This window comes from Callithrix jacchus, chromosome 16, assembly GCF_049354715.1.
Source record: "Callithrix jacchus isolate 240 chromosome 16, calJac240_pri, whole genome shotgun sequence".
Taxonomy (NCBI): Eukaryota; Metazoa; Chordata; class Mammalia; order Primates; family Cebidae; genus Callithrix; species Callithrix jacchus.
The window spans coordinates 25,256,480-25,478,943 of NC_133517.1; the positions used below are offsets into that span (position 1 = coordinate 25,256,480).

The following is a 222,464-nucleotide window of genomic DNA, read 5'->3' on the forward strand; positions in this document are numbered from 1 at the left end:
AGAGACAGAAGTTGCAGTGAGCCGAGATTATGCCACTACAATCCAGCCTGGGCAACAGAGCGAGATAACTAAATAACTAAATAATAAATAAATAAATTTAGTGAGGAGCAAATGTAAGTGCTTAGAATCCTCAAAGCTGATTTGTTTTCATTTATCTCTAGGGAAAAATCTGAGAACACATGATCTGAATTTGCTTGGCTATTCACCTTCATTTTTACTATGAAATTTATGATTTGCCTCGTACCCTCTTACAAAATTCAGATACTCTCTTTGCTTTGTCTTTATTTCCTAAGAAATTATTTCTTTTGTTCTTAATAGAAGACTCCAAAGACATATCTCCTGACTCAGTGTTGACTTACAGACCCTTTCAGAGTTTTGTATCACAGGAGGTTCTTTAGATTCTCAACTAGAAGCCAAATGAGTCACCATTTTGTCTTTTGCATCTTGCAAAAAGAATTTGTTTTTGAAATAATAGCTTTATTGTGCTATAATCCACATACTGTACAATTCATCTTTTTAAATGTACAATGTAAAGGTATTTAGTCTATTACAGAGTTGTACAAGTGTCATCACAATCAATTTTGGAACATTTAAAAACCCTCAAAAGAAACCTCATATCCATTCACAGTAACTCTCCACCTTCCCCTCCCTAGTTCCTGACAACCACTAGTCTAGTTTCTGTCTCCATGGATTTGTTTAGTCTAGATATTTTTCATAAATAGAATTACAGTATTTGTTCTTTTGTGTCTAATTTCACTTTTCACAATGTTTTCAAGGTTCATCCATGTTGTGTCATGTATCATTACTTCATTCCCTTCTATGGACAATGAATAGTGCATTGTATGGATATACCACATTTTATTTATTCATTCATCAGTTGATGGACATTTGGGTCATTTCTATCCTTTAGTTATTACTCAAAGTGCTACTATGAACATACGTGTACAAGTCTTGTGTGGATATATGTTGTCATTTCTCTTGTGTTCACATACACATTTTAACTTAATAAAGACTAGACTTGAATCTGAAATGACTTGGGTGGGTGTCTCTGTGCCTGGAAAGGAAGAGGAGAGGGAATCAAAGGAAAGCGTTAACAGTAAGGAGAAGGGACTTACTTCACTAATATCCCAATTTGCAAATCCCTCTAATACCATCTGATATCATAACATCGTAGAATTACAGTTTTACATGTGAGCAACTAAGAACCCAGAAAAGGTAAATAACTTGCTCAACAATTTGTTGAAAACCAGCTGGGCCAAGGGCCAATGGTTCCTATTTCTTAGTAAACTTCCTTTTCCACCACCTGCATTGCATTAGTACACACTGATATCCAGGTGGTGTCTAATTAGAAAAATTTAAGTTGCCAAGGATCCTATTTAAAAAAAAAAAAAATAGTTGAGAATTGGCTAGGATTTTCTTCATTTCACCAGGAGCAGAAATATCTCTGTTAATCAAAGCTAACTCTTATGGAGGTCTTAGTATGCACTATGTAGTAAGCAGAATGTTTTGCCTAAGCTTATATTTAATTTTGAAAAGAACCCCGTTTTACAAATTAAGGAGTCAAATTTAAAAAAAAAGAAATCACACAGCTTTAATACATGGCGATGAAGTAAGCTGAAGCCAGAAACATCAGACTCTGTGAGATTTGGTTATGAAGTATTTCGCTCTGCTGATAGAAACAGATAAGCATACTCTGTCTCCTTTCTTTGTTCTCTCACTCCCACTGCTGTTTTAATAGATTGAGTTTTTGTTTGTTTGTTTGTTTTTGTTGTTGTTTTTGAGACAGAGTCTCACTCTGTCACCTGGGCTGAAGTGCAGTGGCTCCATCTCATCTCACTGCAAACCTCTGCCTCCCAGGTTCAAGCAATTCTCCTGTCTCAGCCTCCTGAGTAGCCGGAATTACAGGAACCCACCATTACACCCAGCTAATTTATTGTACTTTTAGTAGAGACAGGGTTTCACCATGTTGGCCAGGCTGGTCTCAAACTCCTGACCTCATGATTTTCCTGCCTCGGCCTCCCAACGTGCTGGGATTACAGGCGTGAGCCACCATGCCTGGCTGGTAGGTTATAAGTTTTAAACAATCTACAAGTGGGATATTTGTAAACTGGAAATGTTTATAAATTTACAATTGTACTAAGCAAAAATATGAAATCATTCCATGTCTAAATAAAATCATATATACCCTCTAAAATTGTCAACAAAAGTGATAGCCACTTCCTATATTAGCTGTAATTTTAGGGTCATTTACATGGAGATTCTGGGCTCTCACCCTTTTGCTTGCCTGTAAACTGCCCTTCTTCTAATTCTTTGTTTACTCTCTATGGGCGGTTTAGTTTCAGCTTGAGTATTCGCTGGTGAGTAGGCAACTGCTATTTTCATGAGGAGTCTAAAAATTCTTCAGTGGAGTATAAATTCCTCCAAATTCCAGGTTCATTGTCCTTGCTTACAACCTTTAGCCCCAGCTGAAGACGTCCCACATTTAGCTTCTGCATTTAGCTTCAGGGCACTCTGCCAAACCCAGATACTTGGCATCCCAGCTACTTGGGAGACTAAGTAGTCCCAGCTACCTGGGAGACTAAGGCAGGAGAATCCCTTGAGCCTGAGAGATTGGGGCTACAGTGAGCTATGATTGTACCACTGCACAATAATAGAATTAAAAAGTAAGATACGGACTACAAAGTCTTTTTGACTTGGGCATCCCTAGTCAGCCATATCCCTGAATGAGTGCTCTTCTCTTTTCCCTACAATAAACATAGAAACAGGAGCCAGTATATTAGCTCAGTTAAATCTCAAGGTAAACTTACTATGCTTGTGCTTTATTACCCATCACTAATCCTTTCATTTTGTCATGTATTCTTGCCTTTTCCTACCCTGTTAGATATTTGTACTTAAAGGTTAAATCAAGCTTCTCCACTCCTCATTTTTCCCTTCTATTCTTTGATCCTACATTGAAATCATAGTGCTAGACTTGTGACGTCACTCTCAATTGTTTCCAGATGGTTTCTCAGACTGATCAAAACGAAGGTAAAACCAATATATGTTAGTTAAAAAGTAGACCTTCAAACAGGGAGATGGTCCAGAAAACAAAAGCATAATAATAATATTGAGAACACAAAACAACTATAGGTAAAGTAAATTGCCTTTTCTCTCTGTCTTAAAATAAAGTCTTTGATCAATTGTGCCAATGTATGAAAATGTGAATGCTAAAGAGAGCAGGCAGCTTTCTAAACCCAAACATCAAAAGCTTTGCTTCCATTAGAAAAATTTAAACCCATGATACTTTGAATGGATTTAAAATTCTCTAAAATGAGCTCTAATAATAACCTTCACTAACAGAAAGAAAAAGAACAGTAGGTTATATGGCTTCGTGCTACCATTTTCTCTGGAACATTAGTTTTCCAAAGATGGTATTTTGGCTTGTACCAAATAAAAGGGCAAAGGTTACCAAATGCAAGCCTGGGGAAGCCAGGAGAGAGAACAGCTATTACAATGGAGGGGGAAATCCAAGCTGTCAGCTCTGAATGGACAGAAATTGCATGTGTGAAATTGACAACCAGCAACAGCATGGCACCATAAGAGGGGCCAGGAAATGAACTCGACTGGGATTTCTATTTACTGTATTAGAGCTGCAGTTTTGTAGAATTTATTTAAGATTCACAGATAGAAATCTTCAGATCTTTGACAACTTTAGTAATGTTTGGTGGCTGTTTGGAAAACAGTCTAAACAAATAAAATATCAGAGTGAGAATGGTAGAAATGATACAGAGAAATAAAGAAAATAAAGGAAAAAAAAATCACCCATCATCCAACCTCCCAAGAGTCTCTGTTAACAAACTGTTCCATTTGCTGCTTCATACACACATTGTTATACAAAACTGAAACCAATTTGTATACATAAGTTCAATTTCTGTTTATTTAGTATTATGTCACATGAAAATGTTTTCATAACCATTGTGTTTATAGAGCATTCTATCACATGAATATACAGACTTTAATTTACTTAACCATAATCAATTCAATTATTCATTCCCCAATTTTTTTGTCCCGTTCCAATTTTTTCCATTGAGCAACTAGATTGTTCTTTCAAAAACTTGATCTTGTCACTCTCCTTTTTAAAACCATTCAGTCACGTTTCTTTCTTTTAGAAAATATCACTGTCCTTAGCAGGCTCTTTGGAGCTTCATGTCCGTGCTACTTCAATGAGGTTATGTCCTTGGTATCACCTGGGAATTTATTAGAAATATAGAATCTCTACTCCTTCCCTGGCCTGCTGAATCAGAGTCTGCCTTTTTACAATATCACAAATGATTTCTATCCAAGACAAGGACTGATCTTCATGCTCTGGCTCTTGGGTGGCCCCCACCAGCCTCACCAGCCTCCTCAGTGCTTTTTAGAATCCAGCAGAGACCTAGCCTCAGTGCCTCACTCACCACACCCCTTTCTCCCACAAAGCCTTGCCAGGTGTATGGACTAAATGTGTCTCTTCCTCCAAATTCACATGTTGAAACCCTATCCCTCAATGGGTTGGTATTTGGAAATAGGGCATTTGGGAGCTAATTAGGTTTAGATTAGGTCAAGAGGCTAGGGTCCTCATGATGGAATCAGTGCCCTCGTGAGAAGAGACACCAAAGTGTTCTCCCTCTTTTTCCCTTCCATGTGAGAACAAAGTGATAAGATGGCTGCCTACAAGCCAGAAAAAGAGTCCTCTCACCAGAACCCGATTATGCTAGTCCCCTGATCTTCCAGCCTCTAGAACTGTTAGAAAATAAATTTCTGTTGTGTAAGCCACCCATGCTACCAGATTTTGTTATGGCAGCCCAAGATGACAAATACAGTAGGTATGCACTATGCTCTCTGCCTGGAAAGGTCTTCCCAGGACTAGTCACCAAGTTAACTTCCAATTATCCTTCAGAGTCCAGTTCAAAAAGGGAAGCAGGTCTTCTTCCAGTTCAGGTCTTCAATAAATACATGTTCACACAAAACCTTGTATGCAAATGTAGATAGTGGGATATTTCCCACTTCCCTTTTTGAACTGGGCTCTGAAAGATAATCCCAGTGGGAATATCCAGAATATACGATGAACTCTTACAATTCATCAAGCAACCCAATTTAAAAATGGGCAAGGAAATGAATAGATGTGTCTCCAAAGATAAATGAATGTTCAACAAGCACAAAAAAAGATGTTCAATGCCATTAGCTCTCAAGGAAATGCAAATCAAAGCCACAATGACATACCCCTCTGTACTCGCAAGATGCCTACAATTTAAAAATAATAAGCACTCATGAGTACGTGGAGAAACTGGAACCCTGATACATTGCTGGTGGGAATGTAAAATGATAGAGCCACGGTGGAAAACAGTCTGATGGTTCTTCAGCAAGTTAAAGATAAAATTGTCACATGACCCAACAATTCCTCTCCCGGTTAAGTGCCCAAGGGTAACACATGTCCACACAAAACCTGTACACAACTGTGTAGAACAATATTATTTATTATAGACAGAGGGTGAAAAAAATCTAATGTCCATCAACAGACAGATGGATAAAGTGTGGAATATCCATAGGGTGGAATATTATTCAGTCCTAAACAGAAATGAAATGCGGATACATGCTACAATGTGGATGAACCTTGAAACATCATCCTAAGTGGAGGAAGCCAGACACAAGTAGCCACATATTCCATTTAATTTATATAAAATGTCCAGAATAGGTAAATTCATTGAGACAGAAAGCAGATTAGTACTTGCCAGGGGTTGTGGGGAGGGGAGAAGGGAAGTGCAATAGCTTTATAGGTGTGGGGTTACCTTTGGGGTGATAAAAATGTCCTGGAACTAGATAGTGAAGATGGTTATACAGCTTAATCAATGTACTAAATGGCACGGAATTGTACAATTTCAAATGGCTAAAATGCCAAATTTTGTTATGCATATGTGTATAGTACAATAAAAAGGAGAGGAAGAGCAGAAGCAGAGGTAAAAGGAAAGAGAAGCATACAGAAACAAGAAACCAAGATAAAAGGGTAATCCAAGAAATCTGCTTGGCCGGGCTCAGTGGCTCACATCTGTAATCCCAGCACTTTGGGAGGTTCAGGCAGGTGGATCACTTGATTTCAGGAGTTTAAGATCAGCCTGGCCAATATGATAAAACTTCGTCTCTACTAAAAATGCAAAAAATTAGCCAGGACTGGTGGTGGACACATATAATCCCAGCTACTTGGAAAGCTGAGGCAGGAGAATTGCTTGAACTGGGAGGGTGGAGGTTGCAGTGAGCCGAGATAGCAGCACTGCACTCCAGCCTGGGGAACAAGAGCAAAACTTCATCAGAAAGAAGAAGAGGAAGAAGAAGAAGAAGAAGAAGAAGAAGAAGAAGAAGAAGAAGAAGAAGAAGAAGAAGAAGAAGAAGAAGAAGAAGAAGAAGAGGAGGAGGAGGAGGAGGAGGGGGAGGAGGAGGAGGAGGAGGAGGAGGAGGAGGAGGAGGAGGAAGAGGAAGAAAGAAGAAGAAGAAGAAAAGAAGAAGAAGAGGAGGAGGAGGAGGAGGAGAAGAAGAAAAGAAAGATGCTTATTTATTGTGAAAACAAACTACCCAGATTTTTTCTGGGGGGGGACAACTCTTAATACTTGATTGTACGGGCAGTGAAGTCTTCTAAAACTTTCCTGGACTCTTCCATGACAAAAAGAAGTACTTCTTCCAAAGTAATCCCTGGGCATGGACCTACTGGTTATATTCTTCCTCCCCAAGACACTTCCACTTTCCACATGCCACATGCAGTCACCAACGTGTATTTTTAGTCCACACCTCACTGCTGAGCTTGGAGATGGGATACCAATCCTTCTTGTATAATTCTACTGGAACATCTCACCATTATCTCTTAACGTATTCATAATTCCTCCCCAAAAACAATCTCCATTGACCGCTTGACTATTGTACCCATTTCACCAATTACCTTAATTTATAGAATCTGAAACCCAAGGAGTTTGAGTGAGTTTTTAAAGCCACATAGCCGGCTTAGTGCAGTCTCAACTCTGAAAGGTTGCAGTCATCTTTCACTCCCTTCCTTCATCCAGGATCGCCCGTTAGTCACTGAATTGTGTTGATCTTTCCTTCAAATGGTCTTTGTATCCAGCTGCACCCTTCCATCCCTACTGCCAACCCCCTAGTTCCGGTTTTCAACACCTTGCGCCTCAGTGCTTGTGGCAGCTCCTGGCAGGTTTCTAAATCCAGCCTGCACACAGGCCTCGGTAGCTTGCCTCAAACCACAGCTTGTTTGCACAGAGACGATTTGGGAGATCATCAAATCTGCTGCACTAAACAGAGAAAATGAGAGAGCCATCACAAACCTCTGCAGGCTGCTGGGTCCGTGCTGATTCCCACTCCTAAGATAGGGGAAAAGAAGCAATAAAGGACACATTTCAAGATAGTCATGGCCCCTCAGAGACTCTCAGCAGGGCCAGTCTCATGCCTAAAGGACCAGCAAGGAGTACAGTTCTATAGACTCCTACAACAGGGTACCCGAAGACAACTCAGAGTTGTGGTTTTAAGAGCTCTGCAAATGGCCAGGTGCAGAGGCTCAGACCTATAATCCCAACATTTTTAGAGCCCAAGACAGGAGAATCGCCTGAATCTAGAAGTTCAAGGCCAGCCTGGGCCACATGGTGAAACCCTGTTTCTATCAAAAAAAAAATTAGGCAGGTGTGGTGGTGCATGCCTGTAGCCCCAGCTACTTGGGAGGTTGAGCCTGAGAGGTCAAGGTTGCAGTGAGCTAAGATTGTGCCACTGCACTCCAGCCTGGGCAACAGAGTAAGACCCTGTCTCAAAAGAAAGAAAGAAAAAGCTCTGCAATCTGGGTACCATCTGCACTTTTCCCATCACACTGGGTATGCAACATCAGAATGAAGTAAATATAGGAACTGCCCAACAGTGAAGGCTTCCCAGGATTCTGGGGAATCTGGAAGTGACACTTCAATAGTATGTGGCTGCCTAGTGGAGGGTCCCTAAGGGTAGCTGAAGACATTAAACTGGACCTCGAAGTGTTCTCACATCTTCATTTTACAGATGGGAAAACCAAGGCCCAAATACATAAAGTCACTCACCCAAGATCACTCAGACAATTGGTAGCAGGGCTGAACTAGAACCAAGATTACCTGCTTCCCAAATTCGTGCGCATTTACCTTACTAATATGCTTTATATCAGTCTCTCATTATTAGGGCAGTAGTCCCAATAAAGTAACAGTTGAAAAATATCAAAGCAGCTCTATTATCTACAACGTTCTCTCTTCCACAAACTCCATTCCTGTCAAACCCAGGGGTGAGAGAACTGTCATAGGCTGCCACCTTTTCGATTTTATGACCCTCAGAAAACCCCTTTGCAAGCAAGTATTCATTGCCATACACACTGAAGAGCCCAAAAGCGTAAGAACTGCCGTGGCCCTCAAAGGGGTCACTGTCTTGAAGAGACAACGCATGCACAGATTCTGCCTCATTAAATACGATAATGGGGGTAGGAATAAAATAAGCAGAAAAAAGAAACTCACACTTGTGTCTGTCTGTGAGGGTGGAGAATATTCTCAGAAGTGATATCTGAGCAGGATTTTCCTGGATAAATAGGAGTTCTACAGATAGGCAACAGGAAAGTGTGTATGTTCTGGAAACACGCCAGCATTTTAAACACTGGCCCTCAATCCCAGCTCCTAGAATCAGCCTAACGGGGGAACAGAGCTTGCTGCTCTCATCCTGAGTTCGTGCCCAGGAATGCCACTTCATTCAGCCTGTACTAAAATTCCATTCCTCTTAGTCTTTACCCACCATTTCCAGGAAAGTGCTTAACATCAAGGCAGAGAGAACGCCGCTGGCTTGACAGCCGTCATGCACCAGTTAAGCAAACGCACACACCTCTTCCAGATTCTGCAGTGGTTTTCTGTTCTCCTGGAATGATGTTATTTTTTCTCTCCAGTCATCATGAACCCCCCCAAGTCCAATCCAAGCTTGTTACTAAGGCTCCATTTCCTCCCACCTAGCTGAGCTCTCTAGGGCATCATGACTCCTGGCCTCTTGCCAATCCACTTAAATTCTGAACCTTCTCTAATTAGTGGACCTCGAACTCTGATCTTTCTGTCCCTCTCTCTCTCCTCGTCTTTCTCTTTTCCCTGCCTACCTCCCCATCGAGGCACTTTTCATATGTCCTTTTCCTTAGCTGCATATGGCCTTGTTCGATAACAGGCTCAAGCTTTACAACCACAAAGACACCCAAATTCAGCCGTTTGTAGTATCCACAAATTCAATTACATTTTCTGACCCAGAGATACTCTGAAAGATCCAGAAAAAGACATTTGTCACTGAACTTAAACGTGTCCTATTTCTAGCCCCTGCTCCCTGTTGTGCAGTAGAAATTATTACTAACAAATCTTATAATCACAATGTGAGTGAAACAATTATATTGCATTATATATCTGCTGGGCACAAGCACAAATTTTCAAATGTAAATAGTTAATATATACCACAAGGATGTATTCGTTTATAGTAGTCTCCTTTTTTTTTTTCTTTTGAGTTTGAAGACAGGGTCTCACTCGGTTGCCCAGGCTGGAGTACAGTGTCACTATCATAGCTCATTGCAGCCTCGAACTCCTGGACTCAAGTGATCCTCTCACCTCAGCCTCCTGAGTAACCAGGTGTCATGATGACTTAGAGAGCTCAACTAGGTGGGAGGAGATATAGTCTTGGTTACAGGTTTAATTTGGACTTGGCAGTTCATGATGATTGGAGAGAAAAACTAATTTCATGCTAGAAGTACAGAAAACCATTGTGGTGATTACAAGAGCAAGCCACCATAACTTTCTAACTTTTTAAATTTTTTTGCAAAGACTAGGTGTCGCTATGTTGCCCAGGCTGGTCTCGAACCCCTGGCCTCAAGTAATCCTCCTCTCTGTTTCCCAAAGCTCTAGGATTACAGGTGAGCCACTGTACCTGGCCTCATTTTGTTTTTATTGTGCCAGAAACTTTACCCCAACCTGTATTCTCCTTCATCATTAGCAGGGGTCTACAAAATCTGATCCGCAAACACTACTGCAGAGGCGAGAGCTAAAGAAGAAAGCTAAGAGGGATGAGAAAGCACATTAATTTTCAGGGTATATAGAAAGAGTTTGGAAACTGCCTGAATATTTATAAATTCAAAGTGCATTAATTTTCAAGGGTATATAGGAAGACTTTGGGAACTACCTGAATATGTATAAAGTTTATTGCTAACATGAACTTTAGGCTAATTTATAGTTTTAAATCTTGCATAAATAATATAGAAAACACTGAGTGTCCTAGTCACTTTGGATTCCTGGTGTCTAGAAACTATGAAAACCCTTTCCCAAAGGCAGGATGTTATAAATATGGTTATCTTTGAGACACGTGTCAGAAGCCTGATTGATGTGTACTTTAACTAAATTATGCAGTACTAAATATGTTACAAGAAATCTCAGAGTGTGTTTGCTTGCTTAGTGATAAGGTCGATTCTAATTGGGGATAAAGAGTTGATCTTCAGTCTTTCCACTTCCCTTCCTGCCTCGACCGCCATCCCTACCCTCTACCCTCCTTGCTGTGACTCTTCCATGCTAGCTCCAATATCCTCATCATGAGTTACGAATTTATTTTCTGAGGAATAACAAGCAAGTACTTTTTATTTCTAAAACTACACCTGTTATAGATCACAAGGCCAGGCGTACGAGACCAGTCTGGCCGATATGGTGAAACCCCGTATCCACTAAAAATACAAAAATTAGCTGGGCATGGTGGCGGGCATCTGTAGTCCCAGCTACTCGGGAGGCTGAGGCAGGAGAATCACTTGAACCCGGAAGGTGGAGGTTGCAGCGGAAGTTGCAGTGAGCTGAAATAGTGCCACTGCACTCCAGCCTGGGTAACAGAGCAAGACTCTGTAACAAAAAAATAAAATAGACAGAAATCAACCATGCTAAAAGTTTTCTGTTAAGTTCGGTCCTCCAAATTTCCACTTTACAACTCTCAGATCATATAGAATTCCAAAGTTTTCTGGATTTTGTTTTTTGAGACAAAGTCTCACTCTGTCGTCCAGGCTGAAATACAGTGGCACGATCTCAGCTCACTGCAATCTCTGCCTCCAAGGTTCAAGTGATTCTCCTGCCTCAGCCTCCCAAGTAGCTGGGATTACAGGCACACACCACCATGCCTGGCTAATTTTATATTTTTAGTAGAGATGGGGTTTCACCATGTTGCCCAGGCAGGTTTTGAACTCCTGACCTCAGATGATGCACCCACCTTGGCCTTCCAAAGTGCTGGGATTAGAGGCATGAGCCACCACACCTGGCCAGAATTCCAAGGTTTTCACAGTGATTCTCAGGGCTTCAAATTTGGAGACTTAGAGTGTGGTTGAGGGGAAGCACCAAGACAATTTCAAACACCAAATGTCCCTTCATTAAAGACTGTCTAAGCAGCCCTTTTCTCTCCCCCAGAGGGCTGGGTTTCTATTTTGAGCTTGATATTATACTGAATTCATTTTAATGAGGACAGCCCTCATTAATATAGAGCCCAGTGTGTTTTTCTATTTAATTCTATATTTCTCTCCTGATTGATTTCCTGTCTTGCAGCCATGGCTACCCAGGACAAACAGACTCTGACTCTTTGAGCCTAGTGTCTGATAATTGTGATTACAGAATACGCTAAAGAGTAGCTAACAGTAGCATCTAAGGCAATAATAAAATACACTAAGTTGTCCTTTTAAAGATTTTTGCTTTCCAAGGTTACAAAACACAAATACTCAATTGACGTTTCTGTTGTAAAAGATGATCAGAATATGGGAATTTGGAACGCTCTCCTTCCTTTGTGAGCTCTCCACGTGTGGGACATCTGGAACTTTCTATCAGCAGGTACCCTGTAATGGCTTTTTTCTAAACATAAATGTTTCTTGAATTCAAGTCTACTGATTTACTTGATTTTAACTTACCTCCTCCTCCAAAAAAAAAAAACCCTAAATTTATTCACATGACTCTGTAGAAAATATTTGATTCAGCTGACACGGTGACTTACACCTGCAATCCCACCACTTTGGGAGGCCAAGGTAGGCAGATCACTGGAGATCAGAAGTTAGAGACCAGCCTGGCCAACATGACAAAACCTCCTCTCTACTAAAAATACAAAAATTAGCCACTCATGGTAGTGCAGGCCTATAGTCCCAGCTGCTGGGGAGGCTGAGGCAGGAGAATCGCTTCAACCCTGGAGGACGAGGTTGCAGTGAGCTGAGATTGTGCCACTGCACTCCAGCCTGGGTGACAGAGCAACTCCGTCTAAAAAAAAAAAAAAAAAGCTGTGAATGACTTCAAGCTCAAATGCTAAAGTGTACCTTCCTAAGTCCATCGAGATACTTTAAAAATTGTGTCTCAGATATATTTTCTTTTGGGAAAGCAATTTTTAAAAAATTTGGTTAATAAAGGAGACTATGAAAAATGAAGACTTTTCCTTAGGAAAATAAGCATCTTAAATTCATTTCCCAGGTGGTATTGGCAGGGTAATAAAAGTGGTAGGTAGAGTACCATATCAAATTTTTTAAACTTATTTTGACTATTTATTTAGAGACAGAACCTCGCGCTGTTGCCCAGGCTGGAGTGTATTGGCACGATCTTGGCTCACTGCAACCTCTGCCTCCCAGGTTCAAGCTATTCTCCTGTCTCAGCCTCCCAAGTAGCTGGGATCACAGGTACATGCCACCACATGCGGCTATTTTATTATTAATATTATTTTTAGTGAAGACAGGGTCTCACCGTTTTGGCCAGGGTGGTCTAGATCTTCTGACCTCATGATCCACTCACCTCGGCCTCCCAAAGTGCTGGGATTACAAGCGTAAGCCAATGTGCCCAGTGACAAATTATTTTTAAAATATTTCTGAGAAAAAAATAAAGCTGTAGACAATGTTTTTTAAAAAGGCTGCAACCCTTTACCCTTTGGCTACTTTTAAATCTAATTTCTAATCCCATCATTGAGTTCACAGTGGTTTAAACTGATATAGAACATGTTTTGGGTATTAGAACTCATGGCATTGTCCTGAGAAAGTAATGGAGGCCACCTTAATTTCCCTTGGGATTAATCAGAGGAATTGGAAATGATTAAGACTGCCATGGAGATATTTGCCTTATTTTTAAAAGTCAAATACATGTAGCTAGTAGTCCCTGCAAAAAGTGTAGATGGTTAGAGAAATGAAAGGCAACCAAGGCCCCATTGTAGGGCTCTCAAGGGCAAATAGGTAGACTTTCCTGTCTCAATGCTATTTATTATCACCTAAGCACCTGCTGGATCGAAGCGTTCCAGTTTCCCTGGGCTGGTGTTGTGCGGAAATGGGACCCTTCCCAGTGAATGCAAGATACAGACTGTTATAGGAAAATTCTTCTTTAGAGTTCATCTGTGCCTCTCCTTTCAGTGCAAAATGGGGAGTTATTTCCATAATTTGCAGAAATCTCTCCCTTTTACTTTATAATCATACAAATAAACATAAGGGCAGTTAGGCTGTAGCAAAGTGACTTTTGATAATGGCTTCACTGCCTTAAAATTTACATAAACAGGAATTAGAGGGTTAAAAAAGACACATTCGTTAGTGATATAAAAAAGGTAGGAGTTCAATTCCAGGCACAGCTTCTTGCAAGATGTTCGACCTTAAGCAAAGCACTTTATATTTCTAACCCTCGGTTCTCTTGTCTGTAAAATACAGATCATATTAGGACCTTCCTTATTGGAGTATTGTGATAGTTAATGAAATTAACTTGGCTAAATACATTAAAAAGTCTCGTTTATAGTGAGAGCTCCAAAATCATTAGCTATTATTAATTTTGTTATAGTAAAAAAGTTTGAATGAAGAAGCAGTTATTTTGGGGGGATATTCAGGGAAATAAATGGTCAGGAATAAAAAACAGTATCTTTATAATCCATTAAAGGATATGTCAATCTTTGCAAGGTTTCCTTCAGCAGGAGAAAGTTAATACATTTAAAAAATAAAATCGAAAAAGTTATTTTAGAGAATAGATGTTTTAGATTAACTCTGTTTGTTTTCAAAATAAATAACCATGGTAATGAACCTCAAAGATGTATTGTCTTACAGTTTCCGGCTTTAACATTGTAACTGATGACATTAAAGGCAATTAAACCATTAATTAAAAATCTGCATTGATGCAAAGCAGAGGGGAAATACACTACTTCAGCTTTGGCTTCTGACATATTTAGACTTGAAATCAAAGCTTTTGTTGAACTAGAAAGAGCTATTTAACATAAGAAAGAGTTAACACTTGCTTAGGGGTGTCCTTTTTTTTAAGTTTGTTGGAAAATACTTGACAAATCTGCCTGTAAAAGCAACTGCAAAATTACTGTCACTGCCCTTTTGACAGTCTGAAAAAAACATGGTTGTCAAAATAATAAGAAAACTACATTTTATAACTATCAAGAGAAAAAATCAGTTTTCTATTTTCTAGAGTTGTTTCTTAGCATATCCTAGTGTGAGATGAGAAAGAGTGACTACCATACAGATAGGTTCATAACGTCAATATGTAGGATATCTCCCTAAAAGAATCTAACAAAATCCAAGCTTTTATTTAGCTTGCAGAAATACATCAGCCTATTGAGTAAGCAACCAAACATTGCGGCTTATTCAAAGAACATCTACATACTCATGGAAACGAACATTTTTTAAACATCTGTAAGCCCTGGTATCTTGGTAAAGACAGTATTAGTAGTACGTTTGGGTGGGCAGCTGTTTTCCATCTGTTACTCAGAAACTTTTACATAGGTACTTACCTCCCCGTCGTGTTGAGTGTACTAGACCCATATTACCTTCCTTAAAATGAGAAAGGAAAGTATGTCAAGTATATTCTGCTGCTGAAGGGCTATGTTCTTAGCAAGTAGTTTACTCAGAAGTAAGAGCCTACAGCAAACTGATTCAAAAGTTACTTAATCTTTTTAGACAAGCTGAACATGTCGTTCCAGAAGCAGCACTTGTAAGTTCTCCCAAGACAAGCAACCCACTAACATGGGAAACTTTTGTTGAAGACCTATCATGTAAACCCATTGCGCTTTATAGAGAGAAAGGATGCAAAGATGGTAAGACACAGTTTCTGTTCCCAAAGAGTTTTGAGATTTTAAAATAAATTGGCTTTGAGACCTAAAAGAAAGAAACTTTTCCCTCTCCTCTTTTTCTTTCACTAACAGTTTTTTGTTTGTGTGGTTTTTTTTTAATAGTATTTCTTTTGCCCTTTGTATCCATCTTCCTGTTATCTTCTGCTGTGTTGGTTCAATGATTATGATTTCACTGCTAACATTTTTCTTTCTTCAACTCATCTGAGACTTACCTTTACATTTAAAAATTTCAAATAAATGTCAGAAAAGCAGAGGAGCAATACGACTTTGTTCATTTCCCAGACATTAGGTGAATAAGAGGGACATGTTCCTGACCTATATTTTAATTGTCCAGCAAGAAAAGTTTTCAGTTTAGGATGAGATGTTCGTCTCTTCCAAAGTCTATATAGCATTAATCTCATTGAGAAATCCCAATAACTTGAATCCTAAATATTGAAAAAAAAACATAAAAGTAAGAAAGGGAAGCGATGTATCCCCTGGGGTCTACTTTTTACAGTAAAGCATAGTTATAAGAAAAAATCACATTATCCAATAATTATTAAGTAAAGCTGTTGTGTTTATGATTACATCTGCCTAACAATTCTCATGCCTTTTAAGTATTCTGATGGCTTAAAGAAGAAATACTATATAAAGATATAAAAAAGAAATACTGCATATTTAAATTGTACATCTAAATTCACACTGACTTCTCAAATTATATAGCACCAAGAAAACATAACTACTCCAGTTTAAGAAAGTCTTTGCTATTCTGAATATTGTTTCTAATAAAAGTACATGTTGTTATTGAGGGAAAGCTATATGAGCTAATGGATTAAATCTTAGGGTGTATTCCTAATTCTACCAATGACTCAGATGTTATGCTTATGACTTCTTGGGCCTCACTTTGCTCCTTTCTAAAATAAGGAAATTTGATTTTGTCTATTATTCCTTCCAAAAGCAAAATTCGACTGCATTTGCTAGACATGTGTGATACTCATGGCTCCGTTCCATTTTCTACTTTCGTTCATACTACTCACTTTAACTAAGGAGTATATCTATTACAAATGAAAGATAATTATTTGACTCATTAGGTTTAGGGTATATACATCTCAAATACCCTCAACCCTACCTCCAGGCATATCAAACAAAACCTCAAGTTCCCACTGCTGAAATTCACATTTTTCTCTTACTTGATATCCATATGTTTTATTATTATGCCTCATAAATTTAATTATATGCTAAAATGAAAACTGAAGCCCAATGCCCCAAATACTAGTTTCTACAACTATGAATTCAGAATAGATTTCTAAAAATTTTACTATCCTATTTGTCATGGTTCTATTAAATCTATCATCTTTCATTAAATTATTCCGTGTGTGGGTCATTGTATTGCCCTAAGTGATTTGCTACCCAGCCTTGCCCTCCCAAAATTATTCACAACGCATCTATACAACCCTTTTCAGCATGCTTTAGGCTTGTACTTCCTGGAGGGAACTTCACTTCAGTGACAAAACTATTTGTCTGGTATGAACACTACCACTGGCTCCAGTGCCACCTCCCATGTAGCTATGCAGTCATTGCAAACATGAGCAAGTCTAACGCTTGCTGCATAGCATGTGAATTCATTTAACAAGCAATAATTTCCCTTCTCTTTCTGAGAATGATTTGGTTCAATGTGAATAAAGGCCATAAAGTTTAGTTGGAAGAGAATAAGAGAATATTGGAAGTTGTGTAGCCTTGAGTAAATTAGATATGCAAGATGTTCCAAGTTACAAGATTTATTGTGTAACTACAGACACTTTATTATACAAATGGCAACGAGCTAACAGTTACACATGCTTCTGGTGTCATGGAACTTTAGGTGTCATTTGTCGTTTACTTAAAGGGCAAAACCTAAGAAATATTGCTTAGATTTAGGAATCACCAAAAAAAAGAAAAGAAGAAGAATGTGTCAGTATCAGGAGCTTCACAGTTTCCTTTATCCTATCAGATGTAATATTGTTGATCAGAACTTTTTCTTTACTATTCCTAATACTTGGATTACAGATGAATTCAGAAGCCAACCTCAGAAACTCTTTTAAGGATAAAACTACAGCAGTCTCTCATTAATAATAAGAAAAAAGGATAAAACATACCATCACTGTAATTAAGGGAATCTTATTCACAATCATTATTTGCATTTTGGAAAAATGGTGGTAAGCAGAGGTGATACAAAAAGGAGAAATCTAATGGTACCATTTTGACTTACTTTTACCAAGATTAAACATGGCCATCACATTTTTAAACTTGACATCTTCCCAGTTCTTATAAGTAAGGGATGGTTTACCTCAAAATTACACTGAATTAAAAGTGAGTTGTGTCCAGCACAAATTACAAAAACCCATGGCTTGCTGAGTTCTCACAATTTCAAGCATTTGCCTAAAGCCTTCCCCACTCCACATCTGATTCTTCTGTACTCACACTAGCTGACTTCTGGGGAATCCGGCAGCATTGCCGGTCCCCATGGGCACCTTGGCACAGAGCAGCCTGCGACCACTAAGATGCCGCAGGTCCCCATCACCTCCCTCCCACCAAGTGTGTGGAGGGGCCAGCTCTCTGCCTCCCTGATCATTTGTTTACTGCGATCAAGTTGGGATTCTTGGCCAACAGGCAGCTCAAGGGGGAAAGAACCGCGGTGTCCTAAGTGCATTAAATCTTCATATTAGCCCCCTGGCTTGGTAAACCTTTATGTTGGCTTTATTCTCTTTTTTTCAAGCATGACAAACAAGTGGCTTTTCTTTTTCAGTTTAATGATTCTTTACACAAAAAGGGGTAGTTTAAGGCTTTCTCTGAGGCTGATAGGTGTTTCTGTTTAATGAGGTTTTTATTATACTGTATTGGCTTCCCTGAAAAGAAATTACGAGCAGCAAACAGCTGATAATAGAACAAGACTGGAAGAAACAATAACCAAGAGGGGGAAAAATTAGTGTGGCAGCAGATGCACGCGTTGTAGCTGGGGGATTAAATGCCACTTCCATTCTCCCTTGGCCACCATTGTGCAAGTAATAAAGTGAATGTGGACACTTACGTGCCAGTTATGTGTGTGCAAATGATATGGATATAGATATAGACTCAGCTAAACTGCCATCTGTGGAGGAAGAAGGCTGGTGAGCTCAGTCTAGACAAAGATGAGTGAAGCTCAGAGTGCGGGGTTTACAAGGGCTGGTCGGTTACCATGGAAACTAATTGGAGCTAATAAGTAAAGGGACATTTTAACTGTGGGAACAGAATAGGAGGAGCTATTTTTCAATATCACCGTTACCTACAATTAATCTTTCATTTTAGGAGTGTCCTGACTTAATTCTTATGATGAAGCACTTCACTCAGCTCACAACCTCACCCTGCTCGATGTGACTTAAAAATGTGGCATATCATCTTTTCGAATGTGCTGTATTTTAGTTTGAGATCTTTCAAGACAGAATCAATGTCACTTTTTTTTCCTTAAAAAATAAACTGTTCGCAGATGGCGAGGAGAAAGGAAGGGAAGTAATGGAAAATTCTTAACTTCTAAATTGACACTCCCCTGAACACAAAAGCAGGCAACAGGGAGAAGGAGAGCTGGGACCTTATCCTGCAGCACCAGCTTCAGGTTTTTGTTTGAGTTGATTTTCCCTGACAAAAGCATTTCAGAACAACAACGAAAAATGTGACTTTGTGGACTCACTCCTACAATACTTTCCAAAGGTAGCATTTACAACTACTGTAGAAGCAAGTATTAAGATTGTAGTGAACAGCCACATCTATTGCATCCTTGTATTTTTTTATTTTAAAGCAAGCATTAAATCGTGTAAATAGCTGAACTTATTAATAAAAGAGAAGCACTGACTGGGATTTAATGAAAAGATCTACAATTAATAATAGAATAAAATGTCCGTGTTAAAAAGCACTTTAAACAATAATGTAGGTCAGAACCAGGCCCATTTGGGAATGCCTGCTAGACAGTGTGTTACAAGCACAGGGTTGATAAAGCTTCTTGATTTGACATCTTTACAGTTTCTTAGGTTTTACTTTTGTAACTCAATTTACAGTTTAAGAGAATGCAAACTACCTTAATACTGTCCCTGGGGTCTTCAAAATCTATACAGTTGAGGTAATCCAGATTTCCAGACATGGGTCTGGTTGGATTAAACCTCCTCCCGCCAAAACAGGAAAAAAAAACCTTACAATAATTGGCACTATTAAAAATTTTATGATGCCCAAGGGAAGTTTGAGCCCTGTTGTGCCACTTGCCATTGTTGAAAATATTTGTGTTGATTGTGTATCTGGACTTAGCTGATTAGGAGTAGTTTAGTGAATACACAATATATTATGACCAGACACCTCATAATCACTTCTGAGAAGAAATTGAGCAAATGAATCAGGACTCTAACTTCTGATTCTTGTTTTTTTTTTTCTCTCCTTCTTCCTCATAACCCAGTTACAGGAAAAAATGCACTGTAGAAAAATTAGTTTTCTAATTTTGTGCTTCAGAAAATTGCACCAGGAATAATTTTTAAGTATCTTAATATAATTCCACACAAGAATTTCTGAAAAAATACAACCTAGTCAAGTCAATGTTGCTAGAAACTGGAACAATCCTCTTTGTAATACTGGCACTCCAAGTATTAGATAATTATTTTATAGTCTAAGTTTTAAGGCTTTAGACAAGTTTAAGTGTGTGTGTGTGTGTGTGTGTGTGTGTGTGTGTGTGTGTGTGTGTTTAAGCAATCCCCCTCCCAGTTCAAAGAAATTCAAAAGTTACAATATGAAAATGGTGATTTCCCACAGACACTGTCAAGGAGTTGGTAGTATTTAAAATTCCTATTTTCTCTTTCAGATTATCAAAATTCCTTAGAAGTCAGATGGAATTTTTGAAATTGTGAGATTTGTGGCAATTAATTGATTTCCAGGTATCAGCTTAAAGAACTGTAACAAGTAGAGCCATTTTCTGATTCATACTGCTATCAAAGTACTTAGTTTTATAAAACAGTTCAGAAAAACCAAAAAAAAAGAAAAGAAAAGAAATGCACACAAGAAGGAGGTATTGAAATGACCAAAAATTGAAAACATTTCAAAGCAAAATTGTTAATGAGCTATTTGAGCTATAAAGACATTATAAGTGCAATTAACTAGAAGCCAATAAAAATAATCAATGACAGAGTGCAGTCCTCTGGTACCAAAGTGCTTTTACAAAGAGATGTCTGTGAAAACAGCAAGTGATTAAAAAAGCCACCTTTATCTATGGGAGCGCCTGCTATTTTACATGAGTAGAAACGAAAATGATTTTCATTGACTATTTCTGAAGTTCAGCCTGCAGCAAACAGTGAAGAGCAGTGTGTGGGAATAGAGAAGTTTCTGCTCTTAGCTGCACCCCCATCCCCTCCCTGCCAGGAATGTTGGAGGCAGCCACGATCTAATCAAAAGAAGGTAGGAGTTTAGATTTCAAAATGTAGATGTCACATTTCAGTGCAAACTACTCCTACATTAACCCTTTATCAGCAAGTCAAGATGAACCTTTTATCTCCTATGGAAGGGAAAATGTTTTGCTGAGAAGAAATGCCCTTGCACAAATTGGTAGTAAAAGATTTTTAGGGTTTCTGTGCCTCCTACTGAGGGTCCCCATCGTCACAGGGGAAGCATGAGGAGTTGTGAAAAGTAACGCACAACTGGCCATCAGAGTAATTCATTCCCTCCACCTTCTCTATAGCACCTCCCACTTCTCCTCTTTTTATAGCAGTCCTTTCTCTCCGAAAATCTCAGGTTACTTGACTGGGAGTTCTCAGACCTCCAGTTTCAGCCCTGCCCTCAGCCTCCAATCCGTAAGAGACACCCAGCCCTAGCAATTGGATTGGGCAGCCTGTCTTGACACACCACTGCGCTGAGTGCTTGAGGACGTGTTTCAACAGATGGTTGGGGTTAGTGTGTGTCATCACATTCAAGTGGGGATTAAGAGAAGGAAGACTGCCTTGCTGGAGCTGTGTGGTCTTCTCCAAGTGAGAGTCGCAGGCAATAGAACTACTTTGCCTTTGGAAGAAAAGGAGGAATTCATTTTCAGCAGCCACAAGAAAAGCAGTTTTTTTTTTCAGGTAAAGTAAAAGACATTGAATGCTTCTCTCCCTCTCTCTCTTTTAGCATAGTTTTGAATGGAATGCTAGCACGGCACACTTGTCAAAGCCAGTTGTTGCTGTCCTATCAATGCTGCTATTGTACGGCTGACAGATGACAGTGAGCATAGCTTGATGCTTGGCTGTCTTTGTAGAACTAACACTCCTCATGCCTTGCTTTTGAAGGTGTAGCTAAGAAAATATCTTTGGGAGCCACGTTTGTACCCTTTCATATCCCTGTTGTATACTCAAAACGGGAGCTATAAATCGCTTGTAGAGGGTAGCTAAGGCTGAGAAAGGATTTATTTCAGCTGTAGAAATTAAAATTCACTTTCAAACTGTTGCATTTTGCTGCTCAATTTATAAAGATTTTCTTTGAAGGGTCTGTTACTGAGTTGCTGGCAGAGATGGAAATGCTTTCTCCACCGATTTGTGCAAGGTAGATTATGTCTGATTTATGACAGCAAAGGGTGTTTTAAAACATTTTTTGGAGATTGACCTAAAGTTCGGAAACCCCTTAAGAGAAGGGGCTACCCTCTGAAGAGCAGCTAGGTAGCCTTTAAAACAAAAATGCTTAGAGCTGGAAGAAAAGCAGAGAAGGAAGAAGGAGGAAAACGTTCTTTAACATAGCCCTCTTGCAGCTGCAGGGCAAGCAGATGGAGGTAATTCATTTGCAGATCTGTTTGTGAAAGTTTTACAAGTCAAGGAAAACTAAAGTAGCATCTCTGTAATGGATCATTAAGAGTCACTGCATTTATAGGTTTTAGACTGGCTCACTGAAGTGTTAATTAAATGTAAATAGATTTTCAGGTTTAGTTATAAACAGACAAACAAAAAGGATTTAATTATAAAGTAGTCATTGGAAATTAATTGTCATCTGGTGCCTGAGCCACATAAAATGAGTTGTCATCGTACATGTGATTAGCCGTAACTGCTCTGCCAGAAGCACCCACCAAAATTGAATTGAGCTATTTATAAATATAACAAGGGAGTTCATGTGCTATGTTTAATCTGTGGTATTAAAAAAGGCCTTTGAAATTCAGGCTCTATTTTCACAGGAATCAAAACCCAAAATTTTTTATTTTCCAAATTTTCTAGAGAGATAGGTGAGCCAATGAGACTTCTGCTACAATCATATACTTGCTCTCCGACTACAACGTTCGTACACCTGTGGTGTGCAGAGATTCTGGCTCCTACTGGGCTTTCACATTTGGCAGAGAAAGCCAGCATTATCCTCACCCTTTGCAGGTGAGAGATTCTGTGGATAATATTATATATAAGCTGTTCTGAAATAAGAGCTGTTTAGGAGGTTGAATAACAGGATTTATGGCCAGTGCTTTGTGATTTTAGTATTCAATTGCATAAAGATGTCTGTAAAATTATGTTTCAAGTTGCAGTATATATATTTTTGCAACCATGCAGTTAACTTTTTAAAAATCCTTTTTTAAAAAAAGTTAAGATCAAAACAATATTTTAATATGTCCTTTAATTTTTATTCCAAATATTCTCCAGTTATACTCTCAAACTTCTCCTTCAATGAGAAATTATCCTCAAAAACGGCCAGGCAGTTATTCTGACTGAGTATTATCTGATTCCCAATATTACATAACCAAAATAGAACCAAGTTCATAAGCTGAAGTCTTTTGGAATTCCAGTCATTCCATTTTGGCTTTACAATGGAACTGGGATTTAAAAAAATAAAGACGGAAATGCAAACTAACACCTCGTGTTATATCAGGATTAGAACGACATGTACGGCATATAGCATGTGTGATGCTAACTATCAATGCCATCTCTCACTACCGCAGAAATATTTCAGGAGAAAGTCAAGTTCCTCCTCACAGATCAGATTTTCTTCCCTGAGATACGGCTTGGTGACCTCTAACAGAGGCAAGGTGCTGTTTAGCAGCAAGTGTCCCACCAGCATACGTCCTCAATGTTCAGACTGATCACAGGGCCGCCTGGACAGGATTTTGACAATGCGGGACAATTCCCCCCAAACAATTGTACACAGGATTAGACAGAGTAGAAACAAGAAAGGAAGTGTGAAGAGATCATAAATTCACACCTTGAAAGGGCAATCATGTTTTTGTCCCACTAACAGGGTAATGTGAAGTTACTTAGTGAATTGAAAGGAGTTGCTTAAAACACAGTGCCCACAGGGCAATCCCAGCTTCTTGTCAAAATTGAAATCTATTGTCCCAGATGGTAAACATGCAGAGACATATTTATGGTGACTTCTGCATACCTCAGTTTGACATTTGGTTTCTTCCTGATAGCACTTGTGCTGGTAACACATATGAAGTTCCCATCAGCATTCTACCAGCTGTGAAAGTGTTTGAGTGCACAGGATATCCCTCCCAGAGAAGTGAAAAATAAGGGAGGTTGAGGAGATCTGAAATGTGCACTGTTGATGCATCCTATCTCGGTATGCATTAAGGTGACAAATCTTAGAGGTGAAAAGTGGATTGAAAGCTTGATTTGTGAAAGTTCCAAAATTCATTTTAATGGTGGTGTGCGATACCAAAACACATTAGTCCAGGTATTGACTGAACCCATGGGAGGTTATGAGCAGGAGCCTCCATCAGGAAACTAGAAGGGGTCTATTCTGTTTTCCTTCTAAGAAAATGTAAATGACTTCATGCAGATTGTTGTAGTCATTTCCATCACGCTAGTAGAGACAAGTGGCAAGTGGGGCATTTCCTATTTCCTTTCCTAATTATGTAACCATACTGGAATAGAGTTTTGTTCTTCTGTGTTTTATATTGAAAATGAGTTTATTCTTTAAATGGAGCAGTGGCTCACACCTGTAATCCCAGCAGTTTGGGAGGCGGAGGCCCGTGGATCACCTGAGGTCAGGAGTTCAAGTCCAGCCTGGCTAACATGCTAAAACCCCGTCTCTACTAAAAATACAGATATTAGCCAGGCATGGTGTCGGGCACCTCTAATTCGAGCTACTGAGGAGTCTGAGGCAGGAGACTCTCTTGAACCTGGGAGGTGGAGGTTGCACTAAGCCAAGATCATGTCATTGCACTCCAGCCTGGGTAACAAGAGTGAAATTCCATCTCAAAAAAAAAAAATTCATAAAGCAGGATTTCTGATACTGAGCTATACATAGAATTAGATTTCCCCAACCGTTGCCACATGGATGGGCCAACCAAACGGTCAGCACAAGACATCTGTTTTTTTTCCTCCCTGTGCAATACTTTTGCATGGAGAGCATGAAGTAAATTTAAGGGGATTAAAAATTTGAAAAGCAGACTCTAAATAGACGATTACTTTTATCATTATTGACTTTGGGGAGAGAGAGGCTCAGGTATGAAATTAGGTCTATGATCATGTGATAAATTTACCTTTTATTTAGGTTCAATCCACGAAAAAAATTTTGAAAGGAGATATTTTATGGAAAAAATTTGTCCTGAAATATGTTTCCTATTTAAAATATTTTTAATCTACCTTAATATCCTGGGGAGGTGGGGAATTCGCCTGTTAGCCTTTTTTTTCCCTCTCCCCCATAGCCAATCTGTCATCAAATTCTGTGAGTGCTTCCTTTAAAATGTCTCCTACATATGGCCCACAGTTACCATCCCCAGGACAATGATTATCTCACATATGGGTCACTGCAACAGCCTCCTAAATGCTCCACTTGCCTCCATTTCCCTCTTCTGTCTACTACAGCAGACTTAGCTTCCTAAAACGCCACTTTCATCAAAGCATTTCTAGTCTGATAACTACCACGTGGACCCTTACTACCCACAAAATGAAGTTCAGTTCTATAATGTGCTGGCCTTCTGTTATTTGGCCCGAACTTTCCAACTGTATCTCCCCACCAGGTCCCCACCACCTCAGAAGTCTACCCTTTCTTCCAGCTAACGCAGCCAGCACAGCGTCTCCACTTGCTAGTCTTTGCTTTCAGCCCTAACCACTCCAGTTCTCTATCTTGTCTTTAAAATGAGAGTTTGTCATCATGTGCACAATTCCTTCTAAGTCTACATTCACAAGCCTGTGTGTAAAATGCCCCACCCCGTTCATCCTTATCACCTCTATATATTTATCCTTGAAAGTTTCAGCTTAAGTTCCATCGCCTTTGAGAAGCCTCCCTGACTGCTAGGTCTTCCAGCAGTATTTTCTTCCCTTTATGCTGGCCGTTGGTTATCTATGGATTGCACTTAAAACAACTGCTTTACTTTTTATCCTGCTTTATAGTTTGTTTGTTTATGCCTTGACTTCTCAGGAAGGGTGACAGGGACTGGTCTGGTCCACTTTAGTGACCTACAGAAGACCCTAATAAGTGTGCTTACTAACGCAACAGGGTATTCGAACACCCAAGGCACTTTCCTCTCTAGTCACTCCACTTTAGAGCCATTAACTGGCTCCAGTAGCTTCCTTCCCACCCAGGACAGGAAACACACATAAAAAAAAGAGAGACTTGGTAGGTTTTATTTTGGGGAACCTTACTGAAAATGCCCCTAAGGCAGAAAGTGAAATAATTGTCCCAGATTAAGCTTAAGTGTTATAGGAAAAGTCCCTGTCAAATTCAGCTTTAACTATGGTAGAAATGACATGTATTGGCTGCTGCTCTATCGTAAAATCTCAAATGTGACTTCGTAGCAGGAGAGTACAGGCTCTGCGCTCAAACAGACCTGTGTTCTAATCCAGGGACCATCTCTCTGGCTGTGTGGCCTTGGACAGGAAACTGACTCATTCTGAGTTTCAGCTCCCTCCTTTGTAAAATAGAGATAGGAGTACTTATCTTGGAAATGTAAAGAAAACACATAAATCATCTAGCTCAGTGCATATCCAGTATTGTATGATCAATGAATGGAAGTGAGAGAAGGTTGATTGGTGCATACATAGATTCAGACCTAGGATACAAGAATGACAATCATTCAGCTATGTCAGTCATTAATCCTATGTATTTATGTTATGTCTTCCTTAAGCATTTTCTTCTGCCACCAAAGGCAGGGGAATAAGGAAAGGACAGAGAGAGCAAGGGAAAGAGAGTGAGAGAAAGAGCAAGAAGGAGGGAGGTACTCTTGGCATTTAGGGATTTGGAGCAACAGAGCTAATGGCTCTGTAGGGGACAGTAGTGACAGTTAAATACACGTTGAGGGAGGAATGAAGCCCTGGGTTCGTTCCTGGGCTGCCGTGTGCTGTTGGGGAACAAACGACCCTATCTGTGGACCTCAGCAGGGATTTGGATTCACTAAGGGTCATCTGCTTCCCTTCTTTCCTCCTGGCTTACCATCTAGAAAGAAATATTAATAATAACTTGGCAAAACACTTTAGAGAGTCAGATTGGGATTCCAGAAGTCATTGATAAAGCAAGATACCATTTAGACTTCACCTCCAAACCAAATTTAACAAAAAAGCTGAAAGCAATTAGCTTGATCCCCTTACCAGTCCCAAACTCTGCACCCATCATCAAACACTGAACCTTCTATTTGTGCCTTTTCCCTGGAAGGGCAGCTGACTGCAAAATTCTCTAACAAGGCACTGAGTGCACCTTAGCAAATAATGTCCTTAGGCATGGGATATTCAATTCCAGCTTTCTGATCATCTGGCCTGCACCTGCCCTCAGCCAGGGAGAGGAAAGAAACTGGAACTGCCTAGGATGATGGGCAAGGCAGTATTTCTAGAGATCCCTCCCTCTTCTCGCAAACATATCTATCAAATTTTCAAAGAGAGGCTTTCACAATTATTTTTTGACGTCATCTTCAGCTGCAGCAGCTAAGCTAGTCTTCTTTGCCCTCTAAATATACAATCCATGTGTTCCTGCACAATTCTGTATTAAACTTTTTAAATTTTAATTTAATTTAATTTTTTGAGACAATGTCTCACTCTGTCATCCAAGCTGGAGAACAATTGCAATATCATAGCTCACCACAGCCTCCATCTTCTGGGCTCAAGTGATTCTCCTGCCTAAGCTTTCTGAGTAGCTAAGACTACCGACACGCACCACCATGCCCAGCTACTTTTCATCTTTATTTTTTAGAGACTGGGTCTCACTATGTTGCCCAGGCTGGTCTCAAACTCCTAGCCTCAAGTGATCCTCCTGCCTCAGCCTCCCAAAGTGCTGGTATTACAGCTGTGAGCAACACACTGACCCTAAACCATTTTTAATTTTTTTTTAAATGTAGCTCTTCACGTTACCTCCAAAGGTAAAATTTTTCTTATGCTGTTTTGTTTTTACTTTTGCTTACTACACAAGTACAATGCCATAGGGAACTATGTCTACATTTTATAAAATGTGAATCTAAGGGACTTGGACATGCCACTGTTTAACTGTTGTGGGTGAGGTTGATATTAAACCTCTGTGCTGAATAAATGAACAGACACATTGCATTTCTCAATCAAAAGTTTTAATTGTAAAAGGTAGAGTCTCTCAAAATAAATCTATAAATTTCAGGTCATACTAATCAAATTCTAAAATAAAGTTAGAAGGTTGGTGATGGGAGTGGAGTTTGGGAACTGGCAAGAGCCCAGATGGCTCTTGTGTCATATAAACTAAAAAGATTCTAAAGCTGGATGGACAATAAATTCATGAGCAAGGCTAGACATTTTCACAAAACAGTACCCGTGTAAGATGGGGATTTGTCTTATTACATACCCAATCACATTCTAAAATGATAACAATTGAACTGTATGTTCTTAAGCAATGGACTCTGATGTGGATTTTCATCTACTGTCACATAGTTTTACTCTAGTTCTTCTTAGTTTTGCTCTATTCTTTTGTCGGCATTGACCAAATCTTCAGCTGAGCTACAAACCGCTGTAGCCAGATACTAGTTCTGTTGCTAGAATTAATGGAAACTCTGAACTAATTTTTTATTTTGTCTTATGATCTTTCCAATTTGTAAGTAAAGTTACTAATACATGCAACTTTTCCCATTCATAGAATACAAAGAAGATCTGAAACAGGTTTGTTTCAAGAACTCAGGAAAATCCCCTTGTATTTCTTTAACGACACAGGCCCGAAGATTATTCAATCTAAGTGTCTTCTCATTTTTCTGAACAATACGAGCACATTGAGCACATTGATAAAAACCAAAATGGAAATCTGAAATACAAAGGGTTCTGTTTACTTCCAGTTTTGTGGTATGGTGTTATAGCCAACATCTGCCATGTTATTTTAAAGTAACATTAAAGGTTTAATGATTAAAAGATATTAGCCATACTAGAATTATGGTGGGGAAAGAATAATTGCATTCAGAGTGAGCATTTATTGGTAATGACTTTAGAAGTGTCGACCTATAGATATTATCTTCAAACCACTATCACAAATATGTCTTTGCATCCCAATCACCTTTCTGTAATATAACATGTGCTCTGAATAGACTTCCTGCCAATTTAAAGTTTCACCCTTAACATTCATCTGCCAGTAATCAGTCTTCTCCTGAAAAGAATGTTCCTGTAAACAGACGTGCTTTACCGTGCATCCAGCTTTCATTTTATAAAAAGTGCATCCCAGAAAAGAGAGGCCCCTACAAATCATGTTCTCCTTTTCTCTTCTGAGAACTTCACGCTGATAAAAGAAAAGAAAGTTTACACAAGGTCAGGAGATCGAGACCATCCTAGCCAACATGGTGAAACCCCATCTCTACTTTAAAATACGAAAATTAGCTTGGTGTGGTGGTAAGTGTCTGTAGTCCCAGATACTTGGGAGGCTGAGGCAGGAGAATTGCTTGAACCCAGAAGGCAGAGGCTGCAGTGAGCTGAGATCGCACCACTGCAGTCCAGGCTGGTGACACAGTGAGACTCTGTCTGAAAAAAGAAAAAAATAAAATTAAAAAGAAGCCTAGAGACTTTATATGTGTTATTACATTCTTTTTCACATGTGATATTTAAATTTAGTAAAGGAGATTTATGGTATGGACCCCCATATCAAACAGATTAAATCTCTTCATTTTACTTTGACTCAGTTTCCTGCTCTATCAAATGGAGCCATGTTTATCACAAAAGGTTGTTAAAAGATTAAATAAGATAAAAAAAAAATAAGATGCTTAACACAGAAGGCAGAACAGAGAAATTGCACAAACACAAAACACAAAAGCTGCATTTTTGTTCCAAGATGGCAAATGAAATGGGTTGAGCGGAGGCGTAGTAATAAACTGAGTATGTCCTTTTCACATAAAAATAGCACTTTTTAATCTGATGATCTGTATGACACAATTTGGAGATACAATGAAGGGGACCACTTGGCAAAGAAGAGAAGGAGGAAAGAAAAAGGAAGAGGGGGCCGGGCACGGTGGCTCACGCCTATAATCCCAGTGCTTTGGGAGGCCGAGGCGGTTACATCACGAGGTCAACAGATCGAGACCATCCTGGTCAACAAGATGAAACCCTGTCTCTACTAAAATTACAAAAATTAGCTGGGCATGATGGTGTGCACCTGTAGTCCTAGCTACTCGGGAGGCTGAGGCAGGAGAATTGCTTGAACACAGGAGGCAGAGGTTGCGGTGAGCCGAGATCACGCCATTGCACTCCAGTCTGGGTAACAACAGCGAAACTCCATCTCAAAAAAAAAAAAAGAAAGAAAGAAAAGGGGAGAGGGAGGAAAAGAGGATATAGAGGCAAAGAAAAGAAAAAAGGGAAAGGAGGAGAGGATACATTGTGATCTTCTCTTGCCTCTGCTCTGTGCCTTGCTATTATAAGCATTTCATGTCATAGCTAAATCAGGTCAGATCCTAGAGTGTCCTGACACATCAGGTAGAGAGGTTGGACTTGGTAGCTAAACAGATGCCTTACGAAGTTTAAGCAGTAGATTTTTTTAAAATGTGGAGAGATTAAGAAAAAATGAGAATGAAAGTGAGTGAGTAGAGACAGAGAGAGAAAGAGAGAGGGGAATAACAAGACAATTGGTCCCCAAAGTCCAAATGAGTTTTAAGAATATTGTCTATTCTCATTGAAGCAGTGAGAATGAGGAAAGGATGGATGTAAGAAACATTGTGAAGAAATACTAACATAACACAACTTGGTGATGAGTCAAATAGAGGACAAAAGAGAGGGAACTACTGAGGTATCAGGCCCAGGACACCAGGAAATGGTGATTGAACTTAAAGCTACTGAAAGTGGAATTTCATTCAGCAACACAATATATTTCCAAAGTGACAATGCTTATTATGGAAAAAATGTTTATCCATTATCTGTAAACAGACTATACTTGATATAACTTTATAATGGTAAATATGTAATAGGTAAATATATGTGTATATCAGTGTTTAATAATATATGTGTTGCCAAAGAGAGCACTCAATGTTTAATAATATAATTTAAGCAAATAAAATCTAATATTCTGATCATTGGTGGGCATTAGAATACACAACTGTGACTTTCATACGACATATTTCTCCTTAGCTGGGCAACCTGGCCAAAGATCCTTAGATAAAAAGGATCTTTTCTCATATTAAGAAAATGGTTGGCCAAGTAACAAGCTAGCATTTCTAAAATTTGGGGGAAGTTAGGGATATTCAAGTCAGAACACTCTACATATGCATAACTCTTATAATTCTCTTGTTTTGACTAAAAGAATGCTAGTGGAGAGGAACATGAAATTTTAAAGGTCTAGAGGCAACAAGAGGTGAAATATTTAAGTTCCCTATGCCTATAAACCTTCATATTCTACCTTGGAGAGGGCTGATTGGCATCCTTTCACAGAATGTACCAATGACTTACTTCCAAATGCAATACACGTTCCTTTCTTCGCTACAAAGACAAATCATCCCTAATTTTAAGATTTGGAAAAGATTTCCCCATTCCCCTGCTTCTTTTTCTATCCTCTCTTGTTTTGTCCTTTTTTATTTTATTTTATTTGTTTCAACCATTTCCTCCTCAAAAGAAAAGGGCCATTCTTTAGTCAAGTCTTCCTACTAAATCGATGGGTGGTTTTTAGAATTAAGTATAGGTTTCTTAGAAGTAGAAGACTGTGTTGCCATTTCAAACTCTTGCATTATATGTTGGAGGCAGCACAATTGAAAGAATACAGAGTTTGAGTCAGCAAGATCTGGAACTGAAATGTAACCCTGGTACTGAAAATTTGTGGGGATAGCATTGACCGTGGAGACTTGACAGCATTTTGCTTCCTCAAAAGTGACTTGGGTTCTATTCAAGTTTTTAATGAAGACTTTGGCCTGTTCTACTTTACCCAACCGAGTTTTCTGAACCATATTCCCTGGTTCCTGTGGGAGAAGCATCAGCCTAAGTATCAGCACCTGTAATCTATTTCTCACTAAGGGCTGCCAGACATGAGGGACTAATTGACATGAGCCAGTTTATATTTGGAGTCCATTAATGGCTAACAACTGAATTGTTGAGACATCCAGTGCAACGAACCAGAGGGAAAAGAATAACACACAAGTGCCATGGTTAGATCAATAATCATCATCTGCAGCAAACACAAAAGTTGAGCTTAGCTGCCAAGCTTAAAACTAGGTCTCTTCATCTAGTACCCACTTAGGTCAATGGGCCTAATAGAGTTTCGGGACTGAAACATGAGCTGATATTTCCAAATTTCTTAATTTCGGATTGTCTAAATTCAGATTTCAATTCAAGATTCTACTCCTATATGTTACACTTTTAGATCTGTCTTGAAGGTACAAAGACTCTGGAATTGGAGAAGTTTGGTGCTTCTTAGAAAAGAAAACTGAATAAATGGAGAAGCCAGAAAAAAAAAATCAATGCAGTCAAAACATGTTCTTTCCTAGAGTCACTTTGCCTTTTCTGTCAAAAGTCACTATACCTCTTATGTCAAATAAAAATCAGGACAGAAAACAGAGGAAAAATAAGCTATACAAAAAACTTCATGTATAGCAATTGTTATTCTCATTAGCCATTCTTCTACAAAAACAGCTGTCTATCTAACATTCTGGTCAACCACTATAGTAGTCTAAGAAGTGGAATTAGAGGTGTTTCTACAATTGCTTCTACCATTGTCATAACTTCTTTGGAAGCTTAGAATACCTGACTTGGGCTGAGCGCAGTGTGGCTCATGCCTGTAAACCCAGCACTTTGGGAGGCCGAGGCGGGCACCAGGAGGTCGAGACCAGCCTGGCCAACATGGTGAAAACCCGTCTCTACTAAAAATAAAAAAATTAGCCAGGCATAGTGGTGTGCACCTTTAGTTCCAGCTACTCAGGAGACTGAGACAGAAGAATCACTTGAACTCAGGAGGTGGAGGTTGCAGTGAGCAGAGATTGCACCACTGTACTCCAGCCTGGGTGACAGCATGAGACTCGGTCTCAAAAAAAGAAAAAGAATACCCCACCTGACTTCCTCATATTTCATGCTGGGCAAATTAAAATCTATATTTTATTATTTCCTTGATAACTTTTCAAGTCTGAAAAAACAAGCACACAATTAGCAATGAAATAAAAGTTGCTGAATAATGACAGCAGTGTTGGAGCTAGGAAAAAGAGGTAGGGTGGTACAGTGGAAAGACATTAGAAATCTGGATTCCAGAACTTGGCTACCATTATTAATAGCGCGATTTTGAGCAAATTAGTTAACCTTTCAGGAGCATGCCACCATCTCTTTGCCTGCATTCTATCATTCCCTTCACCTAGATGACATTATTCTCCTTTACTGGCAAACTCTGCTCCTCCTTTATGACAAGCTTAAATAAAGCATTCTCCTTTGTTGTTTTTTGGCGAAAGGGCCCTGCTCTGTCACTCAGGCAGAGTGCAGTGATGTGATCATGGCTCACTGCATTCTTGACCTCCTGGGCTTAAGTGATCCTCCCACCTCAGCCTCCCAAGTAGCTGGGACTGCAAGCACACACCAAACCTGGCTAACTTTATTTTCTGTAGAGATGAGGTCTCCCTATGTTGCCCAGCTGGCCTCAAACCCCTGGGCTAATGCAATCTTCCTGCCTCAGCCTTCCAAAGTGCGGGGATTACAGGTGTAAGCTACCACACCCAGCCTAAGCAGTGTCCTTGAAACTAAAAAGAATGCTTGGAGGAAAGAGGAAGGACTTCAATCCAGTTCTGCATCTAAATTGAGCTCTGCACTTTATCTCCTTCCTATGTCCATTCGTTTTACCTACTCGTGTTAAACTCATCTTGTTTCTACACCGTTTCATCATGTCATTCCGCTACTCTAAAACAGCTGTCTCCCAACTTTCTGCAGCATCTACTCTAAATAAAGGAGCAGCAATTAAGAACCTTCATGATCTTTTCCACTATAACCATCCCACTCCCCCATGCACTTTCTGCTCTTCCCTAAAGTGGTTCAACATGTCCTGAATTTACATCTTTACTTCTGCTCCAAGGCACGTGCTCACACTGTTTTCTGGGCTAGGACTGCCTCCCATCACTGTTCTGCATGTCCAAATTCCACCCCTCCTTGAAAAGAAGGACTCAAGCCTCATTACCTCCATGGAACTTTCTTTTCCTGACTCTTCCAACCATCAATAATCTCTCTCTCATCTGTGCTTTCTTTCCACTTAAAATCTTGTCATATAATTTTAACTCTTAATTATGTACAATTTTGCATTTATTCTTATTCTCATCATTTTTTTAAATTGCTTTCTCTCTCTTATATGATTAGAAACATTAAGGCAATTGAGTTTTAAGTGTCTGCCTCTATCAAGCATAGCTTCAAGGTGGCATAGCCAGTACATCCTAAAGGCCTGCATTACGCATTCACAGTTAGAATGACCCAGGACTACTGGGATAGAACATTATGTTTTAGTCATTGAGAATTTTAGGAAACTAATCAGCAGCACATTCACAACTACCCCGGGCATTCTTTTGACAATGTGGAAGGCACTATCTCAGGCACTGATTCTCTGGCTCAGATTTTTTGTTCCCATCTTCTGTCCACATCACTCTCCAGGGCCGCGTTTGCGCCAGCTGGATTCCATCCAGAAACGGATTCAAATAGATAATAGGCCAACTAGAATTCCCATCTTCCTTGATTAGATGTGAAATTGTATAGCTGGGTGTCACTCACATGCCAGCCACTCAGGATTCTATGTTATCAATTAATTTCTCTTGAGAGCTGAACTGGGGAGATTGTGACAAATCTGTTTTCAAGGACTTGTAAAATTACAGATAGACCAGATTTTCATGGATAGTGCTAGATATATAGGCCTGTCCACTATGTGCTGCATAGCATCAATTAAAACACCCTGTTAATTTCACAGTAAATCATACTGGGTTTTTGGTTTTTTTCTGCATTGGGAATGGGTGGTAAAAATGTTGTCTAGGAATGGCATTCTCATTTGTAGGACAATTAGCAACTGAGGTAAAAGGATTTAAATTACTTAGAAGAAAGAAGAAATTATTGCACACTTTCAAAACTACTGAATCTTATTTGTCATTGCTTCAGTAATTTAGAATACGCGGTAGATTTTCCAGAAAAGGATATCATAGAAACACAGAATGTTGGAGGCATACCTCAGATCATCTAAGCAGAATCTCTCATTTTACATCTGAGAAAACATAGGACTGGGTTTGTTGCGAGACCTGCCTAAAATCACCAAATTCATTCTTAAAAAGCAGAGTTCTATACCCAGCCTTTATCTTTTTTAAAAAAGTGCGAGTCAGTAAATTCTAATGGGACGAAAATGAGTTCATGTGTCCTTTTTACATTAGGATTTAACAAGGAGAAGGGATGAATCCAGCTCCCTATTTGACCATGGACTTTCTTGCTGAGGGCTACCGTGAGTAATCAGGCATTATAAAGGATGATTGGGACTGGAACAAATACAAGGAAAAGGATTTTATTTTTTCAGATGTAATTCCTTATGGAAAATCTGTTCTAATGGAGATCACCAAGCACTGTTGCTATGGATGATCTGTAAAAACATGCAGCTTTATCATAGAGAAACTTCTTTGTAAAAGCATTTTTTTTAAACTATGCTTAAGGAATACATTGTCCACTATTGATGATGACAGTATTAACCATCACAACTTCAAAACAATTTTCATTTGCACTAAATCACTGGAACTTGTAATATTTTGGGTAAGGAAAGCAGATATGTCATTTCTGTATACCAGAAAACTGAATCTAAGGGACAGCATGCCATTTGCCCAAGTCTAAAACCCTTAGTGAGGTAACGAGTGTTAGAACTCATGTCTTCTGGCTCCCACTTCACTGCCGAATACTTCAAATGATTTCAAATATACCACATTTTGTCAAGATTAGGGACACCTATTGCGTTAGAACTGTTGATGTCACCTTACTGGAAAATCAACGCTTGAATATTTCCTCAGGTACTAGAACTTTCCCAAGACAAGTATATGAGCAATATTCTTCACAGCTTAATAAATTACATGACTGTGTATACAATTATGCATCTATATAATTTACATTTGAAATGATTTATTGGCAAAGGAAGTAACAGTAGTCATTACTGGATTATAAATATGCTTCCTAGTCATAACTTCCATTTTCCATTTTTTACTATTAGGAATAACAGTTTAATAACTCAAAATAAAAAGATTAATTTGGAATATCCTAAGTATGGTTTTGACTTTTTAAAACAGTTTTGTTTTTAAGATATGTTCTAGATTTCCTTTTAGTTGTCATAAGTATCTCAAGAAAGCCATTATGATTTCCAGAGCAATGAAAAAAAATATGTCATAGGAAAAAGAGCATATTTGTTCATATTTTTAGGTTATTGGTTCATATTTTTAGGTTTAGGTTTATATTTCGATCCACTGGAAAATGTGATTGCAAATCTGGTTAGAATTGTAACAATATCAGGCTTACCAGTATTACAACTTCTTATGAAAGTGTAAATTCTGTTGAGAATGTGAAGATAAAGTGCAGGAATAATTATCTTTTTTTATAGCTAAACTTTAGAATAGTGAATGCTATTGAAAAAGGGACTCTATGAAAGTTCTTTTTTGATCCATAAGAGTACTTTGTTCATACTATTTTCCTTTTTTTAAGTTTCCAACTTTTATTTTAAGGATTAGGGGTACATGTGCGGGTTTGTTACAAGGCAAATGTGTGCCATGGTGGATTGCTGCACGGATCATCCCATCGCCCAGGTGTTAAGCCAAGCTTCCATTAGCTATTCTTCCTAATGCTTTCCCTCCTCCCAACCGCCACCCTATGACAGGCCTCAGTGTGTGTTGTTCCCCACCATTGTGTCCATATGTTCTCATCATTCAGCTCCCACTTATAAGTGAGAACAGGTCACCACCTGTTTGGTTTTCTCTTCCTGAGTTCGTTTGCTAAAGATAATGGCCTCCGGGTCCATCCATTTCCCTGCAAAGGACATGATCTCTTTCCTTTCTATGTTCATGCTATTTTCAACTAAGCCTATACATTAAACACTTCTATAAAACAATGCTTCCCTATTTCCTATTCGTCTCTCAATTGTTGCTTATAATGAAAATAAAGTGTGCCATTTTCACTACTCAAAGAAAAGGCCAGAAGAAATAAAGCTGAGCTCTTACTAAACTCTTAACAGCTGTATTCTTGATTTTCCATCAAGTGGCAACTGCTCTTCGGTTTCTATCACCTTGCCCCAAACATGCTCATAACCTCCACAAAAAAGACCACATAAAATGGCAAACTGTTAAAATGAGAAAGAGCACCAAGAAAAGATGCAAGTCCTTGCAGGAGGAGTACAGCTCAAAAAGGATGACACAGAGGACGAGACCATAGGTCTCCTTTGCTCTCACCACTGAGACAGATTTCACACTATGATTGGCTTGTTATGCAAACAGATGATGGGCTCTTTTAGTTTTCACTCTGCCACCATTTGTAATTTGATTTGTAAGTAATTTGATTTTCCCCATAGTTTACGAAATATACAACCTTTAATTTTATGTAACAATTTATACTTTTCAACATGTTCTTAAAACATTTCATTTGATTTTGACAACCTTATGGAGCAAGCCACATAACTAAGCACTTGTGCCCATTTTAAAGAATTAGAAGCAGAGACACATCTTAGGTGATATATACTGAAATATTAATGTTTAGTGGTATAAGATCATGATGTGTGCAGTTTATTCTCAATAGCTCAAGGGAGAAACATATATATGGAATATATATTATATATGTATATAAAATCTTTGTGTGTATGTACAGAGAGAGAGGTGAAGATGGTGGAAATGAAATTGATAAGGCAAGCGATTGGGGCAAGTTGTTAATGATAAATGAGTATGGGTAACTGGTATGTAAGTGTTCTGTGACTCATAACTTTCCCATAAGTTTAAAATTGTTTTTAAATACAAATTGTTTAAAAAGAGGCACAGTAGGGTGTGGTGGCTTACTCCTGTAATCCCGGCACTTTGGGAGGCTAAGGTGGGCAGATCACAAGGTCAGGAGTTCAAGACCAGCCTGGCCAACATAGTGAAAACCCTTCTCTACTAAAACTACAAAAATTAGCCAGGTGTAGTGGCATGCATCTGTAGTCCCAGCTACTTAGGAGGCTGAGGCAGGAGAATTGCTTGAACCTGGGAAGCAGAGGTTGCAGTGAGCCGAGATCATGCCATTGCACTCCAGCATGGGTGACAGGGTGAGACTCTGTCTCCAAAAACAAAAAAAAAGGAAGTAGAGGAAAGTTAAGTAATTTGCATTAATAAACAGCTGATTAGAGGCAAAGTGAAGAACTAGAATCCAGGTCTCCTACCTGTAATCTATTTCTGTAAACTGAAAGTAATTTCCACTTAAATCATAGTCAGCCTTCATAGCTGCAGTTCCACATCAGTGGATTAAACCAAGCTTGGATAGAAAAACTATTCAGGGAAAAAAAGTACAACAATTAAAAAAATACAGATTTTAAAAATACGATATAACTATTATAGTTACAAAGCACTTACCTTGTATTGGGTATCATAAGTAATCTCGAGAGGATTTAAGTTATGGGAAGATGTGTGTAGGTTATGTGCAAATATTATGTCATTATATATCAGGGACTTAAGCATCCCTGATTTTGGTATCTATAGTGGGAATCTGGAATCAATTATTCAAGGAGACCGAGGGAGACTGTGTTGATAAATCACAACCATACGTTTTGCCAGTCAGTCATCAATAATCAGTACATAGCTGAGGGAAAACCCATAATGAGGATTTATTAATAACTTTTATTTATACATCATACTACTCATTGCAAATTGTTTTCACCAACTTTATTTTATCTATAATATTTCCAATGAAGTAGATAGGACAGGCATTGTGGGACCCATTTTACAGATTAAGAAACAGGCTGTGAAGGTTATTTGTACCATCAATGTTTACAGCTACTAAATGGCAGAGTTAAGAAGGATGCCAGTAGAGAATATCGGAAAGAGCACTGGTTCTGGAATTCAGGATTTCAATTCCAATATGCTGTCTTAGCATTCTAATGCCTTTTCATACTCCTAATGACCATACCTAAAACTTCAGGGCTCACGTTGTATTTGGCTACAGAAAAATAACATTCTTACCAGCACAGTAACTCACCTCACCTGTAGTCTCAAGTAATTGAGAGGCTGAGGCAGGAGGATCACGTGAGCCCTGGAGTTCCAGGCTGCCGCGCGCTATGATTGTGTCCACTACAACCCAGCCTGGGCAACAGAGCGAGGCCCCGTCCCTAGCAAAGCAAAATCAAAAGCATCCTCTTAAAGAACACAACACAATGACTGCGAAAGACGTTGGTTTTACTTACTAACATTATGTATAACACTAACAGCTAATATTTAGTAAATACATATTTACCATGTGCAAGTAAGTGCTGTATATACATTACCTAATTTAATTTATGTAACATTTCTGTGACATAATTCTCTTGGTCACAATCTTACAAGCAAGGAAACAGGCCCTGAGTCTGACTGACTTGGCCAAGGTTACAGATGTGCAGGGGCCAAGGTTGGATACGGACCCAGGCAATCTGACTCCAGGCCCCCTACCATTTATAACTACTCTTTATTCCACATTTTCCTTTTTTTCCTTTAAGCTCAGTGGACTATTTAACAAACGTCTTTTCCTCACATTTAGTAATTTTTCAATTCTGAAATTAAGATAATCCTTTCTGGAAACATAGTTTATATGGAAAAGCATTTTCACGAAAAAATAGATCCTCTTTCTTATTTGCACTCTCTTGAAAGCAGACACCACATCTTATCTGCACCAATAGCAGCTCTCTGCACATGTGGAACATTCAATAAATGTTTGTTAAATGAATGAATGATGTTCAGAATTATCTATTAAAAAGCTTTTAAGACATCATGATCTAAATGCTTCAACACAAGACCTAAAATTTAAGTTGGCTCAAGTCACCAAATCTCAACTTTAGAGCAAAGCACACAGTTTTGGTGCCAGGAAAACAAATAAATGAAAGCAGAAAACAAATTTCACTTTTAAGAAACTTTTAATTCAGCCCTTGGAAAGTTGAACCACTCTGTGGATGTTTGAAAGAATGTGGCCTTTGACTATCTGGATAACCTTTTTTAGATTATAATCTATTGTCTGCATGACAAAAAGTGATGCCCATGCTCACCTCTGTCTGCATTTCCTGCTTTTCCCTTTACCATATCCAGATAGGATAAAAAAAGGACCAACAGTCAAGCAAAGACCATGGTCTCAGGACAGGAGGAGAACCACCTCTAGGATATACAGCCAAGCTTTCTTTCTTCCCATTTGCCTTCTTCTTCCCCTTCCCCTTCATCTGCTCCCCGTCTCCTCCTCCCCCCTCCTTTTTCTTCTTCTTTTTCCTCTTGTTCTTCTTTCTCCGTCTTCCTCCTCTTCCTCCTCCTCCTTCTCCTCCTCTTCCTTCTTTTTCTTCTTCTTCGAGACAGGAGTCTCACTATGTTTCTCACTCTGATCTGGAACTCCTGAGCTCAAGCACTTGTTCTGTCTCAGCCTCCTGAGTATCTGGGACTACAGGTGCATGTCGCAGCACCCAACTTTAGCCAGCTTTCCAAGGTGCCCCTCACAGCTGCCAACTGAGCAATGACTCAGGAAGGGACCAGTTGGAGGGAAGATGGGAGCTCAAGAAAAGTGTCAGGATATATCTTGCAACTTCCTTCTTCCAACCCTTGCTTCTAGCCCTTCCTTTCATAGTTTCTTCCCACTCTAAAATTTTCCATAATATTTATTTGCATACATTTTCCCCCAAATAAGAATGACTAGGCATCCTGAGAGGATCACATTCACCTACCTCCCTTCCCTCTTTAGTAATAACATCTTTGTTCTCTCCTGGGCATTTCAGTACAGCACACAGACATCTTAAGTGCAGAGCTTAACTTTATTGCAACATAAAGGAATTTCGGAGTAAAAACTGCATTCTCAAAGTCAATCACACATGGGGCTCAGGTTACACAGCCTGGCATGGCTCAAAGCCTTATAGCAATTCCTTGTAGGCGCTGCCTGTTATCACTCCCTTGGCTGTCTGTCACCCTTGCCTCAGGCTCCAGCCTTAGCCTCAGCTTCTTCTTCCTAATGCACCTGCCAGCCCCAGACATGGGGCTTTGCATATTCTGCAGAATGAGGATTCTTCCTAAGTCTCAGTACATCCTTATCAGCATCTCTCACAGACTGCAACCTCTGCAGTCGGCTTGTGTCCAGGGTCTTAGTCTCCACCACTGCTTCCTCTTCATCCTCTCCTCCCAATGCCTGCTCCTGGGCATTCCTACACTCCTGCCCTCTGGCATGTACAGTTTTGAATTTGTAATTTATGCCTCTACCTACTTACATGAAATGGAGGTGACAAACTGGATTTGGCACATACTCAATTTCTTGGATGGGGTTCATTTTTTTTTTTTCTGTTTCTGGAATCCACTGTTTTCTAGCAAAAACTTTCTTAATATTTCAAACACCAACCCCAACACTCTGAGTTTACCTGCTTAAATGACTCCCTGTCCCTGGGGCTGAAGTCACAATATTCAGGTTGTTATTTGTGATTATCAATCACCATCTTTTGGGGTCCCTGTTGTTTTGCCTTCATATCATTTAATATTTATATTTAAACATAGAAACGTAGGCAACTGTCAGAGTCACCCCTCCACCAATGCTCCCTGGAAAGGGTATATGCTTTTTGCTCACTCAGGGCAGTTAATATGGAACAAGTGCTTAAGAACGTTCATGGCAAAAAAGACTCTCAGAAAAGGAAGAATAAAGTGAATGACAGCAAGTCCTTACACATGCAGGGCACGGATATTACTTTTCAGATTTTGTAATTCCTATACTGGTCATTCTAGCTCTAAGTAAAGAAACCAGGCTTAAAAAAAAAATCACACACCTGTACAGTTAGGATTTGGACCCGTCAGTTTGTCTCCAAAAATTAATGCGTTCTCTCAAAAGAAAGTTCTATATAAATGCTAAACAGTAAAACCCAGTCATTAATTACATGGAAGCAGTTTACATTTTCCTGCAATTTACACCTTTTTTTTTTCCAGACTAATTAAATTTCCTACACTGGTAAAGTGCTTCTTCCCACAATTTACTAGAGTTTTTGGTAAAGAGCTAAAAGAAGGTTTGCTGTGAAGCTGGCGAGGAAGAGAAGACGGAGATTCCGATAAAAACTTGTTAACTGGCGTGCAACACCGTGCCTATTATGAGTAGAACAACTCTCCTACAGAATACGCAGCCGAGTCTATACACTGCTTGTTAGGTACTGGCCCAAGTGCTCATGTCTCAGACTTGTCCCTTGGACCCATGCCCAAGTCAGCCCTGAGAGGGCTGAACAACCCCTCCCCCGCCCCCTCTCCCCTGCAGAAAACACTGCTGGTTATTTAGAATCTAGGGCATCACAATGAACATGCCTCAGTATTTTCATAAGGTGTTACCACTGCCGTTGTTCTGAAAAAGCAAGGCATGCGCGCACTTACTTCACGTGTTCTTTCTTGATTTACGCGTCCTTGATTTTTAAATCACTTCCAGAAATTCTTAGTCAATGGGAAAAGAATTTCTCAAATAAATATGTTATCTTTTCCTCCAACAGCATGCCAGATCACTTCTTGAAAGATCGTTTCCAGATTCTTGTTCAGTTCAAACTGATTTTCACAAACTCGAATCTGCACGCCATAATTAGGAAGCTACTGTAGGCCAATTTATTCGGTTAATTTGCATCAGTCTAAATAATTTTTCTTGACAGATTACTTCCGTTCTAAGTACCAAGTACTTTTTAATCCTAGTCAAGTTATTGCTAAGGATAAATTATTTCATATTTCTCATCAAGATGCCTGTCATTAAGAATATTAACACAAATTCCTTCCCCTTGAATAGAAATGAGCTGTCATTTTAGCAATGTTGCTGCGTCAGCCTTTCTATTGTCAAACACAACAAATGATGGGAAAATCAATTTACTCTTTAGAATTAGTCAAGGGAGGAATCCTTTGAAGTGGGGGTGCAGGGTTTCGCCTGGATTCTATAATCACGTAACAGCAAGTACTGTATGTATGTTGGTAAAATGTTGTGAAATTTAATGAGGACTATTTGTTGCCATAAGACCTTCCAGACAGAATCTATCTCTGAAAAAGAATTCCTCACTCTTAAAATAGAGGTCTGATGAGCAACAGATGTGATTTAAATGAACCCTTGTTCAATTTAACCAAGAATATACTGTTGTCTGGATGAGGCACAATTCAGAAGAGCGGGGAGGTGGCTACAGCACAGCCTCAGTGTTGACTTTGGTTGTAGGGTTTGAACATATATTTATTTCATAAAGTTTCTCTCATAAGGCACAATGCAAATGAGCTTTTAATTAATACGAGCTAATGGCCGAAGGACGGTCTACGTGCTGTTTATAAAACAATTTACATTTTTATTTCATAGTCTAAGAACGTGTGTCAAAAGTATTTCAATGAGTAGCCATAACCTTCAGAGTGATCTATGTCGTGGCAATGATTTGTGAGTTCCACAACTCAGTTTCTCCACCCATAAAGAGAAGATTAGCTCATTGTTCAAGAATGACAACTATTTAATATTTGGAAATGACTAAATAATGAAAGGCCTGGATTCTATAGAAATGAGGAGAAAAGAAGATTAATTTCAAACCAAAGTCTAGCACAAACACGACCTTCCTATTGTAAATCTCATGAATAGAAAAAGAAATTACATCTAAAGCTTTGTTTCTAGGGCTGAAACTCTGGAAATATATTAATTTTAGGTTGTTTCTGATGGGAAAAAAATCTGTTTACTATAATCTTTTGCCTGTGGAAATGAGAAAAATTCTTCCTGCTACATTTTACTGAAATAATGCAGTTAGCAAAGATTGAAATGACAGGAAGAGAAGGGTCATCTTTTTGTTCCTTTGCCTCTGGGCAGGACTATAGTTAAGCCATCTCAGGAAAGAGAACAGTGCTATTGCTCCCAAAAATCTCCAGGTGAGAATGGTAAAAATTAAAAAGAGCAAGTGAGAAAGCTCTGGGGCCCTGAAATTAATAAAGGTCAGTTCCAGCTCACATCATTTCAGTTAAAATTTATTTCCATTTGGAAATAGCCTGACAGCCAAACTCCAGCGGATGGGCTGTTTGGCACTAGTTCTTGGTGAAAATTCCATTTACTATTACTACTAACGTCTGGTCATTGTTTATTCGCCTCCTCTTCACCCTGTTGGTGAGGGAGGGATGGCCAAACACAGGGCACCCAACAGTGGAAAGACGAGATCCACAGCAGCTGATGAGTCACATCAACTCACAGCCCAGGGAAGGGGGATAACAGATGCCATGCAGGGCACCCAGGGTCTGCACCAGGAACAGAGTGGACAAGCAGAGGCTGCGGGAGGAAGCAGTAACAGGAGGATGCTGTGTGCTCAGGCCCCCAAGGAAGATGTGATTGTCTTGTTTGAATAATTGTGTGGGCTGGTGAGGAAGGAAAATCCATTAGGTTGAAGACCTGTTGGAGTGAGGCTGGCCCACCTGACAGAGGAATCAGCGGAGGGCGGGGGAGCCTTTCCCGCTGGAGGGGACATACCCGGTGAAAGCAGGGGACCTCACACTTAGGTCCTGGTGGGGTCCTGGTGAAGCTCGAAGATAATAAATACCAAGGCAACACAAGGCAATCCATACAAACTATGCCGACTTATATGAGACCCATGTTTCCTGGACCACACCTGATCTCTCTAAGTTCTTTCCTACACCTATTTTGTCTCATAGGGAAAGAGCCACGTTTGACTAGATTGATAAAATGGGTGTTTAAGCAGTTTTTCTAGCAGGAGTATTCTCAGGCGAAGACCATATAATTAGCTAAATGACTCAAGCAGACGTATCCTTCACTCCTTGCTTTGGTTTGAATGAAAAGAATAGGAGAGCCCTAAATCATCCAGACAAATTACAACTTTAACTCTTTACTTAATTTTAATTTGTCACAAGGTAAATCTTGACAAACTTTAGACTTACAGCCAAAGGGCTAAAAAAAAATAAGTCTAGCTTGCCAGAATACTGTCGGGACACACAATCAGGTCAGGGAGCTCAGCCTTACCGGAGAGTCTCTCATTTCCCCTGGGATTTAACAAATGTCCTTTATCTAAAACTTGAGCTGTCCGGGCTCTGCCTGAAACTACTGGCCTCTTGTGTTCTTTAGATAAGCGACATTTGAAGTTAATGCTGGGTCTATCACCCTTAGTTATAGCATGTTGGACAAAGCATTTTATCTTCAGGACCCCGAGTTCCATACTTTCCTTTTTTTTTTTTTTTGAGACAGGGTTTCACTGCGTTGCCTAGGCTGGAGTGCAGTGGCACAATCTGAGCTCACTGCAACCTCTGCCTCCGAGGCTCAAGTGATCCTCCCACCTCAGCCTCCCAAGTAGCTGAGACTACGGGTATACACCACCACACCTGGTTAATTTTTGTATTTTTTTGTAGAGATGGGGTTTCTTCATGTTGCCCAGGCTAGTCTCAACCTTCTGGGCTCAAGCAATCCACCTGCCTTGGCTTCCAAAGCGCTGGATTACAGGCTTGAGCCATCACGCGAGGCTATACTCTTTAATGAGGAAGTTAAACAAGAGTTTAAAAAAAAATTTTTTTAATAGCAAATCCATTGTCTTAAACAAAGTCCAAAGTCACTCTGTAAAACAGATGGAAATAATGTTTCTTCGTTTTAATCCAGTGAGTGAAGCCCAAGCCAGAATGTCTGGCCTCCCTCACATTCGCCCCCTTCCCACACACTGCCAAGGTTCCTGAAGTACCCCTTGAAAGCCTAAAGCTTCTTGGAACCCAGTTTGAAAACCACCAGCTGAGGTACTATCTCAAGTTTCTTCCAACTTTCAGTAGAATAGAAAAAATCATAGACTACAGAGTCAGACCTAGATTCAAATCCTAGGTCAGTCACTTTCTAAGCTTTATGGCCAGACTCAATTTACCCATCTGTAAAATGAGAGTAAAAATAGTTCTGCTAGGTTAAGAAGACAAGTAAAGCAACTAGCCCAGTGCCTGAAACCCAGGAGGGATTTGTAAATAGTAGCTATAATAAAGGCTATGGCCCTCACCTGAGCATAACAAAATGAGAGACACTTTCTCTGTTGAATGTTGGCATCTGTTGATCCTTTGCTACTGCACTTGAACTACAAATTTGCAGTAAGATCTCTGTCCTTCCTGGAACCAGATCCTCAGGAACTTGAGGCCAAACTTCTTTAAAACCTGAATTGATTTTGATTGTTCCAAATTAGTGGAGGCAGGAAAATTCTTCTAATTCACTGAACAATCTGTATGCTTGGAGAGCATGTACTGGGTAGACACACCCAAGTCTCTTAAATGACACCAGAGTCAATCCAACTAACACAGATGGAATTTGAAGCACATTGCTTTTACAAAAAAAAAAAAAAAAAAAAAAAACCCGGGAAAATGTCATTAAGGACACTTTAATACAAAGCCACAAGAAATTCAGTACCTGATAGCTTGTATTCTATATTTCACCCAGTATCATAAAACAATTCACGGGAGAGCACTTGTTCATTTGCTGAGCTGCTGTTGTGATAGCAGGCATTCTTTCAACAGCGGAGGGGTTCCTCCATAAAATCAGTCCCTGAAGCCCGTGAGGTCTGAAAAATCTCACCTTTGGGGAATTTTCCTGGCATTCTGTAAGGGAAGTTCCACTTTATAGGTCCTCTGATGTGCAGTAGCAAAGCATCAACAGATGCTAACATTCCCGTTTCCCTCACGAACTTACGTGCTAAAGCAGGTTGACCTGAATGAAGTATAGAGGCTCCTCTCCAAGGTTTATAAAAGCTTCCTTTTTAGCTTATGCAAGTTTTCAAACCCTCACCAACAACTGCATATCTCCAACAACAATTCATATGTTAGAACCGTGTGGTAGCTCTCACTATGCCCACATAGGTGACAACAGTGCAGGTAAGATTGGGTCAGCTGTCAGTTTCATTCAATGAATACTCACTAAGCACCTGCTTTATGCAGGACCCTGTCCTGGGCCACCAGAGAGAACAACGCAGGGTTCCAAACCTATGGAGACAACGCGTGTGGAATGACAACAGAGAAACAGAGTCCCAGGGAGAAAAGAGGAGAAATCAGGGAAGACTTTTGTGGAGGAGAAGAGATTTGAACCGAGCCTTGAAGGAAATGGGCGTGAGGAGTGGGGTATGAGTAAAGACGGGAAATGGAGAATTGAAAGGCCATCTTTGGCGAATGATTCATATTCTAATGTACTGGGGAATAGGTGAGGCAATAGGGCGGAATAGGAAGTGGGAAATTGGTGTGGAGACAGAAATTGTGGGTTTTGAATGCCAGGATGAAGAATTTCTTTGCGTGCTCGGAAGCTGTAGCAGCGGCAGGGAGGGATAATAATAATTTAAAGAAAATATGAGCAGCAAGTTGGGGGAGAGGGAGGGAAGCTTGGTGCTCAGAATAAATCAGAACTTTCTCAGAGGACCCAGGCTCGTTGGAAAGAGCGCTCTGGTTCGTTTTTTGCTCCCACAGAGAAGAGAGTTGAGACCCACAGAGTTTTAAAATTAGATGGGTTGACAGGGCACAGGGAACTCCTGGCCAACCATCCTTAGGAAAACAAGAGACCAGGAATAAAGAGAAGCAGCAGAAACACCTGGTCTGAGTCTAAGAAACATCAGTGTTTACTAAGCACTTGGTCTCTGGAACGCCTGGCTTTCCAAATACCACATCTTCCCATCCACTCCATCCTGCCACAGGCAGCTACTGTGCCTGGTGCTCGGGGAGCGGGCACCGCCTGCCTGGAAACCCGGAGTCCCTGCCCGCCGCCCTCCAAGCCGGCCGGCTGCAGAGCAGTTTGTTTGCCGAGGTTTGCATGCACAGATTGAGTTGCCTTTTTTTTCCCCCAGTCCTTTCAGCAGTGTCCCGAAATTCACCCCTAGTGTAACTTCTGCCTCTGCTCCTCCTCTTCTTGGAACTGCCTTTTGTTTGTCTGGCAGCGTTGGCTCTATGGGGGTGTGTGATGATAATAATACGCGGGCTTATATAACCGTCTTCATCTTGCGAGCACTTCGCAGACCGCCCCTAATGACTCTTGGGGCGGGTGTCCGGCCCGGGCGGCTTGATCGGCACCTAGGAAACCCCAGGCGCAGAGGCCAGGAGCGAGGGCAGCGAGGACCAGAGGCCAGGCCTTCGTGGCTGCCAGCGCTCCTCGGAGGTCAGGACAGTTAAGGAACATGACTCTCCCCCTCCGGAGGAGGAAGGAAGTCCCGCTTCCACCTTATCTCTGCTCCTCTGCCTCCTCCCTGTTCCCAGAGCTTTTTCTCTAGAGAAGATTTTGAAGGCGGCTTTTGTAAGTATCGGGCTCTGCTTTTATTTTAAAAAGAAAGAAGACAAACTTTCCTTCCTGTCCTTATCCATTTCGTGTTATTTATTCATTATTCATCATATTATTATTCATTAGATTCTCAAACGGTGGAAAGTATGTTTCTGGCCAAAGTCTTCCACCCAAATGTGGTCCCTTGGAGGAGGAGAAAGAGGTTTCTGTTGATAATTAATTCACTTAACAGAACAGCACCCAGGAGAGGTGCCGAAACTGGCCACTTTCACAGAATTCTGGTGACGTCTGGCTGTTGATACACACTACACACACACACACACACACACACCCCTCTTTGCCTTAAAGAGGAGCCCCTAGTCACCTGGCTTGCTAGACAAGAAAAAGGATGCCACTGAGGTCTTCAGTTTCTCTGCCCTGGGTAGACACAATTTCAGTCAGATGTAATTGCTGAAAGTTTCTTTTCACACTATGAAATAAATCCCATCTTTCAGTGCAGGCTTGAAACTTGCATTGGCTTGGGTAAACTGTACAGAACACTGTAACTATAGTGACATGTCAATTTTTATTAAATTTTTCACTGCATAACTGAAGGATCTAATACTAATGAAACGTGGACACTAACTTTTTAAGTACAGGCAAAATCCAAAGTCCTAATTTATTAAACTATGTTTCTGTAAAGAGTGCTGAATTAATAGAGTACTCTTCTCAGAGATGATGCTCACTGCTTTGAGAAATTGCTTTCCACCAAGACGTGAATTTAAAACTCTAGAATAACATGAAGAAAGATACAACTTCGGAATATGTAACAACTATGACTTGCTATTTGAGCAAACCCAAAAAAAGAAAGGGTCTAATCTGGGCAGTTGTACAATTTGCATTTATAAAACCATGATTATAATTTGGTATGGGATACAGAGATTTCTTGTGTTAATAAGACTTCAAGTAAGAAAACTAAGAACTGTAAATTGGCAATAATGTAGAAAAGCAAGGTTTCTCACTTTTAATGCCGTAAGTGCTGTGATTAATTCATAAGCCTTTATCATCTATACCTTTAGATGAATGGATGTGAAAACCATGCATAATATGTATGTATATGTTAGTGTGTATATGTGTATTTAGTTACCTTAAATTCTTACGTTTGTTGTATTTATCTAGTGCTCAGTATTTTATATGATAGTGTAACAACCAAAATGGATCAAGTGAGGAAATTTGTTTCACGTTAACTCAGATTGCAGTATTTATTCATTATTTACTAACACACATGGGAATATTATAGAATTGTGTCTTGTTTTAGATTCTCTTTCAATGATATTTCCCCTTACTCTCTATGGCTCCCATGAAATTCTGAGGTATAATTAAAGTAAAATGTAATCCATGAGACTGGATTCCAGTTGCTTTTACCCCTACATTTAAAAGTGATATTTCAACACTGAATTCTATACTCCACCTAATTTGATTACAAAGATGAACCACATAATTTCAGCATTAGCCTCAAAGGCATACTCAGTCATAATAGAAAGAAGACAAACTTTGATGAGATCTGGATTTGAGGCTTAGTTTGGTCATTACCTGGTTATATGACCAGCAGCAAGATCTTTAAGATTTTCAGCCTCAGGTTACACATCTATAAAATAAGATCAATATTATTTCCCCCAAGGAAAGGATTTATTGAAAGTCCTAGAAGGAAATAATATATGTAAAATATTTAGCACACAGTCTGAAAGTAGTGGTATTTCAGTCCATTTTAGAGCTTTTCCATTTACTCTGTTTTTTCAACTGTCATTCACTTCATTTATTGAGCATCTGCTATGTACTTACGGTGCTGTGCAAAGCACCAGTGGCACAAAGGTGAATAAGGTTCATATCCTACCTTGAAAGAGTTTGTAGTTTGAGGGGACAGACTAAAACAACAGATGGTTTTCAAAACAATATAATAGCAAAAATAGAAATGTGTTCAAGATTAAGAGTCAGCACTGAAGCCAGAATTGTTCCCTCTGCCTAGTGAGAGTCAAAGGAACTTTTCACAGAGGTTTAAAATGATAATCAGGAGATGTGGAAGGACATTCTAGAAGAGCAGAGCCCTGGAGAACAGGAGGTATGAGAAAGCTAGGGAACAGGAACTGGGTCAGATGGTGCTGGAGTGTTTAATTTGGGAGGCGGGAGGTCCAGTAGGGGCCCAACCATCAGCATTTGCTGCTTCATGCTGAGGTGTTTGGACCTATTAATTTTAGTGGGAAAAAAATCATCCACGGACCAGCCTCTGATCTGCACACAGTTTATTTTCCTAGGTCACATTGAGATAAGAACCTTATCTGTCCCCAAATGTAAATATACTGCATCACTAAACCATGGTTGGTTCAATGGACTATTTTGGTTATTTGTTTGTTGGTAGCAAACCCATCTCAATGATGGAAGCATTGTAGCGTGAGCTCTTAACTCACCCAGCCTCAGCACTTTCAGGATTACTTTTTAATTAATGGGGAGACATCAGAGGACTTTGTGTGAGGCTGAGAAGGCCAGGAGCAAACAGGCCTTGTGATTTAAGCTTTGGAAAGATTTGATATGGATCCTCTAGTATCCCATATGAGTGAGTGCCAGGCAAAGGCCTGGAGCTAGCCATACTCTAGGAGGCCAATTAAGAGACTATTGCAGATCAGGAGCAGTGACTCAGACCTGTATTACCAGCACTTTGAGAGACTGAGGTAGGCAGAGCACTTGAGCTAAGAGTATGAGACCAGCCTGGCCAACATAGAAAAACAGAAAACATACAAAAATTAACTGAGCATGGTGACACAGGCCTGTAGTCCTAGCTACTTCAAGGACTGAGGCAAGAGGATCGCCTGAGCTTGGGAGGTGGGGGCTACAGTGAGCTGTGCTTGTGCCACTGTGCTCCAGCCTGGGTGACAAAGTGAGATCTTGTCTCAAAGAGAAAAAGAGAGAGACTATTGTAGCGTTCCAGTGAGAACTGCTGGGCACTGAGCAGTGTAGGAGGACAATAGGGCCAGATTCCAGAGATATTTAGAAGGTACAACATTCTTGATTCAGAACTGGATGAAAGGAATGGAGGAGGAAACTTATAATATTAGTTTTGGGCTTGGGCAACTAGGTAGTTGTAATAGAATACCATAAAACAAGAGGAGGTACTGGCTTATAGAAGAAAATTGAGTTAGTTGGAGTAATATCAGGTTGAGACATCACTAAGAGGTTAGACTGCAACACTGAGTAAAAATAAAAAGCAATTCTTTAAGTATAAAATTATCATCTGGATGTGGCAGCATGTGCCTGTAGTCCTGGCTACTTGGGAGGCTGAAGCAGGAGGATCTCATGAACCCAGACGTTCCAGGCTATGGTGCACTATGATAAGTCTATAAATAGCTACTGCACTCCAGCCTGAGCAACATAGTGAGACCCTGGCTCTAGATGCCCATCAATGATAGATTAGATAAAGAAAATGTGGCACATATACACCATGGAATACTATGCAGCCATAAAAAAGGATGAGTTCATGTCCTTTGCAGGGACATGGATGAAGCTGGAAACCGTCATTCTCAGCAAACTGACAGAAGAACAGAAAACTAGACACTGCATGTTCTCACTCATAAGTGGGTGTTGAACAATGAAAACACATGGACACAGGGAGGGGAACATCACATACTAGGGACTTTTGGAGTGGGGGGCTAGGAGAGAAATAGTAGGGGGTGGGGGGATTGGGGTGAGCTAACACTAGGAGAAATACCTAGTATGGGTGACGGAGGGATGGAGGCAGCAAACAACCATGGCATGTGTATAACTATGTAACAATCCTGCACGTTCTGCTCATGCACTCCAGAACTTAGAGTATGATAAAAAAATAATAATCTTTCAAAACTAAAAAAAAAAGCTAGAGTTTTGTTCTGGAAATTTTAAGGAGATACATAAAGACTGAGTTCTCCCTATTATGTTCTAATGCCCCCTGCCACCAAGAAATGGTCACTTCTAGACTCATCGAAATCAGAGCTTTAATAGTGTGTCCCTGCTGCCAAATTGATTTTTTTCTCAGTAACTTTTCAATAGGAAACTTGTCTAGGACAGTCTTGCCAATAGGTATGTGCGCCCTCAAAGAAAGAATTTTTACTTCTTCAGAAACTTCAGAAATGAGCAGAGACTAAAGATCTATGAGCTAGTAGAATACTTATTCATAAAAAGCACATGTGCATAAAGAAGTAATGCTCACCAAAAATAAGCCCTTTCCTTAAAATGGATTTTTCACTTCTCTTGAACAAGGAACTCACTCAGAGACTAACGCAAAGGAGGTAATTTCTTACCTGGTCATTATTTAGTTTACAATAATTTCATCCTTCTTCAGCATGACCAGTAAGTTCTTCCTATCCTCTTGAACAGAGCATAATTGGAATGGAGAGGTGGGTAACATTTGCAAATTTTTTAAAGATGACAACTGGAAGAATTTAACATTTTGAATGAATAGAAATCAATCTGATTAGAAGGCAGGAAGCTGTGACTTTTTAAATCTTGAGGTCTGATTACTTGATAACCCTGGTTTTCTTATACCCTTTCACCCTTTCTATGCTCAGCACTTAATCTTCTAGGCAAAGCCTCTATCGGATTTCCTGGATTTCAGAGCTCTTACCCTGCCTGAGCACTTCAGAGAGAATGCCATTTATTATAAAAGGGGCTTAGCCCCAGACTTTATGGCTAGTCTTGCAAAGTGGTATAATATTTCTTTCTGGTAGGTGAACTGTATCAACACATTTAAAAACAGATTTAAGAAGCCACTTCCACCTCTAAATATAAAGAGCCTTACTACTTATTAGAAAGATAGCATTTGATAACAATCTAAATTCCTTACTGCTTCTGATGGCTCACTTCAAAATTCACCCAACTTTGGAAATCATCTTTGACTTCTGAAATGATGAAAAACATTTCTATTTTTGCTAAAATGCTATTGCCATAAAAAAAGAAGCTTCCCAAAAAGGAAGTACTAATATCTCAGCTATGCAAAATAATCACCAAATATATGCTTTTGAATAAGATGAGTTTGCACCATGGGAAAGTCTGTTATTTAAGGAAGGAGCAAGATATATATTTGGGGAAATTCCCATTAGCACGACTGATAAAGACTATACTGAGCTTCCATATTTGGTGCTGGTCATTCCACATTTAGGTTACTCAAGCCTTCTGAACTTGGATTCATAAGCAAGTGACACACCCTCACAGTCTTTTTAGGTTTGCTGATATAATGATTTACTCCCAGCTGGGTGCTGCCTGAGCCACTGTGCTCGCCTCTGCAGCGTTTGAAGAGTGGATAGGTCACAGCTGTGCAGTTCCCCAGACACCTGAGTCCAAAGTGTTCCTGGATTTTGCTTCTTTCTGTGCTGCATGGAAAGCTGGAAGCTCCCCAACTTTCTCTTGGGTTTGGCTCCCTGTTCACATGTTTTCTGGCCCCATGTCATTGTGTATGAAGTAATGGTCCCACATGCGTGCACCATCCACGATGGCAAGATTTGTGTGGTTCAGCACAAGTTGTCTAATGAGCACCCTTTGGACCTTATAACGGCCCTTTAGGAAAAGCAATTTGGAACCAGTTATTACTTTCCATGGTGATGGGAGCAAGGAGAGAATGCTCTTACGCAACAAGACTAAAGCCACTTTTAGGAGACAATTAAAGGACAACTACATAGGAAAAATGAACGTTCACTTTACACATCTGTCTAAATGTGTGTATGTGTAAAGTATATAAAAATGCCTCCAATTCACAGTTTAAAAATATCAGTTACTGTTTCAGCATTTTGCTAGTGATGAATGGTGCTAGTGTTTTCCACTAAGGACTGTTATTTTAATGACATTTCTCTGCAGCAAAATTTGATGAGTTTACAAGGTTTCGGAGCCAGGAAATGCAGCTCCATTTCTGAACAACTGAGGCAACCAAGAGAGTTAAGTTCAATCATCTAGTTGCTTTATAGCATGGATTCCTAAGTGCTAACTGCAATAACACACTGGCACAGAGAGCGAAGCCAAACCAAACTCTTAAAGTACAGCTGTTAAAGGAGCAAGCTCAACTTCCCAACATGTTCTCAACAGGTGAAATTCTCGCATACACCCACGCTTATTTGTAGATGGTAATGTCAAATTAATGGCCATATGTGCCAACACTTTATAGAATTTTAGAGCAAGAAGGGATATTGGAGGTCTTCCACTTTTACCTTAACCTTTTATTTTAGAAACAGAAAAACTGAGACTTATGTTCTCTCTCTCTTTATTTCCCCCCTACACACACACACACACACACACACACACACACACACACACATATCTGAGTTGTGCTGAGTCATTACTTACAGAAAACATCCTAAGTCTGACTTAAGCAAAAGCAAGGGACTAAATGACCCCCAGCTAGGCCACTGGTTTCCTGGTCCTTTCAAGTTTGTGTGGCCCAGCTTCAGCACAGTGGGCTGACAATTTGTTATTGCTTGAAAACATTCAGAGTCGTGGAGTCTCTATTTTTAACCAAAACTTGAATAAACTCTAAAACAAACCAAAGCTCCATCAGTGAGTCAGATCCTGACTGTCCTTTACAGTGAGGCTCAGTCATCTTCCGATAGTTACTGGGGCTGCACTGAGCTTCGGTAAGATGGAGACAAAGCCCAAGACACAACCCTCACTCTGAGGGATCCTGAAACCCGACTGGACAGATGAGACCATCATGCATGTGGGTCACAGAGACAGTAGTCGAGACTGTGTAACTAAGTGCCACATTATGTGGCCCAGGTTTTAAGTGTTATGAGTTCTAGTGACCCCTAGGGACTCATGAAAATCGAGGTTGTCAGAAAATGAGATTTTAGCCGATCCCAGAGCGGAACGTAGAATTTTAATATGTGGAGGAGAGAAAAGTGGACTTTTACAGATAAAGAACAGAGAAATGAAAGCAGGGAGAGGGCAGATTATGAGTGGGACCTCGAAGAAGCTGGGGTCAGGAAGCATTTCTCAACCTGCACGATGGACCATGAAGCTGCAGTACAGGCTTACTTGATTTATTTGTTTGTTTATTCATTCATTCATTCATTGAGACAGGATCTCACTTTGTCACCCAGGCTGGAGTGCAGGCGTACAATCTTGGCTCACTGCAGCCTCGACTTCCTGGGCTCAAGTCATACTCCCACCTCAGCCTCCCTAGTAGCTGGGATCACAGCCATGTGCAACCATGCCCGGCTAATTTTTGTATTTTTAGTAGAGACGGGGTTTTACCATGTTGCCCAGGATGATCTCAAACTACTGACCTTAAGCAATCTGCCCACCTCAGCCTCCAAAGTGCTGGGATTACAGGCATGATACACCACACCTGGCCTACACATTATCATTTTAATGATGAGAAATCAAAGTCTACATTTATAAAATTTAAGGAAACTCCGGTGTCATTCCATGAAAATGTCTTTTGATTGCAAATATGCAAGGAAAGTTGTATCTTTATTACTGGTTTTAAAAAAAATCAATCCAAGTAATAATGACTGCCATTGTTTATCAAACCTTTATTTTGTGCTAAACAGTCTTCTAAGTGTTTTACCTGGATGTTTTCATGTAATCCTCACATCAACCCTATGGGGTAGATAACATTTTTAATTCCCATTAGAGAATACTGAGGCATAGGGAAATTAAGAAATGTGTTCAGGGCCACATAGCCAGTGGATGCCATAGCCTGGTATTCAGGCATCTCATTCCAGATGCAGCTACCTGGTAGCATATTCAGAACAGTCTCAGAAAAGGTGTTCTTTTGACATCAGACTGCACCAGCCAAACCACAGCCAGATACTTTTGACATCACAGATGTAAACTGCCACTGTAGGAGGTCATGAGGTGCACATACAATTATAAGCATAAACATGTATGTGTCCTCTCAGAACATATTTTACAAGTGGGCATCTGCATGATGCTTACCATAATTTGTGATATCAGCGCCATGGAGACAGGATGGAAAAGTTCTCCTAGATCTCCTCAACTCCCGGGAGGGGAAGCACAGTGAAGGGAGTGATGTAGAGGCCTAATAGGTGTGTGGGCCACCTTACAGAGGGTGGCATAAAACTAGTGCAGGTGAAGTTTCGTGGCTGTTTGGAGTGGAAAGAGAGGTGATGAGAGTGGTGTGGGAGGAAAGTGAATACTGCAGCCCCAGACCAGCTCCAAGGAGGCACTGCTGCTGCAATCTTGTGATGGGAATGGTGCATCCAGAGCAAAGCAAGGACCTGAGGCTCAACCTGACTTGCCAATGCCAGCTCAGAATAAAAAGAGGTTCCAGGCCTATCGAGTGAAAAACTCTGCCCGCATTAGCTCTGAGATCTCCCAATATGTATACCAAGGTACAACTGTATTCCCCAGTGGAAAAGTATGAAGACTCTAAATGAAATGCTTCATTAAACATTATTAGTTACATGGGCATGAGAAATATTTTTTAAATGTAAAGGAAATTTTGAGTTGTTAAATAAGATGTCTCATTTCCCTATTCTATCTTATGTTCTCTTTTATATCCTATACACATTTACATACAATGTGTATATGTTAGAATGTTCATGGCAGCAAGAGTGGTTCTCCAATACTTAAAATATTAAAATGGGTGTTTACTTTTGTTCAAAGTGTCCAAATTTATTTTAATCACTTACATTTTTCAGCTGTCAAAAATGTAGAATACAAATTTAACCCCTTGTAAATGCTTGCTTTTCTACTCATCAAATAATAGCTTGCAGCAACTTTAAAAAATTCTATGATTCAGTGTGTTTTCCTTTAAAATAGGTCTCCCAACCTGAAATTAGACAGCACTCAACCTTTAAACCTGGAACACTTTGTAAACTTTTAAAAAGAAACTCTTCTTTAATGGTTCTGTGAAATCCAGTCAAAGAATGATGTGAAATGAATCTAATGGAAAGTTTTCCCTTGTTGGAGAAGGGGTCAAAATAGAAACTTCTACAAAAGGACAGAATAGCCCACAGTGCTTCAAAGACTCGCCAGTGATTGTAAGAAAATCGGTCTGGATGAAATTTAGAGAATATTATTCCTAATGATCACCCTCTTTGAGGCCATGAAACGGCAACATCTGAAAGATGAGAGGAATTGCTGATAAAACATAACCGATGGCACTTTTGCTCTTCTCCATCGTAGGTGCTGACGGCCACCCACCATCACCTAAAGAAGGTAAACTTGGCAAATGATATGCAGGTTCTTCAAGGCAGAATAACTGCAGAAAATCTTCAAAGGTACTCATCAAATTTTTATCTCTAGATTAAACCAAGGGCCACCTGGGCACTCTATGTCATTTGAAGAGGGGAACATTTCGCGGATGGGAAATTATTAAGAACTAGCAGAAACTGAAAACTCAATGGTCCTCCACCTTCTCATCACATTCTCATTTTTATTGGCTGAGAGCTAAAAGGGGCTTTCCATGTGTCCGATCCATGTCATGAAATCAGTCCTAAGAAATGGCAGAAGAACCATCTGAAAATGAGAATCTAAAGAATCGTATGACTACTGACATATGATGAGCTGCTCAGGAAGGAAGCTCAGGGGAATTAGGGTGCAGTGTGGCAGGCCCACCATGCATAGTTATCCACAATGTCTTCCACAGTGCCAGGAGGGTAAGCTGTGCAGATACCTGATTTATTCACAGCTCTTCTTCAGTTTCTTTCGTTGGCCAGATAAACATCAGTGCCAAGAGCTTTCATGGAGCCAGGGAGAGTTGTGGCAACACATCTCAGCAATTCGATCTTGGTTGTAAAAACATTTCTAGGGGCTGGGTTCATATGAGGGTACAACCCCATGAGGCTTTTTCAGATGCCAACTTTGAGAGTTGCTCCCCTTCACCCCTAACCATACTAATGGAAAACTGTTCGGTTCCTCTTGATTTCATTTGTCACTCTTCAGAAACATTGCTATGTGCTTGATGATGATGATGATGATGATGATTAGAGGTAGTCTCACTCTGTCACCCAAGCTGCAGTGCAGTGGCATGATTTCGTCTCACTTCAACCTTCATCTCACTGCAACCTTCACCTCCTGGGTTCAAGCAATTCTCCTGCCTCAGCCTCCAAGTAGTTGGGATTACAGGGGCCTGCACCACTATGCCTGGCTAATTTTTGTATTTTAGTAGAGATGGGGTTTCACCATGTTGTCCAGTCTGGTCTTGGACTCTTGACTTCAAGTGATTCACCCACCTCTGCCTCCCAGAGTGCTGGGATTACAGGTGTGAGCCACCGCACCCAGCATGCTTGATTTTTAGTCTAAGCTTTCTGTTTGCCCAAGTCGGCTTGGAATAAGTCCTGTAATCACCAAAATGTTCACGAATCTCACCCACAAAACAAAGTCTTCAAGTCTGGCCTGAATTTCAGGTTTGCCTTTTGAGAGTTGTTTTATCCAGCTTCTCTTTCTAATACTTATGGAATTAAACATTTTTGTCTTCATTCTACAAATTATATGTGAAGAAAGGGAATGGTTCAAAGTGTATGGGAGACAGGTTAGTTCTTTGACATAAAGTTAGAAGCATCAGCAGTTTTTCTAGCATCTTAGACCGTTGTCTGAAGATGGTGTGGGGTATTAGCCCCAATGGCTGATTACAACACTGTATCAGATGCTTGTCATAAATGAGCCAAATCCACAGTAATAGAGGTAAGTTGAAAGTTAGGTCTCCTTACTTCAGAGCTCTAATATGTGAGGGAAATATTCTAAAACAAACTTCAAAAGATATTTTTAGTAGTAAGTTCAATAAACAGAACTAGAATTTCTTAAGAGTTCTTTATTTTTTTATAAAGAAGTTTATCAAGAAGATAAAGTTTGTGAATATTTTCTTTGTGAAACTCTAGCCCGATGCATCAATATTTATGTAGGGGAAAACAAGGTTGGCCTTTAGTACCATACCATTCAAAATTAACCATAGAAGAGACTGGAAAACCCCTGATACTACAAGGGCCTTCATCTTCCCAAGAGGTCACTGAGAACCTGATTTCTCAAAGTATCTTTCTTAGTTTCTCTTGTGCCATGAAGAGGCCACTTTTCTACAATGCCGTGTTGTTTATTATCCAGCTGGTAATCTTTCATGTTGCACTTTTCTCCCCCTAATGTGTGATTTCACCACTGTCATATTATGTCCTTTTCACTTCTCAGCACATCTTTATTATAAGAAAATAGAAATAAGTGTCTAGGCTCGACGCAGTGGCTCACGCCTGTAATCCCAGCACTTTGAGAGGCCGATACAGGTGGACCACCTGAGGTCCGGAGTTCGAGACCAGCCTGGCCAACATGGTGAAACCCCATCTCTACTAAAAATATGAAAAATTAACCGGACATGGTGGTGGGTGCCTGTAATCTCAGTTTCTCAAGAGGCTGAGGTAGGAGAATCCCTTGAATCTGGGAGGCAGAGATTGCAGTGAGCTGATGTGCCATTGCAGTCCAGCCTGGGCAACAGAGAGAGACTCTGTCTCAAAAATAAATAAATAAAAAAAATAAGTGTCTAATATTGGGTCAATTAGATTCACTTGCTCAAACTTAACATATAGAAACTTTTCTTGAAAATCTGTGGACGCTATATGAGACCTAGCTTCATTCTACTTTTTTCACATTTGGGCTGGAAAATTCAAATTTAATGTTTGACTTCAGAGATCTCTGCCCCTTCTCATCCAATTCCACCGTTTAAGCTGGATTAGATAAGCAGCTGATTCACTTCCCACCACTACCTCTGTATTCATATATCCACAATCCTCCTTCTAGTCAATTTTATGGAAAGAAATGGATCTTTTCATGTATGCACTGGGACAGTCACGTTTATAAAATAAGGACCACTTTATTGGACCTTAGAGTTTCAAATGCTGCCCTGTGCATTTATGATTGCCTCTCTGCTCACATCATTTGGGTATAAAGTTCTTTTAATATGCAGAACTGCTTATCTGTAGCTCATCAAACTTGGCATCACCTCTAAAATACGTAACCCAAGAGAAAGTACAAGGAGATATTATAAGCAAGTGTTAGAAGCTGCCCAAGCATTTCCTATCTTTCAGATTGCCAGATTGTCTCTAGTTCCGAGGAAAGATAAGTTGTATTCACATATGAGAAGACACCAAAAGGACAATTAAATTTCACAGCTTGGGGGAGATTTTGAGTGTTCTCATCAAAAATGTTCACACCTGGGGAACAGATTGCTTTTGTGTATGTGTGTGAAGCCTGGTTTTCAGCTTAAAATACATCTGCTAAAATATGAATGGCCATTATTGTACCTTCTGGACTCTAGTATTGCACTGTTGGACAAGGTTTGGTGCACATAGATGGGATAACTTAGAACAGCAACAATATTGTTTGTAAGAAAATGAAGACTTTTCATAGCCTTATTAATGCCTATTTTAAATGGAAAATTTTATAATAAGGATGCTTTAGCTGTGCCTAGCACTTAATTTTTTTATTTTGTTCCTTTTTTTTCTTTTTCTTTTACATGAATAATGAAAGCACTATGGTTTGTAGTACTTTATTTTTTATATTATTTTAATCATTAAGCTAAATTTAGTATATTAATCTAAATTGAGGTGGTTTTTAAAATTGCCCATAGACCATAACAGTAAAGTACGTGTTTTCAAAAGGTCGATATTAGATGTGGACCCTAAAAATTATCCCTGTCTTGCTTTAAGTGCATATTGTATACCAAGGCAAGGATAATTTGTCTTGCTGCAGAATATAGAGACCTAAATTTTGGGGTGCTATAAAGCAGACTCTTTTCCTTTGTGATCACCCTTACATATTTTGAAACATTTCACATTGAAGAGGATAATTTATTGCAGAGAATATCAACTCATTTAAAATTAAATATTTTTGTAAAAACCATGTAACAGTTGCTTAAGAGTTTTTTTTTTTAATCACAAACTTAACCCAAACCAATTGGTCTTTTCTGTATAAATATATACTAAGTGGAATCATAGAAATTTGCTTTTATTGAACTATTGTTGACCTACAAAAGCAGTGATTTCACAAGGTACTATCTAAGATTTTACAGAATTGGAAGCATGGAGAATGTAAAATTTTTACTGTTTTTATTTTTACCTACCTTTGTATCAAAACAGTTCATACAGTTTCTGCATTGTCTTTGTAGTTCTTTTAAATTTGGGCATCGTGCTTCATTACATGGATGTGGACATAGAAGTTGCTCATGCTTTTTCCCTATAAGAGAGAGAACACAAACACACACACACACACACACACACACACACACACACACAATGCCTTCCTTCATGCAGCCATTCTGTTTAGTTGCATTTTAATGTTGGTTTTTTAATTCTGTCTTCTCCTACACCATCCTTTTATCCCTTTGAGACTAATCACTTTCACGTGTGAGTCTTCAATACAAATCTAGGTGATAAACAAATGTTGCTATGTACAAGCACAGAGATTGGCACTCCTGTATGTACATAGCTAAATGGATCTGTTTAGACCACAGTCCTCAAAGCCAATGAGCTTATGCTTAAAGAAAATGCCAAACTCCAATTGGATGAGAAACATTGTGCCCATCAGGCTGTGCCACCTTTTGCAAAGTTCTCTCTCTTTCCATCTGAGACCTGCCCCAGCAGATGGCTCTGTCAGTATGCTTTGGCTGCCAATAAAATGGTGCTTTGTCTGTATAGCAGGGAAGCACATACTCCAGAGATGTCCACCGACCCAAGGAAAATCCTTTGCTCTTGCCATAATGATACATTCACACAGGAAGTTAAAAGAAAAGAATTTAATTATGATGAGGGTGGGGACTGGGGGGCATTCATAAGTGGAGATTAAGGAAAAAGAATGGGATGATGTCATTCTTTACAGAGACAGTCACTGAAATGAAATCAGGTCATACAACAATGGTCTTATTCTATGCCCAAAAGCACAAGTTGGTATGAGACATTACTTTGCCATGATGCTCTCAGGAACGGCCTAAGGGCCCTGCTCACATGAAGCTATTTCCCCAAACACCTTAAAGACAGATCAAGGACAGAATCATCCTATCCACTGCTGAAATGGCCCACACTGGGCCAAAAACATTGTTTCAGATCGCCATGCCACAGTTTAGGATAGAAAAAGTGTCTGGATTCTTACCACATCATGAATTCAAAGAAGCAGAATACCTGCTTCTTTCTAGTATCAGGCCTGTTCAATCTAGTATCAGGCCAGATGTTTTAAATTGGTGCCTTTTTTGTAGGATAATTTTAAATGGCATACTGAAATTAACATGGACTATATTCCTCAGTAGAAGGAGGTTTCAGGAAGTCACTTCCCAAGAAGAAATACTGCCTTGTATCATGGTAGAGAATTTGTGGGGCTGATTAATTCTGCTTACAGAGGAAGCATTTGATCTATGTTGATCTTGAGTCCTTGGTTCCAATGGCAGATATTCAATTTTAGGTTTCTTTTCTCAATGGTGTCCTAATTTCACTGCATTTATCTGCTAACATTTCACAAGAGCACATCATAATTATAAATGAAGATTAGACTTTCTGAGAAGCCATTCCTGGAATAATTAGGTGTGGGGTCAAATCCTGTTATTAAGATCTATCATTATTGCATTAATAGGGCTTAAAACAAGCCACTGGCTGAGACTTTTTTTGAGGCTATTTTTGCTGCAGAAATATTTATAATAGGAGAATCGAAATACTATGGGCTTTTTACATTGGTATCTGCAGTTTAGAGAATTTGCAAAAGAAAAGGTTTATCTTTTAGTTAAACTACTGGTCTTCAGGTATATGTACGTATTTAGAGATGAGGTCCTTCTCTCTCTTGTAGATTACATGAAAATGTACCAAAAAATTGGATTACAGTGGAAATTTATATTTGTTTTATGATTTTACTCTCAAATTATTTGAGAACTTTGTGTCATACTCTGGTGTGTAGGGGAAGTTGAGATGTGTACAGAACAAATATATCTGAAAACTGTTTTGGATTGTGGCAATTAGAATGAAAAGAGGCACATTTTGAAGGAGTCCTTTTTTTGGCAGATACTGAAGTGAACCTCAGGGATTTTTGCTACCCTTATTTTTAAAAAAGAAGATAATTCAGCTATGGGGTTTTTTGAGAGAGAATATTTATTTATTTATTTATTTGTTCATTCATTTTAATTTTTTTTTTTTTTTTTTTGAGACTAAGTTTCGCTCTTGTGGCCCAGGCTAGAGTGCAGTGGTACAATCTCGGCTCACCACAACCTCCACCTCCTGGGTTCAAGTAATTCTCCTGCCTCAGCCTCCCAAGTAGCTGGGATTACAGGCATGTGCCACCATGCCCGGCTAATTTTATATTTTAAGTAGAGATGGGATTGCTCCATGTTGGTCAGACTGGTGTCAAACTCCCAACCTCAGGTGATCCACCCACCTCAGCCTCCCAAAGTGCTGGGATTACAAGCCTGAGCCACCATGCCTGGCCGAATAATTATTTAAAAATAAAAAGTAACTAAAATATTTCTAAACAAATTATCAGCATTATCAGAAGTTCTCAAGTTTCCAAGACAATGTTTAATATTCTCTTCTATTTGTTTTTTAGTAGCCTTTAAAGAACTCTAAGTCCATTATCTATAGTCAGGTGACATTAGCACTAAAAATGCAGGTGTAATTTTAAGCAAATCCATCATTTACAAAGCAAGTAAGTGGGTCCTGGCTTTTGACAATGGACTTCACCCGAAAATTAATTTTAAAATTACTAGATTTTACATTTTTACCCAAAACTGATTTGATGCATTTTTGCATTAAAAACTGTGTTTATTTATAACACGAAGTATGAATACCCCAAGAGATTAAATTCATCCTGCCATATTCATGGGAGCCTGGTCTAGCCTGAGGTATAGGTGTGATGATGCCCATCAGGACACGGTGACCATAAGAGAAAGGTTAGCAGCCATTCAGAGCAGTCAGCACTGTGCTGGAGGGGTTATAGGTACTGTATCTCTCTTGATGGAAAGTAGCCATAATATAATCAACCATAGGATTCTTCTCTTCAAAGAACACTGTGCTGAGAGTCAAGATATTGGCTCTGGTTTTAGACATCTAATTTACTCTATAATTTCCTATGTTAGAATGTACTTGTCCCATTTCCCTCACTAGGACGTGGTAAAAACAAAGAATATAAAAGCACTTATGGGGGAGTAGACATAGGAAGCCACTCACACACAGCCTATCGTTATTGTTGTAATATTTAAAGGCTAAGGTATTGCATGGTGATCATTAGTTCCCATCATAACTGTGCTATTCCCGGCCCCCTATTTCCCTCTCATTATCCTTTTAGTTTTATGTCTCTGCCTGCCAGTAAACTAATCCCAATGTGTATTTTTTGATGGTTGGCAAAAATTCAAAAATGTTCTTGAAAAGAAGGAAAGCCATAGAATTGCCAGGATTATAATTATGTATTCAGTGCATTAAAAATAAAAGGTAAATAAAATAACAAAATAAAATAGAGTGAAAAATCTTTACTGTCTTAAGCCTTGAAAATAAAGGAGAAAAAGATAGCATGTGCTGTATTATGTACTTGTAGTTGTTAGAATTCAGATAAGGGTTGACTTCAAATCATTTTTAGGCCTAGAAAAATTTCTACAATTAACTGGCTTGGGACAGGTGCTACCGATTTTAATTTTTGTTTATTGTCTCCTATTGGGCACACTAAAGTGATTGAGAAATTATCACCATCTGGATTCCCCAAAGAGAGGCCAGAGACAAAAAATGACACCCCTCTGCTCACTGTCAGTACCTGTCATGAGACTGCCTTTCTCACAGGGAAATACTCAATTTTTTTTTTTTCCTTTTCTACCCCCAAGCATTGATTTATAGAGGAATTTCTTTCAAATGTCACATACACTATCAGCTTAGTCGTTTGTAAGTGCTGAAATGTCCCTCCTGGGTAAAAGGAGAGGAATGTAGTTTACATTTCTCATTTGGAAGTCCATTTAGGTTAAAGAACTTTCTGGTTGTGGAAATATTAAGATAGAGTTTGTATGACATGGCTTGTGCATACATGTTTGAACAACTGTTCTAGTGACAGCCAACCCCTAAATGTGACAGACAATAACTCTGACTATCAAAACATTGATTTTTTTTCTCCATAACTCATGTAGACAGTAATACCGTGTATGTACCTAGTTATAACTAGCTGAGCTGTTGGCTTTTGTGGATGTCTGGAAGCATACACAGTGATATATGTCAGGGCAGCGCAAGAAAGAGCCTTTTTTACCTTCGAGAGCCTTTGGGAGGAGTTCAAGAGTTATCACCAACAAAAGTGAACTTGTCTTCTTAAAATGGGAAGCTCTTTCTTGTCCTAATTTAGAGTGACCCATGAGAGAAGTATGGTATAGTGGTTAGGAGCACAGATTTGGGAGCCAGACTGCCAGGGTTTCAATTCCCACTCTGACATTTGCTAACTGTAACTTAATTTCCTTATATTTCAGTCCTTATTGAAAAAATAGGGGCCAGTAATACCATCAACTTCATTATACTATTCTGAAGATGAGATCATTTCAAATGTATAAAGAGCCCAGACAATGCTGAGCAATTAGTAAGTGCTTTATGCATGGTAACTATTTTTATTTATGGAAATTCAAAAATCCAGTAATTCACAAAGTAGAAAATAATGGTCTATGGTCTTTTGTTGTTGTTGTTTTTCTTTTTTAGACAAAGCCTCACTCTGTCACCCAGGCTGGAGTGCAGTGGTGCAATCTTGGCTCACTGCAACCTCTGCCTCCTGGGTTCAAGCTGGGATTCTCCTGCCTCAGCCTCCCAAGTAGCTGGGATTACAGATGGATACCACCATGCCTGGCTAATTTTTATATTTTTAGTAGAGACAGGGTTTCACCATATTGGCAAGGCTGATCTCAGACTCTTGACCTCAAGTGATCCCCCTGCCTCAGCCTCCCAAAGGGCTGGGATTATAGGTGTGAACCACCTTGACCAGCCTTATACTGTTAGTGCATGCCATAATTACACACACACACACACACACACACACACACACACACTGTAATGCATCGGGTACTCTGGAGAAACCTGTCTCAGGGCTCTGCACCTACCCACTGGAAACTGGTGCTAGACAGGAGCAGGACCTATGCCTGTGCCCCACACATAATAACAACAATACCTTAAGCTTACATGCTTAAAATGTACATTTCCACACCTGTGACAGTTGTTGAGAGAGCCAAATGACGTAATGACATTCAACCATGATTTGACAAATACTAATAACAACTAATAATCATGAAATATTCAAAATAAAAGAGAAAAAGCATGTACTGTATTATATACTTGGAGTTGGTAGAATTCAGATAAGGGTTTTAAGATTCAGTGGAACTTTTAAGATAACCAGCTTCTGTTCCCCAATAGGCTGGATATTTTTACTCTGGCCTAGCGTCTCCCCTAGCACAGCATCACAGAGCTGCATGCTGAGCTCCACAAAAGAATAAACTGGATCTGCCTCGTCAAAACATCTGTTGAAACTTAATTTTTTAGAGCAGTTTTTAGTTCACAGTAAGACTGAGAAGAAGGTATGGAGATTTCCCATGTGCCCCAGTCCTCACACATGCACAGCCTCTCCCTTCTCAACATCCACTAGGATGGTGCATTTGCTACAATCGAGGAACCTACACTGACACATCACTGTCACCCAGATCCCACAGTTCACATTAGCTTTCACTCTTGGTGTGTGTGTTTTTTTTTCTGTGGGTTTGGACAAATGTATAATAACATGTATTATCAGAACATTTTTTACTCTTTTGTTTGCAAGTTATATACACTTGATGACTCTTTTACAGCTACGACTATAATTAGCCATGCTATTTAAATGATCTAATTTTAAAGCTCCAGGTTAAACACTGTACAGAAGAGCATCCTACCCTTCTATTTTGCCATTATTAAGATTTCCTTGTTGAAAGATGAAAATAAAATCCATAGAGAATGAAGAGAAGTTTCCAAAGTATTTTGGAGATGTTTCACACAGCGTAGAGCACTAATTCAGCTTGTATTTTACAATTTTGAAAAAGACACTTTATATTTAAATTTTAAAATTCAAATCACATATCAAATGTTGCCATAGGATCTCAAAGTAACAAACGTAGTGTTCCATTTCTCTACTTCTCTTTCTTTGTCGTTAACTGTGTGAGAGTGCCAAGGGCTGGCAAGTCCCTGCTCCACCAAAGGGAGAGTAGAAAAAGTACCCCATGAGCAAGTACTGTAGACCCTATAACCTCACCACCATCTACCAAGTGAAAATTAAAGGTGATGATCAGCATGGCCTGGAAAGAACAACAGTACAATGGCTTCTCATATGTACAGAATCCAGTTCAAACCTTTTCTAAGCCAGCCAGGGACCATAGGTATGAGAAAAGAAACATGGTATTGTAAAAAAGACAATGGAGAAATTCCACCACCTACTAGCTTGTGAATCTGGGCAAGCTGCATGCTCTTTTGGGCCCCAGACTGCTTTTCAGTAAAATGTGGATAATATTGTTGTGAGGGACTCAAAGAGAAGGTGTGTGGAGAGCGTCAAGACTAGAGCCAGTGGGAGCGCATATAACCGAGAAGCACTCATTTTTCTCCTCACCTTGTCTTAGCATGCAGTGTTCTTTCCTCCTCCACCTCCCCACTCTTTACTTGGCCCTAACATGTCTCATCTCAGCTAAGAACCCCAGGTTTCCTACACGACATTCCAGACTTCTCCTGCTTCCTCAGACATACCCTTCATAGGCAGAGCCCTGCAACTCACATAGGCCAGAATGCCCTTGCACCACATTTATGAAAAGCTGAAACGTGAAAACCTTTGTAAAATATTCCTTGATTTTCTTAATTTATTATTATTAACTTCCAGAATTTATTTTCTTCTTGCGACCTCTTATGGACTTTATACCTTAGTTATGGTTCACATTTGGTATCATACTGTCATTTACACATCTGTGCTTTTCATTAGATTATGTATGTTTTGAGACTAAGATATTATCTGTTTATTTTTAGATTTAGCACGGTTCTTTACATGTAGTTAAGTGCACAATAAATGTTCATTGTTAATTTAAAAAACAAAGTTGCAACTTGAATTTCAAAACACTGAGTTTTATGAACTGCCAAAAAGAGGCATCCATGCTTTGGCTTGGGCCAGTCCCCTAGTGATAAATTTTAAAATCACTTACATAATTGTTCTTTTATTTGCTTAAGTCTTTGAATATCTAAAAGACTCCTGTGGAAATAGACCCAGAAATAAATATTGAAGAAACGCCTCTAGGCTGGCATCTGTCTTAGAGAGTTTAGTGAGAAATACAGCTACATATAGAGCTGTTGTGAAAAGCAACAACTCCATAGAATAATGAATGAATAATCCCCCAAGCTCTTTGCCATACATCAATGTCTCTTAGAAGTAGCATGTTACAAAGTATCACCATGAAAGACCATCAGCCTTTGGAACCACTACATCTACAACTTTAACCCGAATGGTACAATCTTTCCTGGCTAGGAAATAACAAGATAGAGGCCGCAGAAAAGCCACATTCATGATCAGGTGCTTGAAATGAGGTGATTTAATTTGAACAAAGCCCTTATGAATCCCAGGGGGTGAAAAAGCCACAGCCACCACATGTTGTTTCATCAGCTGAACTGGACTGGAGGACAGCCTGCCCACGCTTTGGTGTGGTCAGGGTTTCCTATGGGACTGCCATCATTCCAGCCGTATTACAGAAAAGGAAAGAAAAGATTCCAACAGACGCTAAGAGTTGAGAGACAAATAGTAACACAGACTCTAAATAAGTTTTCTGTGAAAAAGCTCTAAAATGTCTTTTTGTTGTTGTCTAAAAAGATAATGAAAAGGTAACAGGATAAGGGAAAGTTTCGGGAGGCCTGGCCTTGTCACAGTTGCATAACTAACTGGTTGGGTGACCTTGGTCAAGTCACTTAATCCTTCTGGGCCTCCATTTCTCATCTGTAACATGGGGATGCTCACTTTCAGCACTGAGATTGCTGACTGACCTCTAAGATTATGCTTTTACTGTGTTCTACCCCAGATTCTATCACCTTGTGTTAGTCTATTTACATTGCTATAAAGAACTACCTGAGGGACTCCAAGTTTGGGTCCCCTTCCATGAACACTCCCTTCATGGAAGCCATCTTTCTCTCTCCTGGATTTCCCCTCTGGAGTCCCCTTCCACACTCTCTCCTGGAAGCCTGTCTTCCGCTCCTAAACTCCATCTCTCTCTCTATTCTCTTTCACTCAGTGTGGAAGCTGCTTTTCTCTCCTGGATTCCATCTTTCTGGAGTTTCTCATTCAGTGTGAGAGTTAGCTGCTTCTTTCTCTCTCCTCTGGTTTCTCTCTCTGAATAAATAAATCACTTTCTACAAACACTTGAGTCCAGCATTTACTGCGCACTGTGCCGTGGTCCCCTCTCTCATTCTTGAGAGGGCAGGAGATCAAGAAACCAGAGAAACGTCCTCTCAGGGGAGCTGAGGGCACTCTGAACCCCAGTATTACATTTAGTGAGCCAGCCAGTAGAGGGTTATACCAGGAGAGGGGTACACCAGAAAGAAGGGTACACCGGGAAAGGGATACAGCCGGAGAAAAACAGTTCAAAACCATGAGTAAAACCAGCCCCATTCCGTCCTGTCTCACCTGAAGCAGCGGCAGCGCCTCGGAGGCACAACCCAGCCTGTATTAAGCGGCTGCGAGCCTGGCCGGGATTAAAAGAGCAGTTGTTTTGGTTTTTTTTTTTTTTTTTTTTTTTTTTTTTTTGAGACGGAGTTTTGCTCTTGTCACCCAGGCTGGAGTGCAATGGCGCGATCTCGGCTCACCGCAACCTCCGCCTCCTGGGTTCAGGCAATTCTCCTGCCTCAGCCTCCTGAGTAGCTGGGATTACAGGCACATGCCACCATGCCCAGCTAATTTTTTGTATTTTTTTAGTAGAGTCGGGGTTTCACCATGTTGGCCAGGATGGTCTCGATCTCTTCACCGCGTGATCCACCCGCCTCGGCCTCCCAAAGTGCTGGGATTACAGGCTTGAGCCACCGCGCCCGGCCAAAAGCGCAGTTTTTTCCTGTGGGAGCCTGCCGAGCCGAGCAGGCGAGCACTGCCCCGGGCCTTTTGCTCCTTGTCAGCTGGAAATGGGGACCCATGGAGACCACAGCCAAGCCCCGCGGGTAGGCCCGGGTGCGAGCAGCAAGCCGTCACCGCCAGCACCACGGGCCGGGAGAAAGCAGCAGGGAGGGGCGAGGTACAGCCGAGCCTGCAGGGGACCACGGAGCACCGCAGCCTGGTGCATGGTTTTGGCCTCTCCGGTGTTCCTGAGTCCCAGGCAGCAGTGTAAAAAAGGCTTCCCCAGGTCGTTCGCCTGTGCCGGCTGCCGGTCCCTGTGTGGGCAGCGGCTGGGCACGTGGCCCAACTGAGCACCTGGTTCTGGTGGGGTCAACATGGCGACCAAAAGCCCCGGGGCAGGGGAACTCATGGCCCGCCTAGCAGTGCCTGCAAATGTTATTTTTATTATTATTATTATTTTTATTTTTATTTATTATTTTTTTTTTTGAGATGGAGCTTCGCTCTTGTTACCCAGGCTGGAGTGCAATGGCGCAATCTCGGCTCACAGCAACCTCCACTTCCTGGGTTCAGGCAATTCTCCTGCCTCAGCCTCCTGAGTAGCTGGGATTACAGGCACGCGCCACCACGCCCAGCTAATTTTTTGTATTTTTAGTAGAGACGGGGTTTCACCATGTTGACCAGGATGGTCTCAATCTCTTGACCTCGTGATCCGCCCGCCTCAGTCTCCCAAAGTGCTGGGATTACAGGCTTGAGCCACCGCGCTCTGCCCCAAATGAGGCTTTTAAAGTGACAGGGGCAAGCGGCTTTTCCTTTGCTGGTGCGGCCGAGGGAAAGGAAGCGACAAGAAACTAAGAGTCAATCACTCCATCGGAAGTTCTAGGGAATTCCTTTCATTGGCCCAGGGTCTTAGAGAAGGTGGGAGCCCTTTGGACTCCATGTTTGGGTCCCCTTCCACAACACTCCCTTCATGGAAGCCATCTTTCTCTTTCCTGGATTTCCCCTCTGGAGTCCCCTTCCACACTCTCTAGTGGAAGCCTGTCTTCCCCTCCTAAACTCCATCTTTCTCTCTATCTTTCTTCTCTAAGACCCCTTCCACTCAGTGTAGAAGCTGCTTTCCTCTCCTGGATTCCATCTTTCTGGATTCTTTCACTCTGTGTGAGAGTTAGCTGTTTCTTTCTATCTCCTCTGGTTTCTCTCTCTCTCTAAATAAATCACTTTGTGCAAACACGTTTGAGTCCGTGGTCTCCTCTCTCATTCGTGAGAGGGCAGGAGACCAAGAACCTGGAGAAACGTCCTCTCAGGGGAGCTGAGGGCACTCTGAACCCCAGTATTACAGTAGTACTCACAAGAAGCCAAAGTTACAAAAAGAGAACGTGACCATGTGAAACTTCAGAGACGAAGTCAGAAAAGACAGTGTGGCTTCTGCCTTTCTCTCTGTGGGATCACTCACCCTAGGGGAAGACAGATGACAAATTATGATGACATTCAAGTAGGCTATGGAGAGGCTGATGTGTGAGGAAATAAAGAAGCCTCCTGCCAACCGCCATATGAGTCACAAGTAACTCTACTAGGATGAAGATTCTGCACATTAATTCATAGCAATCTAGATGTGTTCATACCCTTGTGTAGTCAGCCCCTTACTACATTGCATCATGGTTGGAACAACAGAAGTGAGGATGTGTGACTTGAGGTTTGTCCTGAAAAGCAACTGTGGCTTCTCTTTTGGCCTTCTGCATTGTTTACTACAGAGGAAGCCAGACAGTATACTGTGAATATGTTCAATCAGCCCAATTAAAAGCCCCATGTGGGAAAGAATTGAGGACGCTGGCCTCAGCCCAACTTGTCATCCATGTGAGTGAGCCAGTCTGGAGGTATGGGAAGAACAAACGACCATCACTTGTTCATTATTGAAACTGAATGATAGGCACAAGGTTGTTAATGTACCATTTTCCCTACTTTCAAATATGCTCAAAATTTTCCATAATTAAACATTAAGGTTCTATTTACTCAAAAAAAAAAAAAAATAACTACCTGAGACTAGGTAATTTATAAAGAAAAGAGGTTTGATTGACTACAGTTCTGCAGACTGTACAGGAACATGGCTTGGGGAGGCCTCAGGAGACTTACAATCATGTCAGAAGGTGAAGGGGAAACGCATGTCCCACATGGCTGGAGCAAGAGGAAGGGAGAAGCGGGGAAGTGCTAGATACTTTTAAGCAACCATACCTTGTGAGAACTCACTCACTATTATGAGAACAAAAAGGGGAAAATCCACCCCATGATCCAGTTACCTTCCACCAGGCCCTACCTTCAGCATTCAGGATCACAATTCTACATGAGATTTGAGTTGGTGGGGGCAAAGAGCCAAACTATATCATATCTCTTGGATGAGATTTGTACTTTTCATCTAAGTTTTATCAGGAAAATGATGCAGTGAGAATAAAAAATAAAAACACAAGTAAGTTTTCTTTATTTTTTCCTATTCAAGCTGACCCTAGATTTATTTCTCAACAACTGAGATAGAATATTTGTTGATACACATGTCTCTAAATAGAGGCAAATCCCTAGTCACAAGTAAGCAATGTTAAAGAAGATAATTTATAAATAATCTACCAGAGGTTCAATATTATAATATTATCTAGTAATATTCTCATTGGGGTTATATATTTTATAAATACATTAAAGAACAAATACCTTAACAAGCTTCCTAAAAACCTAAGCATAAAGTTTAAAGTTTTGGTAGGAAAAGACATTTCATGTGATATGATAATCTACAATACCAAAAACATCTCATCTGTGCTTATACGTCCTTTATCCTACTGTCTTAGTCCATTTTCTGCCTCCATGATAGGATACCGTAGACTAAGCAATCTATAAAGAAAAATGATTTATTTGACTCAGGTTCTGGAGGCTGGGAAGTCCAAGAGCATGGTGCCAGTATCTGGTCTTGTGCTACATCATACCATGGCAGAAAAGTGGAAGGGCAAGCAAGTGTGCAAGACATAGAAAGGATGGGGCAAAACTTCTTGATTTAATCAGGAGTCCACTCTCATGATAGCCAACACAATCCCACAAAAATGGCATTAATCTGTTCATGAGGGCAGATCTCTAATGACCTAATCACCTCTTAAAGGTCCCACCTTTATAATACCATCCCAATGGCAATTAAATTTCAACATGAGTTTTGCATGCAACATTTAAGCCATGGCGCCTGCTTCTTCAGCTTTTTTAAGAATAAAGACTTCTCCTTTCCTTTTAAGCTAATGCTGATGACATTTTCTTGTTTGAAATTCTAATGGACATAAATTTAGGAACCAGGAAGTAAGGGTTTTAAGGGAGATGAAAAGACTTGAGGTAGGGAAAGGATATAAGGTTTTATCATGAGGTTTTATCATTTAAAAGGCAGGTAAATGGGTGGGAGCAAAATGAACATTAATAGCATTGATGGAAGAGGCCCAGTAAAAGTTTAGGATATCAGGTCCTGGAGACTTTAAATGGTAACTGAGGTAAGTTAATTTTAAGATATGAATAGAAAATGCATCTAGTGAAAAAGAAGTCAATAGACAGCAAAGAGGAAATAGAAAACAGTTTCTCTATATTTTCATTTTTGCTTTCCTTGTGTATTTCTGCTTCTTCCTTTTTCATTACCACAGACCACAATCATGCTAATGCTAATAAAAGAAGAAGGTGGGAGACTGATAAATCCTCCAAGTGATTGCCAGAAGAAAAAAAAGCAAAATAAATCAAGGAAAGTTATATATTTTGCATTTATCATAAGCATATTGTTTGTATATTTTTGTCATAGCATTAATCACATTGCATTTATCAGGCTTTTCGGTAGTTGAGCTTTGTGGATCTGTGGATTTACACGTTTTAACATATCTGCAAACTTTTCAGTCATTATTTCTTCAAATATTTTTCCATTGCCACCACCATCTCCTCCTACTCAAGTTACATTGTATGTCAGACTAGTTGATATTGAAATTGTTCCACTGAGACAGAATTCACTTTTTTTATTAGCCTTTCATTTTAGACACTGTACTTTTAAGCTCTAGAAATTCTATATGGTTCTTCTGAATAGTTTCCATTTATCTCTTCATTATGTTCACCTTTTCCTAAATATGCTCAAGCATATTTGTAATAGCTACTTCAATGTTCTCATCTGTCAGTTTCCTCATTTCTGAGTTTTTTTCTCTCAACTAATTTTTCTCCTGGTTAGGCATCACATTTTCCAGTATTTTCACATGTCTAGTAATACTTAATTGGCTGCTGGAAACTTTAAATATAACTTTGTTGAATGTCTAGATTTTCTTTTCTTCTGTTAAAGAATATTAGGTTTTGTTCTGGCAGGCAGTTAATTCACATGAGGATTAGTTGAGCTAGACCTTATAAAGCTTGTTTTTAAGTTATGCTGGCTTAGATCTAGAATGGCCTACCTCTCAGTCTCATTGAGGCCTACTCTTAATGCTTGATCTTTCTAAGGTTTCTACTTGTGTGCTTTCACATAAATGCCTCATGCATGATCAGTGAGTTCTTAGCACTATAGCTAGTCTTAACATGAGGGTCTCTCGGTTGTGTGCCATGTAAGTTGTTCAAGGTACAGCCCCCAGTAACTGTCCTTTGGCTATCTCTGTAGTCTTACTCTACGCATCTGTAGCTTAAATATTCAGCTAAGGACTTGAGATTTCTGGAACTCTTTCTCTTTATACCCCATATAGATTTCTGGAACTCTTTCTTTTTATGTCTCTCTCCTCTCAAACTCTGTCCCACAAATTTCACCTCACTTCCCCAAACACACTCTATCCTTATCTCGGCGTAGAGTCCCCTCTCTGTGCCATAGTCTAGAAAGTGTCTCTAGTGGGGCATATCTTGCTTGTGTCCCTTCTCTTGGGGATCACAGCCTGTTTGATGTCTGAGATAGTTGTTCCATATGTCATTTGTCCAGTTTTCTGGCTGTTTATGGCAGGAGGACCAGTCTGGTGCCACTTATACCATCACAACTGGAAAAATAAGTCCCACCACCTTTCTATTCAAACTTCGTTTCTATTTCTTTTCTCCCCACGAGGCAGTGAGACCCTTCAAGGCAGTGACAGGGCCTCATTCATTTCTGCATTCTCAATGTCTAAAATGAGGTTTAGCACATATCAGGCATAATAAATGTTGTTGGATAAAAGAATAATTGACCCTTGTTAAACCAATCCATAATACTTATGGTATCTATATTCAGTTAAGTCATTGACATGAATACCTAAGTGCTTCTGTAACACGTGGGTATTTTAAGCAACTGAGAATAATCTGTTAAATGACTGAATATATGTAAACTAGAGATCAGTGCTAGAGTCAGGTTAGTTCTATGCTAAGCTAATGTAGCATTCCTTAGAGCTGTAAAATGCTAGTGTGTCCAGAAACAAAGATCACATGTGTTCAGGTATATCTAGGATAATAATGACACATCATTCTAGAATTAAAAGTAGTAGGGCTGTTTTCAGTATTCAATCCATGAAGTTGACAAATAGAGTATCTACCTTCAGAGATTTCTGCCTCTAAGCAAGCAAAAGGGTAAAAAATTGTCAGACTGTAGTTTCGTTTATGTTACTCTTCTAAAGGACCATGGTGGCTTTTGATTTAAATAGCAAGATGCATTGAGTTGGTCTTTTAAACCCCCATGTAGCTATCTTCCTATAATTAAAAATAGACTCACAAAATAAGAATTACAGTTAGACTGCTATAAATTACAGAAATGAGAAAAAAAAGAAGTCTTGCATTTTCACATTAAAGGTTTCTTTCTGAAATCTTAATACAGCATCTGTATAAGAGGTTTCATGTAAGAAATATCTGCATCTGGAAGAATGAACTTTTAAAGGTCTATGATGCTGAAAATCTGCGGATGTGGGTACACCTACAATTAAAGTATCTGTACTTCATTGTCTAAAGGGCCTCTAAAATTCCAGTTATGCACACACATACACACATACACATGCACGCACTCACACATACACCACTGTACCTACTTCATAGATTATCACAGGGTTCATGCAATATTGTTATTATCAATCACACAGTCTTTTAATACTTAATCTCATTTGATCCACAGGATTCTTAAAATTCCCTTTTGTTCCTTGGTGACTATATTTCCGGTTTTTTCCAATGAAAAGAAGACGTTTTTAGGTTAAGGAACTCAGCTGTGAATGAGGTGTCAGCTCTGTTGGTTCATTCTTCTAGTTACCTTCAGCAAGTCACCTTTTCATCTTTGTTCTTTGATTACACAACCTACCAGGTAGAAATAATAATTTGATCTCCACATGAGAGTTAAGGACTCCTGAAATTTTACTATAAGATAACAAAAAAACTGGTGCATTATGAAGAGAAATTTTTCAAAGTAATGATTGTACTTGTTTAAAACTAAGTGAAATTACACTTAAAGAATAGTGATTTAGGTTCATGGTTCCAAAACTATTTAAAACTATAGGTTTTATTTCACTATTTTTTCCCAACATTTCCCCCTTTGGTTTACATTTGCTAGTTAAGAACTTAAAGTGAACCCATGCCAAAGCCTCAGGTTCCACCTGGTTTGGGGTTGAAACCACATGAAGCCACTGAATTTTGCATAGTTTCCATTTGAAATGATATATCAGCTTGGGTTCTCTTTTCAGTGTGAGCCAGGTTTACATAAAACTTGGCCAGGCATTAGATGAACCTGCTCTGAGTTTTGATTTTACATCAGACCCTAAAATGAGGCCACTCACCTAATTCCGTCTTTCAAAAAGCTCTTCTTATAATGTCCCCAGAGTATACATAGTGGTTACTAGAGACTAAGGCATGGCAGCACTTTCTTTCAGTATAATATGGGGAAGAATTTCTCAGCTACTTGGAACCTACTGTAGTTTGAAAACCAGACAGGAGGTTCTAGTGTCAAGCATAACACTTTAGAAAAAAAAAAATCTTTAGAAGTCTCAACAAAAGGATTTTCAAGTAAATAGCTCAGAAAGACCTGGTTAATTCTTTTCCTTTATTTTTTCCTTTACTTATGCATTCATTAATTTAATAAATATTTTTGAGCACCTACTATATGCCATACCAAGCTGTGTTCTAGGTGTGGGATATATTAGTGCACAAAATTGTTAGAGATCCCAACTTTTGTAGGTCTTACATTCTAATAGCAGGAGACAGACAATAAGACTAACCACAATATACGTAGTATATTAGAAAGCAGTGAGTACTATGAAACAAAAGTGGAGCAAAATTAGAGACCAGGGTGGGTTGCTGTGTTGAAGAGGATTTACAAGGGAAGACTCAGTGAGATGGTGGTAAAATCTGGACAAAGACTTGAAGGAGTGAGGAAGTAGCTATCAGATCTTGACAAAGAACGTTCCAGACAGAGAGAACAGCTAGAGTGAAAGCCCCAAAAGGAAAGTGTACCTATATATTACAGGAACCACAGGGGACTATTATGTCATAAATGGAGTGAGTAGACAGGAGAGTGGTAGGAAATGAGGTCAAGCAAGTCAACCTCCAGGTTAACACATGACCTGGAGGCCATGGGAAGGATTCTGGCTATTTCTCTAGATGAAAAGGAAGCCATGGCAGGATTTTGTGCAAAGGAACCATACATTCTGACTTATAAGAATATAAAAGTTCAAAAGACTCTATCTATCATGTTGTACTGCATAGATGATAGATGGGTCAAGGGGGAGAGAGAGAGAGAGAGAGAGAGAGGAAGGAAGGATGGAGGGAGGGAGGAAGGGAAGGAAGGAAGGAAGGAGGGAAGATTAAGAGCCTGTTGAAAAAGATGAGTGCTTTAGATTTGCTGATAGCAACAGAAGTAGCAAAAGTAATCAGATGCTAGCTATTTTTTAAAATGGAGCCAACATATTGCCTAATCAATTGGATGTTAAAAAGAGAGAAAGAGGAAAACAGAGACAGAGATAGGGAGAAAGAGAGATGGATCAAGGCCTTTTTTTTTTTTTTTTTTGAGATGAAAAATCACTCTGTTGCCCAGGCTAGAGTGCAGTGGCACAATCTCAGCTCACTGCAACCTCTGCCTCCTGAATTCAAGCAATTCTCCTGCCTCCCAAGCAGCTGGGACTATAGACACCCATCACCATGTCTGGGTCCTTTTTGTATTTTTAGTAGAGACAGGGTTTCACATGTTGGCCAGGCTGGTCTTGAACTCCTGACCTCAAGTGATCCACCCCCCTCAACCTCCCAAACTGCTGGGATTATAGGCATGAGCCACCATGCCCAGTGAAGTACGAATTCAAGATGCTGGCCTAAGCAACCGAAAGGACAGAGTTGCTATCAACAGAGATTAGAAAGACTGCAGTTGGAAGAGCTTTGGGGAGATAGATAAGGAGTTCAGTTTTGGAAGTTGAGTTTCAGATGTCTATTAGGCCTTTGAGTGGAAATATCATTAATTAGGCAGTTAGCTTGATGAGAGTCTGTATTTGGAAATAAAGGCTTGCATTTGGAAGTCATTAGCATAGTATCAATAAATATGTGAGTACAGACAGAGAAAAGCACTAACGTCTAACCCCCAGAGTAATTCATCATTCAGAAGTCAAAGAGGAGAGGAGAGAAGAGCTCCAGTAAAGTAGGATGAAGACAAAGGGATGGAGGAGATTTTGGTGCCCTGGAAGCTGAATGAAGGCAGTGTTTCAAGGAGGAGAATGTATCAACTGCGTGTGGCAGGTCCAGTATGATGAGGATTGAAAACTGATCATTGAATTTACCTGCTGGAGGTCATCGGTGACACGTATAAAAGCAGCAATGGTGAAGTGGAGAGACAGAAAGCCTAATTATCAAGGCAAAGATAAAATGGAAGAAGAAAAAACTAAGGAATATGACGACTCTTTAAAGGAGTTTGCCGCAAATGGAGCAGAGAGACAGCACAGTAGCCGCTAAGAGAAGTAGAGTATGAAACGTGTTTCAACAATGGAAGACATAGCCTCCTGTTTATATGGTAACATACGCGATTTAATTTTGAGGAGCAGCAAGATGATCTGGGTAAGAGAGAAGAGTATTGCTGGAGCTGTGGTTTTGAAAAGCTGAGACGAGGTGGGACCTGGCCCACAAGTAGAAGAATCAGCTTCAGATGGAGAGAATATGCAGAGCTTATCTATTCCAATAGAAGAGAAGAACATACCCATAGTGGAGTAGATGCTGGTGGGTGAACAGACAGAGGAGTTAGGGGGACCTGTGGAAGTTCTCCTCCAGTTGCTTCTATTTCCCCAATGAAGTAGAAACCAAGGTTATGAGTGAAGGTCAGGGAGGAGTGTGAGGAGGGATCAGGTGCTGTGACACGGACATCTGAGAGAATGGAACCCCAATGAAGTAGAAACCAAGGTTATGAGTGAAGGTCAGGGAGGAGTGTGAGGAGGGATCAGGTGCTGTGACACGGACATCTGAGAGAATGGAACCCCAATGAAGTAGAAACCAAGGTTATGAGTGAAGGTCAGGGAAGAGTGTGAGGAGGGATCAGGTGCTGTGACACGGACATCTGAGAGAATGGAACCCCAATGAAGTATAAACCAAGGTTATGAGTGAAGGTCAGCGAAGAGTGTGAGGAGGGATCAGGTGCTGTGACACGGACATCTGAGAGAATGGAAGAGCCGTGTGACTAGGGAAATAAAGTATGATTGCGAAGCAGTATCAGGGCCTCTTTGAGGTTCATGGCACTGAGCACAACATGAGACCATTCAGGGTACTTCTTTGCTCTTCTCCAGGCATATAGAATTACACAGGTGCAGATACAGAGCAAGCGGAGAGCTGGATTTAACTCAGGTTTGGGGATACTAGGCAAGAAAGGCGAAGTGACAGAGAGGGAAGGAGGTTGAGAATGTTTACTAAGGACTGATGATCATGACTGTCTGTGGAATTGTAATTCACTACCCTCCCCTGATAAGGAGGGGAATTAATACATCAAGGGCCAGTGAAGGAGTGGAAGGGTCAAAGGACTGAGGAGCCTTGCCCTGTCAAAGGATTGTTGGGGTTCGCATACTATGAGCAATAATCAAAGAGCAGGATGCATGGAACCCACATGACAGAGTGGGGCAGTTACCAGTACTCATAAGGGCTAGCCTTGACTAAATTGGCCAGGAAGTGGCTTGGGGAGAGGAAGGGTGGTCCAGAAAGGAAGAGGTAATAGTGCTGGTGAGCTCACATCCACGAGCTTTGAAATCTTCAAAAACTCAGGAAGAAATGAGAGTGAAGCAGGAACTAAAATAATTTAGAAACTAGGGACAATGTCCTAGATCAGTCAATAACTAGGGAAGTACTAGGCTGTGTGATGTGATAATTAGAAATGAGAAAGCTAACAGATTTAAGGTGGACAATAGACAGGGATGGAGGGAGGGAGAAAGGGAGAAGAAAGGGAAAGAAGAAGAAAAGCAGGACGGCGGGCTTTAAAAAAGATTTTGGCATGACACTGATTCAACGGTATGTTAGTCCATTTTTGCCTTGCTATAAAGAAATACCTGAGGCTGGGTGAGTTGTAAAGAGGATCAATTGGCTTACAGTTCCTCAAGCTGTACAGGAAGCATGGTGCTGGCATATGCTTCTGGTGAGAGCCTCAAGAGGCTTCCAGTCAGGGAGCAAAGCGAAGAGGAAGCAAGCAAGTCACATGGAGAGAGAAGGAGCAAGAGAGTGAGCGGCGAGGTGCTCTTTCAAGCGACCAGATCTCACATGAACTCAGAGCAGGAACTCACTCCCATGAGGATGGCACCAATTATGTATGAGGGATCTGCCCCCAGAAGCTAATTCCCTCCCACCTTGTCCCATCTCCAACACGGAATCCCATTTCATCATGAGACTTGGAGGGAACAAAGATCCAAACCTCATCAAATACATAACATTCACATTCACATTGAATCTTCTAGACTTATGTTATTCAAAGACAGTATAATTATAGACAAACCTGGATAAGTTATTGCATTTTGTATAAAGTAAGTTTGCCAAAATGAGATTCTTCCGCCATCAGAAACTGTCAAGGTGCCCAATAACTTGCTGCTTCCTTTTTATAGTGAAATAAACAAGAAAATCCTTAGAAAGGTGCCAAATGATACTATAGAAAAAGGAATTCAATTTACACATAAATGGCGTAGGCTTTATTTTATGACAATAATAAAGCAAGTATTTTCTCTAGGAAAGAGAGCCTAAATCTCCAAAGGCAGGGGATAGCTTTATAACGTATAATGCCTGCTTTATTACCCTTTTATGGTTCTGCATCTTCTCTTTACTTTGACAAAAGATCATTCAGAAGTGAACTTACTTCAGTGATACCTACAGACTTTATGCCCACAAAAGTAATTCATAGTATTTATCCTGGTGACAGGTCAGAGGAGATGATCAAATTTTTATATTTTCATAGTTAAGCCACATTTCATTTTTGATGTCAAGGAAGTATTTTTTTTACTATCCTGGGAATCAGGAATGGCACTTTTGGAAGGTTCTGCACCAATTTGGACTCGTGGATGCTCTGAAATTGCTCAATGGGACTGAGTTTCATAAGTAATTCCAATTTTGTAGTGAAACAAATTCTATTTTCGTTTGGAATAAAATAGAGAAACATGGCCAGGTAGAATTTCCCTGGAGTAATTTTCCCTTTCATGTTTATGAATTATGTCTTTGCCCATGGTGAGCAGTGGCAAGGATGACAGCAGGTGGCTCATTTCACAAATCAGTAAACCAGAGGAAACCTTGGTTTGCAAGGAAATTGGGTGGGGGAGAAAGAATTTTCAAAAGGGAAAAGAATATTAATTCCAAGGAATTAAGTTCTTGCTTCTTCTTTACTGCAAATAACAATATTATAAAAATTTCAATAAGCCTCCCAGGCACCTAACCCTATGCAGAGTGGATTTTGTGGACTTCATCTGACATGACAAGTCTCAGTAATTCATTCATTCAACAAACTTCAATGCATGCCTTACATGTGCAGGATATTGTGTAGGCACTGAGGCTGTAATGGTGGGATGTGGCCCAGAGGTTCCACTCTCAGGGAGCTTACATTCTAAGAAGACCACAGCACTGTCACCATGTGAGCGGAAGTCGTGACTGCAAGTGACTGGCACTGAAGTTCCTGGTGTGATTGCTGAAGACGGTGCATTTTGTTTTGTTTTGTTTTGAGGCGGAGTCTCACTCTGTCGCCCAGGCTGGAGTGCAGTGGCATGATCTCGGCTCACTGCAACCTCTGTCTCCCGGGTTCAAGCAATTCTCCTGCCTCAGTCTCCCAAATAGCTGGGACTACAGGCACCCCACCACCATGCTGGGCTAATTTTTATATTTTTAGTAGAGATGGGGTTTCACCATATTGGCCAGGGTGGTCTCAAACTCCTGACCTTGTGATCCACCTGCCTCAGCCTCCCAAAGTGCTGGGATTACAGATGTGAGCCACCGTGCCTGGCCGACTGTGCAACTTTTGAGGTTGTTGGGGAAGGGATGAAGAGTCTTTAGCACTTGGAACAAATTTCTTGAAGCTCTTCAGTGTAGTAACACCTAGCTCTATTGTTTGGGCAGGTTTTACACCAATTTGAGAATATAATATATTATCTGAAAATGATTTGAAGTTAATAATGAAAATGTGCAAGATCCTCCCCAAAATTGTAAAGTTTGGGAATACAAATTTCTCATAACCATATATCTGGCTTCTGCAAGTCCATGCCAGGTTAAGGACCCACAGTACTGTGGAAGTATGTCTCAGGAACCTTCTCACTGATCTGTATTTTGAATTCAACAAAATCTCTCTCCTATCCAGGCACAGAGCTCTTCTTTAGTTCCCTGTAAAGATAAAGGACTTCTCCCAAGGCTGTTAGCTGTTCTTTGACGGAAAAGAGAGTTTAAATTCTTTTTATTTGAATAAAGATCAATCTATTCTTAAATTTTGTTATATTAGTCAGTCTATTCAAATGATTGACTTTTTATTAGTCAATTTTTAAAAAAATTCTTCCATTTCAAAATGTTTGTCTCCTGAAGCTTATAGAAAAAGCTTATAGCTACCATTTGGGCATGGTAGCTCATGCTATAACCCCAGCACTTTGGGAGGCTAAGGTGGGAGGATTGCTTAAGCCTAGAAATTCGAGACCATCCTAGGCAACATAGTAAAACCCTTTCTCTCCAAAAACATTTAAAAAAAAAAAAAAAAGAAAGAAAAGAAAAATTAGTTGGGCACAGTGGCCTGTGCCCGTAGTCTCAGCTACTTGGGAGGCTAAGGTGGAAGGATTGCTTGAGCCCAGTAAGCTGAGGCTGCAATGAGCTATGTTTGCACCACTACACTCCTGCCTGGAAGACAGAGTGAGACCCTGTGAAGAAGGAAGGAAGGAAGGAAGGAAGGAAGGAAGGAAGGAAGGAAGGAAGGGAGGGAGGGAGGGAGGGAGGGAAGGAAGGAGGGAGGGAAGGAGGGAAGGAGGGAGGGAAGGAAGGAGGGAAGGAAGGAGGGAAGGAAGGAAGGAAGAGGCCACTTGAGTTTTACTCAAGTTACAGGATTAGCTTTCTGAGAAAGATAGCAAAACAATAATAGTCTCTTGAAAGTGCCTAAAAGAGAGAATTAATCCAAATATACTTTAAACACTCTAGAAATGCAAATAATAAAGCATCAGTATGGGCTGGGCGTGGTGGCCCACACCTGTAATCCCAGAACTTTGGGAGGCCGAGGCGGGCAGATCACAAGGTCAGGAAATCAAGATCATCCTGGCTAACATATTAAAACCCCATCTCTCCTAAAAATACAAAAAAATCAGCTGGGCATGGTGGTGTGTGCCTGTAATCCCAGCTACTCGCTCGGGAGGCTGAGGCAGGGGAATTGCTTGAACCCAGGAGGCGGAGGTTGCGGTGAGCCAAGATCATGCCACTGCACTCTAGCCTGACGACAGAGTAAGACTCTGTCTAAATAAATAAATAAAATGTCAATGTGAACATTTCTTGTTTGGCTTTGGCTAGTAAATTCTTCTTGAGAACTCCCTTCCGGTTTGCTGACAGCTCACTATCTGCTGAGGACGGCATCCCAGGCAGGCAGAGAGTATACGAGGACTGTTTAGGACAGACAATTGCGTGTGCAAAGGTAGCTTGGACTCAGAGCTTCATTTTAACAGTTTATAACCATATTATCAATCTGCAAATTGTCTGTAAACAGAAAAGATGTAAAGAGAAAATAACAGGAAAAAAAAACCCTAGCTGACAGATTCTTCCCTACAAAGTCTTGTAGTAGAAACCAAAATAATACACAATAGCCACATCACTGGGAGCAAGAGTAAAGACAAGGCAAATGACCAGTAGAGCCAGAGGAGAGAACTGGAGGTCAGAAAGCACAAAGGGCTCTGCAGAGAGGACGAAAGACTTCATTCCAGATGCTCAAAGACAGAGGATGGTGGTGTCAGCGGGGGATTCCTGGGCAGCTTAGGGACTAAGCAAGCTCAGGGCTTTGGTTTACTGAAAATACCAGTTACACAAAAAACAGAATTGCAGGTGTCTCCACAGGATGTATTTCTGCACAGATTCCTAAGTAAATGGACGATAGACCCAAGGATGGATAGAAAGAGTGAACGAAAAATAACCAACCATTATCCATACAGACTTAAAGGTTTAAAAATGAATGAGATTTTCATTGTGTGGTTTCTACCCATTTGGTGTGTGTGTGTGTGTGTGTGTGTGTGTGTGTGTGTGTGTGTGTGTGTGTCTTTTTGTTTAGAATTGCAGGGAATATGCATGATGAAAAATGATGTTTAAAGAACAAAATTTTTCTATGTGTTTCACTGGCTGAGAGCAGAGAGACAAAGATGGAAGAAATGAGAAAGAGGGAATTTGTAAAGAATTTGACTAAAAATTGTCCTCTTCCCTCCTCCAATATAATGCATCAAACTAAAAGACCAGTTTGGAGAGGATAAAGTTTAAGTTAAAAATGTGCTCTCTCCAGCCAGTTTCTTGCTTTCCCAGGAACTCTTTTATGTCCCACTGCACAGTCTCTATCTTCCTCTAATCCTTTTCAGTCTCCTTGCCCTTTGCCCCCACAGGACCTTTGGCATATTGCCTCCTGACCTCAAAAATGAGGAGTTCAGAGTTTCAGGGAGATTTTGATGAAACCACCTGCTGTTCTTCTCTACCATTTTCCCCACCACTGAATTCAAATAGAGCAGTAGAGGGTATATATATGCTAATATTCTGAACCACACCAAATCCCCAACACAGCAATTCCTGTGCGATAGGACACTTGTAGGCATGGGTTTGAGTTAAGAATTCTCCCACCACTTCCCAAATAGGAATGGGAATGGAAGATCATGTAGACAGCTATGGATTCCGATCTCTCTCATATGGAAAAAGTGCAAAAATCCAAAGTCTCAAAAGATTGGTCGATTTCGTATTGTGCTTTCAAGTTGCGACAACTCTTGATTTTCTCTTATGAAACTTGGTTTTCTTTAATTATATACTGGTAAACTCTGACCAGAAAACTGGAATATTTGCCTAAATCCAACGTTTAGGCATCCATCTCTTAGAAGAAAGGGTCATAAAAGTATGTCCTGAGATAGGGTGTCATTTAGTTTGGGGACTGAACTAAGACAACCACAGCATGGCATTTAAACCATCAGTCCTAATGAGACAGATGCACAGTTGGTCAAACCAGGGAAGACAGCAGGCAAGATGGCTGAGGAACCACAGTGGGCTTTTCTTTCAGGTAGCAGTTTCCTGTCTGTTTCAGCTTTCACATTTAATTTGGAAAATGTTTTAGTTGACTAAATGAAAGGCACATTAATTCATGGATCATAGAAGAAGAAGGATCTATAGCAGAGTTAAAATGTTTGAGTTGTGAAAATAAATTAGTAATAAAAAAAAGGAATGCTTATTAGAAACTTTCTATGTACCAGCTCTTCTCCTAAGTATATTACATATGCAAAGTTATTGAAACCTCATAAAGTCTGTGAGGTTGATACTTTTACTCCAACTTTACTAATAAGGAAACTGAGATCCAGAAAGTTTAACCTGTGCCAGGTTTCACAGCTAGCAAAGGGGCAGAACTCACATCAGGCCCCAAATCCTGTGTTTATTGTAAAACCATTATGCTAGGTGCCAAAAGAATGCTGGGATATATGAAAAGGAAAAGAGGTGAGACTCTTCTGAAAAAGCTATTAGGAAATTCCTTTGAACTATCACTGATGCTGATGTAGCTCCTAAATTTCAGAGCCCGTCTACTCTCTATTCTCATGAATAATCAAAAGTTCGCACTGTAACTTTTAACTACAAAACTGAATCTCACCTTCTGTTGTTTACAAAATTTCTCTTTTTTAGAAACTTATTGTATTATCTATTACTGCATTTTTTAAACAAACAAAATATGGCCGAGCTCAGTGGGTCATGCCTGGTAATCCCAGTACTTTGGTAGGCTGAGGTGGGCGGATCACGAGGTCAGGAGATCAAGACCATCCTGTCCAACATAGCGAAACCCTGTCTTTACTAAAAATACAAAAAATTAGCTGGGCATGGTGGCGCATGTTTGTAGTCCCAGCTACTCAAAAGGCTGAGGCAGGAGAATCACTTGAACCTGGGAAGTGGAGGTTGCAGTGAGCTGTGATTGTGCCCCTGCACTCTATCTAGCCTGGCAACAGAGCAAGACTCTGTCTCAAAAAAAAAAAAAGTAGGCAACTTAATAATAAACATCAATTCTCCTACACAGTTTCTGTGAATCAGGATTGTGGGAGCAGCTTGGCTGGATGATTCTAGTTCGGAATATTTTGTGAGGCTACAGGCTAAGATATAGAGCAGGCCCTACCATCTTCGAAGGGACTCACTAGGGTAAGAGGATCCTCTTCAAAGATGCCTCACTCACATGGCTGCCAGGATAGTGCTGGCTGTTAATTGGAGGCCTCAATTCCTTGCCATGTGGACCTCTCCACTGAGCTGCTTGAGTGTCCTCACCTCATATATGGTCACCGACCTCTCCTAGAGCAGGTGATCTGAGAGAACAAGGCAGAAGCTGCAGTTTGTTGGGACCTAACCTCAGAAGTCACATTCTGTCATTTCTGTAATCCCATTGGTTACACAGGTCAGCTATACTCAGTGTGGGAGGGAGCTGCAAAGAGGTTTGGGCACTAGGAGGTGAGAACCACTGGAGGCTGGTTACCACATTTACTGTCAGTTTATTAATGATCCTATTTGGTGACTTGGTCTTGTTTTTCCACTTTAGGGCAAGACCAACAGAGAGATGAAATAAATGCAGCAAATGCATTCAGTTATCATTGCAGTGGGCAGTCTGCCCTTGCATCTTCCCAGGAGAGCTAGAGCTCAAGGAGTCTTGCTGGACGCGTAACTCCAGTCATTCTATTGCCCTACTCCTTGTATCAAGTGTAGGATTTGTCACTCTAATGTCAGGCTTACTGGGATACTCAACCGTCAGGCTCTTGGAGCAAACAGAAAAAGTATGCACATCTAGGGCTACCCTACATACACACCCAGTTATCTGAAAAATATTTTGTAGATGCCTGCTGATGGATAGAGCCACTGTCTATGCAGAATCTTAGGCATAATGAATCATTAGGAAGGTTCTGTCTGCTATTTGTAGAGATTCTTCACTAAAATGAGCTTTAGAGATAATTAAATATAATCATCACTCCTTATTACATGTAGAAACATTGAAGTCCTCAGAAAACTAAAACTTGCTTATTGTTACATGGTTATGGCTGTTCTGCCTTAACTTCTCATTGATGGAATCATCATCAAAACCACTCCCTAAAGTGGTTTTCAGAGGTTCTCTATGGATTTCATTACTTTTCCTCTACCGTAGTAACCAGATAAACTATATGAATGAATTGTACCTCTTTCCAGAGTTCAGTCCAAGAGTCATAAGTTATTTACCAACATCACTGTGTTCTTTCTGTCTTAGAGAGAGGAAAACCTAACTAAACCTCAATGCTAACAGTGACCTGTAAGTAACCACTTTCTATCTGGTTAGCCAACATGTCAAGTTAGACAACTGTCCTTTCCAGAGGGATTGAAGCTCTTGGTGTCCCCCACAAGTAGAAGCTGAAAAGCGGCAGAATGGAACAAGGTAAACAGGTATTACTGAGGACCTACTGTGCTCCAGGCAGAATGCTAGCATTCTCACACAGGGGCCAACTCTTTAATTTCCAAAAAGATGGCATGAGGTGGGAGGCATGATGATTATCCCATTTTACAAAAGAGAAAACTGAGAAGGTATTTTACTGAAAAATACTTGGGGAGCAAGAGACATATTTGGGATGTAAATCTGGATCTGCCTGAATCTGGATTTTGACCCACCAAGCTGCCCAAACACCACTCAGAACTGATTTCTCAATGGACACGCCTAGCCCACGCCTTGGCTCTGTCTCCTCTCATTGTCTCTTGTTGCTTTGGAATATTGAGGTTTAAAAATTCTTTTAACTTTATGTTTGCATGTATATGTATATGTGTAAATGAACAGTTTTTAAATACATTGTTATTTCCTCAATAATAGTATCCCTTTTAAATTTCGCCTTCCCTACCCGTAGGGTAGAGTACTATGCTCTGCCCACAATGAGCTCTGAAGATAGTTTTTGTTCTCCTGACAAATTTTCACCCAAACCACCACCCATATCTCCTCCACCTCAACTAAGTGTTCTCTTCTTCTGGTGGCGAAAAAATAAATCATTTCGATTTTTTAATATCAAGTTATTTCCCTCCAAATGTGCACCTACTGTGCACCCGCAAAAAGTCCTTCTTACCCAGTCAATACATTTGTCTGCTTTAGGGTTGTGATTCCAGTAATTAATGTGGAAGTTGAAACGTTCGATTTATTATGACTAAGAGGAGTCTCTGCAGATAACCTGCATCTTCACTTAATTTCACTTTAGAAGCATTTTTTGTTCTGGAAATATCTTTAAATGTAAACACATTATAATCGATGCTGCTTCTTTGTCTTTCTCTGTAATTTTCAAGAAGACCATTTCCTCTTCATTTCTGCTTGCAGTGGCTCCACAGCTCAGTATCAACACAGGGAAGGGAGGCAGCTCTAAGCTGATTACATACGTGGCCATCCCTCTAAGGTCAAAACTGCCTTGCTGTCAGGCTTAGGAATTCACCACCTTAACAGCAGCCATCTCTCTTCAGCAGAAGCCCTGAGGCTCAGCTGCCAGCTGATGACCTTTGATGGGATAATTTCTAGCTTTGCTAAGACTCCAAGAGGAACACGTGAAGGGTTAGGAAGCAAGAGTTACTCCTGAAGCCACTGTGTCTTTATTCAAGAACACTGAGAAACAAAGCTTCCTGGCTATTCTTCATTAAATAAAGTATCATATCCATTTAAATTACAAAATTGTCCATCAAGTCACTCATAAAACCTCAAACTTTATCTTTTCATTTAAAAATTCCTTTTTGCCTGCGGGTCTTTTAAAGAAACAAGTTATTCTATGTCTTAAAATAATTGCTTCAAATCAAAACAGGCACATGAGAAAATTTTAAGCTTCATTGAGCCTTAAAAGAATTTTTAATATTTGAGGAGGGAACCCTGCAATTCTTTTTTGTTTTTTTAAAGAAACTGGACAGCAATATGAATGTAATAGATCCATTAGCATTCTGAGAAACAGGTCACTAACCCCTTCTTTATTCCCAAAACAACACCAAATACTTTGCTGGTTTTAATAACTGTTAGAAGGTCTGCTCAAACACAGAAAGGAACTAGTGTTTTCACAACTCTCTGAAAGAAGAGGACACATCACAAGATATTTAAATTCATTCTACAGCAAGAGAATGAAAAAATGTAAGAGGAAAGTGGACAACTACCTGTTTGACATATATATAATAGATTTGTTACTAATTAGAATCAATTTGTTTGTGGTTGTTGTTTTTACCGTCTTAACCTTTATTAAGTTTAGGTTGTGCAATAGATCTCTTTTATCTTGCAAAACTGAAACTCCACATTCATTGAGCTGCAACTATGCCCTTTCCCCTCCATCCTCCTCTCCCTCCTGCAGCCCCTGGCAGCCACCAATTTTACTTTCTTTCCTACGAATTTGACTGTTCTAGATATCTCATGTAAGTGAAATCATACAGTAAAATTAATTAGAATCAGTTTGGATACAAATAAGATTTAGATGTGCAAATTGATTAATCTGGATGTACTGATATCAAGACAAACAAATGAAAATCAAGTGTTGCCACATGATCAAAAACACTTGCTTGGCTCTTACTGCCTCTGATAGTTTTCTGTATGCTCGCTTTTGTGCAAAAGCTGTTTAAAATCCGGATTACTGATACCTATAATCCCAGCAAGAAGAGGGTCATATTGGGCTGTAGAAAGTGATAAAATCTAATTCTGAAGGCCTTTGGACCCTTTGTTTCCAAAGTAAACAAGTTGGAAACAATGTGGGTTTTTATTTTATTTTAAGTTCTGAGGTACAAGTGCAGGATGTGCAGATTTGTTATACAGGTACATGTGTGCCATGGTGGTTTGCTGCACCCATCATCTATCATCTAGTTATTAACCCCCACATGCATTAGCTATTTATCCTGATGCTCTCCCTTCCCCACCACACCCCCATGATGGGCCCTGGTGTGTTGTTCCCCTACCTGTGTCCATGTGTTCTCATGGTTCAGCTCCCACTTATAAGCAAAAACATGTGATATTTGGTTTTCTGTTGCTGCATTAGTTTGCTGAGGATAATGGCTTCCATCTCCATCCATGTCCCTGCAAAGGACATGATCTCATTCCTTTTTATGACTGCATAGTATTCCATGGTGTATATGTACAACATTTTCTTTATCCAGTCTATCATTGATAGGCATTTGGGTTGTTTCCATGTCTTTGCTATTGTAAATAGTGCTGCAAAAAACATACATGTGCATGTATCTATTATAAATAGAATGATTTATATTTCTCTGGGTATATACCCCATAGTGGAATTACTGGGTCAAATGGTATTTCTAGTTCTAGAGGAATCCAAATTTGGTGGGTATTTTTTACCTCCAATCTGTCTCTGTTGTAATATTAAAGTCAAAGACATGTAGCAAATAGCCTAAAATCCCTTCAACAAAGTGAAAAAGCAAACAATGGTCTGGAAAAAAATTTGCAAGGCTCAGTGCTAAAATCAACTCTTTTTCCTGGCTTAAGGGAGTTTTATTCTGAGCAGTTACGATAATGACAAAAACTGATTCGGAATGGAAATGAGAAAGAAGTTGTCAATGGTTTGGGAAAATTTTTTGCTAATGACTTCATTGAGAATAACATCGAGGGAGTTCATCCTGGGGGCTGAATACTGTAGATTCTACATTACTGAACCCTGAGGTTAGCTCACTGAAAATACTTACAGGAAGTAGCTACATAGGCACTTTCCAAGAATTGGATGAAACTTTAAAAATTCAGAAAGCATTTACAAATAATTTGTTTAAAGGTCTTTAATATAATATTACATCGTTAGAGTCAAATAATTTTTTAAGAAATTCTTTAATTAAGATCACTACATTGTGCATGGGAATATTTTTCTGGGTGAGTTAGTTTTAACTCCATCTTTAAGAGAATTATTTGTATATCATAAGAAACAAGAATCTTGTACGGCATTTGAAGAGGCCAACTCTGAAGAATAAGGTTTTATTTAGAAACATCACCAATCATTGAAGTTTTAGAATATATATACGAACAAGTATTCTTTCCAGGAAGGTGGGAATATTACATTTCTTTTACTTATATGTCTTATCACCAATTCAAACTTCAACATTGGTGAAGTCTGCTTGATCATTCATGTATCACAGATTTCATTTCCTTGACAAATGAATTAATTATAACCCTTTATTCCACCACTTTTTTGAGACAAGATAGCAGTATCTGAAGGCAATTTGAGGAGTTGGCAAGACTACAAATCTCTGAGTTTATGAAATGTATGTATTACATTGATACAATTGACACCATACAGGTTTAACAAAAACTGCCCTGAACACAAACGTCATCATTCATAATGAATTAATACTTAAAGGAAATTTTAAAAAATAATCCAGCGAAGAGAGTACCGTTTGGGTATGAAATAATTTAAGACTTTATAAGGATTGTTTCAATCACAAAAGCAAGTTGTTTTTAAAATTAAAATTTTGCATATCAATTAGAATGTTTTGGGTTGAAATAGAAACTTCAACCTAAATTGTCCTAGGTAAGCCACAAGGCAATGTCTGGCTCACAAATGAAAATTCCAGAGAATACGGAAGGCATGCCACAGTTGGGGCTGCACTGGAGGAGCTCCATTAAGGTCACCTGTTCTGCTTCCTTCCCTACCTCTCGTGGCTCTCTCTGCTGTGGAGAGCTCCACATTTAGGCATGTTTAGGCCCTTGTGTTTACAATGTGGCTGCTACAGCTCTGGCTTCACATCTTCACAGCCTGAAGTCAATGGGCAACAGAGGACTGACTTCCTCCACTGCTCAAACGAAGAAACCTCTCAAGTGAGTCTCACTGGCTCTGAGTGACCTGGTGTTGGGCATTGATCAGTCTTTGAAACAATCACTCTTGCTGGAAGGAAGAGAAGAGAACTGCACTCCAGACAGTTTGCTCTGTGGGAGAGGAGGGGGGCGACTATTCCTGGAAGCACATGGGATAGCAAACGGGAAGGAATTATTTCCTAAAAACAAAATCAGGGACAGTTACAAGAATAGGGTGCAGCTCCTGGTAAGGAAAAAGGCAAATAAGGCCTCTAATGTTAAAATGTAAGGAGTAAAGCTCTAATCTTTTTTATGGATTGATATAAAATCCATGAAATGGGCTTAGATAAGATGAGGATGCCAACTAAGGAGAGCCAGTGGGGAGCAGGTGTTAGAAAATGCACACTACCTGCCAAAGAACAACACACCACCCTCATCCAAAGAAAAGTCATAAGAGGCTGAGTGCAGTGGCTCACGCCTATAATCCCAGCACTTTGGGAGGCTGAGGCAGATCAGGAGGTCAGGAGTTCGAGACCAGCCTGGCCAACATAGTGAAACCCCATCTCTACTAAAAATACAAAAAAAAATAGCCAGGGGTGGTGGCAGGCACCTGTAATCCCAGCTACTTGGGAGGCTGAGGCAGAAGAATGGCTTGAACCCAGGAGGCGGAAGTTGCAGTGAGCTGAGATGGTGCCATTGCACTTCAGCCCAGGTGACAGTGTGAGACTCCATCTCAAAAAAAAAAAAAAAAGTCATAAGATCCCTGCAAGCAATCACCAGCACCTCACTTACTCTTCTTCATGGTGAATGTCGCTTAGCTACTAGAAACCTTAATCAATTTAATTTGATCATGTACTCTTTACAGCACTTATGCACAGGTGTTTGGTGCAGATCATCTCATTAGTCTTCACGGTATTGCTGGTTAACGAACCACCCATTGTCTGTTTGATGTCAGTGAAGGCTTGTATACCTGCTACATGCATAAATTCACCTTGCAGCTCATAAGAAAGGGTTGCCTAGTTCATATTCAAACAACATGTAAAGGACCAGAAAGTGGATATTGTTCCCTTTCATCAAACATGCCACAGAAATTAATTTTGTTTATATTTTCTGTAAACTCCATGATCCTTCATATCATTGGCAAGTTAAATTAAAAATAGCTGATGTCGTACCACTACTACTACATATCAGAAGGCACTGAGCTTTCTTTGCAGCCTGCTGTTTGTGTTTATTAATATCTTTGATTGGCAAGACATTCTGCTTCTGGGTACTTTGGTCGGAGGATGGTCTGGGTATAAACTCTTAGCCACATTTCCCAGGCTAAAGTGGGTTGTGCTTTTGGATAATCATTTAACACGTTAAATTACTGAGGATGAAGTCCTGAAGCACAGATACCTGAGAATATTTTCCCTTTTCTAGGAGTTTTTGGCATGTTGACTCACTAACTTCTATTCACTTAGAGCAGTGTGGCAGACATAGCTGCTATTTTTCAGGCCAATGTATCGAACTAACACTTTCATATGCAAGACATGAAGTAGTAACTGCCAGGAAGTCTGATGAGAACATCAAAAGCCATGTTCCTGATCAAGGTGTCGGTGTTCTGTAAAAGGACTTAGGCACTTGACTGCCTGAGTTAAATGCCAGTCCTCTGCCTATTAACCGTAACCTTGGAAAAGCTATTCAACCTCCGTACTATGGTGACTTCAGCTAAAATGGGGGAACAAGTCCTACATCCTCAGTTTTGTAGGGAGTTAATGCATGGTTCCTGGCACATACTCTGTGCCCAGTAAACATAAGCTTCTATCATTAGCATCTCTGACTCTCTGCACTGCATTAGGAGTGTCTGTGCCCTGGGGAGAGAGTGAAACCCTCCAGCTGGGCTTTCAGAACACTCTCTGTTTGTCTCTGTTGGTGGAAGGAGATTAGCTAGCAAAGGGATTTCTGGGCCTCTCTGACAGCATCTGGTACACAGTAGGGCTTCTTAGAGGTTTGTTGAATGAATGCCAGTACTCTGGCAGAAAGGTGCTTCTCATCCCCAAGGTATCAAGCACTTAATAGTTTCATATTTCTTTTTAATAACCTCAACCCTCTGTTCTATGAAATAGAATTCGATTGCCAGAAACTGTCATGAAATATGCATGATTCTGTTAAGAGATTTTTTTGTTGTTGTTTTAACAGCTTTTGGTCTCCAAGAATATACCCTATTAAATAGATCTAAAAATCTATAATTCTACCCTCACCATAAATGTGGGCGTCTTATGGGTACTCCCAAGAATGTGAGCCATTCGAGAGGATTTTTCCTCATGACTAAGCCATCCTCTGAGACTAAAATTCAGGTGCTTACCATTTTTACCACAAAGAGCGAAGCAGCCCGCAGAAACACTTACTATCCTGCCACATGTCAGGGGACACTGAGGCTAATGTCTGCGCGTTAGGAATTAGAGTGTGTGACAGGCAGGGCTTTGCACAATACAGAATAATGGCAACTCTGGCTTTCAACTTCTCACTTTCTTCATTCATTTCCAAATTCCTCCAAGGCTGTCTTTTCAGGGCCCTTTTAACTGTGTGTCTGAAAAACAGAAAGAATAAAAATAGAATAGAAAATAGAAAAAAAGTCCTTTTCTCAAGTTGTATAACATTTCAAATACTTTGATACTTTTTTATGCTTAAACTTTTTAAGGGAAAAGGTACTCAGCCTGCTTTTTGTTTTGTTTGCTTATTGGTTTTTCCGTTTCTGTTGCCTTTTTGTTGAGCCATTAAGCTCTTGCTCAGACACATGCTTCTCATCCCGTCCTTCTATGCAATGCCATGAACGTTAAACCCTTCAGCAGCCATGTTCATTTGTTCATTTGCAGGCAGTCAGTGACTATCAATTTGGCTTGAGATTTCTAGGGTACGTGAAGTAATGCACTAAGGCCAGACCCCTTTCTGGAGATGTCAGCCTTCAGGAGTCTGCCCTAGTAGTCCAGAGGTTGAGTTGGTCTGACAGCACCTGTCTGGAAGGTGAGCAGGAGTACTTGCTAATGGTTTCCATGGAGAGGTACTTGGAAACAAAGCACAAAGCAAACATTCATCCATGACAGAAAGTAGAAAGTCCTGTCATGTCAAACTTTCAAACACTATAGTCCTTTCTCTTTTTGCAAAGTTTAACTTATTTTCAAAACAAAATGAGATATGCCAGGATTAAGCCATGTTGCTGGATCCCTTCTAGAGTCTAGGGCTGTCTTTGAAAAGACAACAGAGGTCCATCTGCCAGTGACTCCTTCCCACTGCTCAGACTCACCTCTGTCATCCCACCTGCTGGTAGGCTGAGGGGGCTGCTTCCAAGTGGAAATACCTTAGCCATTGTTCTTGGAAAGAACAACTTAAAAGCTAAGAAATGGCTTTGAGACTAATTGGGAATACAACTGGACTTCCACAACATTTCACTTCTTTTTAATCTACCAAATGAAAATGATCTTTTTGATAAATCAGGGCTCTGTGAAAAACGAAAGGCTTTTAAAGATGAAAGATTTCATGTTATTTGAAAAAGACATTTAGATGTCCTAATATATCTCAGATTATGCAAATGTACAAATATGAAAAGATCCTGTACTTGGCAATTGCTAACTAGATATTTAGATATGGCAGCAAATATTAAGGGATGAGGGAGCCAGTTCATTTTTTATTAAGTATTTTACATTTAGGTTGAAGAAATACCCATAGAAGAGTACATTGCCATCTAGACATCCATTCTTCAATTCCAAACTGAATGACTAAGCCCCTATGGTGTATCCAATTCCAGGTGGCCTCTAGAGGGAAAATAACTGTCCTAAAGATAGAGGTATGCACAGGGCATTCCTAGAGTCTCGGGGAGGAACAGGGAATTTCTAAGGATGAGAATTAAGTGTATGCATGGCAGTGGGAGGCCAAGGGAGGCCTCACTGAGGTCTGAACTTTTTTAGGGTATAAAAATGGTGCAACCATTTTGGTGGAAGTGGAGTTGGTTGGGCAGATATCTGCAGGTTCATGAGCCCAGGGGTTTTTTTAAAAACAGGGCTGTTGTGGGGAACAGGAAAAAGACATGGTTAGGCCAGCATCTAAGATCAGCCTGCTACCCGGGTGAATTTAAGGGTAATTTCAGGAGTAACAGAGAGAAGGCAAAAACACCATTAGAAGTGGTTACAATGATCTGGAAAAGTAATTGTAAAGGCATGAACCATGGTAGTGACGAAAGGAAGGGAGAAAAGGGGACAGAATCGAGAAACATTTTGATGATAAAATCGGCAGGATAAGGAATTAATCAGATCTCATGAGTGGAGAAAGTGCTGGGATAAATGGAAAGAGAGGATACATATGGCCACCAGATTCATCTCTCCATTCATAAACAATACTTGTGCCACTGAATGAGATAAAGACACTAATAAGACCCTAAGTCACTTTTCCTTCTAACACAATAACATGGATTATTTTCCATAAATAGAGACCAAAATCCTACAGTATCTAATATTTTTAGGTGCTTTTTCACATTTATAAAATGTTTCACTCATTTTAAGTCATTTGGTAATAATTACAATGCTGAAAGGCAGGACTATTACATTTTATGGATGAGAAATTATGTTTCACAGAGGACATCTATTTCTAAAAATCACACAGCTAGTAAGTGGGAGAGCAAAAACTCAGATTCAGAACTCCCTTCCAAATCCATCATTCCTTCCCTGTAGCAGGTTCAGTTCTTTCGGTGAGAAGCCGTCTCCCTGTCAGGACACAGACAAGCTGTTTCTGCTTTGGTGACAGCATTTCCTGCTTCTTGCCCAAGTCTCTGTAATTAGTAGCCCTGTGCATTGCCGACCATGGTCAGGAATGGATATCCATGCGGTAGAATTAGATTTTAGGGCTCCACTTGAGATACATATGTGTTATACCTTCTTTTTCCTTTTGCCACATAAAATCCACAAATGGAAGACCAGTGAAAAATCCCTGGAGCAAATGTACTCTTTGTAACTTTCACAAGACCTGTCAAATTCTAGGTGACCGCAGGCATTCTATTAAATGAAGTCAGTAGGGACTTACTGATGCCTCTGTTAACTTCACTCTAAACTCACCCAAATTAACCTGGATCCCAAAAATCTGGGGTTTCAATAAGAATTTCTAATCTTGAAAGGTCATAGTCTTTCCTATATGGCATAGCTAAAGGATTCCTGAAAAGAGAAATTTAGGAAAAAAGAAAGAAACAAGCAGAAAATAAGTGTGGGTTTGGGAGAAGCATGATGGAGAATGACAGAGCAGGAGTGAAGAGGAATGTGGTGGGATTTACAGGGAAGCAAGGATATTGTCTCCAGGTCTATATGTTAATTTCCCACTAAATTCAATCAAATGTCACAGATGGCATCCACATTACACAGAAATATGAGGGTAAAACCAAATTAACATGAAATGGTCCTGCTGTGAGACCAGAGGACACCCCAACTAGTCTTAACCTAGGCAAAGGCAACATGGCACTTCCCCTCAGAAGCATGGTGGCAGGTAAGCCTGCCAGTGTCGCTGGAGGAACATGAAAGAGCATCTAAGTCCATCTGTGTCTTTACTCAGAAAAACCAAGGCAGTGGAAATAAGGGAAATGCATTCTCACTTTTGATATCACTTGTTTACCCTGGCATTTGATTTGAGGACAAGGGAATGTAACAAATACATCATACATGAAAGAGAAGGAAGAGAAAGTAGAAATGTAAGATGTCCACTTCTAGCAGTGACATTTTTAAAGCAAGCACAGTAGCCTCTGAACATGTATTTGAAAGTACAGATTTCTTATTCAAATTGGGTACCACGGAACCCCAAAATTCTCACAGGCAGAAGAGCTTAGGAAGAATGTCTTTGTTTCCAAATATTTGTTAGGAAGAGGAAGCCATTAAATGAAATACGTGGGTATTGTGAGTGTATGACATAAGGGTAAATAATGATGTTTGTTTTCCAGAGCGGATACTGCAAGACTTACTTTTGCCGGGCGTGGTAGCTCACGCCTGTAATCCAAGCACTTTGGAGGCCAAGGCGGGTGGATCACCTGAGGTCGGGAGTTCAAGACCAGCCTAACCAACATGGTGAAACCCCGTCTTAAATAAATAAATAAATAATTTTAAAAACACTTATTTTTTAATTAAAAAATGAACAAAGATGGAAATATTTTAAGCTCAGAACTGTGAAGACACCAGCTTGTAGATCACTGAAAGTATTTGATCTTCCATTCTTTCTCAACACTTCTGTATCCAAGCCATTGATGGGAAGGAACTGGAGAGAGAGTGGAAGAGGAGTATGAGGAAGGTGTGCCTTACTTAAACTGAGGCTTACTGACCTGGAAATATACATTTTCTTTACAACATGGTCATTCATTCAAAAGTCTGGAGGATAGGCACGTCTTCTAACACCTTCTTCCCAGAGAGCTGGAAACACACAGTTATATTCCATTCTTCCCATACCTTCCTCATTGACATAACTTCTGGAGGTCACTACTTTAAGACCTTGAGAGTTTTGCATACCCTGAAAAATATTGAGAGGTTTTTAAAAAGTTTAGATATGTGAGTGTGATGGGGGCAGAAGACATTTCTTCACAGTATATGCAACTTACTCATCTGAGGAAACTGCTTTGCATCAAGTGCAGTGTGTGTCCCCAGTGTGATCATGATGGAGTATTCTGTGGTGTGGCAGAAAGGTACCAGGTATGGCTTCCTTCTCCACTTTGAGAAACAGTGATTTGGGCTTAGCCATTTCACCTCTCCGAATCCGTTTTGACCCCTAAGAAACGGAGATACCAGCAGTGCCGCCGACAAGTTATTGGAGGCTCCGAATTAGAACAAGTATGTGAAACCTTTGTACAGTGCAAGATTGACACAAATGGTATTATCAATTACTCGAGGCCTCAGCATTCTCAATTTTAAAATAAGTTAAATACAATGACTTCTGAAGTCAATTCTTGATTGCTGAAGACAGAAATTTAGGAAAAGGGAAAAGAAATAAGGTGAGCTAGGGAGAAGCATAAGAGAAAATGATGGAGCAGGAGTGAAAAGGAAGGTGATGAAATTAACAGGGAAGAAAAGATAACGTCTCCAGGTCTATATATTAATTTCCCACTGAATTCAACCAAATGTCACAGATGGCATCCACATTACACAGAAATATGAGGGGAAAGCAAATTAACATGAAATGGCCCCACTTGTGAGACTGGAGCACATCCCAACTAGTCTTAACCTAGGCAAAGGCAACGTGGCATTTCCTCTGTCAAGCATGACAAACTTCAACCACTCTGTGGTTCTGTGAGGTAGAGATTTAGCAACCATCCAATTGATACTTCTTATTGATTAAATCAGACTATTTGCTTGCTTAACTACTCTAAAAACACCACTGTACACATTCCAAACTTGCAAACATGTAAATTAAGCCCCCAATTTTGTTTCGTTTGGTTTTGTTTTGTTGTTGTTTATTTTACTTTTTTAAGTTCTAGGGTACATGTGCAAGACAGGCGATTTGTTGCATAGGTAAATGTGTGCTGTGGTGGTTTGCTGCACCTGTCATCACTCACCTAGGTATTAAGCCCAGCATGCATTATCTATTCTCCCTAATGTTCTCCTCACCCTCCCCTCCTCGAGGCCTTAGTGTGTGCTGTTCCCCTCCCTGTGTCCATGTGTTCTCATAGCTCAGCTCCCACTTATTAGTGAGAACATACAGTGCTTGGTTTTCTGTTTCTGCATTAGTTTGCTGAAGGTAATGGCTTCCATCATCCATGTCCATGCAAAGGACCATGATCTTGTTCTTTTTTATGGCTGCATAGTATTCCATAGTGTATATGTACCACATTTTCTTTATTAATGATGAGCATTTGGGTTGATTCCATGTCTTTGCTATTGTAAATAGAAGTCCCTGGTTTTTTTAATCATCTATGTTCAATACCTTTAGATCTTTTTATTGGCAAGTAGCCTCATCAATTAGGAATCCTCATAGCCCAATTTGATACTCTAGGCTACAGCAACCTAGCTTCACTCTGTGTTAGCAGTGGGCTATAAATGGATTATAGGTGTGTCAAGATGTGGATTACCGGTGTACCAAGATATCTACCTGCTTAGCCTCAGGATGGTTGGGAAGGCCTGGGATGGCCACCAGAGCCCCTGGTACTGTGAGTGGTCTCATCTGCCTATCTGAGTGTGCTGTATATAATCAATGTTAGTATTTTCCATGACAGGAAACAGTTTGGGGATCACAGTCTGAACTAATCAAGTTAATCAAATTATTTCCATTTCATGGTGATTATGCATAAATCAAATTGGCTAAGGTATTTCAATTTGCTCATTCACGTTTTTCTTTCTAAACTTTGCTAGTTTATTAAGAACTTTGGAGCTTAGAATTACTATAAAATCCCTTTCTCAAGTCTAAGAATAGTGTGCTGTAATGTATTAATTTGAGTGTTTGAAATCCTAATTTGAGGTAAAACTGAGACATTTATGCAAAACAAATCAATTTTTAAAACTCCTTTAAAGCATAGAAACCTTGTTTCTTTAAAAACTCCTTCGCTATTCAGGTGAAGGCAAAATTCCTATTTTCAACTGAAAATAAAAGTCATATTTGCATGGGTGAGAAAGAAAATGGGGAAAATGTCTGCAGATGAAGACAGATAATCAAGTTTTACTTTTGAATAAACATGTGCTAATGTTCCTATGGGGTTGTTTTTATTATCATCTTTGTATCTGACACTAACATTTCTATAATTAGGTAAGAAAATATAGAATTTCTTTAGCAATATTTTCTGAAAATATTGAAATTCCTCTTTTGAATATAAAATATGAAAATTCATCATATGAATATTTAAGAAAACTCAGGTAGCATCCAGGTAGATTGCATGTGTAAAAACTCTCGGCTTTTTGTTGTTTTTTAAGGAAACTAAAGATCAATTCATAGCATAATAAAATTTACTTGAATCCTAAAAAATTATAAAAAGATAGAGGAATCCATTTTTTTCATTTCCATGGCTCATGAGAGATTCCTAAATATTCTTTATTTGACCCAGAAACCTTAAACTGCCTGAAACATTAGTTCATTAGAGTTTGGAGCTTAACATCTGCTGAGAAAATGTCTTGCTCCCACTTGCCTCTATAAATTTCATAGCACTCACTAGATGTAATGAAAGTAAAGAAAATTCAGAGTCAGGGGATCAAGACTGGGACATTGGCCACTAGGGACCCAGGCTTCTTTTCTCTCTTCACCTCACCATGGAGCATTCGGTCTGTGAGAACTTCTCACGGTCCAAGATGGATGCAGAAACTCCAGTCATGACATATGACAAAGGCCACCCATGCTCTTTTGTTCTTTGGGGGGTAGAGGGGGGTTGTTTTTGTTTTTGTTTTTTCTTTGAGACAGAGTTTCACTGTTTTCGCCCAGGCTGGAGCGCAATGGCACAATCTTGCTTCACTGAAACCTCCACCTCCCAGATTCGAGAGATTCGCCTGTCTCAGCCTCTCTAGTAGCTGGGATTACAGGTGCATGCCACTACACCAGCTAATTGTTTTCTTTTTTTTGTCTTTTCAGTAGAGACAGGGCTTCACCATGTTGGCCAGCTCCTGATCTTAGGTCATCCGTCTGCTTCAGCCTCCCAAAGTGTTGAGATTACAGGCATGTCACCTATAGCTGGCCACTGCAAATAAAATTGGAATTTTGTTATAAAAGATGGTGAATGATGAGGCAGGTGATGAAATTAGCAGTTTGTGCCACATCATTCAGGACTCTATATCAGCAGAAAATGAAATGTACTTGTTTTCAAGAAATGGTAACCGAAATGAGAGGATTTCACAGTTTGGAGAAGATAGCTTATTGCTATCAGACAAAATAAAGTTGTGCCTTCTCATTGTTGTATGGAAAACTATTTTATCCTCTACATTTATCCCTGTAGTCAGGCAAAGCTATGATTCAAGGTGAGATCCATTTCCTGGAATGCAGCAGGTTCCGTGTCCTCTCCCCTGTGAGTTCTACCTAGAAAATTACAAGCTTTCCAGCTGCTGTCCACTGGAAAGATGTTAAATTCCTATAAAGCAGTCCTTTTCTATTTAAATTTTTGAGTTTCATGTCAAGTACAAATGCATTTCCAGTAGTGTAATTAATCTAACTTCCTAATCCATTTTTGTAAAAAGACTTTTTTTAATGTTAAAATCAACATATTTTCAAGCCTTTCCTTAAATTATTAATCCTCAAGTGATTTAATATGAGATATGTTATAGACATATTTTTACCAAAATATTGTTTTTGGCATACTTTTTCAAAACATCAGATTCTATCAAGAGTACTCTGAGCAACATCATAATGTTGCTAAAAAATTATTAAGAAGCAGCGTTAACATTTTAACTCACTATATCCTCATGGCTCAGGAAATTATTACCTTTTTGTATTTTCACTGGTTGGGGGGTTTGTGCAGAAAGAATAAGTAACCCTGAAACCAACAGTCTAGTGAGTTTTGTGAAAAGTAGCAGTGAAAAAGTTTGAAACCAGTGCAAACACATCTTTTCTTTGATTGTCTGTACATTATATTAGATTGTACATTTTTACCATCTATATCCATGAATGATCAAGTTGACAGTTATCAAATAATGAGACAAAATGGAAAATAAGTGATTTGTGATGGTAAATAGCTACCAGCCTTGGAGTCAGAAGACCTGAGAATAATTTCAGTTATGCTTTCCTAAGCTGCTGTAACAGGTAGAGGTGGGATGGAGTGGGGCAGGAATGCCTGCTCTAATTTCCCATATAAGTTGTTGTGAGGAGCAAATTTGATAATTTCTACGAAAATATTTTCCTGAACTGTGATGCCTTATGAACATATTAAAGAAGAAATGTATCTTCCCCTGGGATTTGAGATATAAGAAACCACCTGAGCATATGAAAAACCTTGTTCACAGTTCAATTATTATCAATGTAAGGCCAGGCTTTCAGAAGATAACTCAATATACATTAGAGGAAAGTGCTCACTAGGAAATAGTTGTGCACTAAACAAGTTGGAAATGTTTGACTTTCATCTACCTTGACTGGCGAATATGGCTCTGTGGGGTTTGTTTTTATTTAAAAAACACGAGCACTGCACTCCACTGTGGTGTTCAGGATAATATAAACCCACAGAGAGTATCACACACATCCCAGGAAGCCCTGAGGCCTTTCAAAGTGTGCCATCTGCTCTACCTTTAGAATGAAGGCAGTTGCCAACACATTTTGAAAGTGCATTATATGTAGCATAGCATATGACTTTCCATTAGAAGACAGGACTCTTTTCTCGTTATCTCAGCAGTGCCTGATGATGTGCCTTATACAGGTGCTCAACAAAGGGTTGCTGAATCAAAATGTTTCTGGAAATTAGAATAAATGGAAGTGAACAAATTGCAAGCAGTGTTAATGCTTAGTTGAATGTCTGGAAAAAAATCTGTTAAATATGGAAAATGGCAAAGCAGGAGTGCTTGGAACTTAATCCAGCTCAATCTTCCCTAAGTTCGTTTATCTAACACCCTCAATCAGCCAGCAAAAACAGGGAAACACAAGCAAAAGCAAGCAAGATGCTAATAAACCTGTGATGCCCCCCACACGCAAACATTTGCCACCATGCCCATACACTAAAGGACTTGAGAGAGACCCTCATGCCTTCATTTTTATTTTCAACATGGGTCTAACGAGATCTAACAAGCCACCTCCTGGTATCTCCCTCACATGTTATTATAGAAGGGAGAAGGTGGGAGAACACGCTTCTTAGCCCATTAAAAGACAAGTGCAAACACACCCATGATAACTAGAAATGATCACTGGTTGATAGCAAAGGAGGTAAAAACAATGCTATGAAAAATATCCATAAGGAATTTCAAACAGTGTGGATCTGGTGTCATTTATGTGTTAGGCAAACTGCTTTCTACATCCCAGTATTCCTTAGAAAAATATTGTCAGCCTAGAGCGCTTTGGGTGTTAATTTTTGTTTTTTTGTTTTTTTTTTTTTTGAGATGGAGTCTCGTGTCACCCAAGCTGGAGTGTACAGTGGCGTGCTTTCAGCTCACTGCATCCTCTGCCTTTCAGGTTCAAGCAATCCTCCCACCTCAGCCTTCCGAGTAGCTAGGATTACAGGCCTGCACCATCATGCCTGGCTAACATTTTTTGTGTTTTTAGTAGAGACAGGGTTTTACCATGCTGGCCAGGCTGGTCTTGAACTCCTGACCTCCCATGATCCACCTACCAAAGTGTTGGGATTACAGGTGTGAGCCATCACTCCCGGACTTGGATGTTAATATTGATGACCCAGAGCCACAAAGCAAAACAAAATGAAACAGTGACATCATCTGTAGTACTCTTTAAAGACCAGAAAATATGTAATTAATTTTTGAAAGCTTGTATGTTAGATTTTGTCACAATCCCCAATTATTGTCACCAATCCTCCTCACCCCTGCCCCACATGCACAAACCAGAGAAGTGAAGGGAATCAGCATCCCCACCCAAGGCTCCCAGGGGAGCCTATGGCTTGTTTTGGCCAATGACAGGTCAGCAGGTGTGCCAGATGCCCTGTGTCAGCAGATACTTTGAACAGCATTCCCAGGTTCCATCAGCAATCCTGCTCCTGCCTTGACAATGCCATGCCTCAGCCCAAGTCCTGGAGTGAGAAAAGCCACAACTCTGTGCAGCACGGAGCCACTGACCCCTCCATGAAACACAGCAGGAAATAACCCTTTTTTTGTTGTGAGCTTTAGGGGGTTCCTTGTGTAAATTCTGTGTGCTTTAAAATACTTTATTTGCTTGTTTTCAGTTTGAGCCTTTAAATAGTTCAAGTAAGGCAGCATGGAAATTCACATATCTAGTGACCCTCTTTTCCCCTACTGTGATGGATAATTAAGGTATTACTGTGAATAGCCTCAGTTAAAATTGCGCTTGAGGAGATGGTGGGAAAACAGCCACAGGCAGCCAAATGCAGTGTGTTCACTAGACCGTGCCTCCTGCGCCCCTCAAGTCAGGACGTCCGGCCTTGTCTCCTGGAAGTTGGGGAGACAAGTCTTGCTGGGGATGGGTTGGGAGAAGGATCTCAGAGGATGGAATTTCCATGGACTGGGAATACTGAAGATGATGTCACTCATTAGGTTGTGGGTTAAGGACAGCTTTCTGTTTCTGGAAAACCAAGCACCCCAGTACTACCTCGGAGCCTGAGAATGACCGACTGTGTGACTACGCACAAATTATTTTACCTTCTGCCTTGTCACCAAGGATTAATTAATCATTGCAGATTTGTCTCGAGACTCCACAATGGTAAATACAAATAGAAGACACCCTCGAATTCATGAAGCTGTGACTCGTGGTCTTGAATATTCATGTTTAACCACGCCAGTCCACTCTCTCACCCAGCAACGACTCTTTGTTTTACTGAGTTCTGAGGGGTCCCCTTCTGTTTGGAAGGTGAAAGAAGGGCTGTACATGGTGTGTGGCTGCAATACTGATGCCCTGTTTTGTTCTCCTAGGGAGATACTGTCAGGTGCAGGGGCGGATTCCTGGAGCAACATAGGAAGCTCATTTGTGTCCCCCAAAATTTCTCCCCATTAATTTTGCCAGTTTGAAAGTCTCTAGGCTTGCAAGATCTTTTAGAACAAAAATGCACTTCAAGAGAAGATACAAAAACAGAACACTTACGAACAAAGACGTTGATGTGGGGTCGTCCCTGTTCTGTCCTTGCTGTGTCATCTTGGACAGATCCCTGAACATCCCTGAATCTCAGTTTCCTCATTTAAAAAAAAAAAAAAGAGTAGAAACAGTACCTACTTCATAGGTGTGTGGCTAGGATAAAGTGAACTATGAAAGGTTTAATACATGGCACGTGCTCAATGGATACGAGCAAAAGTTCTTGCTTATTGATAAATAGTCGAGTGTCATCCACATCGTGGAAATTGTGGGAATTTGGAAACTCAAGAGAACAAAAAGAAAAAAGTGGAGTGGTGAGGGACTTTTGGCAGTCGGGGGCGGAACGGGGCTGTAGGATCTGAGGAATGAAGGAGGAGCTGGTGATAAAATGAGGGGTTGAGGGGAAAGGGGAGCAAAAAGAGAGAAGGAAAGACCAGACGTGTGCCCAGTCCTGGCACTAGTCTATGTGGTGCTGGAAGTTACTCCCCGGAATCAGGCAACTGAGAAACTCAGCCTCCGAAATTGTTTTTGCTTCTCAACCGGGTATCAGACCACGTGTCCCAGTTTGCCGTTCCGAGAAGAAGTTGCCATGACAAGAATTGAGGCAGATAAAGTCATTTGGAAGGTTGCAAACATGACCTTGGCCTGTTCTCAGCCCACTGCACCTGGTCCTGGTGAGTTCTGCCCCACTTTTCCAGCTCACTTTGTGTGGCCGCATCCCTTTCGCTTCTCTTCCACAGTGTGCAAGGATTTAGCTCAGCGTTCCCAGGAGCACCTAAAGTAATGGTGTCATGCCTATCACGATGGTTGGATACATTTTTTGGATCATATTGTTTAATCATTCCAAGTTTGTTTCCCACTGCAACTACATTCACCTGCCACTGTCTCAAAGAGGAAGCCATAGGTGGTGAAAGGCCCATGGGGGTGATTGGCAGATACAGCTGAACAGAATTGGGAAACTGAGTCTGGGCTTTGCAAAAACAAAAACCAAGTAACTCACTCTGCCTCCTTAATCTCTGGTAATAATTTACCGTAAGATGGGAAATTCAGCCTGAGAGTTGTGAAGCTATCTTTGAGCTTAGGAGTTGTTTAATAAATGTAACAAACTCCAGTGTTGCTCTGGGCCCCTGTCAGATTCCATTAGTTCACATATGTCAAGGATTTGAGCAACCTTATTCCTTCAGATATGGAAAGAGAGTACATAGAAAGGGACCTTAGCTGGTCATTTGAAAACCACTCAAAAGAACACTTCTGAATATTTGTTGAAGGAAGGCGAAGGCTCTCCCATGAAAACACCTTCAGTTGTTGATGCCTAGGATAAACAGTGTGTTGGTATGTTTGCCTTCTCAGCAGCTCTGGGAAAGATGATCGTAAACAGTCCTGTCAGCTACAAAATAATTGGCAGTATCAATAATCCTATCTTGTAAATGCCTAGCTGCCCCAGCCAATGCAAATGTCTGAGGAGTCAACCTTCATGGAAGAGACTGGTAACACCTGCTTGGCTGGGCTTCACCTTTCCTTTCATTCGTGCTAGTGGGTTGATCGTTGTCCTCTAGATCAGTACCATCAGCATCAGCATCACCCGGGAACTTGCTAGAAATGCAATTTTAAGGCCAGATGCAGTGGCTCATGCCTGTAATCCCATCGCTTTAGGAGGCCAAGGCAGGCAGATCATCTGAGGCCAGAAGTTCGAGACCAGCCTGGCCAACATGGTAAAACCCCATCTCTACTAAAAATACAAAAATTAGCTGGACGTGGTGGCACGCACCTGTAACCCCAGCTACTCAGGAGGCTGAGGCAGGAGAATCCGTTGAACCCAGGAGGCGGAGGTTGCAGGGAGCTGAGATCACCACCACTGCACTCCAGCCTGGGCAACAAAAGCAAAACTCCCTCTCAAAAAAAATTTTTTTAAAGCAATTTTATGGGCCTTATTTCCAAATCAAAAATGCTGGCATAATTAACAAGACCTCCAGGTGATTCTGATGAACCCCTGCTTTACCTTGTGAATGTAGCACTTGAGCCCGGGCCCCTTGTTTAATGGTAATCCTTCTCTTACATAGATCTTTTGAAGTATCTAGTATTCTGAAGTTGGGAGCCAAGTGTGGTAAAGATGTTTCTTTTTGGAAGAAAAGCTTCCTCAAAACCTAATTGCTAGAGGAAATCAATATGTTGTCAAGGAATTTTTAAAAAATCAGTACTTGGATTATGACTCTGAAGCCTGGATCTTTATCCTTCTTGCCTGGCTTTATTCTCCAATAAAACCAATTAGCAATTTAGTTATGCAAATTTTGGAAGATTTCTGAGTTGAATTGAGTCCAAACATGAAAATAGTGGTACATAAGGACATTTTTCTTAGTGAATTTGGAAACCATTGATTTACAGTAGTCTAGTAATCAAATATCTTTGAGCCAGATGGGCATTAAATATGCTGGCTTGCTATTTGTGTAACTACAGTTTTATAGGATTTATTGATCCAATACTTAATCAACCATGTCCAAATTAAAAATAATCCTTTCCAATTCTCCCCCATAATTACAAGTAAGCCACCACCTAGGTATGTTTTGTAAGAGAAGATTTAGGAGGTAGATAGAAACAATCTTGAATTATTTAAATCATTTGTTATGTAAAAAAAATATAGAATTATTTTGTGTGGCTCAGAAGAACAGAGCATGACTAAGCATCTAGAAGAGAGGGGAAGGCACATTTTTGTTCAATAAACAGGAGAATTTCCTAATCTTAAATGTCATTCTCAACTAAACAGGTAGCCTAGAGAGTCTCTTGTTACCTGCACAGAGACATTCACTGATGAGTGAGAAGTTTTATTCACTAAAGGTTGATGGAAGTGAACTTTCAGATCCCTTTCAGACTCAGGGAATCTACAAGGTGTTTTCTGGAACACCTCCCTCACATCAGCCCTCCAACATCAGGCTTGCTAACCTTTCTCATATACAATCTGTTCCCTGAAGCCATGTTCCAAGAAGGAAAAGCAGATGGCCTGCGTGCCAGAACATCACTTCTGCTAATTTATCGAAAACAGTTTCAGATCATTTACATGCTTCCTTTTGTGTGTACTTAAGGATATGCTGTATGCAAGAGATCCTGATATGGAGGACCAGAGGCATATGAAATCCAAGCCGTTGTATCTTCATTTCTGATTGAAACTAAATACAATTATGAAATAGAAAGAAAGATTAGAGAGAACCAGCAAATGAACAAAACATCCAGAGGTCCACCAGGACTGGAGGTCTCGGTAAACTTTAGGAGCCTTGGGAAACTTTGCAAGCAGCCAGACTTAATGGACTTCTAGTAATGAAAACAACTATTAATAATTTGAAATTGTCACATGTTGTTCTATGACACATTTTACAATGTTTCACCATAGCGATCCAGGGGAATGTTAGACTTCAGATTCACAACTCTAAAGGCATTTTTCAAATAAACCAAGCTCCTCTCTATAGTTGGAAAATAGTTGCTGTGTTCGGCTAATCCATCCATCAGTGAAAACCGTTTTAGTTTCCCTGCAATTTTATGCAAAATTTATATGTATCCTAATCAAGAGAACATGAGTGTCTTCTTTCTTTTTGTTTTTCCTCATAAATAATCATCATCTCTCTTCTTTTCCACGCATGATGTTTTAGCGAGCTTGCAAATATTATTAAAGATTGCTTTTCTTTTTGAAGGCTGAGATATTAAAAATCAGCTCAACCCCGTTGCATTGTAATCTCTAATATCACATCAGGTTTTAATAAATCTCCTTTTTGTAGCACACATGTGCTTAAGACTTCATGGAAACGAAACCAGTGGAGAGAAGGGATTACTTTAGATGACTTTAAAATATGCATTGTTTGAAATGGCCTCTGGTGACCAGCTTTCATGAATGGCTGATTTTACTTGTGGGGCCCATCATCTGGTTTAATTATATCAGCTCCTTTGTGTGACAAGTGCTGTTCTTATGTATGCTGAGAAATGAAGGTTTACAACAAAGTCATGAGTGAGAAAATAAATTCTGGAAGTGGAACACCATTGGGTGTTTGTAGTTTAAAAGTCCAGAAGAATTCTAAGGACTGGTCTACCTATAAACATCTATTTACAAAGATACTCCACAGTGACAGTAAGTGTAAATTTGCCTTAAATGTCCATGGACATAGATTATGATCTGAGCCTTTTCAGGAAGATTTATTTTACGTATAAGACAAGTAACAGTTTAGGATGCTAATGTGGCTCTTAAAATTTTCATTCTATAAATTCTTACGTATAAAACTTCATAAAGGTTACTCTTTTGTAACAACTAAAATGCTAAGTTTTTATTAACTAAAATATTTCCCAACTTCTGTCCAGCCAGTAAACTAAGACAGATGTCATATTTAAAATTTCAAGTCACTATAGATTCATTATCTGAATCTATAAATGTTAGGGAAATTATGGTTTTAGAAATCTCCTGTTGTATCTCTTGAGTTGTTAGTTCTTCTTAAAAAAAGAAAGAAAGAAAGAAAAAGAGGAAGGAAGGAAGGAAAGAAGGACGGAAGAAAGAAACAAAGAGAAAAAGAAAGAAAGAAAGAAGAAAGAAAAGAGAAGAAAGAAAGAAAGAAAGAAAGAAAGAAAGGAAGAAAGAAGAAAGAAAGAAAGAAAGAAAGAAAGAAGGAAAGAAAGAAAAGAAAGAAAGAAAGAAAGAAAGAAAGAAAGAAAGAAAGGAAAGAAGGAAAGAAAGAGAAACTGGCCACAGTGGCTCATGCCTGTAATCCCAGCACTCTGGGAAGCCAAGGCGGGCAGATCACCTGAGGTCAGGAGTTCAAGACCAGTCTGGCCAACATGGTGAAACCCCATCTCTACTAAAAATATAAAAATTAGCTGAGCATGGTGGTGAGTGCCTGTAATCCCAGCTACTCTAGAGGTTGCTTGAACCGGGAGGCAGAAGTTGCAGTGAGTCAAGATTGCACCACTGCATGCCAGCCCGGGTGACAGAGCAAGACACATCTCAAAAATAAATAATAAATAAAGAAAGAAAAGAAAAGAAATTGATAAATAGCTCTATCTTTGTGTCCAGATAATGATTTAAGGAAGGTAAATTTGGTTGAATAAGAACGTCATAGATTACACTAGTGTTGATGATAACAGGCAGACAATTCTTATTCATTATATGCTTTATTCCTAAGACTAATATAGTAAATTAACTTTCCTAGATGGACCTACTAGTTACTTAGTTTATTCTACTGTGATATTTTCCAAGACTATAGACTTGAATTTCACTAGAAATGTAAGTAGAGTTGCTCTTTTTATTTGATAAATGGAAAGCTGTTCTTGTTACTCATTGGGAGAGGAGTACGCAGCTGAAGGGGACCCAGTATCTGAAGATGCACAGGGATTTAGGTACATGTTGAAAAGGATTTTGTTGTTTAAAGACCTAGAATTATGTATTTAACCATTAGGACAAAAGATCTCAAACAGTATTTCCCAGTACAACTTGTGAAGGAGGATTTTTTAAAATATTAATACATGAACTAATCTAAATTTTAAAGTTTCCTTGAAAATGTCTCCAAGCAAAGGCATTGGCTTTAATAGAATGTTTGATTTTTGTTAAGGTTCTCTGTAAGTAATACATTTTGAAAAAAACACAGCTAATCTCCATAATTTGCCTTGAGCTAGGAACCAGAATTATCTTTTGAAATACAAATGCATCCTTCACACTGTTTCCCAGAACTTTCTTTCCTGGTCCTCAGTCTGCCTCTGTGTGAGGCCAGCAGGACGAAGGAACTTGTTGTCCCCATTCTTCTGCGTTTAACTCTTAGAAGTTAGAGAGTGTTATATTGGAGGTGAACTTGGTGGCATAGAAAATAGGTCAGTGGGCCGCGCAGGGTGGTTCATGCCTGTAATCCCGCTACTTTGGGAGGCTGAGGCAGTCAGATCACATAAGGTCAGGAGTTCGAGACCAGCCTGCCAACATGGTGAAACCCTGTCTTTACTAAATATACAAAAATTAGCTGGACATGGTGGTGCATACCTGTAATCCCAGCTACTTGGGAGGTTGAGACAAGACAATCACTTGAACCTGAGAGGTGGAGGTTGCAGTGAGCCGAGATCACGCCACTGCACTCCAGCCTGGGCAACAGGCAAGACTCCATCTCAAAAAAAAAAAGAAAGAAATTCTGCCATTGGGGTTCTCTTGACTGTAGCTTCATTTATATAGTAAAGTCAGGCGTTCCTCTTCCTACATACAACTGTTTCGAGAAATGATTTTCAGATGGTATATTGATGTTTCAAAAGCATTTCTTGTAGTACAAGATAGTGTTTCCAGAAATGCGTTCGAAACATAAATATACCATCTAATTGTCTTTTGAAAAATATTTACTTCAATTTAAATGTATCTCAGGAATTGTGGAACTTTAAACAAATTTGCATTGCGCCAGATTATGTACATCAAGAAAACAGACTAAAATGAAATGTGTCTAAAAAATCCCCGAATCTGTCGAAAGTATATTTTTAGTACTTAAGAATGATTGAACTTTATACTGTGAGAAAGATTATGTTTCTTTGTTACTTGAGATATGTGTCTGTGTGTGGGTACATATATTTATACACATATCTGAAGTATGTGTGTGGGCGTACGCATGTGTGTATGTGTGTGTGTGTCTGCGTGTGTGTGTAAAGAGAAAGACATAACGTACTGATGAAACATTATGCTTGTGGCATAGACATTAGTACTCAGCAAACACTTGGGTCCGCCAAATTTTCCAACCCCCTTGCAGTTGAGTGTGGCCACATGACTAGTCGCATCCAATGAAATGCTAGAAATGAATTGGGTCACTTCCAGGTTGGAGCCCATAAAAACTCCTGCAAAATTCTTGAGCTTATTCTTTCCTTGCTCCTTGGTCTAGTTATTGCAGCAACAAGGCAACACTGCCCCCATCAGCGTGCATCCATGCATGACTAGGCAGAGCGGAGCTCTCTGCATCCTGTGTGTGACTTGTAATATGAATGACAAATATGGTTTTATCATATTTGGAATTTCTTTGTTATTGCAACAAACTACTTATGATTAATGCAATATCTCAAGGTACTTCAATACAAATAATAAAATAAGCTATAAATCTATAAAACCAAAGGCAAATTTAATGAAATTTCATGTAATAAGCCATGTATTTTAAGATGTAACTAAGATGTGAAGACCACATTCTAGTCCTTTTTTAGCAATATTGCTGTCCTTCCATCAAACCCACTTTGGTTTCTTTGTTGTTGTTGTTGTTGTTTTGCCAACTTTTATTTTAAGTCCAGGGGTACATGTACAGGATGTGCAGGTTTGTTTCAAAGGTAAACGTGTGTCATGGTGGTTTGCTGCACAGGTCATCTCATCACCTAGGTATTAAGCCCAGCATCCATTAGCTGTTCTTCCTGATACTCTCCCTCCCACACTCTAACCCTGCCCCACTGACAGACCCTCAGTGTGTGCCGTTCCTCCCCCCCCCATGTGTTCATGTGTTCTCATCATTCATCTCCCACTTATAAGTGAGAACATGTGCTGTTTGGTTTCTGTTCCTATGTTCATTTGCTGAGGTAATGGTTTCCAAGTTCATCCATGCCCCTGCAAAGGACATGATCTTGTTCCTTCGTATGGCCGCATAGTATTTTATGCAAACCTACTTAAACTGGAGTTTCCAATGCCTCTTCTTTTTGGAAATCCAGTTATCTCTTTGTTTTCATTCTCTTGCCACCATTGAATCCACTGACCATTTGGACCATGATTGGTCACCAATGACCCTTATTCGGCCCTTTAGACACTTGGTAACACATGCTTCAGGAATATTGAGTTCTTTTGGTGGTTTTCATAATATCCAGATCACTTTGCTTTCCTTTGTCATTAATTTAATCTGAAAGAAGCTGGACAAAGTTTAATTTGGACTTTATGCATCCTCTAAAATGCCCTTGGGAAGCTTGTTTTTATATGGCTTTAGTTCCTGCTTTTAGGAGGGAAAGTCTCAAAGGTACATTTCTCACTTCATCCTTCTCACTCTTCAACTTCATCTATTTTCTTCCTCCCTGAGAAGGGAGGTAACAAACACTGTCAATTGTTTCCCTTGAAATGATAGGTTTATTTCATTCATTATTTGAGAAAATGTCTGCCAAACATCCAAGACCAAAAAATTCTTTTAAGTAAAAGTCAAGTTTCTTTTTTTTTTTAAGCCACTTTAGCTTGCAGCTCAGCCACCGCATGCGTTTCCTCAAGACACCCATCATATTCCCCGAGCCAGCATGGGACTTCGTGTCAATCTCCTATCTCAGAAAACAGAAGTGAAAAGAAAAGAAGTATATTCAAGGCCAAGGTTTAATAAAATGAATGATTTTTCTGCTTCATCTTAAGTGAAGCTGTTTTCTGTTTTGTTTTACTGTATGTGAAGCTTTCATCATTCATGCTAAGACAAAAGCGGAAAGCAGTTCTACCCTACCACAGCTCTTACGCCATCTGTAGAAACCTCAGCACAGTGGAGAAAGCAAATAATGTGGCAGTATTCTTATCAAAATAGATCTGGCCTCATGAACCTCCCAAAAGGGTCACAGAGTCCCCAAACGTCTCAAACTATACTTTGGGCATTGCTGTATGGACAAAAGCAGGGTGCTTTTGATGTATTGGCTACCATCCCCTCTAGATACCTAGCACCAGCTGCCCAGGCAAAGTGGGGACTGGGGAAGACAGAGGTCCCCTTAAACCTATGGGAACAACAGCGTTTCAGTTTAGCTTGGAGTATTGCAGGACAAGCATACGTGACCTAAACATTCTATCCAGTTGGCTGGACATCTTTCCAGTCTTTTTTTTTTTAACATGTGACTTTAACATATGCACAGAATATGCAGGTTTGTTACATAGGTATACGTGTGCCATGGTGGCATCCATCACTCCATCATCTACATTAAGTATTTCTCCTAATGCTATCCCTCCCCTAACCCCCACCCCCTCCTATACCTCCCCTACCCACCCCCCACACCCTTAATGCCACTTTTATAGTTTGGCTTGACCTCCATAAACAAAGTCCTATAAACTTTCCACACCAATTGACCATAACTACAACTGCTGTTTCATTTTATGGCTTGGAGTAAAAGCAACTTGTATTCTGGTCTTGATTGGTGAAGAATACAACACTGTTCTTCAAACTCACTCTGTACATGTGAGAAAAGCCTTTCTACATTAATTTCATTTTCTACGATTTCTCAAGACAAATTGTTAGTCTCTGAGGACTCTTATTATCTACCACAAAGTACCCAATCCAAACATTGCATCCTTGTCTCTTCTGTCAAGCTCTGGATTTTTGTCCCTCAGGACTTTTTCCCTTTTTTTCTTTTCCTTCTGGAGCTGGAAACCAGGCGGTAAGAGGATGACAGGCTTTAAAAGGTCATTTTGGAATAAAAAATTGTCTGTGTGCAGTGTTTCTAGAGTGGCGTGTTTTGTGTGTTTTAGTGAAGGAAGGTGAGATAAAAGAGAGAGAGGACTCTTGCTGGTCAGACTGGTCAAAAGATTCAATTTTCTTGACCACTTAATGTATATTCTTGTAGGTATGAATTCCCTGAATTTATAACAAACTGTTGGTGGTTGGGGGGAGAAACTGACCAAAGGGTCCAAAGTTCCAGTGAGAAAGGAGGAATAAGCTTTCAAGATCTGTTGCTCAGCAAGGTGACCACAGTTAATAACAATGAATTAATTGTGTGTTTCAAAAATGCTAGGAGAATAGATTCTTTTTCTTATTATGCTTTAAGTTCTAGGGTACATGTACAGAATATGCATGTTTGTTACATAGGTATACATGTGCCATGGTGGCATCCATCACCCCATCATCTACATTAAGTATTTCTCCTAATGCTATCCCTCCCCTAACCCCCACTCCCTCCTATCCCTCCCCTATGCCCCCACCTCCTTACAGGTCCCGGTGTGTGATGTTCCCCTCCCTGTGTCCATGTGTTCTCATTGTTCAACACTCACTTATGAGTGAGAACATGTGGTGTTTGGTTTTCTGCTCTTGTGTCAGTTTGCTGAGAATGATGGTTTCCAGCTTCATCCCTGTCCCTGCAAATGACATGAACTCATCCTTTTTTATGTCTACATAGTATTCCATGCTGTATATGTGCCACATTTACAGAATGGATACTTAAATGTTCTCACTATAAAAAATTGATAAGCATGTGAGGAGAAAGACACATAATCTATCTTGATATACACTTGATATAATCATTCCACAATGTACATATCAAAACATCACAGTGAACCCCATAATATATACAATTATTATTTGTCAATAAAAATAAAAATTTTATTTAAAAAAATAAGATAAACTGTGGCAGAACAAAATGGAGATCTTTTATGCACTTTTCATTCACCAGAAGGAAAGTTCACTTCATAGGTAAACACCACTTTCGCTTTTCCATAGTAGGAAATGACTTTTGATGTTGCTTATGCAAAGGTACCATTAAAGCTCATTTGCTTTTCCCTAAAGGAAGAAGTCAAGTAAATGAGATAAAGAAAAGAATTACTAGCAATGTTGACTGCGTTCCACAAAGCTTTCAGCATCTGAATTGTCAAGAACTTTCCGTTTCTTGTGTCACTGGTTATTTAGGCTCGAATGCCACTGTCTGTCCAATGGAGTGAGGCTGTGACTGTTGCTCCCAAGTTGCTACTGTCAGCAGAGGTTGGTTCACACTACAGTGATGCACAAAGGCCCTCTTTCCTCTCCCTTCACACACCTCTCCAGGCTTTGAGAGGTGAGCAAAGTTCTGCTACTTAAAGAACCGACCTCTAAGAAATTTCTGTATTTAACTATTTAGCCTGACCTTTGTGAGAATCAGTCATTGTGTGCCATTTTATTCCTTTAGTTGTCCTGTCCCTTCCTGCCTGTATCAGGTTTCTCGCGATTTAAAACAAATGCACAGAAACCAAACTGTGAGTGCAGAATAATTGCAGGCTTTCAGTGTTCAGCATGCACAGCAATCACTGTGGAATAGCCCTGAGTTATCAAGAAGAAGGCACCAAATCTTACATGAGTGACTTCTACAGAGCTACAGGATGAATTGGAGCTGGCTTGTTTGTGGCAAATAATGTAGTCAGGACTGCCTGGCTGCAGACACTAGAGTTTTGTATAAAAACGGATTTCTTCTTGTCTATTTCTCTCTCTTGCAGTATAATTACAGGCTGCAGAGTGAAAAGCATTAGAGCTGTTTACAAAACAGCTCATAAACTTTAAAATAATGGGGATATGTGTGTGTGTTTGTGTAAAACAAAAGAATGTGTATGGCAGGGGTAAACAGTATCCACTCTTTCTTCATTCTTGTTTCACCGCCCCCTGTCACCCTCCAGAATTAAGGGCATGAAGTTGAGAGATGAGTCCTTTTCTCCTGCTATGCAATGCTTACACTTAATTAGTTATGCCTACTTATCCAATGCCAGTTCGTGTTGCAGATCAAAATACAGATTCTCAGGTGTATGGGGACTGAGCGGCTGATGAAACAGACTGCTATCTAATTAATTTTAGCACAGCTGAAATTCCCATCAAGAGGTTCCCTCATGACATATGAGAAAAAGATTTTATTTTTTTAATGAGTCCTTTGCTATCTTTCCAAGAGAAAAGCTTTCAGCAGGTTAGTGTTCCAGAGTGAGAGGGGCATTTTTCCAACCCTTTCAACAGCCTCCTTCTGTGCAGCTTTGCAAAGGTTTTGCAGCTCAGCCTTCTGGATTTTATTTATTTATTTATTTAATGTGGAAGTGTAGCCGCTAACTTCAGGCTTGGGACCAATCATTTTGCTTTGCAGGTTTAAGATCTGTAGCAAAGCAAAACCCCTATGCTAGCCCTACTGTACTGGTCTCGCCAACAATAAGCCTGGTAATTGACATTCGAGAGGGACCTCTGTCCACTTAGGTGTTGGCACAAGCTGAGGACACGAGTGGGACAGAGGACCCAGCCTTACACAGAGGAAGCACCTTTTCCTTCCGGTGATTGATGGGGGACAGAGAGGAGCTTTTCAGAGGCTGGAAAAAATTGTCCCAGTCACTTACTATGAAATCTTTGTCAGCAGAAAGGACGCTCCTGGGTAGTGATGACAGGTGTGTGTTTCGTTCTGCTTGCAAGGTACTGAGTATCACACGCAGGTGAGTCAGCACTCCCCAACGCGCCCCTTGCACCATCTGCTCCCCACATGCAAACACTCCTTCCCAGTGCTCTCTGGTTTCCCTGGCACTGCTGGCTCTTCCTAATCGAATCCTCAGCTCTTTTGGGGATGTGTAAAGTACTGTTAGAGTGTGAGCAGGGCGATACCTTACCACCCTTTTGAAATGAAGATAGCATTTGAGTCATTTGTTAGCAGTTCTGAAAGTTGTTTCCTTCTGTTCCTCCCTTTTGGATCACAGAAGAAAAAAATATATAATATATACACATATAATATGCTGTTGCAAAAGACTACTTCAGATCAAAAATCTGTTTTTAAAATGGTTGACTGATATTTCCTTTGTATTTTTTTTTCCTCTCCCTTCCAGGACCCTATCTGCAGATGTTCTGAATACCTCTGAGAATAGAAATTGATTATTCAACGAGGATACCTAATTCAAGGTATTAGCTCTTGTCAGAAAGCTTTTACGTTTGAGCTCTGTGTTGGAAATTCTATTTTGGCAATGAATTGAAATAGGAAGAGTTGGAATGAGAATAAAGGACAAAAGTGAATTTGCAAAATAATCAAGTGCTTAAAAAACTACCCAGCACTTGTGAGGGTTTGCTATTTCTGACTCATGTGCAGCCCTGTCTCTGCCAGCTTATGTGCCAATACTGACTTATTTGTAGCCCTTTTTCTGCAACTGTGCTTGGGGTTTGAATTTCATTTTAGTCTCACCGGCTCCGTTTTTCTCTGACTGCCCAGAACTCCAGAAATCAGGAGACGGAGACATTTTGTCAGTTTTACAACATTGGACCAAATACAATGAAGTATTCTTGCTGTGCTCTGGTTTTGGCTGTCCTGGGCACAGAATTGCTGGGGAGCCTCTGTTCGACTGTCAGATCCCCGAGGTTCAGAGGACGGATACAGCAGGAACGAAAAAACATCCGACCCAACATTATTCTTGTGCTTACGGATGATCAAGATGTGGAGCTGGGTGAGACACTGAACTCTTCACTTGTTAGTCTCTTTCGTTCAGATGATTTATCGAGTCTGAGGCTTATCAGTAACACTTAGTCAACATTTGGAGGTTTTGCACTTAATTATTTGTACCTTAACCAATGCCCTAGTTTATGTAGTGAACTTGTATTGATCCTGGGGCATTTGTTCTGTGTTTCAGCATTACTTTTCTGGTGTTATGCTTTCAAAATGGTCAGAGGAGGAGCCTGGGGGAGTAGGACAATGGAGAAAGAGGGTCAGCACCAAAGACTGTAGAAGTAAAGGGCTGAAAACCCTCAGTTAAGAAATGTAAAAATATTTGGGCAAAGTTGTTTCAAAGAGTATGAGGAGGTGACTGTAATTCTATGCAATGGATATGAATATAGACTGATACTAAAGGAATTTTCAGTGGTTATTATTATTAGAGTGGATTACCTATTCACAGTTCATTATAGTAAACTGTGAAAGGTACAGTGTTCTATATGTCTTGTGGCAGAGAATTCACTTAGTACTACCTTAGATATGACGCTTTTTTAATTAGCTTGCCTGGGTTAATGGTAGAGCACCCAGAAAGCCTGTCAAAACCTAGTGATTCCAACATCCCTTCTGAACCATCTGATTGGGTTTCTTGTCTTCTCAGCTTTTTCAATGGCCCAGCCCTGGGTCGTGTTCATAAGCCGAGGGCCAATTCTCCTAGTGCACCTAGTGCAAGGCAGATAGAAAGCTTGCCCCTACAAGTTGTCACTACTCATTTCCTTTCCTGAACCCAAATTCCTTGCTCTCAGGTATCACCCAGCTTGCTTAGCCATCATGTTCCACCTGACCGAGAGCCGAATCTTCTAACAGAGCATCCTGGGCTCCTGCAGCTCAGGTTCTTGAGGATAAAACTCTCCATGCTGGCATCTGGTCTCCATGGAAGGGGATTTTGGTTTCCCACTTTAAACCAAACAGTGGGATCTCAGTAAAGTTAATTCCTTGGCTTCAGCTGGAAGCAAATGAGCTAAAAGCCAGCAGAGGTCATCATTATTGAAGGTGGTCTGAGGAGTCCACCCACTTTTTTTTTTTTTTTTAACAAGGGTATTGATTTTCAGGCAACAGACCAAAATAAAAGGTGTCACATGTACATGAGTATGTATTCAGCAATATGATGTTAGCATGTATGTAAGTGGTGGTTTAAATGTTTTCATTCACTTACAGAGCAAGTAATTTTAGCTTTTTTAGAGCCTGTGGGTCCATTTCAAGTTAGTTTAGTCCCTATTATGTTAATAGCACAGTCTCTGCATGAGGATTACAATGTTAAACACTTGCCCTCTGCTTGATCTCACACCTGAACTCGCCATCCTTAACCTCTCACCCAACCATCGCTTTTGCTACAGCTGAGATCTCTGAATCTTCTCATCTCTCCCAGTTTTTCTCTCACTGGTTTCTCACCTGGCCTGCCTGTCTCCTCCAGTCTTGCCCTCTCTTGCCCACCCTTCACTCCATTGCCAGAGTTATCTTTCGAGTATCTATCTGATCAGATCACTTTCCTGCTTAAATGCATTCTGGGATTTCCCTTTGCCAAGAGGATTAAGCCTCTCTCCTCTACGGGAAAATGGGTTCTGAGCCATGCGGCCCCTGCCTCCCTAAGTCTGTTTCCCTTTCCTCCACTTTCACTCAGTGCTTCATATACACAATTGCAACCTCCCCAAAGGTGTCTTGTGGCTTCAGCCCCCCTCACCTCTATCCATGCCTTTGTACATCTTCTCCCCTCTGCCTTTTCCTCTTTCTCCACCTGGAGAAACCCTACCTGTTCCTCATAACCCAGTTCATGTCATGGGTTTGGTGTTCCCAAACCACCCTCCCCTCCAGCAGCACGGATGGAACTCTCCTTTGCACCCCGAGAATATGACTCCAGCGTGGTGCTCATTCCACCATGCCCTCCCATGCCTGTCCTTGACCAAGATCAACCCGAGAGCAAGAGTATGTTTTATGTTGCACTCCTCATGCACTCCTATTGCCTGGGAATATAGTGGGCACTAAGCTAACTTGAAATGGACCCATAAGGCTCTAAACAAGCTAAAATTCCCAGAAATAAATATAAGTATTCAGCACGATTTACCTCTTCTACAGCACTATCTTTAAAATGTATTAAGGAATTGCTCAATAACTTTATTTTTAATAGAATTCAAATTTTCAGTCTTGTCCTACAGTTCATTTATTCATTCAATAAATATTTTCTGAGCAGTTACTAAGTATTGAGTTTTGTTGGAGGCATGTGAATATCATGGTGAAAGGCTGTAGACCAGTCTCAGTCCACTCAGATGTTTCCTACATATTTACCTTTAACTCCTTCCTTGATTTTCTAGCCAGACAGCATGCTAAGAACTACTAGCTCATTTGACCTTCACTGTAACTCTATGAAGTAGTTACTATTCTCTCTTCGATTTATATATGAGAAAAATGAGGCTTAGAGAAGTCATGTAGCTTGTGGAGAGCAAGTAAATTGTGAAACTCAGACATGTATTAGATCTGAGTCTCCAGAGCTACACATTTACCCACTATCCCTCCCATTCATCAGCCGTCTACAGATAGTTATTGAGATAACTGTTTAACCTTCCAAAAACAATCTGCAAATGCGTAATAATATTCTAGGTGTTGGGAGAGAGAACAGAAGCAAAAGATGGGCCACTGGCAAAAACAAAATGACTAGGAACCACAGAGAACTGTGCGTTAGAAGTCCAGAGAAAAACTCCTTTCTTGGCAGAAAAGTCGTGCTCTTGGTAGTGGTTCCCGCTTGATGGAGACTTTTCCTTCTTTTTCTGTAATCTGCTCATAATCTTTCTTGAACATTATTGCTCTAGATTTTGGGTGTTTTTTGTTTTGCTCTTGTTTTTTACCATCTTAACCATTTTGAAGTGTATAGTTGAGTGCTGTTAAGCACATTTACATTGATATGCAACCCATCTCCAGAGCTCTTTTCGTGTTGGAAAAGGAAAACTCTCCACCGGTTAAACAACAACTCCCTTTTCCTCTCCCTCAATCCTGGCAGCTATCATTCTACTTTCTGTATCTGTGAATTTGACTACTCTAGGTACCTCATATGGGTGAAATCATACAGTATTTGTCTTTTGGTGACTGCCTCATTTTACTTACCATCATGTCCTCAAGGCTCATCCATGTTGTAACATGTATCGGTGTCCTTCCTTTTTCATTCTGAATAACATTTCATTGTATGTATGAACCACCTTTTGTTTACCCATTCATCCACTGTTGGAAACTTGAGTTGCTTCCTCCGTTTTTCTATTGTAAAGAATGCTACTGTGAACATGGGTATACAAAGAGCTCTTCACGACCTTGCTTTCAGTTATCTGGGAGCTATACCCAGAAGTAGAATTGCTGGATTGTATAATTTTATTTTCTTATTTTGAGGAACCACCTTACTATTCTCCATAGTAACTCACCATGTGACATTCCCTCCAACTGAGCACAAGTGTCATAATTTTTCCACATCCGCGATCACACTTGTTATTTTCTGGTTTTGCTTTTAATAGTAGCCATCCTGATGGGCATGAAATGGTATCTCATTGTGGCTTTGATAGGGTTGGGTTTTGTTTTGTTTTTTACTCCAGTGTAATTTTCTTTGCCAAGTGCTTTAATAAATCTTCACCTAACGCAGACCTTTTTTGCACCTGTAATGCTGTAGGCAATTTTGGCTACTGTGCCTCCAAAAAGAAAATAACAGACTTAGAAAAGACTTAGAAGAACAATTATGAAAATTCTAATAGAATGCTTTTCTCATTGGGAAAGTATAAAACAATCCTATCTCTTTGTCTAGAAAGATGAAGGCTGAGAAGGGCTATAATCAAAGTTTATAACATCAAGCCAGGGAGGAAAGCATTAGTTCATTATGAGCAGGAGCCCTTCCCTTCGTTTTCAGGACAAACAATTACTCTGTAAAGGGAGTAAGACACATAAGGAATTCATTAATAAGAGTGCTAGAACCTTGTATGTGGATAACACTTCATCTTTTTCCAAAGAACATTTTGTTCACATTATTGTGAACGAATATTGCCATCTCACTCAAGTTGGGTGGGTAGGACAAAATTCATCATCCCAGGAGAAAACAGACTGTGGAAAGATTAAATGGCCTAACCATGGTCCTCTTCCTTCTGAATTTGCTTTTCCCACAACTTAGGAAGTTGGTTAGATTGTGCTTATACCTGTAAATATTTCAGGTTTTTAGGCTAGAATAATGGATGAAAGATTTACAATTTTTTTTTCTTTTGTGAGGAGTCTCACTGTCACCTAGGCTGGAGTTCAGTGGTGTGGTCTCAGTTTACTGCAACCTTTGTTTCCCAGGGTTCAAGTGATTCTCCTGCCTCAGCCTCTTGAGTAGCTGGGATTACAGGCATGCGTCACCACACTCAGCTAATTTTTGTATTTTTTTTTTTTAGTAGAGTTGGGGTTTTACCATGTTGGTCAGGATGGTCTCAAACTCCTGACCTCATGATCTGCCCACCTTGGCTTCTCAAAGTGCTGGGATGATAGGCATGAGCCACTGAGCTCAGCCAGATTTACAATGTTTTAAGCTATGTAAACACATGTGAAAGTAATCAACAGGAAGTTCAGGATAATGGCTACCGCTGGGGAAGGAGTGATGACCAAGAGCATCAGTACATCCACATTTTATTTTTAAATTAAAAATATACATATATATGAAGGAATACAATCATGTTAAGTTTTGTTAAAGGTAGGAGATGCATTATTTATTCTGTTATACCTTACGCTTGAAATATTTTATAAATCAGAAGGAAGAAATTAAAAAATGTTTGTGGGTCTCCTCTAACTTTCTGAGGCCAGCATCAAAGAAACTGGGCTCTAAATGTTTCCCAAATGGCCCTTGGTGCCACTCTGAGAAACAAAATACTGAGCAGATTAGACCATTGATGTGACTCAATATGGCATTTCTTGCATTCCTAGGAAATTAGCTGGACAGTAAAGTCTCAGTAACATTGACTGGATGGTTCCCTTAGATCATATGTAAAGGGAAGCTATGAGTACATGGAGATACTTTGCTTCTTTAAAGTAGAAGCCAGAACACAAGGTATTCAGACCAGAGCTAGCCCACAGATGCGTGTTGTTTGATGAGCATGCTTTTCAAAACTAGGCCAATATTTCAAAATCAGATCTTTAAATATATATTACATATAAAAAATCAGACTCTGACTTCTCTTGAAAATTCAAAAGAATGAAGGCTTGCATTCCCACGAAGCAGTCATCAGTTAGATGCTTGAAGAGGAGCTGCAGCTGCTCTCAGACATTGGGGTCCCCACTATTCTGCTGTTCCTCAATACTTACACCAAGGTGCAGGTGCCATTTATCGCCGTGACCACACTGTTGTTTCTGTTATAGTCAGAAAAGTTCTCTAAACCGTGTCTCTGTCAAAGGCAAAACATGAAAAGACACAAAGACCCTCTGACTTTTCTCACACCTGGCTGCCTTCACTTCCCTGCCTATCTGTGCAGCCCTGTAGGCATGTGAGCTTCCATTCCTGTAAGTAGCTTTTAACAGCCTTGCACTCTTTCCGGGGGGCCAGGAGGAAATAATGAGTCTTAGCGACCAGGAAACATTCCAGACTAATATATTATCTTCTCTTTTTTCCCTTCTTCTTCCAACTAGCTTTTCACCTTTGGTTTTAGCTAAAAAACATCTGGTTTCTTTCTTACCAATTCCATAGTTTGGGTAGAAAAAAAGTATCATTTAATTATGTTATTTTTTATATGCGTGTGCTTTTAGAATTAGAATATTCAATGGCTCATACAGGCATTTTAATATAGGAAATATCGCTGTTTCATGTTTCATACTTTACTATGAAAATAACTGTTGTCATGTGAAAATGGCAGGGAAGTATTTAATACAAACAACTTAAATATTTAAAGCATTAGCCTTACTTCATCATAAAAGAATGACATCAACAAACATCTCCGCACAATCAATAAGAGCTGGGTTTGCTTGTTTATTCACTCATCGAAACATGAATCCTGCAATCCACATGGAAGTATCTCTCTAGGAAGCCAGGTGTATCTGAATCCCACATGCCTGGGGCTTCCGTAAGTGATGATGACAATATTTATTATTGAATTTCTGGTTCTGCAAGTTTTTCTGGACGTGACAAAGAAGTTTGATGAAAAAATTAATGTTTAATAATGTACAATGTTGTATATTCAAACTCTTAAGATATGTGTATTGGGAAAGGTGAAGCTTTGTGTTTTTCTGTTTTTTGGGTTTTTTTGAGATGGAGTTTCACTCTTGTTGCCCGGGCTGGAGTGCAATGGTAGGATCTCGGCTCACTACAACCTCTGCCTCCCGGATTCAAGCAATTCTACTGCCTCAGCCTCCTGAGTAGCTGGGATTACAGGCATGCACCCACCATGCCTGGCTAATTTTGTATTTTTAGTAGAGATGGGGTTTCTCCATATGAGTCAGGCTGGTCTTGAACTCCTGACCTCAGGTGATTAGGCAGCCTTGACCTCCGCCATAATGCTGGGATTACAGGCATGAGCCACTGAGCCTGGCCAGCTTTGTTTTAAAATTTAAAAATGTCAATGAAGTACTTCAGAAACTCTGTGTGATTTTAGCAAAGTCACTCAAATTAGTGAGACATTTTTTTTCCCATCCTTTTTCATACAAATGATTTTCATATGAAGTCATTTTATATGAAGTGTTTTGGGAATCAAGTAGTTGGAGTATACAGGGATTTAAATTCCTCACTATGGTTCTGTCTAGCCACAGCCTCATCACATACTCCAGCCAAAGCACTATTCCTGGAGCCTTGATTTTTAACGGTGCCAAAATTGCAAATATGGTGGATCTTGATGGATTTCTGAGGGGCAGCACTTCTCCCTCTCCCAGCCATTACTGACCTCTTCAGCATCCTGGTCCACAGCCGATGGCTGTCACAGCACCTCCATCTTGCAGGAGCAATCACAGATGTTCTCCGTCCCAACTTGGACCTAGGGCACTGGGACAGTGTGTCTTGGCAGTCCTGGGACTCAGCTGTGGCCTAGACCTTCCCTCTCATGAAGCCAGTCCCGTCGGCAGTGCATGTACACCAGCTACGCAGACATAACCATGGTTGCTTCAGAGCCTGTGTATCTGGCTCCCACCCCACAAGACAACCTAAAACAACCATTAAGTTGGGCTTTTTGCTTGGGGTGAGGAGTCAGTGTGTGTAGAAAGGGGAAGAAGTGGTATTTGTATTTAAAAAACAATATCAACATTTTAAGTCTTAAAGCATAGAAAACATAGTTAACCTCTGTTCTCTCCTCCAGCTTTTGTGCTTCAGATGTAGATTACAGAGAAGAAGATGGGGGCAGGAGAAAATTTAATGTGATGGGGTTGAGGTGAGCACATAGGACAATGACAGCCATGTCGGCACACTCCTTGAGGGAAGTACTTTGAGGGCATCATGCCATTTGCTCAGTGACAATCTTGTAAACGAGTGGGAGTGGCGAGTGCTGTTATAAACTCCATCTTACAGATGAGAAACGCAAACCAAAAGAGGATAGATGACTGGCTCAAGCTAATCTGTGGCAAAATCCAATTGTTTTCCAATATGTTCAAGTCCAGGGCTCTTTCCCTTCTCAATTTTATCCTCGTCAGCCCTGCCTTGTGAAGCTGGTTATGAGTGTTCGGCTTCTTAATTCATATCATTCCTATGAAATAATTGTTCTAATAACTGAGAATCAGCACCATTTGCATTTCAGGCACCAAAGGCCTGAAACGTATAGAAGTGAAGAGCTTCAGCTTAAAACAAACCCGAGCCCTCCACCTATTGGACAGGAATTGGACAGAACATTGTCCTGTCCACCACTCTCAACAGCTGTGAATAAATAACCATGAGTTTTATTACAGAATCGTTTTTCCTAAGGTTTGCCAATAAAAAATCAATGGCACAATCACAGTGGGAATATATACAGGGTAAGGCAGTGTTATTGACTGAAATTAATCATTGCACAGCCATAAAAAAGGTGTTCGATGCTTTCTTTACTGGTACACACTAACACAGTGGAGTGAAGAGATTCAGATTCCTGCACACCATTATCTGTCTCTGCCCAGAGAATCCAGAGAGATCAGAGGCAACAATTAACGCCAATGCGGCAGTCAGCAGCTAAAGACAGACAGATCCGCAGCCTACTCATGCCTCATCAGTGCCTGAGCCACTGAGACCATTTCAGCTCTGAGGGGTGGGTAGGAGACAGGTGATAATGTCAGTCAGTATCTTTTCTAAGAGGCGAGAAGTATCAAAAGATGTGACTGTAGAAAGACAGACCTATCGCGACGCAAACAGATATCAATTCCGTTTCTCATCTTGAAAATGTCAGTGTCACAGCCAGCACTCAAGAGCATGGTCTCTGGGCAGACTGGCTGCATTTGCATCTGGGTTCTGCTACTGAGGGTCTGTGTGGCCCTAGGCACATCATGATTTAGCCTTCTGCACCTCCGTTTCATTATCTGTGATACAGGAATAATAGCTACTAGCACCCACCACAAAGGGTTATTGTCAGGATCAAATGAATTGCTCATGTGAAGCACTTAGAAGAGAACCTGGCTGAGAGTAAGTCGAAAATCAATGTTTCTTTTTCCTGTCTACAATATACCTTATAGTCTTGGCAGTGGTCTAAGCCACTTAGATCACTCAAAATGAGGCACCCACTACAATCTCTTCCAGCTCTAGGCTTCTCTGATTCTGTGACCAACATAGAATACTTCTCCAAGTAAGATTCACTGAGAGGCAGCTTCAGCTTCACCCAGGGTTTGGTAGAAACACAAATTCTCAGGTCCCATTCTGGACTTACTGAACCTGTATCTTGGGGTGGGTACAGGATTCTGGGGCTTAATATGCCCCTCAGGTGATTTTCAAAGTTGGACAAGCATTGTCTCAGAATCTTCTCTTTACCGAGCATCTTGAAGCCAGATTCCCACTTTTTGTTTTGTTTGAGACAGAGTCTCACTCTGTCGCCCAGGCTGGAGTGCAGTGGTACAATCTTGGCTCACTGCAACACCCGCCTCCCATGTTAAAGCAATTCTCCTGCCTAAGCCTCCCGAGTAGCTTGGACTATTGGTGCACGCCATTACACCTGGCTAATTTTTGTATTTTTACTAGAGACGGCATTTCACCATATTGGCCAGGTTGGTCTTAAACTCCTGGCCTCAGGTGATCTGCCCACCTTGGCCTCCCAAAGGGCTGGGATTACCAGGTGTGAGCCACCATGCTTGGCCCAAGATTCTCACTTTGAAGGACCCCAGTGGTGGAGCTGTACTGTTAACAGTGCCTATGGGGATCCAATGTCATCTTGGTTCCCTTTGATGTGTGGACTGACTGGTGGGAACCAGGGCATTTGGAGGGATTGCTTGGGATCTCTACACAATCAGCTCAGTTAGTTAAGAAAAGAGTGATACTGAGAATGACAGGAGAATCCTAGCTGAGGCACTTCCAACAGGGATGAATTAGGATACATTTTAGCCCCTGTTTTTATATTATTTTGACTTTAAACAGATTTCCACCTCTGCCCCACATTTGTAGCCTAAATGAATCTGTAAACTAGAGATTATAGTGCTGTAATTCAGGACCTTGGATGGTGGCCTCAGCTGCATTTTTCTTTTACTTGAATTCAGTTAAGGGTCTTAAAGGAAACTCTGAAAGTGTGTTCTTTGAAATAGATTGTTGGATGATGAAAATCCATCAAGAGTGTTTGCTGTTTTCCCCAAACTCAAGATACTCAGTAACTAACTACTGCAGAGATCTAACGGGGAGCAATGAGACATGATGGACATCTTCAGTGTCACCTTTCACTCTCCTTCCACTTCTACATCTCCGTTCATCTACTTATCTCCAGGATATTCCCCCTGTGTTATCACAACAAAAACAGAAAATGCAACATTTCTAAAATTGACTTTTTAAATCTCCTATAAGGCATATTCCTCTTTAGTTACTTCTTCACCATCAGTGAAACTATTGGTTTCCAGTTTTCTTCCCATGATGGAAACTTCAAGGTGTTAGCCAACTCCCAGCCTTCTCATGCATCACCGCATCACTTGGATCTGCTTCTTAGGGTCGCTGTATGTCAGAGATATAGTCGTCTGAGTTCTTCTCTCCTCAGAGCTAGACGGCTTCAGCGACCTCCTCTGTACCCTTTGCAGCCCAGCGGTGAGCCCTACTCAATCCACACACCACCACTGCAACAGCAACACCTCTCGAGGGGCTGGCAATGCACTGCACTCTGCAATCCACTGCAACAGCAACACCTCTCGAGGGATTTGCAATGCACTGCAGTCTGTAATCCACTGCAACAGCAACACCTCTCGAGGGGCTGGCAATGCACTGCAATCTGCAATCCACTGCAACAGCAACGCCTCTCGAGGGGCTGGCAATGCACTGCAGTCTGCAATCCACTGCAACAGCAACGCCTCTCGAGGGGCTGGCAATGCACTGCAGTCTGCAATCCACTGCAACAGCAACGCCTCTCGAGGGGCTGGCAATGCACTGCAGTCTGCAATCCACTGCAACAGCAACGCCTCTCGAGGGGCTGGCAATGCACTGCACTCTGCAATCCACTGCAACAGCAACACCTCTCGAGGGATTTGCAATGCACTGCAGTCTGTAATCCACTGCAACAGCAACACCTCTCGAGGGGCTGGCAATGCACTGCAGTCTGCAATCCACTGCAACAGCAACACCTCTCGAGGCGCTGGCAATGCACTGCAATCTGCAATCCACTGCAACAGCAACGCCTCTCGAGGGGCTGGCAATGCACTGCAGTCTGCAATCCACTGCAACAACAACACCTCTCGAGGGGCTGGCAATGCACTGCAGTCTGCAATCCACTGCAACAGCAACGCCTCTCGAGGGGCTGGCAATGCACTGCAGTCTGCAATCCACTGCAACAGCAACACCTCTCGAGGGGCTGGCAATGCACTGCAGTCTGCAATCCACTGCAACAGCAACACCTCTCGAGGCGCTGGCAATGCACTGCAATCTGCAATCCACTGCAACAGCAACGCCTCTCGAGGGGCTGGCAATGCACTGCAGTCTGCAATCCACTGCAACAACAACACCTCTCGAGGGGCTGGCAATGCACTGCAGTCTGCAATCCACTGCAACAGCAACGCCTCTCGAGGGGCTGGCAATGCACTGCAATCTGCAATCCACTGCAACAGCAACACCTCTCGAGGGGCTGGCAATGCACTGCAGTCTGCAATCCACTGCAACAGCAACACCTCTCGAGAGGCTGGCAATGCACTGCACTCTGCAATCCACTGCAACAGCAACACCTCTCGAGGGGCTGGCAATGCACTGCAATCTGCAATCCACTGCAACAGCAACACCTTTCAAAGGCTTTTTTCTGAACATGCCATTCACGCCTTTGACACAGAACCTAACTCTACCTTCGCTTTTTCTATTCTATCACATCTAGTATCTCTGCCCAGCCTTTGAGCTATTTGCTAAATCTGCTTTCCACATTTCATGAAGAGAATTCACCATATTTCTCTTCCTGCCAGGAAATCAATGTGTTGTTCTCATCACTCTACTTGTCTCTTCCCACCTCCAGAGCATCACACATGTCACTCGCCACAATCCCCCAATGATATACTTCACCCTTCAGACATTTTCTTCTTCCTTTCCCTCCTTCCCCTCCCTCTGTCCTCATCTCTCATTTCAGAACTCTTATTAAGCTTTCACTCCAAATTCCCTCTATTTTATCTGCCCTGCTACTGCTAGATTCACACTGCTACGTGAGCATCACTTTGCAAATATCCCCAAGTGATTTTTCTATCTAGAGAGTTTATTAGTGAAGACCAGAAGCAGAAAATTTCCCATTTCTTTTGTTTATGCTACACTTGGGAGATCAGCCTGGAATGCTAAGGTTGATAGAATGTTTTGCATGAAGTAGTCACTCACTACATGTTATTCACTGACTACAAAAGGTTGCTTGATCCCCTGAAGACAACCAGAAGAGAAAGAGCAGTTAGGATTGCTCCTCGCTGAAATATTTTAGGGAACTCTAATGAGACCCAATTAGAAACCTTCCTCCTGTTCTCATATGCATCATGTGAATAGTAAAAGCTAATATATGAAGACACAGGGCTGACTGTGGCTTTTTGGACTGTTGCATGCTTCTCTTCTGCCCTGAATGCTTGCCTGGTTTGCATTATGATTTCCTTCCTTACTGGAAAACATAGATTTTCTTCCTTTCTTTGGAAGAAGTGGGACCTGTTGGAAATCTGAGGCTCCAAGATTCAAAGGCAATGGGCTTGGCTGTAGTGCTCTGTAGTGTGCTTCTTGACAAGTCCTGAAAAGACTATTGAATTCTGGCCTGTGCTTTTCTGCAGTGTTTGGATGTGTTTCAGCTGCAGTGTTTGGCTGGATAGAGTAATCGAACCCTTTTTTTTTTTTTTCCTTCCTCAGCAATCTTGTGTCACCATTTCATCCTTAAAGTTAAAATGGAATATTTTACAACCATGCAATACTTTTGAGTGCAATCAAATTATGGCTCTTTCACAAGCAAACAACCTATCCTTAAAAATTGTGCATAAATAGGTTGAAATATAAATTGATGGTGTTATCCTAATAGAAAAGCTGGCAAACACTTGGAGAGCTTGCTAGAGGATAGCAACTTGCATTGAAGATCTTTTTAAAGTATTATTAAACACAGGCATTTTGATGGGACTTCATAGGGAAGAATTATTTTTTCTCTTTCATATGATTAGAATGTTATAGTAGTAATCTAGACTAGTAATCTAGTAGCAATCTCACTAGTAGATTGCATTTGTACTGGGCTGGGGGTTTTATGCTCCGTGTATCAGGCTGTTGTTCTCTGATAATCTTCAAAGGGCTGCTGGCCTTTGAATCTGCTCCATAACTAAAATTCTAGCTTTAATCATCAGATTAGACTGTGTTTTCCTCTTTGTGATTACAGAGGGGAGAAGTATGTATTATTCTGCAAAATACTTAAGATGGTAGGATCCTAAATGTTTAATTTTGTTGTAGAAGTGACAGCTAATCAAAGTATAGACTATCTAAAGCCAAGGGAAGGAAATGAAGAAGTCAGGGAAACAGAGGGGCACAACAGAAGTGGGCATTCATGTGCTGCACTTTGCTAAAGAAAGCTGGCGCTGTGCCTTTCAGGGTCCCTGCAAGTCATGAACAAAACAAGAAAGATTATGGAGCATGGTGGGGCCACCTTCATCAATGCCTTTGTTACTACCCCCATGTGCTGCCCGTCACGGTCCTCCATGCTCACTGGGAAGTATGTGCACAATCACAATGTCTACACCAACAACGAGAACTGCTCTTCACCCTCGTGGCAGGCGATGCATGAGCCTCGGACTTTTGCTGTATATCTTAACAGCACTGGCTACAGAACAGGTAAGGGATGACATTTCTAGCCCATGAACCTCTTGTAATACGTCCTAGACTCAGGAAAAAGCATTGTGTAAAGAAATACATAAAGTTCCAATAAATATCTAAAAAAAAGGATCAAGTGTTTTTAAACTGCTTGGCACCTGCCCCAGGGTCTGGGGACACAGTAGGTGATCAAAATAATTTATTGAATTAATGAATAACTGATGCATAAATTAAACATTTGTACCTTATTGATTCATGTATTTGTTCATTCATAATTAATAGGATTTGGAAAGTTTCTTTAGCTTGTGGTCATTTTTAGGTCTCAAATGTTCACTTCTACCTTTCAGGAAAAAAGGCCATTTTTATTGCTATACCTACTATTATTGTTTAACCTACACATGGCAAAAAGAGGTTTTGGTTAATTGGGTTTTTGAAAATTGGGGACTTCTTTCAAGAGGGGTGGTGAACATCAGAGTAATCTTTCTGGGAAAAAAGCAAGTCTCCTTCTGGTAATGTTACCACCAAAGCCCTATCCTCCCAGCATGTAGATGATGTCCTTGGGTTTTTATAGCATTTCTTCATGAAAGAACTCAAGGTTGTTGACAGAAGAGTGACAGTGCAGACATGAGTTGTTGTTAATTTTTTTCCCAGAATTGCCTAGGCTTATTTATAAGAATTAACGAGGCTATGTTTAAAGCTTGTTCAAATGACTTTCAGGCCTACAGTTTCTCCATTTTGAAGACTTAAAAGTAAAGGATTTCAGATAAATATTCTTGTGAATCTCTTTTAAAAGCAAAATTAATCTTTCCCACTGGATTCAGGAAATATATGGCCATTTGCTTCTTTGCAGAGCGCTCTATGGGCACTTAATACTTGTTATTTATGGATGAAAATATTGATTGTGCATATGATAGCACTGTCACTCGCAGACAGCTCAAGATCTCAACTCACAGAAGCAGCTCCTCCCCTGCATCTCAAGGGTGTTTTCTTATGCTTAGGAAAGAAACTAGGTTACAGGGAGGTTACAGAGAGTGCCTTATCTGAGTGTGTTTTCTCACATTAGTGATTTAAATTTATAGCACCTTTCATCTGAGGACTCTAAAGCAATTTGCAAATCCATCAAACATCCCTGTAGAGTTCATAGACGGCAAATGTACTTGGCTCTGTTTTATAACTGAGGTGGAGATTTCAAATATTGTGTGATCAGCTCAGAAACAGAATCAGTAGTGGTTCCCTAATGCCTGGTTCCTGATTTTAACCACCAAATTGTGTTTTGCTCATGGGAAGTGTTGTGTGAAATCAGTGCCTTTCACCTCCTAGCTTCCCTGTAATTTACTCTCTAGTAGCAGACATAGAACTGGAAGGATTGGGACTCTCACATACCCAGAGTGATGCGGATGACATTTGTCACAAGAAATAGAGATTTAGGGTGAGCCAGGGCTCTGCCAGGACCTAGAGCAGTCAACTAGGGTTTACGAATTTGTTTCAGGGCTAAATCAGGAATGACAAGAAAGAAGGGAATTAGTTTTTGTCATTATCTCACCTAATTATTATGGCAATCGTGAAAGAAAGGAATTCCCTGAGTTACCAATGAAAAAAGCAAGACTCAGAAAGATGAATTGTCTATTTATAGTCATGAGCTAGTCAGTGGTGGAATGAACCTAGCGCATCTGACTCCACAGTCTTTCTTCTGTATAATGGTTCTATCCTGTCTCATTCCAAAATGCCTTACAGAGTTACAGATTTTATAGGCTATGGACCCATAAGGACCCCGGCAAACAGAAACAAAGGGTAGAACTAGTGAAAGTCAAGGCGAAGATTGGTGTACAAACTCCCTGCTGTGGAGTTGTAGGGAAAAGTGGAATGTTTAGAACTGAGCATCCAGATGGTAAGAGCAAGAATGGAAACACCATCCATTGTAAAGTTCATCCAGTCACGAGGATAAAAACAGTTCAGTTGCTTCTAAGCATAATGTTTCCTGGTACTTGCTTTGGTTCTACTGTGCTGTATCCACCCTAAGATGGATTGAGAGAGTTTAACTAAAACTCAAAGAGTTCAATTTCCTTATTTTTAGAGGAGCAAATTGACACCCACAAGAATAAAGTGACTGAAGTGACAGATCTGACTGACATTCTAATGGGAAGAGCGGGCACCAGGACCTTAGTCTTCAGGGCACTCTCCAGTGTGCTGATCACATCTTAAGAATTGGATCTGTGCTGAAACTGTGTACATATTGTAAGACTTACCTGTTGAGGACTGTCACTTTTTTGTGCAGCCCAGGGAGTCTGCTTCAGTCAGTGTCTTCTCCGGGGAGAGTAGAGTTGCTCCTGGAAACTCAATCTGATTCTAAACCTAAGGGTTTAGACACTCAGGTAATAATAGAAGTCTAAGCGAGCCATCCTACAAAATAAAAGGCATTCTTTAGGGGAAATACTTTTCAAAATACTTAGCCAAGAGTAGGAAAGGATAATGTGAGATCAGGAAAACAAATCTTGATTTGCTTATTAGTAAATCAGAAAGAATAAAAAGTGGGGCTTCGTGCAGTGGTCACACCTGTAATCCCAGCACTTTGGGAGGCTGAGGATTACTTGAGGTCAGAAGTTCGAGCTGGCCAAAATGGTAAAACGCTGTCTCTATTGAAAATACAAAAATTAGCTGGGTGTGGTGGCGGGCACCTGTAATCCAGCTACTCAGGAGGTTGAGGTGGAAGAATTGCTTGAACCTGGGATGCAGAGGTTGCAGGAAGCCAAGATTGCACCATTGCACTCCAGCCGGAGCAACAAAGCCAGACTCTGTCTCAAAAAATAAAAAAAAAGTTAGAAGACTGAAATGGCAGTGATAGAGACCTCTATAATTTAAATTTGTCTTTCATGGGAAAACATTACAGTGTCTCAGACAATGAGGAAGTAAAAATGTCTTCGTGACAACAGTTATCGATCCAACCATGGACAACCCATTTGAAAATACACAAGTAAGTACACACGAGTGGCAGGCATCTTAGAAAATTAAGAGAGTTGGTAGGTAGGTATTAAGCCAATGTAATTATTTATGAGACACTAAACTAGCAGGGAGAATGCCAATGTATAAAGATTTTATTGTTTTCTTAATAATGAAATTTACTATTTGGAACATTTAGCTGCACACCTAAGAAAAATAATGACAGAAACTGAAATATGTATTATACATAAATATCCATCTAGAGAGTAAGTTTTATATAGAACTCAGAGAAGACAAATTACTAAGGGGCTTATTTTGGGAGGCATCCAGAATCCATGGATTTAAATGAATTAAATTGACCCGATATTATATTTACCATTTTATGACATGAGTTTTCTCTTTCAAACTGAGGCATATTTTTGGACTGGCTATAGCCTAAATTTTTCTAACTTTACTCATGGAAAATATGACTCTATGAGAGCTTGAATGTTCAAGAAGGGGAAAATGTAGTAACATGTCTACTGCACTTCATATTCTGACAAGTGAAATAGGAATGAGATTGGATTATCTATCATAAAAATGAATATTTTGCCTGAAATCTGCTCAAAAAAAATAGCTTAAATTTATTATGAGGATATAGACATTAATATAAAATCTGGCATAGGTTTTAAGGTAAAAATAATTATCCGTGATTGATAGGCAGCATTAAGAATTAAAAAAAAAAAACTGAAGCAAGATTGAGAAGATCATAGAATCACATCCTACCTTGATTTGTTTTGAGGATTTGGACAGTTTGATGCCGAGATTCGTCTAGAATGTTTCCTAAGTTTTCTTTCTTGTTCAGAATAACTGTATGTTGTAACTTTATTATATTCGTGTTAATTATAATATTGATTCATTTAACAATTGTGATATTTGAATTGTAACCTTAACATATGGTACATAAAATCACATATGAGTTAAATTTTAATCACATGAATTCTACCTCATATCACTGAGGTAGATGGAACAATATTTAATAGATATCTGCAACAAATCTTTTTTTTTTTTTTTTTTTTTTTGAGACGGAGTTTCACTCTTGTTACCCAGGCTGGAGTGCAATGGCGCGATCTCGGCTCACCACAACCTCCGCCCCCTGGGTTCAGGCAATTCTCCTGCCTCAGCCTCCTGAGTAGCTGGGATTACAGGCACACGCCACCATGCCCAGCTAATTGTTTGTAATTTTTAGTAGAGACGGGGTTTCACCATGTTGACCAGGATGGTCTCCATCTGCCGACCTCGTGATCCACCCGCCTCGGCCTCCCAAAGTGCTGGGATTACAGGCTTGAGCCACCGCGCCCGGCCACAAATCTTTTTATGAAGAATTCGTTTGTAATAAATCAAAATCATAGGCCTTAGTTCTGACCAAGAAAAATTATGTCAAATAAAGGTAAATACAATATTGGATCAAAAATTTTAGATAAATTATTCTGTTTTATGTCTTTTTATGTTACTTGTTGGGGGTATATTTATTTTCTAATATGAGATTTTTTTAAACGTAGAATTCACTTAAAGTAACCCAAACTAATATTCTTAATTTTATTATGAAATAGATTCTTGATAAGTACATAAAGATGAGATATATCATACATTTATTGAACCACAGTGTGCTTGGAACACACTAGACATTGGGATGAAGACATTTAAAGTAAGATTCCTGTCTTCACTAGACTTACAATCTGGTCGGGAAACCAGCCTACTGTATACAAACTGACATAAATCAGAATTATCTATATTTATAGTTACTGCCACGAAATCCCATCATCGAATCAATTACATGGATTAAAATCTCAATATATCTTTTGATACATTAAATAAGATTTGACTTTTCTGCAGCATCAGATCTTTGCGTTAGTTACTATTGCTGGCTCAAAAATAAATGCCTTGGCTTCATATAGTTCCAGGAAAATTTTCTAAGTATTATGGAACAGGTTGTCCTAGACAGAATTAGTGTGGCCTAAAGCCAACAATAATTACAATCAGGCCTTCTGATCTTTCTCCCTGCCTCCCAACCTCCACCACCTTCTTAAACAGCTGTGAAAGGAAGTGCTTCACGGTGTCCAAAAAAAAAAAAAAAAGAGGATGGGCGAATGGCACATTAGTGATGTCTTCAGATAGTAGGAGTTGAGTTGAATTGCCAGTGCCGAAGGATAGACAAATGTTAAACTATACATAACCTTCACATAGACATAATGACATTATGGGCAAGAAAACAAAATTCACCTTAGGGAGGGAGAAAGAGATTTAATACATCTGGAGGAAAATAATTAGAAGGCCAGATAATCAATTGCAGAGCGTTGCCAGGAAACATCATGTTGGAAGAGGCCAGGGGTGATTACAAACCAGTCTCAATGTCATGGGGCAACAAAAAGGCCAGAGCAACTGGAGGCTGACAGTGCTGCACCCTGATATTCAAGGCCCCCGTTAGCCCTGGAATGAGTGTGATGGGTGAGGGCACATCTGGAATACTGAGTACATTTCTTATGCTCTGTTAACCCAGAGACACCCGAAACCTGGAGGGAGTTCTGAAGCAAATAAAAAGGACTATGAAGAGATTTGAGGGAATAGTTTATAAGGGAAGGATTAAGTCAAAGGGTGATAGCCATGGCAATGGGTAGAAGACAGTACTAAATATCCTACAAAGTAAAACAATGAGGAAAGAGCAGGAATGACTTGGTGGGGAGAGGAAACAAAAAACCCCAGCAACGAAGTAATTAAAAGTAGCAGAAAAAAATTTAAAACTAATTAAACAGGAAAATGTAAGCCAAATAGAGGAGTTTGTTTCCACAAAATAAATGGTAGTGGGGAAGAAAGTATGTAACCTCTGAAGAGACCTTTGCAAGTGCACAAGTGCAGAATTCTAGTACGAGATTTCCTTATACTGAAGAACGGAAAATCATTTAAAGACACGGCCAAACGGATAATGATCATGGTGAGGCTAATAATAATATTAGTCGTAGGTGCACTTAATAAGATCCTTGTTTTGTGCCAGGCACTGCTTTCAGTGCTTTACATACGTGTTGATACATTTAATTCTCAAAACAATCCTGCCACCATTATTATTATCACTACCGTGACTTTACAGAAGGGAAGTGGGGGAAAGAGAAGTTAAGTAGCTTGTATGTGGGTGGATACCCTAGCAAGTAGCAGAGCCAGAATTTGAACCCAATCAGGCTAGCTCTAGGGTTTATATTCTCAACCACTCTGATTTTGCCTTTTTGGGGGAAAAAAAAGGAGAGAAAAGTGGGATAAAACCGTAGGGATGAGGAGGAGGCCAAGGAAAGCATGCGGCCTGAGGTTGTTAAGTGCAAGCTTTTTGGAAACAGTCCCTTTTGAAAGTTAGTGGGGTGTGGCCTTGGACTGCTGCCTGTGGCTTCAAGTCATACTGCATTTTGTCAGAAAAGGAAAATTATCTTGTGGTTCTATGTAAAAAGGCCAGTTCATCTCTAAGACAGGAATTCCTCATTAGAAGAATTCCTACTGCACGTAGCCCAGAAAGAAATCCTGAGTCACCTGATGTGGGACCCTTTGACACTTTGCCCTATACTGATCAACCTGTTCAGGGTGCCTGGCAGAGTCCTTAAGCAGTGGACACTTGACTGACTGATGACCTTTGGTTCACTCATTCATAGAGTCAGCAAATAAACATTCACTCAACAAACAAACATTGCTATGTTTCTCAGACTGGAATCTAGACTCCAGAAATAATGATTAAGAAATAACAATTTCAGAAACTCTAAAGCTCTCTTCTATGAAACTATTTTGAAAGCCAAATCAGCTTTAAAAAATACGATAATTCAGATGGGCACTGTGGCTCACACCTGTAATCCCTGTAATTTAGGAGGCTGAGGTGGATGGATCGATCACCCAAGGTCAGGAGTTCAAGACCAGTCTGACCACTATGGTGAAACCGTGTCTCTACTTAAAAAGAAAAAAAATTAGCTGGGTGTAGTGGTGCGCACCTGTAGTTCTAGCTACTTGGGAGGCTGAGACAGGAAAATCACTTGAACCCAGGAGGCAGAGGTTGCAGTGAGCCAAGATCACACCACTGCACTCTAGTCTGGACAACAGAGTGAGACTCCATCTAAAAAAAAAAATGATAATTTAAGCAAAATCACACAACTTTTGAAGTCTAGACCTCATCAAGTCCCCAGAATACATTGGGTCACAAACCCAAGTTCAAGAAACAAAAAGGATAGAGCCCTGTACTCTGTGCAAGGATGGAGAGTGCCTCAGAGATGAGGCAGAAGCAATGTTTGCCCTCAAAAAGCTTACAGTCTAGGAGCTATTCGGCTTCTATATGAACATGACTATACCACAATGGAGAAAGGGAAGATGGCATTAGAGCCACAAAGACAGTGTTGTGTAATTAAGACAGGGACTGTGAGTGAAATGGCATCTGCTCTGGCCTTGATATAAAAAGGCAAATAAACAGAATTGCACAAGCAAAAGTAGAGAAGTGGGAACCAGAAAGCAAATAGAGGAAACATTAGCTGGAGAAAGGGACAATTATCAAAGAAATGGGAGATGGGGTTGGAAAAGGAAGGATTTTGTCCAAACTCAAGGTAGGCCTCTGATGACAAGCTAGCAGAATACACTTGATTCTGCAGGCAATGAGTGTTATCTGAGATTGCAAGAAGAGGGAGAAGTGACCAGAGCGGGTCCTTGGGAAGATTAACTAGTGGCAATCGAGTGGAAAGACTCCTCCAGCCTGGCTGGGAAAGTCAGTGAGACCATGAGCGTCTGTGAGGGGTGGTAAGTTACCAGGGAAGGTGGGAGGGATTTGAGTGCTGTTTCCAAGGTAGAACCAACAGGAGGTGGCAACTTCCCAGCAAGGGGAGTGCAGGAGCAGGTGGAAACAAAAGAGGCTCTGCACAGCCAAGCCTGGTTCACAGAGGGTGATTATGCCTTTCGGAGGAATGGAGTAAAGCAGTAAGGGAAAACTGGTAATTCCATTTTGGGCAACAGCATTAGGAAGCAAGTAAAACATTCAGATGGAGATATTCTATAGGTACAGGTGCTCCTTGACTTACAATGGGGTCACATCCCAAAAAACCCATCATAAGTTGAAAATACGGTAAGTCAAAATGCATTTAATATACTGAACCTACTGAGCACCAGAGCTTAGCTTAGCCCAGTCTAACTTAAATGTCCTCAGAACACTTATATTGCCCTACAGTTGGGCAAAATCATCAAATACAAAGCCAATAGGCTTGTAATAAAGTACTGAGGATCTCACTGGATTGATTGAGTACTGCACTGAAAGGGTACCAATTTTACACCACTGTAAATATGAAAATCTTAAGTTGAACCATTGTAGGTCAGGGACCGTCTGTAGTTGTATATCAAAGATGAAAGCAAGCTAAATAGGTATCCCATAGAGACACCAAAATGATGTACATTAAGTAAGTTTAAAATTTCGAATGTGTATTTTAAGACCAATGCCAATAAAGCGCCCCAATTCTAAAATGCGTCTCTATTATCTCAAGCCAGTATTCCAGGAACTACTTTTTACCATGGACGTAAGCAAGGGCACTTATAAAATCTGTTTAATGAAGCCAGGAAACGGCTTTGACATAGAAGACATCTGGCCACAGCTTTATAACATCAGAAAAACTAAATCTTGCCTACATATGTGTTTGTATGTATAGGGGTGAGTGTGCACATATATACATACACACACGCATGCATACACCTATACGGACTTCTATAAAATATTCTCTAAGGCCGGGTGCGGTGGCTCATGCCTGTAATCCCAGAACTTTGGGAGGCCGAGGCAGGTGGATCACGAGGTCAAGAGATCGAAACCATCCTGGTCAACATGGTGAAACCCCGTCTCTACTAAAAATACAAACAATTAGCTGGGCATGGTGGCACGTGCCTGTAATCCCAGCTACTCAGGAGGCTGAGGCAGAATTGACTGAACCCAGGAGGCGGAGGTTGCAGTGAGCCGAGATTGCGCCTTTGCACTCCAGCCTGGGTAACAAGAGCAAAACTCCGTCTCAAAAAATGTATACATATACATATATATATATATACTCTCTAGCCCTTTTTACTCGAAGGGAAAGCTATGTGTGTAGCTAAATAGAGTGAGTGACCAAACGTTTACGTTTACCCAGAATAGTGCTTGTTTATACCTGCTCCTCTGTAGTTAAAGTAATTACAAATAGCTTTCTCTTTCTCTCTCAGAAATATTCCAGTACATTTATGAGTACCATTCTGCTAGGTTGCAATGTATTTTTCACTTCAAGAACGAACTCACATTGTTCCTGGAATCTCAACTTCCCCTTTTCTTCCCGCACCCCTCTCCTGTCACCATCTTTGGCAGAAGACCAAATTTCTAGTCAGCCTCTCAGAAAGGCCCAGTCAGCCCTGTGGCACAGTGGTCTTTCTTGGAGGTGACATGCCAAAGTTATAAATGTGAAGGCCTTTCAGTGGCTTTTTTAATGAACTGTGGTGTTTTTGTGACACATATACTTCCACTGTACTATAATTTTATGAAAATCAGTAATCTATATAGTAACTCTGTGTTGACAGAATTCTTATTATCAGTAACATATGTGTACATTCATGAAATACACATAACATAAACACCCATTACATACTATACGAGATAGAAAACCCTGACCATATCTCAAAACATGGAGTTGACCATGATTTCCCTGGTTTGGAAAATGTGTACTCTCTGGATCTGTAAAAACAAAAACAAGCTTTTCAACAGTGTTATTATAATTCACAATCCTCAAATAATAAGTTAGAAAACTTACCACAAAGACTGAACTTTCAGTTCCCCAAAACTTGCCCAGTGGTTGCATTCCAAAGCTCAACGCTACTTCTCTGACTGTTCCATCAACTTAACAAAAGGGCATATTCTGGTTTTACTCCAGTAGGACCGTAAGAAACAAAAGAAACCAGAGTGCCATGATCATTATGATGGTTTTATTGAGCTGTAATCTGTGTACTTGGGTGCTGCTTCTATTTATTTACTCTAAAGGAAAACGGTGTTTATGTCACTTTGCAAAGGATTGGAGTATTACACTAGTGTCATTTTGGCATTCACTATTACCTAGGTCAACTTTTGTTTAACCATGTCTTTCATGTCATAATTTTATACTTATCCATTTATTTATGATTAATCATTTTATATTAAAAAATAATTATTTTTTCCCACTACAGCCTTTTTCGGAAAATACCTCAATGAATATAATGGCAGCTACATCCCCCCTGGGTGGCGTGAATGGCTTGGATTAATCAAGAATTCTCGCTTCTATAATTACACTGTTTGTCGCAATGGCATCAAAGAAAAGCATGGATTTGATTATGCAAAGGTAATTTTCAGGCACTTTTACACTGCGTCAATTTACTTTGTGCAAAATGGGGGAAAGCCATTTTCAGTGAGTTAAACTATCCACAAGATTGGCTTTCTACATTCTCACAATGTTCGAATGAGAAATTGTTAGGTAATTTTAAACTCTAGGCAAGGAAAAGACTCTCAAGGAACACTGCCTTTGTACAGTGATTTCCCTCTCTCATTAGGATGAAAGGCAATCAGGCTTTGATGAAAGTATCATCAAGGAAATCAGAATTATCTGCTCTTTCTTGTGATAATTTTTGTCCCGAAGCTCTCCTGGCCCCAACCAAGAACTTGTCCACATAATCAAATGTTCATCTTGTACTGTATTACTTTTCACTGGGATAAAAGTATATTTTGTCTGTAGCTTCAGATTTAGGCATAATCATAAGAGCAAATAAATACGATAATTAAAGGCTGAAAAACCACATTCCTCGCTTTTACTCCTGTATGACCAAACTTAGTATATGTAACAAAGACACCTGCCCCATCACAGCAAGAGTCCACAGAAGTCTCTAATGCTATCTCAATACTAGGATTTTCAACTCTGTTTAGAGAAACAAATCAATATGTCCCATGGTTCTTTGACAAATGGATTCTAGTTTTGTCTTAAAAATTCAGAAAGATTTTATGCTAGCTGACTTGTTTAAATTTTTTTCAAATCATAAGAATAAAGGGGAAAGTATCTTTGAATTTAGCCTGCGGTTTTGCCTAAAACCTAAAAGATCCCCTTCCCTTCCAGCCATACCCACCTCTTCCTCATTTATGTAAAAGAAGCCGAGAATCTGCTCTATCTAGCAACCTCTCCCAACAGACTAGAACACTTGGGAGAAATCGGAAAGAGGGAGCTTGATTTAATGTTGGCACAGTGCTGTCTTTATGCTTTGCCTGATTTGAACACAAGGGACTTGGTGGGAGATAAGATGTAAGTCCATCTCCTTCAAACCCTTCAGAAAACAATGCAAATGAATTAATAAACATTGCTAATAGGCTTCCAAACTCAAGAAAGTTAAAAGTTGGCAGAGACCTTGGAGGCAAATTTGAGCAATATCCTCATTTTCAAAGATGAGAAAAAAGCATTTTAGAGTGGCTCAACCACTCACCCTAGGTCATATCCCAGGTGGTGGATACAATCATTGCATGCAAATAGTGCAGACCACGTGCACTAATTGTCGCTGCTCTCGTTTGCTGTCTGTAGGGATGCTTTTTCATGCTTCTTGTTCAAGTTATTAACCTTTCTCTCCCTGCTGTCCTAAAGAGAGCAAAGTAATCAAGATTCTCTCTGAATACTAAATCAGCGTAACTTGTTCATTATCACAGCTGATTGACTGTCAAAGACAACTGTGTCTGAGAAGAATATATATCTTTTTTTAGTGAGGAAAAGAATGAAACAGACACCCCCTTGGAAGAGGAAGGGATAGCCTGTAGACCTGCCCTAACAATGACATGTGACACAGACCATCCCTCTGATATTGCTCTTGCAGCTGTTCTGGTCCTTAAACCACAACATGTGATTAGCCATGCCTGGAAGTCTTTGACATTTGCAAATATTGCCTAAACGCTTTCTGAATAAAGTTTATACTGGAGCTCCAAACCAACGGCACACACTTAAAAGAAGCAGGTGGTTTCAGTTTTCATCTTTTCTTTCCTTTTCATTCCATTTCCTCCCTCCCTCTTACAGACCTGCATCAGCCCCCCTGACTGTGGGTTAAGTCATTTTATTAGCAAGTCAGGCTCTAATCCCAGCAGCTGTATTGCTTTAGTTGTGCAATTAACACAGTATAATCTGCAGGAAATCAACTGTTCCCCATTGAAATGTTTCAAGTAAATTAACTGATCAAATGTTACAGCTTTTCCCTGTGCTCCCGGATTTTGGCCATGGCTTTGATTAGTGATTACTGTAATTCCCACAGGTGGATTTTTCATTTGAAGGAAATATCTTTTCTTGTGTTTGTGTATGTGTGTGCATGTGTGTGTGCATGCATGTGTGTGTGTGTGTGTGTGTATTTTGCAGTTGTACATTTGACGTGGGCGTGGGTGTTTCCTGCCCTTGAAGTAATTAAATTTTTTGCCAAGGAATTACATCAATGAAACCTGAGACTGAGACAAGTATCTGGTGTTTCATGTGTTTTAGAGTTTTATTGTCAGATTAATCATTATCTTGGGCAAACACGACTTGACGATTTTTTCCTGATTGCTAAGTTGTGTATTACTTAAAATACATTTTTCACTTGTTACCGAGCTAGCAACCCTAGAAAGCAACTGGCAGCTGACTTCCTCTATTACCGAAGATGTTCTGCTGCCTTGGGAGGTACAGCCTTCCTTCCTACTGTAGACTTTACCTCTTCATGCAGTGACTTGCTTCTGAGGAAAGCAGTTATTCAAATGTGATCTGATCAATGCCACCTTTTGTAATTTTTGTTTTGTGTTAAATATATGTTTCAGGACTACTTCACAGACTTAATCACTAACGAGAGCGTTAATTACTTCAAAATGTCTAAGAGAATGTATCCCCATAGGCCCGTTATGATGGTGATCAGCCACGCTGCGCCCCATGGCCCAGAGGACTCAGCCCCACAGTTTTCTAAACTGTACCCCAATGCTTCCCAACACATGTGAGTAACAAATTCAACTCTGCAACCGACCGAACATGCCCTTCCCTTTTCTCCCCATCCCACTCCTCCCCTTTACCTCCCTACCCCCACTGTTTCTTTCCACCCTCCTTATCCACAAGGCTTCCTTCATAAGAGGGTAACTTAAGTGCAGACCACAGAACAGGCAAAGCCACAGAGCCTGAAAGAAAGCACCTTATCTGGATGGTTTGAGAAGGAATCACATTTCCAGCATTAACAAGTAGCTAAACAGAAAGGAAAAGACGTACATAGAGCGAAGCAAATGGGGGCAATTTTAACAAGAGTTCCCTTTCATTGTCTTAAATAATATTCGTGTGTCTGATCTAATAATAATGATGATCAAATAGTATGCTTTTCATAGCAGCACAGTGGGGACCCCTGGTCTGGTTATAGAAACATGAGTTTATTTTCCAGGCGAACACCGTAGCAGCTTTGCTGCAGATGTGCAATTAGGATTCCTGCAGAAGGCAGCTTGAGTGGCTTGCCCAAGAGGGCTTCTCAGGTCACAGCTTTAAAATAGCCTGGTTTTTTTAAGAAGCAAAAGTCTTTGAGGTGAGGGGTGAGGAAGAAGGCTGATGGCATGGGGGGATGAGACAGAACAGAGAGCTGCCATGTGCCCAAAATTCTCGCCAGCCAAAGGTGGAAAAATCTGGATGCTTTGGCAGCAAAGAACACGATTTTGTTGTTCACTCTGTCGACACCATTTCTTCCCAAGCTTCGCCATCAAATTCAGTCTTCCACACTGAGAAGCAAAGTTGGCTCTGTATCTACTGAAAGTTTCTCTAGAAAGACAGGGAATAGAAAATTGATAACTCTTTCCTATACTGTGAAACCTCCAAAATTGGTTCTTAATCTGTTTGTACTTAAATATCATTTCTTTTCATCCACACTGATTATTAACCATGATTCCAGGCAGAAAGAACCGTATGAAATGGAAAAGTAACTACTGCAGGCTAGTTGCTGGTCACTTTTTATAAAATGGTTTTTTGTTTGTTTTGTTTTTTGAGACAGAGTCCTGCTCTGTCACCCAGGCTGGAGTGCAGTAGTGTAGTCTTGGCTCACTGCAATCTCCACCTGGGTTCCAGAAATTCTCTCACCTCAAGCTTCTGAGGAGCTGGGACTACTGGTGCACACCACCACGCCCAGCTAATTTTTGTATATTTAGTAGCGACATGGTTCCACCATGTTGGCCATGCTGATCTCAAACTCCTGACCTCAAGTGATTCGCCCACCTTGCCTCGCAAGGTGCTGGGATTACAGGCATGAGCCACTGCAGCCAGCCTTATAAAATATTTTTATTTGTACCTTAATGTACCTAACTGACTGATGACTCTTGATCAGTAGTACACAGATCATCTCTGTGACATCACATGACTTAGGCTAGAAAGAAGGAGGCCAGAGCTGACTCAGGACAAGAACTAACAATATGAAGCCAGGGTGGGTAACCTCCTGAGCGTGCCCAGGATCTCAGAGGATGGAAGTGTTTTAATGCACAAAATATCATCAACAAATAATGAAGGTTGCCCCAGCACCTGGGAATATAGCTGGGATAAGCCGTTACGTTATGGAGTCAACGCTGTGGGTGGATATTTAAGCTTCTGAAGATCTTCCACTACATATAACTCTGCAACTAAATTCATGAATGAAACCCATGTGTGGCAAGCGGCTCTCCATTATAGCTCACTCACAAATTTAGTAGCCAGTTGATTCAATGAAAGGAAAAAGTCCTGCGGGCTTTTTCAATACCCTCCAACCCCTCTTTTCCCATTTCTGTTGAATCAGAAATCACTTTACCTTTCTTTATTGCATTAGCAGAAACCCAGCCTAAGGTGACTTCCTACAACTGTAAACTTTACAGGTGTTCCCCAAGCTCACGGAGAAGGGGTTGACGAAACAGGGTGTTTTATGGCTCCTTAAAAGTCAGCCTGCTTTTGAAGCTTTGAGGCAAGGTCCTAAGCCTGCAGGAAAATCAGCCTCGGGTCAAGAGGTTCTGACAGCTCAGTTGCATGGATTCAATATAGCATGAGTGGAGGGGTCTGCAGAGTTCTCAGGGTCTCGGCAATAGCTTTTGAAAAGCATCTCTGATTCTAGTAATTCAAAATTCTATTTCATTCCACAAATGTTTATTAGTGCCACCTGTGACACTATGCAGCCCAGCAGGAATATAAGTAGGCATGAGGAAGACACAGTTGCTAACATTTAGGGACTGATAAGCTAAGATAGGGGTTGGCACACTGGGGCCCACAGTCCAAACCTAGCTAGCCACCAGTTTCTGTTAATAAAATGTTATTGACACATAACCATGCTCGTTCATTTATATATTATCTGTGGCTGCTTTCACAATACTACAGCCAAGCCGAATAGTTGTGTCAGATACTGTGCAGCCTGGAAATACTATCTTATCCTCGATAGAGTGACTTTGCCCAACCTCTGCTCTAGGGGCAGGATGGGCATGTGTCCCAATGGTGATATCACTAATAGGGCCAGAAGTGGCAAGCACAGAGCAGACGTTCGCAGGGCTGTGGAGCGGGAAGGGAGAAGCATTCATATCTTTGAGGGAAACCAGGAAAACTTCATGGAGCAAGGCTCCAAAGTGGTCCTCAAAGGATGGGTGAAATTTCTGCAGATGATTGTATAGAGATTGGGTTTCAGGAAAAGAATTTGGCAAGGCCATGTGGTCATTATATAAGGGAGGCAATCTAAGATGTGTCCTGGAAAGTGGAGAATGGGCTACAAAGAAAGCAGCAGTAAGGAACAACACTGCAAAGGGAAGCTGTTGTAGGATATTGAGGATGTCAGTGAGTGTGTATGTAACCGCAAGCAGAGACTCACTGGAGGCCGGGGAGTAACAAAGCAGGAGGTGGCTCAGATATTTCCACATGCAAATAGATTCAGTTGTTTCTTATTAGTTCAAATGAACCATCTATTGCCCTTATTAGTGGTTCTGTGAAGTCAAATCTACACAGAGCAGAGTGTGGCCTTACGGCTAACAAGCCTGGTTTCCTGTCTCGGCGGCCCTCACTAAGTCTATGGGCACTTTCTTTAATCTCCCGAAACCTCCACAGTCTCACCTGCAAAATGGGGATAATACTAGCACCTTAATGTGATGTCATGAAGAGAAATTAAGACAATAGTGTAGGTAAAGTCTCCACATACAGCCTGAGACATAGAGCCACTTTGTAAGGGTTCATTCTTATTGCTCCTTTGTATTAAGAAACTACCAATATTTTATCTTTCTTGACTTACAAAAGGGCAATTTTGTGGCTCAACTTAAGGTCCGGGGGAAGCAGTGAGAAAAATAACAACTTAATTCTTGTCCATTGTGACATGACAGACCTCTTGACAAGCTAAGACTCACATTGTTATGAGCCTCTCACATCTGGCCATTCCAATAGAAGAGACAGGATGAGGACCAGTCTGGACTGTGTTATCTTTTCCAGGTGCAAGTATGTGCTGTGGGTAAGCGCCAGTTTGGAGAACTCCCTCAGCCACAGGAAATGAAAATTCACATGGTTGGTTGAGGGATTCAGCTTCTCTTTGCTGCTAATCCTTGGGTTTTGTGCACCTAGAATGTGGTCTCCTGCAGGCCTTGAAAGCCTTGAATTCCTGGCATCTTTGTTGTGAAGGTCTCCCTGGCTGCTGCTGGAGGAAGGGGCTGGAAGGAGTTAGTGTGTGCACAGGTTCAGAGTTCAGTCTTCAGACAAAAGGAGGGAGACAAATTGAAGACAAGCTGCCGACTGTAGTGCGTGGGGCTACTCAATGACCGGCTTCCTTAGAGAAAACATTAGCCACACATTCAAGCAAAGGGATGCAAGAAGTTAAGTACTTTGCAGAAATATTTGGCAGACCCTGCAAACACTGAGCAAAAAGTCGTAGTTCTCCCCAATTGCGGGGATGCAAGTAACGTGAGCACTTTGCTTTCGGTCTTCCTCCTTGGTGGTCAGGCATCATCCGGATAGCTTTCATCTGGCACCAGGCTGTAACTACCTGACCCTCTCAGAATGGGCAAATGTATCATCTTTCCAAGGTGTTTGCCGTTCCCAACAAAGAAAGGAAGTCAGTTCGCTATTGGCCCCTTCGCTTTACAAACTGTTGGTAGAGCTTATGCTTACCAAGGAAGAATGACAGGGGATTATCGACCACTTGTTGACAGGGAAAATGGTTTAATCAAACTGTAACTCAGCTATTCATGGCCTCTGAGAAATCAGAGGAAGCCTCAGTCGTAATAACACACATGATAATCCTATTATTATAAGGCCCTTTGCTCTGGCTAAGACTCTACTTTTCAGTAACTTACTTCCGCAGAATTGCCGTAGGAATGCAATTCCTTCACCTCCACTTTAACATACGTCTCTCTCCTGGCCTTGGTGATGTCATGATACACACCTGTGGACAAAAGCTATGACAGGGAAAGAGACGTCATTTACCTCCCTGATGATTCTACAGGAAGCTAAGGGACCCCCTTATCACCTCTCTACAAACCATGTCCTGTCAACTTTAAACATTTTTTCTTGTTATTTCAATTTAACAGTTCTTTCTTCCCATACCTGTAAATGTGTGTGTGTGCACGTACACTCTCACACACACAAATACACAAGTTCAAGAGAAATCTAAACTCTTGGTAGAACAGTCCATGTGCACTAATTTGCAAGAGTTGTTGTGAAGGTAGAGCTTGTGAATAAACACAGGATGTCAAAGGAAAAGCTCCCTCTGCGTAAGCCACAGGACGAAGGTTTTGAAACACCTTTGTTATCTAAAGCTGGAAAGAAATGTCTTTCCTTAAAAGAATTTGCACATTCATACCTCTTTCCACAAATACATGAAAGGACATGCTTTTGAAGACGAGAAAAGTTTAAATTCTACAAAAAAAAAAAAATTCTGATTTGAGCAGAACTCATGGCTCCCATTTCTCTCTGTTTCCACTTTGCTCTTCTCTGGGTGGACCATTTGCCACTTACACTGTCAGCGTTGGTGTTGCTGGCTTACTCACATCCCTCAAGTCAAGTCGCACAATTCCAGGGGGACAGCATTCAAACAAAATCTCATGTGAATGGTACCCTGGAGTTTAGCTTTGTCCTGAAGACAGGGACAAAAATGCTTCATCTCTTTACCTCCCAGTGCCTGGTGAGCATGCCTTCAGACAAAGTAGCTGCACGTTTCATTGTTGCTTAGTAAATAAACATGTTCACCTCACTGAATAGCTGACATGAGAACATTTTAAAAATCATATCAAAACTATTTAAACAATTGGCTTTATGACTTTAAAGGACACCTAGAGATACTCTAATTCAATGGTTTTTTAGATTAAAAAACAAAAACCCAAAATCTGTATTTTTTAAATGAAGACCCAAATGGTTTTGTGAAGGTCACATGAGTAGTTAGGGGCAAAACTAGACTGAAACTCAAGTCTCTTGGCCAGACTTACTCAGTTTATATCACAGCCACAATTCGGATTAGAGCTATAAACAATTCTATGCACTTGCACAATTCTAACTGGTGTTTGTAGATTCATTAAAAGACTCTGAATTATTTTTCTTATATACTTATAATCAAGATCATTTGATATCATCTTGCATATGTTCAAATGTTACCTATCTATAGATACTTGAACTCGGGTGGGGAATATCTCCACAAAGTCAATTAGGCAAGTTGAGTTTTAGTGAAAACTGAGATGGTGCAGCTTGGGAGATTAAGCATAGAATTTCTAATTTAATGCTTTGAACGTGTGCCTCAAATCTGTATCACTGGCTTATTCTGGGAATTGAAGCCTACTTCATTTCTCAGAGAATAATGGGCCTGCTGTCAGTACCCTTTAAGGGTTAGATTATTAGGGCTTTTTGTTTGTTTGAGACTAAACAAATGAAGAAAACACATGTTTAGATACAAATCACTAGCAATATACTAATTTTCACTGGAGTGACAGCAAAGGCCCTGAGCAGTAAAAATGAACTCCTAAGTTCTCCGCAATTTCCCAGATACAGATTTCATATATAACACATGCAACTCTGGAAACTCTTTCTTTGCTAGTAAGAATTATTCTCCTAAAATACCCACCCATCAAAAAGAAAGGTAACATTATTGATTTTCAGAATTCTTAGTTCTGTCATGTCAATAAGCAATACCAGAAAGAAAATCAGATATCCAGGAGAATTGGCGTGATGGTGAAGGTTGAGCTTACAAGTACAGTATCCATGATCCAGCGTAATGAGCAATAAATCCAAATGAGAAGTGACTACGGAAAGCAATATGCAGGGAGGCCTTGCTGGGAAAAGCTGAACTTTTATATAGGGTATTGGTCTATGGAGAATTACAGGGATGCCTTCTTGGGAGTATAAGGTCTGGAGTGTGCAGTTCTAGGTGAAGCCCTTATCTAACAGGCAATAGAAAGGTCTTCCCAGGTTAGACGCGTGTGACTCTACCTCCAACACAGATTTTTATTTTTTTAAGAAAGCAACAGAAATTCAAAAATGCTGGTGTAGTCTTTTGGCCTCTCAATTATGAAGCCAATAGCCAGTGTTGTGTTTTCTACTTTTCATGGATGCATCCAGTGTGCCTAGGAGAGTGAGACTTTATTCTGTATTTGCAACAAAGTAGACACAGCAACAGATGGGAAGATACCTGAATAGGAAGCTGGTATTTGAAATCAGGATGAAGGCTAAGATTTTAGGACTTACTTTTGATAGTAAGAAATAGATGCATCAATTTTCTTTTTAATGACTGGGATTTCTGAGGCACGTTGTGTGTGATGTCATAGAAGGGGCACTGACAAAGAGCTGCCCCGGTACATTATTTCTGAGACACCTCTGTATACTTTACTTCCTCATTTGTAAGATGGGCTAATATGCCCTGCTGAGTCCTCAGAGTTGCTGCAACAATCCAATGAGCTATTAAGGAATAAGTTCTTTTCCAACTACCTATGAGAATGGGTATGGTATGGTTCCAGAATTTGCTCTCTAGAGCCACAGAAATCTCTTAACCCTCACAAGAACTCTTTAAAGTTGTTATACCCATTATATAGATGAGGAAACTGAGGCTTAGACAAAAAGTTGTCCAAGATCACATACCATTAAGGAACAGAGCTGGGATGCAAATTTGAGTCTAATTCCAAAACATTCTAGAATAACCCAATATGTGGTTTTCCATTTCTCCCAATAACGGTTACCTGCTTTTTTAAGTGGCTTGTGATCCAGTTGACAGCTCCAGGCCCTATTTGAATAATTTGAAGTCAATCCTTAGTTAGGGAAGCAGGCCTTAATTATCACTGGGGAACAGAAGGCTGCGTCTTCGAGGAATTTGGCAGACCACAGCAGGAGGCAACCACAGGCCTTTGGCAAAAGATCACTTTTCAACAACATTGTCAATTCCAGTGACCCCTGACCTTCCACCTGCAGGTCCCTGAACAGCTGCTGTTCTGTGGGAAGCAGTGGCAGTCTGTCTTCCTTTAAAAGGCACATACGCACTCTGTCCCTGCTGCCTGCTGAGATCCCACCTGGGACCTCATCCGCAGATCTGGGGGTCATCTCCCATATCAAGAAATTAAGAAAAATAAGAAGGGGGGGGCAGGGGAGGAGAGCTTTGACAACAATCCCTGAACTCTCCCTTTTAATATAAGCCAGATTTAACATATGTCATTCTGTAAATCCGGGAGTCCAATTTCAGGCTTATAATTTGCTGCAGGCTTCCCTGTTCCTGCAAGTGGGGTGGAGCTATGCCAAGCACATCAAGGTAACTGGTGGAAGATATAATTTGCCCACTGTGAGCCTGCATTTCAGTTCCCTATTGTAATTTTTATTTGTGTTGAGGTTTTGTGGTTTTTAAAAAGCCAACTAGATTTATTTTTAAATTAAGCCAACCTAACATCAAAGGCAGTAAGTGAAGGATGTTGAGGTATTATAAAGAAACCCTGTGTAATCTGTGATAGCTGTATTCTTTTTCAGGTCACGTATCAGTAAATGGTTAGGGGCCTTTCACGATCAACTTGCTATATTTCTGTGACCTCGAACTACCCCCATGGGCGAAAAACTCTTTTTGAGGGGATTTAGAAGCCCCTCTCTCCTCCTCCTCAACCTCTTAACCTAATCCTATTTGAAACGCAACATGCTGCATGAAGAATAAGAAACATGGGCTTAGGTCCCTCCTGACTTCCCTTCCGACTGTGGTTTACTTTTAGATATGATGGACTCTTTCAAGCCAAAAAATAAAAAGTAATGGACTATTTGGTTCATGAATCATTTACTTTGGTAGGCAGGAGAGAGTTTATATTGAGTTTGTCTTAGGAATGACAGGTCAGGCTGGGGTTGGTGGCTCATGCCTGTAATCCTGGCACTTTGGGAGACCGAGGCAGGCGGATCACAAGGTCAGGAGATCGAGAGCATCCTGGCTAACATGGTGAAACCTCATCTCTACTAAAAATACAAAAAATTAGCCAGTCATGGTGGCACACGCCTGTAATCCCAGCTCCTCGGGAGGCTGAGACAGGAGAATCCCTTGAACCCGGGAAGCAGAGGTTGCAGAGCTGAGATGGAGATCATGCCACGGCACTCCAGGCTGGGCAACAGAGCGAGACTATGTCTCAAAAAAAAAAAAAAAAAAAAAAAAGACAGGTGAAGAGTTTGTTTTAGAATACTGTGGATTTTTACCAACCCAGATAATACATGGGAGTTACTTGTTTATTGACTCATGGAGGAAATTCATGTGCCTCATGGAGGCATTTTAAGTGCTATGTATATATGGTGGTTGTTTCTCAAAACAGCCTTTTTTTTTAGATGAATCTCGCTCTGTCGCCCAGGCTGGAGTGCAGTGGCATGATCTCACTCACTGTGACACTCCACCTCTTGGGTTCAAAGGATTCTCCCACCTCGGCCTCCCTAGTAGCTGGGATTACAGGTGCCTACCACCACACCCAGCTAATTTTTGTATTTTAAGTAGGGACAGGTTTTTGCCATGTTGTCCAGACTGGTCTTGAACTCCTGACTTCAGGTGATCTGCCTGCCTGGGCCTCCCAAAGTGATGGGATTATAGGCATCAGCCACCTCACCTGGACCAAACAACTTTTTAAGAAAAGTGCTATTAACTCCATTTACAGATGAGCACATGTGAGCCACACCCTCTTTTCCACTCTAGGATCTTGTCTCTTTTTAAACATGAGTTTCTTAGGACAGCGTCTTCTGAGCTTAATGTTATATTATTTGTGCTGCTGTGCTTCTACTGAGTAATCAGCACCCATGCTGGTCAGCAGGGTAACTTTGTGAACCAAGAAGGCCAAGGTTCCCAAACCAGCATTTTCTACTATCAAAAGAGAGGTCCTGCAAACCTACCGGCAGAAGAGAATGTATAACAGCAGGTAGCATTTATACAGCCTAGTGTGCATGGCAGTGTCCCAGCATACCACCATGAATCTCAGAAACTCCAAGCTTTCCCCATGGGAAATCCACACCACAGAACAAGTGGAGGACTCTGTCAAGACTCCTGAAATCAATGAGCTCACAGTGACTTATTCTCTCCCTAGTTTTATAATATAATATAAATAATGGCACGGGGTCACGTTCAGCCATTATTATCCACAGTATTTCACTGATGGGATCCTCCCCAGAACAGAAACAAGAGAATCAGATTTCTCAGTCACATAAACTATTGCTCATTCTTTGAGGCCGCCTATTTGTAAAGTTGTGGTTCATATTAAAAGCAATCTCAGATGTAGGAAGCACCCCTCTCTTTACTTTTCATGCATTTTGTTAAAGGAAGTGGGCTTTGGAATTCAGTCCTGTTTCTACCACTTACTAGTGTTTTCAATTTGCAGGAGTTCCTTAACTTTTCTAAGCCTTGATTTTCTCAGCTGTAAAACAGGAATACTAGCCCTATTTTACAGAAGAGCTGAGACAATTAGATGAGTTATGTATATAAGATGGTTTGCACAATACCCAACCTGTGTTAAATTCTCACTCAGCTTTTAATATTAAACAACCTCTATGTGCTTAATAACATTGAAGGAGAATATTCAAATGGATTATAGTCTGTAAAGAGTTCAAATATAAACAAATAATTCTCAGAGTGAGAATTGTCATAGCATAGACATCTTATGTCCCCATGCCAGAGCATGAGGTGTCAGTATTGAATGGTTGAGGGAGTTGGGTAAAACATCAAAGAGAAGGTGACATTTTTTTGAGTATGCAGTGGAAGGCATGGATCTCTGTGTAGATTAAATACAGACTTGAACTAACCTCTCCTGGAACAATAGGACCATTTCCTTGTGGCTTACAGAAATTATTCCCGGCACCTATATTGATTCGTTTATTAAACGATTGGCTTTATTTATTTATTTATTTATTTATTCCTGGCACCTATATTGATTCGTTTATTAAATGAATAGCTTTATTTATTTATTTATTATTTACTGAGACAGAGTTTTGTTCTTGTTGCCCAAGCTGGAATGCAATGGCTCGATCTCAGCTCACCACAACCTCTGCCTCCCAGATTCAAGCAGTTCTCCTGCCTCAGCCTCCCGAGTAGCTAGGATTACAGGCACACCCCACCACACCCAGCCAGTTTTGTATTTTTAGTAGAGACAGGGTTTCTCCATGTTGGACAGGCTGGTCTCGAACTCCTGACTTCAGGTGATCCACCCACCTCAGTCTCCCAAAATGCTGGCCATGAGTCACCGTGCCTGGCCATGAATAGCTTTATTGGTAAACTGGTAAACCTGTATATTGCAGAAACAGACTTCGTTATCATTCCCACAAATCCAATTAAATTTATGGTATCTCTATACAAAACTCATAAAGACTAGATATTTAAGTAATTAAGGAAATACTTATTCAAGTATTCAAGAGAAAAAATGTGTTGAAATAATGATTCATCATTCCAAATAACATATTTGTGACTATATTTAATAGCCTCATTAGCAATAACATTTTTATGAGTTAACGTCAATAAGACTATTCCTTTGTACCTTACTGAGATTTTATCTGTAGATTCGTAATGTAACCATAATCATCTTGATGTGTTTCTTACACATTTTATTCAGTGAACCCAAATGAACTTCTAATGGCACGCTCAGCTGCCAGTCGTGGTTTTATATGTTTGAATGTATAAACAGGATATTTGCTGTTAGGGTGGTGAAGACTTCATCTTCTCATAAATGCAAACAGAAGATAGTTGGAAGAGGAAAATGTTTTAGCAGTGTCTCAATTGTCTCTCCTTAATGATTATTTCACAACCTTGAGATATTTTCCTAAATGACTAAGTTAGAAATACATAGTAAGATTTCTTTCTGGATATTTTCAGAACTCCTAGTTATAACTATGCACCAAATATGGATAAACACTGGATTATGCAGTACACAGGACCCATGCTGCCCATCCACATGGAATTTACAAACATTCTACAGCGCAAAAGGCTCCAGACTTTGATGTCAGTGGATGATTCTGTGGAGAGGGTAAGCACATGAACCTACTTCAGTGATAGTTTTTGGCCCAGCGTCCTTTGTGTAGATTCATTCTTGCCAATCCTGTTTGGTTTTTTCCCCTTCGTTTTCCAGCATGATGTTGAGAGAGAAAGAAAGAGAGAGTATGTATTTAGTGGCTTAATCATCCCTCTCCTATCTTGTCCTCATTCCATCTACCTCTCCAGGGTTGGTTTCCTACGAAGCCAGTAAAAAAAAAAAAAAAAGAGGAGAGGAAAATCAAATCAGTGTAAATCAGGGACCACATCCTCAAAGGCAATAAGGAATGATGGAGCGTGTGGTGAACTTGAACTCGAACTTGAACTTAAGGGCCCCATCTAAAGCAACAGCAATTACTCAGCTCCAGCTAAATTTTGCCATGTGGAAATGTGGATCAAGTATCAGCAGGTCTTCTGACTTTTTAAAAGAAGCCAGAAACAAAAAAACTTTATTTGAAATTTTCTGAACTTTAAAGCATAATATAAGCCAAACAAGACATGCCTCAGGCTGGATTTAACTGGATCAGGCTCTGAAGCAGCCTGTTTTTAACCCTTGGTAATTAGATATGTGATGATAAAATTGCTTTAACAATGGATTTTTCCAAGTAAAACCTATGAAGTTTGATGGTAGAGGTTGTTGTATTCGGGGGAGTGGGGGGACGTTTTTGCTTTTGTTTTACCAGACAAGCAAATAAAAAACCTGTAGGTAGAATGTGCCAGATTCCAAATAGTTACATTTTAACTTTACCATTGGACCTTTTCCAGCCAACACTGTAAGCAAATAGAAAATGTGGATAACATTATTAAAGCAACTCTTGCCTTTTAAAAATAACAGGATAAAGATTTGGGGGCGATCATGGCAACACTATCGAGCATCATCTTACACCAGCACAATTGATTCTGACTTGTTCCTGTGCTGTATTTCAGCTGTATAACATGCTTGTGGAGACAGGGGAGCTGGAGAACACTTACATCATTTACACTGCTGACCACGGTTACCATATCGGGCAGTTTGGACTGGTCAAGGGGAAATCCATGCCATATGACTTTGATATTCGTGTGCCTTTTTTTATTCGTGGTCCAAGCGTAGAACCAGGATCAATGTATGTATTTCTCTGTTTGCAACATTCAACTGTCATATCTCATGTGTGTCTAAGATAATTCAATTACCAGTCTCCATATCTGGTTTCCTTTCATCCAAAACAAAAAAGGATGTATGTGGGTTGGTTAATTTAGAAGATGAAAACCTTTTCCCCCCTGCCACATCTTAAATTAGATGAAGTATACTACTTGAAGAAAAAGGTAAAATAACGGAATCAATGACTAATTCTCTCAAATTGACTGGAATTCACGTCTTTTTGGTCTGTGTACACAAACAGGGTGTGATCTTCTGGGACATAATCCTTCTTTGAATCAGAGATACCCTGTCATTAAAAAAAAAAAGCAGATGCCATCCTTTTAGTGTTTAACTTTAAAAAAATTTTACTCAAGAACTGTTTTTAAAAGATAAATTTTTTAAAGTTGGATTTTGTTTTAAAGGGAAAGAGCTGAAGGACTAGACTGCTCTCTGTCACTGCAGGCAGGTCACTGCATCTCTTTGCATCTCTATTTTCCCATCATAAAATGGCCTTGCCAATCATCTCAGAATGTTTTGCATAAAATGGGATTGCATCCATGAAAGAATTATGGAAAGACTAAAAGAAAAAGTGGAAGTAGAATCCAGAAGCTGGAATGGCCCTTAAAAAGCATCTAGCCTGGACCCCTGATGTAACGGTGAAGCTAGGCAGGCAGTGTCAGTGCTCATCTCAGATCTCTAATTATGGAAGTGGTGGCAGTGGGGCCCAGAACCCAGATGTTCTGAATCTCCCCATCCACCTCATGTGCTAGTGCATCACACTACATCCTGGAGAAAGGGCGATTGAAGTAAGGATTTCTTTGAAGGATGTGCTTCCTGAGATTATTAGAAACAACCTGGGAATTGTCAGCTCTATATCTAGAAGGCTTTATGTTTTAAGGACGAGGTAGCCTTTTTTAAATATTTATTTTAAGAGAGTTATGGACTATTGAGTTTTAAACAAGAGTGTGCATACCGCAAAAACCATGTATCAGGCTGCCTCTTGCCTGGCGATGTGGTCAGACCACAGGGGTTTCCCCTCTTGATTCATTAATGCCCATTGCCTTATTTTTCTCTGTACATAAATTAGGAGAGAGAAAACATTTATGTGATTTTTTAACAAAAAGAATGTTGAGCATGTAAAATAAAACATGTATGCCCAAATTCTGAAATTAATGCTTTTGGGAGGCATGAATCTTTTCCTGACCTCTCATCTTCATCCTACTTAGTTTGTCCTTTTCACAAAGGACCCATCAAATGTTAAACTCCTGTAGACAGAGATTTAGTGTCTATTTCTTGCTGTTTAAAGAAGGATCAGGCAGGCATCTCTCCAGCCTGACCCTCATGAGAGTCAGTTAATCTTGCTCAGTGCCATTGCTGTGATCACATACCCACCCTTGTCACATGCAACCACCATGCCTAGGAGACCAGATGAGGGGGTGAGAAGAGTGGAAGGCCATTGAGTCACTGCTGTAGAAAAAGCAGCCTTAAGTGCCACCTTCCCCTGGCGTTGGATCTCAGCCATCACCATCCACCCCCTTTACAGAGTCCCACAGATCGTTCTCAACATTGACTTGGCCCCCACGATCCTGGATATCGCTGGGCTCGACACACCTCCTGATGTGGACGGCAAGTCTGTCCTCAAGCTTCTGGACCCAGAAAAGCCAGGTAACAGGTGCGTCACTGTTCCTCTCTCAGCCAGCCCCAAACACACTGAGCTCTGGCCGGTGCCCAGAGCCAGCCAGCAACTGAAGACATGGAGGCAAAATATGCCTTGCCCACAAGGATCACCCCCAAGCTGAGCAATTTTCAGCTGCTAGTGAATAGCATATTGATGGAGATGCAGTCGTGGTCTGTGGGAAGTGAGAGGTGTTTCTTTAAATAAGTTGTTAGCACAGATCCATTTGGAAAAATGTCCAGATGCCAACAGTAAATATTATCATTTTGCTTTCAGGTTTCGAACAAACAAGAAGGCCAAAATTTGGCGTGATACATTCCTAGTGGAAAGAGGGTAATTATTGGTTCCTGGGGTGCTTCTGGGAACCAGTCCTAGTGGGCAGCTCTCCCTGCTGGGTGTTTTTTTTTTTCCTCCTTATTTTTGTTTACTAAGCATGCAGATTTTGCAAGCCTCGTTACAAGATTGAGTGGTTTGCTACTTATTCTCTAGTGGCCAGTAGGCTAATTATTGCTGGATCAGAATTGTAAAGAACAAACTCTCAAATTGGTCAATTGCTGCAAAAATACAGTTAGATAGAAGTTATAGTATTCGATAGCATAGTTGGGACTTTATCATTAACAATAATTTCTGGTATATTTTGAAATAGCTGGAAGTAAAGAATTGTAATGTTCCCAACACAAGGAAAAGATAAATGAGACGATGAATATCCCAATTTTCTTGATTTGATCATTACACATTGTAGACTGGTATCAAAATATCATATGTACCCTCAAAATATGTATAATTATGATATATCCATTTTTAAAATACCAAAAAAGCAAGACAATGATGACTCCACACACCCCAAAAAGAACAAATGCTCATAAGATTGCACCAAATCCTAATCATGGGTGTAGATTTACTGTTGCATTTCTCACTGTTGGTTTCTAATCAGACCAGCGGATTGAGTTTCTCTTCCATCCTCCCCACATTCTTCTCTAAGCTGCCTCCAAGGCTTACCTGGCACCCTTCTTCCTACTTCCTACTTCTTTCCCTTATGTGCCTTTCCTAGTTTTAAATAGATAAGTGTATGCCATTGTGATTATTTCCAGTGTCATTTCTGGGTTTCCCCTTTTGATTCTTCAATGCCCATTGCCTTGTTTTTCTCTGTACATAAATTAGGAGAGAGAAAACATTCATGTAATTTTTTAACAGAAAGACCTTTGAACGTGTAAATGAAACATGTAATCCCAAAATTTGAATTTAATGCTTTTGGGAGGAATGAATCTTTTCCTGACCTCTCATCTTCATCCTACCCAATTTGTCGTTTTCACAAAGGACCCATCAAATGCTGAAGTCCTATAGACAGAGCTTTAACATCTATTTATTGCTGTTTAAAGAATGTGGAGTCATGTGACAGAGAAAAAAAAGAGTAGGCAGGACTCAGAGATGGTAATTCAGATCACTTCTCATATACGAAGCTTTTCCCGTTTTGTCAAAGCAAATTTCTACGTAAGAAGGAAGAGTCCAGCAAGAATATCCAACAGTCAAATCACTTGCCCAAATACGAGCGGGTCAAAGAACTGTGCCAGCAGGCCAGGTACCAGACAGCCTGTGAGCAGCCGGGGCAGGTGAGTGACACTGGCTTTCCTTACCACCACTCATGTGCTTCTCCATCTCTCATTTAGAACATTTTCATCATATAAAAAATGTACGTTTGTGTATAAATAAGCTTTTCCTAATGGCCATGAGGGCAAGCTCAGAGACACCTCTCTGTGAACAGAATTATGTAGCTGGTTCAGGCTGGGCCTTCCCATTACTACTTGGGCTCCCTCCAGTTTACAAAGATGATGATCTCAGAGAAAATTCTATGCCAAAAGACACTGGTTTCCTCTGAGATGAAGATTCCTGTTAGACTAGTCACTGAAGGGTTGCCGAGGCTACTTAGTCAAAGCACAGGTGCATGCTGAACCTCTGGGCAGTGAACCACCCCAAGAGATAAGATAAGGCCTTCACCCTAGGCTAAAGTCAGATGTCTTCTTACCCCCAGTAGAGGACAGAGCCTGTGACCAAGCTTGCGGAATGAGAAGAGAAACCGTTTTCTGTTTGTTTATTGTTCTAACTTCTATTCACAAAGGTTCTGACATCAAATATTTCATTAGAGTAAATCCTCTTTATTAGTAGAAATATTACTATAGAAGCCAGGCTACTCAGAGCACCAGCTATTATCAGTAAGAATAAAAGAAGTACCGTGTGATGAATTAACATTGCTTTTAAAGAAAGCAAGAACATATGAATTTAAACCAGTTTAGAACCAATGATTTTAAATGCTCTTGATTGAAAAGTATGCTAGCTGAAAGTATGCTGTCATGACCAGAGGAACTGAACTTCTGCCCAAATCATTGCAGCTTAGAACAAAATCAGAGGAAAGTGGAAAACACTAACACATCGTGAGCATTTGTCTTACGTGAGGCATGGTACACAGGATTTTGTATGCATTTACTGAATTTAATCCTCACATCTGTAGAGTGAGGTGGGCATTGGCATCCCCATTTTACAAACGGGCAACTGCCATTCAAACAGGAGTTGGATTCAAAAACTCAGGCCACTTGCTGCCTTCCAAGGTAAGTTACAATAACCAGGTGAAGAGAAGTTCAAATCTTCTGTGAGTCTTTTTTAATTTAACTGACCTCTAGATAGCCACACAATTTGCCAACACCAGTTCAGGATGTCAGACTCATGGAATGAGTAGGTAACTAAGTTATTATTAAAATGACCTCATTCATTATATGCTTATTATATGGTCTCTAGCTTGTTGAATAGACATTCATAACAAACAACTTGATACCCTGCATTTCCTCATGCTTTCTTGTACACAAAATCCCTTTGAAATAGAAGAGGATAGGGAGGGAGAGCCGTTGAAGGAAGGGCTAAATCTAAGCCTTCACTGCATTCTAGTATGTCTTAATTTTCAAGTGTTTAGTGGAGAAAAGCTTAGACCTATTCATTATATTTTAATTTGCAGTCTTCAAATCTTTCTTGTGAAAGCTGCAAGTATTATTATGAATAAAAGCTCAGAATTGTTTTGTAGCTCTAAGATGATTTTTATGAGCCAGCCTCCATAGGCTAATTTACTTTTATTCAGGAGTTGCAAATGTTCAGTGTTAAATATATCTCATGCAAATTGGTGATCTTGTTACTCTTTTATCTCTAAGAGGTGAACATTATAGCCTTTTGGGAATAAGGTACATTGCCTACCTTTCAGTGTATAATTTTACAAACCTCTCCATATGGCTTGCCCTAAAATTTTAATGTAGGTCCTAAAGGGCAAATGTAACGTAAACTAGATTATGGTACTTTGGCACAAGCTTTTCACTCACGAGCTGAATGCTAACTATGTTAAAAACTTACTTTTGCTTTTTCTTATTTTTCTAAGCTTGTTTTGGCCCCATGAAATGCTTTCATATCTGGAATTTTCCTCCACTGTTTGATTTCTCTGTGAACCAGTCTGAATTTAGATCCATCACATGGATAGAGGAAAACGTCAGCAATGGTCTCTTTTGGAAAGGCCTGAATTCATGGAACAAAGAATTAGGCTATGCCCCTGATGGTGATTTCGTGATTTCTTTCTATAGAATTTCTTAACATTGGGCTTGAGTGAGCTTTAGGAGCGAAGAGCTGGAGTGTATTTCTGATTGCCTCTAGCTTCAGTGTCTCCACAGCACTAGTGAATTGTTACTTTCAACCTGAACCAGTAGAATCAGCATCCCTAAGTTTGTCAGAAATGCAAATTCTCTGGCTATTGCAGATCTGAATCAGAACCCCAAAGGGTGAATCTTTGTATGTTAACAAGTCCTCCAAGTGACTCTGATGCCCCCTGAAAGTTTGCGAAGCACTATTCTAACCCATGATTTTGTTTGCTGGTTGTCCTCAAACCAAAGCTTAGGAATCCAAGAACTTCAAGAAAATTTTGAGCCTGAATCTTTAAAGCGGTTATTGAATCTGTGGGTCGAACCTGCCAGCTGTGTTGTGTGTTGTTTTGTTGTGTTTGAGACAGGGTGTAATTCTGTCACCAAGGCTGGAGTGCAGTAGTTCAATCATGGCTCAGCACAGCCTTGCTCTCCTGGGCTCAGGTGATCCTCCCACCTCAGCCTCCTGAGTAGCTAGGACTATAGCCACATAACTCCATGCTCAAGTAATTTTTGTGCTTTTTTAGAGATGAGGTTTTGCCATGTTGCCCAGGCTGGTCTGGAACTCCTAGACTCAAGCAATCCACCCACCTCCGCCTCCCAGTGTGCTGCGATTACAGGGGTGAGCCTCCGTGCCCAGCCAGCTCTTTGTGTTCTAACAATTCTGTTTTCTATTTTTCTTTTGAAATGGAGTCTCGTCTGTCACCAGGATGGAGTGCAGTGGTACTCTCAACTCACTGCAACCTCTACTTCCTGGGTTCAAGCTCTCCTCCTTCCTCAGCCTCCTGAGTAGCTGGGACTATAGGTGCGCACCACCATATCCAGCTAATTTTTGTATTTTTAGTAGAGACAAAATTTCGCCATGTTGGCCAGGATGATCTTGATCTCTTGACCTCATGATCCACTCACCTCAGCCTCCCAAAGCACTGGGATTACAGGCGTGAGCCACTGTGCCCGGCCATCAGTTTTTTATATCTTGGCATTTTGCTTTCTTTCTGGATACTTTGAAGGTTATCTTTTTCAGCAACAGTATCACTGGCTTTAAAAAAAAAAAAAAAAAAAAGGAAGAACAAAATTCAGAATAGTGATAATGAATTGTTCAGGTTCGAGGTGGTTGCTGAGGCTAGAACTGGCCTGCTTGAAATCCTCTGTGTCGACACGTTCACTCCTGGCACATGCCCTGCTTCTGTTTCTCTTAAGAAGGTTAATGGCCTTCATTCCAAGGCAACACAGTCTTGGGTTTTGACACTCCATGGTGTACAAAGGGAAAATCAGTACAACTAGACTTATTCTCTTCACTCTTAATCCCAAAGAGACAGTGAATGCCCCCCTCCGGCCACATCTTTGTGCCGGGTCACCTAACGGCTGTTTGGTGGAGTCGATGCAGGTGCATGAAGTAAGTCAGTAAAGGGAAGAGTTCCAAAGGTTTCGGTTAGAACACTGGCAGCCACCACTTTCTTCTCGAATAGGTCACTTACTTTCTCCTGAGTCACAGGTTTTCTCCCTCTAAAATGGAGATAATTAACCTCACACTTGTGAGAATTAAGTGATATTGTACGTGTAATGTACTAAGTGAGACTGAGATTTTCTCTAGTGTGCCAATATTGGGTGTTGTTACTGTTCCAGGCCATCTTACAGGCTGTTTTCAATTCTATGAAGCCAGTAAGAATTAAAATGGGCTGAAGCTGGGCGCAGGGCTCACACCTGTAATCCCAGCACTTTGGGAGGCCAAGACAGGTGGATCACCTGAGGTCAAGAGTTGAAGACCAGCCTGACAAACACAGAGATACCCCGTCTTTACTAAAAATACAAAATTAGCTAGGCATGGTGGCACACGCCTGTAATTTCAGCTACTCAGGAGGCAGAGGCAGGAGAATCACTTGAACCCAGGAGGCAGAAGTGGCAGTGAGCTGAGATCGCACCATTGCACTCCAGCCTGGGCCACAAGAGTGAAACTCTATCTCAAAAGAAAAAAAAAGAGAGAGAATTAAAATGGGCTGGAATCCCAGAGACTTGGCATCACTTCTTGACTATGTGAACACAACAACCAGTGGGGACTAATTAAGACAACATGGACATATGTGTTTGCATTACTTCCATGTTCCTGAATTAATATGAGGTAGAGTATGAATTCCCACCACTCTCTCAGCTGGGCATTACACCCATAGGCACGTTTATGTGCAGGCGCTCCCCATCCCCCCACGCAATCACAAACGTGCATATGTGCATACTTATGTACAAATCTCAACCTCTGTCTTAAAGCATGTTTGTTCCACAGAGAACAAAGAGCAGTGATACTTGATGCTGGTGGCACGTTAAACTCACGTGGGGCCGGGCACCGCAGCTCATGCCTTACTCCCATAATCCCAGCACTCTGAGAGGCTGAGGCAGGAGTTCTAGACCAACCTGGGCAACATAGGGAGACCCCATCTCGACACACAAACAAAACAGCCAGACATGGTGGTGTGTGCCTGTAGTACCAGCTACTCAGTAGACTGAGGTGGGAGAATCGCTTGAGCCCAGGAAGTTGAGGCTACAGTGAGCCATGATCGTGCCACTGCACTCCACACTGGGCAACTCAGTGAGACCCTGTCTCAGACAAATAAAAATAAAATAACATAAAATAAAAAATAAACTCACCGAGGTGGCATTTGAAAAATGCTGATGCATACCTCACACCATCCAGGTTAAAGCATCTGGAGATGAGGCCAAGGAATCTGTATTTTTAAACAAGGTTAAGAATCACAGGCCTAGAACCAGAGAATATCGAAGTCTGAAGGAATCTTAGAAATCTTCTAAGTTTATTGGTATCATTTTTCTGATGAGGAAATTTAGGTCCAGAAAAGTTGAGTTACAAACCCAAAGCCAAAACCTGCATCTCTTCACTTCACTTTGAGTACTTTCTTCCCTGTAACGTGCTGCCGCTGCAAAATTGCCAGGCAGATTTTCCCTTTGACACTATGAATGGCAGTTGCCTGACTATGGGCACATTAGAATCATATGGGCAGCCTTAGAAATGCTTATGTTTAAGTCCCAGCCCAGACAAGTTAAATCAGAACCTCTGGTTATGAGACCCAGGTATCCGTGTTTTTTTCAAGCTCCCCTGAGGACTCATATGTGTAGATAAGCTTGAGATCCACAAATGCCAAGTGAACATTATTGGGTTGGTTTTTCTTCTTCTTCTTCTAGGCATGGGAATTGATGTCTTAAATAGGAGCTACATAAAAGCAAAATTCCCTGGGCATCTGATTTTGAAGTACACTTTATATATTATCTGGCATTTAAGAGGAAAAAAGCACCCTGCTTTGTTTTGATAGGGCAAATATCAAGTCATTTTGATGGATTGTTGAATTCCAACATCTTTAAAATTTAGTTTACCTTTCTACTACGGGATCAATATAAAATCAAACATTTGTTTAAAAATCCGTGAGGACCTCAACATCATGCAAGCTGATAATATTATACCAGAAATAGAACGTAGTTCGTTGCGTGGAAACTGGGTTAGCTCCAGGATCTATGTTCTTATCCAAAATTTACCCCTTTCACCGTATATCCCTCTGACCCTTTATGACCAGCTGCAGAGCACGAATAATTTACCACTGAGATCCTCCTAGAATTGTTAGTTTTCCAGAAGCGGACAGCTTGTTTCTAGAAACTCACTGAAGCCTGGTCAAAATGGCAGCATGGCTCATCGACATCTCCCCCTGGCCTACCTGATTCCAGACGGCACATCCAGAAGGATTGAGCTCCCAATGCCATCCTCTTGCTGAATTCTCTGTGCATGGGTTCATTGTGGACCACTCAGCCTTTAAACCTGGTTTCCTTACCTCTTCAACCCATGCTGAAACTCATGTGTGAATAGTTGTGCATCTAATTAGATCTTTTGGTTCTGTGCATTCATTGCAAACAAGTCAGAAAAAGACAAACATGAGAATAGGCATTTCACTCACGAACTGTATAATACAGTCCCATTCTGCTTAATTTGTACTGTGTCTTCTTTTCCACCATTTCCTAACAGATGACCACAGTCAGGTCCTCCTCTATGTTTCTTAAATGTTACATGTGAATCCCACTTTCTCACTTGCATAATGTTTTTAGCTCTCTCTTCTCACCTAAGACCAACCTGAAGACTCACACTACCTTCATACCACTCTCTTTTCCATCAGTATCATGATCAAGGTGTTTGGGATTATATTCTGGATCTACGATTTTCTTGGTATTTGACTATGTGCAAGTTTCTTTACCTAATTCTGCCTCAGTTTCTTCATCTGTAAAATGAGCATCATAATAGTTCGTGCCTCATTGGTTGTTGTAAATATTATATGGGTTAAATGTGTCAAGCATCTGGGACAGTGCCTAGGACATAGAAAGCACTCAACAAATGCTGGTTATCAAACATTGGCCAAGATCACTTTACCAATTTCATTTTCTAGAAATTGCAAGAATCATACATCTTCCAACATTCCAGTGTTGACTTTTACAAGTAATTATCCAGATTAAAATTTATAAGAGGTAACATTGCTCTCTCTTCTGCTTCTCCCTTTCTGCTTTCCCTCCCCGTGTCTTTCCCATCTCACACCATCTCAAAGAAAACATGAGATTAATCTCCTTGGCACAAGTAACACTATTTTGTATTCGTGAGAGATAATTTGACAATGACTTGAGCTAAGAAGCAGTTTGGACAAAGGTGTGAATATGGTCCTTGTATATTCCCCAGTGTTAAGATAAATATTTTAAGCACATGTCCACATGTGGGTAACTGTTTTTTATGATGTTCATTTTGGCATGAAGAATAATCAGATTATCACAAAATTACTGTACAGTTGTGACATTTCAGAGAACATGATTTGATCTGCATTATGACCAAATCAATGTCATAAGACACATGATAACCAGAACTAGTGTGTGTGTGTGTGTGTGTGTGTGTGTGTGTGTGTGTAAAATTAAGCTTTTACTGTAGTGCACCTTTGAAAAAGTTGTAGCCAATTTTTTAAATTTTTATTTCAATAGTTTTGGGGATACAAGTGACTTTTGGTTATATGGATAAATTCTTTAGTTAGATTTCTGAGATTTTAGTGCATCCCATCACCCAAGCAATGAATACTGTGCCCGGTATGTGGTCTTTTATTCCTCTCCTGCTTCCTGGATTCCCCCTCCAAGTCCTGAGAGCCCATCATATCATTCTTATGCCTTCATGTCCTCAGAGCTTAGCTCCCACTTGTAAATGACAACATACAATATTTGATTTTCCATTCCTGAGTTACTTCACTTAGAATAATGGTCACCAGCTCCAATCAAGTTGCTGCATAAAAAAGTACATTATTTCGTTCCTTTTTATGCCTGAGTAGTATTCCATGGTGTATATATACCACATTTTCTTTTTTCTTTCTTTTTTTTTTTTTAGAGGGAAGAAGAGAAAAAGAAGGGGAAAAAAAGAAAAAGAGGGAAAAAGGAATATTACTTCATTCCTAAAATGGGTTTCAAAATGGCCGATCAATATTTTGAGTATTTAAAGTGGTTAATGCATATTTTATGTGTTTAAAATGGAGACCTCCATTGTGTTTATTTGTTCTGGCTCTGAGTTCAAGTCCTGGATATCGTTATCAATTTGTTGTCTCGTTGAATCTAAATTTCATTATGTGTCTTATGTATCTGGGTGTTAAGATCTCTGATTGTTACATTAATCCTTTTACCCTTGCATCCTTGTAGCTTTGAAATCTATTTTATTAAGTGTGAGAATTGCAACTCCTGCTTTTTATTTATTTATTTTTGCTCTCCATTTGGTTGGTACGTTTTTTTTTCCAACCCTTTATTTTGAGTCTATGTATATCTTTGGATATACCGTTAGATTTTGTCTGTATCTTTTGATTGGGAGATTTGGTTGGTTTAAATTTAGGGTTGCTGCCATTTGATATTAACTGGCTATTTTGTCCTTTCGTTGATAAAAATTCTTCTTTATGTTAATGCTCTTTACTTTTTGGTGTATTTTTAGAAAGGGTCATACTGGTTGTTCCTTTCTGTGTATAATGCTTCTTTTAGAAGTTCTTGTAAAGCAGGCCTGGTGGTAATAAAATCTCTGAGTACTTGCTTGTTCCTAAAAGATTTTATTTTTCCTTCAGATGTAAAGCTTAAATTGGCAGGATATGAAATTCTGGGCTGAAAGTTCTGTTGATTAAGTATATTGAATATTGGCCCCTACTCTCTTCTAGCTTGTAGGGTTTCCATTGAGAGATCTGCTGTAAGCCTAATAGGCTTACCTTTATGGGTAACTTGATCTTTCTCTCTGGCTGCCCTTAATATTTTCTCCTTCGTTTCGATCTTGGTGAATCTAATGATTATGTGCCTTGGGGTTGGTCTTCTTGAGGAATATCTTTGTGGTGTTCTCTGTATTGCCTGGGGTTGAATAGTGTCCTGCTTTGCTAAATTAGGAAAATTTTCCTGGATAATGTCCTGGAGAGTATTTTCCAGCTTGAATTCATTCTCTCCGTCACATTCAGGTACACCAATCAAGCATATATTAGGTCTTTTCACATAGTCCCATATTGCTTGGAGACTTTGCTCATTCCTTTTTATCCTTTTTTCTCTATTCTTGTCTTGTCGTTTTGTTTCATTAAGTTGGTCTTCGACCTCTGATACCCTTTCTTCTGCTTGATCCATTCGGCTGTTTAAGCTTGTACATATTTCACTAAGTTCTCGTGTTGTATTTTTCAACTCCATAAGTTCATTTGTATTCCTCTCTATATTGTCTATTCTTTTCAACATTTCATCTAACCTTTTTTCCAAGTTCTTAGTTTCTTTACATTGGGTTAGAACAAGTTCCTTTAACTCCCAGAAGTTTCTTATCATCCACCTTTTAAAGCCTGCTTCAGATAATGGAACACAGTCCTTCTCCATCAGGGCTTGTTCCGTTACTGATGAGTCCTTTTCCATCAGGGCTTGTTCCGTTGCTGATGGCTTCTAATTTTGAGTATACTCGGCCTTCTTAGGCTGTTTTTTTCCCTTCATTGTAGATGAACCGCCTTTCTAATTAGGTTTCTGAGTCGACGTCCGACTTATTGATTCCCAGTGCCGGGATCCAAGCAACCCACTGTGGCAGCCTAAATAGCAGCGATAAGACTGATGGTGCTCTTCTGCCCGGGAATCTGTGGTCTGGCTTCCCTCTTGAGTCCGCAACAAGCGGCTCTGACTTCCCGGAGCTCCAAACTCCGGTCAGTAGGGGAAGCAGTCCCATTGGCTCTGCATGAAGAGCTGCTGCGCCTAGACGCTGGCAAAACCGCTGCGGCGGCCACAAGAGTCACGCTGGCGACCCGTGGGGCTCCTCCACTGGGAATCAGCTAATCGGTGAGTGACGAAAATTTGTCTAAAGATGTGGCATCGTCTCGTTCTCTGAGCTTTCACTGAGAACTACAATCCTGAGCTGTTAGTGGTCGGCCATCTTGGATCAGATGACTATACCACATTTTCTTTATCCACTTGATGGATGATGGGCATTTAGTCTGGGTTCTATATTTTTGTGATTGCTAATTGTGCTGCCATAAATATTCCTCTGCATGTGTCCTTTTCACATGATGACTACTTTTCCTTTGGGTAGATACCCAAGGTTGCTGGATCAAATGGCAGGTCTACTCTTAGTTCTTTAAGGAATCTCCGTACTGTTTCCCGTAAAGGTTGCATTACTTTACATTCTCACCAGCAGTGTTAAAGTGTTCCTTTTTGCCACATTTATACCGACATGTTTTTGATTTTGTTTTGTTTTGTTTTTTACTTTTTAATTATAGACATTCTTGCAGGAGTAAGGTGGTATCTCATTGTGGTTTTAATTTGCATTTCCCTAATGAGTAGTGATGCTGAGCATTTTTTCGTGCTTGTTGGCTGTTTGTGTATCTTCTTTTGAGATTGTTTATTATTTTCATTCCCCTACTGTTAGATGGGATTATTTGTCTCTTTTCTTGCTGATTTGAGTTCCTTTATAGATTCTGGATATTAGTCCTTTGTTGGATGCATAGTCGGTTGTCTGTTTATTCTGCTGATTATTTCTTTCGGTTTATTGAGGTCTTATTCATTTATTTGGGTTTTTTTAATATTTGCTTTTGGGGCTTAGTCATGAGTTCTTTGCCTAAGCCAATGTATAGAAGAGATTTTCTGATGTTATCTTCTAGAATTTTTATGGTGTCAGGTCTTAGATTTAAATCTTTGATCCACCTTGAGTTGATTTTTGTATAAGGTGAGAGATGGGAATCCAGTTTCATTCTTCTACATGTGGCTTGCCAGTTTTCCCAGCACCATTTATTAAGTAGAATGTCCTTACCCCAATTTATGTTTTTGTTTGCTTTGTCGAAGATCAGTTGGTAGTAAGTATTTGGCTTTCTTTCTGGGTTCTCTATTCCGTTCCATTCTATATGCCTGTTTTTATGCCAGTACCATGCTGTTTTGATAGAGCCTTGCAGTATAATTTGAAGTCACATAATGTGATGCCTATAGATTTGGGGTTTTTGCTTAGTATTCTTTTGGCATAGTTGATTTTTTGTTGTCTTGTTTCTTACTATAAAAATGGGCACAAGAAGATATAAGTAAGAACAGAAACAACATCCTTAACCAATCTGAGAAATATTTGCAATTCAAAATGCAGAAATTATTATGATTATTTAGTGGATACTTCAGGGAAGAAAAACAACCAGAGGTCATTTAATATTTCACTAAGTATTTTACATGGAAAATTGTTCTATGAGATACGTATTATGCCCATTTTAGATATGAAGAGACAAATTCAGGTGGGAAAGTAACTTGATCAAAGTCACAAGAGTGACAAACCTGAGTTCAAACCGACATCCTGGTGACTCAAAGCCTCTGTCTCCCTCACTAAATTATAATTATTTTATACAGTTTGCCACCAGAAAACATTAGTTTTCCCAGGAAGGGATAAACATTTTAGAGGCCAATTATAGCACTGCTCTAGGTTCCTATCGTGCATCTTTTCCTTAACTTCAAAACACTCAAGCAATATATTCTCATGACCATCCATGAGGCCAGGAGGAGCAAGTGTTATTTTATCCAATGTAGAATACAGAAGAAGAGCAAAGAGATTCTACAATTTGCTCAAAGCCATAGAGTTAGTAGCAAAAGAAAATTAAAACTAAGGTCTTTGAATCCCAACCAATACTCATCTTCATTAAAAATGGCTACCTCTTATCAAGTATACATTAGATCACATTCGTTAAGTAATAAACAGTGTGTATGTGTGTGTGTGTGCATGTGTGTGTGTGTGTGTGTATGTAATAATAGCAGCTGCTTTTGTTGAGTGCCTACCATGTTCTGAGTTCTTCCTGTGTGTTATCGCTAATGCTCATGAGCCTGAAAAGGCTAATGTAGCATAGCTTACTCATTCAGGACCACACAGACATGTAATAGAGCTGGTATTCAAATCCAGGCTTTTTAAACTTTCAAGTCCAGACTTTTTCCTTTAGTACAAAGCACCATTCTGAGTCCCAACAGAATATAGGTAATATTCACTACTGTGAAATCCTATTTCAATAAGTGACTTGTGACAGCACTGTGGGTTGTTGTGAGGATTGAATGAATAAATTCATAAAGAGCACTCTAGACCAGTACCTGCTACCAAGCAAGAGTTCAATAAATGATCATAATCATGGTAGTCAAGATGGTGATGAATGAAATTATTTGAAATGCATTGGACATATTTCTCTTTAGATATGATTCCACCAAACTAGCTGCACACTATTTGTATCCTCATACCAAAATTGCCAGCCTTCTCTTCTTCATCAGGTGTTATTTATATAAAAGCAGATATAATCAATCAAAAACACTAATACATAATTACCTGAGTGATTCCGTGCTGAGCTAACATCTGGGAATGACTCAGGAATATGAGACATGGCCCTTGCCCTTAATTCCAACTTCCAGTGTAGTTGGAAAGGCTAAAAGAAAATTATAACAACTGAAGAAATTGTTTAAATAGTTTTATCAAGCACTTCTCCCATCGTTAATGTGCAGAAACATTTGTGGAATTACTGTGTGCTAAATTATTGGCACAGACTGATAAATCAGACAGACAGAAGGAGAACTGAAATCATTGTAGTTGCAGAAAACAGGAAAAGAATTTGCAGAAGGAATGAGCCATCAACGAAGATGGAGAGAATTGGATTTGGCAATTAAATGATTTACTGGTAAACTTCAAGAGCATAGACAAAAGTGAGACCATGTGACAGCTATGTTTCTGCAAGGGCACTTACTCAACAAAGCCTGTCTCTGAGGCTGACTCCACACATCCCATTAGCAGGTGCCTCACCTGAGTTCAGGCTTTCATCTGATTCCTGAAAGTCTCCTGCCATGCAAATACCATCTCTTCTCATTATTTTGACTATTTAAATGGCTTGCTGCATGAGTTTCAGAGCAATTTTTTTTAAATTCTCTTTTTCTGCCTCCCTCTATAAACTCTCTAAGTAAGATCGCCAATTTAGTTGCAGCTATTTCAAGGTTTTATTGTGCAGTCGTAAAAATTGTCATGATATCGAGCTCTAAAATGGCTGTGGCAATGTGTGGTAATTACATTTCATTAAAATTCCTAGTGTGCTTGCCAGTAAGAAGATTTTCAAAGGCTCTAGTTAATTACTTTATCTAACAGGGTCTCTGACTTTTTCAAACGGTCCATGGTAGAAAAATAATTGACATTTTTGTTTGTGGCTCTTGCTTTATCCAAGTATGTGTGTAGATATATGTATATATGTAGTACATATAGATCATATATGTATGCATGTGTGTAGATATATATGCATATATGGATGTGTATTTAATTTCGTATGATACATCATCATCACGTATATTTGATTTCATATGATACATCATCAGATGTCTGACAGTGCCAGACATCCAGTGTGGTTAAATTCAACTCTTCAGAAAGGAGACACCTTTTCCCTTCATCTCTATCCCATAGGAAATCAACAAGGAATTTGGCTAATGGGAAATCCAACTGGGATTCCAAATAGCCTAAGTCACTAAAACTTCTGCCTACACCTTTGTGCTCTACAAGAATGTACTTGTACCCTCAGTTCCTGCAGGCCAAAAACAAACAAAATAGGCAGAATTGTTTGAATGCATTGCGATTATAAAACCACAGGTTTTCACTATAGTCATGTGCTTTAAAAATTAATATTTGCATTCAAGTTGATATAAACTGGATCCCTAAAAACACTTCAGGTCATTATTTTTCAATAATAATAATTTTTTTTTTTTTTGAGATTGAGTCTTGCTCTGTCACCCAGGCTGGAGTGCAGTGGCTCAATCTTGGCTCACTGCCCCTTCTGCCTCCCAGGTTCAAGCCATTCTCCTGCCTCAGCCTCCTGAGTAGCTGGGACTACAGGCACCCACCACCACACCTGGCTAATTTTTGTTTGTTTGTTTGTTTTTGAGACGGAGTCTTGCTCTGTCACCCAGCCTGGAGTGCAGTGGTTTGATCTCTGCTCACAGCTACCTCCACCTCCCAGATTCAAGCAACTCTCCTCCTTCAGCCTCCCAAGTAGCTGGGACTACAGGCATGCACCACCACACCTGGCTAATTTTTTTATTTTTAGTAGAGACAGAGTTTCACCATGTTGTCCAGGCTAATCTCAAAACTCCCGTCCTCAGGCGATCCACCTGCCTCGGCCTCTTGAAGTGCTAGAATTACAGGCTTGAACTACTGTGCCTGGCCTTTTTTTTTTTTTTTTGTATTTTTCGTAGAGATGGGGTATTGCTATATTGGCCAGGCTGGTCTTGAACTTTTGACCTCAGGCGATTCCACCTTGGCCTCCCAAAGTTCTGGGATTGCAGGCATGAGCCACCGCATCCAGCCTCAAGAACAAAATTAACCACATTTTCCTGTCCGAAAGAGCACTTCTCTTATGCTTCCACTTAGCTGTGGATTGTGAATTCAGTAGCCAATTGTTTTGCTTCTCTAGGCATTAAGCAGTCAACTCTTCATTTTTAAATGCTAGAGGCAGAGATCATCCAGGTAGATGGATAAGCCTTAAACCATTTCAATTTAAGACAGATATAGATAAAGACAGACACTCAAATGCCACTAATTCCCAAACTTTGTGAAGTTACAAAAAATTATTTATTTTGGCAACACTTTCCCCAGCAAGAATTCTACATGTCATATAATTATGTCTTAATGGAGTTGTCTGTCAGTTTCTGAGCCCAGTCTGGAGTGCAGCCGTATGATCTCAGCTCACTGCAGCCCTGACCTCCTGGGCTCAAGCTATCCTTCCACCTCAGCCTCCCTCCAATAGCTGGGACCACAGGCATGTGCCAACATGCTAAGCAATTTTTTTTTTTTTTTTTTTGCTGGGAGAGACAGGGTTTCACCATATTGCCCAGGCTGTTCTCCAACTCCTGGGCTCAAGCAATCCACGTGCCTTGGCCTCCTGAAGTATTGGGATTATAGGCATGAGCCACCACACCCAGTTCTCAGAACTTTTTATCATTTCATGGCACATCCTCAAGCTAATTGGACAGCCATGAATGCTGTAATTGGGTCTGTGAGTGCACAAACCCAGGCCTGGAAACCACTGATCTCCACATTAAATGGCAGAACCGCATGCAGTTTTCAGCTAAGTCAAAATTCTGTCACTTATCAACTAACTGTGGAGAGAGCACAAGGATAACTGGCTTCACTTAAATAAAACACAGTCCTTCAAGCAGAGGTGCACTGGTAGTATTCATTCATTCAAATGGAGTCATTTTCTGACCTGCTTACATCAGTACATTTCTAGACACAGCTTCCTTTGCATACACCACTCCCACCAATTACATGCATCCCTCTCAAAGACCCATGCATCTGAGCTACTTAGACTTGAATATCTCCCTGCTGTCTTCCCCATGGAATCCAGCTGCTAAACCATCCAGTAAGCAGTCGCTAATGTAAAGCAGTGGCCTGAACTCCAACTGCATATTAGAATCATCTGGGGCGCTTCTGGAAGTCCCAGTGTCCAGCCAAGTTTGAGAACCACTCATCTGACCTAACTCGCTGTGTTTAATTAAGTTGACTGCACATTTTTTAAGTTAAATCATCTCTCACTTAGCCCTCAGTCTGTTCTTTTTTGTGTTGCCTTTTTGTGGCTGTGTAAGTAAAATCTGCCCTCTGTATCAATGGGTTCTACATCAATGGGTTCAACCAACTGCAGATTGAAAGAATTGAAAAGGAAAAGATGATTTCATCTGTATTGAACCTGCATAAACGTTTTTCCTGTCATTATTCCCTAAACACTACAGAATAACTACAATCTACATAGCATTTGCATTGTGCTAAGTATTATAGGTAATATAGAGATAAAGTATACAAGAGCATGTATGTAGTTATATACAAACACTACAGAATAACTACAATCTACATAGCATTTGCATTGTGCTAAGTATTATAGGTAATATAGAGATAAAGTATACAAGAGCATGTATGTAGTCATATACAAACACTACACTTTATACCAGGGACTTGAGCATTCATGGATGTGGGTATTTATAGGGCATCCTGGACCTAATTCCCAGTGGGTCCTGAGGGATGACTTGTTTGCTGCCTGTCTGTCCCCTGAGCTCCTGCTTCTCTGGATGAAGATGTTAAGCATTCAATACATTCTAGCCAATCCACAAAAAAAAAAAAAAAAAAAAGGTTGTAACCTGATATAGCTTGAAATAACCAAATTCAGTAGTACCAAGAGTATAGGGGGCTAAAGCAAAATCGCAGAAGGAGCCCTGATCTCTAGGATGTGGGGATTCCATGGTAGAATCCAAAAATAGTAGTATTTTAATATCACTAATATAATCTATTAATAGTAGATTATATAGCAGAATCCAGCAGCTCTGACAATTCAACATATATTGAAGACATGCGACTCCCTTAACAGAAAACAAACCACAACTCTGCATGTTGCTTCATCGTGAAGAGTTGCATGTCATTTTGTACACAAGTGTCAGTTGTCTATAAAACCATCTGAGACCCTTGGCCAAACTTGACCTTGCAATAAGACACTTTGCAATCAAGATGTCACCTCAATTTGGTACTGATACAACAGGGGGGTATGAAATCCATTCAAACTATGCATGAAAGAACATCTTTCATTTAATAATTATTTCTTTATTCAAATATATATGGAAATATATGTGGCACAAAAAAGGACATGTTTTTACAGTGCAGATGGTATTGTGCAGTCCATAGTTTAGACATGTGCCCTTTTAAAGAAGAGTTTCTCACTCTTTAACTAGATACGAACAAAAAAGTAAAGAATAAAGAGAAGTTTCAGTAGATGGTAGTACACAGCTGATAGACCTATATGGAAAGGAAAAAAAGACAAAAGTTTGATAACACCATATTTTAACTCTGTGACAACTATGGCCAACTTAAAATTAAATATTCTTCCAGCCTTCCAAATTAATTTTGTGGGGAGAAGGGGGAAAATAAAATGTAAAAGAAATTATTCACTTCTTAAGTAAGATGTGGAGGATCCCAGGAAATGACCCCCAAAGTGAAGAGTTATTATTTCAGCCAGGTTGAGATTCAGTAAGTGCGAGGATATTTAGTCCTGAGGCAGTGTCATATTTACTCAGACGTAAGCCTGCAGCCTCTGTGGCAGGCATGTTAGAAGGCTCCTACTAAAAAAGTCAGTGCTAGTTCCCTGTGTATGTCGGTTGGGAAGGTGAACTCTGCCTCACATAGGAGCATGCCCACTCTCTGTTGAGTGTGCAATTGAAACTGGAAAATTCCCTGATCCCCTTCATAGGATGTGCAACAGGGGCGTGGCATGCCTGTTAGGTCACCACCACTTCTCAAACCCCTGACCAGAGGGGGACTATGCAGATGGGCAGGTACAGGAGCCAGGGCGAGTGCTTCCAGCTCTAGCCCTGTGGTAGTGTCTAAGGGTGGGTGTCTGTGGCCCCAGCATTACAATATTCTTTTAGCCTTGCCATCCTCAGATGGCTTGTTAACCAGCTCAATAGACCCTCTGCCTTTTCACAAGGGCAGAGGGCCGATATGACAGGTTTCTGTGTCCCAAGCTCTTGCCTAGCATCCTGGAAGAATCAGGTCACACACTGGCTTGAAGGATGAATGCAGGGTTTTACTGAGCAGTGGAGGTGGTTCTCAGTGGGATGGATGGGGAGGTGAGCTAGAAGCAGGGATGGAGTGGGAAGATGATCTTCCCCTGGAGTTTGGCCACTGGACCACCAAACTCCTCTCTGATCACCCCTAGCCAAGCTCATCTCAGGTGTTCAAAGGTTCATCCTCTCCTGTGTTTCTCTGCCACCTTTTTCCACCATTTGTCTGCTTGTTTCCTCACCTTCTCATCTGCTTCTGGAGCCTGGGGTTCAGGGTTTATATGGATACAGGATAGGGGGCATAGTGGGCCAAAAACAACTTTTGGGGCACAAAAATAGGAATGCCTGTCCCTATTTAGGGCTGTAGGTACCCGGGCTTGAGGGTGGGGCCTTTACCAGGAAACCCCCGTCTTGTACCCAGCATTTCCCTGTCCTCTGTCCACATCACAGTGTTCTTAGAAGGATAAGAAAAGACACAAAAGAAAGCCTGACAAGTTTGCTAATGTCTGGCATATATAAGAGTTGGCTCGCCCCATCATGGACCCCAATTAAACTCATCTCTGTCTTCCTCATGTGCCACTCTTCTCTGGCTCACATTAGAAATTCAGGAGCAGAGAACAAAGCAGCCAAGTTTGTTTTTCCAGAGCAAGAGGGGTCTGGTGAAAGCAGTCCTGACAGCTGCACTGTGTGTCTCGGTGAACTAAGGGCTTTTACATGTTTCATTCAAGACTGTTTAGTCTGCATGCTGAGGATTCATATATCAGTCTTTGGCTCTAGTGTCATTGAGGTAGTTTGACTTCCAATGATTTCGTTGTCATCTGTGTTTGCCTACAGTGAAAGAAATAACTGAGAGTCGAGTTATTGCAGGGTCACTTAAGAGCTTGCCTTTCTTCATTCACTCTCCTTAATGATGTTGCCAGTGCTTCCGAAAAAGAAAAGAACTAAGGCAGCAGCTCTTAATAAATAACACCTGGATCAGAATCGGTAAACTGCTTTCACGTTGGCTTTTGCAGAAGTGGCAATGCGTTGAGGATACATCCGGCAAGCTTCGAATTCACAAGTGTAAGGGACCCAGTGACCTGCTCTCAGTCCGGCAGAGCACGCGGAACCTCTATGCTCGCGGCTTCCATGACAAAGACAAAGAGTGCAGTTGTAGGGAGTCGGGTTACCGTGCCAGCAGGAGCCAGAGAAAGAGTCAACGGCAATTCCTGAGAAACCAGGGGACTCCAAGTAAGCCACGCTTTTGTGACCATCTCCATGGTGGCCTAGGCCTGTGGGAATAAAGGACAGAGGTCGAAAGGGCTGCTCCTTCTACATTTTAGATATGATCAATGCACCGTTTTTGGGCTAAAAGCAAATCGTTGCGCTATTTAAAATAAGAAAGCTAAGATTAATGTGACATCTTGCTTTGTAGACATTTCACTTAAGCATAGAATGAAAATATAGTTAGTAAAAGCAGCAGATGCAAAACATATGCATGCGTAAAAGAGTTTATAAAATGGTTATTCCAAAAGTCAAAGGATATGGTTTAAGTCCATTTTATTTTACCGTATTGCCAGTGTCCTGATTTGTCTGCCTTAAGTTGCTTTAAAAAAAAAAAAAAACAGTAAATACAAGGTTTCAATGTGTATGCATTTAATTTTGAGAGGAAAAGCATTCACACTTTTTTAAGGCTTATATTTTAATCTCTGTTTTAGGACAATATATACATTTTTTAATTCTGTCAAATTATTGGACCTTGTTGACTGGCAGAGTCAAACTAGTCGAATTCAGTATAAAAAGCCCTTCCTAGCATTTTTCTTGATAAAAACTCTATCAGGCAGCTATGAGAAACCTGTGATTATATAAATGTGAAAACCCACAGGCTGACACCTTCCACCAAAGAATGAATCTAGTACCACCTAGTGGAGTAATATGAAAAATGACTCGATTTATGGTGATTTATTTCTATACTGGTTAGGAAAGAAACAACTTAAGTAAATTAAATTCTATGTCAAAGATTTGGAACTCAAATCAGACGCTAGAACAATGGAAGCCCTTCAAACTGGGATTTTCATTGTCAACTCCACAATATGGGCTTTAGAGCCATTTATTCCGATATTTCATCCAAAAGTGTTAAGTATTTTCCATGTGTATATGCACATTTGTCTCAATGTCAACAATTTTTAACAAATTCTTAAAGGAATCTATAAGCCAAAATGCTAAGAATCTTTGATTTGGGAGATTTTTTTTTCTTCCCTGAGAGAAAAATTCCAGGTCTAATAACTCATACAAAAATATCAAATTTCTGAAAATCAATAAGGCTGGGCACAGTGGCTCATGCCTGTAATCCCAGCACTTTGGAAGGTTGAGGTGAGTGGATCATTTGAGGTCAGGAGTTTGAGACCAGCCTGACCATCCTGGTGAAACCCTTTCTCTACTAAAATTACGAAAAAATTAGCCAGACGTGGTAGGGCATGCCTGTAATCCCAGCTACTCTTCGGGAAGCTGAGACAGGAGAATCGCTTGAACCCGGGATGAGGAGGTGACAGGGAGTCGAGATCGCAACACTGCCCTCCAGCCTGGATGACGCAGTGAAACTCTATCAAATAAAAAATCAAGTGATGAGGACCCCTGGCACGCTCTTTTGCAAAAGCTGATTAGCAACATTCAGCTTAGAGGTAGGAGTGCCCTCTTCCCTTCCAGTCAGTTAGACCTTGTTTCCCAGGCACTGAATATAAAGCACATTGATTTTTCAGGATTAGGCACAAACAGAAGTCTAGGGCAGCCCTTTCAAACGGTATGGAATCTTGTGTATTTGAGAGCAGGAGACGATTTTCACCCTTTCTGCAAGGATAGAGCCCATAAGTACTCTTAGTGATCCCCTTACTGTCACTGAGGTTGCTCCCTGATCTAGACACTGCAGGATTCTGCTGAGAGCTGTCTCAGAGTGTGACAATTCTGATTCCACAGCCAATATGTCCCCCTTCTTTCTACGTTAGCAGCAAGCTAGAGAGATAAGGCCAGATGAATATGCCTCTGCAGAGCCTAAGAGCACCCAGTGTTTGCACATTAAAGTTTTTATCTGGTACACATGAACGCTTGAAAAGGTTCCATAGTCACCAGAAAGCATGCTGACCTCTCCCCATCCCTGCCTGCCCACCCCCTGCCTTACCCCTCCTCTGCCAGGTACAAAAGTGAGTTGGCTGATGAAAGCATTAGCAAAACTTAGTTTTTCTCAGAGTAATTCTCTACTATTTGTACAAATAGAAGGTGTCTAAAGCATTTGCCTTTTTGAAAAAGCAGCCCAATGTAATGGTACGGTGTCACCGTCTGAGAGATTATAGTCCTAGCTCCATAACCTTGCAAAATGTATGTGACATAGAAAACTTCAGTTTTCTCATCCATAAAATAAAGATGGTAATGCCAAATTCATGAACCTGTATTGACAATCTGACATTTTGTATATAAGGGTTTTTATAATAATACCTGTCTTTCCAGACTCTGGATTAGAGATAAATATGAAGTATATAAGCTCAATAAAGGATAGTCATTATTAATAATACCATAATTGGCAATATGATTTTATCCAAACAAATAACCTGAACAGTTCACGTTGAAAACTCAATGTAGAAATTCACAGCCTGCCATGAGTAAAAAGGATCCTAAAGATCGCCTGGACCAGCCCCCTCATTTGATGGATAAAGGGCTGGAAGCCCAAAGAAGTAAGTCATCCATCACACTATCATGCAATGACACAGACAGGACAAGAACCCAACCTCTGCTGCCATGAATTGCAGGCACCACGATGGTGCTCAGCAATGCAGCACGGACTGCCTTCCCCTCTCCAGGATCCTTTTCAGACCAGGTGATCACTTTCTTCCCTCCTGAATTACATCAGGACGTCCATAGTAACGTATCTTCCCTTACTTCTAGAGTACAAGCCCAGATTTGTCCATACTCGGCAGACACGTTCCTTGTCTGTCGAATTTGAAGGCGAAATATATGACATTAATCTGGAAGAAGAAGAATTGCAAGTTTTGCATCCAAGAAACATTGCTAAGCGTCATGATGAAGGCCACGAGGAGCCAAGAGGTCTCCAGGCTTCCAGTGGTGGCAACAGGGGCGGGATGCTGGCAGATAGCAGCAACGCCGTGGGCCCACCTACCACAGTCCGAGTGACACACAAGTAAGAAGGCTTTATTTGTTCCCTAGGGTTAAGTTCAGAGTTATTGCCTCAACACACCATATTATCACCATTTTGCACTTGGCAAAAAAGTAGTATCAGATGGCAGTACAGCACCTGAGGGCCGGCCGACATAGCAACTGGGGGTTAAAGAAACAGTGAGTCCATGCAATCATAGGCTTGGATGCATGCTTTGGGTTTGATTTCACATTAAGGCTGATCAGCTGGGAATCCAGCCAGAGTAATTCCATCACATCTTGACTTAGCGGGCATGGAGTTTATGCCCTAAGCAGTTACCTTTGCAGGCGTCTAGAAAACAGATGGAAACAGTTTCAGAGGCTGGGAGTTCTTCCATGTTGCACAATAACTATCACATAGAACAGTTGTATAGTCACGGCCTCAGAAATGAAACACAGCCCAAGGGAGGACAGTGAGTCCCAGAGATGCTTCCAGAAAGATGATGTAGGTTATGAACGAATGTAAGATGTGCAAACATCTAACCCATCCCAGATCACAGTGAGGGCCTTGGAAGTCATGGAGACAGGGAAGGGAGATGATTTCCTCGTAGCTTTAATGAACTCACTTTGTTCTTTGGCTCCTTCTAAAATCTACTTACTCTCTTGATTAAGAAATGTTTTCTTTCTGAATTTATTAGTAAGATCATTGTGTTCTCCCTAATTGTATCACTTTGGGGAGATGGGGCGCTATGAACTCTGCCAGAATTTTTATCTCTAAGACAGTTTCCTGGTGCCTGAGGTTGGTACAGTGACATACTAAGGGATTTAGACCAGAACACATTTCTCTTACATTATGGATTAACCCCACATCCCACCTACTGTCTATCCCTGGGACTGTTTCTCTACTTCAAAACCAAGTAAGGTACTTAAGGCACTCTCTTTTTAACCAAATTAGTGGAATGAAGACTCTTCTTCTGAATCTGCTTTTCTTCAAACAAGCCATTTGTATTACGATGTGAAAAGTCCCTTTTATTCTTTGTCTCTTTGATCTTGAGTTTTTTGGTGGTATCCTCTTCATGGGGGTGTTTGTATTGAGAACTGCCTTGAAAAGTGATCTCAGGGATGATCTTAGTCACAGAGCTCTGACACCATCCACCCCTGTGACATTTTGTCCTCACTGGTGGCTAGAACATATTCCCATCGATGCTGGTCTTGGATCAGCTCAACGCTCACTGCATGTATCAGCATTAAGAGTTTTGAGGATTAAAAGCTCTCTTTGCTATCTTTTGTGTTTTCTGCTCTTAGAACATAAACCTATTTCACATGGTTTCGGTTTGTTTTGCAGGTGCTTTATTCTTCCCAACGACACAATCCATTGTGAGAGAGAACTGTACCAATCGGCCAGAGCGTGGAAGGACCATAAGGCATACATTGACAAAGAGGTTAGCCAGGGCTGTGTGACTGTCAGATACAGTCCACACTCAAACTCGCCTGCCAGCCCTGCTGTGCTTGGTGGGACGTACCATGGATACACACCATTTTCTTTATAATTACATGAACAACTAAAAAAAAAAAAAGTTGTCTGTCTTTCTCCAGTGATTTAGTGATAGAAACAATATAGAGTGTGAGAAGAGACTGGGAATGGACTTAATGGCCATTTGATATCTCTGTGAGAAAATGATTCAGTTATAAAAGAGAAATCCACTAATGTTTATCTATCACACGTGCGCTGGAATATAGAGGTAGACACATTCTATGCCCAGTTTGTTTCCATGTTAAGCATCATCTCAAATGAAGAGCTATTATTACAGAACAGAGAAAACAAGGTGAAAGAAAGGTACTTTGTAAAGAAAATCCTGATCTTAACATGTAATTGCCCGAAAACATGTTTTCCAGATTGAAGCTCTGCAAGATAAAATTAAGAATTTAAGAGAAGTGAGAGGACACCTGAAGAGAAGGAAGCCTGAGGAATGCAGCTGCAATCAGCAGAGGTGAGCTTGTTTCCCTCCACGCTCCACTTTCTGAAATCATGTTACACAATCTAGAGGGATCAGCACCGGCCTCATTCTTCTCTTTTCTCTATAGAATGTATTGTCATAGAGTACGATAACCTAAGCTATTTAAGTCAAATTAAATATGCTTAAACTTAAGCAGGAAGTGGAAAGTCCCATTCAGCTAAAATACTTACAGCCTAACTGCCTTCCTTCTATTTTGCTTTCTTTCTATAAAATGAACACTTTGATGAAATGCAAGGTTATGTAGACTCACTTTTTATTCTTCTCACCTGCAGCTATTACAATAAAGAGAAAGGTGTAAAAAAGCAAGAGAAATTAAAGAGCCATCTTCACCCATTCAAGTAAGTAACTCTTTTTTTTCCCACATTTGCTGGGAGTCAGTGACTGTCCACTTGGTACTTCAGAGAGGCTGGAGGGACCCCTGTGTTCCCTGCAGTGCCACTTCAGAAGAAGTAGATCCCTCTAGGAGGGCACCTAGCTCGTGAAGTTGAAAGCAAAGCCCTACCTCACCAAGGGACCGTGGCAATGCTCTCGGCATCCTTTGTTGGGAATCAGGCTGAACTCCACCATCATCCCCCGTGTGCTCCCTACCTCCCAGATGGGACCAGTAACCAGATTTGACTCCATGCACTGCTTTCTGTGGAGAATGCTTGAGGGTTAGATTCTCTGCATGTGATTGGTGTGTTCTATAGAGCAGCCTGGAATAGTGATGAATTCTGAGAGTGAGAAGCAATATACACTTTTTAAAATAATAGCAAAATTTGCATGTGAAGGAGATTTAGTATTTGAACCTCAACAAAGTTTAAACCTTTTATATAAAAAAAAAGATACTAGAAAATAAAGGCTTTCCAAACTTATTTAGTAGAATTTGTCAAAGAATTTTTTAAACCTTTTAATCCAAGCCATCTGGTGCCTCTAACCTTTGACTCGATAGCTGATTGGTACCCAACTGCCAAAAAAAAAAAAAAAAAAAAAAAAAAAATACCATTTGTCCAAAGAGTGTGGCTGATAGGAGCCTCTCATTCACATTGACATTTCTTTCTGTCGATGTTTCCCTGCACATGAGGAGGAAAATGTTGGTCCTCTTAGGTAGATAAGGTCCTAAGAAAGCCGTCACTGAATACTGAATGCATTTGCCTTCTTCAGTATTCCTTTTTTTTTTTAATTTTGTAGACGGAGTCTTGCTCTGTTGCCCAGGCTTTAGTGCAGTCATGCAATCTTGGTTCATTACAACCTCTGTCTCCGGAGCTCAAGTGATTCTTGTGCCTCTGCCACCCGAGTAGCTGGGACTACAGGTGTGCGCCACCACACTCAGCTACTTTTTGTATTTTTAGTAGATACAATGTTTCATCATGTTGGCCAGGCTGCTCTTGAACTCCTGACCTCAAGTGATCTGCCTGCCTCAGCCTCCCAAAGTGCTGGGATTATAGGCGCAAGCCACGACACCCAGCGTGCCCTCACTGATTCTATTTTAAGTACCTCTATACAAAGTGAAGATCGTCTATTATTATCTTTTATTGAACATCTAAATATTTGTGTAAGACTCACAGCAATAAGCCTATTTCTAACTGAGAAAGTGCCTTCCGAACACTCAAAAAAAATCCCTTCTCCTGGAACAGGGAGGCTGCTCAGGAAGTAGATAGTAAACTGCAACTTTTCAAGGAGAATCGTAGGCGGAAGAAGGAGAGGAAGGAGAAGAGACGGCAGAGGAAGGGGGAAGAGTGCAGCCTGCCTGGCCTCACTTGCTTCACGCACGACAACAACCACTGGCAGACAGCCCCGTTCTGGAACCGTAAGTTGCTTGTTCTAAATGCCACTTCCTGCCGCAGTGCAGAGACAGCAACTTATAACCTAGATCAGAAAGTCAGCAGCATAAAACCCGGAATCTACAAAGACTCATGAGAAAGGCATCAATATTCTATTCTATACCGGCAACTCGAATCATTTTGCCAAGCATTACTGTTTTCTTTAAATTTTTTCTGGTATTTTGTCTGGTAATTCCAAGCTTCTCCCTGGGTTTTTCCTCCTGATTATGTTGTTTCATATAATACGCAGCATCTGGCAGTTGTTACCAGTGGGACTGTTCTGTAGCTAAATGATGCAATGGATGAACATCCCGTAAACGGATGAACAGTTTTGCCCCAGACAGATTTTGTTCCTGCTTTCTTTCAAGTATATCCTGTAAGTGTAATAAAAGGAAGTAAAAGAATGATAAAAGCCTCTTAGGTGCAAGGCCCATATTCTACTTATTCTCAGTCCACCTCAGTCACAGCACTAGACTTGTAGAATAATACTCTACAAAATTACTTGGTTCTGCAATGAATTGCTTAAGATAGGGAATAATAACATTTGTACACTTTTTAAATTAGCGTTTATATTTTCTCTAGTTGCCTGTGCACATTATTCAGTGAGGCCACACAGAAGTCATACCCTACGTTCTAATAGTACATCCCTCTGATGGAAGCTTACCAGCAGATGAAACACAGAACCTTTAACTGAGAAGCTCACTAGAGACCACCCGGACCACTATTTCTCAAACTGGGATTTGGTGAATCCAATGAATTAATAGGCCGTTCTTGCGGGTGATCTAGGGCCTGTCCAGGAGACTTTATGTTTTCCCCTTCCTCTTGATTTCAGGGTCTATGTTTGCATTTCTGTTTACAATCACAACAAGGCTGAGTAAACTCTTAAAGTCACAGCATTTTACTTTTAATATAGTTTCTGCAATTGTGGTATGGGATCCCTGAGGGTTATTCAAATCGCTGGGGACACATCATTTAGCAAGACACTTTATTTTCTGTGCTCATAATATATTTTAATGGGGTGCAGGTAGAAAATAAGCAATGAAAGTAAATGAAATAAATGATTATGAGTTGTAGCAATGCTATGATCAACATTTTTAGATGGGACCCTTTTAGAGAGGGTGGGGAAGATGGGCTTTTGAGCTGAAATTTAGGCTGAAACCCAAAGGATGGAAAGAAGCGATGCCCATGGAAGGGAGCATGTTCCAGGCGGAGGGAATGGCGCCAGAAGAGGTCCTGAGGAAGTCACACCTTTGGTGTACCCAGGACTGGAAGCTCCTTGAAAGCTGCAGTGTTGCAAAACAAGAGGCTATAGTCACTCATGGTGGAAAGAGGCCCTTCATAGCTCTCTCTGCTTTTCACCCTCTGAGTTGAGGCCATCCTACTCAAGCCACCACCATTTCTACTGCCAGACCCCCTCTGTGGCCTCCCAGGCTCCCTCTGGTCCTCACCAGTCCATCCCGCTCAGAGGAGCTAGGGCAATCTTTTAATGACACCTGCTTTTCTTAAGCTGAAGAATAGAATCACTTGACCCCAGAAGGCTGAGGCTGCAGTGAGCTGTGATTGTGCCATCACACTTCAACCTGGGCAATAATAGAGCGAGACCCTGTCTCAAAAATAAAGGAAAATATAGAAAAATCCTTAATATATCCAACAAAACCCCACATGCTCCGTCCAATCCTGGGCTGGGACCATTGCCTCTGGCTCTCGCCTGCTTCAGCCACTCAGCTTCTCTTTATTCCTCAAGCATCTCAAGCTCCCTCCTGCCATCGGGCCTTTGTACTTTCTCCCCATTCCTGGAAGCCTCTTGCCCGCAGCCCCAAGCCCAGCAAACACTACTCACCCTTCAGATCTCAGTTGCAATGTCGCTCCTCATGGACACCCTCCCTGTGCCTCAGACTAGGGACTGCCCCTTTGATACTCTGTCAGCAAACTGTTTCTCCCCCATAGGGCGTATCACATTTGTAATCATAGGTCTTTTTCACTTTTGTTTTTGCTTAACTGTTGTCCTCTCCACGAGACTGTAAGTTTCTCAAGATAAGAGACCATGTCTGTGTGATACTGTATTCCTGACCCAAAGGAACTGCCTAGTCAATACTAGGTGAATAAATAAACCAACAAGCAAGGCACCCTGTCCAGATCAAATCAATTCATGTCAATTTTTTTTTATTTTTTATTTTTTATTTGATTATAGGTTTTGGGGTACATGAGCAGAGCATGCGAGACAGTTGCGTAGGTACACACATGGCAGTGTGCTTTGCTTTTCTTCTCCCCTTCACCCACATTTGGCATTTCTCCCCAGGCTATCCCTCCCCACCTCCCCCTCCCACTGGCCCTCCCCTTTTCCCCCCAATAGACCCCAGTGTTTAGTACTCCCCTTTCTGTGTCCATGTGTTCTCATTTTTCATCACCCACCTATGAGTGAGAATATGCGGTGTTTCATTTTCTGTTCTTGTGTCAGTTTGCTGAGGATGATGTTCTCCAGATTCATCCATGTCCCTACAAACGACACGAACTCATCATTTCTGATTGCTGCATAATATTCCATGGTGTATATGTGCCACATTTTTCCAATCCAGTCTATTATCAATGGGCATTTGGGTTGATTCCAGGTCTTTGCTATTGTAAACAGTGCTGCAATGAACATTCGTGTACATGTGTCCTTATAGTAGAACGATTTATAGTCTTTTGGATATATACCCAGTAATGGGATTGCTGGGTCAAATGGAATTTCTATTTCTAAGGCCTTGAGGAATCGCCACACTGTCTTCCACAATGGTTGAACTAATTTACACTCCCACCAACAGTGTAAAAGTGTTCCTTTTTCTCCACATCCTCTCCAGCATCTGTTGTCTCCAGATTTTTTAATGATCGCCCGGCAAAAGAAACAGTCACTAGAGTGGATCGGCAACCAACAGAATGGGAAAAAATTTTCCCAGTCTACCCATCTGACAAAGGGCTGATATCCAGAATTTACAAACAACTCAAGCAGATTTACAGGAAAAAAACAAACAAGCCCATTCAAAAGTGGGCAAAGGATATGAACAGATACTTTACGAAAGAAGACATATATGAGGCCAACAATCATATGAAAAAATGCTCATCGTCACTGGTCATCAGAGAGATGCAAATCAAAACTACATTGAGATACCATCTCACGCCAGTTAGAATGGCGATCATTAAATTCATGTCAATTTAACAAAGCTTTGCGTGCCGGCCACTGGGTGTCACTGTGCCAGTGAGAGAGGAACGTGCCTACCATCACTCTGCTCTTGTACACAGGAGCGAATAGGAACTGATCCCATTCAATACCAAATTTGATTCTCCTTCTAATTCACAATGTATTCTTGGTGCCCTGATATTCTAGTACAGTGGCTTTCAGAATTTTTTTTTCCAACAAGCCACAGTAAAAAATACACTTTATATCAGGATCCTATACGCATATGTGCACATACACAAGTATATGTGTGTATCTGTGTATATATGTAATATAAATAATAAGTAAAAATTTCAAAAAGTAATACTATGTATGCGATGCTTTAATATTTTTATCCATTCTATTGCATATTTTAATGATATTATTGCTATACTCCTGATATTTGCTATGTCGACTTAAGCCCTTGGCATAGTTAACACTCAACGACATGAAAAAGGAAGAAGAGGGCCGGGCGCGGTGGCTCACGCCTGTAATCCCAGCACTTTGGGAGGCCGAGGCGGGTAGATCACGAGGTCAAGAGATCGAGACCATCCTGGTCAACATGGTGAAACCCCGTCTCTACTAAAAATACAAAAACTCAGCTGGGCACTGTGGCGCGTGCCTGTAATCCCAGCTACTCAGGAGGCTGAGGCAGGAGAATTGCCTGAAGCCAGGAGGTGGAGGTTGCGGTGAGCCGAGATCGCGCCATTGCACTCCAGCCTGGGTAACAAGAGTAAAACTCCGTCTCAAAAAAAAAAAAAAAAAAAGAAAAGAAAAAGGAAGAAGAAAACAAAGGTCAAACCCACCCAGGTACAAGATCCTCCAATGCAATGGTCTCTAAACATTTTTTTACTATGTGCCCATATCCATTTTTAAAATAAATACACCATCTATGCTTAATTATACTGCTATACAAATGTGCCTATGCATTATGAAAACATACAAAATTAAAAGGCCAGACACAGAGACTATAATCCCAGCACTTTGGGAGGCTGAGGTCAGAGGATCAGTTGAGCCCAGGAGTTTAAGACCAATCTGGCAACAAGGTGAAATTCTGCTCTACAAAAACCACAAAAATTAGCTGGGCGTGGTGGTGCCCACCAGTAGTCCCAGCTACTTGGGAGACTGAGGTGGGAGGATTGCTTGAGCATGGGAAGTGAAGGCTGCAGCGAGCCATGATTGTACCACTGTACTCCAGCCTGGGTGACAGAGTGAGAACCCATCTCAGAAGGAGGGGAGAGGAGAGGAGAGGGGAGGGGAGGGGAGGGGAGGGGAGGGGAGGGAGGAGGGGAGGGGAGGGAACGGGGGAGGGGAGGGGAGGGAGGAGGGGAGGGGAGGGAACGGAGGAGGGGAGGGGAGGGGAGGGGAGGGGAGGGGAGGGGAGGGGATGGGAGGGGAGGGGAGGGGAGGAAAATACACAAAATCGAAATTTAAAGTTTGAGACAAATATTAAAAAAAGAGTTTTTAACCATAGTTTTCATATTCATTGGAGGTCCCAAAACAATTTGTTCTCATTTTTTAAAGATTGCTTATGAAAAACAAATCTCAGTGTCCCACTTTACAATGCAGTGAGACATTCAGTTTATGTTTGACGTGTGTTCTTAATTGCTTTTGTATGAAGGGTGACTCAGAAAGATGTGGTGGTTCCATAGATATGCTTCACGGGCATGCTGAGTCAATCAGGACATTCATTTTTTTAATGCCACCATTAACTAAGTAATCATCTCTATTGAAATTACACTTTTAAATTTCTATCCTCCCTGAGATTGATCAATTATTCTTGTAAATACAAATCTATTGTATTTGTATATTTCATGAAACAAGTTTAAAACCCATTTAAACTTAATTTGGAAGATTTCTACACAGATTAGAAAATTCGGGTTCCATGGTTTTTAATATATGTAGATGTGAGATAAATGTTCACATACAAATAATATGTTATAAATAACATATTTAGACATCTTTTAATGAAAAATCATATAATGATGAAAGCATTTTCAATCATCCATGTTTAAGATATTATCTTTTTTTTTGCCTGTATTTGATCTAATCTGGTTCACTCAATTCAATTTAGTGTTTTTCCCCACAGCTACTCCTTCAGATCATTTCCTGTAAGCTTTAGGTCTTGCTTTGAAATAGGCATATGTAGTTTGTTATCTGATTTATTTATATCAAATCTCAAGTATTAAGGCATTTTAATGTTTTAATATTATTCTTTAGAATAGATATTTTTTATTAGGTGACATTTCTAGAATTATTGTCATAAGTTATAAATATGGTAACATATTTTATTTAAAAGGTACACATCTATTGCAAAGACTGTTTGCCTTAAACAAAAGATCGGAAAGGATATAAAAAGTTTAAGAGTATAAAAATTGGCCGGGCATGGTGGCTCACACCTGTAATCCCAACACTTTGGGAGGCCGAGGAAGGTGGATCTCTTGAACCCAGGAGTTCAAGACCAGCCTGGGAAACATGGTGAAACCCCATCTCCTCAAAAATTAGACAGGCATGCCTGTAGGTCCGGCTACTTGGGAGGCTGAGTTGGGAGGATCACTTGAGCCCAGGAGGCAGAGGCTGCAGATCACGCCACTGCACTCCAGCGTGGGTGACAGAGTGAGACCCTGTCTCAAAAAAATAAAAATAAAAAAGAGAGAGTGCAAAAATTTTAAGTTGGCAAACATAATGTGTAAAAATATTTAAATTAGCTAATTAACTAAAAAAAAAATCATTCCTGGAGGGGGAGAGGAGCGAATAGGCAGAACACAGGATTTTTAGAGCAGGGAAACTACTCTACGTGATGCAACAATGGCAGATACATGTCATCATGGATTGTCCAAACTCCCAGTGCACAAGGAATGCTCACTACATGTACCTAATCCTATTAGGTTGGTGCAAAAGTAATTGCAGTTTCAAACCATGAATTTTTAAATCATTATAACCGGGCTCAAACACATCTTTATCAATCAAAATAGGAACCATTACAATCAACACATTTTTGCCACAAGAAATAAGCATGTGTATACGTAAAAATTCATGCTTCAGGATTCCATGAACTGGAAAGCGTTTTCTGCCTTCTGCTGGTTGTGGAAGCGTTTTCCCTGCAAAACGTCAAGATGCTTAAAGAAGTGGTGTTCGGTTGGCGAGAGGTCAGGTGAATATGGCGAATGAGGCAAAACTTCATAGCCCAACTTGTTCAACTTTTGAAGCATTGGTTGTGTGAAGCAAAGTCAGGTGTTGTCCTGGAGAATAATTGGGCCCTTTCTGTTGACCAGTCTCAGCTGCAGACATTGCCGTTGTTGGTAAATCTCATCGATTTGCTGAACATACTTCTCAGAGGTACTGGTTTGGCCAGGACTCAGAAAGCTGTAGTGGATCAGATGGGCAGCAGGCCACTACACAGTGACCACGACCTCTTTCTGGCGTAAGTTTGACTTTAGGAAGTGCTTTGGAGCTTCTTCTTGGTCCACCCGCTGAGTTTGTCATCGCTGGTTGTTGTATAAAATCCACGTTTCATGGCACATCACAATCCGATTGAGAAATGGTTCGTGTTGCTGCATAGAATAAGAGAAGACGACACTTCAAAACGACGATTTTTCCCCCTCTCAGCTCATAAGGCACCCACTTATGGAACTTTTTTACCTTTCCAATATGCTGCAAATGCCCAACCACCACAGAAGGGTCCACGTTGAGTTCTTCCGCAACTTCTCATGGAGTTGTAAGAGGATCAGCTGCGACGATTGCTCTCAGTTGGTCTTTGTCAAATTCCTGTGTCGGCCACGGCGCTCCTCATCTTCAAAGCTTTCATCTCCTTTGCCAAACTTCTTGAACCACCACTCCACTGTATGTTCGTTAGCAGTTCCTGCCAAATGCTTTGTTAATGTTGCAAGTTGTCTCTGCTGCCTTATGACCCATTTTGAACTCGAATAAGAAAATCACTCAAATTTACTTTTTGTCCAACACCACTCCGTAGTCTAAAATAAACAGCAAGTAATATGTTATTATCAACAAAAAGCAAGAAATGCCCATTAAAATGATGATCAACATGACCACATTTATTTAAGAATGTATTCCAATATCAAATGGCAAATTTCAACAAGGCAGAAACCACAATTAGATTTGCGCCCACCTAATAGTTGTTTTAAAAAATTTTTTGCTGGGCCAGGCACAGTGGCGCATGCCTGTAGTCCCAGTTACTTGGGAAGCGGAGGATCACTTAAGCCCAAGACTTTGAGTCCAGCCTGGGCAACATAGAGGGACCCCATCTTTTAAAAAAATATTTGTTAGGCCTCACATTTCCGAAATTCAAGAAAGGTCAGCAAACTTGGAACATTTGCCCTTTTGTAAGTAGAAGAGTGGGTAAGCTTATTATAAATGGGACATCTCTTCAACATACCTTCTACAAGTTAACCAGGCAGCTATGTAGTTATAAAAGATATTTGTGGTCACAGTCTAGCTCAGGCTAGAGTGTGGCAGAGACCATCTCAAATCCCCAAGCTGGGCTCAAGGCTTTTCTAAACCCTTCCTTGTTGCAAAATCCCATCTTTTCATGTTCCATTGGTGACATGCAGCCATCTGCCGTGGAGAACGAGAGAGGGTACTGCTTGCATATCTTTATTAAATAACCATTTTTCCTTTTTAAAAAGAGAATAATCCCTGGTAGTCTAGTGGCTAAGATTTGGCAAAAAATAGATCTAGATAGATAGATAGACAGATAGATGATAGATAGATGATAGATGATAGATAGATAGATAGACAGATAGATGATAGATAGATAGATAGATAGATAGATAGATAGATAGATAGATGATAGATGATAGATAGATGATAGATAGATAAATAGACAGATGATAGATAGATAGATAGATGATAGATAGATAGATAGATGATAGACAGATAGATAGACAGATAGATGATAGATGATAGATGATAGATAGATAGATGATAGATAGATGATAGATGACAGATAGATAGATAGATGATAGATAGACAGATAGATGATAGATAGATAGACAGATAGATGATAGATAGATAGATAGACAGATAGACAGATATTCTGATATTTGTATTCTCGTACTTCACTCACTCACCCCTCTTTGGAAACCACTGCACAACACAGCTAAGGGGAGGTTAAACTAATGTGCGTGAAACTTCACCTTAGACTTCAGCCTGTAAGATATTGCCGTCTTTCCCATTTTCACCTAGTTGCACAGAAAACTTACATAGAGGGGGGTAAAGGTATTGTTCTTAACATCAAACCATAGTATTTATAAGAAAGAAATTGTGAGCTTTAAAGTGTAAAGCTAAGGGAGCGTTGGAATGGCAAGCCTGCCTAAGGTTTTTCACTCTTTTTATTTTGTTGTGTTTTTCTTTTCTGCCCAACAGTGGGATCTTTCTGTGCTTGCACGAGTTCTAACAACAACACCTACTGGTGTTTGCGTACAGTTAATGAGACGCATAATTTTCTTTTCTGTGAGTTTGCTACTGGCTTTTTGGAGTATTTTGATATGAATACAGATCCTTATCAGGTAAGACAATATGCTTTCCTTTTATGAAGGTTGTTGAAAATAGGATAACCAGACATAAGCTTAAAGAGATTGTCCTGTCTCCATTCACAGCTCACAAATACAGTGCACACGGTGGAACGAGGCATTTTGAATCAGCTACATGTACAACTAATGGAGCTCAGAAGCTGTCAAGGGTATAAGCAGTGCAACCCAAGACCTAAGAACCTTGATGTTGGTAAGGAAAAAAAAAACTATTTTTTCTATATTACCTGGAAAATTCTTTGTGTTAGAATCTTTCTGCCTTGGAAACATTTATATGGAAACATAAATACTTAGAGATACTAACTCCAAGATACTTAGAGGAGACACTTCCCAGGCAATTCTAAATAAAATTTGATCTCTAAGTTTAGCCCTGGGTGTAATAATGAAAAACTTAATCCACCAAAAGCTTTGGTGAGCATTTCCTCCCAATAGATCCCACAGGCCTGTTCTATTAGTAAACCTTGATTCCCAATAGAAGCATCTGTTGGAAGATGAGATAAAAGTGTTGGGGATTTGTTTGTTATTGCAGTCAACATCAGAAGAAATACTCTAAGTAAACCAAGATACTCTCTTTTTTTAAGAGAACTTTGACAGAAGACACAATACTCTATTTCTGCTGTCCCAGTTTGGAGTTCTCCCAGTTGGATCCCTGCCCATGACACAGTGAATTACATTTCTTTTGCTAGTATTTCCAATCTGAAACTAGAGATATTGGAGCAGCTCATTAACCTGGGATCTAAAAATATAAGAGGGTCTGAATGGAATCAGCCAGATGCTCCCTCCCAGCTCTGCATGTTAAACTGGCTTATTTCTCCTTCGGTTCATGGAGATGCAGTTCTTTTCAGTGGCGGCCCCAGATCTTTCCTGGTTAATGAAAATACTCACTTCCTCCTCAAGATTTCTGCAGAAATGTAAATACCAGCTGTCCATACAAGGAAGGAGAAAGAACTAAAGCTGGCAAGGGCATGGACCTTGGCACAGCATGCCAACTCCAAAAGGGTGAAGGGCTGAATTCACAGGCATTTGGGTGCAGTTTGCAGGAGGTTTTTGTGCTCTGTGGGTTTGGTGCTGAGCCAGCATCATCAGCAGTAAAAGTGGGCAGCTTTCTGCGTCATATGTCTTGAAGGGGGTAGAGATTCCCATCCCAGAATGATCAACACCACCACCTGTCATCTTCACCACTGTAGGGTCACAAAGGCTTTTGAGTTCTGGGAGTCCCATAAGAAAATACAAATCCTCAGTTCTCAATCAACACCTCTCAGTTAACACTTAGTGGAATCAGTTGTCAGTCAAGAGCAGACTGGACTTGCAAAATAGGTCTTTTGGTCACTGACCCCACTCAGCTCAAATCTTTTCAAATATCCTGCTTATCTGTTGACCTTTTCCTTAAATCTTACCAAAAAAGGCGGGGGGGAGAAAGAAAAGAAGGAAGAAAAAAAGAAATAGCCCACAAAGACTTGGAATCTTAACCAACCATTAGAGGCACTAGAAATATTATACCCAGATATTTCTCCCCAAAAGAACATAGGACTTTTATTGGTGGTGACATACCAACTCTACTTAGTGAAATCTGATCAAGTCCCTTAATGATGAAATGACACACTAGACAGAGCTAGTTATGCTGTTATGCTTCAAGCCGTCCTCTCCACCTTCCAGACTATTCCTATGGGAGATGATTTTTGGCTCATTTTTTTTCAAATGTTTTGTCTAAAAATAACCAAAATTTAACATTTTCTGAGAATTACATGTACTTCTGGAAGTACCTTTCCCACTGCTTTTAAGTGGGCTCTCCTTCCTTTAACACCCACCCATTTTTTTCATATGAACTCTTATTTTTTTTTATCTTAAACTTTTTCGTTTATAGCTTTCAATTCTCATTTTGAAACTAATAGGAAATCTCTGTTGGGCTTCAGCACTGTCTGTATTTAACACCATGTGTTTCTTCCTAGGATTTAGATGTTGTGCATGGAAAACTATATAGTGAATGGTTTTATAAGTTCTAAAGCTAACAGAAATTACTCTTGTATTTTCCTATATCAGGAAGTAAAGATGGAGGAAGCTATGACCTACACAGGTATTCACACTTTTTTATTCTCCTCGGCAGCTTCTTCCCGAATAATTGCATGATCCAGTCATTTCAACTAATTTCTGTTTCTTACCGTGTTGCTCAGAGCACAGCTGGGGGTGCATGCTTGTTCTAACAGCATTCTCTACCATGTTTTGTCATTGACCACAGATCTGTCATTTTGCTTTCAAACCAGCTCACTATCCCATCAAGACGTCCCAGAGCATTTACTCACTCCAATGCTTGTTTGCTTGTTGGATGATGCTTTAAAGCATGGAATGATGTGAAGGAGAAAACAGAATGGCCTTTGGGAGCCCCGGGAGAGGGTGGGAGATTTATCTTCTTTGTGGTACTTAAACATTGATTTGGTGGGAAAGCTTCATGGAAATGGGTCGGAGATTTTTATTAAATATAGTATCAAAGGCACAAAAAGGACTAATGAGAATTTTAAGAGCACTCTAAAGCTGAAGTTGGAGAAAACAAGCAATTTCCTTGTTGATGGTCATTCACTAACTTTGGTGGTGAAAAGCAGCAGTTGTAAGATTCTGAAAGCTCTGCAGAGCAGCGGTGAATAAAAAGAAGGTGCTGGGAGTCGGGACAGAGTATCCGGAGTCAAGACGCTCATAAAGGGCCACACATTGTGGCTCACGCCTATAATCCTAGCACTATGGAGGCTAAGTGGGAGGATCGCTTGAGTCCAGGACTTCAAGACTAGCTAGGGCATCGAAGTGAGACACAAAATTTTTTCTTAATTAGCCAGGTGTAGTGATGCACACCTGTAGTCCCAGCTACTCAGCCACTTGAGAAGCTGAGGCAGGAGGATCGCTTGAGCCCAGGAGGTTGAGGCTGCAGTGAGCTATGATAGAGCCAATGACCTCCAGCCTGAAAGACAGAGAGAGACCCTGTCTCTAAAATTAAATAAATAAAGACACTCAATGGTTTCAACATAGCACCAAGACAACACACCAACATTCCGTAAACAACCCTCAGCCCCATCATTTTCTCCCCCTCCAATGCTCATCCGTCCCTCACTGTGCTCTGGAGGGGGACGCACACTCCTGGTGGCTGTGTCACTTGTTCAGCTGGCAAAATTAACCATTGCTAATTTTCTACTCTGAGCACAGACCTCAGGCAAGTCTGCCACTTGAGGCAGCTGGGCACTGTCCTTACCACCACTGCTGAGGCAAAACTGAGGCACGGATGTTAACAGTACCCTAGTTAATGAATCCACTTGGGGGAAAAATGTCCGTCAAAGATGTGTGGATTTAACTGGTGCCATCTATATGAATATCTTCTCTATCTGTGTTAATATTTTCTTCATCTGTATTAATAAGTTTAAAATTAATATGCCAAAGAATATTGCTGTTCCTATGCACCCTGTTTGGCCCCTCCAACTTCCAGAGCTATGGTCTCAGATGCCTCCTTATAGAGAGCAGGTCATTAGTCTAACAAGAAGCCAAATGACGACAGGAAAGGTGATGGGGAAGATGAAAACAAAGGAAGCTGGACTTTTGGTGATATGTTATAGCCGTTTATGTGTGTCTTCTTTTTTCTATTTTCTCTTGTTCTTCATCCCAACTGTCCTCAACCTGCCCCACACCATTCCCAGCAAACATAAGACAGAGCAGAAGAACCCACCGTTGAGCTGGTCTCCTTGGGGTATGGGCTGATGAGGTAATATCCTGCACACCAGGACGATCTTGCCCACCCCATCGGTTACATTAAGACATTTCCAAAGTGCAGCATTATAAATGGACTGACCTCTAAATATTAACTTTACAGTTATTTTATGGGACACTTAATTTATAGCTAAGGGATTTTCAGTCTAGTGCCATGGAAGAGATAAAAGGGTATCCACAGATTATTCAAGACATAAGGCTGATCAGGGATGAGTCAGAGTCATTCTCCGTGAAGTCTCCCCTGGCCAACTTTGAAAGGAAGAATGTTTAGCTGCACTTTGGGGGTAAACGACAAGCATCTGGGACCCTCCCCTTCCCTGATCCCTGCCACCACCACTCAATGGACCAGATAATTGTTACTGAGATCATTTTCACATAGTCTTGGCAACTTTAGTTGTTGAAAGCATGTGTGCAGGGGCAATATGGTGTTACCTGCTGCTTTTTTTCCTTCTAAGTTCCTTACCAGAGAGCAGATGTAGGGATACTTTTTTCAAAATAACTGGCATTTTCAGACTTTGCCATTTCATAATCCATAAGGCAAGCCATCTTTCAGTGGCTATCCACATGGCAGGCAGGAAATCTCGGTATGGGTTACTCAGAAAGTATCTGCCTAGTCACACCTGGGAACTCACTAAACAGTGTTTGATGTGGCCTTACCTGCTCCTTGTATCTTATTGGATTGAATGAGAGTAGATGCAGAACAAGCCACCATATGTACAGAAATGCCAGGAAAACTACTGTCTTCCAAAGAGGTTCAACAGTTCAAAGCCCTCTATTGATGAAATCAATGGGGTTTCAGTGCCTTCATCCTTTCAGATTTTGATAGTTTTATAAAACTAATTTAAAAAGTGTTTTTATCATGAAATTTTATTACAAAATACTTTGAGAGAAATGATAAGAACCAGATATGAAGAATTTGAAATTCAAAAATTAGAGCATTTTTCTAAATGTATTTTGTACAAGATGGTCTAAATAAATGTTTTTAAGCTGTCTTCTTTTTGGTGGATTTTCAAAAATTAATTTTCAGACTACTTTAGAGGGTCTTCATAAAGCAGGATTTTTTTTTCCTGTTGCTGTTCCATTTCTTTTCTTTCTTTTCTTTTTCCTTTCTTTCTTTTTCCTATTCCCTGTGCCTGAGGCAGGAGGGGCAGCTGAAATGCCTTGCATACTCGCCCTGGTCATTTTCCAGTTAGGACAAACTCAGGGAGAGCACAGCTCAGAAGGTAGCACTCATGACTCAGGAAATAATTTTTGGCTTGATTTGAAAGCAACAACTTCTAAGTGTGTTGCAAAATAGAGAAAAATGAACAGGTTGATGGGTGTTTATTTTTCCCACTGCATACCAAAGCTGATACTGCCCGCCATCCTTTGAGGGCCAAGAAGAGCTCCTGGCAGTTTTGGCCATGTGTCCCGTGACTGTGTGGGGCAGACGGTCAGTTCTTGGCAGCCTTCCTCTGGCAGGGATGCTCCCTGATCCTTTTGCTTCAAGCCCTCTGGGCTGTTAGACCACACTGAGCTCCACCCTCAGCAGCCACACTCTGACCACATTGTTTTGCTTGTTTTGATTCATCTCCCTCACAGTGACAGTGTGTGCCAAAGGTGACTGTGAGTGACATGGCCGTGTGTTAGTGCTCTACAGCCCTATGATCAGGGGGGTGGATGCTGGAGCCCCCAACTAGTTTGAGTTCAAATCCCAGCCTGGCTGTAGCGAATACTTAGAACAGACCCCAGCAGGGAGCAAGCCCCAATAAGTGGTGGACATCACTGGTAAAGAATGAAACAGAATGCAGGACATTTACATGAATGAAAGAGTATGGGAAAGGGAATTTAAGTGGTATGAATTCTAAAGCGTGTTAATATATGTTATAAGAAAGACAAAAAGGGATTCACCAGCACCACCAATCTCCATCATCAGTCACAGGCAACCAAGAATTAAGCACTCAAGCCCATCTTCTGAAATCCCTGAGCCTCTTGAGATGAGAAGAACAAACCAAACCTTCACTGTCCTGCTGTAGGTTACTCTAACAGAGCTTCCCGGATTCTCTTCTCCCTGTCATGTCTCAGGGACCCCATCTTATTTTAAACCTGCCTTACTAGCACTGTTGGACTTTTCTGTTTCAGATGCTCAAACAAGAGATGGGGGAGGGGCGGGGTTTGGGGTTAAATGGGCTGGAGGTGAGGTTGGCCCCTAAGGTGTTGAGCAGACTTGGGGTGAAGGTCATTAGGGTGTAGGTCAGAGCCAGCGCCACTGTGGGCATGGAGGTGTATCATGGAGTGGCAAGTAGGCTCCGAAATCCAGCCAAAGCTCTGCCATGAGAGCTGGGTAGTGGCAGGGATGACAACAGTGGCCACCCTGGTATGGTTAAGGTCAGACATGGGTTAGTCTAAGCTGTCAGAATGCTCATTTTTCTTACCTTTCCAATAGTGATTCTACTCCAAAGTCCTTGCTTCTTATGCGATATAAGAAACTAAAGGGCCAGGTGTGGTGGTTCACGCCTGTAATCCCAGCACTTTTGGGAGGCTGAGGTGGGCAGACCACGAGGTCAGGAGATTGCGACCATCCTGGCCAACATGGTGAAACCTCGTCTCTACTAAAAATACCCAAAAAAATAGCTGAATGTAGTGGCGCACACCTATAGTCCCAGCTACTTGGGAGGCTGAGACGCGAGCATTGCTTGAAGCCAAGAGGCGGAGGTTGCAGTGAGCTGAGATTGCACCACTGCAATCCAGCCTGGTGACAGAGTGAGACTCCATCAAGAAGAAGAAGAGGAGGAGGAGGAGGAAGAAGAAGAAGAAGAAGAGGAGGAGGAGGAGGAGGAGGAGGAGGAGAAAAGAAGAAGAAGGAAGAAGAAGGAGGAGGAGGGGAGGAGGAAGAAGAGGAGGAGGAGAAGAGAAGAAGAAGAAGAAAAGAAGAAGAAGGAAGAAGAAGGAGAAGGAGAAGAAGAAAGAAGAGAAGAAGAAGGAGAAGAAACTAAAGTATAGTAGCATGTGCAGAACTCCTTAAGATCCTGCCCAGACTGCAGAATGAAATGCAGCTTTAATCAGTTTCGATATATAGGGGGAAGATAATAGGAAAAATGAGTCCTCATTCATCCATGCAACAAATAAAGACAGAAAGAATCTAAACGACCACGTCTGTGCCAAAACCCCTCTCCACAGGGAGTGCAGTCTGGTGTTAGAACGCACAATGCAAAGTGCTTTGACGGCAATATGTGGCGCCATAAGAGCCAGGTGAGGACCCCTGTCCAACTCCGAGGAATCGAAGCTTTCCAAGGAGTTGGTTTATGCCGCATCCTGAAGACAACATTGGAGTGATCCAAACACGGGATGGAAAAGGAAGTCAGTCCAACCAGAAGGCAAGACTCATTTGGAACTTATGATCAGTTCTGTGATGGTGCAAGGGGAGGAGGAGAGAAGGATGAGCTGAAAAGGCAACCAGGACCTATTTTATGGAGCCTGTTATATGGAGAATATGATATAATTTATCTTCCAAATACGATGTTTTGACCATGGGGGAGGAGGACTAAAAATAGTTAATTATTTATATTAAGTATTATTTATATTGATTCTATATAAATATTAATATATATTTGTTTACCAATGAACTAGTCAGTAGATCTATAAAACAGTTGCATTTTAAACTATTTTCTAAATTAAAATGTCAAAAATTCTAGACAAATGTCAAATTGGACAGGATGTCAGTACAACAGATACAAACTGGGACCATCCCAGGCAAACCAAAAATGTGATCGCCCTAATTACATGTGACATCAAAGGATGCAATCTCTGTCCTAAAAGCAATAGGCAGACATTCAAGAGCATTAAACCGGGAAAAATAATATGAGAGGATTTGGGTTGATCAGATTAGGGGACATAAATAGTTATGAGAATAATTTTGTGGGTCACATTGGTTTGTGGGTCAGTTCTGGCTCTATTGCTTCTCAATTTGAGGGCTATTTGCTAACAATATTACAATACTTATATGGTTCATGGATCTCCTCAGTGCTTTCATATATTAATTTATTTAACCCTCTGTGAGGTCAGTGCTATCATTATCCCCATTTTACAGATGAAGAAATTAAGTCACAGTGTGACTTAAGTAACTTTCCCAAGATTACACAGCTGATAAATGGTGAAATTCAAACCCCGGGAGCCTGGTTCTAGCTGTGCTGTTCATCTCTACACTATACCGATTTTCTTGGACAATTTATTTAACTTCTTTTATTATGGCTGAATTTTCTCATCTTTTAAAAGGCAATAATACATATACATAATAATGCACAAGGATTTCATGAGATAGTACCTGAAAAGTAAGCCCTGAATTCACGTTATTCTATGATTAATGTTTGATAATAAATTTGAATAGTGAGAGATAAATTGTATCAAACAGCTATGGAATTTTTTTTTCTTCTTCTTTGAGGTGGAGTCTTGCTCTGTTGCCCAGGCTGGAGTGCAGTGACACAATCTTGGCTCACTGCAACCTCCATCTCTTGGGTTCAAGCAATTGCCCTGCCTCAGCCTCCCCAGTAGCTGGGACTGCAGGAACACATCACCATGCCTGGCTAATTTTTGTATTTTTAGTAGAGATGGGTTTTCACCATGTTGACCAGTCTGGTCTCAAACTCCTGTTCAAGTGATCCTTCCACCTCAGCCTCTCAAAGTGCTAGGATTATAGGCGTGAGCCACTGCACCTGATCAAGCCCAGGAATTTGGAAAGACATTTATCTTCCCATTAATGGATGATAAAATTGCAGTTTTTAATGTCAATGCTATATTAATAAGTAGGAAAAGTTATGTGCCTTTACCAATAAGCAGATATGATCAGCCCATACACAGGTAGTCATCTATAGATAAATGACATATATTATGTTTATTTCTATCTTTAGACTATCTTTATGGTTGAACATTAATTGGCTGTTTTTTTTTTTTTTTTTGAGACAGAGTTTTGCTCTTGTTGCCCAGGCGGGAGTGCAGAGACATGATCTCTGCTCACTGCAACCTCCACCTTCCGGGTTCAAGCAATTCTCCTGCCTCAGCCTCCTGAGTAGCTGGGATTATAGGTGCCTGCCACCATGCACAGCTAATTTTTGTATTTTTGGTAAAGAAAGGGTTTCATCATGTTGGCCAAGCTGGTCTTGAACTCCTTACCTCAGGTGATCCACCCGCCTCAGCCTCCCAAAGTGCTGGGATTACAGATATGAGCCACTGCTCCTGGCCAGTTGGCTTTTATTTGTAAAATAAATAGCTATTCCTGCAGTTTGTCCATAAAATTATGTAGGTTAGAAATTCACGATCTTCCGGCTGCTCTGCCTATGGAGTAGCCATTCTTTATTCATTTACTTTCTTAATAAACTTGCTTTCACCTTACTCAAAAAAAATAAAAGGAAGAAAGAAAGATATTTATGCTCTTTTTACTATGGCCAATTCTGATTCTGATTTTGGTGTCCTGCTAGTATCCAAAAGCAAACTGTAAATTTACAAATTGTAATTAAAATTAAAAATTAAAATTATAAATTTGTAAATTTTTTTACAAATTGTAAATTTGCAGTTTACTTTTGGATACTAGCAGGACACCAAAATCAGAATCTCTGAAATTTCAAGACCTAAATCAAATTCCATTTCAAGCTAAATCATATTATGTTTCAAGCAGCATGAAAATCACCAAAGATGCCTACCAATTTGGTCCAAATATTGGAAATCCTGTGCCTTCAGAAAAAAAAAAAAAAAAAAGCACAGCAAAACATGGAAGGGCTTAGGAGAAAGGAGCAGATATATTAATGCAAATACTCTGTTTGAACTCTTTCCATTGTGTAATTTAAATTAATGCCATTAGAAATGAGACTTGGAAGAGAATAACAATATTAATTAAAATATCCTGCCAGATAGCAACAAGCAACAAACTGTATATAATGCTTTGTGATTTTCTGATCTATCCGTTGCTTGCTTCTTGAAACTGCAGACACCTAGCCCAGGGAAATTCAATTTGCAACTGAGCACAGGTACCCAGAATCAGGTATAGATGATGCAGTAATGGAGGAGTTCTCACAATTCTGAGGAAACCCAGAGGAACGGCCGGCGAGGCTCTGTGGAGGGGATGATGCTTAATCTTGAAGGCCAAGAGCTGACTGGGATAATGAGGCAGGGAAGAACATTCTAGAAATAAATACAAACAGTGAGGAAGGAGAGCACCTGGTACATTCAGGACATTGCACTTGTTCCTGTGGCTGGTACAGAGGTCATGTGCCAAAGGGGAAGGGAAGAGGCCAGAGAAGCTGCAGGAGTCAGCCTGCGTCTGCAGAAACCATCCCTTCCGCTGCTTATGACACCACCAGCACCTGTTAATTATAACACTGCTCCAAGAAGAGTTCAAATTCCATGCATGCACCTCTCTTAAGTTACCCATCTGTAGAATATACCATGATGTAATTATGTGGTTAGGTTTTTAAAAGTAAGTAAGTGTCATCCAGAAAGAAATGTGACTTGACTTGGGATCTAGGTATGTTCTTGAATTTCTCATTGGATTCGCAGCTTTTCTGTTTCCGGGGTTGGGGGATAATTATCTGTAACTTGAAATCATCTACCTTTATTCTGAAAATTCACCTGTCAGAACAAGCCTATCTATATCTTTTCTCTCTGAATAAAGAGCTTTCAACTGGCCCGAGAAAAAAGGTTTCCTTTTGTGAGCCGAAGACTGGCAGAAACCAGGAGACACAGGGAAAATTTAAGTTTTAATGCTAAATAAGTATAACTTTCTATTTTGATGTAACTTTACATTTACAGAAAGGTTGTAAGAATAGTTCCAAGAACTGTTACCCCATTTGCTTCATTGTTTTTTTCTTGTTCTCTCCCTCACTTTCTCCAAGTATACACACACCTTTTTTTCTGAATCATTTGCAAGTAATTCACAAACATCATTCCCATTTATATATAAATGCTTTAGGAGGCATTTCCTAACAACAAAAGCATTCTCTTACACAACTGTTATGCATTTATCAAAATCAAGCAATTTACCATTATTACATGCAGTTATCAAATCCCCATTCCATATTCAAATGTTAACAATTATCCCAATAATGTCATATTCATTGTTTTTTGATTTTCTGGCCTGGGATCCAATCCAGAATCACACATTGCAGGAAACTTGCCTCTTTCCTGCATCCTTTCATCTGGAACAGTTCCTCAACGTCTCATTATCAGTCATATTTTCAAGAGTACACCCCAGTTATTTTGTAAAATGTCCCTCTATTGGGGTTTGTCTGATGTGTCACCAGGATTGAACTGAAGCTGTGGATTTTTCTTTTCTTTCTTTTTTCTTGCTCTGTCTCCCAGACTGGAGTACAGTGGCACGATCTTGGCTCACTGCAACCTCTGCCTCCAGGGTTCAAGTGATTCTCCTGCCTCAGTCTCCTGAGTAGCTGGAATTACAGGTGCCTGCCACCACATTCAGATAATTTTTGTGTTTTTAGTAGAGACAGGGTTTCACTATGTTGACCAGGCTGGTCTCGAACTCCTGGCCTCAGGTGATTCACCCACCTTGGCCTTCTAGAGTGCTAGGATTACAGGCATGAGCCACCTTGCCCAGCCTCAACATCTTTTCTTGTACCTACAGTGATGTAGAGATTTATCTAATTGAGTGAACTAATACTTCCAACATAATGTTACCCTGCTCCTGATCTCAATTAAAATGATTTTAGGGTTTCTCTATTAAATAAGAGGCAAGCCTTAGGACTGAATTATATATACTTTTATCGTGTTAAGGAAATAGCCATCAATTCTTTTTTTCTTTAAGTGCTTTTATATTTAATTAGTGTTGAATTTGTCAAAAAGCCTTTTTTTTAGCATCTATGAAGATGCTCAGATAATTATTCTCTTTAGATATATTAAATCATTATGATATGTTATATTAATAGATTTGGCAAGAATGAATCCTTAATTCCTGAAATAAATTCCACTGGGTCATTGTGTGTTGCTTTCTTAATACAATATTGAATTCTGTTCACTAATGTTTTATTTAAGATTTTTGTATCATATTTTTAAATGATACCAATCTGATTTCATTTTTGTTTTTACTAGCATTATCTTTTAGGTATTATATTAGTTTCTTATTGCTGCTGTAATAAATTACCACTATGCTTTTAAAACAACACAAATTTATTCTCTTGTATTTCTAGAGGTCAGAAGTCCTAAATGAATCTTACTGGGCTAAAAACCCAGGGGCTCAAGGCAAGAATGTCCTTGCGTTTTCTAGTTTCTGGCGGCTACCTGCATTCCTCGTTCATGGTCTCTTCCTCCATCTTCGAAAACAAAAATGTAACCAATCTTCAAATCAGTCTCTCCCCCAACCCCCACCTTCCTATGTTCTTATGTTTTCTGGGGTCATATCTCCTTCTCTAACCCTCCTTCCTACCACCTCCCTTTCCCTTTATAAGGACTCTTGAGATCCCAATGTTCCCATCTAAATACTCCAGGATAGTCCCCCCACCCAATCTCAGGATCCATGACTTAGGCACATTCACACAGTCCCTTTTGCCAGGTGAAGGAACTTGCCCATAGTTTCCAGGAATTTGAACGTGGACGTCTTGGCCAGATGGAGTCCACTCCTGCCTATCGCAACTATCAGTGTTATACTTGCTCTGTAAAAAGAGTTTGGAAGTTTTCTTGAGTTGTCTGTCCGCTCTAGATCTGTCTAGAACAGTTTACCAGGATTCTCTTTTCATTGAAGGTTTGGATAAACTTCTCCTGTGAAAGTATATACACCTGATGCATCTTTGCAGAGTGGTTCTTTACGCTTTCATTTTCTTCTATGGAAATTGTTCTATTTAAGCTTTCTATCTATATTGGGTTGTTAAACCAAGTTTAACCTAAATCTGCCTCCTCACGTATTTTAAGTTCAGCCTAAAGGTTTCTCTGTACATCGTGAACTGTAACCTAAATAGAGCTATATACAGACTGTGGCCTACTCTTGTGCCAATCACTGAGTTTAGGCCCATGAAAGGTGGCCAACTGCTCGAACTGTTCAAATAAGGCAAACGCTGAGCTTTAACCAGTCCGGCTGCTTCTGCACCTCACTTTTGTGTTGTGTACATCACTTTCCTTTTCTGTCTTCTACCATGCAGCTTCGTTGGAATCTCTGAGCCTACTGTGGCTTGGGAGGCTGCCAGATTTGCAAATCATTCTTTGCTCAGTTAAACCCTGCTCAACTTAATTCAGCTAAGGTTTTACTTTTAACAGCGTAAATTTCACCAAACTATTTTCCTGAGCAACTATGTTTCACCTAGGTTTTCGAATTTATTCTCATTGAGGTCTGCAAAGTAGTTTCTTGTTTTTGTTTTTGAGATAGGGTTTCCCTCTGTTACTCAGGCTGGAGTTCAGTGGCAATCATGGCTCACTACATCCTTGGCCTCCTGGGTTCAAACGATACTCCCACCTCAGCCTTCTGAGTAGCTGGGACTACAGGTGTCCAACACCACACTCAGCTAATTTTTTAAATTTTTATTAGAGGTGAGTTCTTGCTATGGTGCCCAGACTGCTCTTGAACTCCAGGGCTCACGCAGTCCTCCCATCTCAGCCTCCCAGAGTGCTCGGATTACAGGCATGAGCCACATCGCTTGTGTTTTTAATTTTGTATATTTCAATGATATTTAAAATATTTACCTATTTACCAGTGTATTATAAAAGACATTATAAGAAACGCAAATGAATAGCCAGACGAAGAGGAACAGATGCTAAGGTGCAGAAAACGCAGAACCTTCTGTCCTTGAGTTTGAAGTGTGCCACCTTCATGGTATGTGGTTGCATTCACCAACTGGAAATCTCTCTGAACCATGTTACCATTTAAGGTTTTTATGGAGGTTCCATTATATAAGTATGATTGATTGCATCATTGGCCATTGGTGGTTAACTCAATATCCAGGCCCCTGTCACTCCCCAGAGGCCGGAGGATGGGACTGAGAGTCCCAACTCTCTAACCATGCCAAAGCCCTTCTGATGATCAGCCCAGCTCCCTAGCCATCTCCTCAGCATGTGAAAGACACTCTTATCTCCCTGGAGACTGCAAGGGCTTTAGGATCTCCGTCAGCTGGGGGGGACCAAATACATCTTTCTTATTATGCCCCAGTCCTCTGGCCATGATTCCCTTAGTAAAAAGATTACAAAAGTGAAAAGACACCGGCACGTTCCTAGAGTTTCATTCAGTCACCAATAATTAGTCCAGTTCATCATTCTGTCATATGAAAATACCTCCTAGGGCAAGGCCACTCAGGTTTGCCAGCCTGATCATGGGTCAGTGTTGGATTATGTCAAGAGTGGCTTAGCAATATACGACCTCACCCTTTCAGGAGTCTGGCATAATGGAGCTAAGAGACAATGTCATCTCCTGTTCTGAGCCTTTTTTGAGCTGTTAATGTAATGTTGGATTTCTCTCATGACTCATAAACATAATCCATTTATGGATTCTTCAGCCTGTTACTATTCTTCCATCTCTCCATTTATGACCAAACTTTTCCACCCTTGGAAGAGACATTCGATTCAGCCATGGTGCTGCTCTAGACTTCATGCAGCAATACTAGTCTAGCAATTACTCTTGCTCAGTCTGCTCCCATTCAAATAGAGCTAGGTTACATAGGTGGAGAACTAATGAGCTGTTTTTAACCACCAGGCAATAAATATATCTGCATTTACTGCTAACCCCAATTTTGCCAAATGGGGTGAAGGCACAACCTGCTCTATCAGGGCCTTAGGAATTCTGACATCATTTCAAAGTATAATGAGGGTTTCTTGCTTAGGAAGCATCCCTGCTTCTGACATCAGCAGTTGCATCTCTGAGTCAGGTGCAACTGATGAGGTGATGAGGCGATGTGCAGAAGACTTGCATCATCACAGCAGCATCCTCTCCTGCCCCTCTCCTTCTATCCCCCTGCAAAGCAGAGAAATCTGTCCAGTGGGGGACCCTCCCTTAGCTCCCCTCATGTTGAGTGTAAAGATATGTAAGCCAGCCTTCAATGCTTTTATCTCCCCTCTCTCCCCATTTTAGACAGCAAATGTTTTACTGCCCATTCCTTCCTACTCTTATGGAACTGTTATTCTAAGGATAGTGTGCACCATTATATGTTCATTTGATGTGAGCCATCTTTGCTCACTTTTGGACACTGTGGGCTATAAAATGTGTCCTTTGATCTGAAGAAATGTAACTTGGTGGTCCAAGGTAGTGTAGTATTTTCTGCTCCTATCCTGTAATAATATTTTAAGCATTTGCATCTACCACTGGGTCTACAAAGCCCAGCCCAGGGTAAGTGTCTATTTCTGTTAGAACCCTTGTCTAGCCTCTGGGGGCTGCTGACATTGGTTGCTCCCAAGTAATCCACTTGCCAGCTATGTGCAGGGTGCCTACCCCAGGGAAATCTGCCCCATAGCCATCTGCAGTCTCTGGCTCTCTTTTTGGAATTATGTGTCTGAGAGTGCAAGAGGAACAGGTCTAGACTTAGCCCATCTCTGCATGGCTGGAGCACCAACCTCCATGCTCATTTTATGAGCTCCCAGTGGCTACCACAAGGGAGCACACCAAAATTCCACTTGATGGTTCCGGTAATATTTCAATACATATTCTTATTTATTTTTGCTCCATTTGATCTGCCTTGGACTGATTCATATGTTGTGTTTCTATATATTTCTCATTGCATATTCTATAATTTCTTCTTTATCAAGATAGTTGCTCTTTTCTTTTTCCTTCAGAACTTAGTAAGGTTGCATTTTGGTAGTTGTCTTTGTACTTACACATTTTTAATGCCTTAATCCCTGGGGGGTTTTCTCTCTCACTCTCTCTCTCTCTCTCTCTCTCTTTTTTTTTTTTTTTTGTAGAGACAGAGGTTTACCATGTTGGCCAGGCTGGTCTCGAACTCCTGATCTCAAGTGATTCACCCACCTCAGCCTCCCAAAGTACTGGGATTAGAGGCGTGTGGCACCACGCCTGGCCTAAATCCCTGTTGTCTTATTTAACCTTTCATTATCTCATTGGACCTTTTTTTTTTTTTTGAGACGGAGTTTTGCTCTTGTTACCCAGGCTGGAGTGCAATGGCGCGATCTCGGCTCACCTCAACCTCCGCCCCCAGGTTCAGGCAATTCTCCTGCCTCAGCCTCCTGAGTAGCTGGGATTACAGGCACACGCCACTGTGCCCAGTTAATTTTTTGTAGTTTTTAGTAGAGACGGAGTTTCACCATGTTGACCAGGATGGTCTCGATCTGCCGACCTCGTGATCCACCTGCCTCGGCCTCCCAAAGTGCTGGGACTACAGGCTTGATCATTGGACCATTTTTAATGGCCTTCTTTCACTCCCAACTATGACCTGATTCATACTTAGTGAGCTTATTCTCTTTGGTCTGTGCTACCTCTCACATTTTTAGTTGCATTATTTCTACTGTGTTCTATAAAATGCATATATTATTTTTTCACTCTTCTTCTACTTTTACGTTTATCCTAGATCTGATAAATCTATTAAATATGCACCCTTATATTTTTGCTGCAGTTTCCCCAGTGATTTCTTGGACCATGTCACATCCTCTGGAAGATTGATGAAGATGAGCTGATGTGCACAGTACCCCCTGCTTTCTTATGTGTTTCAAACTGTTCCTCTGTTGCCTTGATACTTGAAGGAGAGCTGGACTGGATATAAGATGTTGGGTTCATGTTTTAATTTCTGATTCAAGACGGCTTTTCCATTCTCAGATGCATGATTGAGAACACTTAATTCCCGCAGCACTGGCACGCTGTGGATTTCTGCACTTTATAGTTTATTTTGCCAGGAGCATTTTCTTAAGATGATTTTTTTAATTCTTGGGTTTTGTTTTACTTTATTTTTGTTGGTGGTGGTGGTTTTATTTTTTTGAGTTCCGTGGTACATGTGCAGGATGTGCAGCTTTGTTACATAGGTAAACATGTGCCATGGTGGTTTGCTGCACCCATCAACCCATCATCCAGGTGTTAAACCCAACATGCATTCCCTGTTTTCCCTGATACTCTCTTTCTCTCCCCAACTCCTCAACAGGCCCCAGTGTGTGGTGTTCCTCTTCCTATGTCCATGTGTTCTCAATGTTCAGTTCCCACTTATAAGTGAGAACATGCAGTGTTTGGCTTTCTGTTTTGGGGTTAGTTTGCTGAGGATAATGGCTTCCAGCTTCATCCATGTCCCTGCAAAGGACATGATCTTGTTCCTTTTTATGGCTGCACAGTATTCCATGGTGTATATGTACCACGTTTTCTTTATCCAGTCTGTCTTTGATGGGCATTTGGGTTGATTCCATGTATTTGCTATTGTGAATAGTGCTGCAATGAACATATGTGTGCATGTGTCATAATAGAATGATTTGTATTCCTTTGGGTATATACCCAATAATAGGACTGCTGGGTCAAATGGTATTTCTGGTTCTAAATCTTTGAGGAATCACCACACTGTCTTCCACAATGGTTGAACTAATTTACATTCCCACCAACAGTGTAAAGCGTTCCTGTTTCTCTGCAGCCTTGCTAGCATCTGCTTTTTCTTGACTTTTTAATAATCACCATTAAACATGAGATGGTATCTCATTGTTCTACTTTCTTTTATAGTAAGTTGAAATAGAGTTAGGCTGCTTTGATTTCATGGATACATAGTATTTACAAGTCTCCTAGCTTAAGAGAATTCTTTTCTGGGAGTGTAACTAAGTATACTTTCTCTTTTTATTTTATTATTATTTGGGAGTGAAAGTGAGAGAGGTTGTATGTCTTCCAACTTTTCGTATCTCTTTTTTCTTGCAGGACCTGAAATTTCCCACCTTTTTCTTCCTCCTTTTACCACCCAGTTTCCAAAAGGTGTTTCTCCCTTCTCTCTTCCTTTGTACCCTTTTCTGCCCAAAGCAATAGCTTCCAGACTGCTGCCTCGAATCGTGCACAGGCATCGCTAAGTCCCATCCCCAGCGTCAGTGGTGCTGTGGCTCACCAGGACTCTTTACAGTATTTTATGCAAAAGTTTGATGTTCTTTCCACCAACGGCTTCCAGTCGATCTTTAACTCCACTGACACTTCCCTCTTCTCTCTTCCATACTGTTTTCCCAAGACTTGTGGCCAAAGGGTGACATTCAGCTCTGCTGGAATTTGGTGTTAACTTTTTTTACTTACAGGTGATCTGAAGATGGTGGGATTCTCTGTCTTCTAGCTAGACCGAGGGCGTGGGTTTGGTATAGTTTTACTTATTCTTCTTGCTGATCTGTATGGCTTTGTGGGTGCTCATTGCACTCATCTAGGCCACCTCTTCCCAAATGGTACTTAGGCAAAACTAGAGAACAAGTGCTGTTTTATGCTGAGTTACAGTCATCCTGGAGATGTGGAAAGATGTGAAAGAGAAACCTGCTGTCTTCTTAGCATATAAGGAAGCCACGCAGTTATCTAAGGCACGAATATATCTGGGACATAGAACTTTCAGGGCAGAAATACGATCAAAGAAATAAATCCAGGCATTTGATTTGAAGAATTTAATTGCATTCAGATTTGCTTTTACACTGAGTGTCAGAGAATATAAAATGAAAATCTTGTACTAAGCATTGCTTATTACATTCAAATACTTTCAAATTTGTCATTCACCCAGCAACCTTCTTAGAGGTAATGATTTTATCACACAACGATTTCTTTTTTATATTATACTTTAAGTTCTGGGGCACATGTGCAGAACATGCAGGTTTGTTACATAGGTATATATGTGCCTTGGTGGTCTGCTGCCTCCATCCCCTGTCATCTACATTAGGTATTTCTCCTAATGTTAGCCCACCCCAATCCCCCCACCCCCTGCTATCCCTTCCCTAACCCCCGCCACCCCCCCGACAGGCCCTGGTGTGTGATGTTCCCCTCCCTATGTCCATGTGTTCTCATTGTTCCACACCCACTTATGAGTGCAAACATGCAGCGTTTGGTTTTCTGTTCTTGTTACCCAACTTTTCTGCACTTGACAGATGAGGAGCAAGATTCAGAGGGGCTCACTCACATGCTCTTCTGATTGCAGCGTTGATTTGAGTGGGGCCAGGAGTGAAATCCAAATCCCCTGACTGAAAGGACAGTGCCATTTTCAGCACTGACCATGCTTAGTCATAGATGTTTTCACAATCTTTTCCCCCCAATTTTCTGTTGTTCAATTACTTGTAACCTAAGGCCACTCTGTGATAACAAATGACTAGGGAAAAAATGCCTTTGAGTGTCATATTTTTCATTGATTTTCTCTGTAAAGACAATGTAAGTTGCTTGTCCAGATAAGTAGGAAACCTTTTCTCAACTAATGATTCACCTTCTTCTCTCTTTTCAGAGGACAGTTATGGGATGGATGGGAAGGTTAATCAGCCCCTTCTCACGGCAGATATCAACTGGCAAGGCGGAGAGGATCTACACAGTGTGAATGAAAACATCTATGAGTACAGACAAAACCACAGACCTAGTCTGCTGGACTGGACTAATTACTTGAAGGATGTAGATAGAGTATTTGCACTGCTGAACAGTCACTATGAGCAAAATACAACAAATAAGACTCAAAGTGCTCAAAGTGACGGGTTCCCGGTTGGCTCTGCCGAGCGCTCTGTGTCCGTGGAGATGGCCTCTGCTGACTCAGATGAAGACCCAAGGCACACGGTTGGGAAAGCACCTCATCTGACCTTGCCAGCCGACCGTCCAACCCTGCCTTTGAACCGACCAACGTTAAGTCCAGAGAGTAAACTTGAATGGAATAACGACATTCCAGAAGTTAATCATTTGAATTCCGAACACTGGAGAAAAACTGAAAAATGGATGGGGCATGAAGGGACCAGTCATCTGGAAACCGCTTTCAGTGGCAATGGCATGACAGAGCTAGTGCTGAGGCCCAGCCCCAGGCTGCAGCCCACTGGCAGGCACCCAAAAGCACTTCCCCAGGATGGTGGACCCGGAGAGAACATTTTTGAAGATCAGCTGTATCTTCCTGTGCATTCCGATAGAATTTCAGTTCCTCAAATGTTCACCATGGCCACCACAGAACATCAAGGTAATTCCAGCATAGCGGGGAAGACGTTGACCAAGGTGGAGAAGAATCACGAAAAGGAGAAGTCACAGCATCTAGAAGGCAGCGCCTCCTCTCCACTCTCCTCTGATTAGATGACATTGTTACCTTACCCTAAACACAGTATTTCTTTTTTTAACGTTTTTATTTGTAGACTTAATAGAGGTCATCATAGCCACCAACATTCCAAGCTACCCTGGGTACCTTTGTGCAGTAGAAGACAGTGTGCATGTGAGCAGGCAGCCTGCACACGGCGACTCATCATCATCATTTACTATCTGCCAAGAGTAGAAAGAAAGGCTGGGGATATTTTGGTTGGTTTGGTTTTGATTTTTTGCCTGTTTGTTTGTTTTGTACTAAAACAGTATTATCTTTTGAACCGTGTAGGGACATAAGTATACACATGTTATCCAATCAAGAGGCTAGAACGGTGCCTTTCTGAGTGTCTAAAACTTGACACCCCTGGTAAATCTTTCAACACACTTCCACTGCCTGCGTAAGGAAGTTTTGATTCATTTTTAAACCACTGGAATTTTTCAATGCCATCGTTTTTAGTTCAATGATTTTGCACTTTGAGATTAAAATGCCATGTCTATTTGATTCGTCTTATTTTTTATTTTTACAGGCTTCTCGGTCTCACTGTTGGCTGTCGTTGTGACAAAGTATAATAAACCCCCAAGGACGACATACAGTATGGGTCACATATTGTTTGACATTAAGCTTTTGCCAGAAAACGTTGCATGTGTTTTACCTCGACTTGCTAAAATTGATTAGCAGAAAGGCATGGCTAATAACGCTGGTGGTGAAAATAAATAAATAAGTAAACAAAATGAAGACCGCCTGCTCTCTCTGTGCCTAGACTCAACTTGTGCACCGTATCTTTAAGATTCCTATATTGTGGGTTATTTGATCTTTTATTTTCATCTTTATTTGGTTTCCTTAGCATGGCTAAGAAGCTTGAATGTTGACAAAACACGGTTACTTTTGAATTTACACCAGGAACTTCTCAATAAAACAAAATCCTGAATGTTCCACAATTTCAATCTAAGGAAAGTGAATTTCTTAATATTGTGTTCTATGATTATTTGTAAGGTCTTCACCAAGTTCTGATATCTTTTAAAGACATAGTTCAAAATTGCTTTTGAAAATCTGTATTCCTGCAGATATTATTGTTGTGTATTAGATTTTTAAATACCAGCTAAAGGATTACCTCACGGAGCCATCAGTACCCTCCTATTCAGCTTCCCAAGAAGATGTGCTCCTGCTTAGCTTAAGAGTGGTTTTCTTCTTGTTTTTAGATAATTCAAGCACTTAGATAAATTATGTTTTCTTTAAGTGTTTAAGGTAAACTCTTTTAAAGAAAATTTAATATGTTATAGTTAAATCTTTTTGGTAACTTTCAATCTTCATCATCAACTCTGTACGTATATTCAAATTAGCTGCTTACCTGATGTGCATATCATCAGCGGTATGACAGAACAGACATATTTATGGTCAAGAAAGATGTGCTTTGTAAAAATATTTCAAGTTATTGGGGAGCATACTGTGTTTTTTAATCATGTATAATATTCCGTGTTACTTTTATAGAACAATTCTGGCTTCAGGAAAGTCTGGAAGCAATATTTCTTCAAATAAAAGGTGTTTAAACTTTTTTCTGTTTCAGAGAAATGAACTTAACCAAGCTTCTGTGGTGCACCCATTCCCTCCTAGTAAAATTGAGTCCTGATCTCTATTCACATGATTGAATACTAGCCACACTTATAAAACTGAGCTGAAGTCAGTGTGTTAAAGAACATTCTCAGCTGAATGACTTCACCACAGATTTACCTCATTGCTGTCTCGGGGGAGGCAGCAGAGGCATCGTGGAGGTGGCTTTCCTGGCAAGCAACCGAGACGGTCACAAAGGGCCTGCACTTGGTTTAATGCTCTGATGTCACCACCTTGAAATCCTCACTAATTTTTTAACAAGGGGCCCCACATTTTCATTTTCCACGGGGGCCCTGCAAATTAGGTCACTGGTCCTGAGCAGCAAAATGGAATGTTTTAAAACCAAGGGAACAGACCCACCAAAGGCAGGGGGGGTTCTTTGGGAACCATGAACTTGGGTGGAAACCTAAACACCCATCAAGATCTTGAGTTTTCTCATTCACAAATTCCATGTGCTTCCTTCTGTCTGTTACAAATCTCCTGAAGAAATGTAGCCTTCAGGTTGAGGGGCTAACAGTCTGTGAAATGTCCAGAGAGCAGAAGGTTAAAAATAAAGAAGGAGAAAAAAAGAAAGCAAAGGGTCAGGGCACCTACCCATCCAACCCTTGGATAATTGAGGAAACCAAGTTTTCATGAAGAGAACAGAGCCTGAGACAACAGCGTTTTTGTCCAAAGGTGAGTCTTGGTGCCTTGCTCCTTGTTCCTTTCTGTAAAATGTGCCTGGGCCAAATATTGCTGTCCCAGAGAAAAATTCATTTTAGTTCAATTCAATAGCTGCGAATAGAGTACCTACTAAGTAGCAAAGGCATAAGAGAGACTGTATGTCTCCCAGAGCTGCTTATCAGATCTTGAAAGGCCCTTAAAGATTGACTGCCCAGCTAGCCTCATTTGATCTGTGAGGAAGCTGAGACTCAGAAGAGAAGAGTGACTTCTCCAGATGTAGAAGAAGACATCTCCCAGAGGCCAACCCTTGCCACTTTCTTCATTTAAACTGGTATGCACACACACATGCACATAAGCACGCACCCGCGCCCCCCCCCCCCCACACACACACACACACACACACTTACCAGATCCAGGAAGAGAGAGGCCATCGTGAGGGCCCATCTGCAAGGACTAGGGGAAAGAACCATCAACATGAAACTCAAGAAGACCCAAACTAACTTCCAACACTAATTGTTACTATTTCTGTGAGCTTCAAAAATCACACAAACCTCTCTAAAACAGCTTTCTCAACTGCAAAATAAGAGATTTGGGTCAAGGATGGCAAATACATAGCATGTGTGATTTCTTTTCCCAAAATGTCCCTAGGGAAGACAAAGCTAATCCAACGGGACGTTTGACCCTTAAGCTAGAGCACTGGTGGCCTCACAGGCCTTCTCAATGCAGCCAACCACATCTCCAGCCGGCCCTGCTGCTGAATAAGATTGGTGTGTGAGACAAAAACCAATTGTCCCCGCACAAACTAGATCATTTCTGAGACCCTCCTGGTCTTTTAAAAATAACCAAACAAACCTATGATCGTCGGTATGTGCAGTTTTTTGGTTCCAAGAGAAGGAATGAGTACTTTATACTCCAACCCTTTGCCAAATATATCTAAATATGTTGGCTTCTTTTTTTTTTTTTAAGTGTTTTAAATACTTATTTTTTGAGCTTTTTAAAAATCCTCCATTCTCCAAATTAGTCCAATTCTGCCTGATATTTCTGAAACGTATTTAACAGAAAACAAAGATCTTCAGTTCATAATTAAATTAGCTATTAAGGTGGGCAATTAATACCTGGATATGCCCTACCAGCTGGGGCTTTTAGGCTCCCAGGGCACATAGAAGCTGCTGTGAAAGCTTCTTCAGTAGTCCCCAATCCCCTTTTCCACCTCCTGCTTCTCCCAACTCCGGGGACATCCCACACTCTCTGCCTGGGGAGTCTTCTACCACCTTGGCTCAGATCTCAGCCTCCGGCTCAGGAGCCTTCAGTGCTTCCCAATGCCCACGGTGTTCTGGACTCTAAGCCAGAAGAAACCCAGCTTCCCACCTCTCTCCTGCTCCCGCTCTGCCTCACCTGTCTCTCAGTTGCTCCTGGGTTAGCGCCGCCTTCCCAGGCTGGAACTTTCTCTCACTTCTCATCTCCTCTCCTGTTTATAATATCTTCCCTCCAGCCCCACCTCCACCTGGAGAAGTCTTGTCCACCCCTTAATTCCCCTATCAGCTCAAAATTTTCCTTTTCCTTCTGTGTACACCTTCCTGGACTCCCGACCCCTGGAAGTATTATCTCCCCTACTTGACACTCTCCCCTGTAAGAAAGCACTGATGTACTGAGTCTGCGGCCAACGGAAGGACAATCCAGTGATTGTCACCTCACCCTTCCCCACTGCTGGCCAAGACACTGACCCTCAGGTGGCCATCGCTGGTTGTGGTCGAGTTAACCCGCCTTTCTCCCAGCGGTGGTGCTGAAACGGAGGACGGGCCAGCACAGTACGTTGGGCCTTGTAGTGACCCCACTGCTGTATGAAGTAAGTAGAGAGAATGACTTTTAAAAATCACACTTTCTCTGTTGAGACTACAGAATCTCTGACCCTCATGTTGGGGAAGCACTACAGAAAGATAGGGACCAGAGGAACCCGAACTATTTCTCTCTTGGGCTGGCGAAGGTATTTCCTTCTGTCTGAATTTCCTGGTCCCCATAACAGTGGGTCTCCTTCCCGGACTCAGGTACAGAATCTGCATCTCTCACCCACCTCCCATTCCTTCCCCCACGTTTCCCCACTTTCCAACCCCAACAGAGCGGAACCAACCCAAGCTCTAGTAAGTTTCAGCAGGTGAGAGGTTATGGACCGACCCTGCCACCCTAATCTATTTCCCCATAACTGAGAGCACCCGGTCAAGCCCAAGAACCAGGAGACCCGAGATTAGCATATGATTTCCATAATGACCACAAGGTGGCATTCTAGTGCAACTAAAGACATCTTTGCTTGGCTCCTGGCCGTACCCCTGCAAAGCGGCTACTTTGATTTCCAAAGCAGCAGCGCGCCTCTCAGTGCTACCGTTTTGACGAGAACACATCGAAAACAACTTGATCCACGGCAGGCTTGCCCTTTCTTCAGTGCTTAGGATCTTAGCCGTTCCAGCAGGCCAAAGAACAGTTTTTGCTTACTACTGATTTATGTTGGTATTTTAAATTGGAACTGCATCAGACTTTGACGTTTCAATTCAAAAGTGAGCACTGAATATCGATCTCCCTGCTTTCCAAAGTCTTTGTGCAATTAAAAATGTTTTTTAGCTGCCACACGCTGAAGCAGCCGAGGCCATCTCTGCCTAGCTGGCAATTTTACAAAGAAGAGCAGAACTGGATGCTTTTTAACAGCTCTTAAAACTGAGCTTGTACCAAGTCTGGTGCCAAAGCAAGGAAGACAATTGATCATGTTCGTAACCCTTCCCCCTCCTCATTTCTTAAAAAGAAACATTTTCTAATGTGCCTATTTTTAAAGCCCAGTTTAAGACTTTTAGCAGAAATCCTTTGCCTAACTCATGCACACATAATTGAGCAGAAGATGGTAGATTCAGGCATCTACTATTTGCTCTTTGCATAAAAGCCTGCCTTGATGAATACAGAAAGCCATGGGAGGAAGTAAGGACTTAGCTGAGTTCAGCACTGACGTCTATACTCCCCTCCCCCAATAATTTATGTAGCTTAGGCCACTGCGACCCTTTAGTTGAGCAGTGGGGTAAGGGAACGAAAAATAGAAACCAGTTACGCTGCTTCCCACCTAGAAAGTGCTCAAGGCGGGACTCTGAATACCCACATCGTGCTTCAGTCTGTGGGTCATGACTCCCTTACCTCCTTCCACCTCTCACCCCAAAGTTTTAGATGCCAGTGTGTTTAGAAAACTCCGCTGTTAGTCAGGAGAGACCTCCAAATCCAGTGTTTTGTCTTTTTCTCCGTAAGTGAAATCTGAGATCAAGTTCTTCTTAACTTTCAAGTTCAGGAGTACATACGCAGGTTTCTTACTATTGGCTCACAGCCCTGGCTTCTGGGCCACTTTAGCAATGAATTAGTTTGCTATTCAGTAGCGAACTAGGAGATAGGAGGAGGGGGGCTTTTAAGGGCTTTGTTGATCAAGTTTTGCTATTCACTCCTTTGGAAATTATTCCTTTTTATGCTTCAGATTTTGTCTTTACTCACCAGTTTTTAGAATAATGAGTTGGACTTCTTTGGAAATTATTTTTAACCTGTCAAAGTCAACCATGTGGCAAAGAACTATACCCACTGAATTCTTACCATTTACTTCTCTATATTTTCAGGACCTCAGGCCATTAGGCAGAGCCATGAGACTAGTTAAGGCCAATGAAATGGGATAATAGACACATGGCACTCTCAGGCTGAGAAAGAGAAAAGCTCTTTTGCCATTCTCTGGGCACTTCCTTTCTTTGCCCCAGCAGCCAAGATTAACCCTGAAAGTTCCAGGTGTTGCCGCTTCGAGATGGTGGAGGCTCTGTCAGCCTGGATCCCTGAAAGACTATGTGGAACAGAGCCATAATAGATACATAAGTAAATGAGAAACAGACCTGTGTGTGAAGCCACTGAGATTTGAGGGTTAGCATGTTATACAAGTATAATGTAACAAATCACATTCAAGGTACGTAGCTCTGTGTTCTCAAAGTCTGTTTTGAATTTGAATAGATAAGTGATGAATTACTTTAAATTATTCTCTTTGGAGACTCGATTAAAAAACATGATATTGCTCTTAAAAGTATGCTCCTAGAACATTCTGCTTCAAGGTAGAGTTACCAGTTCGGGAAGGAGTTAATTTTGTGGGAGAGATGGACAGTTGCATTGGCCTCATTGCTTCACCTCTTCAATCAACAAAGTTCTAGAAACAATTTCATTTCAGTCCAACACACTTTATTAATTTTTAACTTTTTTCTTAATTTTCAATGATCAAGTATTCAAGATGCTGTAAACCAAGATTTATTAGTACATTGACAATAGATTTCATTAAACACAAGGAAATTATACATCTTTTAAATTACCCTAAGAAGTTTCCAAATAAATATCATTTTAAAAATCACAAAATCAAACTTCTTTATGCAACAATGCAAAACAGCCTTTCATCACAAACACACATCTACACAGTACACACACACACAAACACACACTCCACTAAGAATCTAATGCCAGTTTCGCTGACACAGTATTACATTTCTTTTAACAAAAGAGTCAGAATCTAATCTGCCTGTTTCATGATTCTAAATTAACATGTGGGGTTTGGGGTAGAGGTGTGTATTTTAAGAACAATGCCCACTATTTGGTACTACTCTTACCAATTATCAATTACCAGTCGTCAATAATTGGTACTAGTCTTGCTAATTATTCTTACTTTTTATTTATAGATACAAACTTTAAACCTCTTTTGTTCACCCCTTTGGTTTAATGTGTCCCTGCAATTCCTTTTGTTTTCAATAATCTTTTCTCCTTCAATTTTAGCATGTAATGAAAGGATACCAGAAAAGATAACACCTTCAAAACCCCAATGTTAAAAAATCCCTTACATGGGTGTCAGCTTTTTGGAGAAGAAATAAGAAAAGATTATCTGAAATATTTGTTCTACCTCTCTCTGAAATTATTTTTATCATCCGATAATTCTTGCTAAAATAAATATCAAAAGCACTGAGTTTTCCATAGAAAAGTATTCTCCCTTACATGCTTCATTTTTGCAGCATAGAGTTCATGGATTAACTGTTGAAATGAGAGTAATGGGTGCTTGTTTTCTAGAAAATTCTTCAGATTTCCAAACACAAAGTACATGCAGCCCCTTAGCAGTGAAATACTGTGAATTCAGTGGCGCTTTTTAGTGGTGAACATGCATCATTACATACTTTTTAGCACCAAGGCATTTTTTTTAATGTTGCCAAAGCAAACGCCTAGGGAGGGTTTTGTTGTTTTTTTTTTTAC

At 40.5% G+C, this 222,464-nt stretch overlaps 1 protein-coding gene across 19 annotated transcripts; it reads left to right on the top strand.

Moving 5' to 3' along the window:
• Positions 1 to 20,884: 20,884 nt before the first annotated feature.
• Positions 20,885 to 216,459, top strand: SULF1 (sulfatase 1). Of its 19 annotated transcripts, none has more exons than XM_078352605.1 (24): positions 20,885 to 21,212; positions 56,988 to 57,082; positions 116,481 to 116,625; positions 117,934 to 118,006; positions 118,391 to 118,463; positions 118,768 to 118,999; positions 132,173 to 132,412; positions 142,544 to 142,695; positions 145,164 to 145,333; positions 156,635 to 156,785; positions 157,718 to 157,893; positions 159,451 to 159,579; positions 159,859 to 159,915; positions 161,063 to 161,192; positions 179,348 to 179,564; positions 182,250 to 182,502; positions 183,802 to 183,898; positions 184,353 to 184,447; positions 184,747 to 184,812; positions 186,091 to 186,263; positions 194,855 to 194,997; positions 195,088 to 195,211; positions 197,059 to 197,092; positions 214,086 to 216,459. In XM_078352605.1, exons 6-24 carry the CDS (start codon positions 118,828 to 118,830, stop codon positions 214,114 to 214,116), a joined length of 2,610 nt encoding a protein of 869 aa, XP_078208731.1. In that variant the 5' UTR covers positions 20,885 to 21,212; positions 56,988 to 57,082; positions 116,481 to 116,625; positions 117,934 to 118,006; positions 118,391 to 118,463; positions 118,768 to 118,827; the 3' UTR covers positions 214,117 to 216,459. The 19 variants fall into 19 exon arrangements, with proteins under 19 accessions (XP_078208731.1, XP_078208733.1, XP_054102645.2 ...); XM_078352603.1 differs by lacking the exon at positions 20,885 to 21,212 and adding an exon at positions 47,580 to 47,858; XM_078352607.1 differs by lacking the exon at positions 117,934 to 118,006.
• Positions 216,460 to 222,464: the final 6,005 nt, after the last annotated feature.

What these genes read in the sequence shown, in the direction of transcription:
- SULF1 (XM_054246670.2), top strand. Translation starts at nt 118,828, where the DNA reads ATGAAGTATTCTTGCTGTGCTCTGGTTTTGGCTGTCCTGGGCACAGAA. An exon ending in CCAGAAAAGCCAGGTAACAG is followed by an intron (nt 159,580 to 159,858) that starts GTGCGTCACTGT and finishes TTTTGCTTTCAG; the next exon opens with GTTTCGAACAAACAAGAAGG. An exon ending in GAGAAACCAGGGGACTCCAA is followed by an intron (nt 179,565 to 182,249) that starts GTAAGCCACGCT and finishes CCTTACTTCTAG; the next exon opens with AGTACAAGCCCAGATTTGTC.